This window comes from Sabethes cyaneus, chromosome 3, assembly GCF_943734655.1.
Source record: "Sabethes cyaneus chromosome 3, idSabCyanKW18_F2, whole genome shotgun sequence".
NCBI lineage: Eukaryota > Metazoa > Arthropoda > Insecta > Diptera > Culicidae > Sabethes > Sabethes cyaneus.
The window spans coordinates 244399516-244687873 of NC_071355.1; the positions used below are offsets into that span (position 1 = coordinate 244399516).

Below are 288358 nucleotides of genomic sequence, written 5' to 3' on the forward strand. Positions count from 1 at the left end.
GAGAGAAAAGTCACTAGCCAACTTAACGAAGGATGACGGAACTTTCGGGACGGCATTTTCAACTATGAAATTTCACAGGTAAGTGAAATTTACCGTGCAAAATGATGATAATATTTATTTTATGGAATTGTTTATTATAGAAAAATGATGAACAACTACCTAGTGACCGGTTTTATGACTAACCAAATCATATCAGATGTATTTCCGGAATCGAGAGAATTCACCAGACGAGTTGGGACTAGTCTTCTGGTAACCGACAACAGCGGAGTCTCACCGAATGATCTGTTGCTACATGACCAAGGGTCATCGGGTTATAAAAAATGGCTGGCTAAGTAGGACAAAACTTAAACTAAAAAATAGCCACATTAGTATTCTTCCCTATCTCTCGTTAGATCTAGTACATTGGAAGACATCTATCGAAACTACCTCGCATCCGGTGTGTCACCAGCATTCAATAATTCAAATCATCGTTTGGACATTTCAAGCCCGCGAGCATCCGATGATGACTATTTCGACGAGGGAGTCATCACCGGATACGCCGTCCATCAACCGGATCTTCCTCAAATGCCCAACCCTGCCAGTTCAGGTTCAGCTTACCCTTCAAGCTACGATCCGTACCCCCGGAATCGACATCACCACCCGAACCAACGTCCAGCGTTCGGCAAACATTTCACCCACCCGCGTGAACTACTTCAAGGTGAAACCAGCTACGATGCCGCCCGAGGGGATTACTCCTACCATCCGCATCCGCCGATCGAATACGAGCAGGACAAAGCCGTCGGCAAAAAACTTGGCCTAATGGATCTATTCAACATTGCACTGACTACGTTGGCATTCCTCTCGTTCGGCATGTTCGTGCTGCAGGTTATCATGTGCATTGTGATGGCGAAAAATGATGCCAACATGATGATGATACCGGTCAATACGGGTGATGGCGCCGACGGGGAGATGGAGATCCGTCACCGGGCGGCCCGATCAGCGATTTCCAGCGTGGAAAGTGCAAGGCTGCGTGAGCTCAACGCAATCACCCGGAGGGTACTGGACTCGATGGATGCTGTGGTGTTTGCCCAAACGGATGAAGGAGGCTGCGTGCAGAAGGTCATCTGTGGAAGCAATAAATTTTCGAAGCAGCTGAAATTCAACCGGGGCTACTGGATGGCGGTTTGGAAGTAAGGAATTTGAAGAGTCCAGTGGGGTGATAAAATTAATTTTTTTTTTCAGCTTGGGTATTAGTTGGTTGGCAGGCAATATGGTGGCAGAGGACGACAGACCTGGGATCATTCTGGGATGCTTGAGAGCAATGACTATTGGCTTAGCTGGAGGTGATTGTGATCGGTTATACTATTGCAGCAAGGATCACTAGAAATTAACCATTATTTAACAATCACAATCAGATCTGACGAGTTTCAAGATGGATCGCGTTGTCCAATATTTATTAAATTACAATCTTGTTATAATACACATATATTTAGCAAAAACAGCAGCTTTTTTTCAAATAGGCTAAGTTATAATTTGGTGACAGTCCATCCCCGAACAAAAATTTAAATGGTGTAATATGAAAATTTCGTCATAAATATTCGATCCACTTTAACCATAAAATGGGGCAAATAAAGGAGAGTGAACAACTTCGCGGAAGAATTACGCGTAAGTAATTTCTAGAGCGACGGCTCAAGAACGTGAGGATCCCCAGTTTCTTCAACGATCCGAACCTCACCAAATGGGCAAAACGAGTACCACATGAACTGTCTTCCCAATCCAGCAAGGCCTCTGGAGGCATCTTACGCCGTCCCGTCGTCAAGAGTACTCCAATTCGCAAAACAGGTGGGACAGAGGATGTCCCGCTGAAAGATACTCAAGTAAAGAGGCTCGTTTTTACTTTTGAGCCGACTTGGCTGCCTCGGACGTATCCTATGAAGGGCTTGCCATCGGCCCGGCCTTTGTTCTTGAAATAATTCAGCGTGGATACCATGACATAGAGGTTCCTCCATCTGTTCCGAACTCAGAGCGACGGCTTTTCCATACAAGCATGGCGAGTAAACCGTCGCAAAATGACAGGAAGTGCAAATCATCGAGCAGAGTTTCCTGCTAAACCTGATGAAGAGCTAGGCTCGTGTGCGACAGGTTGACAAAAACACGGTCAATTGCCGACCAGGGAATTTTGCGTCAAGGGTAGTGAAATCACAGATGAAGCAACCCAAAGAAATTCCACTTCTTGCACGTTCGCGATGGTTCAGCAGCATTTGTGTCTCGAACAGCAAGTTCCTTACAATCCCGTGGAGGATTTGAACCAAAGGGATACTGCTGAATCAACCAACAGTTGCAAATCTCAGATTTCTCCAGAGTACGGATCGTGTTTCAGTGGTCTTTTACCTGCGGCAATAGAAGCCCTTTGGTACTGGTAAGCAGACTCAATAATCTGCATGAATGAATAATCTGACTCAATTTTGCTTGCACACCGACTGTTTACGGAGGCTTCAATCAACTGGGAATTTTGCTCTTTTGAACCAATGAAGTTTCCAGGTGCGAACGGCATTCTTTTAAAAAAACGGACGGATGAAATCGTAATGTTCAAACTCATCGACGTTTTTCGTACTAAAATTACTTTGGCATATGTCCCGGATACTTGACGAGAAGTCAAAATAGTGTTCATACCTTCCATCCAGAAGGAAGCAGCATAGAGCCGGGATGGCTTGTACTGAATCCATAACTTGCTCCACTATACTCAGTCCTGGGCAAATTCGTTGAGCGCTTTGTCACAGGCAAATCCCGTTCAACCATGTCAAGCCATCTAGCATTTTGGGCATCTATGGTCCATATCACTATGCCACTCACCGTTTTCCGTTTGTATGTACTCCCCCAAAAATGGTCCGCAACATCTTTCGTTCAAATACGGCAGGTGCACGTATGTTTTCGGTAAGCAAAAGTTGCAAGTCCGTAAGTCCTTCAAGTCAAGTCCGTAGAGTACTACCGATCTGATTAGCTTTTGGTACACCATCAGCTTTGTGCGGCGGCGTATGCACCTTGAACGATGCGTCTTACGGATGGAAAAGTAGGTCCGATTTCTTGCTTGAATGCGTCCTTGAATCTTCTTACTCGTTTAGTTGTCGACGGGGACCAGAGAACCGGAATGTACGAACTCATCAACCATTTTCAGTTCATTGCCATCAATAGTCACTGTCAGTGGGAGGCAAATGTTGCTTTCTCTGGGGCCTCTATGGGTAACCCTATCCTCCTAGCCTCCGTTTTTATTCTGACGTAGATTGCCTCCGCCGTCCCACTGTTTCTAGTAATGATGTCGAGGTCGTCTGCGAAGGCTAAGAGTTGGCTACTCTTGCTGAAGATCGTTCCTCTCGTTTCGATGCCCGCTCGCCGGATCACACCTTCAATAGCGATATTGAATAACATACAGGACCGTCCATCCCCTTACCGCAACTCTCTGCTCGATTCGAAAGGAGCACGGGCCCCCATAAAGCCAGTCTGATATTGCCCTACGAATTCTCTTGCTATTGGGGATAGACGATGCAATAAAATCTGGAAGGCGATGTTGGTCAACAACGCGGTAATTACAACCATCTAATCAGTCGCTCAGTTAGCAGGCTACGGTGGGCCGGACACGTCGTAAGGATGCCGGACGACAGTGCGACGAAAACGGTCCTCTTCAACAACCCCACCGGCACCAGGAACAGGGGGGCCCAACGTGCACGATGGCTCGACCAGGTCGAAAGCGATCTGCGACTTCTGAGACGACTAGGAAATTGGCGACGAGTGGCCCAAGACCGAGTTGAATGGAGACGAGTGCTTGAAACAGCACGAGCCACCCCGGCTCTATGCTGCTGAAGAAGAAGAAGAATCAGTCGCTCTTTTTGTAGATGGGACAGATTACAGCTTTCGTCCACTCCTCCGGTAGTTTCTCGTTCTCCCAAATCCTAGGCATTAACCAATGAAGTGCCGTTGTTAGCGGTTCTTGGCCATTTTTGTACTGTTCTGCCGGAAGCCGGTCCTTTCCGGCGTCTCTATTATTCTTCAGCTGACGGATTTCTCGCCGGAGCCTGCACGCTGCTGTTGTCGTTTGTAGGCACTTTTTGGTTAACCTCCGTTGCGTCTCCTTCTGCTATACCGTTGAAGTGCTCATCGAAATACTGCTTCCACCCGTCGACCACCTCGCGCTCGTTTGTGATTAGATCCCCTCGCTCGTCCCTACACATGTCAGGTTTTGGTGTGTAGCCCTTACGGGGTTGGTTCACCTTCTCGTAAAATTTGCGTGTGTCATTAGCCCGGAATAATTGTTCCAGCTCCTCACGATCTCTGTCCAGTGACGTAGCCAAGATTTTCGTTTGGGGGGGAAGGGGGCAAGTCATTTTTTTATTAGAGAAGTTTTAAACTTAAGAGGTTCACTCGCCTCTGGAGGGAAGCCAAGTTAGTATGCAGAAAACCATTTGTTTAAGAAATATATTTAATGTTTATGTTACAGAATCTTTCGAATTAATTAATTAATTTGTTTAACTAAGCATTCATGTAACACAATTAACAAGTAATTAATGCCCAAGTAATAATTTGAGTTTTATTACACTCCTATGATGGCATTCAAGACCAAAATTGGTCATGAAAACCACCATAAGAGTACAATCAAACTCACATTGTTGTTTGGGATGGTTTTCATAAGTTTGCGTACAATATGATTTCTGCTAATTAGTTTGCTGGTGAGAAGAATGTTTTACAGGATTTTTAAAAACTGCATAGCTTCTGGCACTCTCGCATCAAGCCTACTTTTCCCTCCGCAATACGCTTCGATCGAGGAGCATACGCCGCACAAAGCTGACGATGTACAAAGCGCTAATCAGACCGATAATCCGATTCTTCAACTGACGAATTTCTCACCGGATCTCTTTGAAATCGGGAGCCGGCACGCTGTTGTCGTTTGGTTAACTTCCGTTGCGTCTCCTATTGCTATATCACCGTTGAGGTGCTCATCGAAATACTGCTTCCACATATCGAACGCCTCGCGCTACGCATGTCAGGTTTAGGTGTGTAGCCCTTACGAGTTTGGTTCATCTCTTCGTAAAACGTGCGCGCGTCATTAACCCAGAATAGTTGTTCCAGCTCCTCATGATCTCTGTCCTCCTTCTGGCGTTTTTCCTCCTCAGGATCATGGTCAACTCGTTCCGCGCTCGTCGATTCTTGGCCAAATTCTCTCTCGTGGATATGATTAGATAGTTTTCCCAAGCTCTTTTTTTTTTGCTACAATTCTATCGCTTGTTGGCATTCCCCGTCAAACTAATCATTTCGTGCACTCGAGGTTTCCACTCCTAGCACGGCGGTAACGGCCTCGTTGACGGCCGAGCGTATTGCGTATCATACTCCATCCGTTTTCGAACGTCAAAGCATCTAGCTCCACAGAGGAAGGTATGCGCGCGTAGTTTTCGGCAACTGGCAGGTTGCTTAACTACCGAATGTTTAACCGAGAAGGGCGGTTTTGTTACGACATATAAAGCGTCGGTAGTTTTAAGCGCACATGTACTGCTTATAGGTAATGTTCCGAGTCGATATTCGCACCCCGCAGTGAGCGTACGTTGGTGATGTTCTAGAAAAACCGGCCCTCGATGAGAATACGGTCGATTTGGTTCGATGTTCGTTGGTCAGGTGATCTCCAGGTGGCTTTGTGGATATCTTTGTGGGAAAAGAAAGTGCTTCTGAACACCAAGTCTCGGGAAGCTGCAAAGTTGGCGTTTTATCCTCAACACGCACATCCTCTCGTTGATCGCTTTCCAGTCCATTACGCGAACCTGCATTTTGCCCAACACTATGAAACCCGTTCCCAGCTCGTTGGTCGTTTCACCACTCTGAAAAAATTGGGCTTTACCGCCACGGATCCTCCACACCTTCTGGCCTTTGCGACAGATCTCCTACAGTGCAACGATGCCAAACTTTCGGGGTTCTAACTGATCGAGCAGCACCCAGTCGCCACCAACCAAATTAAGCGATCTGCAGTTCCAGGTACCAAGTCTCCATTCAATGACCTTATTTTGTCGCCTTTGTCCATGCCGAATGTTCCGAGTAACGAAGAGCTGCACAGTTGGGAATTTTCACAGACTATGAGAGATATAAAACGATGTCGGTTATATTGTTATTCAAAGGCACACTCATGAAAAATATACTTGTGCTACAGTTTTAGCTTAGTGTGGTGTTATTCTGCATATTTTTTATGTAAACCAAAATATTTCGAAGGGGGGGGGGGGTCAAGGCCCCCAGTCCCTCACCCCCTGGCTACATGGCTGCCATCATGAATACTTTCACCGCGAATTGTCCATCAATTCAACGGTTCGCAGTTTGCTAAGATATACACTGTTGGAATGAAACACTCAGATACCTTCTAGGTTCTGTAAGCTAGGTGTTTCTTCAACAGGCTCAAAAATAGGTCTACTTGGATAATTACAGAACATTCAACACAAAATAAAACATGAGGTCAAGCAAGGTTAAAAAACTCCAGCGTCACATTTTACGAAAGTATTTAGACTTACCGAAGGCTGCGCGACTCCAAAATGCGTTGTTCAAAGACCTAACTAACTAAAGGATTAAATGGATGTTACCATCTTGAAAGCCAACTACTCAATACTGCTTGTAAATCGTTTACGGTTTACGGAGGCTTCTAACAACTTAGCTCTTCTAAACCAGTGAAGCCGCCAAGTGCGGAAGGCATTCTGCCCAGCTTCTTATTGAAAACGAACTGACGGAATCCTGATGTCCGAAATCATCAACGTGTTTCAACCTAATTTCTAGGAACATATCACGTAGACTTGGTAAAAAATCAAAAAAAGTTCTCATACTTTCCTAAGGCTTCCTGTCTTCCTACTTGCAGTACAGAGTCGGGGCGGCTAATGCTATATGAAGAACTAGTCTCTACTGACTCGATCCTCGTCTGGTTTCTCGTCGCTAATACGTCTTGACACACGCAAATTCGCTTCAACTAAGTCGTGGCTATCTAGCAAATTAAGCCCGTTCATTTCTGGTACCGGCGAGGTTCTTGCAGAGAACCGATTTCGTCGTCGTGTGTTCGCATTCTTGTGACCTGGCCGGCCTTCCATAGTTTCCCGAATTTCACAAGACGGCACACCACTTGCTCCAGGATATCCGTAGAATGAATCTTGTTTTACGCCCTAGTGGAGATAGACGACGTAACGATCGTTGATCTGGGAGAGCATCTTGTAAGTGTCGTTGATGAGCATAATGACACAGTAATTACAACATCAATCCGGCCGAGCGCATCTTGCTCCATTCATCTTCGAAGGTCGAAAGAGGGCGGCTTTGTCGCAGGGTGTTTACCGTCTATAACTTTGAGCACACACGTACTGCTACTAGGTGATGATCAATATCCGCGCCGATCTCCAATACCCACAAACACCAGATGAACGTGCATCGTCTTCGACAGCGCTCACCCATCGGGCGCGAGGTTTGTCTCGGAGTCTACGGCCTCTTCCTGGTTCTCTGCTGAAAATTGGCTGCGTTTCGACGGGTATTCTGGCCACGAGCCCAGCCCACCGCAGCCAGCGATATTGTACTACCTTCACTATGTCAGCATATTTGTGTACAGCTCGTGATCCATGCATCTGCGTCACACTCCGTTTTCCATATTGCCACCAAGTACGGATCTCAGAATTTTACACTCAAAAACCCCAAGCACTCGTCGATCAGCTACCTTTAGCGTCCATGATTCGTGTCCGTAAAGGGCCTCTTATTCAGCAACTCCGATCCCTACCTACTCGTGGTACTAGCCGGGCTAACAGCAACCTTGGTGGATATCGGCAAACCATCCCAAAGAAAGCCAACGTCGCATGCTGACAGGGAAGGAGGGCTCTTTTGAGCTTCGTTGGTCCTCCGGCGAGACAGGGGGTTCTTCGATATATTGAAGAGCCTGCAAGTTCGACGTCGTAGCGCTGCAGGAGGTATGCTTGAAGAGCTCAACGGTACGTACGTTCAGGGATGAACATACCATCGACCAGAGCTGCGGCAACACACACATGCTGGGTACAGCTTTTATAGTGATGGGTAAGATGCGGAAACGGATGTTTCGAATGTGCAGGTTGAGAATCAAGTGTCGGATGTTCAACATAAGCATCATCAATGTGCACAGCCCTCACCTCAAAAGTACCGATGACGACAAGGATGAATTCTACGCGCAGTTGGAGCATGAATTCGACCGCTGCCCAAAACATGATACCAAGATCGTCATCGGGGATTTCTATGCTCAGGTCGACCAGGAGGAGGAACACCACCCGCTGATTGGAGGGTTCAGCGCACACCAGCTAACCAATTAAATGGGCCTAAGAAATTGGGCCGTAAATAGTACCTTCTTCCAGTACAGACTCCTAGACAAGTACAGCCGGAGGTCACCAAATGAGACAGAATCACAAATCGATCATGTTTTGATCGACTGTCTGCACATCTCAGACCTTATCGACGTCCGATCCTATCGAAGCGCTAACCCTGACTCGCACCACTATCTCATTGATGATTAGGACGCCAACCTCCAGAACCGCCAGAACAACAACCAGAACAACCGCCAGAAGTAATGGGATGTTCTTCTACGAAAACGTACTCGGTTACTTTGGATTTGAAGTGGTAAAATTCGTACTCCTGTAGTTCTTTCCTAGCTTTTGTTACTTCTGAGACATGCTCCTAGAATCAGATTCCAAAATTTCTTTTTGTTTGTCCGAAATAAATCTTATCACAGTCACTACATAAAATTTTGTTCAATTTATCGATAGGATCTTTTGTGGACCCTAATTGTTGGATTTCTTTTGGGAAATCTTAAGAGAAAGGCGTTGAGGTTATATTGCCGTTTCTTTAAGCTAGAATATTGGTTTTATTTTTTATCTTCAGTGTATAAATGAGTACTTACAATTTAGTCTCCACAAATCACGCAAATCCAACAATAAATCCAAAATAATATATACGTACTTCAATCAATTTAATAATTTTAAGAAAGCTACGCTGAGCTCCTAACCACGTTAATTGACGTTTTTAGTTTAACCCTTTTCCTTCAGTTCCCTATGCTATCCATCCGTCACCTGTCACCGTTGACGTTGACAGTGGTGCTAGGTCGGCCGAGTGATTACCGCGTCGTTGGCTGCGTCCTCAACATTCCCCGACCCGTAACGCTGAACTTCCGGTTTCGCTTTACCAGTTGCTTCCACAGTCAGCACCGCCAGCTTCGAAACTGGCCGACGTAGCAACCCAGTTGATGTTTGTACCCAAGCTTGACGTATCGTTCCGTCGCGTCCTGGAATAACGGACGCAATCCGACCTCGGATCCAACCGTTGCGAGTTCCTTCGTCCACAATAACCACCAGGTCTCCTATTTTCAGCGGCTCTGCCTCCTCGTGCCATTTGGAACGATGCGCGATTACGGGCAAGTATTCCCGAATCCACCTCGTCCAAAACTGGTCGATCAGTTGCCTCGCCAAATCCCAATTGGTTCGCGCAGCTCGATCGGCTTCTGTTAACGTCTTCGGCGGTTGAACCACTCCTTTGGAGCTCAGAAGAATGAAGTGGTTAGGAGTGAGTGCATCGGGATCGCTAGGCTACACCGAGACGAACGTTAAAGGTCGTGAGTTCACGATCGACTCGGCTTCTACGAGAATCGTCAATAGCGTCTCGTCGTCAGGATTCCGTGAACTGGATAGGCTGTTGAGCGCGGTTTTGACACTCCGCACTAATCGCTCCCAAATCCCTCCGAAGTGTGGAGCTGAGGGTGGGTTGAAAACCCATTTAGTGTTCGCATTGGTGAACGTTTCGGCCAATTTTTGATGCATGTCTTCGATTTCTGCTCGCAACTCACGACTAGCACCCTGGGAATTTGTACCGTTGTCGGTGTAGATTTCACACGGTGCCCCTCGGCGTGCGATGAACCGACGGATCGCCAGCTTGCAGGACTCCGATGACAATGTATAGGATACTTCCAGGTGGACAGCTCGTATGGACAAGCAAGTAAATAGAACTACCCACCTCTTTACGACGCTACGCCCAATTCGAACTTGTACTGGTCCAAAATAATCGATCCCGACAAACGAAAAAGGGCGCAGGTATGGAGTGAGGCGAGATGTAAGCAGAGGCGCCATCCTTGGAACAAACGGCTTCGCCTTTTCGATCTTGCAGTATTGGCAGTTCTTAGCAGTCCGTTCGACGACTGTACACAACCTCGACACGTGGAACCGCTGCTTGAGCTCGTTTACAACAGTTTCGCGGTTTCCGTGTAAGAACTTGCGATGGTACGCATCTATGACCAAATCCGTCAGACGGTGCTCTCGCGGCAGGACTATCGGGTATTTAAAATCGTAGGTTGCATACGGTGCCATGCACAAGCGGCTGTTTACGCGTAGAACTCCTCGGTCGTCCAGAAACGGAGAAAGTCTGTAGATTTTGCTGGTTTTCTCTATCACCTTGTTTGAACCACCAGCTTTCAGCGCTGCTACTTCATCTGGGTACGTTTCTGCCTGCACCGAGGACCACAAATAGTTCTCAGCCCATTCAAGCTCTTCCTGGGTCAGATGTCTCTCTGAATTCCGTTGCAGGTTCCGGCGCCGATGCCTTGTGTTGGAGAGAAAGCGTTTAACATAGCCCACACATCTTAACAACCGTTGCCACTTCGAAAACCTGCTGAAGTCTATCAATTGCTCTCTTGCGATCTCTCGATGCACCATACTGGGTCGTAGTTCTTCGGCACTTGCTTCTGTCCCCTCCGGCGATACTTTCGGCTACTGTTCTTCGGGAAGATGGAGGAAATCTGGAGCCCGAAACCACGAGCTGTCCATCTCCAACTGAGGACCCTTGCCCCACTTCGTCGCTTGATCTGCAGCGTTCAGCGTGTTTGGAGCTGGTTATTTCTTCTGGTGTAGACAATATACATCCCATATTTTTTAAATTTTGTATGAAACTGATGTGTTAAACCACTATCATACACTAGCCACTCTTTTCAGATCTTCTGCTATAGGGGTTATAACCATTTAACCTGGCAATCTTGAAAATATATCTCAATTCAGTATCTTGTCTTTCCTTACTCAGTGGAAAGGTTTCCACACGATGAATCGTGTGGTGGAAAGTGGCCATTTTGTTTTGAAATGAGTGGTTGGACGTGATAGGTATCACTCGTTTCGTATTAGTGGGTTTACTATGAATTTCGAAATCAAATTTTATGGAATTTCTTATGACAACAACCTCTAAGAATGCAAGTCTATTGTTCTGTTCTTTTTAAATATAAAATTAATATCTCTGTGGACGTTATTGAGTATGTTAAAGAGAGTACCAAAGTCCTCTTGTTTTAAAATACAAAATATGTCTTCCACATACAGTCAACCAAAAAAGTATTCGGACAGCAGCGCATAAAATTTTCTTTTAGAAATTTTGCACAGTATTTTTGCAAAGAATGGTAACACATATTTTTTAAAACAATGTTTAACTAAAGCATATTTATATGCACAACGAAACTTCGGGGAAAAGCTTTCCGTTTTGAAGATAGGGTACATACAGTTTGAATTCCTCAAAAATGCAGCCAAAAAAGTATTCGGACAGTTGACTATTAGTTGAAACAAATGTCCTTTCTCGCTCAACTACTACCTTGTAGGACCATTTACATTCTTGATGACCTGTTTTAATCTGTTTGGGATAAAATTAACAATTTTTCAAATATCCCTCTGTGAATTGCTGACCATTTCTTTACAAGAGCTCGGTTTAAGTCATTGTGATAAGAAATCGAATGATTTCTCATTTAGAAATAAAATTATCTAAAAAGATGTTCAAAAGGGTTCAAATCTAGACTGAATACTGATGTTTCGATAGCTCTAGGACAATTGTATGGTGCCTACCGCTTACAATTATCGACAGTATGTTTAGTTTCAACATCCCGGTACAATATGTATGTACCGCACAATTACAATTTTGCTTTAATTTCACCTAAAATTGTTCAGATAATTGAGTTTACACTTAGTTCTATCCAAAAATATATATCTTTGGCGCCTCGGAGCTTTCCAAGCACCCCAACAAGGTATGACATCAACAACCCTTATGCAAGAATAACTAAAAGAGAAGAATTACAAGCGAAAAATCACTCGTCAGCAAGTAAACAAGCAATGCGGTTAATGTCATACCTTGTTGGGATGCTTGGAAAGCTCCGAGGTAGCAAAGATATATATTTTTGGATAGAACTAAGTGTAAACTCAATTATCTGAACAATTTTAGGTGAAATTAAAGCAAAATTGTAATTGTGCGGTACATACATATTGTACGGGGATACAATTGTCCTAGAGCTATCGAAACATCAGTATTCAGTCTAGATTTGAACCCTTTTGAACATCTTTTTAGATAATTTTATTTCTAAATGAGAAATCATTCGATTTCTTATCACAATGACTTAAACCGAGCTCTTGTAAAAAAATGGTCAGCAATACACAGAGGGATATTTGAAAAATTGTTAATTTTATCCCAAACAGATTAAAACAGGTCATCAAGATTGTAAATGGTCCTACGAGGTACTAGATGAGCGAGAAAGGACATTTGTTTCAACTAATAGTTAACTGTCCGAATACTTTTTTGGCTGCATTTTTGAGGAATTCAAACTATATGTACCCTATCTTCAAAACGGAAAGCTTTTCCTCGAATTTTTGTTGTGCATCTAAATATGCTTTAGTTAAACATTGTTTTAAAAAATATGTGTTACCATTCTTTGCAAAAATACTGTGCAAAATTACTACAAGAAAATTTTATGCGCTGCTGTCCGAATACTTTTTTGGTTGACTGTATCTCCACCAGCGATCTGGAAAAAACATTCATTTCCTTTAATTTGTTTTCTATATTTGCCATAAATAGCTCTCATAAGAAAGATGATAGAGGGTTCCCCGTTGGGGCTCCCTTCATCTGCTTATAAAAAGTTAGTTAGATACTGAAGAAGGTCTCACGTCGAAATCGAAATACGATCTTCGGTGGCGTACAGGAGAACGGAGTATGCAGGCGGAGGTTGAACCATGAACTCGCCCAGCTCTATGGTGAATCCAGTATCCAAAAACTGGACGGATACGATGGGTGTTTGCGAGATCTAGCGTAGAGTACTCCGAGGTGTCCGAGGAATTAAGGAGCGGTAGCCCACAACCGAGTTTACTGGAGAAACCTTGTCCAACAGGTTTTGTCTTAGCACGGCAAGCCGCTTAGGTAAGTAAATAATTTTACATTTACAATTAACCTTGAACTATTTAAAAACAAGTGTCCACTTGATAAAACAAAAAATTTTTATTCAAGGTATACTCGAGTGCTTTGTATGCCAAGGATACGTTCCGCGTAAAACAAAAATCACGTAATCGTGCACGCAAAATAAACCACACGTTCTTTCCACGTGAAAAATCACGTAAATTTCTCTACAGGGAGTTACGTGACTTTCAGTTGAACATTATTGGAAAATACAATGACATCTATCTGATTTCCATGTAAATGCACGCATACTAATGCAAACTACGTTAAATTCACGTAAATAGTACGGGAAAAGTTAGATGGAAAATAATCACATAACTTTTCACGTAATTTCGACGTGAAAATTATTTTGAGTGTGTAAGAATAGTCGGGTAAAAAACAAACCGAGTAAAAATTTACTCCAGTGTACATAAAAACTTTTGAAACATGACATTTTCTATTGACCTGTTTTAACAAAAAAAAATAGCACTAGGAGTCCGGCAATTCCGGCCCATTTCTGTAAAATTTCACGAAAATTCACTTCAGCGTAAATTTCAATCCACGAAATTTGCACGAGCCTGTTTTTCATAATGTACGTGAACTAGGGAGGTGGTTCAAGAAGACAACGGGACATCATTGGGGTGAAAAGCAACTGCACTGTGACCGTAACTTTCACAATTACTCAGAATTTAACTTTAAGCACTTGAAAAAAATTTAGAAGAAAAAAAAATAGATTGGAACTTACAAGTCGGTTAATGGCTCTCTGTTATAATTATGACCTACACGGAAGAAGATACGAACGGTAATGATTCATTATCCGGTGCGTCAAGAAAAAAATACTGAACGCAGATAGAGTGACAATCAATCGAATCAAATAACAGCTCCAAGGTTTGATAAGATAATTGATAATGAGCCCATTCTTAGACGAAAGTGTGAAAGCGTGAACACATGCAAAGGAAATAAAGATTACCGGCTAAGTACCTATCCAAAGAAATTTTCACTGCACAAATTGTTTTAACTTCGTTTTCTCTAACAAGTTTTATCTTATGGTTTATCACTTTGTTGGAACAATTCGATGATTTCGTACGCACTATTATTTTACACTCTTTTTGACTGTTTATTTCTTATATCTAGGTACTACCGTGCACCGTCATACAACGAATATTACGATCAAAAATACACTCCTTCACTCAAGCTGAAACCAAGTTTGACGTTCGCCCGAACGCATGGCCTACTATGACTGAAAATCACTACCGTTGATGTTTGTGTTTTCCGAAATTATCAAACACTGACCAATTCAAATGATAAGATATTGTCAAACTCTAACATAACGTGACCCAACTGAGTCTTCGAAAATGCATGTGTATGTGTACTGAGGAAATGATTTTCCAATTTTTTGCTAAATTTGCCATTACTAGCTACCTTCTTGGTAAAAGATAATCCAGGCGCTTTTATCTCCAAGTCGCCGATAAAACAAAACCCTTTCGAAATCTATCATTGCTTAACCGCTCCCGGTGCAAAGATAATAGTTGTTGATTCACACCGGAAAGCCACTGCTCCCTGCCTGCATGGCGCTTACCGCAGTCAGTGCAACCCGCACAGGTACCCGCACAGGTGCAATTGAACGATTCGACACGTATGACAAATGCTCCGAAAACAAAATCAAACCTTCCTCAGGCAGGCCAGACAAGTAAGTAGGTTTAGAGATAACAAAAAAATTTCCGACAAAAAAATAACAAATGATAACAGAGGCAGTTGCTGACTTGCCCACTTACACGGGTTTGCTTCTCAACTTTTCTACTTGTATTTGTTTGTTGCCCTTCAATTAATGGGAAAGGAAAACGATGCTGCTTTTCTCTATTGAAATTAAATACATTTATTTTCCAGGGTTTGCTCTTGGTAGTCGCTCACCTAAAAAGAGTTGGGCGTTTTGTGTTGTGTTTTTGTTCGACTTCTTAAGATTAGTGTTTTAGTTTGTTTTTTTATTTTTTCTCACTATTTTCACAGATATTTTCATCATTTTTTTTTAGTTTTGTTTATTTTCATACTAGTAGTGTGTTCTTTTATGGGTGGTGGAGACACTTCTTTTTTTTTGTTATGTCTCTCAACTAGAGTGTAATCGTGATGTCTAATGATAGATCTCGCGCTTGTATGAATTCGTTTCAACGAAGGAAAAACAGTAAAACAGACACTCGAATCCGACGGAAATGGTCTGCTGGTTAGCGCTAGCTCCGCTGGATAAAGTAATAAATAAGTCTTACGTAAGGTTTTCTTTCCTTGCTTCGGTAGCTAAACTTATTGGGTAATTTTGCTGGATATGAAATATTCTGTACTTTCTAGAAAATCCCTCTATTGATATTTGGACGCTCACGCCGTTTGACTGGTTAATCCTTTAGCCTTCTTCGTGTAACCTGCTCTTCTTGCGATGCAGCATCATCAGTTTAGATCTACGCTTTAGTAACTATACAGTGTTGTCTGTCAGTGTTTAGAATTCTACCTCAAACAACGAAAAAAAATGCTAGTTAACTATAATTTAAAACTTCTACTAGAACTTTTTTGCGCTTAGTGACTGTTGTTACTACAGTTATCGAATTATTTTACCTGACTCGTATAGTTGAACACTAACACAAGCAAAACAAAACTATCACCTTTCTTCGTAACTTTTAGCTTAAACTTAAACGAAGACGTGATGAAAACTAAACTTAATAGCGTCTAATATGATACAGTAGTGTTGTAATACGGTTTTAAATGAGCACTTGTTTTTTTTTTTCTTTTGTTCTAGGGGGGACGGGAAGGCCACGCCCCCTATAAATAATACTAGCATCAAACAAATCTTTAAAGGTTTGAGGATCGCTTCGTTCGCTGGTTAACAGCCTATTTACAAATAAAATGACAGTTGTTTGGCTAAACGAATAATGCGGTTATCTTTGCTCGATTCGATTCATGCTTGCGAGTAGGGTTCTCTTGTCAATGAGAACGAGAGAGTTGGTGTGAATGGATACTTCATGAGATTATGACCGGTTGAATTGTGATATTTCTTAAATCTAGCGCGAATAGAATGTTTTTCTTCGAGTATTATTCTCTCTTGCTCGAAATTCTCTGTTACAAAATGTGTTTTAATGTATTTTCCTTTAAACTTTTTCCAATACAATAAGGCACTCATCTCAGAAAAACGGGAAAGTTTTTGGATAACGAAGAATTTCCGGGTAGATTTTCTGTGTGCAATAGGAGAAGGCGAATCAAAAAGTTGTTTGTTGTTTCCTGGTTGACTCTCTGAGACTCTGTTGAATTGCTTGAATGAAGACACGCTTTTGAAGCCGTCATGAAACAATTTTTGTTCATCATCTTGAAACCAGCCGACTGAAGCAGTCAACCCCAAATCAACGTCCGATAACGATAAGGAAGGAAGGCAGTTTCCTAGTACGGTTGAATATGTGCAACTTTGGCTACTACTGACTGAATTTTCCATTAATTTATTGAAACAGAAATGTGCTGAGCCTGAAAGGCTCGCACAGTCCTTAGTATAATAGCGAAACATCCAATACGAATCACCAAATGGTAACACTTATTTTCATTTTTTCTCTTCTGCTCTAGTAAATTTGGGTGTATTGTGTGTAATCATGTTGCGTTTGTTTAGTGTAATTCCTAACATATTTCTTTCTCTCAGTGTAAAAGTTGTTAAAAAATATCCAACTCTATCTTGCTTCGCTTATTTCATCCGATATTCTCATTCTAGCAGGAAAACGGTACCTCTTGTGAAGCGTGTCTCTTGTCTGTGCCTATACAAATGTTCACTTGTTTATTTTTCGTCCCTTAAATTGTTTTACGACAGCGAAAAGCATTTAGCTTAACCTTCCTAACTTCCACCTAACACTAGAAAGCATGTTTTACGACAATACGGTATATCACTTTTCAGCTTACATATCTAAGACTCGCATTATTCATCCGCTCGTTCCTGATAGTTTCTCTCTAAAACGATTACGATTACATTCAATCCACAACTAACCTCGCCGTTTTTCCGAACCGCGCATTCATTCGTCCTTACACGTGTAGGTAGTAAAAAAAAAACAAACAGAAGGAAACCAATTCCTTCGCTTCGCTTACCGTCGCCTTACGTATCCCTTCCGTTTGCCCTTCTTCCGGCGGCTGCTGACGTGCGGCCGCTCGCGAAAGTTCAGCAGAAAACCCGACCCGGCCGTGGCCAGCAAGGAGGACGAGGAAAGCAAAGACGACGAAGGCCCGGACATCCCCGAAACGTCGTCCGGTTTGAAACCAACCCCACCACCACCACCACCGAAAGTACTAAAAGCGAGCTCCCGGCTGCTACCATTATCGTTGCTGCTGCGGTTGCTCGTCGTGATACCTCCTGCTGCAATGCCGCCACCACCACCACCACCCGTTCGCTTACGGCTACGGTCCTTATACTATTGGGTCGGTTTCCCCTTCAACTATACAGCACAGCCTTTCCGGGTGCCGTACATGACCTGCAGCTCCGGGTAGATGATCTTCTTGATCAGCTGGTTCGTCTTGGCGGCCAGCATGGCCCGCTTCGGGTCCTTCTTCAGCACCTTGATGCCCGGCTTGTGCACCAGGAACGCATTGTCCAGGATGTGGAAATCGTAGTCCAGCACGCAGAGGGCGTAACCCTGATGGGGGAGGGAGAGAAAAAGAAAAACATCGATTGAGATAACATTCGCCGTCAATAATCAACGAATAATTAAATAATTATTTAAAGGCTGCCGGCCCTAAGTTAGCATTAATCATAAAAAACAGGTGATAAAAATTTCATTCTAAAAATGGGCAGAAAATGTATATTTTTTGAATGGGGATAACTTGTAAAAATCAAAAATCCTAAAAACTTTAAATTCAAAATGACCCATCGAGGAACGACGCTGATCTAACAAGTCAGTCGTCGCATGTTTGGAACTCGACTGGGAGAGACTATAAGAGTACAATAAATTTGGCATTGATTTGAAACGAATGTATCACCCAGCTCTACGCGCACTCGCGAATAACAAGCCTTCTTCAAATACAATTCTACTGGTTCAATCGCTCCACTCATCCATACTTCTAATACTGTAAAACACGGTACTCCGCCACCAGTTTTAAATAAACGAAATCTTGTCGGCAGCATCCTAACCACTAATCTTCGGTTGCATTACCAAAACGTTCGTGGGTTTCGAACTAAAATTACCAGTGTTCTTTTGCCGGAAATCGAGTATATTGATCGCGAACAGGTTCGTAAATCAGGTTTACTTCGCCCTCCGAATTTTCCAGGCGGCACAGAAGTCGCAAGTCGTTTCCGATCTGGTGGTGCCATCTATTGAAGAGAACTGTTTTTGTCGCACTGTCTTCCGGCATTCTTACGACGTGTTCGCTCCACCGTAGCTTACCGACTTTCGTCATGGTTATTCTGACTTTTCATCTCGATGCACTATACTATGTGTAAACTAGCCGTAGCTTACCGACTTTCGTCATGGTTATTCTGACTTTTCATCTCGATGCACTATACTATGTGTAAACCTGCCGTAAGACTGGTCGTAAGAAAAACTGTCAAATATCTTCAAATTTTTGTCAACAACTAGCGCATTTAATGACCCTGGTTGAAATTCTCCGACGTCTTTGTTAAACAAACAATTCTCGCGTAACTTTTCAAAAGGACCTAGGTAACAATGAGAGATTGTCTTTGTGCCTCTTCTCTTTCACCTCCCACAGCAATGCAAATACATTTTAAAACACCGGCTCTGTATGAATCGGTTGCTAGAGTCATTCTCTAGCTAAACGTGAGGAAAATTTTTGTTGGGATGCAATTCTGCCGCCGAAATAATCAGAAGAGAGGGACGTCAAAGAAAGTCTCTCAACTTCTGAGTCAGTCACTTAGGTTCTTCTGAAAAGTTACGCGAGAATTGCTCGTTTTGTTTCTCCCCAGAGAATAATTCCGAAACCTCTTGGTTAAACATTCACCTTTGGAAGCTAAAAAACACCTTTCTTCGAACATCGCACGGAGTATTCACGCTATTCATCAACTTACGGATTGTACTGCAGATTGCGCAAAGTTTAAAAGTTATTAGATATTTCTCACAATTGGTGTTCTATTTTTTTAATATGCTCTAACCAGCTCCGTCTTAAATTCCTTTCCACTTTAACTAAAATACGAGACAATATCGCGAGATCTGTTGAGATTTCTTCCTCAGCGTTAGTTTTATGGCGCACAAGCTTTGGCATAAAAACGACGGCTGTGTTTGACGGCAAAATTTTGATCGACGAAACTGATTCCTCTATGAACGCTCAGTTCAAATGGGTGAATACTCCATCGTGTACTGGCAGCCCAAGGAGGGTGTTTTCAAGCTGCGGAACGTTTGTTCTGCATGTTGGAAGCGGCTCAAAACAGCGTCTGATCTACATGTTAAACGCGGCTGATCATCGTCCTCGTGGCAGTATAGGATACTATACTGTGCAGTGATATGAAATCAATACGCTACGATCGAGGAACAAGAAAATTCAGACCGAAACAGTCCTGTCGGAATCACCGTTAAGCATTCCTTCGGGAGGGAGGAAGTGTCTGAGCATTCAACTAATCTTGGCAACTACTCCAACAGCTACCAGGAACTAAGTTAGCAATACTCGGCCTACCTATTTGATTGTGGATTAACCCTAGTTTATGCTATATCTAATCCTGATGTAGAATGTGTTCTAGCCAGTACTGCGAAGCCCACACTGGTTGGCACGTTTAATTTTCACACACACGCACACGCGTAGGGGATTGTCCCCTGTTGTGAAACGGCCCCGGTTGTGAAACACCCGTAGTTTTTAACTTTTTTATTATCCTAGTGCTGTCAAGTTACTGCCAACGTCTAGTCACATAGTAGTATAACTTTTGAGCAAACAATGGTCAAACTTCAACATTTACAATGCTTTGTAGGAAACGTGTTTGAAAAAACACCCAAAAAAGTTTTTTCGCATGTTTTGCAATTGATTATTTTGTGTACCAAATGGAATAAAAAAGGTCATGTAAAGGCATATAAGCTTAGTATTGGACCTCTATTTCATCACACAAACAAATTTTAGGAAAAATAATTGACTTAAAAATTATTATATAACTAGCTGACCCGACAAACTTCGTATTGCCACAAATTAACCTGTGTTGTACATAAATCATGAAACTCGGATGATCTTTGTCACTATCTCGAGTTTTGCAAGCCCCCCAGTGGGCGGCGCTTCCGACGGCGGGTCACCGGCAACACTCGCGACCGGCTCGTCCTGAATGATCTAGTGTTACTATAGATAGTTTTTGTGGTCTTGTTATTGATTAATGTTTTATGGAAGAGTCTCGAATTTCTCGAGTTGGATTAGTTTTTGAGTTTCGCAAAAATTTCTGTTTTATTTGTATGAGAGTCCATATCCCCCTACCACAGGGGTGAGAGGTCTCTATCATAAAATAAATTCAAGACTCAAAAATCTTCTACATGCTAAATTTGGTTCCATTTGCTTGATTAGTACTCAAATTATAAGGAAATTTGTATTTCATTTGTATGGGAGCCCACCCTCTTAAAAGGGAAAGGGGTCGTAATACACCACAGAAAAAAAATTCTGCCATCTAAAACTCTCACATGCCAAATTTGGTTCCATTTGCTTGATTAGTTCTAAAGTTATGAGTAAATTTGTATTTCGTTTGAATGGGAGCCCCCCCCCCCCTCCTAAAAAGGTAAGAAGTCCTAATTCATAATGGGAAAAATGGTTGCCTCCAAAAACACCCACATGCCAAATATGGTTCCATTTGCTTGATTAGTTCTCGAATTATGAGGAAATTTGTATTTCATTTGTGTAGAAGCCCTCCCTCTTGAAGTGTGGAAGGATCCTAATTCACCGTAGAAAATATTTTTGCCTCCAAAAACCTCCACATGCCGAATTTGGTTCTATTTGCTTGATTAGTTCTCGAGTTATGGGGAAATTTGTATTTCATTTGTATTGGAGCCCCCCCTCCTAATGTGGGAAGAGGTCCTAATTCATCACAGAAAAAATTCTTGCCTCCAAAAACACCTACACGCCAAATTTGGTTCCATTTGCTGGATTAGTTCTCGAGTTATGAGGAAATTTGTATTTCGTTTGTATAGGACCCCCCCTCCTAAAGTGGGGAAGGGTCCCAATTCATCATTGAAAAAAAAATTGTCTCCAAAAACACACATATGCCAAATTTGGTTCAATTCGCTTGATTAGTTCTCGAGTTATGAGGAAATTTGTATTTCATTTGTACAGGAGCCCCCCCTCTTAGAGTGGGGAGGGGTCCTAATTCACCGTAGAAAATTTTCCTGCCCTCGAAAACCTTCACATGCCAAATTTGGTTCCATTTGCTTGATTAGTTCTCGAGTTATGAGGAAATTTGTATGGAAGCCCCCCCTCTTAAAGGGGAGAGGAGTTACAATTCCCCTTATAAAGAGGGAGGGGTCTCAATTTACCATAGAATAAATTCTTGTCACCGAAAACACCCACATGCCAAATTTGGTTTTATTTGCATGATTAGTTCTCGAGTTATGAGGAAATTTGTATTTCATTTGTATAGAAGCCCCCCCTCCTAAAGTGGGGAGAGGTTCTTATTCATCATAGAAAAAATTCTTGCCTCCAAAAACACCTACATGCCAAATTTGGTTCCATTTTCTTGATTAGTTCTCGAGTTATGAGGAAATTGGTATTTCATTTGTACAGGAGCCCCCCCTCTTCAAGTGAGGAGGGGTCCTAATTCAACATAGAAAATTTTCTTTCCCTCGAAAACTTTCACATGCCAAATTTGGTTCCATTTGCTTGATTAGTTCTCGAGTTATGAGGAAATTTGTATGGAAACCCCCCCTCTTAAAGGGGAGAGGAGTTATAATTCCCCTTATAAAGAGGGAGGGGTCTCAAATTACCCTAGAATAAATTCTTGTCACCGAAAACACCCACATGCCAAATTTGGTTCTATTTGCTTGATTAGTTCTCGAGTTATGCAGAAATTTGTGTTTTATTTGTATGGGAGCCCCCCCTCTTAGTGGGGGGAGGGGTCTCTAACCATCACTAAAACCTTTCCTGGCCCCAAAAACCTCTACGTGCAAATTTTCACGCCGATTGGTTCAGTAGTTTTTGATTCTATAAGGAACACAGGACAGACAGACAGAAATCCTTCTTTATAGGTATAGATTACTTTGCAATATGGCCACCGCCCCGGTTATGAAACAGTCGAGTTCCCCGGTTGTGAAACATCTAGAAAATTAATTATTTTATACTTCATTGATCATACATTACTTTAATTGGGGCATTATGAGTTCTTATGACAGAAGGATTCGTTTAGGTTTAGCAAAAACCCAATTCCTTGTAATACAAGTAACAAGCCAGTACATTTCAAAGGCGCCAATATGACTGCTTGCTTTTTACATGCTTTGAATCGCAATTCAGATTTAGACTATTAAACGAAGAAATTGATCGATGATTTTGTATTTTTAGTATTTTCCATGAATAAATGATTTTAATTTTTGATTTCCCTTTGATATTTATATATTTTCTTTTCTTTTCTAACGATTTCCCGAGGTGTTTCACAACCGGGGATACTTTTTTTTGGCCACAAAAAACCATGTTTTGAAATTTTGCTATAACTTTTGTATTTTAAACAAAAACCATATACTTGCTTTGGCAAAAAGATAGATATATATTTACACTATCCAATGCTTCAAAAAGATTTGAAATTGGACGATCCCATCAAATGCTATGCCAAAAAACAAAACCTGTTTCATAACCGGGGACATTCCCCTAATTATTTTAACGAACACGCCGGCATAAGCATCTCTTTCGGACTCACGCTTTTGTTTATTCATGCACTGTGACGAATTTTTGCGAGTGTGTATTTAGCAAACAGCTATGGGGCCATCCAGATACCACGTGGACCAGAAAAGTACCAATTTTCAACCCCCCGTCCCCCTCCGTGGACAAGCGTGGACATTGACTCAACCCCTACCCCCCCTCCCTGTTTGTCCATGTGGACTTTTTTTTTTCTTTATGAAACGCATAGTGTAAATTTTGTTTTTCTTTAGAAATGCATAGTGTAAATTTTGTTTTCAACTTGATTTATGCAGTATTTATTAAAAATGCTTACGCGAAAAGAAGGTCCAGTCCAACGGCCCCGGCACAATGCATACGGATTTTGAGTCGCTACGGAAATTTGAGTTTTACCATGGATTTTCTCTCAAATTTATGCAGCGTATTAAAATGCAATGTGAGATGTTATGACCTTAATTCTTCTTTTCAAAGTGAGCTTGTCTACAGCGAATTATAATCGATTGCGAGAAAACCGTTTCAGCTTGACTTTCGCTCAACGATTCTTCTCCGTCAAGAATATCCCTGTCTAACCAGAACACCTCAGCTTGGCCGTCTACTTCAACACAACACACGACTTTACCAACGCGATTTGGTTCGTTAAATTTTCTGAAGGCGAATCCTTCCGTAATGCTCGATTCATGTGTTTACGTCGTCATATGCATCCGAAGATAAAACTTTACTTGAGCCTAAAAACAATCACTGATCAATGGTTAATGCTAATATGTATAATTAATTCAATATGTCTGTTTCTAATATCTGTTTTTGGAATAAAAAATCTTGTCCACGTGGATATTTTCCATACCCCCTCCCCCCCTTCCGTGGACAAGCGTGGACATTTACATACCCCCCACCCCCATCTAAACTGTCCACGTGGTATATGGATGGCCCCTATGGTCGTCGCTCTCGTTCGTCATTGCAACCCTAGTCGCTGATACCGATTAAGATAAAGACGAAAAGAAAAAGGAATGCAAAATCTGTATCCTAGAGCACCGCACATGAGGAATACAGGTTAATTGACTTGCGAATGGGCTGTGCAGAAAGACGATATGAGGCAGCTGTTTGTCTTACGCTTGTGTGTGTAGCGCAAGCGTTGAATGCTATACTTCTCATACTCTTTCGCGTAAGAGTAGGCATCGTTCGCTTCTTGCTCGATTTGCAACATTGATTGCCGCCGTTTCAACTCTGTTCTAGCCTCCGTTGGTGCTTTGTCGACGACGCTCCATGCGTACTTCTCTGCGTACATTCTCTGCTCGACGTTGTGTGCATCGTGTGACTTCAAAGCGCGGGCAGTGAGAAGTCACATGCTCTGGAATTTTCTCGAATAGAATGCAAACGGCGCAGAAGGCTTGCCCTACTCGCCTAAGCCTGTGTAAGTACTTTTTAAAATATCCATGACCTGACAGAAAATTGAAATAGTGTCTTGTCATGCTTTTGACCGGTCCGAGATGAAATGTTTTGAATAACCCTATGGGCCCATCTGCCATGTTCGGCATTGTCCCTTTCATATAAAGTCAGACCTTACTCTATGTCGAATGCCTTTGACAATTTTTTGCTTGACTTAATAATACGTCGGCCATCAGACGTCTTTTAGGTCCATAGCTATTCGGCATAACTTTGGACAGTGCAGCAAGATGACATCAGCCATCCATCTCACTACCATGCTTATGACATCTGATGCTAGCATCTCCATCACCTCCTCGAGCAACTCACCTGCCACTGTTAGGACTATATCGTCGACGAAGCCTTTGACCTTGAAACTTAGCATCTCATCGTACATAGCGTTGCAGAGCGTAGGATCAAAATCGTACCCTGTAGAATACCCGCGGTCGCAAAGATCTTTGCTGATCCATCGGCTGATTCGTACACTGCAAGGGGGATTGATCAATCCGTACAAAACTTTGGAACATTGAATGTGGGGTCGGAATGAGCAATTATACCAAATTTGGTTGAAATCGGAGGTGGTCGATTACAACGGATATGACCACTTGAGGGGAGATGGACCCCTCATGTAACCATGAAAATTGAATTTCGTGAAAAACCCAAGATAGAATATTTTAAGACCTTCTTTAATTTAATTATTTTGACCAATACTTACATCCTGTGAAGAGAAATCTGAGGTGCATGTAAGTTAAATAATAAGTACCTTCGGACATAGCGTGCCGCATTGATTATTTTTTAACCGAAACAGTTTCTAAAGATGAAACATAGGAAATTATTAAAAACCTACTGCTGACACCGCTCGTCAGCCGGTACACACCCTCCACTGTCATGACCCCGGTCAGCCTGCACCTCGAACTTTTCATCTGACCTGTTCTCTTCATCTCCAGCTTTCGCTTCATTACCCCTCAGTATTTCAATACTGGACGAACCCGGGCACAATTTGGTGCGCTCAGCTATTTTGAGATGTACTGAAGTCCATTATCCATTGTAGAATGCATGCTGAAACAGCGGCAGGCTATCATGGCACTTAATGAAGAGCAAAATCCCCCTGGTGAGGCACCTACCCCTATGTATCTCCGAATTCTTATTCGTCATAAAACACTGGTTTTCACACGGATGCCAATGAAATAGAACTTCGTTCAGAATGGACGCCCACCTCGGTTAATTCTCGCGCGGCTGAAACCGCCTGACTTCGCCGAAAACTCCGTGCATTCGCTCGAATTTTGGCCTCTCGAGGACTGAAACACCACCAAAATAGTCATCAACAGCGCAGTAGCATCATCTGGCACGACGAACGGAATCAGCGGATCGGCTTGGAGTCCGATGAATGTAGGAGAATAATCACTATTGCTGGTAGATAATTAGTACATACCAGCTTACCACAAAACCATTTTCCTTTGTCCGATTGCACCGTATTCTTCTCCAAAACTTATTTCCCCGCGAGAGAGGCTGATCGAACAATTGGCTTTGGAACGCTTGTTTTAATATGATGATTGATTTTCATAAGCAGAATTTTTTCGAACGTCCCTGACATTCCTCCACAATTTGTGTCTAAAAGTAACCCAACTAGATACGTCGCTACCTTAATAAGTGGGTTATGCAGTCTCCTTTTGTCAAGCGTCTCTGCGATTCAAAGGTACATGGTACCAGCGAATCACATGCCCTGGCGGGTGTTGAAGGTTTGAATCCGGTTATATTCTCAGAATATAGCTTGGTTCGATCCATGCACCTTCCAGCATTGGACAAAAGGTAGGAGTCACAACGACTACTTGTTAAGCGTAGCTACCAATAACCCACCACCCCCCCCCCCCCCCTCACCTTTCCGCTCTTTCTCCTCCAATTCAAAAAATTTTCATTACTTTCTCCTACTGTCCATCATCAATTGTAGAACCACGTTTCAAAAAATATTAATACATATGCTTGACCGCATTTCGAGGTCAAGACTAAAAACGCGAGGTTTGGTCTATTGTCTCCAAAGTAAAATCTTGTAATTCTGCCGATGTGGAATGATTTCAGATTATCCGGCACAAGACACCAATTTCGTAGAGGTGCATCAAACACCGGTCGAACAGTGAATCACTCTGCTCCTTCAGGTTTCTAACCGGAGGTCTTCCAGCTCTGACTCTTCTATATCTCGTAAACAGTCAGAACATCCAACGTGGAAGTGGTATTTTCCACCATTTGAATGCAAACTCTGACTAGTAATGGCAGAAACAAAAGTAGATAAAAAGAGCTTGATGCATGAAGTCAAAGTTCTTGTCTTCAATGGACTTGAGTGTATCTGACAGTCAATATGAACCAACTAGCTATATTGGGGGAAATCCCACCAAAGGCTCCGTTTGATTGGCTGGAGAACCTAAGCCTGTATAAAGCGGATCCCGTCCTAGAATATCCCGTAGCATGTACTTCAGCCTCTACTTCACATAGTTTCTTTACATTCGACAGAACCGTTTCTCCTTTAAGTGATTTCGTATGGTTCTCTAATTCTCGAACAATCCTACAATATCTTCCACCAAACCCATAAATGGAAATGAGTAAAACTCATTGACAAACCTCGGAAAACAGGAGTGAATCGCTGATAGGAAACAAATGAACTTTCCTGTCATTTTTAACTTTGACTACTGCTGATTGGATGATTTTATTTCCAATGTTTCCTATTTCGTAGATTAATCCTTCACGAATACGACCTCGAAGAGCGGTGACAGACGATAGATCGCATGGATTCATAATCAATTTTTCGAAGTGCCAATCCTCATAGGGTACGGGAGGGTATTCCCATCACGCTACTAATTTCGGCATATATTACCTTTTTTGGCTGCACTTTCCCAAATAAAAACTTTACCGCTATATAACAATACTGAAACGAATGTAGCACTCATAGGCTTTAGTGTATTATAACTATTTTCATAAAAATGTAAGTAATTTGCTTAATTTTATTCAATAAACATCAAAACCACTGTTTTTCCACTAGCACGTAACCAGGCTGAAAAAACTAACAGCAATCGCTTACGCGTATCCGCTCTTGATGATGGCTTGGAAAACACACAATTATGATCACGTTTACTTATTCTAGAAACTGAACAGCTGTGAATATGCTATCACAGAACAATTCTACTTCTTTTTATCACGGAAGAACACAAAAATACCCCTCTGATATGAAAATATAAATCAATTTTCATTCACTAGCCGTTAGCAGCATTTTGTTTTTAATTCCAGCTTATGGTGCGTTATTTACACTACTACCAATATATGTGCTGACATATCTGGTATTTGAGTGAACTGGCGCTACTGTATATGAACGATTCAATGATACACTAGCGCAAGCAGCAAGCTGTTGTCACCGCAAAACTGATTATCGTCAATGAGCCCGGAATGTAGACAATAGCGAGAAGTTATCAATCGGTCTCTCTTTTCTTGTCTCTTTCGATCTGTTTTTGAAAAGCATTTAATAGCTGTGAAAGCTAATTCGGCCTGTCGGATTTAAAAAACACAGACACGACTATAGAAAATGGGCTCAATTTAGCTGCAGCGACTTCATCATTTCTCGCGACTATAACTCAAATTCAGTAGCTTTTTATTAAGACCAAAATACATGTCGATATTCAGTAAATATTATTCAATCAACTGGTATAAAAATCTTGTCTCGAATAAATATAGTTTCAACGTAATTTCTAAATATTGTTCAGGCTACCGCTTAATGGGCTGGAAATACCCTCCCGTACCCTACTGGCTTCTTCCAAAGAGTTAGATACGTCAACCCGTGAAAGACGGTTGGTACAGAATTCGCTCGGTAACTAGGCGAAGAGTCCCGAAGTATACCAAATGATCGAATTACTGTGAAATACTAGCAAGCGGGCAGGCTTGGGAAATTCGAACGACGAGACGAGATTCGAACATACGACGACTGGTTGGTCTGACCAGCATCGAGCCTCGAAGCTAACCGGGCGGCTAACGAACGAACAAGTAATTTTTTCCTCTTATTTATTATTTTACTATACGTTTCAAGCTTACCTATCACTTATTGAGGAAGTGACAGGCTGGTAGCTGGAGCGAGATATGTGCCAATCAGGGATGACTAGGTTTATGAACCTGGTACCCTGACCGGCGACGCCAACCAGATCTCCCCTTTTTAAGATACTGCAGTCTGCGTACTATTTGTGCTCCACGATTGCAGAGCAAGTGTTCCTAGGTTAAATCTCATCTTGTACGAAACCGAGTAACCCTCATACTCGAAGTTATATATTTTTAGATTGGTTGAACGATTGTACAGCCATCCTTCTAGCCATAATTGTTCGGTTCTCCTTTTGTTTCAGCCCACCCTCCAGCACACAGAGTAGAGTAGAGAGTTGGAGCCACATCTTCATTTGTCGACTTACAACGAGTCGGCGTGTTGAGGTTAGACGAGGATCGGGATTGAACCTCTGCTAGCGCATCGTTCAATTCCTGTTCCTCCCCTATTCCCCTCTCCTTTCCACCTCATTCGTTTCTTTGTTTTTCGGCAGAGAGAGCTTGCACGGGTAGAAATCGTCCACTGCATCAGTGACCGGCTTGATGCAGCAAGGGCAAATTACTGTGGAGGGACGCCCTGGTACTCCACAGGCTCCGTTGCGGCGAGAGAATTTATAGAACTCCTTTCACCATTCATCCCTCGGCACGGGTCGCGTCACACCTTGGATTAGGGGTTTATCCATTCAAGTTTTTACATAATAGCCATGGATAACAGCTTTTAAAACCATCCTTAAGGGCTTTGGACGCTCTGCTTTGGTTCCTAGTAGTCATACCTCCTACAAGAACCGTCTTACAGACGGAGAGTTTACACTCAGCCTTCGCATGAGTGCCCCCTTTCTCTATCCGCATACGACCCTAGTTTCCACCGGTTGTCCGATTTCCACTAAGGAACGTAGGGATGGTACCACGAGGAGGTATAGATAGGAGTTGCTGGATAAGAGGCTGTGGAACTTCGTGGTAGTTTTGGAGTTCTGGAGACGAGGTGACGGCTTTCATGCTATTCAACATCGCTCTTGAGAGGACGATTTGATAAACAGGCATCGAAATGAGAGGCACGATCTTCAGCAAAAGCAGCAAAACTCTTAAATTTCGCATATAACTTTGATAGCACAGCCAGGAAACTTACGGTGGTGGAGAAAATTTACGCCAGACTGAAAGCGAAGTTCAGGAGAATTGGGGTTAAAATAAATGTTTTGAAGACCAAATACATGAATACCAACATGCCGCTACCTGCACGAAGGAGACGAACGGGCTCCTCCCAAAAACTGTAACCGTTGACGGCGATAAACTAAGAGTGGAAGCTCGTGTATTTCGGATCGCTGGACAACAGCACTAGTATGAAGATCCAGCGGCGCATTCAGTAAATTAGGCCTACTTTGCCCGGCGCAGCAGAAAATTGGGCCTACTTCGTGAAATGCAACCATTAAGAAGCACACGTACGAAGCTGACAATGTACAAAACTTTCATTAGACCGGTAGTTTTTATGGACTTGAAGTTGTGACGCTGGTCATAGACCTAAGACATATGAAACCTTGAAATGTTTGAGTGCAAAGATATTTGGCGGAGGCCTCATAGACTGCTTGAAAAGATTTCCTTCGTACATCTGGAGAAAGTCGGTGAAACTTTATGCGTCGCAAGGATGCCGGACGATAGTGTAACGAAAACGATTCTCTTCAACATCCTCATCGGTACCAGGAACAGAAGCCTTAACGTGCAGGATGGCTAGTCTAAAGCTATTCACCACTTCTGAGACGCCTGAAACATTGGCGTCGAGAAGATCAAGTAGAATAGAGATGACTGCTCGAAACAGCGCAAAACTCTACCGCTTCTATACTGAAGACGACGGCGATAAGGAAGAATTACATTCCAGTTGAGGAAAGAACGACCGTGTTAAGGGCTTTTGTGAGAATTGTCCAGGACTCTAGGTGTATCCCGATCCCGGGTCTACCGTAAGAGTCTGCGCAAGAGGAGCACCATTAGGGCTGGAAAGCGTCACTGGAGCGACTGCTGGTCAGATCAGATAGAAAGTCCATCATCTAGAGTTAAAGATGGAGTGCTGGTAATGGAAGACAGTCATACTGGTTAGTTCCCTCGAGTGCCGTCGGATTTCTTGAACGTATTCTCTTATTATAATTTTTTTAGGGATTTCTACGCCTAAACTCTTGGTGGCTCACCTTTTGCCACACCAGTAGCCATCAAAAACAATCCGAACAACACATCGAAATTTGACACCTGCTGCGCAGTACGAAGAATTCACCTCCGTGTTGAGTCCTACATCGGTTCTTTAAACAAAACAGTGGGGCCAGAATCCGTACTTGAAAGCTGTACGATTTAGGGCCGAATAATTTCGTCGGATGCGTTCGCATGGATTATGAGACGTACGTGAAGACGGGCTTCGGTCATACACCAGGGCACAAGATTTATCTTGCAATGGCTCGGGATGATCTTCGTATCAAAACCAAATATGTGTTTGCTGATAAATTTGTGCAAAAATTCATGGTTTGATTGGGCATCTGCCGTTGTGGCCAGAAAACTCTGGTGTTCGTTCCAGGTATAACGAGGAAACCGGATTTTTCCTCAAGAAGTGAATTTTGCTTACCCTATCTCGTGATCATTTCATGGTGTTTCGGCCAAATCTTGTGAGTTGTCCTTGGTCCCCAGTTTAGGTCAATTGAGAAATATTGGGCTATCATGAAGAGGAAGATGACACTTTACTTTACTTTAGTGGCGATGGTCCGTTTTCGATCCTGCGTCGAACGAATTATAATCCTCCAGTGCTGTCGCTCCTGGGCTGCCGTTCTTCAATTCCCTCGAACACCAGCTGTACGTGCATCATTCTCGACAGCGCACATTCATCGGGTGCGAGGTCAGCCTCGAGACCTACGACCTCTTCCTGCATCTCTACTAAAACTAGTTTTGACTAATCTTTCGTCGGGCATTCTGGTCTCGTGCCCAGCCCACCGTAGTCTACCACATTGTACTATCTTTACTATATCAGCATATTTACATACGAGTTGTATCGTGGTTCTCGCACCACCCGATGTTTGTTTATGTTCCAAATCAATGAGATAGAAATTAACCAAACTTCACGATTTTCTTTGCGTCAGTAAATAAGAAACAAGTCATGCTATTAAACTTGCCGACATTCCCAGTTTACTAAGCTGAGCTAGCAGAATATCATGATCGATACGATCAGATGCTGCTTTCAAATCAGTGTATATGTTGGGTATATACTGTCCTTACTCATTGCCGCTCGTTCGAACTCAACTAAGAGATAATCCTTACTAGTTACTGTCTAAGCGCTAAACAAAGCAGTTCTTGAAGCATTTGACGGATTTCACGCCAACTCGTCTATGGAGTTGGCAGCACCCTCTCAGAATTCAATGAAACTTTCTGTGCGTAAAGAGTTCATGTAAATAAGCAACTTTGCATACTTAGTTTTTCGAAAATTGCTCTAGACTAACTTTTGGAAAAAACGCATTTTTTCTCTTTTTTTTAGTAAAAAATATAACTCGAAAACTATAGGACCTACAAAAAAATTATCTGTGGGTGATTAGGAGGTGACCTAAACTGGGAATGTCGGCAAGTTTAATAGCATGACTTGTTTCTTATTTACTGACGCAAAGAAAATCGTGAAGTTTGGTTAATTTCTATCTCATTGATTTGGAACATAAACAAACATCGGGTGGTGCGAGAACCACGATACAACTCGTATGTAAATATGCTGATATAGTAAAGATAGTACAATGTGGTAGACCCTCTTAATTCTTTAAACAAACGATATGTGTCACTTCACCCGTACCCTACTTAGCTATCGGATTCTATTGAAAATGGGATAACCCTTTTATCTCATTTTCATTTTTTTCATAATCCTTTATTTCAACTGAAATGAGATTACCTATCTGTTGTAATTTCTCTTAAACATTTATTGTCATGCTAGCCTGAAATCATGCTGCGATGATCTCGATTATTATTTAATACACTATGTACATAACCCATAAAAATCATATTTTCTCCAAACTTGTAGCGCTGGCATTTTCACTTTACTCAATTCAGTAATATAAGTGTAAATTTTGAACGAATATTTTGTTAATTTATAATAAAAAATCATTTTCATCGATGCAATATTACAGAAATCACTTTCAATAAGACAAGAGTAATTATTAATAAAGTTTAATTAAGCTACAGTAGCTGCTCCTAAAAACCGCAAAACTCACCTGCGTCATTTTATCACTTTTGCCCTCCCAACTCAACCGTTCGTCATAGTGGGGATCGGCATGGGTACCGATGTAGATGGGCTCCCAGTGGACAAAATAGCCCACCCGTTTGCCTATGTGAAAGACGCCCAGGTCTAAAAAAAAGTAAAAAAAAACGCAAACCGGTTAGGGTTGGTTCGTTGGACCCACAATGCTAAGCGGGCGTCTTCTTACCGTCAGTTTCGTTGGCAGCGATCCACTCCTTCGACTTGGGGACGCCGTGGCAACTGGAACAGACCCGCTTGTGGAATGATATCGCCTTTCCGCTTCGCAGCAGTTCCTGCAGTTCGGTTTTATCCCGCGGAACCGGCGAACTGCTGTCCACCTCGAATATCGATAGTGGAAAAACTCTGCGGGAAAAAAAAACTTTTAACTAAGGGTACTAATTGGAAAGGTTATTAGAACTTACCGTGGGTTCTTGCGTTGCAGGACCGGCTCGTTCCTAACTATCATTTCTAAGAACTTATGCACTAGGCCCGGATTCGGGTACAATTCGATATCACTAGCTAGCAGGAAGTGGGTCATCGCCGCATCCCGGGCAATGTTTCGCCCCACATTGACCGGATACAGCAGCTTCTTCTGTGTCTTGTACAGCTGCGAGCTGGACACGTTGAAGTACGGCGCCGGTAGCGTACAGTTGCTGGGCTGTTCCAGCACTTTATCGTATTTAGGAACCTACGAATTAAAAATCTCAATTTCAAACGTTCAAGAAAACAGCTAAAGAACCAGTACTTACGTTTTTTGGAATATGTTTACTACTAAAATAAATATGAAACGTGACAAACTGACGGACTAAATGACTCTCCGGCAGGCAGTCGCGCAGATACTTGATCGCACTTATCGTCGGTGCAAAGTCGGTGCCCGGCGCGTGCATCGCTAAACTGACCGGGGCATTCCACCTGAAGCAGAAATGGGTTTTGTTTATTTTAAAAGAAAATTACAGAAATATTATTTTTAAACAATTCGCTAATTGGCTGCATTGCGCTGGCCACTTAGGACCACCAACGTGCGAACAACCCCCATTATGCTACTAACGATCTCCGTACTTCCGTACGGCAGTAAAACATCGCAAGCGCACAATAAAATCAATTTGATGATCACATAAAACACTCTGCCAGTCTGCCAGTGTCTGGTCTGGTTCGTCAGACGTACTCACGTACTCATGGACGGGTTGGCAAGGTAAGCGACAAACCTCGACCTTGGCCAGTCGAGCACCCGAAAAGTCAGTCCCCGGCCGTCGTCGAGCGTTTCTTACCTCTCGAGCAGTGGTATCAGATTGTCGAGGAACGTGTAGTCGGCATGTGTGGTGTAGGTGATTGTTTCATGGCAACGCAGCTCGCCGTGTTCGGCGCGGATGTAGTTCTTCAGCACCCAGAAGTCACCCCGCTGGCCGATGTACGGCTCGTAGTCACGATCGTGACAGTTCAGCAACGACCTGCAGGAGAGAAAAGTACGAACGGACAATGTAATACGGTACAGAGACGGTGTGGAACAACCAACTAATGAAGACATATTCATTGACGCTCGCTCACTTACCTTAGCTTCGCATCGAGATCGATCGACGCCGTAGTCGAGAAGATATCACTAGCATTGAGGAGACCAGCTCCGGCGCCTGCCACGACTGCCGCGTCCTGATAAAGAGCGTCGGCAATCTTGTTGTTCGACCCGCTTGGGCCATTATTGTTGTTGTTGCTGTTGCTGGTTTCCGTTGGCACATCGAATCGTCTATCATCTAAGTTTACGTTATTATTAGTGTTATCTACATCTCGTGCGGGGTCCAGCAGCAGCAGCTGGTCCTGTTGATTCTGTGGTTGCAGCAGCTGCTGCGGTTGCTGCTGTTGGGGAACCTCTTGAACGCTGATCTGCAATTTGTTATGAAATGGTTAGTCGAATCGAGGAATGATTTTTTTGCGTTGGAAAGTGAGATCACGTGTGGTTCGGTGGCACAGAATCAGAGGCGGTAATTTGATGGCCAAAGGCCATACACAGACTGACGATTTTAAATTAAACAACACGAAACACGAGTAATCGAATTGGAACAACTCTGCTTTCCACCGCTACGCTCCTGCTCCTGTTGCCCGATATATTTCACCTCGAGACGACCCTAAAACAAACCGGGCTTGAAACCATCAATTGGCGGCACCGACAACGGCAAGCAAGATCACCGTCGATCAGTTCGGCTGCTGGTGGTGGCATAAGGTGAACCGAATCGTGCCATCATCAACCATTCCGATAGCCTGTGATTATCGATGTCGATTTCGTTCAACAATCAATCGATCAGCTTCGGGGGGGAGAGACCCAAATTAGCTTCATCGTGCGTCATTTAGGCTGGCTTGATTGGCTCATAAGGGAGCCCCACCCTCCGTCCGTTCGTTCGTTCGTTGTTATGGAGGACACGATAAGAGCAGCGAATGGTGACCTATTATAGGAAGGCTCAATTTAAAGCCGCTTTATATTTTCGGTCGCTTCAGGTGCAACCGGACAGAAGCATGAATAATTTATTAAGGTGGAAGGTTAACTAGTTGCTTTTTTTTTGTTCGATATCAAACTGAGAGGGGTAGAACTTAACGAAGAATTGACTTTTCGCTGAGGAAGATTTGGCAGGATTAGATTTTAAATGCAAAAGGCTTGTTAATAAAATATTGGGCACAAGCCGTGTAAGCATTAATTTTATACTAATAAATTCTTATGTAAGAACATTTTTAGTCGTATCTACTTTTAATTTTAGGTTATTATTTTCAGGAGTCGATTATTTTCTGATGATACAGTGCCAAAAATTTGGAAAAAATGCCGAAGAAAATACGACTTGGTGCAGCATAAGTCAATTTTGTTCTAATTGTTTAGCATGTCTTTACTAAAATAGACTGCGAAACCAGTCAAGGTACTACGCTCGATGTTTTGTTCGTACCCGTCAGTTTCACCCTGGAGCGAAGAAGTTGGACATGGTGAGACATTTTGTGTCCACCAGATATAGCCGATCCGGCATCTACGTCATCTTCTTCTGGAAGTCTGGCGCTGGCCGCCTGACAGTGCTGCGCGACAGCGACGGCCATGAAGTCGGAGCAACCCGCCAAATGATAAAGAAGTACCTGGCAAACATGAGGAGCGTTTCCTACCAAGGAGGTAACCGATGACGTCAAATATATCTCCCACATCTAGTTCCCGACTTCCTTCTGTAACTGACGATCAACGAGCGAATGTCCATATCGCGCCGCTCTTTCGTCCGGGGCTTACGCTGAACAGGAAGATATACAACACGAAGTGCCTGTCGAGAGTTACCGCCTCAAAAGTATCATGCGAAGGAGTAAGCAGCCTTTTGGGCGAACTTGGCCTGGACCCATTATACCAGCGTTTCCCGAATGGGGGTGCGCGAACAGGGGTTCGCCAAAAGTTTAGTTCGCTGTAGAATAGTATAGGGAATTCCGCTAGGGGGTTCGCGAAGCAAAAAAGGTTGGGAATCGCTGCATTATACCAACAGATCACTGAAGGAAATAAACCGGCTAAACGTTGTACTGAAGACCATCAAATCTTCCCAACGTAACCCTAGATGGGACCGCGAGAAAAACTTTGGATGAATCTCAAACGGAAGATGTACTCCAATAATTTCGTGGCCAAAACAGAGAAGCAGTTGATCGTCAAGGCCACGAAAGAACTGAATCTTTTAATTGGCCATGGCGAAGCATCACGTCAACTGACGAAAGACCACCCAGCAGGGCGTAGAACCAGAAGGCTAAATAAACGTAAATTTAAGAAAAATTGGTTTCATTGAATTATCTTACGTTCTTTTCTTTTTTCATCGCCATCCAAAACTAGTCCTTTTTAAATACACACGTTAAAACATTCCATCTATTAGAATGTATTTTGACTATCATAACAATACTGATGGCCATTCAATTCAACTTGCAAACTCACCATTTGTCCATAGACTTCAAGGCAGCGTACGATTCGGTTAGACGAAATGAGCTGTGGCGGATTATGCTTAAATCTGGTTTTTTTTATCAAAGCTGGTTAGGCTGTTAATGACATATGACAACGACGTGAGCCGTGAAGTAAGAAGGCGGAAAGCAACTGCCAACAGGACCTTGTACGGATTGCGTTGCCAGCTGAAGTCCCGTAGCCTGCGACTGCGAACGCGACTCGTGGTCTATAAGATGCTAATTCTCTCGATGGTACTCTACGGCCATGAAGCGTGGACGTTAAAAGAGAGCGACCAACGAGCTCATAGCGGTTTTGACCGTAAGATCCTACGTTCAGTATACCAAGTTTACAAAGATGCGGATACTGTGAGGCGACTACAACACGACAGGCTACAGTAGGCTGACCACGTAGTAAGGATGCCGAATGAGAAACCAGCAAAAACAATATTCAGACAGAAGACTGCTCCTAAAATCGCCACAGATTCGAGCGGATTGTCGCCGAAAAAGTAAAGCAAAGTAAGTATCGGCGATGGGAGAGAAATATATCTACGCTGCGAGCAGAACTGTTGGCATAAAAACAAAGTCTTGGATATAAACGACTTTAAAACGTGACCCTTCTTTATCGACAGACTTCGCAGCCGGTTATCAGAGTACAGGGCAATTACGCAGCGTTCAGCCGTAATTCGAAGCACCATACCTAGAAGCTTACCAGGCGGGCCAGAACTGTGGGCTACTTAACGCTAAATGTTGAGACCTGGACTGATAAAATAATTAATTTAAAAGAAACTAGCTGACCCGACAAACTTCGTATTGCCACAAATTAAACTGTGTTGTACATAAATCGTGAATCTCGGATGACCTTTGCCACAATCTCGAGTTTTGCAAGTTTCTGAGGAGTTCATGCGTGTTTTAATATACAAATTTTCCTCACAGTAAAGTAGAAGACAACTCCACCAACTTCTAGAGTTATGAGAAAATTTGTTTTTCATTTGTATAGGAGTAACCAAAGCAGGGAGAGGTTTCAATTCACCATAGAAAAAATTCATGCCTCCAAAAACACCCACATGCCAAATATGGTTCCATTTGCTTGATTAGTTCTGGAGTTATGAGGAAATTTGTATTTCATTTGTATGGGAGCCCCCCTTCTCCTAAAGTGGGGAGGGGTCCTAATTCACCATAGAAAAAATTCTTGTCTCCAAAAACACCCACATGTAAAATTTTGTTCTATTCGCTTGATTAGTTCTCGCGTTATGCAAAAATTTGTGTTACAGTTGTATGAGAGCCCCCCTCTTAGAGGGGGAGGGGTCTCTAACCATCATAAGAACCTTCCCTGGCCCCAAAAACCCCTATATGCAAATTTTCACGCCGATCGGTTCAGTAGTTTTCGATTCTAAAAGGAACATAGGGACAGACAGACAGACAGACAGAAATCCTTTTTTATAGGTATAGATAACAGTGGTCACGAACTACTTCCTTGAGGCACCCCGGATTTATTTCCGCATGAGAGCAAGCACTGAGAAAGAAATTTCACCTCAAAGTTTTGGTTGGAAATATTCCGCTTTCAAAACTCGGAGCTTCTGAGGTCCAAATAAGTAAAATTGGGTACGTTTCTTGCATCTGTACCAACATTTAGTTGTTTAGTGGCCAGGAGCAAAAAAAAAGGTCTGAAAAGAAAGAGGGAAGATCTTGCGTTTCGCGTTTTCAAGAGATTGAAATTGTGCGCAATTCACGATCTTCGCGAATGAATAACTTTCCAGAAAAATTTATTCTTATTTTCATAAAAAATTTATTTACATTTTCGGTTCTATGGTTCATGAGATATGAATTACTCAAACGGGTAAATTTTCAGGGGAATCAATTATTTTAAAATAGAGCATGACTGTTTGATCTCGTGATACAGCTTTTTGAAACCAACAGTTAAATTTCTTATGTAAAATTTATTAAGGACAGACCCGATTAGCAGCAGATTTTATTGTTTAATCAAAATCATTACCCATACAGAGATCATTTAGCATAAGTTGGTTTTTCTGTAAAGGCTGTCCAAGAAAATAGCCGCTACCATCTCACAATCTTTTTGTGGTTGCATCTTGTTATTTACTTTTGACTGTGCTATCTTATCTGATCAAAATGCGTGGGCTTCCACAACAGAAAAAAGGCGAAAAATTATGCAGTACGTCGAATGTCACTTTGAAAATTTGCGAAAATAGAAGGTGTAAGTGAAAAAGCCGTGCGCACAGTGATCGGGAAGTTCAGTGAGGCCAAGTCGAAAAAAATGGTAAAATGGCTATGGTTTGGCTAGCCGTTTCTGGCTGCTGCTAAATTTAATATAACTGCTACGATGAACAGCCAACAATCTGTCAAGCAATGTTTACAAAAACGATGCGTAACTACAAGCGCCTTGTTGTGCGGTATACCTCCAAGGACATTCGCTGTAAATGACTTGAATCCCTGGAATTGGTTGCAGATTTGACAAATTGAAGAATTTTGGGCATAGTATACAAATAGTATACGTCATAACCGCGTAGTAAATAATAGTAAATAAGAAAGAGAAAATACATCCGGCGGTGGATTTAATCTGAGACTTGCCGTGCGATCGTCGGCGACGTACAGCTTTGCTTCTATCACACTGACCGTGTACATAACAGTTTATCTGCTGGTGGTACAAACAAAGAACCGTCATACAAATAATATCGTCGCATGGATAAGTATGCGTGGGGGAATGAGAGAATTGGGAGGATAAAACAAAATTAGGTATCAAACTGCCTAATATGGCGGACGGCAGTAGTTTAGTTTGCAAAACAGTCGGATACCAACCAAAAGAACGTGGAAGCGAACCCCTCCATCGCCCTAATATATTTTGGTCTATATCGAAATATTCCAGTTCATCCAATTAATCATTCTTCGCAACAGACAAATTCCAAAATAGTTTACGTCAGGACCACGTATAGTCCTATACAAGTAAAGAAGAAAGAAAAAAATAGTTTGAACTAGTTATTCTGAGTCTGAAAAAGTTGTTTCTTGCCCTTTCAGTGGTTATTCAGTGGGCAGTCTAGTCTGTTATCAGCTGTTCAGCTCCCTATTTTGAAAAGTTCGAAACATGAAGAAAGACCTAAGTCGTAAGTCAAAAAAAAAATTTGGAGAAAAACTGTGTCACAACTTGGTCGTTATATTTTTGATCATATTTGGAAACTTTTTCATGAGGCTGAACATCTTTCGAATTTACTTCAAAGTTGTGAATGTATTCAAATTGATCACGATCGTGATTAATTTGAATACATTCACATACATAAGTGCACGGTGACTAAAATCAAATCATATTCCTTCAAAGTTTTGCACCATCGTGAAAATATTTTCCCATACAATATTTTCATGATAACATTTTTCTTCTTCGATTGAGTAAAATTGGAATTTTTCGGTTGAGTTTACTGAAAAAATAGGAGAAACATTGTTTTCGTGTCTAAGTCCGATAGTTATGCCTATGTACAAAATACCACAATAGGTCAAAATAATGGTCGCAGTGGTCCTAATCTTCCAACCAAAAAATATCATCCACATCCATCCACAATAATTTTGAAAAATTCCCATATTCGACTTTAAAGCCAACCAAAGTTCCATTAGAAACAGTACGTGCAACAATTTTACTGCATTTAAAATCAACAAAGACGCTACCACAGTCGAGCATTAATTTTAAAATGGGACATCGACCTCCTTTATAGCGCTTCTCAATCACCGACACTTATCGTTTCAATTGTCATCTCAACGAACCGACGGGCGACCGCTAGTCATACACACACATCCCATTTGAAAACTTTTTCTTTACTGTAGAAAGTACATTTATCCTTTCGAGGCGCTGATGCTGATGTCACCCGGGTAAATTTGCATCCCTACTTCAGTTGCAGTTGAACTCGCTAAATTCGGGTCACCGTCGTCGTTCGCTGCATACATTCTTTAAACAAATAGTAGATGCCTGAGCCATCAAGTACCCAACCCATTAGCTTCCTTGGCACCTTCGGAACCGCAATGCTAATTCGATGCAGGTGCTTCTGCTGTGCAAATGACATCTCACACAAAAGACGTGATTAATATTCCTTACGAGGCGAGGCAGTTGAACTTCCCAAATATTTCAACCAACTGCGCTGCACTCGAAATAAAGTGAGCAAACAAAGATCAGCAACGGAGTGAGTATGTGTGTCATTTTCTGGAAGACCAAGTTCCCGTGGAGATTCACCGCATGTAACACACAGCACACTCCACCGAAATAATTGGCCGTGTTCTCAGAATTATCACCCATTAAATATTAGCCTATAGGCGGTAAACATTGTTCTTGGTGCATTGCACTCGCGAGCAAATGTCACCAAAATTATGATGAATTGTTGAACGAACAAATGTCTGTAACATTGGGCCGCAGAGGGAAACCCAACTGAACGAGAAGTGATAAATAACTTAAAACTAGAGGCCCTGCTGGGTTCACTCCCGGGGCCACTCGAACCACACGCACCACACGTAATCATAGCTAATCAAGATTAATTATGTCTGCAAAGCGGCTTACCCCGTCCTCCTGGATCTTGACCACCACACTGCTGCGGCCTGCTTGCAGCAGCGCTTCCCGTTCCTCCTGCCGGGACGACTGTTGCTGCTGCTGCTGCTGCTGCTGCTGCTGGGCCACGTGGGCTGGAATGTGGGTCCGGTACTGGGCGGTCTGAGGCGCTTTCAGCATCGACTCATCCGATATGATATAGGCCGGACCGAGGGCAAAGTTCCCGCCGCCGATCAGCACATGGCTGCACAGATACAGCAGCACGGCCACGTTGATCAGGATGCTGCACCGCAGCAGCCAATTTCTCCGGGTCAGCATTCTGATGAGCTTGAATTTCTGGTCCTTTAGCTGTTTCATCAAAAAAAAACTAGTGCTCGGTGTAAGTCCGTGCTGTGTTGTTGTGCGTAAATGTTGTTTTGTTTCTTTTTTTTTTTAGTTTCGTAGCGAATTCTTCATCGAAGGCAGACCGTGTCAGCAAAAATCCCAGGCAGCGAATCGGGTTCGTCTCGTCGTCCGGGAGGCCGATTATTGGGTTTTTTGTTGATTGTGTAAAAGTGGTCCAATCAGTTTCGTCGCTTCGCAGTCGAGTTCATTCACGTCATCTTGCCGAGGAGCACCCACCGTCGTCGCGTTTCGGCTGCTGCTGCTGCTACTGCGGCTATTGTCCGATTGTTGGGATCTTCCCTTGCCAACACTACCGTTGCTGTCGGTGTCAGACATAGAGAGCAGCCTCGGCCGTTACCTTCAATTCGATTCGGAGTGGCGAACAAATCTGCAAAGAATAGTAGAAGACGAAACGATAATGACCGAAATGCTTTTGTTAGGAACATTACGAATGATTTTCCAAGCGATTGGATGGGACGAATATAATGAAATTAGATTTTTATGATGGAAATTGATTTTAATGGGATCGAGCACTTTGGCGTTTGCTAGATAAACAGAAATGTGCTAGAATTACAAAATGAAAAAATCCCTCCTAGTTCGGGCACTCACACGTGCTGGTAACGGTCAAGTGACTCAAACCTCAAGTACTGTCCGGCTCTAACTGAGTCAGCTATTCGTTGCAGGTAACCTTATCTAGAACAGTTACTGCCCCTGATCAGAAAACAACTGTGAGGTTCAGCACTCGCTAATTGGAAAGTAAATTAACGTTTGTCAAGCTGATTGAATCACACGGTAGGCAAATTGTTGAATTCAGTTTCAACCACAAATTCTTAATCGAAAAACTATAAGAAACATCCTTTATTAATATTTACAATGTTTAACAAATACTGAAGAAATCGATGATTTTGAACAGATGGATTTACGAATTGTAACATTTTAAATTGTTACAAAATAATTCGTTCCGTAACTGTGACTAACCGGTAGGTATTTTTGTTTTGTTTTCAGTTCCGTTTAGTTTAGTTTCCGGTTAAACCGGTAGAATGTCATTATTTTGAGTTTTTATATAGAGCGGGTAGAGCTATCGTGCAACCAATTTGTTTTATAAAATTGTAAGTATAACTTGTAATTGAGGTTTGAACGTTGGACTATATTTTACGGGAAGCAATGGGTGTAAAATGAAAATTTAAGACATTTATCGGAGGAAAGCTGAGACTGAGAGTTTCTATATAAAATCAGTGTACATATCCAGATTATAAGCACAATCAGAAGCCACAATCCCTTTTACCTTTCTTTGCAATTTTACACCATCGTGTAAATTTAGTGTTGATATACATTTTTCAAAGAAATTTCAATCTCTTACTTTTCATAAGAAGAGCAAATACTTCATGTGAAAAATGACAAAATAAAAAGTTGGACGTACTGAAAAATTTTTACATATTACAGTATAATTTCAATTTTCAAATTTTGTTTCGCTTTCCCGAATAGAAGACGGTTTGGTGATGTAATCAGGGGTGACATTACGATTCTCGTTTCGAGTGATTTTGGTTCGTTTCGTTCATTCGTTTAACGTGGTCGAAACGAACCAAAATCGCTCGAAACGAGAATCGTAATGCCACCCCAGATAACACCCTCGACCGGAGCTCCAGTGTTGCCTTTGCTCAATCAATATTATTAGCATTATATCAAAATTTCTCAGGTATTTCAATTTTTATTTGAAACATTAAGCATTTGCTTTAAAAGTTTGAAAACAGACGCCGAAGAAGCCTACGAGTAGTGTTCGAAACAATAGACATCAGCCCTGCATGAAGGCGAATATAAAACGCATTCAGCGTATACAGTTTTACCCCTGGTAGTATGCTTTTATCTGCCAGCCCGTGCGCATTGCTACTGAACTGCTGACAATGTTTGTCTTTATCAGTTTCCTATCCTTCGAAACAATTCATTCATGAATTGCAGTGGCGTATAATAGCTCGACCAACCTGTCAGCCAATTTTCTTGCTCTTGACAGATATTTTAGATCTCAAAGTGTAGTTTTTTAAACTGCCTGCTTTTTAAAATCAACCAAAACCTGGCTAAAGGCAATAAATTAGAACTTTGGAGCAATATTTACGTTTATTGTAATTTCGATTGCCGTTGTCGGGAGTTCAAAATAAATGAGTGAACAACACGTAATTCGCTTGAATCGTTGGTTTTAGGTTGGCAATGTTAATTTGGTTGGCAATGTTGGCGGAGTTAATTTCAAAACAGCAAAGAATGAGCAGTAAGCAAAGCAAAGCCTAGGTGCTACATTCCGTTATCGAAACTTCACCTTTTGTTTTTTATACGACAGACTTCGCAGCCAGCTGTTAGAGTGCAGGACAATTGCAGGGCCAGTTGCTACGATCCTATTGACTCTAACAGCCTCTCCCAATCGAGATTCGAACATACGACGACTGGCTTATTAGGCCAGCGTCATACCTCGGAGCCAACTGGGAGGTTAATGAGCAGTATATTGCATCAATTCAGGCGTATTGCATAAATTGAATGAGATTTCTAGTCGCTGCCTGCAAGCCGTAGACGAAATTCGAATTTGTCGAAATAAAATTTAAAGCGGAATTTAATTGTAAAAATAGATTCAATTTTTTTCATTCAACTTTTGTATTCAACTAAGAAGCTCTAGAAACAAACTCTAAAGATCTACTCGAAAAAAATGCAATACCTTCTTTTGTGTTTAATTTTTTATTGCATGGGTAAAAATTGTTGAAATTTTGGGCAAATCTAGTTTAAAATGTAAAGTTTTTAGATTTCGTCACAATCTGTCAAGTGGTTATCGAGATGACCTTAAGCAAGAAGTTCTTCGACAAAAAATTATGAGCGCGGTCGTGGAAAATCTAGGTCAATACCACAGGTAAAACGTGACCCAAATGGCCCAGCGGCGTGCTGGCAGCAGAAAAAAGCGAAAACGATCGACTCCGTGAAGGCAACGAAGATGAGGGATTACTTCAAGCACAATCCAAACCTTTGGATTCGCGATCGCGACGAGCCCAAGAACGTCAATTTGTCCGTCGGGTTCGTCCAGCAGATAACGAAGCGGACCGGACTTTATGTCTCTAAGGTAAGGAATGCACCTAACCGAACCGATAAACAGAATGCGGTGGCCAAATCCCGCGCCAGGAAACTGTACCGCGAGTGGTTGGTGCGGGCGTAATGGACGACAATGGCCGTAATGGCCGGATTTGGTTTTGTGCCATTACGCAAAACCGATGATAAAGTGGGACGAAGCCAACGACATTGTTTTTGTGCCGAAGGAGGCAAATCTGCCAAACTCGCCAGAACTTCGCCCAACAGAAAAACTCCGAGCGATTATGAAGGGTAAGCTCCGAAATACAGGGAAGGTCTTCAAAAACGACCAGATTTAGTGTGTAAGAAAGAAAGAAAAAGTGTAAGAAAGATGGTGCAAGTGTTGCACAGGATTTGATGGGTGGCGTTAAGTCCAAGGCAGGGCATTTAGCCTAGGAAAGGAGGTTCAATAAACCAACTTTGCAAAACCATAGCTAATATGTGTATATTTATTCTCTGATAGTTTCAAAGTCTTTTCAATACAACAGTTCATGCTTTGTAAACTTTTAAAGGTAGTTGATTATTGTTTTTTTAATAATAACTTTCTTTAGGTCGATATTACAGATAAACGTAAGAAATAAAGAGACCATGAATCCAGGTGCAGCAGTGACTAACCTCGTCAGTTACCTCCACCATGTTTATGTTCCGCAAGGTTAGCATTTAGAACCGTATATTCTTTCTTCTTCATCATGTTATTGTCATCTATACTTATTTTGCTGTACTTTAATGACCCAACATGTTTCGTTATCAATCCTAGGTCGAACGAATGGCCCCATAGTACTTATATGGTCCATGGCTGCTGTTCTCCAAGCCCCTCAAACGCAAGCTGGATGTGCACCAGTCCTGACACTCCGGCTACTCCACATATTTCCTTCCTGCTGAATTCTGCATTTTACCAACAATGAAGCCTCTTGCCAGGACAAGTTTTAAAAATGGCACTTGCTCAAAGTGTGAATGAAGCCTCTTGTCCAAGCGCAAATTATAACTAGACGCCGCACTACCTCCCTATAGAAAGCGAGATTGATTGAAAATTACGACCTCTTTCTGGTTCTCTGCTGAAAATAATCTTTCGTCGAGCATTCTGCCACATTGTACCACCTTCATCAGTCAGCTCAGCATATTTGTATATTTAATGCATGGCTCGTAGTTCACCACTCCTAGGAGAACTAGTGTCCTGTAAAACGTCAGTTTTGTCCGAACTTGCAAACTACGGCACTTCAACAATAAGCCCGATTTACGGCTGCTGCTCATTGTATCACTTCGTGGCATATATCATTGTTGAAGGTCAGGAGCGTGCCAATGAATATGAATTTCTCCACTACTTCATATCGTTTCCCATCTCTATCCAATAGCAGGTTAGAGAATGCATCCCCTTGCTTAAACGTTACGACACCGGTTGAGGTCTCAATCACTATTCTGACGCATGATTTTGATCCATTCAGCGTCGCACGAATTAGCTTGGCTAGTTTCGTCGGAAAGCAACAGCGCATTTCATTTAACTGCATCGCACGCTGCCTTAAAGTCAACAAACTGATGATCAATCTGCACGTTGTATTCCCGGAACTTCAGAATCTTATATATAAAAATGGATTTCTGTCTGTCTGTCTGTCGGTATGTTCCTTCTAGAATCGAAAACTACTGAACCGATCGGCTTGAAAATTTGCATGTAAGGGCTTTTGGGGCCGAGGAAGGTTCTTATAATGGTTAGAGACCCCTCTCCCCACTAGGAGGGGGGACTCCCATACAAATGAAACATAAATTTCTGCATAACTCGAGAACTAATCAAGCAAATGGAACAAAATTTGGCATGTGGGTGTTTCTGGAAACAAGAATTTTTTCTATGGTGAATTAGAAGGGGAATTATGACCCCTTCTCTTTCAAGAGGGGGGGGGGGTTCCCATACAAATGAAATACAAATATCCTCATAACTCGAGAACTATCAAGCAAATGGAACTAAATTTGGCATGTGGAGGTTTTCAGAGGCAAGAATTTTTTGTATGGTAAATTATGACCCCTCTCCACTTTAGGATGAAATAATAACTTAATATGAAATACAAATTTCCTCTTCGAGAACTAATCAATCAAATGGAACCAAATTTGGCATGGGGAGGGATTTTTGAAGGCCAGATTTTTTTCTATGATGTATTAGGACCCCTCCCCTTTTCAGGAAGAGGGGCTCTCATACAAATGAAATACAAATTTTCTCATAACTCCAGATCTAATCAAGCAAATGGAACCAAATTTGGCATGGAGGGGGGGGGTTGGAGGCAGGAATTTTTTTATGATGGTTTGAGACCTCTCACCCCTGTGGTAGCGGAATAAGGACTCTTATACAAATAAAACAAAAATTTTCGCGTAACTCAAAAACTAATCGAACTCGAGAAATTTTAGACTTTTTCATAAAACATTAGTCAATAACAAGACCCCCAAAAACTATCAATAATAGCATCGCTGCCGTCGGAAGCGCCGAACACTGCGGGGGGAGGCAGCCCCCTGTAGAGATCACCTCTATCTAGGTTTTTTTTCCTAGATCTACTGACCTCTATTATTTTCCTTCAGTTGGGTCACCCCTGCGAAATGGTACTTTCTACGAAAAGGTTCTCCGTGAAATGGTACATCCCGCGTAAGGTTTTTCGCGAAATGGTATTCTGCGAAACTCTATATTCCGCGTTATGGTCAACCGAGAATTGGTGCTCCGCAAAATGGTATTCGGCGAAATGGTTTGTAATGATGGCGAATATTTAAATGCTGTCCGCTTTATTTTATCAGGCTAAGCAATGGGGGGAGTTGTTTTCTACTTTACTGTGAGGAAAATTTGTATAAAAAAAACCATGAACTCCTCAGAAACTTGTAAAACTCGAGATTTTGATAAAGATCATCCGAGATTCGCGATTTATATACAACACAGTTTAATTTGTGGCAATACGAAGTTTGTCGGGTCAGCTAGTAGCGTATAAAACTCTGTGCTGGGCCCTTTTGTGATGTCAAGAAAGTGTCAGGGAGACCTCAAGTATCAGTTCTACCTGACGAGACAGGCAATGTCGCCCACTAAACCACAGGTAGAGCCCCAAGCATAGCCGTCAAGCCTATGCCCGCAGGCGGAGGCGTTCCGGCCTTGCGCGAACTCCACGAACTGACTCTAAGATCTCTCTGCCAAAGGCCGGAATGTCCTATTTGATGATGATTTGATGATGACGATGATGATGATAATGATGATAATGATCATGAAGAGAAGAGAAATGATAGATCGAATTTGTAAATGTGCTTTGCCCTGGACTTTTTGTACGACTTGACTTGTAAAATGTAGTATAGTGAAGAAGTGGAGGATTCATCAGCCCTGCCTAACATCGGTCTTCAACCGCGCACCCGCTATCAACTTTCCAACACAAGCAACCACAAATGAACTAATAGAAAAGACAACTTTCGGATGGTTATCAACTTATCGGAGCAAATTTAATCTTTCATCACCCCAGCATTTATGCACTGTCCCAAGAAACAATAGTAAATTACAAGTAAATTGAACGCAGCACAGCCTGGATGTTCGCGGTACGCATCAGAAGCTTTAAAATGTAGAGTCGCACCCGCCTCCCAACCATCGAGACCAAAGAGCTAGTGTAGTGTTTATAACGGAAATCCGTCGCCAAACCCCGAAAAACGACCGCTAGAAACACTATTATTGTATTATTGTAATTAAATATGTACAAGAATAGACCTAATTTTCCGATCTGCTACCTAAGCGCCTCTATTGTTACCCGTAATCATTGTAGAGTGCTCCTTCGGCATCCAAACCGGATCTGGTATCCCGCTGAACCTTCATTATCGACAGACTTCGCAGCCGGCTGTTACAGTACAGGACAGTTACGGGGCTAGTGCAACGATCCTATTGACTCTATCTAGCAGCACCGCCTAAACGAGATTCGAACATACGACGATTGGCTTGTTAGACCAGCATCGTACCTCGAAACCAACTAAGTGGCACTAGTAGACAAAGCACAGATAAATTCGCTAGTCCTTTATGACTGCGAGTCATGCACTATACTCGCGGAGGACTACATTATCTGGGTAGTAAGACACCTCAACAAGCATTTCCGTCACCTAAAACACCCCTTAAAAACGTTGGAACAATTTGCAGCTAATTTACCAATAAATCTTCACTAGCTTTGACAATGCTTACTTGCATCTAATTAGGGATAATTAGAGATTTCAAATAGAGTTTTGCAACAAAAAGCAAGGAGTAAAAAGTAAAAAAGTAAAGTCAGATTAAACTCTACAGAGGAAAAAATAAGGCGTACGCAGTGATAAGCAAGTAAGTAGTAAAATTTAAGGAACAAAAAGTTAGGAGTAAATAATAAAGAGCAAAAAGCAAAGAGTAAAGAAAGGAGTAAAAGTAAAAGATAAAGAGTAAAGTAAAATTAAAGAGTAAAAACGTAACAGAAAGTAGAGAATAAAAAGTAAAGAATAAGAGAACAAAATATAAAAGTAAAATCGTGATAATTCGGTTATATCTAAATCAAAATCAAACAATTATATTTTTTACGAAATGTTGATAGTATAATAAAATTCAGTTATCTCAGGGGAGACAAGGCGTGAAGAAGAAAGTGCGGAAAATTAGATAAGGACTTATTAAGCTCGTATAACGTTCCTCTTTACGCAAGTTGAGGGATCCACGGATCGAATCCTGCTATAATGGGACCCAATTATAACCGGATTCGAACCCAGCTTATGCCACAACTTTTACAAAAATTATGAAAGCTTTCTCCAAATGTCTACCAAATTGTTCCAATATGTTCTATAGTTCCCAGACAAAGGAAAAATAAAGTTTGAAAAATCTTTTTCTACAGGAGCGGCGTATTTTTGCCTCGACTTTGTTCTGCAAGCTACTGGAATAGATGTATAATTTTCAACTGGTTGGGCTCTTATAAAACTAGTATCGAATTAAACAAAAAAAATACAGATAGAATTCGTCATTATGGTACTGCTGATGCATCACCACTTAAAATAATTACGGAATTTTTAGAGAAAACTAACTTTAAGATGCAGAAAGCTCCATGAAATCCTCCTAAAACCAGTTAACTGGCACGGTTAATAATATGAATAACGCAAAAATAGAAAGACGATCCATTAACTATCATTTGGCTCAAACAGCCAACCATGTCGAACGAAAGCAAATGTTTTTTTTTGCTGCAACCCTTCTACCGGCTAGCTGCCACAGAAAACTCCAATCGTAATTTTTACCTAAAGATACAATCAAAAGTGATTCACCAAATTATCACATCGTTCGGTGGTGCGCCGAACGGTGACTAACTTCGAAGAGTGAGAAATGCGCGTTTTAACGATTCGTCACAGCAGCCGCAGCCAGCGCAGTCAAATCTCGTTCGCTTTGGCTGTCTGGCGAAAAAAATCGAGTAAACTAACTGCGAATGCGGCAATCTTGAAGAAATCATCGCACTGCGGGTTGCTGCTGCGCTATACGCCAACCAAGCCAAACCAAACCAAGCTGCTCTCTAACAAATAGAGACGCCAGGCAAACGGAGCACGACACAGAAGGACTGCTGCTACTTAGCTGCCTGCCTGGCCGGTAGAAAACATAAAAGATCGTGATAATGAACTTGAAATCGCACACGATGCACGTACGTTGAGGACCATTGCCGCACTCCATCTCGAGGGCTTCGGTCGGTGGATGTGCTCCGGTGGAGTGAATAATTATGGCACACTCTCCAAAAAGCCAGCACAGCAGTACCGGCAAGGCAAGTATGGCGAAATTTTATCCGCAGAGGTTGAAAGACCTGTTGCGACAAGTGTCTCAAAAAAAAAACAGAAAAGAAACTTACCCAAAATAAGCAGCTTGGATGGGAAAAGTCGACCCGATACCGAAGACAGTAGGTAGCAAGATTTATGCGGAAAAATGTGAAAATATAAAGTTACTGATAGAAGATATGATGGAAGGTCGATTGTAAAATCGTTTCCTGGAATAATAAAATATGCTTAACGGGGTTTTCGCCACCATAAAAGTTGAATGAAGACGATGATAATTTCCGGACAGGTACAATTCATGTTTCAATCAAGCGACTGATGTGAACTTCCAGCAGCCGCAATTTGCATTCATAACTAGGCATAATAAATTTACCATTGCTGGCACTGATTCTAACTTTCCCATCTGAATATGCACCGACGACGATCCGGGCAGTCACAGCCGAGTAGTGCACGAAACGCCTAATTACGCGACAAGAAACTTTGATCATTGCAAATGTCGTTTCCCACCACCCACCTGGATTGAAGCTAGTTACAAGCCAACGAAGACGACGGTTCTGCACGTAATCGGCAAGTGAGGCGCCAACTAATCAACCGATCTGACCGGGAAGCCTCACGGTGTGCATTACGATATACCTATATCTACCACCAGGCAGCTGAACCAGGTCTCTGCCTGGTTGTCATTCACACTCGTCGGGTTGTTGGGTGAAATTCAACACGGCGATGGATCATCGCATTGCCATGCTCTGATGCCTCCCCTGGAAAGCTGATTTATTCCTTTCTCAGCCCGGCACCAGAATGCTCAGCTCGAGACATTGACAAACGGGATTTATTTCAATTTTTAAACAGGTGTAGATTCACATCTTGCTAGGGTTGCCAGACGAGGTTGAAGTTTTAGTAATTTCCATTATGATCAATAGAAGTACTCAGTTGAAAATCGGCTAGTTAAATTCTCTTGAGTAAATCAACAAACTAACTAAGTTCGTGGTGTAAACAATTGAAAAGGCGAATTTCAAAACGAATGCGAATAAACAAAGCCAAAGGAATAAAATCGTAATGAGAGCCTACAAGTAATCGTTGTGAAAGATATGACATCATGGTAATTGCATAATCAACGTTTCTAAAACCATCATAACTTGATCATTAAATCTTTATTAGTTTATCATATCAACGATGAATTGTTGAATCATCATTATTAATTATTAGCATAGCCACGGGAAGTACATTTTTATCACTGATGACGCTCGTGGCACAGCAGCAATTTATTATTATAAATTCTACTCGAAATTTCTTGTGCACTTGAATGTAATTTGAAATGATCATACGCGTTTATGAGATGAGTTAATTCAAATCGTAAAACATGTAAACAGAATTTAAAATTAATCATTTGTTATTAAAGTTATTAAAGGCAGGAAAAAATAGAAAGAAAAGAAAAAAAATAATGTTACCGCTTAATTCTTCTACCTCAGTGGAATTAAACGGTAACATTAACTTTGTTTTGTTTTCTTTCTTTGCTTTTCCTGTCTGTACAGAATTTGTTTACATTTTAATTAAATCGAAATTACAATGATTCCAATATAATGGAAGTTAAATGCGGAAGAAGAGCAGCAAGGGTGAAATTTTACAAAATCATTCCAATTTTGTCGATTAACAACTTCTTAGACTGATTTTTATTGACAGAAGTGACCACAAATGGCTTGCGGTGAAACTCATTAACACAAAAAGTTTGGACAGAATCGCAATAAAGTCTCGATAAATAAAAATAAAAATGTGAATAATGTCCAAAGTACTTTCAAAGATTTGCAACAAATTGCTACCTCAGAGTCTAGTCGAATAAAAAATTAGTTCTGTTAACGTGCTTGGTTCAAATTATTTGGCTACTGGCGGTTTCCTGGAGTCAACTTTCAACCTAACCTAAGTCAGACAAAAAAGACGTTTTTCAAACATTGTCAGCCATTAGACCAAATGACAGACAGATTTTTTCCAAACATTTTTATTCTCGTTTTCCAGATTTTCGTAAAAACCGATTGGCAACGCTGCTTGTAGCACAAATAGAGGTTATCAACCCGGTAGTATTGTCACACGTAAGAGGAGCGCTTCCCAGCGAGTGCATCGGTTAAGTAATTTTTTTTTCGTATGTTATTCTCTACTTGTGCTCATGGGTTCCAATTCGTCATCCGATGGCTCTCATCTTGCATCCTTGGCTAATCCCACTCGGACTTTCGTAACACTTTGGAATACAGAGAAAATAAACCCACGCTGGAGGAGCCTTGAGCTCGACCCAAACGACTCAAGTTTCAAGCAAGCAAACAAGCTCGTTACATGTAAACTTTTTAGTTTTTTACAGCGTGTACATTTCTATTCGGATAGAGATTGACGGTGTGGTCAGTAAACATAGCCTAACCGTCAAGCACCTTCTGGATTTTGGGATTGGCTGATTCAAAGATTCAAATGTTCAGCCGGCAAAGCTACGGGATTGCAAGCAATTGTATAAAGTAACGATTGACATGGGTAACATCCCAACAGAAACGTTTTGAACAATTTTCGCCGGATCTGCTCCACCTCTACCTGCGGGGACGCGCTTCATCCATCTTTATGCCTTTTTGTGCTGCAGCTTATCAAGTACCTTAACAGCAAGCAGTAGGGTCATACGAACACCTACCGTTGCATAACGAAACGGTGCGGCAAATGCGGGGCACAAAGTCAATACCTGCGATAAAAGTGCCGGAAAATACCTCTATTTTGAGAAGATCTGCCAGAGCTCTCGGCACGTACCTTGTACAAATTGCAGGTTAATTGTAGCAAGTCTCCAAAGAAGTGTTCTAAACACCAAAACAGGTAATCAGAATGTATTAAAAACTTTGGTTTTAGTGATGGTGTTTTGGTCATCGGGTTACTAGTAAACTAGTTTATTTGCTGTCTAGGCCAACGTTTCAAGGACTTTATTTCCTCTTCATCAGGGCAAAAACATATTAAACTGTTTTTGCCCTAATGAAGAGGAAATAAAGTCCTTGAAACGTTGGCCTAGACAGCAAATAAACTAGTTTACTAGTAACCCGATGACCAAAACGCCATCACTAAAACCAAAATTAGTATCGTTGGTCAAACAAATCGCTCTGTATCAAAAACTGACGATCCACCTAAGGGACTTTCTATTGCCGATGCTGAGAGGTCTAGGAAGAGCAGAAATTACTCCTCCTCATACTCCCCAGGAGGGACTGAGCCCTAAAATAGAACAACATACTAATAAGTAGTTTGCTCATTCAATACTGCAAAGTTTCAAAATGCGGAGTACAGAGAAATGTCTGTCCGATATTAATACATCAAAGCAGACAGGCAGTCAGAAAGACAGATAGACCGGACAGACAGACTAGACAGATAGACAGGACAGACTGGACAGATCGGAAAGACAGACCGAACAGACAGACTGGACAGACAGACAGACTGGACAAATAGACAGACGGACTGGACAGATCGGAAAGACAGACCGAACAGACAGACTGGACAGACAGTCAGACAGACAGACAGGACAGGACAGACAGACTGGACAAAGAGACAGACAGACTGGATAGACAGACAGATTGGACAGACAGACAGACAGACTGGTCAAACCGACTAGACAAATAGACAAACAGACAGATCGGAGGGACAGACAGACAGTCAGGTCGGACAGCCATACAGACCGGACAGACAGACAAACAGAGAGACTAGGCAGACAGACAGATTAGACAGAGAAACTAACTGGACAGACAGAAAGACTGGACAGACAAACAGACAGACAAACGGACAGACTGGACAAACAGACCGACAGACTGGACGGACAGACAGACAGGCTGGACAGACAGACAGGCAGGCTGGACAGACAGACAGACAGGCTGGTCAAACAGACAGACTGGATAGACAGACAGACTGCACAGGCAGGCAGACAGGACAGAGAGACAGACTGCACTGTCAGACAGACAGACCGAGAGACTGAACAGACAAACAGACAGACCGGACAGACAGACTGGACAGACAAGACTGGACATACAGACAGACAAACAGACAGACTGGACAGACAAACAGACAGACTGGGCAGACAGACTGGACAGACAGCCAGACTGGACAGACAGACAGTCTGGGCAGACAGACAGGTAGACAGACCAGACCAGACAGACCGGACCGACAGATCCGACAGACAGACTACGCAGACGAAAGACTGGACAGACAGACTGGACAGACAGACTGGACAAACAGACTGGACAGACAGACCAACTGGAGAGACAGACTGGACCAACAGGCAGACTGGACAGACAGGCAGACTGGACATACAGAAAGACTGGACAGACAAACAGACAGGACAGACAGATAGACTGGACAGACAGACAGATAGACAGTCAGGTTTCAGGTCTTGTAGCATCAACGATACTTAGGGCCCTCAGTTTTAATTTCAAGAGAGCGATAACAAGTGAAAACAACATGCTTTCCGGTGATCGATCCAGTCGAACGGCCCTATTGTTTCTTTTCCCGAAGTTTTTTGCATTGCATTTTTATCACAACATCATCAATTCTGTCATTTATTATGCGAATGATACGTTCTGTGCAATTGGCCTCGAGGTATGATGCTGGCCTAATAACTCATTCGTCGTTAGTTTCGAATTTCGGCTTGGAGAGGCTGTTAGAGTCACAGGATCGTAGCAGCTGGCCCTGAAATTGTCCTGTACTCTAACAGATGGCTGCGAAGTCTGTCGTATAAAAACAAAAGGTCAAATTTCGATAACGGAATGTAGCACCTAGGCTTTACTTTACTTTGCTAATATAATAGTCTTATATTATAGACCATAGTCTTATCAAATGACAAATGAGATGGTATAACAAAGGTTCCTTTTACCAACAGGTGGATTAAATTGGGTTTTTCCCAAGCTGCTTGCGCTGCATTATTATCATAACATCATCAATCCTGTCATTTTTATGAGAAGGATACGTTTCGCGCATAAATTCCGAAATATGCATAAAAAGCCTCAAAAATTCCAATATTCACATAACAACCGAGTAAATTCCGAAATTCGCGTAATAAACGCTTGAAAATCGACTTCCCTGTACAATTATATTTATTATGGATTTATAAACATTGTCATTGTTTATCCTTTGACCTTTTCTTTTTTCGGGTTATCCACCTGGTCGTTTAATAGCGTATAAAACTCAGAGTGGTGAATGAACACTAAAGTTTAAAACCACTCTTTAATAAATCCAATACCAATACCGTACAAAAATCTAAGCCGGGCCCTCTTGTGTTGTTATAATTAGAGTATGCATAAGAGTGTGAGAGCCTATGACCGGCGGCGGTGGCGTTCCGACCCTGCGCGGACTCCAGGAACTGACTCTGAGATCTCAATGTAATTTACTGGCATTTACGCGTTCTCCCAAGACAGGTCTACAAAGTAAACTGAGCGCAGCAATACGGGGGCGTTCGCGGTAGTCGACAGAAGCTTTAAACTATAGAGTCGCACCCGCCTACCAACTCTCGGGACCAAACAGCTAGTGCGCAGCATTTATAGCGGGAATCCGCGGCCAAACTCCAAAAACTGATCGCTACCAAACGGCCCTCCACTGTCCAGCAGCATAAATATATGTTTGCAACTGCGTTATATGTTCGAATAACCAATCAGGTCAACGGTAAGACGTCGAAATATGTTTCTCTCCCTTTATAAAATTACCGAAAAAATAATTGACCTAGAAAGCCCTTGCATAGAACAACACTTAACCAATTGAAAACGAGAAAATTAAAATTATTAACAAGCAATAAACAAGCTCATTCACTTAATTGTTTCCTAGTAGATTTCACAGTTTCCCACCACAACGATTTAAGTAAGCCGACATATAGTTTTCCGGTACTAAATTTCCTCCACCATTTGCACTTTCCATGTTCATTGCCCATGCATGCACGTACCCACTCAGTCAGAACACATTTCGTTATTCTACTTATCGCGACGATATTAGGTTTTCATTAACATTACACGCGACGGTACAGATATCGCAACCTCCTGCCTGTTTGAAACGAAAATCTTAGCTAACCAACTTCGAAAACAAAGGCTTCAGGCTTCGAGGGCACTTTGGCCTAGCAGCAGGGTGGCACATCGTGCCATTGTAATCAACAAAAAACATAATAATTTTATGACTCTCTGTCTGGATGCACTGAGGGTGGCAGAGGTGGCCTTAGAATATTTTCAACTACCTACCGGCGATTAGACGACGTTGACGAAATATAAACTCCAGCACTCAGTTTCTCATAAATGAATACCATTATTGAAAGGTTGCCCGGCGGCCTAAAATTTGTCGGTCTCGGCCGGTATGGTCCACAACCAGCGCAATGATGAAATAATTAGGGTTAAAATTGTATGCCAAAAAGAAGAAAAAAACCTTAAGTAAATGAGAAGTTCGTTGTGATGAGCTTGTAAGCCGTTGTTCGACGGGGGAGACTCAAGGGGAACACAAAGATAGGAAGGGCTACTGCAAACAAGACGCCACCGCCCAATGGAGTGTGCTGGTTTCTGCCAGTTGAAACCGAACACTGCAGAAAGGTGAAGTACATCAATCTATTTGAACAGCACTTAGCTTGATTGAATGTTTGTACTTATCAATACAGTACGAAATGCTCTTGAAACGGGAGGACAATATTTGCTTTTAAACATGCGAAAAAGTTATCGACATCAGCGCAGATGGAATAACGGAATCCTTAAGTAGCGCCGCGATGGTTGGTTTAAGTTAAAATCCCTCTCAATGATAATATGACTAAATTTTCAATTCCTAACTCACCTCCTCCGACGGATCCAATTTCCGCTACGCCTAGCCTTTCGTTGGCGGTGCCCTTCGAGGGCGCATCGATTCGGTCCGTTTGCCGGAGATGGTGTGGCAGCATCTACCGTTTCCACCCGGTAACCGCCGACGGTATGCCACCGTCGACAATCTCGAAGCTCAACCGGCCGCAAATTGCCGCGTCGCCGTTAGCGGCTGTGGTGCATCCCGTTCACAGCAATGCTAATATGAGACCCTGTGGATCCCTGGCGAAAGGCAACGCACACGATAAAGTTACAACGATCTGCAAAGGAACGAGAATAAAAGAAAATGAACCGAAGGGTAACGAGATAGCCATTAGTGTCATGTGTAATGAGGATGGCACCTGCCTGCCTGCCGGCCTGGGCTGAGCTGGCTAGGATGCATGCATGTTTGTCGGTATTTTCTTTATTCTTCTGGAGTGACGACACACGTGCATCGGTCCGGTCCAGGTAGGCAGCCAGCATCATCGTCGTCGTCGTCGTCGTCGTCATAATCAACGTGCCTGCGCGCAGGAACGGAATGTGTCACCCCGGTCGGTCGGTCTGTCGGTCGGTTGGTCTGTGGGTGGTGGTCGGGGAAAGATTATGCTTTTTATTACCCCATCCGAAGTGCACACCGTTTGTTGTGTAATGAAAATGTGCCTTGCAAAGCAGCCGAGACTCGGAGAGTTAACGAGGATAATCTGGTCGCGCTCTGTGTGTGGAACGCCCCACAAAACACCTGAGCGACGTGATTTATTGTGGCTATTATGTTGTTGCCTTATTAATACACTTAGTTGAATAATAGTGGAGACGGTTGCACCCGCGGTCGTCACACTTCGAACCCGGAGAGTGTCTTGATGTGATCCTCCCTTGTCAACAGCAATTTACTCGCTCTACTGGCGAGGCAGCTGCTGAGATGTGTGAAAGAAAAAGTTCCAGCTTAGAAATAAATGGTTCGAGGTTTTCCGTAATTATTGCAAAATTTTACTTCGAATCCAGAGGAGATAATTGCCACCGGGTGTGGGGTAGAACTATCAATGTTCGGAAAATTAAACTTGACAGGTAAGTGAGCCAGGAACAATGGCAGTTGAAGTAGGTCTTTCATTATTATACTTTGCGAACCAATGAGTAAGCTTTTATCAGTATCTTCGCTGTAAAACTGCAAAGATTTAATGATGGAACAAAAGTAGATTAATTAGTTTTCGTTTCGCCCCAGTTTCCTGGAAAATAAAACGAAAATCGTTAAGTTTAAAGCTTTCTGTTGTAAGAAAAGTGAAATTTATTTGCTACGTTTATTATAGAAATAATATAGCGCTGTAACTTGAATAGCTTGGATGAAATAAAAATATTAATAATTTACACCGTTCTGTGGCTGCACTGCACACAAATAATAAACCATAAAATATCAAACACAATGCTGATTACACCTATCGGTGTTAACCCACTGTTGTGGTGGCTCACAAAAGTAATGAAAACTGATTTTATGTCACAATCACCGCTTTCAAAAGAAATCTTCTATAATGTATCTCCGCCTATTCATCACCGATATAGGCATGATATAGAACATATAATTGACTGTTTAGCTAGATTGCTGACTGATAATTTCATCGCCATAAAAGACTCGTTTTCCATTGGCGGTGGCATTGTCGCAATGAAAGAAGAAACGCGACCTTAATTTGCACCTTGCAAAATCACACACCAATCAGAGTTTGTTTCATTTTCAAACGAATTGTTTGAGCTTTTTCAAATCGACAATTACTCTAAACTAAACAAAGATTTATAAAAGACTAAATTTAAAAATCATAAACCAATCGTCCGAACACTGGACGTTTCAAAGGGCTCTAGTCCGCCTTAAAGAACTCCCCAGAAGAACTAGTCCCACCCCTAAGGCAACTCTGGAAGAATACAATGGAGAAAGATGACTTCCACTTAAGTAACAGCTCTTTTACACAGACTTCAATATGCTTTTGACAGTATAGATATATGTACCTTAGGTCATTGTACTTCAAACTGCAAAAATTTGAAATGGAAACAAAACTTTTAAAATGATTGCCCAGTTTTATCTAACAATTAATTGCAAAATAGGTTTTTCGAGTAACCCCAGCGCTACTGGGGTTCTTCAAGGTTGTCACCTAGGCCCTTTTCTGTTATTATTAGCAGATAACATTTTTTCTACTTAAATCCAGACAGCATGAAGCCTTTATATGAAATTCCATAAAATTCTCATCGCTGAAACTTTAAAATAGGACCAAAATAGGACAAAATCAGAAGAGCCAAAAAAAGAAGTCCATTGACATGGCTAACAAGCGAGCAAATTTTGCTCAGCAAAAGATTCTATCACGGTTCTGCCACATAACACATGTCAATTAAATCTGAGCAAAACACAGTTGATACAATTAAACCGATCTCCATCTAGAAGAGAACCAATTAAGCGTTATGGTTATTATATTGTGACTATTTCACAGGATAGTTTTACTAGCAGCTCGATGCTCATGTGCATGACAGAACAAACAGATCATAATCGTATTTTCGAGCCATTAAACAAAGATTAATCATTATTTACGCCTTGCAAGGTTTGCATTCAGCTTTTTGTTTTGACGTAGGACGTAGGTACGTCTTACGGCAAGGTTTGAGATAGGGTGTCATTCCAAAAAATCTTTCTCGAAAAGTGGTCAGGTTTTGAACGCTAATAGTTTAGTGGTTTCCTGATCGATTTTCAATATTCTTACACCAATCGACCGGAAAATTTTCTAAGAATAGACCCAAGTGAAGAAAAGTATTGATTCTTGATGATGTTGAACTATTGAAAAATTGAAAATAATGAACCTATGTTTTACCAGAATTCTCGCTACGTGATTGGTTGTTGGACAAGATGACTCCAAAGTGGTAATGCGTTTTCACGCATCGGGTTATAATTCAGTCAATTTTCAATAGATTTCCAATATATATACACCAATTGATCGGAAAATTGATTTGGAAAATATTGACAATATAGAAAACTATTGATTTTCAATGCGCGTCATTGAAAAATTGAAAATAACTCTAACTCGGTCGTATTAGAAATTGTCGCTTTGTGATTGGTTGGAATAATTTCCAATTATTATCGACCAAGTCTTGGTACAATTCAGGAATCAACGGGAAAGTCGATGGAAAATTCCATTTAATTCTACTATAACAAAGTTCCAAGAGAACTAAATGAAATTCTACCATTTTTCCTTGATTGCTATTTGTCTTGATAATTCCTTATTGTGCTGTACCACCAACGGCAACACGAGCGGTACCTCAGTTAGTTTAATTTCAATAATCGTCACATTTAAAAATTGTTTGTCGTGAATAAGTGATAGCAATTAAAGCCAAATTAAACATTAATTCGCCACAACAAACGCAGGAAAACGCATTAAAACTAAACCCAATGTTTCGTTTTAATAAATACTGCTGACCCAACAAACTTTATTGTGATCAGCGACGAGCAACCATTTTTTTATATCTTCATATAAACAGTGTTAGTATTAGTAGTTATAGTGACATCTTTTGCATCTTCACATAAGAATTCGTTCATTCTTAAAAGAACGGTTTTCGGCAATTGATGAAACTTAGGAAACTTGGAACTTAGGGCTTTTCCCCGGTTTTCTTTAGCAACACAAATCCATCCGTCACCAATGCTACAGTAATACGTAGCTTAAGTTTTCTTTGGCAGCAAAAGGTGAACAGCTCACTGGTAACTTTGCTCTTTTGTTCAGACTGAAATTGAAATGCTCCAGTTTGTTCAACGTAGATCATGGAATGAAGGACCATGAAAAATAGGCGGGACCGAAAAGAGAATTACGTTAAGTGCGTTAGTGCAAGTTTATTGCAAGCTGGAGTTATGATAATCAAACAATCGGTCCTTTTAAGGGCCACACAACGATTGAAGAGTTTATTATATTTTCTTGCCCAGTTAATACCATAATAACACAGGCAATGAGGGAAAAGTTCAATTTTTCGCCGTTGCCGACGACCAACAAATGGCGGGAGAAAGTTTTCTGGTCAGGGGCGGCATTTTCTGACACTTCTAAAACGTCTGCAACTTGTATATGCTTTATTATCAGTATTCTTCTTTTGTAAACTGCAGAAAAGTTTTGCGCAAATTTTTCAGCTTTTTGAAAACTCGCGCGTGCCGTCTACCAATTACCAGAGGAAAAGCACTATTCAACGTAGAAACAGATCATGAAAATTCATTTACTATTTGGTTTAGTGTGACTTCGATTCGTTTTAATAAAATATATTCAATCAATTCATGGGTATAACTCCAAAATCGGTTCAGGATTGAACGTCTACAATGTTACTACTTTGATAAACGTTGCGTATGTAGCTTGTATACATGAAGAATCGTGTTAGCACATACATGGGTACATCCTACTATAGCTATAAAGAGACTTACGTCGTCCTACGTCACCTATGCAGTCGTGTCTTGTGCATCCCGCAGATTTTTTCAAAATTTTTAGTCGTTCATATCCCCTAAGCTTGTCTTCTTGTATCAAATTTACAGCAATGTTTCAGAGCATCTATGGTAATACAGTAAATTAAAAATTTGCGTGATGAACATTTACAAAATGTCAAACTTTGTCGAATTGAACCAGCATTCGTAGTCCTACGTGAGCCCCTCGTTCGTGCCTCTAGGCGCACAGACCTTCATATTTTTTTAATGCTTTGAAGTTACTGAATATTCTTCACAGATTCATTTCAAGTAAATCGATAGTCGTCTTTTGTAATTAAACCTTCAAAGTGAGGCTTCTAAAGAGTTTCTGTGTTGCAAAAACTTTAAAATTTACATTCGAATAAACCCTAACTATGCAGTTGTTAAGTCACACTTACCCTGGCGTACCTTCCCAAACAACAATTTAAGTTTTATTACGTTCCTAGAGTGGTTTGCATGACCTATTTCATAAAACCGCTAATAAACCTATGAGCTCCAGTAGAACCTTCTGACGTTCGCTGTAAAACTTCCTTTCGACCAAGAGACTCACTTTTCAGAAGGAATTTACAACTACTTGAAGAGTCAGGCCATACGCTCAAAGAGGTTTATTACGCTCTGCTGAACTGATTACGCTATTCGCTGCTAATAATCTAATCAAGCTTTTCACTTTGTTCGACAAAGCTTGCTGCGTAAAAAGTTAATTTATCCAGACAGCTTTATTAACTGGAAAGTATACAGCCGTGAACAGAAAAGGCAATATTTTACTGTTAGATCATCCTGATCGATTTGCTTTAAAGTGACCATAATGAAAAAATCCGAACAAATTACAAATTTTTAACAGTTCCGTACTGACGCAGTATATGCCCATTAAATTTTATCGTGCATATTGGAATAATAAGGGGTTAAAATTTACTCGCCATCAAAATATTGCAATTTTTGAAAATTAGTTTTTTAAACAAAATAAGGCCATTGCAAATATTTTATAAAGTTTTTGTCCTTCCGGTGTTCGGCCACTGAAGGGGGGGGGGGGGCGAAAAAAAACAAAGTGAATTTTTTAATCGAGCAAAACAAACATGGATTTTAAGGAATTTTTATTTAAGGTTTAAACGTGAAAACCGAATCTATTCTTGCTTATAATATATACGTTATTATTTTCTATGCAAAAATATACGAAAAGAGACAAAAACGAAGGAAATTTTTTTTGGACGATTTTCGGAAATTCCATTGTTCGAATTTCCATTTCTGTTTCGTGCTAGAAGCGTTAATTCAACTCGGAGACTCATTTTTCGAGTTTTTCAGACTGTAGAGCCCATAGACAATTGATTTTATAAAAAGAAATTTGACTCATATCCTACAAATTATTGTTTTGCCCCCCGATTTTTCAAGCCAATTTCCAAGGGGGGGGGGGGGGTTGACAAAAACTTTAAATATGATTTGCAATGGCCTAACTATATTCGATTACTGAAATTTAGTTTCTAGCAAAATCATTCCAGTTGTATTGTGACATAAGAACCGATTGATAATGACTTCCTTTCTGCAACTCACAGCTTGCTTTGAATTGATGAATTGTTGTTTGGCTCCAAAAAAAATGCTAGAAAACGGCAATATGGCCTCGCATAAAACATGATTTCGGTGTTGAGCTTTAATATTATTCATAATAACAGCGATAAAACAATCATCTGTTATTGTAACGAAAATACTCATAATGCAAAAAACAAAACGCTTTTTTTCATTTGAATGTGTCTACTCCCTTTGTCAGTTCCCCTCATGTTTTCTCCCAGCCACTTGTAAATCTGAATTCTACCCGGTAATCCCTATAAATCGACCATAAGCCTTCTTTACGTTTTTGAACCTCCCCTTTGTTAAAGGCCACCCTATTCCTCCTTTCAGAAAACCAGCAACTTGTACAACTGCTATCGTTCCAAATGCAAGAGGAATGCACCCTTTTACTCATTTGAACCTTTCTTTCCCCTTGTAAGAGACCATCTCGCTCTTTTGTTAACCCCCCCTGCGCTGATTCTTTTATGCCAAAGTACATGTGTTTGACGTGAATGACGTTTAATGAAAAACAGTTCAGAAGAAAGTTCCGGAACTATGGCGAAACATACATTCATACTCACGTTCCTCGTCCATCTGTCGATTCTTTCCAAGACTGTCAGTTCCCTCTTCTGTCACGTAGTTAATTAAGCATTGGTTTGCTCTATGAATATCCCTACAATGGAAACGAAACAAAGGGGGATGGAACCCCCCTCTATTCTCAAAGTAACTTGCACAACTGTATTCGGTTTAAATGTAAGACAAACACAAACCCTTTTACTTAGCCCCTAGTTAGCGCTCCCCCTTTTGGCAACCTCCCAGTCCCAGTGCTGATTCCCCTATAACAAGGAAGCTGGTGTGCCAAGTTTGATGAAGAACCGTCCAGGCATTTCGGAATTAGGGTCTCCCCCTTAGGGTTAACCCTCCAGTGCTGATTCTCTTATATCCAGGAACATGTGTGCCAAGTTTGGTGGAGAACGGTCAAGGCGTTCTGGAGTTAGGGTGGAACACGCAAACATACTCACGCCCACTTTTATATTTACAAGAGATGTTTCGCGCAACCAACCAGTTTTAACGTAGTAATATAAGCAACCTAAACAAATTTGCAATGCTTTAACGTTGCTGTATATTGACATACACAAATTTCTGTTATTTTGTGATTTTAAATCAAATTTGAATATATCCCATGAATATCCCACTTGCCCCGGTTAATGAGGCAAGTGGGACCTATCGCCATGGTTTTGAATATTATCCTCCAGATTTATTTCATGTAAATTTATTAAACCTTCGAACTGATACCACTGAAGAGTTCCTGTGCTGTAAGAATTTCGAGATAACCATAGGTACAGATTACACAGTCAAATAAACCCTAACTATGCATTTTTTAGGTCTCATTTGCCCCGGGGTACCTTAAATAAAATCTTATTAAAATTCAAATAAAACCAAACAGCATTAAAATTGTCATTTTGGTTACGCTAGTTATGAACAAAATCGGACCATTTTTAAATTTCGATCTATTTTTGTTTTACGGCATTGCGCAGACTTCTAATCAGTCAAAAGCCTACATCAGGATCAGAGTGGTGTCATCAGAATTAACTCCAATTCATATTATTACAGGAATGGCTTTTTTCATCACCAAGAGATCGAGGCCTTGGTTTCCTTGACATGGGGCTACATGCTCAGTAAATTGGGAATTACTCAAGCTTTGATAAGAATTGCCAAAGGGGCCGATTTTGTGACTCAAGTTTTAAATGTTAATTATATTTTTAAATTATCCATGTGATTTTGAATTTATTTTAACAATTTATTTCGATCAATTTCCATTTGCATCGATATCTCAGGTTGACCTTGACAAACTTTTTCATTTAAACTAACTTTAAACTATAACTAAATAAACCCTAACTAAATTAGAATAACGTTATCAGACTTAAAGGAGGAAAGAAATTGTTGCCAAGAGATTGATGGCAGAGAATTTAAGTCAACGAGGAAGGCAACGGCAACGACCAAAAAAGAAGTTCACAGTGTTAGAAATGAAGCGCATTTTGAGCAATATGAATAGAGATCGGACTGATGAGCGAAGTTAATTGGCAGATGAAATGGAACCTGAACAAAAATTCTATGAGAATGGAAAATTGAAGACTGAATTATTGAAGGACGCAAAATATGGGAATAAAACAATTAAAAACTGAAATGTGCAATGCAAATATTGACATTATCTTGATATGACTATGATCACAAGACCAAAAAGAGTAAAAGACCTTTTTTCGTCAGTGCCTAATCTCTCTAAGGATCAATTCGAACACCGCAAAATTCATTGTGACGTATTAGAAATTATAAAACTATAAAAGACTTTCTGGAAAGTTCCCAAATTTGCCGAAAAAGTATTGCAAAACAAAACAAAATTCAGTGGATTTGATAATGCTGAAAATTATGTAGATTTTAAAGTTAACCCCTAACTGAAGTTATTCGAATTTTTTTTACAAAGGATAGGACAGAAACTTCACTGAGTCCCACAAAAAATAATCAAACGGAGCCCAAAATTCACGGGTTGATTACGCAAAATTATTCGTTCACCGAATGTTTTTTATTCTCTACAAATCAATTGTGGTGTAGCATGTTGTGCCGTCTTGCTGAAACCACAATTCCAGGGCACTCAATTGTGGTACAAAAATGTCACCGGTCGATACAGTGCATCAGTCTTTTTCAGGAAGCAATAATGTTTAAGTGATGGCTCAAAAATTCTGTTCACTCCAAATGCGGCAAATTAGCCCAAAGCTGCTGAATGACGATAAATAAATGAATTGCTTGTTGACAGAAAGTAATATTTAAAATTCAATTGGAATTACTGTAATAATTTATGCGGGGGTTGTCTGGTACAAACATGATTGTGAAAAACCATACCTATCAATAACGAAACACACTTCAATGAATTAAAATAAAATTAATCTCCAATTGTTTGCAGTATGAAATTTTATTTGACTATGAGTTGGCACTTTTGATAAATAATTAAGTACTAAAATTTATAAAAGTTCATCAAACAGCATTATTTCTCCCACCAACCATAACGAATACCAGTCATAAAGCGATCAGGAGATTAAACTCCATTGTCACCAGACCGTATCCAGACGAACCGTTATGCGGCCCCATCCGGTAGAATAATCACCCGGCATGCCGCTCGTCGACCAGCCCAGCTGGTCCCCCGTGTGGTTCTATGTTAGGGAACCACTGACTGGCTGGATGCTGGGGGTGTACCACCGTAGCGTAGCATTATGGATGACAATACTGCAACTACTAGATTGTCACCCTTTTTCATTCGCAAATACACGTTTTGTTCAAGCATGTGTCCACTTTCACACAACAGCATTCCGTAATTAAGAACGGAACAACTGGCTGGGGGTAACTTTTCCGCCCTGGTTAGGGGATCAACATCGTTCAGCATAGTCGTTGCCCCAGCCAGCAAATGCACATTTTCATCTAGATTCCACCGGCCCGGAACCCGGTAGCCGAATCGTGTGTTCGGAGTTTCAGGAACACCGAACTGAATAATGTTTCGGGAAAAAGGGTTTTATTCGAACCGGACGAAGTTCTTCTCGTTCTGTTTGTATTGTTTACCATCGTTCCGTGCAGGAGATTCTGTCCGATAGCAATGACAAACAATCTTGAGGGAGGGCAATTGTGTAAAATAATTGCATTCGAGTGTCACTACACCGAAACGTAGGACCGGTTCTGCTGAATGAAAATCGATTATCCCACACCCGGCGAATGTGCTGTTATTTACCGAAAATGGTTGTGTACGGCAAACACGAACATTATTTAGCCCTCACTCACTGTACACGTCCGGTGGATACCACAAATCGTCCCTAGGCTGTTGAATGTTTTAAACCCATGTATGTAAGAACCTTGAACGAGGTTTTGATGCACGGATTTTGAACGACAAATAGCCTGCAGCTTTCGATTAAAACTAATTCTAAATCATGCAATAATTATTTAACGACAACACTAAGCCACCAGCAAGCAGCATACAAACCGTCTCAATGGGAAGCACTTTACTTTCAGCGCAATTTCATGTAGATCTTTCGATCGCATCTAGAAACAGTCACCATTGGCTGGAACTGGTTTGGCACGCGTTTCACTCCACGTTAATAATAATTACCGAACGCGAATGGGGCAGCCCCCGTGCGCGCGGACGATGATAAATATATGAAATCTAAAACACGGTAGTCGCGTGTGCCTCTCTATCTAATGAATGTGTGCAGCAGCACCGTTTGCAGCCACTGTCACTGTCACTGCTGGTGTTGCATTAGAATACGAACTAAAACCAGTGGCTATTGGTGGGTTTGCTTCAACCAGAATCAGCACCAACTGAGTGCGGCCAAGCCGGGTTTAAACACACAACACAGTTCGACGTGCCACAGCCGGTCGATTGTACCGAACACGTCCACGCTCACCGTCCATCGCATCAGGGGCGCACGCGGTGAATGGATGCCGCCGTTGTTGTTGGTTCGGTCAGACTGCATTAGAACTTAGCATAGGTTCTAGGGCGCAATAAAAACCAGCGAGGTAGCGCGATGATAATTCTCCGGAATGTAAATATCTCGACTTCGGGGTAATCTAGCAGCGAGCGAGTGGCGATTAGGTCATGAAACACTTCAATCTGATGAGTTATTTTTTTACTATTTCACCTCAATCAGAGTTATGCGTTCTTATAATCTAACTTAATCGCCGGAAATAAACTCTTTCGAGCCATCAGTTAATCTTCTTTTAATCCATAAAATTATGATTAAACAAAGAAGGTAAAGGATATAAACATAAACCCGTATTTACTTGAAGGTTGTTGTCCTACCCCTCGGCTGGTTCAAACTTGGCCCGTAATACGTTATCTTCATCTTGCATGTGCAGAAAAAATAGACCAAATATGTTTTAACACGGTCACGAACAAAATCAATTTAAAAATTAAATAAAATGACACAGAAGCTACATTGAAATGAAACAAATTAGAACAATAGTTCATTCATAATAGCATTAAATAATACAAAAATGATGCAAAAAGTTATATGAAAATGACAAAAGTTCCAAAAGTGCCACAGATGAAATAAAGACACAAAAATTATTTAAAAATATCACAACAATGACATAAGAGTGATACAAAATGGCAAAATATATGATCCATAGGATACAAAAAACACACCAAAATAAAACAAAAATAAGAAAAACTATGCAAAGAATTGAACAAACACTGACACGAATATTGTGTCGTACTGAACATAAATGAACATAAATACAGTAGGGTTTCGAATTTGGCAACAAATACGTGTCGCCAATGTTGCCAAAATCGAGACCGTGCCAAAATCGAGACCCTTTTTTTGATATGAAAAAATTGAACATTGAAATTGAGTGAATATTATTAATCAACGATTGCAACCATTTTATGTCTGAAAAGTTCGTCAAGAGCTGGTCCGTCCGGTGCAAGTAAGTTTTTGGCAACCTGCGGTAAGACGTCGTTCTGCGGCAATAAAAATATTATTGTTCGAAACATTCTATAACAGCAAACTTTTTTCCATGAACACACTGAGGGCATCATTTTTGCGTCATTTAAAGCGTGTATATGGAAACTGACTGATATTTAAGCATATTTTTGTCAAACTTCGTATTGCCACAAAATAAAATATGTTGTACATAAATCGTGAATCTCGGATCACCTTTGTCACAATCTCGAGTTTCGCAAGTTTCTGAGGAGTTCATGGGTAGTTTAATATATAAATTTACAATTTTTCCTCACAGTAATGTCGAAAACAGCTCGCCCCATTGCTTATCCTGATGAAATAAAGCGGATAGCAGTTAAATATTCGCCATGATTATAGGATCCCCTCTTCTTAAAGAAGGCAGGGGTCCTAATTCACCATAAAAAAATTCTTGTCTCCAAAAACCTTCACATGCCAAATTTGGTTCCATATGCTTGATTAGCTCTCTAGTTATGAGGAAATTTGCATTTCATTTGTATAGGAGCCCCCCTCCTAAAGTGGGGAGGAGTCATAATTCCCTTTCTAAAGAGCGAAAACGTGCTAATTCACCATAGAAAAAATCCTACCTCCAAAAACCCCCACATGCCAAATTTGCGGCCATTTGCTGGATTAGATCTTGAGTTATGAGGAAATTTGTATTTCATTTGTATGAGAGCCCCCCCTCTTAGGGAAGGAGGGGACTCTAACTAATATAAGAACTTTCCCATGGCCCAGAGGCTTCCGAGTCTATAAGGAATATACGGACAGACAGACAGAAATCCATTTTTATTGGTATTGGTAGTGGTAAAATTGGAAAATTATTCAAAAGTTGTACAAAAATCATAACAAAAATGACACACAACCACGCAAAAATAATTCCTTAATCACAACAAAAAACTATACAGAAATGACAAATTAATACAACGGCATAAAATAATACAAAAACGACATAAAACGGACGAGAAACAGAAATAAAAAGAGTACAAAAATAATAACATGCTAGAGATAACTTCAAAACGACACCTATATAACACAAAAAAAATGCAACAACCGTTACAAAAACAACAAAAAAAAGCGACAAAAACATAATAAAATAATTCATAGATAACACTAAATAGGCATAAAAATAACACAAAATCAATACAAAAATAACACAAAAATGTTACATAAATATATTACAAAAACAATACAAAAGAAAATACGGAAATGATAAAAAATATGACATATATAGAATAAAAAAATCGCAGCGAAACAAACAAAGGACACAAAAATAATACATAATACATAAAAGCATAACACACACAGGTCTTTTTTACACGTGGCGCGTTAAAAACCAATTAAAAAACCGCGTTAATTCGAAAATTATCGAAAAAGCCACTAGAATTTGCAAATTGCTAAAAAAAATCGCGTTAATTCGAAAAATGACGCAAGAAAAACGCGTTAATTCAAAAATTGCTATAAAAACCGTGTAAAAAGAGACTTGAGTATATATCCAAAAGCATATAATACGAATATGATACAAAATAATACAAATATAACACAAAAACGATAAAAAAATAGACAAATAGGGTATAAAAATGAGCCAAAAATTATATGATACAAACTGACAAAAAAATATAGCGAAATCAACATAAAAATTAAACTAAACCACATAAAAACTTACAAAGTTTTAGGCTTTTCTAGACTTGACAGAACAAATATGATTTACAGATGCTATAAAAATGGCTTTAAAATGGCACATAAATAACACAAAACAGATGCAAAACGTGTCATACCGAAAATCCCTAAAGTACCACAAGGCGACATCCATTTAGTACGTCACGCAAATTTTGAGGAAAATCAACCACCCCCCCCTCCATTGTCACATTTGGTAACATATTCATGACGCCCCCCCCCCCCCCCCCCTGAGAAAGTACGTCACTTCACGGCATCCCCCCCTTCATAACAAAAAAATTAAATATACATTCCAACCTTTTAATTTCAAGCTATCAATTTATTTCACTTCAATCAATTCATCAAATAACAAAAATGAATTTCAACAAATAAAAGAAGGAAAATGTTCGAGCTTATAAGTCATCGCTTCACAGATTTTGAAGATGATCTCCAATTGCTGCGATCGAAAACGCTTCCGAAGTCGCTGATGTGTCGTCGATTAATGTTTCGCGCATATCCACGTCCTTTACATCCATCCACTCAAATTCGTCTGATCTATAGAACTATAGTTGAAAGAAGCAAGACTTCCTGCTGACGTCTTGCAGCAACACGCCTTGGAAGAACTTTTCTGACGGATTTTGTCATTTGCTGTATTTTTTTGCAATCATTCAGCATTACTTTAGATGCGAAATTTAACCCGCAAGTGGCACAAACTCTATCCTTCCGGAAGCTTTTGAGAGAGGGGCAGTATAGGTTGTACAGAAGAACCTTAAAACCAGCCGTGGAACTTCGGTATGAGTTTAGGTTCATCGATGGAGGTCAGCAAGAATATCAAGAGGAAACATTACCATTGGTCTCTGGTAGCACCTCGTAGCCCATCAGGAGTTTATTCGACTACAATTTGCGGTTGCAAAAATCTTTTAGGCAGGACGGTACACAAAGAGTTCTTCAGTGGTGTACAGCATATTCTGTTAAGCTTTAATGGAGAGTTCATACTACAAAAATAAATAAGTCCTGTTTACAAAAATATGTTATTAAAATCTATCAGTACGTTGATTTTATAGAAGCCTTCAATAGTTTTATCTCAAAATGAAGTAGCCTTTTTATAAATCCCCGAATAAATTTTACATTTGAATTTTTTTTGTTTGATTATAGTCATTTTAACAGCTTAGGTCATTGGTAACTTCTGCGGGGTTGGGATTTGAACCCGGGTCCTCGACGTGAGAGGCGTGAATGCTAACCACTACGCCGGGATTGACCCCTGGATTTGAATTTTTTTTTTCTTGTGACGTCACATAACTTTATACCTCCCCTCCCCCCTACGTCACAAATCGTCACGTTTAGGTCAACCCCCCCTCCCCCCAATAAGCGTGACGTACTTTATGGATGGCCCCCAAATGACAAAAATAGTACAAATTGACAGCAAATATTTTATGCTATTTTAGCTACTGCTTATTTTTTATGCTATACCAGACAAAAAAATGACAAAACTACGATAACGATGATATAAAAAGCATACAAAAATTACCCAAAAATTGCACCAAAATGATGCCAAAATTAAAAAAAAATACCCAAAAATACAAAAAAGGATACGAATGATACCGTAAACGCACCTAACTTTGCGCATGGTTCCTAATTCTGCACACTGCAAATTTTCCTGAAAAATCAAAACATTCTCAAATGAATAGCTCTATAGAAGCTCGAGAGGATTTCAATCAGGCCAAGACATGGGCCACTCTTTCGAAGAAATAAACCTCGCAAAACTGTTCCTCACACCAATCCTGTGTAGCTTTCGGCTGGTGAGACGGTGCAGAATCCTGTTGGAAGCAGTATGGTGCATTCTTGCAGCGTTTTTTGACGATGGAAAGCAAAATGGTACCTCAAAACATTTAACATCAGATTCAATGAACAGCAATGCAACCTTTAAATTTTTGGAGAAACATCCCCCGACCATCACCCAGGAACCTTTGAACAGCAAGTTTGTCCCGAGGAATAACAGAAAGATGTGCTGCATATATTCGAGCATTTTGTATTGGTTGTGGTAATCCAGTAGCAGGAACATTTTTTCGTCCGGAAACAGAATTTCACAATCACTGTTCCGCAGCTGCCTTGCAACTCTTGCAACCTTCTGCTTTTCAGTCAAACTGTACACCTGTTGTTTTTTTTATTGAATCAATCGAAAACCACCCTGTTTATCAGCCTTTTGACTGCATGACTGTTGTAAATTAGCATCCACAATTCTATTTAAATTCTTCTTGTCGGTAACTAGCTGCAAATAAGCATTGTCAACACTATAAGAGGGCTAACAGTAAAGTAGCCGCATATTTTGCCAAAATAGCATTTAAATTTTTTTAAATTTTAGCCAATTTTAGCAAGCCTATTGGCTTGCATTTAAATTGCATTTGAAATGCCTATTGGTTACCTGGGCATGACTGACTGTGAAAATTCTAGTTCCTTGGCCATCATACGTTCAGACTGATCTGTTTTCCTTCGAATTCTCTCTCTTACTCGTTTAATGGCTTCCGGTGCCCTAAGAGTATGTTTACGGCCAGGTTTGAAGAGTATTTTTCAAGAATCGGTTTTCTTGTATCGCTTGATGGTACGAAAGATGAATATTTCGTTAATTTCGAATAGCTTCAGCTTCTTTAAAATGCTTTTTTCTATAACAGTCTTATTATAAGTTCTCTTTTTGCATCCACGACCACCACGACAGTTCCTATAGTGGAGTTACAGCCGTGATTCTAAAACTAAATCAATAGAAAATCATTGTTATTATGCGTTTTAACAGCATTCAGAAGCATTCAGAAGTCGTTCAAATCGCATATATATTTCTAGAGAGTAATTCTAAAATATCTGATATTAGGTAAATAATTTCAAAATGCTCGAAAAAATGACCAACATTGATTTATCACTATTACTGGCACATCCACTATATATTGGTGTAAATAATCAGCAAATCGACGAAAAAAGCAATTATGTTGATTGATTTTGGAAATGTAAAATTTTGAGTTTTTGAGGATATGATTTAAAATATATTACAAACAATTTTCATGTAGTAACATTTTTTAAGTCTGAAAGTTTCACTAGCCTTATCAGAAGCCAATTAAACATTGAACTGATAAAAGTAACTAGTTAAAAAAATCCTAGGTCTCTTATTTTTCCAAAAAAAAACTTTATGCCTTTTGAAATCAACTGAGACCAATATTCTAATATTTAAATGGTTCTACAGTAGATGGATAAAGAAGCACGATCTGTGTCTAAAAATAACCCAAACCATGTCGCTCCGTTAATAAGGGGGGGGGGGGGTTCTCTATGGTTCAAAGGTACAAGTACCAGTGAGCCACATGGCCTGGCGTGTGTTGTGGGCTCCAATCTGGTAATAATCTCAGATTATAGCTTGGTTCGGCCCATGCTCCTTCCAGCATTGGACAAAAGGTAGGAGTCAAAACGACAACTTGTTAAGCGTAGCAACCAATAACCCCCCCCCCCCTCACCTTTCCACTCTTTCCCCTCCATTTTCAAAAAAAAACTTTTCATTACTTTCCCCTACCGCCCCTTCATCAATTGTAGAACCAACGTTTCAAAAAATATTAAAATGCATGCAAATTTTGTCCGAAATTCAGGAAAATGGTACAGTAATGTTCCGATTTTGTCAGCCCCATGTTGAATTTTGGGGTGATAAAATGGGGAAACTGACAAAATCGGGAAATTTTTTCAAAATTCAAGACTTAAGACCTTGCAATAACGAAGACTTCTACTAAAAATTAAATTTTAACCCTCAATTGGTCAACCGAAAGCTCAATGAACCGGGCACAGCAGCACTGTGGTTCAGAAACTTTTTTGGTGCGCATTAGCTTTGAGTGGGAAAACTTGGTTTTAGGTTTATGGAACCTTCGGAAGAGTTTCCTAAAATTAAAAGTTCTATCGTATAGTGGAATTCAAATTTTGATAATTTCCCTTAAAAGTGCAATAAAAAATTTATTTTTCTTCAGTTCCAATAAAACACATTGATGTGTTCTGCAAAGTTTTGCAGCGTATTATTACAACAAATTGTGCTGAAGACAGTAACCTTCTATCTCTTCAGCCAATATAGAAAAATCCTATTTCTTATAAATGAAAAATCGTTAAAATCAGTTTCTCTATTTTAGCTGTTTTTGTAGTTGTTGTATGACTTTTTTCTGTTTAACAAAGTTGCATAAATAGTAAAAATGCACAACATTGCTGAACATAGTATACCTTTATCTATGCTTGTTTAGGAACTATAGAACTTTTACTATAAAAATACCCTAATTTTGACCCCGAATTACTCGCAAGAAGGCATCATTTTATTCAAAAACTCTCCCCAGAAAATCAGAATAGTTTCAAGCAGGCTGAAAAGTTTTATAAATCAACTTAAACAAAATGCTAATAAAATCGGGGGTAGACAAAGTTTTTAGTTGAAAATAAATTTATCAGCATTTTCATGAAATAAAAACTGTTCCGCGATGCTTTGTAAAATGCCCAACGTACTCTTCAAAATTCATCAATTTGTGTTTCATGTGAATCGATCGGAGGAATATCAGATGCCGTTCTCAGTTACGGGTACTTATGCAGCAAGCCAGTTCTTACGGGTTACTAATTATTTACCCTCACCTTGGTTGATAGTGACAGCTGCCACAGTCACTAGTCAATATCAATGTTACAAACCTTGAGTCGGTCGTTTGTCTTTGCTATGGCTTCAGGAAAAACAAAAACACGGTCAAAAGTGCATGCTAATAGCAGCAAATGCAACAAGGCCAAACCGCAGCGCTGCGGTGCGGTGGCATGAATGTAAACTAATTTAGGTTCAATCTAAACAAAGTCGAGTTTTACGCGACATTTTATCTTGGCACGAAGATCATGCATGTTGTCAAAAACAAAACAGTTTACGGGAGGAAGGTTTCGCAAAATGGTACGTTCGCTCGGTGCCGATGCATGTGTGATTCCGTTTTTTATGGGACGATTTCATATGCCTAATAAACATAAGCACACGTTTCTCAAGTCATAATCGTATGCGCACGCGGGCCCCTTGCATACTAATAACAATTACGACGAAATATGCTACGCACTGCTGTTGTGTACACCGCGGAGTGCTAATTAGTGATATTAACGATAGCGACACGATAACACATTGGCTCTGGCGGCGATGCGATGGTATGGTGGTTGGCTTGGGTTTTGCATACGGAGCTCTCTCGGTCCTACAGGCGGCGGCCCTTTAACCGACATTTAGACGCAACGGCCAAACGGTCACTGCAGCGCCATCCTGTCCGTTGTAAGCCCTTGCTTTACGACAGCAGCAGATGGCGTCTAAATCGTCACCTTAACGACATACTTAAGTGATCTACATCGCACAATCGTTATTAAGAGGTGCCGGCTGTTCGATTCGAGGACAAGCGAAACGATCAACCGGGTGCTTGTTAATAATTAGTTTTTTTTTCTTTACCTGCAGGCTGTATTCGTATATTAAGTCCGATAGATTTTTTGACATTTATGAATAATGTCAGTTATAATAGAAGTTTGTGTTTGTCATGATTACTTCAATTAGATTGAGGTAATGACTAATGGCGATGCCTCTACCTTAACAAAAAATGGTGACGCACGATTGCTGGTCATGTACCTACACACTGTATAAGTCGTAGTTGTACTTCTACAAATGAAACAAGTTCGAACCAAACTTGTGAAATTACTTTCCCTGCTCCGCCCCCTGGGGAACTTGCTCTGGCCGCCCTCAAACATTCATCAGTAAACAACCATATCGAGCCATTTGCGGCTGCATCATTGTAACAACGTTCTTGTTCCCACGTGACTCTGTTACCGACCGGTGAGAAATCGGAACACGCTAATAAGTTTGACGTCGGTGACAGCGATTGCATCGGGTAGATTGCGTGACAAGTTGCCATCACAGTTCGGCCCCGGCTCAGGTGACCGCACCGACTCGTACTTTGTTGACCCAATGACCGTCGTACTCCTTTCGGAACAGAACCGAAGGCAAAAACAACGCGCCACCAAACTCTAGGAAATACATATATCGATCGCACCGGCTCGAACGGCTTGAACCACAGCTGGGAGCTAACGAACTTCGGCAAACGGTCCACGGATTGTAATGCCACACCAGCCAGCATTGTAGCAGTACAGCACCGACCGGTCGCCGGTTGCCGGTCGCCTGCCTTGGGTCTTTTGTGCTTTACATTCTAATGAGTTGCTACCTCGCTCGCATGATTTCGGTCAATTTAGTCTAGTTCAATAACTCACAGCTGTACCTAGCAAAACTGACTGATGATGATTAGGTAATTTGCTTTATCGTACAATCATGCGATGGATTTTAAGCGATTGTTTTCAGCCCGGAAGTAAAACTGTAAATCGGCCGACCTACGTCACTGCGAAAATTGTCCTCTGATTTAGTGATGATTGCGCTTTATGGCAAGAAAAGCAAAATTAGAGGAAAAATGATAACGTCCGGAATGGAGATTGGTTCGTTAATTGGCCATCAAAAATGTAAACCGAACTTTTGAGTGGCAATTATTGTTAATTATGATTTTCGCAGTAATTAAGTGAATGAATAAGATTTCGTTTTTCGCGTGCAGACATAAAACCGCTTGACAAACATAGCTTCCATATGCATGAGCCCTAGATTTCTCAGATTTTTCGCTACCTTACGAGCGGTTCGCGGTTGACCTTTTTCACGCCAACTTTGCAACGAACGGCGCGCGGCGCGGTGCGCTCGATGCAACCGGCATACAAGCGAAGCGGCGAGATCGGCGAGAAAAATCGGACTGCCAGCCCGGCCCAGCTTGGCCGGGTTGGCTCGTGCGCCAGCCCCCCAGCTAGGTCAGTGAGTCGAAACACGGGAAAATCGGCTAATTTTGTTGCACATTCGTACCTACGTGACCTTAATGTACACCAGCATCGAGCAAACTTATTTCGACAAAACCGAGAGCACACTGACTGAGTGAGCCGTCCGTCGGACGCCGGTTCTGGCTGCTGACGTGACATGGCGATGATTGCCGCACTATGTATATGGTCCAGGTTAAGTACGTGGGAAGGCGGCAGACGAAAAGGGCAACTGCTGCAGCACTGCAACAACGAGCTGTGGCCGCGATTGCTTGCTTTTCGCTGAATGTGCGCCGTCGCAAGAATCTCCATAACGAGCATAAATGTCAGCTTCGTGCTGTTACTCAGCTTTCAGGTGGACACAATTCGGCCAAACAAAGGCTATGAATTTCAAACAGTCGGGACAAACATTGGTGAACGAGTTATGAGTGAATATAAACTTCCCTCCTGTACGTTTTAGTATGGCTATGGTGACATTGACATTGTCTTAGTTTGTTAAACAGACTGATAAATAAATATTTTTATTTAAACCTCGGGGCAGTTGATCAGGACACGGGAAATTGGTCCGTTTCGAAAATTTATATTCAGTTCAGACTCACATTCAAGAGCAAACGAGCTCAGTAAGAATTATTCGAACGACGTCAAATAGAGGCAGGCTAAAAAAAAAGTAAAAGGTTCGCTTGTATTCTACGACAATTTTTACCGGGGGAGATCACATTCGAGATTCTACTGAGACGCTGCAATACTAATTACTAAAATTCACCAAATTGGTCAATTTCTAATGCCTTTAGGCTGAACAGGTTGGTGAACGACGGGATAATGCGTTACATCGGTGCCTTAAGTCAAATAGACCCCGTAGTGATCCTTGGGTGCCCTATGTTAGGCATACGGACATTAGGTATAATGGACGTTGGGCATAATGTGTGCCAATCATCACTCCGTCACAATACAATAATAACTGGGGCCGCCCATTTAACATATATCCATTTGGCATAATGTTGTTTGGCATAACGTCGTTTGCCTGAAACCATTGCACAGTAGTCCAAAAGGGCGAAAAGTGGAACTTTTTTCCTAGTGTCGCTTGTTTTCATTTTATCATTTATGGTCTTCAGCACTTTTGTTCGTATGAATATCTCCCTTAATCTAAAACTGTCATAAGTTAGTTATTGCTCATTATAATGAAAGTAAAAAAAATAACTTTCTTGAGTTAGGAAATATAGACATAGTTTCTTCGGCAAAGTTGTAAATATTGTAAAAAGAAGCAACTTTGCTGAAGAAATAAAATTTCTATCTTTATCGAACTGCTGAACTATAGGGCATATTCTTCAAAATTTCTTTAAAAATTGGTTTTTCATGCTTAGCTTTTGTTAGTTGCATTTTGCAAGAATACAATATTCTAGGCACTTATCGAAGCTCTCAAAATACACAGAAGCAGAAGACCGCAAATCTCTTGGACCTTTACTTGCTGAGTTATCGCATACTCAAGCTTTAAATTTCCAAAGCTTTACGAAGCCATGGGGTAAAATGAGACAAGCGGTGTGAGGGGCGGCTCGCACAGCGTCTGTCTCGAAACGGGCGGTTGACTATGAAATGCTTTATCCCGCAAGCTATACCTAAGATGGCGGACCCATAAGCGGGATGTAGGTATCGCGACCCCGGTGAGGAAGTATACCGAAAACTCAATTACCACGAACAACGAAGAAAGAAATTCAGGACAGAACAATCGGTATAGGACACAGCAAGGGAAAAGGAAACGATTGGAAACTTAGTACCTGGAATGTCCGAACTCTCCATGAACCGGCACGGGCTGGCTTGCTTGCTCGAGAGCTGCATCAACTCGAAGTGGAGATCTCTGCTATTCAGGAAGTTCGGTGGCCAAATTCCGGAGAAAGGGAGTTCTGTGCAGTAGACCCTATTGCAGGCACCCCTTTCAAGTACCACATCTACTACAGTGGCGGTAAAAAGCAGAACATGGAGTCGGTTTCGTAGTGTTTGGAAAACAAAAGCAACGATGATACTATAAATCCGATGATACTAAGGAGTTTTACGACAGGCTTGAGAGGACCTATGGAGAGTGCCCAAAACACGATTTCATGAAAATCATCATCGGAGATGCAAACGCACAGATCGGGAGGGAGGAATTCTTCCATTATTGGAAGACGTAGCCTTCTGTCGACCAATGATAACGGTCTAAGGCTCGTCAATTTTGCCGCGACCAGAGGAATGGCCATTTCCACGTTTGAATATTCGGAAACACACCTGGATGCATCCAAATGGAGACTCTAGCTCTCAGATCGATCATGTCTTGATTGACGGTCGACACTTTTCGGATGTTATCGATGTACGGTCTTTTCGGGGATTGAATATCGACTCTGACCACTATCTCGTAGTGAGTAAGATTCGCTCAAGGCTGTCGAACACGGCGAAAGCTCGCACTGAGAGGATGCTGCGTTTGAACATCCAGCGGTTAACGACAGACGGCGTAGCAGTGGAGTACGCCAGGAAGCTTGACCAATGAATCGCAGAACAGCAGGTAGAAGAAGAAGATATATATGGGCTGTGGAGGAACATCCATGGTGCCATCGAAACAGCTACAAGAGAGGTGGTAGGTACGACGCGTGGAAGACAGCGTAACAGCTGGTTTGATGCCGAATGCCAAAGAGTGACAGGAAGAAGAACTTTGTTATTAACAACGTTACAGTGATTAAAAACAGAAAAAAATATTAGGTATAATAGACGCTAGGTGTAATGGACGAGAGACATAATGTGCGGAAGGCAGAATGTATTGTAGGCATAATGGACGTTACGCAACCTACCGATAGCTTGCAAAAGATCAAATCGACTTAGTTCAAAAAGCATTGCATCGGACTATGTAGTGTCGATTGGCCGAAACTGAAATGGACAAAATAACAAATGGCATAGTAGCACTAACGACTGAAACACGAATGGCCGAACTCCTCAGAATCGACTCGTTAGTTTTGTCCAAACAGTTCTTAACCTGACATAAAAGGGAGTTATCCCCATCTAGTCTAGTGCCCTGGGCGATTTCTCCACATAAGAATTGGGATCTTCAAGTTTGGTGACAGCCAAATTCCATACCGCACGCTAAATTCCTCTCTCAAATCTTTCGCTTGTGAATTCATTCAGATCTTGCGGTGGACTAGGAATTGTCAAACACAATTGGTTAAGCGGAGAGCGTCGCTCTTTCTCTCTTCGCTTACCTTGCGCGCGCCTCGAGACTTCCGGTCTCACCGAGCGGCAATCTTTTACCACCGATGCGTCTAACTATAGAAACGGCCGTGGCGTTTGTTGCAAGCCCCGCCGAAATATTCATGCGAAAGGAGCAGTATATTTGAGATTTGGTTTAATTTCAATTTTTTTGCGCGCACCCTTGGAGAAACTGGGCCGCGCTTTCCACGAAATGTTTTACTATTTTAGGCCGTCGTTGGTCGTCTATTTCCTGACCAACCAGCGCGGCTACTTATGAATTGTGATGAATTGACCCGGGTCCAGACTACTTCCTTAATTCATTAAATGGAGGGTAGGATCGTTACATTGTCCTTACTCGCTGCCGATCGGACTCATCTAAGGAATAATCCTTACTAGTCAGTAAGTTACTGACAGTAACCCTAGGAAAATGCATGCACCTAAATAGAAATGGTTTCTGCGGTGCGTGGGAGGATGGGAATGGTGGCTAAGAAGCAGAGTGTGTGTCCTGTGGGTGATGAGGGACGTTACAGATTCGTGGAGAGAAATAGACGAAAAACTCCATTTAAAATGTATAAATGTTCATAAAATGGGTAACAAAAATTTTGTTGATACAGTTGCGCTTTCAAAAAGCGCTAAACGAAGGTGTTCTTGAATTTCGTTGTTGTTTTGTACTAGGGTATATTGCTGCTTCATCGTAATTGCCTATTCCCGTCCTATTCAACACAAATTAATAAAAATATCAGCATTTTTATGACACACAATGCAAAACTAGTTATTCCCTAATATTTTAGTTTGTTGTCTATCATACGCGATCAATCAAAGTGAGCTGAGATCTATTTAAATGCTTTTTATCATTAAAGAAATTCTACCAACCAAATTTCCTGCGTTTTTTCGTGCGACGAAGAAGAAAATGTCGACTAATCGTCATTCATAAATGAAAATAACTCAGGCAAGGCATTGTCGTTATTCTACACCCAGGAAAACTTGCCTAACCTGCAGAAATTTTGCAGAATAACATTTGTCATGTCGTCCTACACAAATCCATGCACATTAGCTTCGTAAACATTGTTGTGATTTTTAGTTCGGACGATGAAAAATTTACTTACTTACTACGACGGGAATTAGAAATAAACCCTAAATAATTATGTTTGCTTATTTTGTTTTTGTTTGATTAAAGTTATTTATCAGCAGCTTTTGGTTATTGAATAGTAAGACTAAGTCAATTAGAGGTTCGGCTTTTCGTGATTCGGCCTTCTGTGACAGTTGTTGAAATTCGGCCATTTAGATTTCGGCTATTTGTTATTCGGCCATTCGTGCTGTGGCCATTCGGTAACAGCCCGTCTCGCTCAGAATCATTTATAAAAAGTCATAAAATATTTTTGACGGAATTATGTCAAAATTTCGTTATGCCAAATGTTTTCCTGCCAACTGGTCATGAACGTATTCATAGGATAGCGAAGTTTTAAATTATATCTGGTGTCATAATGGGTATGCCTAAAGTCCAGTATGCCAAATGTCGATGAACCGCTTAGTTGATTTCGAGGAACGATGCTGGTCTAACAAGCCAGTCATCGTATGTTCGAATCGCGGCTAGGCGGTGCTGCTAGATAGAGTCAGTGGGATTGTTGCACTAGCCCCCTAACTGTCGTGTACTCTAATAGCCGACTGTGAAGTCTATCGATAAAGAAGGGACAAGTCTTAAAATAGACGTTTAAACCCAAGGCTTTGCTTTGCTTTTTGCCAAATGCCTAAAGTCCGTATGCCTAACGTCGCGCACCTGGGATTACACGTCCTTGTGCAGTGGATCTAAGCTGTGGGGCGTACGCTTTAGGGTTTTGTCGAAACTATAAAAAGTCGGTTAAGCAGATTCGTGTATTGGAGCAATTTCCTAACGTTTTCGAACTGCCAGGAGCACGTTTTATATAGGTGTTGGAACCTTCTAGAAGTTCCCTTGAAAGTCAATCCGACGGAGTGTCTACTAACATAAATCGCAAACACACATTTGTTATTCGCGATCGCGAACTGTGTTGATCTGTCATCACTACTGATGTATACTGCCGTAGACAACTGTGTGCCAAGCCGTAGACAACTGCTCGAATATTCTCCCCCGGGAATCATCCATTTGTTCCTTTGAATACTGTTTATTATCCAGCGTAGACAGCGGAGCAAGCTTATAAATAGGACGTATTAAAAGACTGGTCATAGTCCTAAGTATGACGGCTTTGATCAATTTGACTGGTCCAGAAAAAGTATTCCCTACCCTTCCTGGTCTCTAAATTTGCGGTGGAAGAATATCTTTTTTGATGAGAACGACTATTTCCTTTTTCAAGTTCTCATGCTTTCGAGTCCATCTACCTCTTGTTTGCAATTCCAATAAATATTCCTTGCCAGCGAGACTGCCGATTCATAAGATTTTCATCATAGGTTGGTTCAGGAAGCGCAGTTAGTGAAAATCTCCTGGAGTTAGAGGATCCAAGTCTGACGGGTCATTGGATGGTACAACCATCGATCGCGAATTCAGGAGTGATTTTATGTGACAAAGTAACGTGGAGAACTCGATAATTGACACACCTTATTTAGTACTGTTTTAGTACTTTTAACTCCAACCACCCAAAGCCCTCCCATGTGAGATGCACTTGATGGTATCAGCATCCAGCGAATTTGACGAGAATGGCAAAAATCGAATATTTGTCGCTTGGTTAACTCATGTATAGTTCATGCTTTGCACCGATAAAATTCGTCCCATTATCGGAGAACAGATCCTCGGGTAAACCTCTTCGTGAAACCAAGCGTTCTACTAAGACTATCTTGTAAATTTTATTAAAAGCAAAAAAACATGGGTTTCACCCTTGTTATTGATTCCAGCTAATAAGTATTACAAGTAATAATTACTGGGAACCATTTTAGAAGACATCCTACCCACTAGCTACCAGTTGAAACGGGCGTTACATTTATTGTGACGCTCTGACGATGATGTGCTGTTTGTTTCCCGACTAATGGAAGTGCGTGAGGCGACATCATTTTCATTTTCCCATTCCATAATCAACACGAAACCCGCAAGTAAACACCAAACTTGATAAGTTATTATTGGAGGAGGACATGCGCACCAGCTTTAGATTGTTCTGCTGCTCGCTGTTTCGTGCTCTGTTATTAAGGCAAACTCCCGCAGGCAACAATGTGTGATTCAAAGGTAATTAATTATTGATTTAACATTAAATGCGTTTGTAACCGTCGTTGTTGGGATGTGTTGTTGTTGATGCGGTGAGGGGTACGGCAACTACTCCAGGTCACGCTGAGAGAATTACACTGGATTTTTATTGTATTGTTTTTTGCTCAGCGGTTGATGTCGACGCAATTAAACTGGAAGAAAAAAACCTGCAAAAATCATCATTCATAACTTTCGAAACCATCTGTTCGAATCAATATTCATACAACCGCAAAACAAACGCAATCCTGCGTCACGCTTCTCTTCAGAGGTGCCGTATGGAAACAAAACATGAATGTGCAACATTTTACCAATTTATTGAATTCTGATTTTTACGACACGCATGAATGGGTGGTGCGTTGTGAGCACGCAACCGAACACCACAACAGCGACGACGACGACGATGACTAGCTGGCAGCGGCGGCGCCGGCCATGAGAGCTGATGCCGGTCGGCATCGCGTGCCGAACAGCGAAAGTTCTTTCGTATGCCCGCATGAATTGTGTACCTACGCAGCAGCAGCAGCGGCGCACGGTTCTCTTAACATCTGGTCGCACCGCACCGCAATGTACGCGCATGCATGCATGTACGTTCTAACGAGCTGCGTTGCGTTGAGTTGCGTGACGCTTCAGGCACACATGTTCCCCAACAAATTACCGGCCTGTGAGGATAATTCAGTAATTTCCTCAGGCCCGCGCGGTGTGTGTGATTCAGTAAATCCGGTCCCAGATATGTTCCCCAATTAGATTAATAACGATACAAAACAACCGCGGCATGCTCACGGAACACTAGGACTGACAAGCTTTCAATTTCCTTAAACAGCAAATTCCAAGGAAAGAAATCGACCTGACCATTCCCTTCAATTTTACGATTTACTCCCATTTCTCGCATTCCGGGTCACCAACATTTATTGCCAACCGTGATCGGTCGCAGAATGTGCACTCGTGTATTCGGATGTACTTCAAATGTACTTCCAATTTTTTTTTGCGCTGAACAAACTTACAATTAACAACTTCATCATCACAGTGAATACCAACGAAAGAAAATGTGTTACGATCTCAATCAGATAATGATAAACCCTGTAAACACACAAGGAAACGGTCGAATAATGCAACCCGTAAATCACCGCTGATTCTTCTCATTCACTTGCCGACCTCCGCGCCGCGAAATCTCGTAAGCAATCAAATCGAAATGCATCTACCGACTCTTTTTTTTGCCTTCAACGACATACCGATGATTTTATGAGTGTACCGATTACTCCGTTATTTGACAGCTTTTGACCTGCAAAAATCAACAAGCCATCGTTGCTGCTCTGCTGCCTGGTAGACACAGGCTGCCGGATCAATCGGTTGAAAATACCGAATGCGTAAATGAGTATGATTTTCGGAAGAAAGCATACCACCGTTGCGTTGTGTGTTGGAGATTATCGCTAGGCAGCTTTCCTGGGACGATGAGTTTGAGTTTTTATTGTTCGTGTAGATACAGCTGATCCGCTGGACAGATTGCCGCCGGATTTTCGGGGTCGAGGCTTCGGAAATGCCTTTTCTTGTCTGGTAAATTCTCTAGCTATTGTTGTTTCGAAAACGGTTTCTGTTAATTCCGGAGATTGAACTTTCACATATCAAAGTGTAGTTAACATTGTTGCGTCCATTAATAAATCTGTACTCAAAATTGACATAAGAACTTTTGGTATGAAACAACTAGAAATTTGAAATTTTTATCATAAACGATTCAAAGTATATTTGGAATAGGTCTCTTCAATAAAATTACACAGATTTGGATCAAAGGATGCAAGACTTTCATGAAATATGATGGACTTATGAACAACAACGACATTCAAAAAATTCTATTGCTTTACATTTTTTATTCTTTACCTTTTACTTTTTATATTTCACTTTTTACTATACTTTTTATTTTTTACCATTTTATTCTATTTTTTACTTTTTATCTTTTACTTTTTACTTTTCACTTTTTATTTTTCGCTTTTTACTTGTTATTTTTTACTTTTAACTATTTACTTTTAACTTATAACTTTTAACTTTTTGCTTCTTACATTTTACTTTGTACTTCTTACTTTTTACTTTTTACTTTTTACTTCTTACTTTTTACGTTTTACTTTTCACATTTTACTTTTTACTTTTTGCGCCGAACGAATTACGGTCCTCCAGTACTCTCGGTCATGGGCTGCCATTCTCCAATCCGTTCGAACATCAGTAGAACGTGCATCGTTTTCGACGGTGCACATCCATCGGGTACGAGGTCTGACTTTATGGACCATATGGACATTTGACATATTGGACCTAAGGCATAATGTATGATAGATATAACGGACGGTTGGTATAATTGACGATAGGCCCAGCAAACAATTTGGTTTGCACATCTCAATTGCAACTCAGAGATACGAAGTCTTATCCGCACGAAAATATGGAGTGGAAAAATGAAAATGATGTTTTCTCACGCACTTCCATTAGGCAGGAAACAGCACATCATCGTCACAACAAAAGTAACGCCGGTTTCAACTGGTAGCGGCTACGAATATCTTCTAGAGTGATTCCAGAATGACTAGTAATTACAATCAAGTATACTATTGGACACAACGTTTAATGATAAGTGCATGAGATTCTGAGACTAAAAATCCATTTTTTCTCACCAAGCATAGAACAAACAGAAAACCATGTTTCGAGGTTTTTACTATAGCGTTTTTAATTTTTATCAAATTTTGTATTTTGTATTGCAGTTGATTGACCAAACTGCTAATTATTCGTACTTGAGTTGTATCGCTTGAGTACTGAGTATCTTCATTCTTTTTCCTTCTTGTTTCTACTACTTTTCGATTAATGGTGCTCTTGAATGAACCATGCGACAAATCCTCGATAAATACCGGCAATTCCACTTGCAGACTCACCATTTGTCTATAGACTTCAAGGCGGCGCATGATTCAGTTAAACGATATGAACAGTGGCAGATTATGCTTGAACATGATTTCCTAACAAAACTGATTAGGCTGATAGGTGCTTCTCTTGATGGTTCAAAATCAAGCGTTAGGATACCGAGTGAGACTGTTGCTGTTCAACATTGCTTCGGAAGGTGCTATTCGAAGAGCAGCCATGCAGAGAAGCAGTAAAATCATCACGCAATCTCACATGTTCCTGGGTTTTTTGGTCGACATCGACATCATCAGTGTTAACCGTAGAGCTGTGGAACGCATCTTAAGGATCCTGCGATCAATTCTTGACGGCATGTTAGACGCAGGAGTGTGACGCATGAATCATGAAATATACTAAGCACATAAAGATGCGGATATTGTGAAGCAACTAAAACACGACAGGCTACGATGGACTGGCCACGTAGCAAGGATGCCGGATGAGAGATATTTAGCAATATTTAGCAGAGAACCCGCCAGAGGTCAACGACTTCGAGACAGACCCCGAGTCCATTGGATGAGCACTGTTGACTAGAGCAGCGGGTATTAGAGGTGACTGGGTAGCGGTAACCCAAGACAGAGAAACATGGCACGGACTCGATAAACGGATTGTCGCCGAAAAAGTAAGGAAGTAAAAATAAGTAATGCTGATTCCAATTATAACTTGCACTGACAAATAGTTCATTGTTCATTCAGTATAAAAGAAGAATGGGGAGCTGGTGGGCTAGAGTCACTAAACATCGAATGGCCTGATTCTACTATCAGACTATCATGACCGTCACAGTTTAAGAAACGATTGTGCTACACCAAATTTTATATTCTGTTCTATTTCTTCCTTGTTCACTATTAAAATAGAAGAATTAAATAGAAAAAAATCTTTCGTGACGTAGGACTACGTCTTTGATTTCTATATTGGGGTGCACTTTAGAAAAATGGAAAGGGAACATGTAACGAAAAGTGGTTATAGTTTGCACGTTCATAACTCAGTTATCCCTCAATAGATTCTATAGATATTAGTATCAATCGATTGGAAATTTTTCTAAGAACCTATTAGAATGCAATAGATTATCTGTATCCCCAACAAAGTCCTTAATATTTGTAAAATGGTAGGCTTTATCTAACTAAAAATCTACGCTCTGCGTTTGGTCCTTATTCCGATAGTGCTGATTTGCGGTAGCGATAATGATGTTTCCATACCAAACGCAGTAGGGTTGTTTACAACCGGTTGGTCTCGAGTTTCGACACTGGTTTAACAATCAACACATCGCATGTTCGAATCTCGACTGAAAGAGTCAATAGAATCGTTGCAGCCCTGCAAATGTCCTGTACTCTTACAGCTGGCTGCGAACTCTGTCATATAACAAAAAGGTCAAGTTTCCAAATCAGAATGTAGTACCAAGGATTTACTTTGCTTACCATTGAAAGTGAAACGTGTACAATAAATATGCAAACTACGATATCTAAGTCGGATTACCACTGGTGGAGTCCAATTCGATTTTTGATTTGGAATTTTTAATTTTTAATTTTTAACTTTCGACTTCGGTTTTCGATTTTTCAATATTTGACTTTTAATTTTTGATTATCGATTTTCGGTTGAATCTTCAATTTTCGGTTATTGATTTTCGATTTACGATTACGAATTTACGATTTTTACTTTTCGAATTTCAATTCAATTTTCAATTTTTAATATTCAATTGACTCTTTTGTTTCTTGTTTTGTGTTCTTCCAACTTTCGTCATTCTTTAAATTCTTCCGATTTTTGATTTTCAATTTTCGTTTTTCGATATTTGATTTTCGATCTTCGATTTTTTAGTTTTTTGTTTTCAATTTTCGGTTCTCAATCATCGTTTTACGATGTTTGATCTACGATTTTCGATTTTTGATTAGCGGTTCTCAATTCTTTTAATATTTGACTTTTGATTTTTGATTACTGATTTTCGATTTAACCTTCGACTTTCGTTTGTTCATTTTCGATTTCTTTCAACTTCGAATTTCGAATCTCGATACTTGATTCACAATTTACAATTTCTAATTTTTAATTTTCAACTGGTTTTTGTTCTGTATTTTGCGCTCTTCCGACTTCTGTGCTTGTTTCAGTTTAAAGTTCTCGGTGTCGACCTTTGATTTTCGATTTTCAATGTTCAATTTTCGATTTTCGATTTTTACTGTTTTATTTTCGATTTAGTCTTCGATTTTTGATTTGTCATCTTCGATTTGAGACTTATTATTGTCGAATATATTCGATTATGAAATTATTCGATCTTAGAATTTCCATTTTCAACTTTGGATTTTCGATCTTTGATTTTTGATTTGCATTTTCAATATTTGTTCGATGTTTAATTTGCAATTTTCAATGTTTAATTTTCAACTAGTTTTTGTGTTACGTTTTTTGTCCTGCCGACTTCCGACTTCTGTCTGTGTGTCTGTTGGGATATTCCTTATAGAATCGAAAACTACTGAACCAATTGGCGTGAAAATTTGTATGTAGAGGTTTTTGGGACCAGAGAAGGTTCTTATGATGGTTAGAGACCCCTCTCCACACTAAGAGGGCGGGGGGCGGGGGCTCCCATACAAATGAAACACAAATTTCTGCATAATCCGAGAACTAATGAAGCAAATGGAACAAAATTTGGCATGCGAAGGTTTTTGGAGGTAAGAACTTTTTCTATGATGAATTAGGATCCCTCCTCACTTTAGGGGGGGAGGCTCCCATACAAATGAAATACAAATTTCCTCATAACTCCAGAACTAATCAAGCATATAGGACTAAATTTAGCATGTGGGTGTTTTTTCAGGCAATTTTTTTTCTATGGTGAATTGAGACCCCTTCCCTCTTTAGGAGGGGAATAATGACCCCTCTCCCTTTTAAGAGGGGGGGTGGCTTCCATACAAATGAAATACAAATTTCCTCATAACTCGTGAACTAATTAATCAAATGGAACCATATTTGGCAGGTGGGTGTTTCTGGAGGCATGAATTTTTTCTATGATGGATTAGGACCCTTTACCTTTTTAAGAGAGGGGGCTCCTATACAAATGAAATACATATTTCCTCATAACTCGAGAAGCAAATCAAGCAAATGAAACCAAATTTGTTATGTGGGGGGTTTTGGAGGCAGAAATTTTTTTAATGATGGTTTGAGACCCCTCACCCCTGTGATAGGGGGATAAGGACTCTCATACAAATACAACAGAAGTTTTTGCGTAACTCAAAAACTAATCGAACTCGAGAAATTTTAGACTCTTTCATGAAATATTAATCAATAACAAGACCACCAAAAACTATCAATAGTAAAATTAGATAATTCAGCGCGAGACGGCCACAGGCCGCGAGTGTTGCCGGCGACTTGCCGTTTATTTATTTTCCTAGATCTACTGACCTCTATTACTTTCCTTCAGTTGGGTCACCCCTGCGAAATGGTACTTTCTACGAAAAGATTTTCCGTGAAATGGCATTCTGCGAAACTCTATATTCCGCATTATGGTCAACCGAGAATTGGTGTTCCGCAAAATGGTATTCGGCGAAATGGTTTGTAACGATGGCGAATATTTAAATGCTATTCACTTTATTTTATCAGGCTAAGCAATGGGGGGAGTTATTTTCTACTTTACTGTGAGGAAAATTTGTATATTAAAACACCCATGAACTCCCCAGAAACTTGTAAAACTCGAGATTGTGATTAAGGTCATCCGAGATTCACGATTTATTTACAACACAGTTTAATTTGTGGCAATACGAAGTTTGTCGGGTCAGCTAGTGATTTATAAATCTATAATCTATAAAATGATCCATTGGTATTGGTAAGTGCGTTTAAAGTCGAATTTATTCACATGTCACTATTTACGGGTCGACTCTTTTGGTATTAAAATACCAAACGGTTTGAAAGTCCGAATGTAGTAGTAGAATCTGACTTTCTGGTGGGGTTTGCTGTTTGAAAAATAATTTCCGAATGCACTGCAAGTACTCAGTTACACAGAAAACTTTCCCATTAGCTTTTACCCTCCCAAAACGTTCTGTTTGTCCCGAGTTATCGGATAAAATTCGCATTCCAAGTTTTCACCAAGCTTCCTCTTTTTACAGCTACAGTAATTAAAAAACATTCAAACATTTCTGAAATTGGAGCCTCAAACATGAGTAGTAGAAAATCTTCTGAAAACTATTAAACTCTACTAGGGTACGGGAGGGTATTTTCAGCCCATTAAACGGTAGCCTGAACAATATTCAGGAATTACGTTGAAACTATATTTATTCGAGACAAGATTTCTATACCAGTTGATAGAATAATATTTACTGAATATCGGCGTGTATTTTGTTCTTAATGAAACTGAATTTGAGTTATAGTCGCGAGAAATGATGAAGTCACTGCGTCTAAATTGGGCCCCTTTTCACTAGTGGTATTTGTGTTGTTTAAATGCGGCAGACTGAAAAAACCTGCACAGGGATTACTGCTTTTCAAAAACAGATCAAAAGAGAGACCGATGGATAACGTGTCGGTATTGAAGACATACCGGCTCATTGAAGATAATTAATTTGTAATGGCCTAATTAGTTTCGCAGTGACAACAGCTTGCTGCTGACGCTAGTGTATAATTGAATCGTTCATTTACACTAGCACCAGAAGCAAGTGGTTGTCACTCAAATATTAGCTATGTCAACACGATAGAAGAGTTTCAGGCGCAACTGCTTCACATATTGGTAGTTGTGTAAATAGAGTACCATATGCTGAAATTAAAAGCAAAATGCTGCAAATTGCTAATGAATGAAAATTGATTTATATTTTCATATCAGAAGGGAATTTTTGGGTTCTTCCGTGATAAAAAGATGTAGAATTGTTCTGTGACATCAAATTCACAGCTGTTTAGTTGCTAGAATAAGTAAACCAAACCAAACCATCATCAAGAGCGGATACGCGTAAGCGATTGCTACTGGTTTTCAGCCTAATTACGTGCCAGTGGAAAAACAGTGGTTTTGATGTTTATTGAATAAAATTTAGAAAATTACTTACATTTTGATTAAAATAGTTATAACATGTTAAAGCCTATGCGTGCTACATTCGTTTCAGTATTGTTATATAGCGGCAAAGTTTTTATTTGGGAAAGCGCAGCAAAAAAAGGTAATGTATGCCGAATTTAGTAGCGTGCTGGAAATACTCTCCCATACCCTACCATTTTAGTCCAAAAAACATGGTTTTATAAAAAAAAAAAAGTTTTCGAGACGTGGAAAATAAATTTTCTGACAAATAATGTTTAATCATTTGAAAAATAACTTTTTTGATCATAGAAAATTTGGAAAAGTTCCTGTAAAAGTTTCCTGTCATAATATTCGAATTTCAAATTTCATATGTGACAAATCGGTCAAAAACTATTAAAAATTTATTGAAAAGTAATTTCACTTCCCGGATGTCCAGTTCAATACTTTAGAAAGGACGGAATGCTATTAAGTCCCGTGGGCCAGACATTAAATTATATCCTTCAGGTAAAAGAGGGTCAAAGTTTTGCAAATCGAAGTCTAATGACTTCGTTTGCTTTTTTTGTCATTAGTTCCAGACTTAGATTTCGTCTCGACGGGTTCGACAGCATGTTTTAAAACCCTAATATCCCATCATCAATAATCGTACACATTACCGGTGTCGCACATAATTTTTCGCATGAACCTTGCCTGATTGCCTAATGAGAATGCCTAGGGACCAACCAACCAACGGTCGGTTCCAATGAGTCTGACCCGACAAGGTGAGTCGGTCACCGGTTGGTTTCGTTGGCTGACTGGCGCCAATCGATGCGATGTAATTGTGCTGCTGCTGCTGCTGCTGCTCCTCGAGCCTGCTGCCGGTCGGGTTGTTCGGCTGGACTAGCGCTAGCTAAAGTCCTGATTACCTGATTTCCTAGTTTGTTTTACGTTTTTTTTTTTCTTTTTACGCTTTGGAAGGCCTTTTCTGCACGGATCGGTTGCGCATGCATGCACACGCGGTTCGCCCGGTAGTTTGTGTAGTAAAATTAGCTCTATCGTGTGCACATTCGGTCGGAAATAACCCATCATTAGTTGTTAATTTGCCGGTAAATTATTTTTGACATTAGAAATCGATGGTTTTTTTTGCGTTAAGCTCAACCGCCCGACTTGGTTGTGGATGCCATTATGATACAATCATATACGATACGTACATCACTGCGACTTGTGAGGTGAAATTATGGTTTGTTTATAAACGTGATAAATTATTCTCTAACGTTGAGTCTCGGAGTCTAAATTGTTTACCAACCTTTGATTGGTGATGAGTTTGTTCAACAGTTACCTGCAAAAGAAAACAAAAAGGAAAGAAAATCAGTCAACAATATTCTGCAATAATGTTATGAAACATGTGAAATTTCACACTCAGTCGTATAATTTCGAGTATGATGTCGAATCTGTTATGTTAAAAGCATATCCGCTGGTTGGGGCCACTCGCTAGTCCCGATCGACTGGCCAATGCAATGTCAATGAACTACCCAGAAACGGCATCCGTCGCATGTGTCTTCATCGCAATTACAACCATGTTCTTAATCATATTCAATCAGTGTGGTGAGAAAGACCAACAAAATTATTATTCTTAGCAATCTCCTCACATTACCTTACCGTTAGGTAAAGAAAGTGCAGATTTGTTACCAATTCATTAATAAAAGAAAGCCATAAACCGTAAGGTAACTATGAGTAGGAACGTTCAGAATTCTTAAAATTTTCTGATATTTCAGTAAAACCTTAGTGTGAAGGTAGAATTAATCCCACAACTAAAAACAAACAGAACCGGAAAGAAACAAACCACGAATGGATGGTGGCATCCAATTAAAACTGGCGAACCTCAACAGCCAGTGCCAGAGCAGGGCTTATCAGCGATCTGTTCTCCAGAGTAGGTACACTTCTGCTCGACAGTCATCGAAACACCACACAACCACCGTTGCAGTACGTAGCAAAAAGTTCATCCTTATCTGCTGCCTCCTTCTCTGAACTGTTCCGTTCCGACGCCTAGCGAAACTTTCTACTCCTCCGAGCAGAAAAGGCTTGACTCACGCAGCAGAACACGATAAGACCGCCGCAGTAATACAATTTTCTGCCCAATTAAACTATTTGTGTCCTCATTATCACGGCACTACTACCTGCCGGTCGGTCTGCCAATCTGTTTTATTATGCAGCATTGCAGGGCAATACAATGTTTGAATTTACCTGTTCCGTTCCGTTCGTTCCGATCAGCACTTGCTTACTGGCGACGGTCGCTCGGTCGCTCGTACGTACCGGGCGCCGGAGGCTACGATGATAGGGATTATCCCGGTCCGGTGTTGGATTGATGTGGCGGAAACGAACACTTACAGGAGAAATAGTTGGCAAGGCTATTAGCCAATAACTCGATGGGCTGTACGGTTAGTTTTACCATTCCCATTGCCGCCTCGCCTTGCTGTGCCATTCGTCAGCAATGAAAGGTAGGAATTTCAATCAAGTAAAGTAATTGGCATTTATGGTTGTTGGGCTAAACGGGCGATGACTGACAGGTTACTCAGGATTATTTTTAATGTCCCTGGCGGTAGTAACATTGTGGCATAAAGTACACCGAGACAGGTCCGTCGTGTAGCCCCAGGGATAACGTGAACCTGTTTCACCCAGATAGGTTCTCCCGCAAACATTCCGGCTTGAAAGTTATTCAAATTAAAGCGGATGACTCGAATTAATGTAATCAAGTTATTAGGAAATTGTTCGAAAAATGGCATTGCAGCAAGGCAAGAAGTACAAACCAACAGTGATAAAGCAAAAACATTCTTTCCTAGAGCCAGCTAGCAGAATGATAACCAATTTGGGGTTCCGATAATTTTGCATCGCAACACTCTCAAGACGGTGCTGCGGCGGACGAACGGTTATTATTTTATTCACCTTCGCCATTTCCTGCGCCGCGATGATGGCCTTTCCCGATTTTGGCTTCGTTCGAAAAATATTCACAGTTGTTTGCAGAAACATCGAATTCAAAGTCAACCAACCGAACACGAGCGAACGACAAGGATGAGAGATCGAGCGATTCCCGAATTCCCACGGTGTGTCCGCCGGTCGGTTTGTTGCGGATTCCAACGACCATTATCATCGGGGACCAACCGAAACACACGGCGTGACCGCGTGACCAGAGAAAGACCTTAGGCCCGCGAAAAAAATGAAGGTACGAAATTTAGCGCACATTTTTATGATATATTTGTCTAACCCGAATAGAGCTAGAGCTGCTGAATAGAGGCAGGGTTTGGGTCAAGATGTGATGCGAAAATTTTGGGCTGGCAGCACCTTTGCTGATGGTTATTCGCTAATTTGCTGTTTGCTGTTCCATGACGAACGACTTCCAAGCAATGGGTGGTGGGCCAAGCACCGAAGCCGAAGCACTATTCTGGTCGCTTGGTTCTCCGACGTAATGTTTTCCGGTGTCTCGTGTACTGCAGACAAATGCGAATGCCAACAGGGTCTTAAAGTCTACGCACATAAAAGATTAAAACTATAAATTATTTATTAGTCTTATAAGGATGTTTAAAAATCTTTGGTTCTTTTTTGTATCCGTTTTGACTGAATATTTAGCATGTTATAATTTTGATACCATTTTGTAGCCGTTTTTATTATTTTCTTAATTTTTTTCCAATTTTATATAACCTCTTTAATATTTATATGTTCATCACGATTTAGTTTTCGCCAACTTCGCTTTAAATGTAATGCAAATTTTATATTAATCGTTTATCAGTTAAGTTTAAACTTTAACTATACCTAACTCCGCTTGTCTGCTAGCCACATCTGTTATCAATCCAGAAATTCATATAATGCAAGACAAATAAAACCATTTTCCTTGAACTATCTCTCCTCTTGTTTGGAGCCGCCGCCCTTTTGTAAAACTCTCTGAAGATTATGTCAAGGAATTATATGACCAAATACAAACAAAAAACACACCCAGTGGTGGTTAATCACGAAACTTGCCGGAGCGACTGTCGGCAACGCATTGTTTGTTTCTATCGCACTGAGATCGAATAGATAATAGTCTATCTTCTCGGTGGTAGAAACAAAAAGCAGTTATACAAAAAATTATTTCGTCGCATGGAAGTGTGTGGTGCGTAGATGGAACAATGAAATTAGGAGGATAAAATAAAAGTTGGTATTAGACTACATAATATAACAGACATCAGTAGTTTAGTGAGTGAAACATTCGGGTACCAACCAAAAGAGCCCAATTTTATCGAAATTTTCCAGTTCATCCAATTAATCATTCAGACAATCTTGAAATTACATTAAGAAGAAAACTTTCCAATTAAATTCTACTATGTATATTTATTCTTATATACGTAATACGATGCTAGTCTAACAGTCAGTAGTCCGGTGTCAGTCAGTACTCCGTAGGTTCGTTCCACTAACCTCGTAATTGTCCTGTACACTAATAACCGGCTTCGAGTCAAGTCTTAAAGACGCCAAGGTTTTGCTTTTTTCAAATTTAACTTTCAGTTTAGCTGTATGTGTAAAAGGAGATTTTTTTGTTAAATTTTCCTCAACTTTCAATCAGTTACAAAATCAAGCTGTAACAGTTTAGTCTCAAAATTGTACCAGCTTTCTAATTTTAACTCACAGTATCGTTCCACTTTAAATCTGTACATCAAATTTATCTAAATTTTTAGTAATTTTATATCAATCTGGCTTCAATTCTGTCTAGATCAAGTATGAATTTAACATTTTACTCAATTTTGTATCAATCATTGCCGATCATTGCAATTAGACTAACCTCATGGTTGTTGTCTTAACCTTTTAAACTAATTAATTTTCTACAACGGTAGTATTTTCCAATAGACGGAGGGAACGGTGGAAGAAAGTAATTAAATCAAAGGTGTTCATAGTATCCAAAGAGAGTGGGATAACACGTGAAGGTAAAATATCGAAAAACTATCCAAGGGAGTTTGTTGTAGAAAATACGTTTGTTAAACAACGATTTGTAAATTTATAACTATATGGCGTTGAAAAACCTACACGTGTTGTATAAAATACAACTGTGTGAGTAGCCGAAGGTTAATAAAAATTGATGAAAATTATTCAAGAAAACTCTATTGATGTGATTCAAATAGAATGGCATTACAGGAAACTATGTATAGTTAAAAACCTATAAACTAGACCTTTACTAGACAATGTATATGCTAAAGCATAAGATTTCCTCTTACAACTTACTTTTATTTGCACTTACTCAGATTAATAACAACTTACTTATCCTTACTCAGCAATTTCACGAAAAAAGGATCTATCAAAATTTTAAAGTGTTTCTATTTTGTTCAAATTTTGTAAACTTATTCAATTTTCAAAAATTTTATGTAAACCAACGCACTACGTAACGATAACCAATAGATGAATTATGTTACGAAGATGTGTCGATTTCTATCTCAAATAGTAAGTAAGACCGTATAACAAAGGTTCCTTTCACCACTAGGTGGATTAAATCGGGTTTTTTTTTATTTTCTTGCTCTAGTATTTTCTACTTTTCTTTCTCGTTGTTCCCATTTTGTTCCGTTTTTTTCCTCTTCTATCTAGTTTGTTTTAATTTTTATCGTTTTTCTCTCTCATTTTTTCTTCTTTTCTCTTCCATTCTTCTTCTTTTCTATCCATTCTCCTTTTTTGCCAGGTTTTATCTTTGTGCTCCCAGTTCCTCATCATCTACTCTTTTTCTCTTCATGTCCCGTTTTACATGCCATTTTGTCACGATTATTCTTTCGTTTTTCTTTTTTTCAGGCCAGTTTTTCTTCTTTTTTCCGTCTCGTTTATTCAGTTTTTTCACGTTTTCCCCTGTGTTTTTCTCCATTTTTTAACAGGAGCGGTAAGAGGTGGATTACCTTCAGATTTCCATAAGAAACTGTGTGCTCGTACAGCGTACTCTATAACACTTTCGTACAACACACTATGACACTTTTGTAAGATAATTGGTGTAGTACAAATCATCGCATGTTTGTGATGTATAAGCAGAATTTCTTCTTCTGCTATAGTAGGATGACGCTTCCACTACGGAGAATGGAGAATTTTTAAATGCTAAACTTTAATATAATTCAGCATAAATGGAAGTGAAATTGGCCAAAATTGCATTTATCTTTTCATCAATCAGGAATTTTTAAACCAACTACCAAATGATCGAATGTCAATGTTCTTTACATGACTAATGTGGATTGTATCTTCATTCGCTCGTCGCCTAGACAGCAATCAAACAACCAATTAAGACATCACAAACAAAGGATCGATTAATTAGCTATCCATATCGCTCTTGCACATTGCATAATGGTTGGTTTCTTCTGTCTGTCTGCTTTCGTTGGTTTATGAGGAGTTTTAGCATTAATGGCACTTGAGTCAATGTTTACGAAACTTCAGCCCCAAAAAAGCCACGCAGCACAGCTTCTCACACTCACTCACTCATTCACCCAAAAAGTTACGAGATACGAGCTTTATGCACGATATGAAGCACCATCCAGCGCCTAGCTGAAAGTGATACTCCTCTCGCTCCAAGCCTACATACATAGCAGAAGGAGGAGTACCCGACTGTAGTGCAGTGTTTTCAATTCATCAAGTGTAATATTCGCCAATTATTACGTGACCCAACCCAATTGACCAGTTTTCCTCGCTGCGCAGTTTATGAGACGAGGATTAGTCGTTACTAGTTTTTTTTTCACTTACCATCGCAATTACGACTGTTGGGTTGGAAAATGCGTCTCTCTGCGTTTTTTTTCCTCCCCTTTCGACCCCCTCATTCAAGTGCAATTTGAATAGCGCCGGCCACCAATTAGTCGTGCCTTTGTTTGTACGCGCAATTTACCGCCAACTTGTTGTTGTTGTTTGCTGCTAGTCCATGCCCCTTGAAAAAGCAATTTCCACCGGCGGAAAAATTATGTCTTGCATAATACTTCTAGTCGACCGGCGCGGCGCGGACGCAGCGGATAGCCGTGGTGTGCGTGGTGATGAAAATTAATCGTGCTTACAAAATAAAACCAAATTGGGTGCAAATCATCCGTGGAGCATTATTGCAGTAACGACGACCAGCGGCGACTAATTTTGATGTGAAGAAAAAGAAAACCCCGGCTAAGTGTTAAGAGGCAATTCAGGAAACAAGCTGCGGCTTAATCGAATGACGCGATTACACTTTTTTATCATTGATTTAATGTTTACAGGAAATTGCCATTTTTAATCGATTTTGCTTGGCTGAGAGGGAGCACGTTGGTCTGCAATTGATCATGTGTTGCACATAAATTTTATGCAGGGATGACCTCCGCATAAGAATGTTCGAAATCGATAAACAGTCATGCGCTAGTAATGTAGTAATGATCGTCGATGCTCGCACCCCCAGAGCTCCCCCCTCTTATCGGGTGTGTAAGATCTTCGATGGTTTGCGAAATGCGAAAATTGTTATTACCTACTTCAAGCTGCGTCGTTGATTCGTGAGCCAACCGAGCGTTTCGAGTACGGCACTCGGATGGACATGGATGGGATGGCAGCGGGTGGTGAGCCAACAACAATTGATAGCTAATCGTTGATGGTTTGAATAAAGTTGTTTCAATTGAGCGGTCTGGTCTCGTGAGGTCGGTCGAATGATGAGACTGACTGTTCGAAGGGTCTTGGCCTTCAAATTGATGGCATTGATTAGCGCGCATGTGGAGGTACCTGCCGTTCGATTGGTTTAGTCAGAATGAGAAAGAGAGAGAGGAGGCAGGTGTTGTTGTTGTTGTAGGTTTGAGGTACTTGCTAGCTAGGAAGCGATCAATTAGACAGAAAAAAAACTATCAATGTCGTCATCGTTCGAGCATCCAGCCACCACCACGGCTCGAAAGCAATTTGAATAGATTTCTCCGCACAGCTAGTGGGCTTTGCATTACATTGATGTTAGAAACGCTGATTCTGGCGAATGCAGCATTCACGATCGTAGCGATAATTGATGATGGATGAGCCTTTATAAGTATGTCCGTGACGATATTTTATTTAATTCTAACTATCGCACGATAACGATAACTTTTATTTCATTCTGACAACCGAACGATTACTCAGGTTACAATTGGTGATAAACCTGGTTCTCACGGTTGACTCTATTTATTGACTTGGAAAAAAGAAGTAAAATTCTTAGAATTTTTCGTTGAATTCCATGAATTAAAGGCGAACATGAAATTATGGCACCACCGGCTGACACTCTTACTAGCGGGTGACCGGAAATAGTGTAGTCTCATAGAATAGATGTTTTTTTGCGTGTGAAGGAGATTACGTAGCATTTACTTAGACTGAGGATCAGCTGATTATAGGAGCACCATTCAAATAAATCGTCGAGATATCCTTGCAGTTCAATACAGTTTGCTATGGATCGTATCGCAAGAAACAACTTGAAGTTGTTCGCATATAGTAGCCTGCGTCATTTCGGAATGACAAAACAGACATCGTTGAAAAATATAGAGAATAGCAGATTGCTTCCTTGAAGTACCCCTGATGAGCTGACCAAGCTATACGATTCATAATTTCCGATCTTTACAGTGAGTGAACGGTTAGTCAGGTATGATTTAAGTCATTCTACGAACCGCTCAGTCGAGCAATCTTCGCCACCAGAAAGGAATGGTAGACTCGGTCAAATGAAACTTCAATATCTGTATAGATGGTATCTACTTGCGCGCCATATGTTTAATGCAGTGTTCCGACAATTAGGTACTGCACACATCTGTAGCGTACTTAGTAAAGACATACCGCCGAGTAGCGTTATACTTGGTCTAGAGAAATTCGATTCTGTGGGATCAGGAACAGCGTATACAGAGTGAGTATTTTTCCACACAAGCCCAGGTTGATTGTAATCCCCAAGTAAAATGTGAGTCGTTCCAGGTTGTAAAGAGTTGACGATGGTAAGACCTGAGTTGAATTGGGAATTTCGATATGTATGCCAAAAATATATATGGTCGTTCAGTGGCAGCTGGGATTCCAACCCACACTCTCTCGGTTAGTACCCAAATCTCGGGTACTTTTTCATTTCGACGTATCTGCAAATGAGAGTGTCTCCTCTCTTCCGCTTTTTACAGCGCAAAGTCATTCGACTAGTGATAATCGTGAAATCGGGGTAGTCTTTTTTTTTGCGAGTAGGGAAATCTGCTGAGCACCTTAGGGTACTATCAGACACCTGAGAAGACAAATAAGGGAGTGGGGTTTAGGTATCTCGACCTCCCTAATGGGGCGTGAGGATCTCGACCCACTAAAACCTTACTCGAGTCTCCAGCCTCAATCCCCCCTGGCACCACCTTTTCGGTATTACTTCAGGGAGTAGTCTAAATAGGGGTAAATGTCGCAATAATACTAGTTGAGCCCGAATCTTACGATCCGGAAAATATAAACGTCTGTCAAGAAAACTGCTGATACATTCCATTTGCCAGTGTTTGCGAAGATGTTAAATCTTTGTATCAATTCTGTGAGCTTTGTATTAAATTTCTTTGCATCACGGCATGCGAAGATCTTACGATTACAAGAATATAGCTCTCAGATGTTGTACATAAAAGAGTCATAGCCTGAAACTGAAACAAATAGTTTTTATGCTCGCATTGGGTTTTATTTAACTGAATAAAAACATTATCTCCATTGTGCTGATTCTATAGGTGGGTAAAATGGCTCTTTTGTGTGAGTGACTCTGAACCGTCCGTTTTCTGCCACGAATCGAATCAAATGAGCAGCAAGTTGATATCGCGAGGAGCAGTCGAATCAAGCAGTTGAGTCGAGTCGAGTAGTCGAGTCAAGCAGTCAAATATTGCAGTCTAGTCGAGCAGTTGAATCAAGCTGTTCAATCAGGCAGTCCAGTCGTGCAGTTAAGTCGAGCTGTCGAATCGAGCAGTCAATTGGAGTAGACTAGTCATGCAGTCAAATCGAGCAGTCTAGTCGAGCAGTTGAATCAAGCTGTTCAATCAAGCAGTTCAGTCGAGCTGTCAAGTCGGATAGCAAAATCGAGTAGTCTAGTCGAGCAGTTCAGTTGAGCAGTTAAGTATAGTAGTCCGTCGACCTGTTGAATCGAGTAGTATAATCAAGCAGTTGAATCGAGTAATTGAATCGAACAGTTTAATCAAGCAGTCTAGTCGAGCAGTTGAATCAAGCTGTCCAGTCGAGCTATCAAGTCAATCAGTTAAATCGAGCAGTTGACTCGAGCAGTCGGGTCGAACGGTTGAGTCGAGTAGTTCAGCCGAGCAGGTTAATCGATTATTGTAATCGAACAGCAAAATCGAGTAGTCTAGTCGAAAAGTTGAATCGAGCAGTGCGGTAGAGCAGTCGAGTCGACCAATTAAATCAAGCAGTTGAATCAAGCAATTCAGTCGAGTAGTCGAGTCGAGCTGTCAAGTCAAGTAGTCGAATCGAACAGTTCAATCGAGCAGTCGGATCGAGTAGTATGTGGACCAGTTGAATCGAGTAGTCGGGTTGAGTAGTAAGTCGGGCAGTCGAATCAAGCAGTTGAGTCGAGTAGTCTAGTCAAGCAGTCAAGTCGATTTATCCAATCGAGCAGTCGAATCGAACAGTCCAATCGATCAGTTGGACAGTTGAGTTTACCGATAAGCCTCTTATGACGTCCTGTCAGAGACCTGGTTTTGGCTATAGGCAAGCCTCTTATATATATACCGTGGACCCCCGTTCGTTTGACCATTTTTAATCTGAACACTTTTTAATTTGAACCGCGTTGGTTTGCACGACGTGCAAATTAAAAATGGTTCAAATGTCATTCTCAACATGACATCATTTGTTCGATTCGTTTGTACTGACCTAGCGTGCTTAATCGGTTTCACATTTCGTTTTCCTAACGATTAAGAGAGAAATCCGATCGGAAAATGCAATATTCGCACTTGCAACTGCCAACTAAAACAAACCACCAAAACAATAACAAAGATTAGGGCGGCCAGTTCACACAGGTTTCAGCATATTTCGGGTTACCAGTTGTTCAAATTAAAAAGTAACCCCGTTAGTTTGCATGAGGAATCGTTCAAACGAACGGGGGTCCACTGTACTAGTTGAGCCCGAATTTTACGATCCGGAATATATATACATCTGTTCAGAATTCAGAAAACTGCGGATACATTCCATTGGCCAGTGTTTGCGAAGATGTTTAATCTTTGTATAAGTTCTTTGAGGTCCTATGTTGCATAATATAACTCTAAGATGTTATACTTAAAAGAGTCATAGCCGCAAACTGAAACAAATAGTTTTTATGGTCGTATTGGATTTTATTTAACTGAATGAAAACATTATCTCCACTGTGCTGATTCTATAGGCGGGCAATATGGCTCTTTTGTGTGAGTGGCTCTGAACCGTCTATTGTTTGCCGCAAAACGATTCATATGGTCGGTGTTAAGTCAGACCGAACCGAGTGGCAAAATTCTGACTCCGAGAAAAACTCATTTAAAGTTTGCTGCATTCATCTTCTAACTTTGGCTGTTTGCAACATTTATGTAGTCTGATTAGAGTAAAATGTTACTTAGAAAATTCTAGATCGTTTGCTATCATTAACTCATTTTTTAAAATTTTGCGACTTGGTCCGGTCTGATTTAATACCGACCGAAACAAGCAATCGAGTCAAGCAGTTGGGTCGAGCAGTCGAGTTGGGCAGTTGAACCGAGCAGACGAGTCGAGCAGTCCAGTCGATCAGTTTAATTGAGCAGTTAAGTCGAGTAGTCTAGTCGAGCAGTTGAATCGAGTAGTCTAGTCGAGCAGTTGAATCGAGTAGTCTAGTCGAGCAGTTGAGTCGAGCACTTGAATCGAACAGTTTAGCCAAGCAGTCTAGTTGAGCAGTCGGATCAAGCGGTTCAGTCGAGCAGTTAAGTCGAACAATTGAGTCGAACAGTTGAGTTGAGCAGTTCAGTTAAGCAGTTTCGTCGAGCAATCAAATCGAGCAGTCTTATTGACCAGTCCAATCGAGCAGTCTAGTCAACCAGTTGAGCAATCGAACAGTCCAACAGTCGACCAGTAAGATGACTGAGAATACAACCCATTACTATGAAAGCATGACAAGCTGTCAGGGACCTGTTTTTAGTTACCGATAAGCCTTTTATGACGTCCTGTCAGAGACCTGGTTTTCGGTACAGACATAAACCTTTTATGATAATTATAATAGACCGTTGAATTTTTATTAAAAAGATGTGGCTTTTCGGTCTCGAGTTTCTTACGAAAACTTTATTTTACGTTCAGCTGACGTTTCGAAGAACTATGCCTTCATCATCGGAGCAAAACGTTTATAAATGTTTTCTTAGTCAAGTGTTTAAACATGAAAATGTTAATTTTGTTTAACCCTCTATAACTATAACCGTCTACGCACATCACAACCAGATCAATTATTCCAATATCCATATTGGAATAATTGATCTGGTTGTGATGTGCGTAGACGGTTATAGTTATAGAGGGTTAAACAAAATTAACATTTTCATGTTTAAACACTTGACTAAGAAAACATTTATAAACGTTTTGCTCCGATGATGAAGGCATAGTTCTTCGAAACGTCAGCTGAACGTAAAATAAAGTTTTCGTAAGAAACTCGAGACCGAAAAGCCACATCTTTTTAATAAACCTTTTATATAAATAGATAGATAGATAGATAACGTTGCAGTGATTTAGACAGCATTCTAATGGATGAAGATAAGCTATGAAAATCTGTTTTTCATTTTTAGTGTTAAAATGTCTTGGGTTCTGCTTACCAGAAATGTCACAATTTATGAAATCCAAATTTTAATTTTCTTGTTCTGTTTCTGTTTCGAATTCTTCTGCTAGCCTAACTAAAGTTTTTTGAGTCCACTGAAGTCTGTTTATCATCTCCATAGACTAAATGCCACTACGCCAATGAATGCTTCAATAAAAATCACTCAAACTCCACTTGCTGCTAGAAATGCCACTTTTTCCGGCGCAGTTGGAATCTTCTAATATCCCAACAACCGGTCAGATTCGACTAACGAAGTCAGCTTTCGAGAATGATGCGCACAAAAGGCATCCTGCAAAACTAGCTCTGGAAAGAATTTGTGTCGCAATGCTGTGTTTACTTCGGTGCTCCATCGATTGGTCTCTTTTGCCTCTGGCAAAAAAAAAACCAAGAAAAATATTCGTTTCATGAATATGAAATCTCCCCCCGTAGTCACACGCCAGGCATTGACGTCGCACTAACTGGTAATGTCCGCAAATTGTTTACGGTTGGCATAAGGTTGTACGGTTGAACGGAAAGTGGAGTGAACCAGCCTAAATTTCGCTTCTGGTCGTCATACATATGTAAGACCGAAAAGTACGTACTGTGGAGCATCTGTGTTTGGAATAAATATTTTTCCGAAACGAGAAAATCAATTTCCGAATTCAAAGAAAGCAAACGACCGACCAAAACGAGAGAGACGGACTGCACAAGGAAGGATGCAGCGTTCGTTCGTTGCAGCAGCGCGATAAATGGTTATCCAAGTGCACTTACAAGCACTTGTTTGCACATGTTTTCTGTTTGTCGATAAGATAACCAACGCCAACATCGTAATGCTAGCAATTTTCTGCCGTTAGCTGTGCGTAATAAACGTTTCTTCGGAATCTATGAAAAGTCCATAATAAATGGATAATCGCCTGTCGGCGCCAGAGGATGTACGCTTCAACCGAGACTGTCAAGATCGAATAACTGTCCCTGTAGCGTGCGGCCCTTCTTCCCATTTCTATTAGTGCCCTGACAGTGTACAAATGGTATGGGTATTATTTTTCATTTGAAACTGATCCACCGCGGCTACATTCTAACCGGCACCACCAGACCAGGTATGGAAGGCGTTGGGTTATTTTTATATCCATTCTATATTTAGCCTGCTGACTGCTCAGGCTTCCGGAGAGCCTGCAAGACGCTGCGCGCTGCATCGGCCGGTCGGTTGGTCGGTCTGGCTTCGAAGCAAAACGATTCTAAGAATCTGCCGAGAATTAATTATATCGGGACAGTTTTATTACGTTCTCCCTGGGGAAAGACAGCGCGGGCTACCGCCTGCGATGTTCGATTCTGTTGTGCTTGTGCAGTGCGATTTTTTCCTCCTGCTGGTGGATGCTGCAAACGACGACGAAGACGCCGACTCTGACATATTGCTGCCATACCTAGAAAGCGATAGGTAATAATCGACTTAACGCAAGCAGACGACGAACGACAGCGTCTGGGGACTATCGATTCTTCTGGGTAAGGATGGATGCATTTTTCCACTGATTGAATTAATGCCGAGAAAACAGCTAATACGGAAGATGCGGTATTGCAAAAAAAAATGCTAAGGAACAGTGCATGGAAGGAAAACACAAAACGATTACTTAATCTTAAATGGAACTTGTTTGAAAGCTCTGCTCACTTTTTTTAACAATTCATCCAACTAAGCCCTCAGCTCGAAGGAAGCGGAACTCATTGTAGCTTGACGAGCTTCTTTTAACGAACGCCATCTTCGTCGGTCCGGCCGTGGATGGGTGATTTTAATTCACGCATGTCATGATGCTACACAATAGCACCCGGAATAGGGAAAAAAGCACTTCAACCTCTAGCCGAGCCTCCCTGCGTCCCGGTCTCGTTGGTAGGTTGACCATAAAAGCCATACCATAGTACGCCCCGTTTCGATTCAAATACCGCGCATTTATCCTGAGTCATCCCGCAACAATGTGGATCCACCACCGATGTTACTCATATCCCGAACGTACCGAATTGATTTCAGCAGTTCATCTGTTGATTATGCACACACATGGGATGGGCGAAACCGTTTCTTTTTTGCACAAATATTTGCTCAAGCACTGCTGTAGGAACAGTAGGTTCACTTGAGTTCGAGCAGCCACCTTTTTTTTGATCGAACGCAAATTCGCTTCTCATCCAATCAGATGGAGTCTTGTGGTGCTAACCGGTGTCAAGTTCGAAGAACCAATGACCCCTCGCGCAACATTATTGGTATTCGATCATGGTTAAAAATACTCCGTCATCCGGCAACCGCGTAACCACGTCTAACAACCACCTTGCGGGCATTCCTCAGGTATTCGACGGAAAGTGACCGACCGCTTAGTTAGCGGTTATGGTCCTGAGGCCCCTCCCCGTCCAATGCCATGCGGCAACAAGTGCCGTGAACTTGAGGCTACTTGAGGCAGCAAATTGCCGCACCACACCGCATGTTTACGGTTAGAAGAGATCGATAAATCGGCGTAACTTTGCACGGCGGCGCGTGCTTTTGCGGTTTACAATAAGCCAACTGCCTTAACACAAGGATGGCGAGGCGATGGGGGACGCGACCAGGGGCCGCTGCGTTAATCGGATAGGACCGCACCTTTTCTGCAGGTTTAAGTGTGTTTAGTCGTTCTTTTTTCTGCAGCACCACACGTGAAACAATAGCCCACAAATTGTGGAGAAAATGTGGAATTTCTTATAGTTTACGGCGCTTTGCGTATGGTCCTCTAATGGGCAGCAATCGTTCGAGCTGACTTTGATTGGCTTTTGATACTACATTGACCGGGCATACTATAGATAACTTCAGCTTTTAAAAACCTTTTTGTGCTAATTAAAAATGCAATAATTTCAACGGTGAATACCTAAAAAATCTATCTGTTTATTTGTTTTCTGCTGCAACCATAAAATAAATCGAAATATGGAAGACTTTCTGCAAAGGTAATTATTACTAAAGTGAAATAATTGTATGAGGAAACAAATGCAATCTGTACGGAACGGAAAATGAAACTATTGGTTCAAGAGCTGCTGCCTAAGTGGGTTGAGTTTTGCAGGGTTATACAAGCAAAAGTGGTGGCGAACTCTCAATTTATGACAAACATTACAGTTGCTGTTGTCGTTTTCCATACGCGGCAGACCGTGACCGTCGCACGCGGTGACCTAGTGTGTTATGCGTGATGTATGTATTCGCACTGTTTTCAACACGATACGTTTAAAATTAAATTGCAACGAAACCAAACGAGATAGGCATTTCAAATCTTAGAACGTTTCGAAGAGCTTCCTATTGGTAGATATAAGCAATCAACCTTGTCACGCTTTTTTAGAAGAAATTTGACGGAAACGCAATAAATAAAGTAAATGTGGGAATAAATTTTACCAAACATGAAAAAATCGCAAAAAGTGAAAACACTCATTTAGATATATCCGTATTGAAATTGAAAGAACGAACAGTTAAAAGTTTAAATGCAAGATACACGTAAATTGAGTTGCAATTAATGCAAAACCAAGGAAAGTTAGCATAAAATAAAGACTTGTAAATTCATGCATGAGCAGAAAAGTTAAAGTTTTACTGACAAATCACCCAGCCCAGATCGATTTGGCTTATAGCGACCATAATAAAATATCTCATAGAATATTAAATTTTGAGTAATCTCCGTTGGTTTGCAGCATACGCGCATTAAATTTTATCGTACAAAATAAAAATACAAAATAAGTGCATTCAGTTAGTCAATCTCAATTTGCAGCGAAATCATTTTAATTGCATCCTTAGACATGAAAACTGATTGTTACTAACGTTTTTTCTGCAACGTGTGTTGATGAATTTTTGTTTGTGAGCTAAACAAAATACTAGAATATGACAATGTGGCTTCGCATAAAGAATGATTTTGTTGTTGAACTCTAATATTTTTCATAATTGTATTGCGGATTTTCGGCTTTTCAGTCAGTTTTATATTGAAAACGGCATTTTTATACTGCCTGACGTTTCGGCCTTTGGTTTTGGCCTTTTTCAAAGGTAACTGCAATAGTTTATTTATTTTAATAAAATTTCAAGTCATAGATAGAACTAAATGCGAATGGAAAAGGGCTTTAGGATGGAGACATAGCATAGAAAAAGAAGAAAGGAAAATCAAAAAAAGACGGACCGAAGAAAAAGGTTAAATTTTAGAGAAAAAGGTGAAAAACGGGACATACAAAAGGAAATCCGGAGAGCAAAGGGAAGAAGGAAACTAAAAACGACATAAATGTGGTAGAAAAGACGACAAACGGAGCATCTAAAAGAAAAAAAAACGAAACAGACGAAGGCTGAAAGCGTGAAGAAAGAGAGTACGAAAAAGACGAAAAATGGAAACAAAAAAATGAAAAAGGAAAGAGAAAAGAAGGAACACGGGAAAGAAATTTACAAATAAATGACAGAAAACCAGGATTGAAATAAGAAAAAATGTGACTTCCTGTGTGAAAACAGAAACGAAGAAAAACGGAACCATGTAACCGAAAACATGGGACAAAAAAGAAAAACAGAATGAAAACCAAGAAAACGATACAAAAAAAAGGAAAAACAGAAGGAAAAGTCTAATTCTACTTTAATTTTAAATCCAGCTCCAATATAAACCTAAATTCTCTTCATTTATTTCATTTAGACTTTAACAATTTCATGTCTAATTTCAGTGAAATTTCAAATTACTCCAAAATTAAGTCCAATTTCCATTCTAATTTTTTCTAAGCTATTATTAAGGAAAAATTTTCTTTTAGGTACCTTTTAGGTACCGCAAGGATCGAAACTGTGACTTTTTCATTTTAGGATGTACTATCAGCACTTTACCGATTTTTTCAAATGAAACATCGTTACTTTATTATAAAGCCAATTATCTACACTGGTGGAATGTATTTCCAGGCCCATGTTATGTTAATTATTGCCCCTGGTATAATTGATTCATTATGCCATACTACTGCGTCGAGTGTACCATCAATTCGAAATCAATTTATCCTACCACAGTTTTGTAATGCATATAAATTTTCTTTCATAAATACTAATTTTTTACATTTACTATTTCTACTGCATCCTTCGGCTGTAATTATCTACCGGAGGTCTCAGCGCAAAACACGCCCCAAGGCCGTAGGAACCTTTCCAGACGCTTTTAAGGTGATGCGTGAGGTATAACTAACGCCATTCTTTGCAAAAACAAATCATCGTGGAGCGGCGTTGTCTTTATAAGACGATCGCATCATCGCAGCTTCTAACTCTACGCTCTACCATCAAGGTAGTGCTTTATTTCCCTTCTCAAGCTACACGGAGTGCCGCAAGTACTATGCACTGCTTGATTATTTTAATTGAAACGTGTGGCAGTTTGGAGTTATCAGTGGCAGTCATCTTGCCTCGTGGAACCTCATCGCATCACATCCGATCACACCCGTTCGTTCTCGGAGATAACGATCGTCTTTGGACGGTTTAATGTTTGATAAATGAAGCAGTTTGGTAAGCAATTAATGGCACATTCTTCGCCAGTTATCAGACAAACGGAAACTGAAATGAACTGCGCTAGGTGATTTAATCTTATGGTTGTGCAGATCATCATTAAAACCTGAATCATACCTAGTAATGATGAAGACAGGTACTTCCAGCGGAGTGTTAGACACGGTCTGACGACCTTGGTGGATGTTTATGTTAGGTCATCCCGCAAGTGTTGATGAGAAATCCTTTGTGGTTGATTTTTTTCTTTCTCGAGGTTTGATGCTGCGGTGATGTTTGAAGGTATGCTGATGTAATCGATGCTTCTGCGTTGTTTGATTTTTTGGCAAGAAGATATTTGCTACAATATAAAACTTTTTTTTTTGGTTCAATAAAATTCTAGACTTAATCAGCAACTCAATTAGCTGTCATAGAATCAGGGAGACCATAAAAAAAATCTGACAAAATTCGTAAACACTGTTGTTGGCTGACTAGCGTTGGTTGTCTAGCGACTGCATTTAATTGCTCGTTTGCATAAAATTATTTACCCTTTCTCGGGCTCGATTCGACCAGCCGGTTGCCAAAGCAGCTACCGCCGGTGTTGCGTGCGCAGTGGGCGCGATTGTTTTACCACCACAATACAAAGGCACGGATTTACGCAGGTTCGTTCGGTTTTTTCCTGCCACACTGCTGCCCTACCGGATCGGTCGGTGGATGGGTGGAGAGGAAATCGAAATCCATCCGGCGCGGTGGGCGGACGACTGGTTGGCTGGCGGCAAACTATGTCAAGTTCAGCTGGGGAAACGCCGCGGCGACGGCGAAGCGAAAATTATTACTCACCGAATAAAGCAAAACAATTGATTTGCTGTACGTGCGCCGCGGCTTTCGGTGCGAACCGGGCGAATAATCGGTTTCCCCGTTCGATCCGAGAGTTTGCACCCGATGATGATGAACGCTGATGATGGTCGTGGTCTAATTAGACTACGGTGCGAGGCGATGCGATGTGATGGTGCGAATGCTTCTTTAGGCGCACCGTCACGTTCCAAGTTCCGACGTTTCAGACGGATAGACAGACAGACAATAGAACTGCTGGATGTTTGATCGGTTTGCTGATGGGAATTGGGTGAAACTAAAGGTCACCGGGAAATAGGTTGACTGATGGCACTTTGAAAGGTCGGTTGAAAGCGGAAAGTTTGAAAGTGGTGGCCAACAGGATATTTAGTTCTAAGAGATTGACTAGGTTATGTTTGCTTAATTTTGCATGCATTCACGAGAGACGTCCTACGACATTAGTATTCGTCAGCTTCACGGTAGTTAATTTTAACAACACAGCCGACGATGGCTTTTTATCACCTCGAAATTTACATACCTAGTCATCAAATGTGCAAGTCACAGCACCTACTTAAAATATTATAAACCTAAATCGTTTTGGCACAAACTACGCATTTTGCGTTAATCTTGATGGAAGTGAATAATTAGTATATCGAATTTCTCGAAACCGGAGGCCTCTATGAGCCTCTGATAATTTTGCTGCAGAAAATTTTTAGTACAAAATTTTTAGTTTTCCAAAAGTATTATCAGCGGAAGTCGTGCTTACTATGGGCTCCACAAGCAATTGCGGTCGAGCAGACTAAGTCCCCGTACAAAGTGCACCCTGTACAAGACGCTTATTAGACCGGTTGTTCTCTACGGGCATGAAACATGGAGAATGCTCGAGGAGGACCTGCGAGTGCTCGGAGTTTTCGAACGACGAGTGCTAAGAACGATCTTCGGCGGCGTACAGGAGAAGGAAGTATGGAGGCGGAGGATGAATCATGCAAATAGACTACCCTGCAAAGATGGTGTTTGCCTCAAATCCGATAGGGACAAGACGACCAGGAGCGCAGCAAGCAACATGGTTAGACCAGGTGGAGCGAGATCTGGCGGAGAGTACTCGGTGTCCAAGGAGTTGGAGAGCGGTAGCCCACAACCGAGTTACATGGAGAAAATGATTTGTGCATTTTGTGACGAATTTTATTTTTTCCTGTTTTACTTGTCTCTGACTCTGTCGCGGTCCGACGTAAACTTTTTTGTAAAGTAAAGGAGTTTCTGACAAGTTTCTCGATATCGTTAACATCAAAGGCAACGTCTGGACGTCTTATGAACGCTAACAGCGATTTCCGAATCAAATTTATGTATTTTTGCACCAAATAGAGAACGCTTATGATTCCTAAACGCACACGATTGAAAAAAATTGAAAATAATGAAGCATTGTCCAAATGGAAATCCTCGCTTCGTTATTGGTTCGAAGAATCTTTACGAGGTATAAACTTTACGAAGCTTGAACTTAGTCCAACTTGATGTCTCTGCTTGGGAAGTACGCCAGAAAGAGTGTCAAAACCTCTTCGTCCCTACAAGATTTCTTAACACGGCGATTAATCCTAGACCAATTTGATGTCTTTGCTTGGAAAGTACGGCAAAAAGAGTAACGCAACTTCTTACGATCACGATTAAACCTAGACCAATTTGATGTCTGTGTTAGGGAAGTGTGCCAGAAAAAAATGATAAAAGTTGCTTGACCCAACCGCTAATTTTTTACGGCGACAGGATTAAACCTAGGCGAGTTTGATATTTGTGTTGGAGAAGTGCGCTACACCTGTAGTGTTCGGTTGTAATGATTCAATATGTATGCGCACGTTTGCACATTTCATTGGAAGAGTAGTTAAAAGAGAATGTAAAGTAGGGTAATTTGCCAATTATTGCACACCACCCAATTATTGCACACTTCGTAGTGTTTGCACCTTTTCACGACGGTTTATTATGTTAAATGTAATTTGACAACAACATCGGCTAGATAATTTCATTATCCATCAGAATGTTACTACTTTCTTAGCAGATCAATGTGGTTTTTAAGCGTAATAACAAATTTTCTTACATGTATCCCAACCCAATTTTGCTTTCACCAAACGATTTTCTTGTCAAAATTATTAAGAAAGTTGATTTATAAAATTATCTTCAATCGAACGTTTCACTATGGGCAAAAACGAGAGAAAAAACGAACGCAATTAAGATACGGCCTGCAGGCTTATAAAATATAGGTGATCTTATGCAAAATTTTCCGGAGAATCGCGTGGTGCCGACCCCTTTCCTGTTTATCATCGGGAAGTGCCACATTTTGCTTATTTTCCCCTATTTTTAATATTTTTCACTCTTATTGGACTGTTCCAAGCAAGGATTTGAGAAAACAATAGTTAAAAACCTAATAATTTTGTGTAAAAAAGTCCGCAGAATCGAATAGGGCTTATCTCATTTAGTTTAGAGTACATTTTTTACATTTTACTAGTCACTGAAACTGCATGATTTTTCAAGTTTCAAGTTTAATTTTGAATCCATTTTCAAGTGTCAAGTCCAATTTTAAGTAAAATTTCATAGAATTTTAAAGCAAATCTGTCTAATTTCAAGTCAAATCTGAAGTCCAATTTGAATTAAAATTACAAGTATTTAACACCCATATTCTGTATTTCGAACGAGTTGAAATATTTCGATCGACTTGGCAAATATTTCGTTCGAGTAGTTTTTTCATATGAAGATCTTTCGTTCGAGCCGCTTTTTTTTCGAACGAAATGTCAGTTTCGAACGAAATATAAACTCGTTCGAAATACAGAATAGGGATGTAAGTCCCATTTGAAGTTTAATTCCATGTCCCATTCTAACACCCCTATTCTGTATTTCGAACGAGTTGATGTTTCGTTCGAAACTGACATTTCGTTTCGAAATACAGAATATGGGTGTAAGTCGTTTTTATGTTTAATTATAAGTCCAATTTATATACAACAGTGACCGCGAGTTTATATACCTGTATATATGTATGTATGTATGTGCCGCCACAACTCCAGAACGTCTTGATCGGTTTCTACTAAACTTGGCACATGTGTTGCCTGCTATGTATGATCCGCCGTAACTCTAGAACGCTTGCATGGTTCTTCATCAAACTTGGCACAACTTGACACAAGATAATCAGCGCAGGGGAAAAGGAATTGCGGTTCTTACGAGAAGGAGAAAGGTTCAAATGGGTGAAGGGTGAAGGGCGGGAGCTGACAAAGGGAGTAGTCACGTTCAAATGAAAAACAAGGGTTTTGTTTTTTGCATTATGAGAATTTTCGTTACAATAACAGATGTTCAGGACTTCAGGAGGCCGAGAGACAAAGGGGCCCCGAATAAGATCGGGTAATAAGCTAATTTTAAATATAATTTGAGGTTTAATTTAAAGTGGCAATTTCAGTTCCTTTTGACGTAGGACTACGTCTTACGGCAAGTTTTGAGATAGGGTGTCATTTCAAAAAATCGAAAAATGCGAGCGTCACGAAAAATGAAAGGTTTTGAGCGTTAATAGCTCAGCGGTTTTCCAATCGATTTTCAATATTCTTACCCCAATCGATCGGAAAATCTTCTAAGAATTGACCCAAATGAAGAAAAGTATGGATTCTTGATGTTGAACTATTGAAAAACTGAAAATAATGAACCTATGTTTTACCAGAATTCTTGCTTCGTGATTGGTTGGAAGATTCTTTACGATGATCTAAACCTATACCAATTTGATATCTGTGCTTGGGAAGTAAGCCAAAACAAGTGACCAAGTTTCCTCATTTCAACAAGATTGCTTAACACCGCGGTTAAACCTAGACCATTTTGATGTCCTTGCTTGGGAAGTACGCCAGAAAGAGTGACAAAGCCCCCTCTTGCCAACAGATTTCTGCGATTAAACCTAGTCCAATTTGATGTCTGTGTTAGGGAAGTGTGCCAGAAAAAATGTCACAAGTTCGTTGTCCCAACAGATAGCAAATTCTTTACTGCGTGACGATTAAACCGCGACGAATTTGATATCTGTGTTGGAAAAATGTGCTACAGCTGTAGTGTTCGGTTATAATACGGCTCCGGATGAATACGCATGCTTGCCGTTTCATTAGAAGTGTAGTGAAAAGATCTGCTGTTGATAAAATAGGATTGAATTGGTAAAATCCCTTTAACGTGGGAAACCATGGATAATAAAAACTACAAGGTATACAGCCCTAAGGGTTGTACGAAAGGGTGACGTAGGACTGTGTCATATAATACTCATTACATTGATAACATGTTTTAATCGATGAAGTATAACTTTATGCCTGATCATTAGATCAAAGACTAATGCAAACTGCATTCATGGCATATGCACATTTGAGTATCTGTGAGTATCATTGTTTGAGTGTTTATTTGTAAAATAAGAGCGAAATATTCTGATTTGGTTCTTCATTGAATCAATGGTGGTTTTGAAAAAAACCGTTTGAAATTGTTTGGTGGCCCTGAAAGTTTGAGCTGATAGCACTTCTTAAAAATCAGTACTATAATTACTGTTGCCAATATATAGATGGATGTCGCTATTCGGTCCTTTAGACTCTAGGATGATGGTTGCCCGCTAATACATGAGTGATAGGAAATACCAAATCACTGTAAAGTAGAAATGGATTAGTTTTATCAAAATACTGATCGTCCGTCGGTGCAATCGTGCGATAAATGAGCAGACGGCGAACCTAGTGTGCTATTTTATAGTCACTGGCACTGCCGCTGCTACTTGTAAGCTAGTGTGGGTGTTGGGGGAAACCAGATCGACTGCTGCTGCTGCTCAAATGATTATCCGCCGCTGAATGAGCAAGCATTTTCCATGTTTACCATGGTATAACGCAAAATGGAACGTTAACCATTTAGAAAGTGTAGAAAAATCTTTCCATTCTTCAATTACTATAGTTCTTTCTTATAAGATTCTTATAAGGTTTGTGATAATTGCCATTGAAACTGCCGCCAAAATGCCATCGGGCATGCCTCGAATTGCCATTAATTACCGCAAAAGTCCTTGGATTTGCATCCAATTGCCGGTGTTACCGCCAAAATGCCATCGTTTTTACCTCCAATTGCTGTCGGTGTTGCCGCCAAATGCCGTTGGTTTCGCCAGCAATAGCCGTCGATGATAAATACTGATCGTCCGTCAGTGCGATCGTGCGATAAATGAGCAGGCGGCGAACCAAGTGTACCATTTTATAGTCACTGGCACTGCCGCTGCTACTTGTAAACTAGTGTAGGTGGTGGAGGAAACCATATCGGCTGCTGCTGCTTAAATGATTGTCCGACACTGATTGAGCAAGCTATCGAACAATTTCGCATGTCTGCGATGGGGATAATGCAAAAAGTAACGTAAAGTGCATCGTGTGGGATTCACGTTGGCCATTGCCCGCTGATTCCGCTTGTCTTCGGGGTCGGTGTTGCCGTCAATAGCCATCGATGTTGCCAATTGGATTGGAAAAGGGGTGTGGCTTACAAAGTGATCTCAAAGGTTATCATTTGGATCCAAATCCTTTGGTGTATCTAATTGTCGTCCGTGCCTGTGAAGCTAGGCGATCACAAGGGAAATGTATGGGAAAATTCGACCTTAAAACTTTACACACATTTTCACTATTTAGCGTATAAAATATTATTATTAATATGTTACTATAAAATTGCTGGACATTTTATCTATCCAACGACATATTAACTGTTATGTTTCGTTCAGTAGTATAGTAGCTATTAGCGTTTGAAATATTTCATTCAAATGTTACACTTCTATTTTTCGTTTTTACAAAGTGCTACCCAGTCCCAGTATAGTAAACAAAGATGTAGTCCTACGTCAAAACAATCTTTAATTTCAGTAAGATAGCAGGAAAGTAATGGTTGTGTTCTTGATTTTGTTAAATTGTTTCCAAATGCACAATCCTTTGAGAATTGAACGTATGCAATGTTACTACTTTGATAAATGTTACTTACAACGCATGTAGCATGTATATATGTTGCATATAGCATGTATACAAAAAGAATCGAATGATTACAAGCATGAATACTTGCTACTATCACTACAAAGAGACTTACGTAGTCCTGCGTCACCAATATATGCGGTCGTGTCTTGTACATAACCCCTCTTATTTTTTATGTCCTATTTGAGTCTAATATCAAGTCCTATTTCACGTCCAGTTTCAAGTCCAACTTCATGTAAAATTTTATAATCAATTTTAAATTCAATTTTAGGTCTAATTGCAAGTAAAATTTCGGATCCAATTTCAAAATCAATTTGAAACACCTAAGAAATATGGCTGGGATGAGGAGTCTTATCACTTTCTCTGGCGCACTTCCCTAACACAGACATCAAATTGGTGTAGGTTTATAGCGGTCCTAAGGAATTTTGTTAGGACGAGAGGACTTTATCATCTTTTCTGCGTACTTCCCAAGCACAGATATCAGATTAGTATAAGTCTGAACGGCGTTATGAATCTTCGACCTGTTGGAACGAGGGAGCTTTGTCATTTGATTTTACAAAAATAAAGGAAAAATGTAACAAAAATCACTAAACGCAAGTGTAAAATATGGAACTAGTGTACATTTAGTGCCAATCTCATGTTCAATTTTGAGTCCAATTTTAATTCGTTCAAGTCTATATCTAAATTCTGATGTAATGTCAAGTCCAATTTCATGGCAAATTACAAATCTAGTTTCAAGTCCAGTGGAATGCCTAGGCTGGAGCACGTGCTCCGTGTTCTCTATGAAAGTTAAAGTAAAAAAAAATTCCCACTGTGCAACCCGGAAATCCAGAGTTCTTACTATAATCTAATCGACCGGTATTTTTGCTGTAAGTAGATTAATTGCCGTGCGTTAAAATACATCCACCGTCCCACGATTACTTGATTTTTCTAGGTCAAAACATGCCTCTGACGAGTCTAACTCAATTGTAGCATCGTCAGGGTATGATCATCAATTGGTAAATTGATTCCGTATGAAGGCGTCACAGAACTATGCCTAGAAAGGTGGAATCAATAAAACTTCTTTAAAGTGGTTTTCAATTGATTCATTATTCTGCAAACTTCTGATCAATTACCGGCTATATCCGATGCAATATTGTACGCTAATGCTCGTAGTCGTAAATTTATCCTTGAATCGAACTTGACTTTGGAATTAGCAATTACGTTATACACCATGTATGAGATCAGTTATCAATTGATCAATCAAGATGCAAAGATCATAAATTCTGACTCACAAGCAATGACTACTGCCGGATGCCGTAACTCTAACGCTGCATGATTCCACTGGCACGAATATTCCAAAGTCTATTCATTCACACATACCTCAAATCCATTATCCGGAGAAGTTTGCCATTTTCCCAACTTTCTTCACACGATTACTCGCTAATTTCTACCGAGAAAATCCATCAACCATGTACGGAACACGGAGTATGGAGAACGACCGACGCCAGGCCACTCACTAGACTGCTCCCGCCGCGTGGGACGCCCCGTTCGAAGAATTTTCTCCCTATTTACAGATAATAAAAGCTGCTAATGGTGCCTTTTACCCACAACAACGGCGGCCAAGGTTGCGGATGAACAAAAACTGCATTGTCTGTCTCGGAAGCTTATCTAATGCCGCTGCCATTATTGCCCTCCCCCCCCCCTCCAACCGGGAGAGTGAGCGGCCAAAATTCCGGCCCTCCACCATGTCGCCACAATAAGTGGTATGCACCGAGCCTATACGGTTGCCGTGTATGTGAAAAAAAGAACGATTTTACCGTATTTATGGATGAATATTTTTTCCATTTCGTTCCGCTTCTCCTCCATTTAACGTCCATTTAGATCGTTATAAAGAGAAGAATGTTCAAATAAGATAAATAGCCTACAATCGAACTCGGCGCTGCCTGCGGCCAACTAGTAGTGGGAGCCTCCCTGGAGCCCAATAATCCGGCCAACTTTCGCGGAACTGTTCTGGGTGGTTGCCAAGAAGATTGGCAGCCGACACGTGGAGGATCACGTGCTACCGGTGATGATGATGATGATGATGATGATGATGATGTGTAACACAATATCTATAGTTTAAAACCAAACTATTCACCCAGAAACTGAGCTTGTGCTAAATAGAAGCCCAACTAACCTAAATAGTTTGAATTGTTTCAAAACGTACATATTTCTCGATTCATGCCAGATGTAGTTTTATGCTTTTGCAAATCCACAACTCATTAAAAACTGCAACATTGCTGCTAACCAATGATTCAACAGAAAAAAAAGAACCAAATGAATATTCTTCGTTAGTTCAGCTCATAAAAGATTGTTGAACGTTTCACCATGGTAACTGCAATTAGCCCGCTTCAGTTGCAATTAAAATACTTCCCTTCTTAGCATTTTGCCATAAATTCTAAACCACGCGTTGCTCCGTGGATCGATTCGCCCATTCGGTAGATAAACGGACAGTTCCAATTGCATCATTCTTTAGCCAGGCGGGGCGGGGCGGCGGTGGCATGCCTCTACCCCACAGCCGGTAGAACGCCGATTTCAATCCTCAGCAAAGCTGAGGTTGGTTGCCCACCAACCAAGGCGACGTTAACTGGCGACTTTTGCATGCTTTCTGATTTACCGCCCCACCCGGCCGGGCTCCAAGCAGCCTCAAGCTTGGCCCTGGAAAATAATAATTATCGGGGAAGAAGAGTTGTTAAAGTTAATAGCCGTAGACAAACAAAAAGTTTCTTCAACCCGTGTCGCATTGCAACATTGTTGATACGGCGGCGCGGCGACCGACCGGGCGGCGTGACTTAGAAAAAGTCGGACAAATGGAACCGTGTTGCGTTCTGCCAGTGTGCAGAGTTTATTGGCAGTTTGCAGAAGTTTGTGAAGGAGAAATTAATAGTGCAATCTGAGGGATATAACTTTTAACGTTAGTGCGTGGGTGTAACTCACAGTTCTGCAATCTTTTCCAGAAGGGAACATTAAACGGGATAGTGAAAAGGTGGCTCACAATGTTACACGGCACTGGCTAATCAATAAACCTCGTAGTTGTACACAATGTGTAAGTTTGCCAAACCACCAAACGCGAGGTTCGAGGGGAGACTGTGCCTAGCGGGGACGTGGACACGGTTGCGCTATCTGTGGTGAAACTTTTTCTCATAACGTGCTGCAGCCTGCATACCTTGTTATTATTTGTTTTGTTCAACTTTGTTAGCACCGTGGTATTTTACGCCCTCTCGGAGTTTAGTGCGTGTGTGGTAAATTGAATAATTTAACTCTCAAATAGAATTTTGTTCACCTTTAGTTTGTTCAGCGAGAAATCGTAGTCAAATCTAGTACTAGACTAGGTTCCCTTGCGCAGCGGGTTTCGATCCTGCTTAATCCAGATTTTGTTCTGCCTTTTCTAGCCTTTAGAGACGTTTTTTTTTTGCGATTTGAAATACTAAACTCAATTTTCCTCAATTAATCTTCTGGCCAGGGGCGCTACATCTCCCCCCCTTACAGGACAGCGAGTCATATCAGAAGCAGATAGCCAGCAGCTGATGAGTGTTAGGTGCTTTTTACACCGCATAGAATTTTCATAGCAGGCAGGTACAAAAGGGAATCCACGGTGACAATATTTCTTTACTTTGCTGATTGTATTAACCTTGTACCTTATTTCTCTGTTTTCTGATTACCATAAAATGCCTTGTTTTCCATAGCAGTGATTTTAAGCTCAATAGAAAATAGCCATTTTAGCCTAATTGTTGTTTGTGTCCGTTCTTCGGCCTTTTTCGAAGTTCAGATGCGTTTTTCGGTAACTTTCAATTCACAAACATGTTCTTTTTTGGTACTTTAGTGACCAAACAAAACACTTTTTAGTGCAATTTATTTTTTTTTACTTTAAAAGCTTGTTTTAGCTCAGTTTTGTACTGAAAACCCGAAAAACGAAACGATCTCTTAAGCCTGAAATAGCTGACAAACACTGACCACTAACGAAGACTGAACGATAAAGTAATCTTAAACTGAACTTAAAAAGCTTTTGATAACCAGAAAAGGCCCAAAATTACATTGACCGACAAACGCTTTCGATTTTTTCGCTTTTCGATCTTTTCTAGCCTTTAGAAATGCTTTCTACGATTTGGTACTTAATTTGGAATAATTGTCATTGTAGGTATTTGCTAGCCTTTGGAAGTGCTCATAAGCGAAGCGTATTCGTTTTTGTTGCTTTCGCTGTTCAAGAGCGTTGTCAACGTTTTCGAGCGTAATTTTATTTTCGGCCGGCATTACCCAAGTAACAATTTCAAAGCCGTTTGGTTTTACTTGAATTTTATAAAGGTTTTATTGTAGTAGTCATCATTAACTCTGGTTTTATAACGGCATTACGCAATACCAAACGGATACAAGCCAAAATACGCTTATAGCTAGATATAAATCCATAATAAAACTGTTAATAAAACAAATTTATTGTGGTTGCCTATATTACCACTATAAAACTAGGAGGCTGCACCAAATATTTTTTATCTAAATTGATCTTATTATGGGTGCTTGTCAAACCACAATAAATCTACTAGTTTTATAGAGCTATTGAAACGGTAACACCCTGTTTTCGAACCCAAACCCGAACCCGGTTCGAAAACAAACACTGATGCAACCTGCAAGCCGTAGGCGAAATACGTATCTATCGGGAATAAATTTAGATATTAGAGTTTGATTGGAAAAGTTTTCTATTTATTTAATATTTCAAATATTCTAGTATTTTGTTTCAGCTCGCAAACAAAAATTCATCAAAGAAAAGTGTTTTGCAGAAGGAAAGTTATTGTCAACCGATTTTGAAATTCACTACCTGAATATATCTATTTTCTTAAAACAACCAGTTTTCGAAAATTGCAAAATTTTGATGGCGCGTTGATTTTATCCACCTATCACATCAATATTAACGATAAAATTTAATGCGCATATGCTACAAACTAACGGAGACTGCTGAAAAAGTAATAATTATTCTATGGGCTGTTTTGTTATGATTGATATAAACCAAATCGATCAGCATGATCTGAAAGTAAAACTTTAACTTTTCTGCTCACGGTTATACATTTTTAGTTAACATAACTAGCTGACTGATTTGCTTTTTTTAAGCAGTAGCGAAAAACCAACCTTACGCGACTAGTTTTACGCGAATTTCGGAATTTACGCGGTTTTTTTTACGCGAATTTCGGAATTTAAGCGGTTTTTTTACGCGAATTTCGGAATTTACGCGTTTTTTATGCGATTTTCGGAGTTTACGCGGTTTTTTTTACGCGAATTTCGGAATTTACCCGTTTTTTTTACGCGATTTTCGGAATTTACGCGGTTTTTTACGCGAATTAGGAATTTACGCGGTTTTTTACGCGATTTTCGGAGTTTAAGCGGCTTTTTTACGCGAATTTCGGAATTTACCCGGTTTTTTTACGCGATTTTCGGAATTTACGCGGTTTTTTACGCGAATAAGGAATTTACGCGGTTTTTTACGCGATTTTCGGAGCTTACGCGGTTTTTTTTACGCGAATTTCGGAATTTACCCGGTTTTTTACGCGATTTTCGGAATTTACGCGGTTTTTTACGCGAATAAGGAATTTACACGGTTTTTTACCCGATTTTCGGAGTTTACACGGTTTTTTTTACGCGAATTTCGGAATTTACCCGGTTTTTTACGCGATTTTCGGAATTTACGCGGTTTTTTTAACGCGATTTTCGGAATTTACGCGGATGTGCTGAAAACGTCTTTTTCGCGTAGTGTTAAAATCCAAAGTTTTTTTTTACGCGAAATTTTGGTTTTTTACGCGAATTTTGGAATTTACGGGGTTTTTTGTACGCGAATTTCGGAATTTACGCGGTTTTTTACGCGAATTTCGGAATTTACGCGGTTTAGATTTACACGGGACGTATTCTTCGCGTAAAAAGCGTAAATACCTTCTGAATAGTAGGCCACTTGGCAATATACAAGGGGAGCACCAAGCTGGTTTTCGTGAGGGTGGCTCAACCACGGATCAGATGTTTACCCTGCGTCAGTTACTAGACAAGTTCCGGGGGTACAATTTGCAGACTCATCGTCTGTTTTGTGGACTTTAAGGAGATATACGATTCAGTCAAACGAAAGGCAGAGAACGCCAATTCTCCTGGTGGCCCTGTACGAACATGAACGGATCGACGAGTGCTTAGGGTTTTTGAACGTAAAATTCTGCGGTCAATACATGGTGGCAAGGTGTAAAACGGAGTGTGGTGTAGACGCATGGACCCAAGCTATATGAAGTATGTGTTGGGTTGAGCCCGTGGCCAAGATGCCCGACGAAAAAGTAGCAGTAGACTTCGTACCCGATGGATGGGCGCTGTCGAGGACAACGCACGGTCAACTGGTGTTCGAGGGGATTGGAGAGCGACTGCCCAGGACCGACAGTACTGGAGGACCATAATTCGTTCGGCGCAGGATCGATGACGGACCGTCGCCAATAAAGTAAAGTAGAGTTGAAACCATTTGAAGAATATAATGAAACTTGAATTATTATTTGGGTAAGTTGGTTTATTCTCAGTCCTCTCTACAACTTTCCTTGGTACTGAAATCTTCATTAACAATGATAAAACCTTTTGTCAGGGCAAGTTATATTACTGGCCAGTGTTGCGAAGCCCACACTCGTGTGGTCTAATTTTCTCACACACGAGTACTCGTTCTAACGACCACGTCGGCATAAGCATCCCTTTCGGACTCTCACTTTAATTGACTCATGCACTGCGAATGTATACCCAGCTAACACCCACGGTCGTCGCTCTCGCTCGTCATTGGAGCCCGAACTGCTGATACCACTCGTGAGGGCTCCCGCATTCCCGCCCGTTAGTAGAATCGAGGGCGAAGTTGAAGAAGAAAAGAAAAAGTAATACAAACTTTGCATCCCAATGCGTCAATGTCCTCACGGGCAGCTGGTTTCTCACGAGTTGTTTGACTCGTGAGTGGGCTATGCATGAAGAAATGCTTACATGAATATGCAATCATTCGTTGTTACAAGTTTTGCATCATTCCTGTTACAAAATCTGTAATAAAAATAGTAAAAAGGAGTTGTATCAACCGATACCAGCATGTCTGCGTTGTACGATTATCGTGGTAGGTTGTTACAATTTTTTTTCGTAGAATTGTTCCAATAAATGTATCGTGTATAGACATGTGGCATTTTCTGTAACAGAAAATGACAAAATTGCAGCAATATCTGCCAGGTATCGTTTTGGGTGTAGGAAACGGAATGTTAACACACAGCACCGGCGGCTGTTTGTGTTACGCCTGCGTGAGTGGCGTAAGCGTTGAATGCTATACTTATCATACTTGATCGCGTGAAAGTAGGCATCAAGTTGATATTTCTCAGTGAAAATCAGTTCGCTGAGAATCACCAAAAATTTTACTAATTTTGCTCAAATTTAATGTGAATGAACATTCTTTAGCAACTGTGACAATGACTTGACTTGATAATTGTCTTGGTTTATGATGTGTATTCCACAGACCCAATGTAACCCACCTTAAAAGTGTGTGCTAAAATGATACCATGTTCGGTGGTTGATGGATCTTGACGAGTTGTTACCTGAAAAAAAGAAGAGAATGAAAATTGAATTAGATTTGAAACAGTCTTCAATCGAACACTAGTAATAAATGATGCCTAAAAATAAACAGCAATTCAAATAGAAATTCTAAATTCTAGTAGAAAAAAATACCAACCCGTCGTACAATATTCGAAAACTTGTACGAAACAACGTCATAGGAAATTCACCGAATTATTGAAATCAAGTTGACATACCTGCCGCTCGTATAATAGTCTCATTTATATAGGAAACTCCATAGAAAATGGGACTGTCATGCGAGTAGCGGCAGATATGGTGAAACCAAACTTATTCTCAACTATTTTGTCGATGCTTTCTAATTTCTTCAAAAATGATAGTAGTTGAAAGGAAACGTAACACTAGAATCTCTTTTTAGGTCCATTCGTTTTACGTCCACTTTTTACGTCCGAAATTTGAATTAACGACCGCTCTTTTTACGTCCCAACATTTGAATTACCTCTCGTCAAATATCAAGTCATCGTCATCTTTTCTTTTTACGTTCAAAATTCGAATTACCGTCCTCTTTTTTTACGTCACAAAATTTGAATCAACGTAATCTTTTTTACGACGATTTTTTTTACATCCTCTCAATATTTTCCAAAATTTTCATTGTAAATCTGAAACCAAAGAAAAATTTCTTTTGTTCAAAGTACTTCATTTAAAGGATGCTTGTGATTTGTTATGAATCTTTTTAAAAATAAAATTTAAAAAAAATACAAACAAATTACATGGGCCACACCCTCCCTCTTTTATAGAATGTTGCATCTCAAGTAGGCGCAAAATTATCTTCACATCTTCATGATTGTCTTCACGCTTATCGGAATTAGTGCGGTTTTCTACGCATTTTGATTTACGCGAAACATGCCATTGAGGTAAAAAGCGATTTGACGAATTATCGGGATCGAGATTTTTGGCCCAGTAACACACACAAGAGCGATAATATTATTCTAAACCAATAATCAGTGATTTGTATTAGTATTTCACAAATATTAAAAAAAATATTCGCATAAAATCCAACCGTGCATGAGCATACAGGGACTCTTATATTGACTCTCCAATTGAGTATACCGATTTCAAACCGACTCATAGTAGAATAGATGATTTTAACTATACGATGTTTGTGGCATTTAGAACAAATACTTAATGTTTCGTCTGTTCATTCATTTTATAACAAAGCCGTAACTGAATTTTTGATCAGTTTTATGCAGCAGCCAATGTCGGTGGGTGTCAACACAACCTACAGCTGTTCGCTTTTAAATAATTCAGAAAAAAGCGCAAAATATTTCAACAAAAAAACACGGGCCCAAAAGTTGAGTGGCAGTTTGATCGAACCCGCTCGAAATCGGCTTCCAGCCAGTAACAGTAAGTGACACTTTCCTCTGATTTTCATTCATTCTAAACCGACGCTTTCCCTGAGGCTCAACCATTCCATGTCAGCTCTTTGGAAGGATAAAAATAGATAAATCCTTTTTATTTTATTTTTTCGTTTTTTGCACCAGTCAGGCCGCATCAAATCGGATCTACCGGGGAGGAAGCGCAATTCGAGCTGATTTCCCTCGCTCGCAATCTCGTCGCTCGCTCGGCGCTGGTGGTGATAGATCGATAGGTCGTTTCGGTTTGCAACTTTATAATCCGAGCAGGACGAGGCAGCGCACCAACGTGAAATGAACGTTGGACAGTTGTTTGTCCTTTGTGGTGGATGATTCGGATACTTGTATAGTTTGATTCAACAACACAACCGTTAACTACCCATGAACGAACGATAAGCTTCGGCAGGCAATAAGCTCTAAGCTGGCTACAGTTGTTATGGGCAACTGATAAATACCCACCCGAATTCGCCTCCAGGCAGCTGCAGGTAACAACAAAAAAACCCTATTCACTTTCCACCACCACCACCGCCACCACTGGAACGGAATGGCGCGATATTGTGTGCATTAAATTGTTGTGCATATTACGGAACTAATCGACAAGGGGGGCAAGGAAGAATGCTGAAGAGAGATTAAACGCTTTAATCCGGCGGATCTTTTATATAAAATGATTACAAATATGCTTCATTTCATGCCGTTTTGTAAAACCAATCCACTGTGTCTATGCATTGGTAATCGATTGCACTGTTCGATAAAGCCTGAATACTGTGCGAGTTTCAACAACGGCTGAATGGGGAAATGATGAGTCGAAGCAGTTACATTTTAATGGGAAATTTTATAGAGTTATCTACAGTGTCAATCAAACCGTTGATATCCTCCTTAAATAGTTTCTCCTAAATAGTTAAATAGTAAACTGACAATTGAAAAACTCGAAGCACATCAAATCAACTGGAAGCCAGCGGCGATGCAGTTTTTCGCTATTCTACTATTATAATTAGCAGCAAAGATCATCCAGTTAACCTCTTTTTCCGCGAAATGGACCACGTAAATAAGCTAGGAAAAAAAAAGTTAATGACCGGGTGTTCATCAATCTATTCGTCATCCATCCACTTGAACTAACGGCATCTCGATTCCCATAAATATACCATAAAAAGTCAAATTAGCGGTGGCGCTTACTCCCATAACACGATCATCAGTTAAGGTTATCCGTTTCGAGGGTAATTTGAATACCTCTAGAACCGCCAACCAACCAACCAACCAACCTTCACGGTCGCGCTCGCTGGTGGCAAGAGCGATCTTTTCGAAATTCGTTATCAACGCCTTTCACCGGACATTTTTGCGCGGAACTCGACGATTCTACGGCAAAGCGCAGCGCGCCACAAACACGGTCCGAAGTCGAGATACGACTAACGGAACCCACTTAAGAAAGACCTTGATCGTTGAACCATTCTTGGTGGTGCCTTTTCCCTTTCCGTGTTACCCTTGCACGGTGGACGTCGGTCTGTGAGAAAACTCCGATCGCGTTTCAGTCGAGAGAAAGGCATACGTTTGTCAACAATTAAAGTACAGCTACCGAGCGCATAGGAATTATGCGATGCTTGGGAGCAGGGGGATGGGGGGCATCCAAACGCCAATGCCATTACCAATGAGTTGAGTGGCCCTGAAAGGTTGCATAGAGTAGCAGCAACAGTGATTATATACAGTCGACTCATCATCTGCGGGTGATTATTCTCTCCAAAAGTAGAATAGATACAGTGCGTACAGTTGAAAGAGTACCTACATTTGTACGTTTCGAATTCGAATCAAACGGAAAGAAGCGAGGCTTTTTTGAAAGAAGGACGACAGTATAGGAATGTGATAATCGATTTGGATTACTCACTCAGCTTGAGTGGTTGGAGATGTGGATTTTAATGCTTCTTTACTTCGTTTCGTAGGAGCAATTATCGACGTCTTACTTTTAGATTAGTTTGAGATGCATGACCCACTTCGGTACCGACTTTCTAGGCTGATCCCAGGAAATATGCGAGCACTTGCCCGCCATGCACTGCCGATAAACTTTTCAAATTAATTACTAACTTTTTACAAGCTTTTTATTAAAATCAACTTTAACTGATCATAACTTGCAAAGTTAATGAATTTGTTTCGCCTTATAGGCACCATTCCTGCAAAATAAACATAATTACATATTTGCACTGTAATCGACATAAGATTAATTTCGTAACCCCTGCGGCGTTAATTGCAACAGGTTATGAACGATGGTTTCAATTAGCAATGCAACTTGAAAAGAAAGGAAAAAACCTGCTCCACCGTGGCTGCAGTTGCGAAGAAAGAACCAACCATCCCTTGTTCGCTGTTCTGTTCAATCCTATTAATCACGTCCTGCTGCTGCTGCTGCTGCAGGTACCATCACGCTTAGCCCTTGGTCTTTAATTAGCATACACGACTGCAAACGACTCAAGGGTGCAAGATTCCTTACGTATCTTCATCACCAGCAAGAAGCAAACATGCGCCGTACCGCGCTAAGGGAGCTTCATGAAAAAAAAAACTATTTATTTACACAGAAGTGTCAGTTTAACGATGTGCCATATCACTCATTACTGTGATTTCCCTTTCCGCGCTACTCAGCATCTTCATCATCAACATCAACGTTATTATCGGCATCATCATCATCATCACCATCATCATCACCATAATAATCTGAGAATTCAAAGCACCCCAAGCCGAAACGACGCACCGCGATCATTGCTTCTACTTAATTGTTCAAGGAGGAACCGTCAAGGATGAAGACTCGCAACTAGATTCCAATCACCACTTTGGTACGGTGCGGTGGGCATTCATACTGATCGTAGTCTTAATCTTTAATGAGTGCAATCGATGGGCCGCACCGATGTTGAGATGCTGGCAGAACCCTCCTGCAAACCAATAAAATCCGTATGTAAAATCGCTGTTTAATTAACCTGCTTTGGATACTTCTTCTGCTGCGAACCATCTCTTAATGAAATATAACGTCAGCATTCGATTGATGACACATCGGAAATTGAAAACTGAAAATGAAAAATTGAAAAATTGAAAATTGAAAATGGAAAATCGAAAACTAAAAATTGATAACTTAAAGTGAAAAATTGAAAATTGAAAACTGAAATTTGAATCGAAAAAAAAATAAAAATAGAACATTGAGAAATTGATAAGAAGTCTGAAAGAAGTCCTAGAAAAATTTAATAGAAGACTAAAAGAAGTGTAAGAGTATAAGTTGAAAAGAGGAATAAAAGAACTCTAAAAATAATCATTTCCTGGAACGAATCTAAAAAAGGTAACACTACAGCTTTTTTTGAAGCCAATAAGAATTCTTCAAGGGGTCTAAGAAAATCTAAAAGAAGTTTAAAAGAACTCTAAAAATCTTAAAGTAGTCTGCCAATAATCTAAAGTCAGCCTTCCTAAATTTCTAAATTGAAGGTAAAACAAGTCTAAAATAAGTCTAAAAGAAGTTTAAAACGGGTGTTAAAGGACTCTAAACGCAGTCTAAAAGTGGTCATAAATACAACTTTCATTAAAGTGGAGGAGCATTTGGTGCGAAGAATAGTAGACTGGATGAAACTGGAAAAATTTCGATATGAGGCCAAAAATATATTGGCTAGTTCAAGTGGTAAGTGGGAGTCCAACCCACCCTTTCTCGGTTGGCGACCGAGAGCTTTGGCAATTAAGCTATTAGCACACGACCCTCAATAAATAGTCTCATATCTAATTTAGTCCCTTCAGTCTAACCATTCCGTCTACGCACCAATACGCTCCCCCGGCGACGGTAATTATTTTTTGTATGATTGCTCTTTCTTTGCCTTGACTACCGAGAAGATAAACAATTATCGACTGCATTGTGGTAGGAGCTAGCAGTCTGGTGCCAACCACCGAAATAGTCTGTAAATCTAAAAAAAAATTTGAAATCTTAAAGAGATCTGAAATAAATGTAGCAAGAAGTATAAAAGATATCCAAAAGATGTGTAAAGTAACACTAAAAGAAGTCGCAAAGAATCCTAAACGAACTCTAAAAATAACGCTAAGGAAGTCTGGAAGCAATATAAAAGACGACCAAAAAAATTCTAAATGAAGTTTGAAGAAACCTAAAAAGGTCTAAAAGAAATTTGAAAGATGACTAAAAGTAGCCTAAAGAAAGCCTAAAACAAACCTAAGAAAAGCCAAAAATAATTTAAAATGAGACCAAAAAAGGCTAAAAGAAGTTTAAAAGACGTCTGAAAGAGCTCTAAAAGAGGTCTAAAAAACTCCCATTCATCGCATTCCTAGCCATTCCTAGAAGGAATCTAAAAGAAGGTAAAAAATTGCGAACGAAGTCTTACGGAAGCCATAAGAATTCTTCAAGCAGCCAAACAGACGTCTGAAAGAGTTTAAAAAAGTCTAGCGAAAGACTAAAAGATATTTAAAAGGAATTTTAAAGAAGTTTAAGAGAGATCTAAAAGAAGTCTTAAAGAAATAAAAAACAACTTTAAAAATAGCTATAAGGAAGGTTGGAAGAATCCTAAAAAAGGCTAAATGATGTCTAAAAGAATTTTAGGTGGAGTTTAAAAAAAGTCTTAAAGTATCTTAAAAATAGCCTAAAAGGAGTCCAAAAGAAGTTTTGAAGAAGCCTACAAGACATATAAAAAAGTCTAGTTGAAATCTGATAGAAATCTGAAAAACATATAAGATATAATATAAAAGTACAAAAAATGTCCCAAAGAACCCTAAACGAATCCTGAATAATTCTAAAAGAGGTTTAAAATGATGCTAAACTTCGTCATAAGAAAGTCTGGAAGAAATCTGAAAGACGACTAAAAAAATCCTAAATGGAGTTTAAAAGAAGTCTAAAAGAGTTAACATTACTTTTGTGTCATTTAGTAAAAATATTGCATTAAATGATTTTTATATCCTGGTTTCAATTCACAAAGTTTTTTGTATCACTTCTGTGTCATTACCGTATCTTAGTTTTTTCATTTTGTGCTGATTATTCATCAGTTTGGAATTTGAAAATTGAAAATTAAGTTGAATTGAAAATTAAAAATTGAAAATTTTTCAATGAGTCTAAAAGAAGTCTAAATGAGGTCTAAAAGAATTTTTTTCAAGAAGACTAAAAGAAGTCTGAGAAATCTTAAAATCTTAAATCTTAAAGAAATCTATAAGAAATCCTAAAGACACATTAAAGAAGTCTAAAAAAATTCTAAAACTAGCCTTAATGCAGTTTGGCAGAAATCTAAAAGAAGGCTAAAAAGGTGCTAAATGAAGTCTTACGGAAGTCTCAAATAAGTCTAAAAGAAAACTAAAAGAAGTTTGACAGAAATCTGAAAGAAATCTAAAAGTAGCCTGAAAATAGTCTAAAAGAAGTCCAAATGAAGTTTTGAAGCAGTCTAAAAACATCTAAAGACCTATTAAAAGTCTGATAGAAGCCTAAAAAAGAAGCATCTAAACTCTAAACACTAAAAGAAGTCTGAAAATTTTATAAAAAAGGAGTATAAAATAACTCTAAAAATAGTCATAAGGAGTTCTGTAAAGAATCTAAAAGACTGCCATAAAGTTTTAAATGAAGTTTAAAAGAAGTCTAAAAGAGGTCCAAAGCAAGTCTGAAACACGTCTAAGAGAAGTTTAAAAGGAGACAGAAAGAAATCTAAGAAAAGTATGAAAGAAGCCGAAAATAAGACAAAAGAATGCAAAAAAAGACTAAAAGAAGTTCAAAAGAGGTCTCGTATTCCTCTCATTCCTGGCCATTCCTTAAAGAAATCTAGAAGAATGTAAAAAGAGTTGTTAATGAAGTCTACAAAAATTCTTCAAGCATCATAATGTATACAAAACACTCAAGCAAAAGCCCAAAAGAAGTTTAAAACATGTCTGAAAGAAGTTCAAAAGACATGTAAAAGAAATCTTAAGGCAATCTAAAAGAACTCTCAAGGAAATCCAAAATAAGGCTAAAAGAACTCCAAAAGTAGTCCTAAAGAAGTCTGATAGGAATCTAAATGAAGGCTAAAAGAGAAAGAGTTCATAATAAAGTCTACACTCAGTCTAAAAGAAGTTCAAAAGAAGTCAAAAGAAGTCAAAAAAGAATCTAAAAGAAATGTTAAAAAAATCTAAAAGTAGTTTGAAAATAGTCTAAAATAGTCCAAAAGAACTTTGGAAAAATCGAAAAAACGTCTAAAGTTATTCTGGTAGAAGTATGATAGAATTATGAAAGAAGTACACTAGACATCCAAAAATGTCATAAGGAACTCTAAAAGAATTCCAGAAGTCTTTTTTCTAAGAGAGGTCCTGAAGAACTCTAAAAATTTCTATGTAATGGTTAAAAGAAATCTAAAAGCCGTCTAAAAGAAGACTGAAAGAAGTTTGAAAGGAGACTGAAAGAAGTTTGAAAGGAGAAAGCAATCTGAATGAAATCTAAGAAAAGTCTAAAAGAAGGTAAAATCCTAAAAGATGTTCAAAGTAAGTCTGAAAGAACTCAAAAAGAAATCTAAAGAACTTCCATTCCTCTCAGACCTAGCCATTTCTAGAAGCAATGTAGAAGAACGTAAAAAGAGTTGTTAATGAAGTCTAAATGAAGATTTCTAATAGTTGTCTACAATAAGTCCAAAAGAAGTCAAACAAGAGCCTAAAAACAGTCTAAAACATTCTAAAAGTAGCTTAAAAATAATTTAAAAGAAATTTCGAGAAAGCCTAAAAGACGTCTAAAGCTAGTCTAGCAATGAAATTTTGTATTAGAGGTTTGCTTGAAGTTGTATAACGCACCCTGATACGGGAGTTCTAGAAAGTACAATAAAAACTTGCGATTTTTGATGAATGAAAGTCATATTGGAATTTTTCCACACAAAGTAAAAAAGTTTAATCACAAATCTAATGAAAATGTTGAACAACATCGAGTTTTATCATGAAGCATATCTAGAAGAATGAAACAAAAATTGAATTTAATTAACCATTTCAAATTCATTGAGTCTGAAGAATAATACTCAATGTATATAGGTATAAAGAGAAATGAAGAAGAGAAAAAACAACTGGTGAATGTAAATATTATCAGTGGAGAAAACAAATAGTGCTGCGGTGGTTGCCTGTTTTTCCCACGCTAGCTGCTGCTCGCAATCTCCTTCTGAGATGACTTGCAGCTCTGTAAGGCGGTGGGGTGGGGGGGGGTAGATGTAGCGCCCCTACCCGCGCCATCCAGTTCAACATATTCCGAAACCGAAATTGCGTCCCGAAAGATATTGACTTGCATTCTTTTCAGCTTTTATGTCATTTTGTGTCATTTTTATTTATATTGAATTCGGCAGCTCGTTTGTGTTATTTTATTTTGGTTTGACTACATACACCATTTCTCAAAAATGATATAATTTTTGTGCCGCATGTATAGTTTTTGAGTATTTTTAGTGTTTTGTGAACATTTTTCGTCATTTTTGAATTTTTTTGTAACAGTTTTTTATAACACATGCATATGTATGTGTGTGTCGTGTCACTTTTGTATCGTTTTGTGTCATTTTTGTATCGTTTTGTCACTTTTGCATCATTTTGTGTCTCTTTTGTATCGTTTTGTGTCACTTTTGTATCATTTTGTGTCTCTTTTGTAACATTTCGTGTCACTTTTGTATCGTTTTATGTCACTTTTGTATCGTTTTGTGTCACTTTTGCATCGTTTTGTGTCATTTATGTATCGTTTTGTCATTTTTGTATCGTTTTGAGTCACTTTTGTGTCGTTTTGTGTCTTTTTTGTATCGTTATGTGTCATTTTTGTATCGTTTTTAAGTCCTGTCAGTGTCTTTGTATCTTTTTGTTTCATTGCATTCTTTTTGTATTATTTATTGCATTATTTTGTGTTACTTCTGTACCATTTTTGAATTATTTTCCTCTTATTGTTGTATCTTTCCGAACATTTTCATGTCAGTTTCAGTTCTGTGGCAATATTTTTATTTGGTTTTAAATCTTTTTATTTATTTTATGTTTCACTATTGTCATTTTTGTATCATTTTTAAACCATTTTACTGTTGATTTTGTATTATTTTGATGCCTTGTATTGAGAAACTGTTGTGCTGGATCAAGATAAAGATAGCAGCGCAATGTCCGGAAATGGTATTTTCCGACTAAGAAAATAATGTAATGCTCTTCAGAAATCAAATGTTCAAATCAAATTTGAAGATAAACATAATGTTCTGCTTCTTATTACTTTAACGATATATAGAATACGTTTTCATATAATTTTTATCTTATAATTGAATCATACGTATGTCATTTTAATGCGCCATTTTTATTATTTTTGTGTCAATTCTAGGTAATTTAGTACACTCGAGTCTTTTTTTACACGGTTTATTTTTTTCGATTACTCAAGAACGGTGCAATTTAGGGACCATTTACAAAATACGTGACGAATGTCGGGCCTCTCCCAAACGTATTGAGAAATAAATGAATGGTCTCTAAATAGCCCCGTTCTCAATATTCGAAAAAACAAACCGTGTAAAAAAAGTACTTGAGTGTATTAATTCTGTATCATTTCATGCTATTTTGTGGCGTCTTGTGGCGTCAGTAGATAGAAGAAAGGGGTTTTTTCTATTTCAGTGTAAAAGAGCGCTATGAATGCTAAGTACAGGTAACCTATAATTTAATTCGCATGTGGATGACATTGAACTTAAACCAGAAAATGAGTGTTAGTGTTAGCAACGGATCGGATGCTGGCTCCTAAGTAGTTATTTTAGGGATGAACTGGCAGGTTATGCTGTTACTTTCCCGATTAACCATCACAGTAGTTTGCCTGCGTAATTCTGGCCATACCGAGCGATGGACATTGACGGACTTGACGGTGGTCTCCCACATGCCACCAAAATGGGAAGTCCGTGGTGTGCGAAAATATCACTTGGTTTCAAATCGATAATAGAAATTAAAAATAAGTATTTGATATCGTTTTGAAGCCAAGACGACGGAGGAGGATAGAACGCATTGCTTTTAAAACCCTGCAACATTTTCCGATTTTTTTTTTCAAATCTCCAATTCAAATTTTTCAAATCTGTACTTGTTCCATCATTTCGAACATTTTAAACCCATGGGGTGGTTCTTTCTGGATCGGAGTGAATTATTTTTATTGCCTTGTGAAATTTTCTGAAATATGCACTCATAGCTCTTCAATCACTGAACCGATTTTAATTATTTTGGTCTAAAATTAAAGGTATTTCAATGACAAACTTTTGCAGAAAAAATAATAAATAGAAGATAAAGTTTTTTAAATTTATAATTGATTATTATTCATAATTTAATTTAACGTCTTCTGTTTGCAAACTTTAAGGCAGCGTACAATTCAGTCAAACGAAATGAGTTGTGGCGGATAATGCTAGAACATGGTTTTCCGACGAAACCGGTTACCCGCGGTTCTGGAACCAATAAACATTCATTTGCTTGCCAGAACTATTCGTTTCTTTGTAGTTAAGAACAACACACCAATCATCTGGATTGTATTATGGGAGCTTTATTTGTTTAAACGATTGTGTCTCAAAAACAAAACATTAAAGTAATAAAATATTGAATAAGAACACTTCATTCCTTACCATATTTGACCAGAGTGCGACGCTCGTCGACAATTACTCTCAGTCTATAAAAACTATAAAAATTGTTATTTATTTTTACATCTCCGGCGTATTGTTCGAAAAGAATGGAAGAATGGATTTTCGCTGACAATAACCGAATTCACAGAGCAACAATTGTCCCTCTTTCTGTTGTTGTCAATGCATAAGTCAGTTTATTTTAAGTTTTAGCTTCGACTTGTCATTTTTAAACAATATTAAGAAAAAAAAAGTTGTATAGAAAGCGAACAAATATCTACAGTAGACGTGAAAAACGCTAAGAATCTTGAACTTGTCAGAAAGACGTCTCTGTGAAGGAAATAATTTGAACCTCTAGGCAGTGAAAAACATTAAACATAAGAACAACTTATCCGACCAAGCATTCAGCTACCGTATAACAAAGAAATTCGCCTCAGGGCCCACTCTATTGGCGCAGACCGGTTGAATAACCATTTAACAACTTCGATAAAATTAAAAACACCGCTACTGACCGATGCATCAGCAATTTTCCATGTTTGTCCTGTCCTGGCTATTCTTTCGCTACAAAAGGGTAACATTTTCTTTTCCAAACAATATCACAGCAACAAAAAAAAACTAAAATTATCCAGCCATCCTAAGCAGACCATAACTAATTCGTTGTCCGATGAGAGCAAATTCGCGTTGCTCCATCGTTGAGTTGGGTGAAGAGTTTCGATTATACATACTTCCAGCCAAAGCAATAGGGATTATAACGGTGATGACGATAACGTTCGACCGGAGGAACTCTACCGCACTGCGGTCTGCCAAGTGTGAATTGGCGGAGCATTTATGGCGCATCTTTCCAGCAAAAATAGACACAATTTCGCCTGTTCACGATCCGTGAAGCAACCAACCAACAACACAATGCAAAACACTTGAGAACAATTTTGCCAACTCGCCGGCGGGGGTTTGCTACACGCGACTCGCCAACCAAGAAAAATTAGTCAAAAATGCCAAGTAAATAGACCGAATGGTGTGAAGAACCAACAGAGCGTCGTAATCCATCCGCACCGACCGCCATCGTGTGTGGAAGATCGAAAGTCCGCACTCGAAAGAACACGACTCCAGCAGGAGGACAGGTCGTTGACCGAAATGTTTCGGATCGTTGATCTGCTTCGCGTCAGACAGGAGAATGCGCAACAGGCATGCATGTCACACGGCAGGCAGGTAGCCTCGGTTTTGCTCTCGGTCTTCTGCTGTCGGGCGGGTGTTTCTGGTGGTCTTCCTTTCTCCAGCAGTGGCCGGCCGGTTGGCCTCTGGATAATGGGGCTTAAGCTGACCGCAATGACTGCTGTGTGCCGCTCTCTACAGGCTCGCACTGCTGCTTATCGTACACTTGTTCTAATTGCTTCCCCGGTATGTAAAGTACCGGGTAAAGTATTCTTCAATAATTGCTAAACCAAACCAAACCGAGATTAGTCATGTGTGTTATTACGAGTAATAATAGATTGTGGGGGCAACTTCTTTTTCCAGACCATTAACTGTCGGTGACATTTTTGCACTCCGCGAATTACATCACCCCCTTGGGTACAGAAGAGGCAGAAGACTTCCTGAATTGATGAGATAAAGTTGCTGTCAAAGCACTGTCACGTTTTGGCATTTACCATTTGCAGTTTCGCGTGCCTCCCGAGCTTTTGGGTCGGCGCATATGTCACCAGTGTTATGCTGCAGTAGTTTAATGAGTTGGCCTGCGGAGAAAAATTGATTTACAACCAACTGCAGCGGGCAAGTGACAGTTTCGCGTTATGCGATTCATGCTGCTACACAGTACAGTGCAGGAAACTACGTAAACATTTCGTAATAATAATCCATTGCGAATGAAAAAAAATCCGGGTGCTGCAACGGAACACATGAATAGATTAATGGCTTATCATAAACGGGCTACCGAATGATGCAACTACAAAAGAAAAGAAAAAAAAACAGTACAAAGAAATAAATTGAAGTAGCAAACAAAAGATCAATAGACAACGGTAGCCGTTATACTCTCAAAATTGTTATTATTTCTGCTTCTTTTATGTCATCAATTTAAAAACCAACAGTTCTTCGCATCACCGCCGTGTGGTGGAGCGGTTATTATTGGTCACGATCACCTCGGCCTCAGCCAGCCTTCAGGGTGCCAATCACCGCCGAACTCATATATCAGATACGATACGGAACAAACAACAGCATTGCATGGGAGCGTCGACAAAAACCGCACAATCGCAACGCGCGTGAAATCCAAATCTAGCTTAGGAGGCTTTAGGGTTCTACGAGCTGCAACGCTGCTGAACCGACAGCCCTGGGGGGCCTCGGTTTTGACGGGTTGACAACACTTATCCATAACCGTGTGGCGTTTGAAGTTCAAACCTGATATGTGAACCTTTTATTTATGTCCGCCGGATATATTTAAAACAGAATTCATTTTCAACAAAATCCATTCAGGTGATTCTTCCGAAGGATTTTTCATGTTTTGTTAAAATGTTGAAAAGAACTGATTTTTGATTTGACCTTGGTAACATACATGCAATGCAGTTAGCTAGCCATTTCTTTGCTTTAAGTCGCTAAAAGTTATAACAAATGATTACTCTCTCTCGTATTTTTTCATACTAAAAAACGCTTGCACAATTACCAAAAATAGATAACTGAACAGGCGAACTTTGAAAAACTGAAAAATATAACCTCAACTTCTAAAAAGAATGTTTGTACAATGCGTTTCAGCACTTTTATTGCCAAAAAAGCGACAGTTTCCGAAGCAAGATGTTCATAATTACTGTCATGTGAAAAGCACTGGAGCTGACAGGTTCGTTTTGGGCATAAAACCACATTGTAACCCTCATTGTTTCATGTACTGTGTGGCATGTAGCGCCATCTTGTTGAAATTATATATCGCTCAGATCCAATGCTTCCATTTGTGACAAAAAAGCGCAATTTTCGACCGGTAGCCGGATCCATTAGAATTAGACAGTAACTAAGCTGATTTGACGACCGTAAAATAATTTAATTTCGCGAAACACATTTTGCATAGAATACGAATTTGGATAAAAATTATTTTAAAATAAGCTAAGCTACCAGAATCAAAATAGAGACTAACGCACCCCCGACTATTAATTTCACTTTCCCTTTCTTAATTGGTTTTTTCCTTTTCGTTTCTTTTTCTCATCCCATTTTCCTTTGCGTGTTTTTTTCTAATTTCCTACACTTTTCCCGATTTGATTTCTAGATTTGTATAAATTCTTGTAGAATTGTGTTTTTGTTCCTTCAATTAGACCTAGACCGAGACTACAATCTAGACCACGGCCAAGACTAAGACTGGGGCAACTTTGGTGTCCAATATTAGGATTGCTTTGGTGGCCAATACTAGGATTGCTTTGGGCGCCAAAGCTTTGGTGACCAAATCTCGGACAGCTTCCGTGGCCAAAAATGAACAGTATTAATGGCCAACAAAAGGACAACTTTGGAGATCAAGAAAAGGACAGTTTTGGTGGTCAAAAATAAGACAGTTCTGGTGACCAAGAAAAAAACCGCATTGGTGGTCAAGAAAAGAACAGTTTTCGTAGTCAAGGAAGGAAGAGCTTAATTGATCAAGAAAAAGACAGCTTTTGTGACCAAGAACAGAACAGAGTTGGTGGCCAAAAAATGACAGCTTTGGTGATCAAGGAAAAGACAATTTTGGTTTTCAAAAAATAGACAGTTTTGGTGGTCAAAAAGAAGATCTGGTTCTGGTGACCAAGAAAAGAACCGCATTGGTGGTCAAGAAAAGAACAGGTTTCGTAGCCAAGAAAGGAAGAGCTTTATTGATCAAGAAAAGGACAGCTTCTGTGACCAAGAAAAAAACACTCAAGCAGCACATTTTTCGCACTATGGTTGCAGAAACTTAATTATCACTGAAATTAGTCATAAATCGGTTGCCACAACTGTTTTATAACAACTGTGCTACTAGGGCAGTGCTGGTGACCAAAAAAAGATAGCTTTGGTGATCAACAAAAAAAGGACAGCTTTAGAGGGCAATAAAAAAAAGCGGTTTAGTGGTTGAAAAATAGACAGCTTTAAGCCTAGCATAGAAAAACTTGGGTGACCAAGAAATAAACGGCGTTAGTGGTAAAAAAATGAACAGCGTTGATGGCCAAAAAGAGGACAACTTTGGTGATCAAAAAAGGACAGCCTTGTTGAACAAGAAAAGAAAAGTTTTGGTGGCTACGATTCCAGTTTTGGTGGCCATGAAAATAATAGGTTTGCTGGCTAAGAAAAGGACAACTTTAGCGGCCAAGGAAAAAAACAGTTTTGGTGACCAAGAAAAGGATTGCTTTGGTGGCCCAGAAAAAGACTGTTTAGGTGTCCAAAAGAAGAACAGTTTTGGTGACCAAGAAAAGGACAACTTTGGGGGCCACGAAAAGGACAGCGTTGGTGGCCAAGAAAAGGACAGCTTTGGAGCCACGAATAAGAGAGTTTTGGTGGCTACAATAATGACAGTTTTGGTGACCATGAAAATAATAGGTTTCCTGGCTAAGAAAAGGACAACATTGGTACCCAAGATAAGGACAACGCGCGTGGCAAAGGAAAGGGCAGTTTTGGTGACCAAGAAAAGGACAGCTTTGGTGGCCAAGAAATAAACAGCGTTGGTGGCCAAAAAAAGGACAGTTTTGATGGCCAAGAAAAGGACAGTTTAGGTGGCCATGAAAACAGTATTGGTGGCTACAATAATGGCAGTGTTGGTGACCAAGAAAATAATAGGTTTGCTGGCTAAGAAAAGGACAACTTTGGTGGCCAAGGTAAAGACAGCTTTGGGGGCTATGAAAAGGACAGTTTTGATGACCAAGATAAGGACAGTTTTCGAGGTCCAGAAAAAACAGCTTTCGTGATTAAGAAAAGAACAGTTTTGCTGACTATGAAAAGAGTAGCTTTGGTGGCCAACACTAGGACAACTTTGGTGAACAAAAAAAGAATAACGTAGGAGTTAAAAAAGGACAACTTTGGTGGTCAAAAAAGGTCAGTTTTGATGGCTAAAACAAGAACAGATTTGGTGGTTGAGAAAAGTACAGCTTAGGTGACCAAGACTAGGGCAAATTTGGTGACCACGACTCCGACAGTTTTAGTAGCCACAGATTTGGTGGCCAAGAATAAGACAGCTTTGGTGTCCAAGACTAGGACAACTTTGGTGGCCAAGCAAAGAATAGCGTTGGTTGTCAAGAAAACGACAACTTTGATGGGCAAAAAAGGATAGTTGGTGGCTAAATAAAGACAGATTTGGTGACCATAAAAAGGACAGCTTTGGAGGCCACAAAGAGGATAGCTTTAGTGGCCATGAAAAGACTACCGTTGGAGGCTACGAAAAAGACAGCTTTGGTGGCCAAAAAACAGCTTTGATGGCCAAGAAAAGAACAGTTTTAGTGGCCAAGAAAAGGACAGCTTTGATAGCCAAGGAAAGAACAGCGCTGACGATCAAGAAAAGGACAGCTTTGCTGGCAAAGCAAACGACTGCTTTGGGGCCAAGAAATAGAACAGCGTTGGCGACCAAAAAAAGAACAGCTTTAATGGGCAAGAAACCGACAGCTTTGATGACCAAGAAAAGGATAGCATTGGTGCCTAAAACAAAGACCACTACCAAAAACAGGCCAGATTTGGTGACCAACACTAGGACAGCAGTGGAGGTCCAGAAAAGACAGCTTTCGTGACCAAGAAAAGAACAGCTTTGCTGGCCATGAAAAGGGCAGCTTTGGTGGCCAACACTAGGAGAACTTTGGTAGCCAAGATAAAAAAAAGTGTTGGAGGTCAAAAAAAGGACAACTTTGATGACTAAAAAAGGACAGTTTTGGTGGCTAAAAAAAGGACAGCTTTGGTGGCCGAGAATAGGACAGCCTTGGTGACTAAGACAAGGACAGCTTTGAAGGCCATGAAAAGGACAGCTTTGGTGGCCAAGAAATAAACAGCGTTGGTGGTCAAGAAAAGGAGAAGCTGTGGTGGTCAAGACTAGGACAGCTTTGGAGGTCCAGAAAAGACAGCATTCGTGACCAAGAAAAGAACAACTTTGCTAGTCATAAAAAAGGCAGCTTTAGTGGCCAACACTAGGAGAACTTTTGTGGCCAAAATAGAATGGTATTGAAGGTCAAGAAAAGGACAACTTTGATGACCAAAAAAGCACAGTTTTGGTGATTAAAAAAAGGACAGTTTTGGTGACCAAGAAAAGTACAGCCTTGGTGGCCAAGACTAGGGCAACTTTGGTGACCAAGACTCCGGCAGCTTTGTGACCAAGAATAGAAGAGCTTTGGTGGTCAAGAAGAAAACAACAGAATCCTTTGGTGGCAAAGTAAAGGACAGCTTTGGGCAAGAAAAGAACAGTCTTGGTGCCTAAGACAAAGACCAGAACAGAGACCAATTACGAATCGTCACCCGATAATAAAGCAATGAACCTGTGAACTTAACTGAATAGTTTCAGTTCATTACAAAACTAGCTTTCTTGAGCGTCGGTTTTATCATTGTGTTGTCATTTTTATTATTACACTTACTTGTAACTTTTTTTTATCAATTATAGGTACAGGCTAGCAGCGTTCAAGGAAAATGACTTAAAGTTTCATTTGTTTATTTTATTTTATTGTAGCTAACTCAGCTAGTCGAATATTAGAATATCAGCATTTTTGAATCCTAAGGCAGCGTGTGATTCAGTTAAACGACTATATTTTCGATTCAATATTTAACATTTTCTATATTTTGTCTTTCATGTCTTACATAAATTAACTTGAATGATATTAAGTTTCTTGTTTAAACTGGATGAACTGGCAAATTTCGATACATAAACCAAAAATATATCGGGTGGTGCAATGGCAGGTGGGATTTCAACCCACAATCTTTCGGTTGGTACCCGAAGGCTTTTTGCGTTAAACTACCGCCGTCTCGCTCATATTAGATAGTCTAATGTTCTCCCATATCTATCATTCCAGATATGTACCACACGCTTCCTCACCAATGGTAATTATTTTTGTATGACTGTCCTTTGTTTCTATCAACGAGTAGAATGATAGTTGTATTGTACTCAGGTTAGAATGCGTCGTTGCCAACCGTCTCTACGGCAAGTCCAAGGAATTTCGGCAGAATCCTACGTCGTCTGCGGAGATAACTGCCTGCCAACTGCCATCCCATACCACCTGGAGACTTATCTGAAACAATTCAATGACAGTAGTGCTGTCATGGATTCGCTCGAACCATCGACGGTACTATCAATTCGTAGCCTTTCGAACTGGAAAAACTCCGACGGCCACTGATCCGGAGGAGTGGAGTTGGATAACTGCTAAATTGAATGCCACCAAACAAGAAATGAAGTGGAACAGTGGAGACAACTTTCGATGGAGAAACCCTAATTTTGTTGACCGAGATTCCTATTAAAACCCGTTAACTGGTGGTATCAGGTTGAGTCGACGAAGGAAGAAATCCGTTTAGATGCTATTCTCCAGTGCCATCTGGTTCAACCTGGTTCAACTAGTGGAGAAAGATTCAGCGCACGATTGTTTCGAGAGATTGTCGTTAACACTGTCGTCAGGAGTTCAAAATCCAAAAGCCGAGGGCGTTGGTTTAGAATCTTACCAAGAGCTACAGTCGGTGTATCGTAATAAAAGTCATGGTCCGCTGGCCGAAATACGCCTCAAAACCTTCATTCGAAACGAAAATTTTGAAACCTGCACTGCCCATTACATGCATAGTTGACGTAATTACCAACACCATTAGTTTTGAGAAAACGCATTTTTGTCGGGAAAAATGTTTAAGGCCATACAATCTTAACTGTATATTTTTGCAATCAAATAATCTGTCAATTAAGTAGAGAATAAAAAGAGAGCCGATGGGGTTTATTCTCATAACTTGGCGTAAGGTAAAGCCCGTGAAAAGAACCGAAAAAGTACATTTTGGTCATTTTGGCTTTTACGTCAACTATGAATCTATGGGCAGTGCATCACAAATATATGGCAGTGTCCGCCGTAGTCTTTCAAGAAAATTCTAGACGGACAATGGCACTTGTGTCTAGCACGCAAGTTGAGAGTTCAAAGAGGAAACTGGTTGAGAATATCATGCCCTTGCATGAACATTCACGAGTATGGAGACTAGTTGGAAATTTATCACTCCAGCTGCGTCCCATTTCGGTGGTGCATGGGAGCGATTCGTTTGATCGGTCAAGGTGCCAAATCGAGTGGAGCAGTTCTGGAAACAGCTCGAAAACTGGACGACGAGACCTTGCCGACTGTCATGCTTGAACCCGAGGTGTTGATCAACTGCAAACCACCCAACCAAACCATAAATCTCAAATCGGATCAAGAAGCAACGGCGCAAACTTTTTTCATCCTGTGTAGTTTATCCAGGTATAAAGAACTTACTACAAAATCTGAAGTCGATCCAACCGATAGCAGCGCAGTTGGCACAGTTCATCTGTCACGAACTCTGGATTGTTCTTAGGTGTAAATTTTTCGAGAACCTCAAGGGCTTTGCGGTTGATTATTTGGTTACGAGGACTTCAACGGAAACTAGTTCTTAGAGGAGTTCGACCCCTTCCCTCTCTGGAAAAGGGGGCTCACATACAAATGCAATATGAATTTCGGCATAACTCGAGAATTGAACTGAACTGAATAATCGAAGTCACACATTAGAAAACGAAACTATTTTAACAAAACTCATTCCGAAAAACAACTATGAACGCACCAGTTCTATTAAATTTCCGTTCACTTAGTTGCAAACGTAGCAACGCTCGCGCCGAGATTAGTTAGTTTTTAGATAAATTACCATCCATGTAATTTTTGTCTTAAATCGTTGTCGATATTATAGCATTTTTGTCATGATCATCATTTTGTTGTTTTTGTATCAATGTGGTCTCCTTTTTATGTTATTTTCTCGGTTATTGTTTGCATTATTTTTTAACTATTGTTATAATTATTATCATTTTAGGTTTTTTTTGTCATTTTGTGTTATATTTATATTAATTTTTAATTGTTTTTTACTTGCTTCGTGTGATTTTTGTTCCATTTTTAATATTTATGGGTTATTTTGGTATCATTTTTAGCATTTTTGTGTCAATTTAGTATATTTTTGTGACATTATAGCGATATTTTTGCGTCATTGTCGTGTTTTTTGGGTCACTGCCGAGAAAATTCAACAACAATTTCAATATAAGTTTGGAAAATTTAGCTTCTGATTTTATCAAGTCAATATGATTTATTCGACATTTACTGGGTCATTTAGAGAGTCTCCCTTTTTCACTAACGTTCACTTGTAACGTCTATAGATTAAGGTGACCGATATAAACGCTCCCGTCCTGTTGCTTTTCTAGGTTAATATATACTTTCCCCACCGGAAAAACAATGATAGCATTATGAAGATATCCTTTGGGTGGGCTATGATAACAAAATGAACACATTTCTGTCGTCCGCACTTTATGTCGTTTGTTTCCGTTTTCAGTATATTTCCATTTCATATAGTTTGCTTGTTAATTGAAATGCATTTTCACTCTTTTTTATTATCATAATTTTTTAATGGTTTCAATGGTTTAATGGTCTTGTTTTATTTTCCTAATTTGAACCGTACTTTCAATTCAATTTCATTTCTACTTTTTACTTTTTGCTGTCATTTCTAATCATGCCCTCTGGTTGGCTACATTATGTTTAGCTTTTTGCTCAATTTTTTCATCGCTGGCCTTTTCAGTCATCGAAGCACCACTTGTTGACCCTTTTAAACTATTTTTTCGCTATTTAAGTGTTCAACACATTTTAAGACGTTTTCCAAATTATTTTGCTTTGTATTCTATATTCTAATGCCACCGTCTTTTTTTGCCCTGTTTGAAGTTTGTTATACCGGTGCTGTAAAAGCACCCAAACAATTACAGGAACATAGTAGAGAGTGTTTCAAAAGAGTGACTTTTGAAAAAGGTATTCCCTTGAACATCTATTACGTTCAAATAAATAATTGGGTTCCCATGGATATTTTCAATAAAGTCCGTTGATAATTTCCATAGAATAAAGGAATTCGCAAAAGAAACTTTTCTGAAGATTCTACAATGAAAAAGAAATAAAATAACTTGAATGCTTCGTTTAAAGAAAAAGTCACATTAACAAGTTGTTTTTAAATATTTTAAATAACTTTTCAGAGCAATGTCTGCACACACTTTACAGGGGACTCACACATCACATCATAATATGAGTATAAGGTTCACATCGAAAGTAACCGATTGCAACTGTATAATCACTTTTCAACATAAACCCCATTTAACAGCTCAGTACGGACGATTATATATCACATCAACCCGTTTCCTGCGATCGTTAAACCGATTCAACATCCTAGAAATAAAAGGCAACCAAACACAGAAAGCTACTTCCTTAACATACGCTGCGCTGATTATGTTTCCAGGTTTGTGGGTTTACCTCCATTAAGACTTGTTGATGCTATTTCGAACCGCACATTTGGTATTCCTTTGAATCAATCAGAATCAAAAAAAAATCAATAGTGTGTGTCCCACCTTTCGTAAACCGCAGCAGCATTTTTTCTTTTCATCTCGCTCGGCCTGTGAGCTGAGAAAAGGTTCATTTTATGCTTGTCATCTTGCGCACTTCTTAACAAGAGTGCCCCGGGCATCGTTTACGAACGAACCGAAAAATAAAGCTAAAATCTCTGAATAACCGAAACACATTTGGTCCCGACCCGGTTGAGTCCTACTACAATGCCCCTTCAGCAATCAGCGACCGCGCAATCAGTAAAGTATAAATTTCGCACTTGTTAGAGATAGACGGCAAGGCCTGAAAGGCGGAAGCGGCCGCGTACTTTAAGACCGGCGGCGGCCGTCATCCGCTTAACGACGTAGGTACAGTAGCCGCCGGAATCAATTGTACATACACTTAGCCTCATCCCGGCACTATCGGTGTACGCAGCATAGCCAGCACCGAGTGGATAGCAACACCAGCAGCACCAGCACAGGGTGGATGCTCTGCATTTGTGTGTTAATTTAATTTCTTTTGCTCGCTCATATCCCATTTCCTCCTTGTTGCCGGTCGCGTTGATGCGATTGCTGTTTTTCCACTCGGCACCGACCGACATCGACTCTTCGCCACTAGCGTGTCTAGGCAAAAAAAACAAAAGGGGGCGGCACCCGACCTTTCAGGAGATTTTTTAGACTGGAAAATTTAAATATGTTGTCATAAATACCGGTCGATTAGAATGAAATTCCGGACTTTTGGAATTGGACTTGAGATTAGAATTGGAATTAGATTAAACTGATATCAGAGTCTAAATTTGATTTAAAATTAGAATTAAATTAGACTTGAATGTCATTGGACATAGACATGAAATTAGCCACCAAGTTTTACTAGAAATCAGGATTAACATATTTCGTCTTATTTTCCCACACGTTTTACCTCTTTTACTCTTTTTTCTTTTAATAGAACAGCTTTCTCTTTTCAGTTCCGTATTTCCACTTTTGTTCCGTTTTTCTTCTTTTCAGTACCGTTTTCTTGGTTTTTGCTCTAGCTTTTCTTCTTTTTCCTTTGGCTTATACTCTTTTCCAATGGTTTTCTTCGTTTCCTGCCCTATTTGTTTTTTATTTTCAGTCCCGTTTGTTTTTTTTTTTGTAATTTTTTCCCATTACCACCCGCCTCCCCCCCTCTTCCCTTTTTTCGTTTTCGACTTTTTCTAACCTCTTCTCCTCCTTCTCGTTTTTCCTCTTCATCAGTTCCGTTTTTTCTCTTTCCCCTATTTTCTTATATTCTGTCGCGTTTACTCTGTTTTTGGTCCCCTTTGTCCTTCGATTATCCTATTTTATCTTCCGTTTTTCGTATATTCCTCTACAATTTTACGTTTTACTTCAGACCGTTTTCCTTTTCTTATTTTTCTGTACTTTTTACGCAACTCATTTTTATTTTGTCTCATCTTTTCTGTATAACTCTTCCCCGTTTTCCTCGGTTCGTCCATCGACTTTCTTTTTTCTCTTTCGCTACCCTTCATTTCCTTTTTGGTTTCTCTCATTTTCCTTTTCATTTTGCCTTTCTTGTCTCGTTTTTTATATTTTCTTTCCCATTTTCCCACCTTTTCTGTCCCGTTTTCACTCTATCTTGTTTATCCTGTTTTTCTGCCGGCTCTTTCCTCTTTCTCATCTTTTCCTTTCCCGTTTATCACCCTTTCCTCTCACAGATCTCGTTTTTCTCTTTTCTGTTCCTTTTTTCGCCTTGTTAGGCTCGTTTCTCTTCCTTTTCAGTCTAATTTAATTGTTTTCTGTTCCGTTAACTCTTTTTGTTAATTTTTGTTCTCGTCTGATACAGTTCTTCCTTTTATTATGTTCTGCTTACCTTCTTTTTCTGTCGCGTTTTGATTTTCAATTTATACCGTTTGTCTCCTTTTTCGTTTTTTTGTCAATTTTCCTTTTTTCCTGTTTCTATTTGGACTAATTTAGGGTTGAAAATTTATTTTGTCCTGTTTATCACCCTTTCGTCTTATTTTCCTGATCCTGATTTTCTTCCTGTGTTTATCTTTCAGACCCGTTTCTCCTCTGTTTCCAGTCTCATTTTTTGTTTTCTGTCCCGTTAATTCTTTCTTTTTTTTGTTTTCGTTTGTTCAGTTCCACCTCTTATTATGTCATGTTTCTCTTACTGTTTATGTTTCTGTCATTTGTGTATTTCGTTTTATCGCGGTTTTCCTTCATTTTAATTTTTTTCCTTGTTCGTTTCTTCTTTTTCTGTTCACATTTCTCAATTCTCCTAGTCCCATCTTCTCTCCTTTTCTTGTCCTCCTTTTCCATTCCATATTTTGTTTAATTCTGACTAGTTTGCCCTCATTTTTTCTTGTTTTCCTCGTTTTCCTTATCGTTCTTCCTTCAAAGTGTCTCATTATTTATCTTTTTTCCGTTCTCCTTTTTCTGTCCAGTCTCCTCTTTTTCTCCCCCATTTTTCGTTTTTTTGTTTTTTTTCGTCGACTGTGAGGGTAGTCTTTGGTCCATTTTTCTTGTTTTTCTGTTCCTTTTTCGCATTTTGTTCCTATTCCATTTGGTCCCATTATTCCCCTTTAACCTTTTTTCCCGTGTTTCTTCCCTCGATTTTCTTTTCTCTCTGTCTCTTTACTTCTTTTTCCTTTTTGTTTCTCTTGTTTTCTATTCCATTTCACCTTGTTTGTCTCGTTTGTCCACCTGTTTTGTTTCTCCCCTGTTTCCAATTTTGGTGTTTGTTTTCTGTCCCGTCAACTCTTTCTATTTTTATTTCATTTTCGTTTGTTCAGTTCTCCCTCTTATTACGCCCTGTTTTTCTTACTTTTCTATCACATTTTGTTTTTCGTTTTATTCGTTTATTCGTTTGTGTTGCGTATATTTTCTCCCGATTCTCTCCTTTTTCCGTTCAAATTTCCAATAATCCTGTTCCCGTATTCTCTCCTTTTCCATTTCGTTTTTTCGCTTTTCGTGTTTTGTTCCGTTTTTTTATTTCCGACTTGTTTGTCCTCATTTTCCTTATCGTTTTCTTTATCGTTTTTCGTTTCAAGTATCTTATTTTTCCGTCTTTTTTGTTCTCCCTCTTTTTCTGTCTAGTTTTTCGCATTTTTGCCCCGTTTACTCCATTTTTCAACCGTTTTCTTCTTTTACATTTTTCTTCTCCGTTTTTAATGGTCGGTTTTCACTCCTAGTTTTATTAGTTTTACTTTGGTCTGTTTACCGTTTTTCTTTGATTCTTTTTCAGTCTCATATTTTTTCTCGCTATTCTTTCCATTCCGGTGTCTCTTGTTTTCTGTATCATTTTACTTTCTCCTCTCATTTTCCCACCTATTCCGTCTCCTTCTATTTAACTTATTTTACTTTTTTTTCTGCCGGCTGTTTCCTCTCATTCCCTTCTTTTCTTGTTCCGTTTGGCACCCTTTCCTCTTATTTTCCTAATCCCGATTTTCCTCTTGTTTCTCTCCGTTCTGTTCCATACTGTTCCATATCTCGACTTTCCAAGAGACTTTCCTTTTCAGTCTCGTTTTCTGTTTTCTGTCCCATTAACTCATTTTCTATTTTTTTTTGTTTCATCTGTTCACTTCGTTCTCTTATTATGTCCTGCATGTCTTCCTTTACTGCCACGTTTTGTTTATCGTTTTGTCCCGTTTTAATTTTTTTCTGTCCATTTTCCTCTTTTTCTTTGCACATCTCTCAATTTTCCTGCTCCTGTATTCTTTTCCTCCTGTTCTGTTCCGTTTTATTCCTTTTTTGTTGTTTTTTTCTATTACTGACTAAAAGCAAAGCCTTGGACTTAAACGTCTTTTTAAGACTTGACCCTTCTTTATCGACAGACCTCACAGACTAAGAGTACGGACAATCCTATTGACTCTAGCAGCACCGCCTAGCCGAGACCAGCATTGTGCCTCGAAGCTAACTGGGCAGTTCTATTACTGACTAATTTGTCCTCATTTTCATTCTCGTTTTTCTCAATTTCTTTATCGTTTTTTCTTCTTATGTTTCATTTTTCTTCCTTTCTTTTTCGTTCTCCCTCTTTTTCTGTGCAGTCTCCTCTTTTTTGCTTTTTTACCCCTTTTTGTTGCGTTTTCTTCTTTTCCTCCATCAATTTCCTTCTTTTTCTCAAGCTGTTGTTCTTTTCCTTTTCGGTTTCTCTCGTTTTCTGTTCCATTTTGCTTTCTTGTCTCCTCTTTCCTTGTTTCTTTTCCGTTTTCCATCCTTTTCTGTCTCGTTTTCCTTCTGTTTATCTGGGCTTTCCTTTTTTCTGCCGAGTTTACCTCTTTGTCTTCTGTTCCTGTCCCGTTTACCACTCGTTTCTCTTAAAGCTCTCGTTTTTCTTTTTTCTATTTCATTTTTCGCCCCTTTTAGGCTCATTTCTCTCCCTTTCCAGTCTCGTTTTATTTTGTTTTCTATTCCATTAACTGTTTTTCTATACTTTGTTTTCGTCTGCTTGTTTTCGGTTTATACTTTTTTAATTTTTCTCCATTTTCCTCTTTTCTGTTCCCCATTTTTTCAATTTCTGTCTAGTTTGCTTCGTTTTTCCGTATTCCTTTGCTTTATTTTTCTTCTTTTGTTTTCCGTTCTCACTCTTTTTCTCGCCTCGTTTACCCTTCCAGTCTCTCCTGCTTTTCGCCTCGTATACCTTATCGCAAAAATAGTGTCTAATTAAATGAACAGAACAGGAAATTATTTAGTTTTATATTAACTTTTAAAGAGAAGATGGAGCACGTGCCCCAGTGTGCCCCTGCCTGGGCACGCCAGTGCACTCTTCCTATCGGCACAGCACTAACCGACTCTACACTGCCCCGGTCGCTTGGTCGATCGGGTTACATGTAGCAGTAATAAATTCGAGGTGGTGTTGAACATGTACGAACACTTGGGCCTTTTGATTAAACTTCTAGTCTGGCACGGCACATGACTTGGCAGCCAGCAGCAGGACCTTCGCCGGCAGTCTCGGCTAGCTCTAGCACAAAGCGGGCAAAGATGGATGCGCCCGAGATGCAACAAACTACCAGGCACAAAGTGCAGTGCATCATGTGTTTCCTCTTCTTTCCTGCTCGGTTGCTTTCAATTCCGATGACTTTAAATTGAATTACATAAAAAGGAATTACAAAACGTAGAAGACCAGACCTCGCCGGACCTCAACAAGCACTTGATATCATTTACACTTGCAGGCCGGGAGATTTGCTGCTCTGCTGCACGGCAAACGCTCAGCCGGAGGCAATTTCCCGGTACATTTGTACAATTCGTTTATTACAATATCTTCGCTCATTTTATGCGTTGCTGGTTGGGGATCTAATCTGGACCCTTGTCTTGCGCCTTGCCTTGCCTGGTCTGTGCGATTCGCTTACGGTCGACACTGTTGCTGTTTAAACTAGCCGCGATAATGGACAATAAAAAGCGGACTTACTTCCAGTAGTCTCAATTTATTGTGTAGCATGGAAGCCCCCGAAGGGATAGCATAATGTATCGATGATCGTTGTTTATAATACTATTCACATATCATCGACTTTATAGGAATTTATCGCTGCGCAACATCATGCGACTCGAGGACAAAAAGTGGAGTTCTGCGTGATATATTTTAGCATGAAACGAGAGCAGCTGCAAAGCAGCTAAGTTTCATTAAAAATTGAATTAAAGAACGTTCATCTGAACGTGGATGAAACTATAAATAGTTTATTCTGCAGCATTGCTGCTACAAGATGTCGTCAATCAGTTCTAAAAAAATGCAACTTCGAGATATCCTCCAGGCTACTGACCACAGACGGGACACAAAGAAGCGAATGATCTACGGTCCGTTATCACGCGCAGCAGCGGCCGGTCTCGTTTCGAGCTGGGAAAACCATGAAACCAAACCAATAACATTGGCCATTGACGGCGAGCCAAATATCGATCCGCGTGTCGCGGCTTACCGTCATCGAAACCGCCCCACCCACCGGACCGCGCCCGCAGGCCGTGGGGTGTCCTCGTGTGGGTGGCAGTTCGTGTTTATTTTCGGAGCTCATTTTTCTACCAAAACCGGTCGATTCGATTGGTATGTATTATTACACGTTTCATTTCAATCCAGGTGCCACGATGAAAACGGATATCCCCACCGCCCCGGTTCCCCGGTTCGGCCAGTATCTTTGTTTTGTTCGTGGCCGGGTGCCCGTTGGGGAGGACTCTCCTTGTGTGATTCATAATTTAGTGACAGACGGTTTTCAGGCGAAAGTCGACCTTATCGACCAAAGGTCGAGCGGAAAGTTCTCTCACGTTCTCGTTTCTATTAGGAAAGTTTAAAATAGGAATGTATGCTTTAGAATACTTTCATACTTTTCACCCTGGCCCAATTTAAAAATAAAACATTGAATGGAATTTTCTCAGTGAATTTAGTTACCGAGTGACTTCAAAACTTACCTTAAACCCGTGGAGTTATTACTGAAAAAGAAAAGAAAAAAGAACGTTAAAATTTGAAATAGGTACGATTAAAACTTCGTTTAAAAATACATCCATAAAACTTTAAACAGATTATCTCTCTGAGTTTCAACTTGCTAAAAAATTTCATGTTAAATATCTTAAAATCTACACGTTGCGAACACATTATTTGCAACATCTCTTGTATTAACCACAAAAGAAGCTATGAAATGTTCAGTCTGTCATCTATCCTAAATCGTTAGGAAATAGATCAAAACTGATGGCATGATAATTTGGACAAGTAAAAATTCGTAACCGTGTTCCCGGGATCCCGGGAATATGAGAACAGAAAAGTTGGCATATCATCAACCGAACGACCAACCAACAATATACGTATATGGGGGCGAAGAAACGATTGAATCCGGTTGCCCACACACAACACACCGGAACCCGCGGTAGTTGCCAAAACGGAATACCGAAAAAATGGTGGCCGTGTTTTGAGCCGTGATTCCGAAATCGGTAAAGTTGAGTGATAACAAAAATGCCTGCTCAATTTTCCCGATGAAGGTCATTTCCGCAGAAAATAGTTGGAAAACGAAACCACAGAAAAGCATGGAAGATGATTTACGAAGCTTGAGGTTAACTCAAAGAAAACAAGTGTATTATTTTGACAGAATTTGATGTCGTGCCCAAAAATGCTACAGAATAATAAGCAAGACGGAAAGATGTTTATCATTGATACGCCCTTTCTTGGCTAAGTCGATGCTATGAAGTCACTTCAAATCTTCAGCACAAACGAGAAGGCAAATATAACTAATATTTAACAAAGCTCAATTGTAAATTAATAGAAAATAAAAACAAAATTTAATGTCAAACAAAGTAAAATGCAATTGAATTAATGTTTGTGTATTTAATTTTTCTATAAATTTTCTGTTATTTTCCCAAAATTTTACTATAATTCTCCTATCATGTTTCCTTCTTAGTTTTCTTCACTTTTTGTAGTTTTTTTGCATTGTTTTATTTTATGTGTTTTACTAAACTGTCTGTATTTATTCTTTCATTTTCTACCACTTTTTGCTATTATTTTCAATGTTGCGTATCTAGCGAGAAGTAAACCATGCCTACTCACACGCGAAAGAGTATGAGAAACATGGCATTCAACGTTTACGCCACACACGCAGGCGTACAGGAAACAGCCGCCAGTGCTGTGTGCAGACATTCTGCTACTCACACACTCGTGCGCACATCCTCACATCGTCTTGCTGCATAGCTTATTCCCAAGTCAAAAAAACTTGCCCATTAGGCTGGTTATAGGAGCACTAGGATACAAATTTTGCATTACTTTTTCTTTTCTTCTTCATCTTCGTCCTCGATTCTACGCACGGGCGGGAGTGCGGGACGCGTCGCGAATAATCGGTATCAACAGATCGGGCTGCAAAGACGAACGACGGGCGACGACTGATAGCTGTTACTGTTAGGCAAACAACCAGTCGCAAAAACTCGTTGCAGTGCATGAACAAAGAAGTGCGGGAGTTTTCAAGGGATGCTTATGCCGGCATGATCGTTAGAATGTATGTGAGAAAATTAAACCACAAGGGAGGGGTTCGCAACACTGATTATTTTGTAATTTCTCCGTTTTACTTCTGTATTTTTATGTACTCCGATCAATCACAGAGGTGCAACTATTTATGCGTTTTTTTTTTGTGTTCATTTTCCTGCAATTTTTCTACATTTCTTTTGCATTTTTGTTTTGTAATTTTGCTGTATTTTATTCCTCCATTTCACGGTCATTTTTCTGTAAGTTTTCGACGATTTTTCTATGATTTTACTATAATTTCTCAGAAATGTTACTAAAATTTTTCGGTAATTATTCTGTAACTAGTTTAATGCTAGATCTTACTCAGGACTCCCTTGTTTCGCAGTCACTTGTATACAAGTGACAAACCCCTTTTTCCTCACGTCTGAATATGTCGATTCCTGCCTTGTCCATTTATTTTGGGCCTCCTTCCCCTGTTACATGGGCTGGGTAGCATTTTGTGAGAACGAAAATAGAAGTGTAACTTTTCATTGCAAGATTTTAAATGGTAATAACTACTAAACTACTGAACGAAACTGAACAACTTACATGCCGTTGGATAGACAACATGACCAGCAATTTTATGGAGGGGTAAACGAGCAATTTTATAGAGGGTGTAAGAGTCCTAAACAAATGAAACACAAATTTCCTCATAACTTGATAACTAATCAAGCAAATGGAACCAAATTTGGCATGTGGGGTTTTTTGAAGACATGAATTTATTTTATAATAATGGTTTGAGACCCCTCACCCCTGTGGTAGGAGGAAAATGACTCGCATACAAATAAAACAGATTTTTTTTGCGTATTTGCCATATTTTCTGCTATGTAACAAGCGGTAAGATGTGAAAGTAAACTAGTAAAACCTTCTCGGAGCAAGAGACGGTGAATCGACGTCGCTAGCTTACGTGCCTGTTGCTATTCATGTCAAAAGAGAAGGACTTTGGAATGGCACGTCATATTTGCGATGAACGTGCTTTGTCTTTAATATTATTTGTAACCAATGGCCCTTTTAAAGGCCACAAGCGAGTTAGAGTAAGATTATTGAAACATGTCAAGCTACGCATAATCATATTTAATACAATAATCTGTGGGCTAGTCATTCATCACTATTTCAACCTTTATGATGCACACAAGGGGTTTCTAAAAGAAATCTCTATGTGTCAATGGTTGCAGCCGTTGTACTTATGATCCCCCGTCCACGTATTTTCAAAGCCGCCTTTGCATTTAATGAAGAATTGAATCTGAATATTTCGCTCTTCTCTTTCAAACATTCGCACTCAAACAATGACACTCACAGATTTTTATAAACATACATATGCCAAAAATGCAGTTTACATTAGTCTTTGATCTAATGATCTGATATAGTCGTACATCACCCTTTCGAACAACCCTTAAGGCTGTATACCTTGTAGTTTTGATAAAAATGTTTAACCTCTCCTTCCTCCCCACAGCCACCATATATCTGTTTTTCTTCAAAAATCCTTATAATTACGTCACAACAAAGAACCGCTGAGACCTGTGAGAAACCGCTTAGTAGCATTCAATGATTCGCCAAAGCTCTGACACACGATGTAATTGGTTCGTTGCGGCCAAATTTAGGCCAAGATAAAACGAGTTAGTCAGCAATGATAACAGCCTCCGAATCACTTCAGAAAGGCGAAAATTCATAAGCGACAGTCATTTCGGTGAGTCAATTTCGCCGATAAGCAGTTTGACTACGAACAAAGCCTGTTGTCCCAGTGGTATTCAAGCAAACGACAGCGGTCGAGATACGGAGGTAAATTATTTGGGTCACGCCAAGGCAGATCACGCATGCCCACGCATGGTGCGAATCGCCTCTGCACTCGTTCAATTTGAAAGTGCCAACAGGGCTGGTGCAGGGTCCAAATTACACAAGTGTTTTCAAGAAGCAGACGGACTAGTGCGCAATAGACTGATTTGAAACAATGCGGATCGTTAATGTCTCGTACTATTTAGGGACCATCCTCAAGGCAACGAATCGTCAAGTAGATTTTAAGAGCGTCAGTACATACTAGTCTGCAGTCAGTCCCGAGAACGCAGGCAGCGCCATTGAAAAATAAAATAAACAAAAGTGGTCACAAGTTACTTCCTTGGGGTACACCCGATTTATATGGGAAGGGGGATGATAACTTAGACCCAAGTTTCACTTGCAAAGTTGTTGCGAGGTACCCAGTCGTAAGATTTTGTCAAGCGGTACGGCGGTTTAAAAGCTACAGTGAGACACTTTTTTCCCAAAACTTCGAAAGATTGTTCGAAAGGGAATACCTAGCTGTCTGGAAAAAAAGTCGTTTTATGGATAATCCAAATTAGTTACAACCACAAACGTGTTGTCTATTCTCTCCTGCCTATTTCTTTTACAATCTTTCTATAGTTTTTTCTGTTGTTTTCCTGCATTTTTGACGTAGGACTACGTCTTACGGCAAGGTTTGGCTAGATAGCGTGTCATTCGTGTCACTAATAATTTAGCGGTTTCCCGATCGATTTTAAATATTTTTCCACCAATCGAACGGAACAAGAGTTGGCCCGAATGAAGAACGCTATTATTTCGTAAAGTGCACACTATTGAAAAAACTAAAAATAATAAAGCATTGTTCAACAAGAAATCCTCGCATTCTGATTGGATGGGAAAGGCGTCATCGAAGTTTGCACGTGTTTTTCGCACAAAAGCAACAGAAACTTCCCGTCCCAACAGGTCGAAGATTCTTTACGACGTTCAAAAACCTATACCAATTTGACATCTGTGCTTGGGAAGTAAGCCAAAGTCTAAAACCATCCTTTTCTTCAACCGAGTTTATCTTTAAACATTAAATCTAATCCGAATTAATGTCCTGAAAGTGAAACGTCATAGAAAAGTGAGCGGTCATCCCTTCTTTTTGCCATATCGTATCTGTAGAGGTATTGCAAGAATTTATTCGGAATTGTTGTCTTACACGGAAGGGATATTTATGCACGTGACATGACGGAGCAAAATCAACGACTCTCTTATCCGAGAATAGTTTTGAATGTTTCTTTTGAGGCTTTGCGCGTCAGTTGATTGCTTACAATTCTTTGCATAGTTTCAATAGTCAAGCATAATACTATAATTAATTTCTTTCAAAAATGAGAGACAAGACAAGGCAGGAGGGATCCGTAGTGATGCCAATTTTATTTGACCGTATAAAGAAGGTAGTTGGGATTTCTCAAAAATTGCAACACAACCAAGCAATTTTAACATAACAGTTGTTTGATATCATCAAATCTATACCTATAAAGAAGGATTTCTGTCTGTCTGTCTGTCTGTCTGTCTGTCTGTCCTGTGTTCCTTATAGAATCAAAAACTACTGAACCAATCGGCGTGAAAATTTGCATGTAGAGGTTTTTGGGGCCAGGAAAGGTTTTAGTGATGGTTAGAGACCCCTCCCCCCACTAAGAGGGGGGGCTCCCATACAAATGAAACACAAATTTCTGCATAACTCGAGAACTAATCAAGCAAATAGAACCAAATTTGGCATGTGGGTGTTTTCGGTGACAAGAATTTATTCTAGGGTAATTTGAGACCCCTCCCCTCTTTATAAGGGGAATTATAACTCCTCTCCCCTTTAAGAGGGGGGGTTTCCATACAAATTTCCTCATAACTCGAGAACTAATCAAGCAAATGGAACCAAATTTGGCATGTGAAGGTTTTCGAGGGCAGGAAAATTTTCTACGTTGAATTAGGACCCCTTCCCACTCTAAGAGGGGGGGCTCCTGTACAAATGAAATACAAATTTCCTCCTAACTCGAGAATTAATCAAGCGAATTGAACCAAATTTGGCATATGTGTGTTTTTGGAGACAATTTTTTTTTCAATGATGAATTGGGACCCCTCTCCACTTTCGGAGGGGGGCTCCCATACAAACGAAATACAAATTTCCTCATAACTCGAGAACTAATCCAGCAAATGGAACCAAATTTGGCGTGTAGGTGTTTTTGGAAGCAAGAATTTTTTCTGTGATGAATTAGGACCTCTTCCCACATTAGGAGGGGGGGCTCCAATACAAATGAAATACAAATTTCCCCATAACTCGAGAACTAATCAAGCAAATAGAACCAAATTCGGCATGTGGAGGTTTTTGGAGGCAAAAATATTTTCTACGGTGAATTAGGATCCTTCCACACTTCAAGAGGGGGGGCTTCTACACAAATGAAATACAAATTTCCTCATAATTCGAGAACTAATCAAGCAAATGGAACCATATTTGGCATGTGGGTGTTTTTGGAGGCAACCATTTTTCCCATTATGAATTAGGACTTCTTACCTTTTTAGGAGGGGGGGGGGCTCCCATTCAAACGAAATACAAATTTGCTCATAACTTTAGAACTAATCAAGCAAATGGAACCATATTTGGCATGTGGGTGTTTTTGGAGGCAACCATTTTTCCCATTATGAATTAGGACTTCTTACCTTTTTAGGAGGGGGGGGGGGGCTCCCATTCAAACGAAATACAAATTTGCTCATAACTTTAGAACTAATCAAGCAAATGGAACCAAATTTGGCATGTGAGAGTTTTAGATGGCAGAATTTTTTTTCTGTGGTGTATTACGACCCCTTTCCCTTTTAAGAGGGTGGGCTCCCATACAAATGAAATACAAATTTCCTTATAATTTGAGTACTAATCAAGCAAATGGAACCAAATTTAGCATGTAGGAGATTTTTGAGTCTTGAATTTATTTTATGATAGTTAGAGACCTCTCACCCCTGTGGTAGGGGGATATGGACTCTCATACAAATAAAACAGAAATTTTTGCGAAACTCAAAAACTAATCCAACTCGAGAAATTCGAGACTCTTCCATAAAACATTAATCAATAACAAGACCACAAAAACTATCTATAGTAACACTAGATCATTCAGGACGAGCCGGTCGCGAGTGTTGCCGGTGACCCGCCGTCGGAAGCGCCGCCCACTGGGGGGCTTGCAAAACTCGAGATAGTGACAAAGATCATCCGAGATTCATGATTTATGTACAACACAGGTTAATTTGTGGCAATACGAAGTTTGTCGGGTCAGCTAGTTACATATATATGTACAGTCAGTCCACAATTATGCCAGAATTATGGGTCATTTTAGTTTTATCTGTTTATTAATGCATGAATTGATTGATGCTAATTGCTAATTGATTTGAGCCTTTATTAACATTCATTTAAAAAAAACGAATTTTCTCAACCTGCAGCCTCAACAAACCCTATACACTGAAGTCGCTTTTTACGCGTTTTTTTTATGCGGTTTTTTCAGTGGCGACTCGTGGGGGTTTAACTTACCGGTTCAACCAGCGAAAAATACAAATCAATCCTATATTTTAAGCATCAAACAAACATTATTAACGTCGGAATACGACGGTTTACTTTACCAGCAAACTCGTCTCTGAATTTTAACTACGAACCGAAAGCTTTTCGTTCAATTTACCTATTGAACCATATTCAAGAATAGCCACCTTACTGCGATGCACGCACACGGTGGCACATAGGCTTATAACTTTGCAGAATACCACAAGCAATATGTGTAAGTTGTTCAATGCTAAAGATGAACGAGTCAATGAGAAAATTTTGCGAATAATGCATGTCAACCACGCTCTATTTTCAAATCTCCTTCGTACCAACTACAGAGACTATAGATTACAGAGGCGACAAGGCACTCAAAATCTGCTAAATTTTAAATAAAAGCGGAGAGTTACCATTATTTGTGATGGTACTCTCCGTTTTCATTCAAAATCTTGCGGTTTTTGAGCGCCTTGTCGCCTCTGTGTTCTATAGTCTCTGTAGTACCAACACATTGTTCCTGGTGCTAGTATCAACAATCAGCACCAGGAATAATGTGTTGGTCTGCTTGTTCATTTAGATCTCTAAAGCAACGTTCAAACGTCGTGTTGAACGTTTTGCTCATTGGCTTCGTAACTATACAAAATGGAATCGAAGTGCAGACTACAGAGACTATAGATATAGACTATAGACTATAGATCAATAGTCTCTGTAGCGCAGACCTTTGGGATATGTGGTAGTATGGAAGCTGTTTTACATTCTATTTTTATCTCCTTCGTACCAGCACATTATTCCTGATGCTAATGCAGTATCAAGAATCAACACCAGGAATAATGTGTTGGTATGCTTGTTCATTGTGATCTCTAAAACCACATTCAAACGTGGTGTTGAACGTTTCACTCATCAGCTTCGTGACTAAACTAAATTCGTATAGCATATGCGTTGGTGCAAACGAAATCATGAACGAGAGATGCAAATAATTTTGTCGGACTTAATTTTGCTGCCTGTCCTATGAACAGGTAGAACATGCGGACGAGTCGTCACTGGTTTTTTCTTACGCGACTATTTTTACGCGAATTTCGGAATTTACGCGGTTTTTTTTTCGCGATTTTCGGAATTTACGCGGTTTTTTACGCGAATTTTGGAATTAAGGCGGTTTTTTACGCGAATTTCGGAATCTACGCGGTTTTTTTTACGCGGTTTTGATTTACGCGGGACGTATCCTTCGCGTAAAAAGCGACTTGAGTGTATATGCTTCATATAGTATGTAGCATGTATACATGAAGAATCGAATTGCAGCAATGTTCCGATTTTATCAGCTCCCGATTTTGTCTACCCCCGATTTTATCAGCTTTTTATCCCGATTTTGTCAGCCTATAAATTTTGTTTAACTTTTGTGCTTTTCAACTAGATTTATAAAACTTTTCAGCCTACTTGAAACTATTCTGATACTCTAGGGAGAGTTTTTGAATAAAATGATGCCTTCTGGCGAGTAATTCGGGGTCAAAATAAGGGTATTTTTATAGTAAAAGTTCTATAGTTCCTAAACAAACAAAGATAGAGGTATACTATATTCAGCAATGTTGTGTACTTTTACTATTTATGCAACTTAGTAAAACAGAAAAAAGTCATACAACAACTACAAAAACAGCTAAAATAGAAAAACTGATTTTAACGATTTTTCATTTATAAGAAATAGGATTTTTCTATCTTTGCTGAAGAGATAGAAGGTTACTGTCTTTAGCAAAATTTCTTGTAATAATATGCTGTAAAACTTTGCAAAGCACACCAATGTGTTATATTGTCTCTTAAGTCTTAAGGATCGGTAATTTTTTTTTTTTTGAATTTTCTTTACTAAGTTCAAGACTTAAGACCTAATACTTAACTCTTGAATTTTGAAAAAAAAAATTCAAAAAAAAAAATACCGATTTTGTCAGTTTTCCCATTTTGTCAGCCCAAAATTCAACATGGAGCTGACAAAATCGGAACATTACTGTATTACATGCCTAGATACATGCTACTATCGCTACAAAGAAGCTCACGTAGACCTGCGTCACCTATGCGGTCGTGTCTTGTAGAGTACCCCTCTGATTTTTCTTTATTTTTTTCACAATTTGTTTGTAAATTTTTTGCTATAATTTTTCAATCATTTTTCTGTGATACTTTCTATAATTTTCCGTATTATTTGTTGAATTTTCTGCAATTTTTTGATAATTTTAATTTTTTTCATTTTTGTCGTAAAAGTCATAAAATGCCGAAATCGTACGTCCGGCAATAAAACAAACGAGTAAACGTGAAATGTTCTACCGCTAGTGATCTCGTGAAAGTCCAAGACAAGTTGTAAAATGATACACCGTCGAAAGTGCACTATACTCGGTGCCATTTGCTGCCGCTTTTCGATGACCCAATTTTGGCCGTGCCAACAATTATTACCGGATTCTGCATCATTGCACTCTACCTTACCAGCCAGGCCACAGTTATAGCACACACACACAAACACACACACTCACAATCGTACTAAAGTCCATCCTCCTATTAAAAATAGGTCAGCCATCGTTGGCAGTTGCCAATTGCGGGAGGAGAAAAGGTGAATGACAGGACCGAGCGCACAAGTTGCCACCACCCATATGTATCGTTTAATTAAGACACGATCCAGGAGATTGGAAATTAGCCAAGATTGAACGTTTCGAAACGTTGGAACGTTTTCAATCGTGCCGACAAAGGTTCCCCTCCCCGGTTTGGGAATTTTGATACAAATCGTGATAGTCAATTCCGCACGTAGCTATAGATATCAATATATCGTCCATCCGGGTAAATATGGGCAGGACGCAGTGGCATCGATGATGCGGAGCATGTAAAGTAATGCCAAAACAGCGGTGGTCTGGCGGCGAATGCGGCAAAAAGCCGGTAAATTGCAATCTGTGAGTAAGCGGAAATGTATTTACTTACTGCTTCTGTGTATTATTTTTGTTACATTTTTTTTTTTTGCTTCTGACCAAATAGTACGTTGAAAGTTTTCCGATTGATTTTATCCACTAATCAATGGGCGGATGGTAGTGGCTCATAATCAATCGAACTTTCCAAGAGCGGTATCGTCGTGATGCGGTAGCGGAACGCGCTGCTGTCGGTTTTAATTGTATTATACAACTTTTTGTTCGAGTTTATTCCGATTGGGGAAAAATAGCTTGGAATTCCATTTAAATTAAACCCGTCAATGTACGATTCGACTCTCGGTTTGTTTGCTGCCGGCAAGCATCAATTTTTAATCGCTCAATTTGAATTTGACTTTATTCGACAAGCCGAATTATAATTGAAAATTCTTCCGATTTTTTGTTAACTCGAAAGATATTTTTTCCATAAAATCATAGAAAGTGCATTCTAACCTTGTCGACCTGCTTCGAGAAAGGGTGGAGTTTCCCTCCCCGAACAAGATAAATGATCCCGCAGCCAAACAAATCTTGCCCTCCTAATGATGCCAAACAACATTGTCCCATTGATTTTCGTCACATTGCTATTCCTGTCATTCGTCGTTGCCCGTGTTCCACCTGCTGCAACACCGTAGTCAACCTGGCCGGAAGAAAATGCTGTGAGTCTTTGGGGGGAAGCTTTACTGTTTGCTGTCGCATCGCTGGCTGCCTCTACGGCAGGTCCGACGTCCGACGACGATGACGATGACGACGACGACGACGAAGCCCGTTTGATATGCAAATCAGGCCGCTCATTGCTATCGCTATCGGGGTATACCGGTTTTGCATAGCGTTGCCCGGCCGGCCAGCTCCGCTTTCAACGGTGCATCTTGGCGATGCGATGGATTCGAAGAAAGAATGATTCGTCGCGCACATGACACCACCGGAATGTGATCATGTTGTGGTTGATAGCATCGCCGTTGTTGGTTTTTGTTTTTAATTTACTTCCGTGTTAGGGACATGTGTTACAACACCCATGCCTCGTGACGCTGAAACTGTTCGTTAGCCGGCTCCCACTCCTGTTTTTACTCCCACCGCAGCACAACAGAAGTGTCGAATGTCAGGAATTTTCTCGTGTGATTAAGAATTAATGATCCGATTGCATAACCGGATTGTTAGTTGGGGCAGTCTCTCCGCATGGAGCGTGAAACGGCCAGATGAATCGACCAGAGGCGACCAGAAAATTAATCGCTCGACCAACCACGGCTTGTTTGAGTGCTGGCCAACAAGCCAAGAACTTGGCACTTGGCTGCATAAAATCGAATTTAATTAGCCATGCTGCTGTCTCCAATGCCATGAGATGCATTACCGACTGGGACTGGCCGGCTGATTGTCAGCCGACGTTTCTGACCTCAAAGAACGACTAGTTTAACCCAGTTTTGCACGTCGAGAAACAAACACACGCGTCCGAAAGGCGGTAGGCGTAATCGAAAACCACTCTCGCTCGATTTTGCCATATTTGATCTTGCATTTGGGTCACCATTTGTGGCACGCAAAACATTTCCGCATAGATCACTGGCTTGTGGCCACCCACACACAGCCGTAAGAACCGACCATGACTGGAAACGGGGCGAACTTTGGTGGAGTTTTGTGTGACGCAACAGGACACCGAAACTTACAGTGTCAATCAAAAATAATAACCCTCAACTGTTGATTTATTCTTAATAATGTTTCCCAATAAGTCTATAAAGTTCTTCACATGAAATAATTGTAGTACGACGCTCAGATACTCAGCTCAGCTTAGGGCAGAGAAACATCAACCCTAGTAGACCACCCTACATGTGGTGACTTATGCTGTTACGTTAATGCTGGCTGACAGTGACGACAAAGGCTGGAACTGGTTTCAAAACGAAAACAAACCGATCGATCGGTTGTGATGTCGACTGTGGCAAACAGTTTCACAAGGCAAACAGTCCGAACGAACAAGCAACGACCTCTACTGCTGCTGCTGCTGCTGTCGCCTTTTGTCACACTTTGACGCCCGATGTGTGGAACTGGGCGAGGCACTTCTTTGTCCGCGCCGATTCAAATAGGAAGAGGAAATTAGAGCAAGCCGTAAATCGTAACCAGCCGCCAGTTATCATTTAAATAGTTTTGCTTTGCAAAAACGGCTTCTAACTTGATTTCGCTTTTTTACTTTACCGCTGTATTATTATGTTGCTGTATTATGTTGATCAAGTAGATATTATAAAATCCTTCAGAAGCGTTCCCATCGTATTTTTATATTTCATAACTGTATGTTTAAATGTGATTGAAAATAAGATTGCAAATTTTTGTATTTTACAGAAGTACCATCATTGCTCGATTGCGAGTTCCCAGCTTGAATTAAAATTCAGAAAATTTTATGCTTCAAAATAACATTTCTAAATTTAATTCATAACACCATTGTTGTATTAAATTATGGTTTGGTGTTGAAATCTTTCGTAAAAAGAATTGCAACGAATTACAGATGCTGCCTGAATATGCTTTTCGGCTCCTCTTTTGACTCTCCTTTTGGTTCTTCTCTTGATCCGTCGTTTCACCTTTCTTTTGACTTATCTTTTGACTCTTCTTTTGGTTATTCTCTCGATTCATCTTCTGATTCTTTTTTTTAGTCTTCTTTTGACTCCTCTTTTCACCACTCTTTTGACTCCTTTTTTGGCTCTTCTTTTGACTCTCCTTTTAACTCTTCTTTTAACTCTTTTTTTGGCTCTTCTTTTGACTCACCTTTGACTCTTATTTTAGCTCTTCTATCGATTCATCCATGTCCGAGAATCTTTTGACTCTTCTTTTGATTCTTTTTTTTTTACTTTTCTTTTGAATCTTCTATTGAATCTACTTTTGATTATTCTTTTAACTCTTTTTTTGACTCTTCCGTGAGACCTCTTTTGACTTTTTTTTGGTATTTCTCTTGATTCTTCGTTTCACTTATCTTTTGACTCATCTATTGACTCTTATTTTAGCTCTTTTACTGTTTGTTTACTACTCTACTTTTGACTCTCGACTTCCCTTCGACTTTTCCTTCAAGTTTCTTTTGACTCTTATGTTGACTCTACTTTGACCTCCTTTTTTGACTCTTCTTTAGACTCTTCTTTGAGTCTTGTCTTCTTTCGACTCTTCTTTTGATTACTCTTTTGACTGTTCTTTTGACTCTACTTTTGGTACTTCTCTTGATTCGTCGTTTCACTTTTCTTTTAACTCTTCTTTTGGTTCTTCTCTCGATTCATCTTTTGACTTTTGGTTCTTTTCAATTTAACTTAATTTAACTTTTCTTTTGAATCTTCTATTAACTCTACTTTTGATTATTCTTTTAACTCTTTTTATGAGTCTTCCTTGGGTCCTTTTTTGACTCTTTTTTTGGTATTTCTCTTGATTCTTCGTTTCACTTAACTTTTGACTCATCTATTGACTTTTATTTTAGCTCTTTTACTGTATGTTTGACTCTACTTTTGACTCTCGACTGCTCTTCGACTCTTCCTTCAAGTCTCTTTTGACTCTTATGTTGACTCTACTTTGAACCTTCTTTTAACTCTTCTCTTGACTCCTCTTTTGATTCTTCTTTAGACTCTTCTTTGACTCTTGTCTTCTTTTGACTCTTCTTTTGACTACTCTTTTGACTGTTCTTTTGACTCTCCTTTTGGTACTTCTCTTGATTCGTCGTTTCACTTTTCTTTTGACTCTTCTCTCGATTCGTTTTCTAGCTCTTCTTTTGACACATCGTTAGACTCTTCTCTTGGCCTTTCTTTTGACTCCTCTTTACACCGCTCTAGACGACTCACCCTTTGGCTCTTCCATTGATTCTACTTTCGATTATTCTTTTAACTCTTTTTTCGAAACTTCTTTGGCTCCTCTTTGGACCGTTCTTTTGCTACTTCTCTTGACTCGTCGTTTCACATTTCTTTTGACTCTTCTTTTGACCCTTTTTTTGGCACTCATGTTGACTCAACTTTTGATTCTTCTTTTGATTCATTTTTTGACTCGTCAAAACTCTTCGTCTGACTTCTCTTTTCACCACTGTTTGACTCTTCTTTTGGCTCTTTTCTCGATTCAACCTCTGGCTTTTTTTTGACTCTTCTTTTGGCTCTTTTTTTCATTTGTTTGGCTCTCCTTTTGAATCTTCTATTGACTCTACTTTTGGTTTTTCCTTTAACTCCTTTTTGACTCTTTCTTGGGTCCTCTTTTGACACCTTTTTCGTGTTATTTCTCTTGATCCGTCGTTTCACCTTTCTTTTGACTCAACTATTGACAAAATTAAATAAGGTCTAAAATAAGGGCTCTTTTACTGTTCGTTTGACTCTTCTTTTGACTTCTCTTTTAACTGCTCTTTTGAGTCTTCTTTGGGTACTTCTCTTGATTCGTCGTTTCACTTTTCTTTTGACTCTTCTTTCGATTCATCTACTGGCTCTTCTTTTTGACTCTTCTTTTGAATCTTCTTTGACTCTTCTTTTAACTCTTCCTTGACTCTTCTTTTGACTATTCTTATTATTCTTTTGACTCTGCTTTTGACTCCTCTTTTAACTGCCCTTTTAAGTCTTTTTTGGGTACTTCTCTTGCTTCATCGTTTCACTTTTCTTTTGACTCTTCTCTCGATTCGCCTACTGGCTCTTCTTTGGACTCTTCTTTTGATTTTTCTTTTGACTGTTCTTTTGACTTTTCTTTTGACTCTTCTTTTGACTCTTCTTTTGACTCTTCTTTTGACTCTTCTTTTGACTCTTCTTTTGACTCTTCTTTTGACTCTTCTTTTGACTCTTCTTTTGACTCTTCTTTTGACTCTTCTTTTGACTCTTCTTTTGACTCTTCTTTTGACTCTTCTTTTGACTCTTCTTTTGACTCTTCTTTTGACTCTTCTTTTGACTCTTCTTTTGACTCTTCTTTTGACTCTTCTTTTGACTCTTCTTTTGACTCTTCTTTTGACTCTTCTTTTGACTCTTCTTTTGACTCTTCTATTTACTCTTTTTTTAACTCTCTTTTGACATTTCTTTTGATTGTTCATTTGACTCAGGCTTTAGCTCATCTCTCGATTCGTCTTTTAACTCTTTTTTTGACACTTCTTTTGACTCTTCTTTTGACTCTTCTATTAACTCTTCTTTTAACTCTCTTTTGACACTTCTTCTTACGTTTGCTTCTTCTCTTGTTTCGTCTTTTGAACTCTCTTTTGACTCTTCTTTTGACTCAACTTTTGACTCTCCTTCTGATTCTTCTTTGGCTGTTTTTTTGACTCCTCTTTGGCTCTTCCTTGGCTCTTCATTTGACTCTTCTTCTGGCTCTTCTTTTGGTTCTTCTCTCGGTTCGTCTTTTGGCCTTTCTTATGACTCCTCTTTTGACTCTTCTTTGGCTCTTCTATGGACGCTTCTTTTGACTTCTCTTTTGACTGTTCTTTTGATTCTTATTTTGACTTTACTATTGACGCTCCTTCTGACTTTTCTTTTGGCATTTCTTTTGACTCCTCTTTTGACTCTTCTTTTGACTGTTCTTTTAACTCTACTTTTGACTCTTCTTTCGGCTCTTCTTTTGGCTTTACTTTTATTCTTCTTTTGACTTCTCTTTCAACTCTTTGTTTGACCTTTTAGCTTTTTTTGATTCGTCTTTTGACTCTTCTATTGGTTTCTTTGGCGCTTCTTTTGACCCTTCTTTTGACTTGTCTTTTGACTGTTCTACGGATTCTTCTTTCGACAGTTCCTCTGACTCTTCTTTTGGTTCTTCTTTCGATTCGTCTTATGACCTATCTTTTGACACTTCTTTTGATTGTTATTTTGACTCAACTATTGACTCTCCTTCTGACTTGACTCTTATTTTTATTCCTCTTTTGACTTTTCTTCTGATTCTTCTCTCGATTCGTCTTCCGACTCTTCTTAAGACTCTTCTTCTGACTCTTCTTAAGACTCTTCTTCTGACTCTTCTTTTGAATTTTCTTTTGATTCTTCTATTGACTCCTCTTTCGACTCTACTATTGACTGTTCTTTTGACTCTTCTTTTCGTACTTCTCTTGTTTCGTCTTTTGACCTTTCTTTTGCCTCTTTTTTGTACTCGTTTTTGACTTTACTATTGGCTTTCTTCTGGCTCTTCTTTTGGCTATTCTTTTGACCCATGTTTCGGGTCTTCTCTCGACTCGTCTTGATTCGATTTTGTCTGACACTCCTTTTGACTCCTTGGAGCGTTCTGTTGACTCGTTAAACTCTGCTTTTGTGTCTTTTGACTCTTCATTGGACTTTTTTGAGTCGTTTTTTTTACTCTTGTCTCATCCTCTGGAAGTGAACATCTTCTGATTCTTTCAACTCTCTTAACTCGTTTGATTTTTTGTGCTTTATTTACTTTTTCAAAATCAAAATTTCAAAAATATCCAAGCAAGTAAATTCTGACTTTTCCATTTTTTTTAGTTTTTTTTAATTACTAAGCAAAAAAAAGCAAAGCCGTGGGCTTAAACCGTCATTAGACATTACCCTTCTTTATCGACAGACTTCGCAGCCGGCTGTTAGAGTACAGGAAACATACGGGGCCAGTGTAATAATCTTACTGACTCTATCTAGCAAGCACCGCCTAGCCGAGATTCGAACATACGACGACTAGCTTGTTAGACTAGCATAGTACCTCGAAGCTAACTGGGCGGTTAATTACTAAGCAGTTGACCTTTTTTGGGGCTATTGAGTCTCCATTTTGCATCTGTAGACTGCTTAACAACGAAGAAGAAAATGCGCAACACTACTCTCGCCGGTGCAGAGTAATGGTGCGGAGCAAGAATTTTACCATATCTATAATGTGCAACGATAGGAGCACTTCCAGACAATGCTGCAAATCGATCGAAACACCAACGATGCCTAGTCTCATGTGAGAGCATATGAGTTGCATAGCATTCAACGCTTACGTCGCTCACGCAAGCGTAAGGCAAACTAACAGCCGCCGTGGCTGTGTGAAAACATTCTACTACCAACACATTCGCGAACGTACAGCCTCATACCGTCTTTCTGTATAACCCACTTGCGAGTTAAATAACTCGTGAAATGAACAAAAGCGACGATCGTAGCTGTTGTCTAAATACACACTCGCAAAAACTCGTCGCAGTGCATGAATAAATAAGAACGAGAACGAGTGTGAGAAAATTAGACCACACGAGTGTGGGCTTCGCAACACTGCGTCCAGGTGCTGTTGAATGGAGAGGACAAACACGGATATCAGTAGAAATAGGGTAAGAATTTCGAGCGATGGCCATACTGTCAAGTATTAAAACTATCATAGAATAATATTGCTCAATTCTAACGTTACGTTAGTCTCCCTTGTCCTACTGTGTAGACTGAAAGCGTTGGCGGAGTCCTTCGTTGGCGAGTACCAAGCTGGTTTTCGTTAGAGTCGCTCGACGACGGATCAGATTTTTAATCAATTGCTATCAATTGCGTCAATTGCTATCAATTGCGTCAATTGCTATCAATTGCGTCAATTGCTAGACAAGTTCCGATAGTAAAATTTGCAGACTCAGCGTACTATTGATAGACTTTAAGGAAGCGTGCGATTCAGTCAAACGAAATCATCAGTCGCAGAAGTTAGTTAGGCTGATTTGTGCGACGCTCAGTTGCTTTCGTGACATTGCATTGGATGGACTGAAGCTCTCTAACCTGCTATTCAATATTACCTTGGATACCTTGGATGATTATCCTTTCAATTCTCCATCTTTCACCCAAATTTTTTTTTACTTAGTCGACTTTTGCGTCTTTTGTGTTCATTTAGCTTTTTTATCAGGTTAATTGTGTACCGGCTTATTTTTGGTTACGGGGTTTTAACCGCTGAACGGTCATTCACCCCAAACGTGTGTTCCGACTGTTTTGTAGACTGTGTTAATCGTTTTCAAGGCCCTTTTAAAATGTCGACCAACATTTGAAAGGGGCGGATAAGCCAACTGTCAAACAGAACGAGTGAGAGTTATTTTTTGCTGGAGCAGCATAGGAAAATGAACTCTCACTCGTTCTGTTTGACAGTTGGCTTATCCGCCCCTTTCAAATGTTAGTCGACAAATGTCAAATATTTTTGACTGCTTTTGACTTCCAATATTTTCCGATTTTTGCGATTTTGGGGCAATCTGTTGGGGCAATGGACTTTAGTCAGTTTTTCAGGCACACTTCCCGTAAGAAATTTGTCGGCACGAGAGGGCTTTATCATTCTTTCTAGCGTACTTCCCAAGCAAGGACTCAGCAAGGGACCCAGCAAGGTCTAGGTTTAATCGCGATGTTAAGAAATCTTGTAAAGATGAAAAATGCACTTCAAATTATTGCGAAAGACTGACGTTACAAATATTGAAGAGCGACAATCTTTCGGTAATATTTCTTCTCGTGCTGTCGTGATTTGCAAAAATTTCAACTTGAAATGTAGAAAACCTCAAACCTGTCTACAGTAGCAAGCCAATCTGTTTTGTTAATACACAGATATCCACCTGAGAGCCAAATCATACTTGCTAAACGAATGACTCCATTCATGTTGCGCTCACCTGAAAGGAGAAGAAACAAAATAGAACGTTTTAGTTGAAAATTTAATCAAACCACCGGAACCACTTAGACTAAGTAAAGCATCAATTGGCACTGGCTGGCTCGGGTGCTTCACAAAAAGTTTATCTGAAAACATTTTTTTTTCTTCGTTTCTATTCAGCCTCCGGTACCAGGCTCCGGTGATGCAGGCTGCAGTCATGGTGTGCGGTGCACTCCCATCTCATTGAAAATTCCGCAAATTTTTCACAGTCACTCCACATTACCCCTGGACGGTTGTGACCTTTCACGAGCTGAACCAACAAACCGCGCGCCGCACCAAACAAACCGGGGCGGCCAGCCGGAGGGGGCACGGCGCGCGGTACCGTACACTTTTGCACCGTACCGAACTATCCAAACGATGATGATAGCATAAAGTGCAATACGGAGCAATTTTCCGCATTCACTGCAGTCTAACGCAACACCCAGAAAACTGCTTGCGTTGCTTTGCAGGAAAATTGTTTTATTTTATTTTTTTTTCTGGTCTGCCGGTTTTATGCGAATCGTAACACAAATGTTTACGCTTTTCCACAGAAAGTTCATAAAATTTTCATGTTTTACATTCGACTAATTACTGTTTTCCGACAGTGTACAGAACAGAAGTTTTTTGTACGTGTCAAGTCAACCGGCCACCGAAGTATAACAATACATCTTTGCTGTACTGCATCGCGGCGCAGCATCTCTTTCTCTCCATCGTACATTCCCACTAACCGGCTATCCAGCTGGTCGGTACGTTATTCGCATCGTCACATGTGCGAAGACCCACAATCTCCGACAGATCAACCGGTTAAAGCATACCTACCTACGATAGGCAACGAACATAGAGGAACCGTTTAAGTGAACGAAGTTAGGATTTCCCTTTTGGTGCGGTTTACGGTGGCACACTCAGCATGCGGATATTTGCATACAATTAATTTACTACATCTCACTACCGCACCTTACTTTACTTCATCTTCCATGAAACGGATAAACCAGAAAAGCTTAGTTAAACGGCAGTTTCCGCGATGGTGATTTTGTCCACGCTCCACTCGCCTAATGGGATTAGTTATGAGCTCTGCTATAAGACCTTGTATCATCATCACATTTTCAACGAGGTTTTTATTCAGCATCTCGCCCCCGCAACTAACGACGGGCGGCTGCTGTCTCGGACAATTGTTTTGGCTACTGCCTTAAAGCCGGACGATACGAATTTGCGGTCTGCCACACGATCTCACTCTCCATTGATTCGGCTCCATTCTCCAGTCAGTGGTGTGCCGGTAAGCAAATGGAGCGTGCCGAATTTTGCGAAACAAGATAAACTACCATCCGTTCCGCCGGGGACAATGAACATCTTAAGCGACGACGACGGGACGGTAGCTTAGCTACCTATCAAACGGTTGAAGGCTGGATCAATCAACAAGGCTTAAATCTGATTCGTCTGATTCGTTTAACTAGACTACGTGACGACGACGGCGATGACGACTAGAAAGACAGGAAATGCCCTGCAGAGTGCTGGAAAACTACCGGATCAGTCAATCAGCGAAATGGCGATTACGACGACGACGACGACGATCGACGAGACGCAGATGGGAATGAACCGGTAAACTAGTCTGGCGGAATTAGAGAGTAGGTATGCGATAAGTCGATCAGTGAACGGTTTTTTTTCTGCGCAGAATTCCCTGCATTATTTGAACAGACGTGCTGATATTGGCAATTTAAATCGCAAATCGTCTGATAGTGAGTTTTATGACCGGCAACGGACATCAGTTGGACAGTTTTGTTATACAACTGTTTATCACAGCGAACTTCTGAGTTATAAACTGAAAACCAGATTCAAAGAAACAGACATAAAAATTTATCTTGAAAGTTTGCTATTATAATATACGGGTAGGCCACCGTTTTTTTGATTTTAATAGAAACACTTAAAATTTTATTGAAAAGTATTTCAAATACATAAAAAAAAATTTGTTACGTTACAGTCACTTTAACAGCTTGGAACATTCGTGACTTCTGCGGGATTGGGATTTGAACCCGGGTGGCGTGAATGCTAACCTCTACACCGCACATTGCGATTTTTGGCCAAAATTATTTTTTAATTTCAAATTGATTCTAGATTATATTTATTACAAAAGAAATGATTTAAACTTATAAGAACTCATATTTAGGGTAATTTGGGGAAAAATGATCAAATGTTTCCAATATAAATATTTGCTTCATAAAAAAAATTTCTTTCATGAGAATTTCATTTTTATTATAAGTAGCCTATGGCGCACCTCATTGAGTTAAAATTTGTATTTATTTCAATTTTTAAATAGGCTAAGATATCAGTTTTAAAATGATATATAACAATAATATTTACATCCGCGATAACTATTCAATTTTTTAGACTTTTTTATGACTGACTTATTTTTCAAACTTCTGAAACGGGCAACTTTGACGGCTTATTTCTACATGATATTTTTTTTATATCAAAAAAAAATCGCGGATCATAAAAATATAGACTACGGACTACGGACCAAATTTTTACTATCCGACAGATCTTGCAGAAATGTCGGGAGTACAACGTGCCCACGCATCACATCTTTATTGATTTCAAAGCAGCATACGATACAGTCGATCGAGACAAGCTATGGCAGATAATGCACAAACACGGGTTTCCGGACAAACCGACGCGACTGATCAGAGCTACATTGGATCGAGTGATGTGTTTTGTACGCATCTCTGGGACACTATCGAGTCCCTTCGAGACGCGGCGAGGGTTGAGACAAGGTGACGGTTTATTCTGCATGCTGTTCAACATCGCTCCTGAGGGGGTGATCCGACGAACGGGCATCGAAACGAGAAGCACGATTTTTACCAAGGGTAGCCAACTTCTAGGCTTTGCAGATGTCGATATGAACTTTGCGACGGCGGAGGCAATCTACGCCAGACGGAAAGCGGAGTCTAGGAGAATTGGGCTAAAAATAAATGCGTCGAAGACCAAATACATGAAAGGAAGAGGCTCAAAGGAAATAAACGCACGTCTCCCACGGACGGTAACCGTTGACGGCGACGAACTAGACTAGGACATACGTGCCCTTGCCGTGTTCGAGCGGAAAGTGCTGCGGACGATATTTGGCAGAGTACAAACTGAAAGCGGAGAGTGGCGGAGGCGTATGAATCACGAGTTACAGGCACTGCTTGGGGGGACCCCCATCGTACATCTAGCGCAAGTTAGCAGGCTACGGTGGGCTGAACACGTCGTAAGGATGCCGGACGACATTGCGACGAAAATAGTCCTCTGCAACAACCCCACCGGCACCAGGAACAGGGGGGCCCAACGTACACGATGGCTCGACCAGGTCGAAAGCGATTTGCGACTTCTGAGACGACTAGGAAATTAGCGACGAGTAGCCCAAGACCGAGTTGAATGAAGACGAGTGCTTGAAACAGCATGAGCCACCTCGGCTCTATGCTGAAGAAGAAGAATTTTTCAGTTCCACCGGTTTCCAAGCACTTATCATCAAAATGAAGAAGATTAAGTTTTCTGTTCTGTCCCATTTTTGAGCCCTGTCCTGTTCCTGTCCTGTCATTGTCCGGTCCTTATCCTTGTCCTGTCCCTGTCCTGTCCCTGTCCTGTCCCTGTCCTGTCCCTGTCCTGTCCCTGTCCTGTCCCTGTCCTGTCCCTGTCCTGTCCCTGTCCTGTCCCTGTCCTGTCTCTGTCCTGTCCCTGTCCTGTCCTTGTCCTGTCCCTGTCTTGTCCATGTCCTTTCCATGTCCTGCCCCGGTCCGCTCCTGTGTCATTTTACTGTCCTGTCCCTGTGCTGTTCCAGTCGTGTCTAAGTCGTGTCCCTGTCCTGAAATAAGACCTGCTTTCGCAGAATAGAACAAACTTTCATATCAAACGACCAACTAGGGTTAAAATCTTCAAGTCTTTATTATTTTAAGAATAATATTTTTTTGGAATGCTGAAAATAAAGGTTAGCTTGTTTGTCTAAATTTGTCAATTGCGACTAAACTCAAAATCCGACTCACAATTCTGACAACAAACATGGAACCAAACATGGACATCCGAAAGCAAATTTGAATTTGCTCCGACCTGTCCCTGTCCAGAAATGATCCACTTTCCACAGCACAGAACACTTTTATATAAAAACAACCAACTGTGGTTAAGATTTTGAGGTTGAGGTCAGGAATGTTTAAAACCGAAATTTCATCAATTTTGAATGCTGATACTCATATATATCTTACTTCAAACATACTTTTGATTTTGTTATCTATGTTATGTAATCCCATAGGACGGGCCCATCTTTTCGCAGTTTGTCCTATCATATCCCACTCCATCGTTGACCATTCCAGTGTAGTAGTCAGTCGGGTTCTGTGCTTGTCCTGTCCTAGGCACATGCCGGCTACCCGATGAGCAAGACTTTCCCTGCTCCATCATATTCCAGACCAGTATTCTGTCCAATCAAGTTGATGGTCCTGCCCCGTTTTTATCCTGTTCAATTTTTACTTTGTCTTGTTCTTATCTTGTCCTGTTCTCATTTTGTCCCGTTTTTGTCTGGTCACATTCTTGTACTTTCAAATCCATTCTTATCTTGTACTGTTTATTTCTTGTCCTCTTCTTGTCTTGTCCAGTGCTTATGTCTCGTTCTAGTCTTGTGGCACTTTTGTTTTGTTGCGTTCATGTCTAGTTCCGTTCATGTATTGTCCCATTTTGTTTCAATATATTCTAGATTGTTATGTTCTTGTTTTGTCGCGTTCTTGTCTTGTATCTTTCTTGTGTTGTTCGTTCTTGCCTTGTCCCTCTCTTGTATTGTCCCGTTTTTTTTTTGTCTTATCCCGTTATGCTTTTGTCCTGCTCCTGTCTTGTTTTGTCTCATTCTCGTCTTATTCCCTTCATGTTCTGGTCCCGTTCTTGTCTTGTCTCATTTTTGGGTTCTTGTACCACTCTTGTGTTGTCCCGTTTCTGTCTTCTTCCGTTTTTATTTTGTCTCGTTCCTGCCTTGTCCCCCTAGTAGCACAGTTGTTACAAACCGGTTGTGGCAACCGATTTGTGACTAATTTTAGTCATAAATGAGTTGCTGCAACTAAAAGTGCCAAATATGTGCTACTTGGGCCCATTCCTGTCTTCTGCCGTCCTTGACCTGTTTTGTCCCATTCATGTTTTGTCCCTTTATTTTAGCCGCTTAGTTGGTTTCGAGGTACGATGCTGGTCTAACAAGCCAGTCATCGTATGTTCGAATAGCGGCTACTTGGTACTGCTAGATAGAGTCAGTAGGATTTTATCACTAGCCCCCCGTAATTGTCCTGTACTCTAATAGCCGGTTGCGAAATCTGTTGATAAAGAAGGGTCAAGTCTTAGAAAGGGTGTTTAATCCCACGGCTTTGCTTTAATGTTTTGTCCGGTTCATGTCTTATTTTATTCTTGCCTGGAACCATTCTTGTTTTATCGCGCTCTTTTCTTATCTTATTTTTACCATGTATAGTTGTTATTGTCTGGTCCCGAACTTGCCTTGCTCGTTTCGTTCTTTTCTTGTCTTGTTCCTATTTACCTTGTCCCGTTATAGTCGTTGTGAACAACGATTTTTTTCGAGTCTCTAAATACGTTATAAACAGGTAAACAATTCTGTTTGTCTATGGTTTTGGCCCTGACACGTTACATTTTCAAGTCATTGTTATCTATTAGAAGAAGTGCGAAAACACAAATTAACAATTTTTTACGAGGACTTTTTTCATTTTCTAGACAATCTAAACCAACCTTAGTGTCAATTTTAGACGAAACGACTTACCAACTTGCCGTACCCAAAACTAACCCTTGAAATAATTGCGAAAGGGTTACCCATAGGTACTCTCTTCGCTTGTTTATAAGATTTGCCCAGGGGCATTATTGTTCTATCTCGTCTTGTTTCGCTCTTGTCCCGTCCCTGTTTTGTCTCTGTCCTGCATTGTCTCGTTCTTGTCTTGTTTCGTTCTTATCCTGTCTCATTCTATCTTGTCCCATTTTTGTCTTGTACCGTTCTAGTCGTGTCCAGTTTATGTCTTGTCTCATCTTTGCCTTGTCCCATTCAAGTTTTCTACCATACTTGCTGTACTTGCTTTGTGTTGTCCCGTTCTTGTCTTGTCGCATGCTTGTCTTGTCCCGTTTTTACCTCCCCTCGTTCTAGTCTGGTTCCGTCTTTCTTACCTTGTCTTTATCTTGTCTTATTCTGTTTATCTAGCTATCAGCATCTTTCGCCCGAGCAGCACGTTCCTCACAATCACGTGGAAGATTTGTGCCTTATCTAGCTAAGTCAATATGCCAAAGAGAAAACATTACTTTTCAGTTGTGCTTGTAAGACTACATCAAACGAAATTTAGTTTTTTCGACAACCAACGCCATCAAGTCAGTTTTAGCTTTATTAATAACTAGCTGACCCGACAAACTTCGTATTGCCACAAATTAACCTGTGTTGTACATAAATCATGAATCTCGGATGATCTTTGTCACTATCTCGAGTTTTGCAAGCCCCCCAGTGGGCGGCGCTTCCGACGGCGGGTCACCGGCAACACTCGCGACCGGCTCGTCCTGAATAATCTAGTGTTACTATAGATAGTTTTTGTGGTCTTGTTATTGATTAATGTTTTATGGAAGAGTCTCGAATTTCTCGAGTTGGATTAGTTTTTGAGTTTCGCAAAAATTTCTGTTTTATTTGTATGAGAGTCCATATCCCCCTACCACAGGGGTGAGAGGCCTCTAACTATCATAAAATAAATTCAAGACTCAAAAATCTCCTACATGCTAAATTTGGTTCCATTTGCTTAATTAGTACTCAAATTATAAGGAAATTTGTATTTCATTTGTATGGGAGCCCACCCTCTTAAAAGGGAAAGGGGTCGTAATACACCGCAGAAAAAAAATTCTGCCATCTAAAACTCTCACATGCCAAATTTGGTTCCATTTGCTTGATTAGTTCTAAAGTTATGAGCAAATTTGTATTTCGTTTGAATGGGAGCCCCCCCCCCCCTCCTAAAAAGGTAAGAAGTCCTAATTCATAATGGGAAAAATGGTTGCCTCCAAAAACACCCACATGCCAAATATGGTTCCATTTGCTTGATTATTTCTCGAATTATGAGGAAATTTGTATTTCATTTGTGTAGAAGCCCCCCCTCTTGAAGTGTGGAAGGATCCTAATTCACCGTAGAAAATATTTTTGCCTCCAAAAACCTCCACATGCCGAATTTGGTTCTATTTGCTTGATTAGTTCTCGAGTTATGGGGAAATTTGTATTTCATTTGTATGGGAGCCCCCCCTCCTAATGTGGGAAGAGGTCCTAATTCATCACAGAAAAAATTCTTGCCTCCGAAAACACCTACACGCCAAATTTGGTTCCATTTGCTGGATTAGTTCTAGAGTTATGAGGAAATTTGTATGGAAGCCCCCCCTCTTAAAGGGGAGAGGAGTTATAATTCCTCTTATAAAGAGAGGAGGGGTCTCAATTCACCATAGAATAAATTCTTGTCACCAAAAAAACACCCACATGCCAAATGTTGTTCTATTTGCTTGATTAGTTCTCGAGTTAGGAGGAAATTTGTATTTCATTTGTACAGGAGCCCCCCTCTTAGAGTGGGGAGGGGTCCTAATTCACCGTAGAAAATTTTCCTGCCCTCGAAAACCTTCACATGCCAAATTTGGTTCCATTTGCTAGATTAGTTCTCGAGTTATGAGGAAATTTGTATTTCATTTGTATAGGAGCCCCCCTTCCTAAAGTGGGGAGAGGTTCTCATTCATCATAGAAAAAATTCTTGCCTCCAAAAACACCTACATGCCAAATTTGGTTCCATTTGCTGGATTAGCTCTCGAGTTATAAGGAAATTTGTATTTCGTTTGTATAGGAGCCCCCCCCCCACTTAAAGTGGGGAGGGGTCCCAATTCATCATAGAAAAAAATTTTGTCTCCAAAAACACACACATGCCAAATTTGGTTCCATTTGCTTGATTAGTTCTCGAGTTATGAGGAAATTGGTATTTCATTTGTACAGGAGCCCCTCCTCTTAAAGTGAGGAGGGGTCCTAATTCAACATAGAAAATTTTCTTGCCCTCGAAAACTTTCACATGCCAAATTTGGTTCCATTTGCTTGATTAGTTCTCGAGTTATGAGGAAATTTGTATGGAAACCCCCCCTCTTAAAGGGGAGAGGAGTTATAATTCCCCTTATAAAGAGGGGAGGGGTCTCAAATTACCCTAGAATAAATTCTTGTCACCGAAAACACCCACATGCCAAATTTGGTTCTATTTGCTTGATTAGTTCTCGAGTTAAGCAGAAATTTGTGTTTCATTCGTATGGGAGCCCCCCCTCTTAGTGGGGGTAGGGGTCTCTAACCATCACTAAAACCTTTCCTGGCCCCAAAAACCTCTACATGCAAATTTTCACGCCGATTGGTTCAGTAGTTTTTGATTCTATAAGGAACACAGGACAGACAGACAGACTGACAGACAAACAGACAGACAGACAGACAGACAGAAATCCTTCTTTATAGGTATAGATTGCCGGCTCCTTCGATCTTGAATAGACAAACGATTTTGCCGAAGACGGCAACATCCTCCCCCGATATGGTCATGGTCCTCAGCCATTATCACGAAGATGTATTTTGCACACTACCGCAAAGGGGCGAATTATTTTCGTTCAAGTTTCACTGGCTATTACCATCCGCCCCCAGTAAGCTTCGAGGTGCGATGCTGGTCTAACAAGCTAATCATCGTATGTTCGAATCTCGGCTACGCGGATAAGCACGGCCTTCAAAAAAAGTTGTTGGCATTCTATTCAATTTCACGGAAAAGTAACAGCGAATAAGCGTAATAAAATTGTAACTATAAAATTAAAAAATTTCCCATCCCAATCAGTTGAATGCACAGGATTTGATAAAAATTGAATATTGTCAGTTAGTATCGATACAAACGTAACAACGGGTTTCATTCTTTGGAATTTCGGGGAATAAAAATCAACCACTAGAGCTGAACAACCACTTGACGCTAACTTGACTTTATGTGACAGAAAATGATTTCACATTCCTGAATAAATTCTATAAATAAACCTAAGGGGCACCTATGGGTAACCCTCTTCCAATTATTTGGAGCCTTAACTGTTGAACGGTATGTTGTTAATGTTTTCGTCCAAAATTGATGAAATTTGATCAAAAAATAATGAGTTTAGACATGTAGACTAATGTAGCCTAGTAGAAATAAATGATGCGGGTAATGTTTGTAACAGTTTTTGACCGCTATGCGCAGCGACGCAGTACCGATTTATAGGCTCAATGCTTTGGAATATATTTTTAGTTAATGAACATGTTATACAATCGGAAATTCCAGTTCCCCCCAGCAGTGGCAAGCCATCACTCCAGTATGCTGGATGATCGATTGTCCGTCATTTCCATTTTGCCTCCCTAACCACGCAGAAAACAAACCTCAATTTTAATTCAACCATCCATCCGGCTTATGTACACAGCATTAGCTTAAGTACACCCAACGTGAAAGTATCATCAGTATATCTTCCTTTCCTTCTATTGCTGGTGCCGCCCCATCATCCATCGTAAGACAGTAGTGGCCTGGCCGCTACCGTTTTCCGCTCGAATTACCATCGTCATCATTATTCTCCAGATTTCGATAGATTGCCCGGAAAAAAGACTTGACCACCGAATGTACCACTCTCTGCACTCTTCTCGTTTTTCAGCGGCGCCCATGGCGAAGGATCAAAGTCCCACAAGCCGACGACTGGATCGACGCTGCCAAAAGTTGTCTACGCTAACGGAATCGTTTCTGGTTTGTTTCTGCCACGATTTTCGGTAGGTCTTGTGGTTAAATAATAATTAAGTAATATTTTGCCTTTTGGCCACCGTTCAAGAAACGATGCAACAGTGCGAGCGAGCAATCGGTGGCCGGTTGAAGTCGAAGAAAAGTAACAGCCGTCGAGCGGCGGCAGCCAGCAAGCTGCAGGGCACTTTATTCTAGCCCGAGTCGTCCTCGGTTCGTTTCTGCCTTCGAATTGGTCAATTTCAATCGCTTTTCGGTACCTCGCTGCGGCCGACCAACCAGCCATCCATCCCGGCTCTGCCTTGTTGTTGGCTTGTGTTTTGATTTGGTCCGCTGGAAACAGCATTTCCAAGCTGCTTTTTTTGCATAATGTCTTATAATAATAGAGGAAGGCACTGCTCTCCAAACTGAAGATGCTTATTAGGTAAGTTATGCTTGGTAGACGGTCCGCTCCGGCTCTGACGGGAGTTGCAAAATCGGTCGGTCGGTTGGTCGGTCGGGTCGGTGGCACCCCAATGGACCGCGGTGTGCTCGTTGGACCACATAAATGGTTTACACAAAAAAAAAGAAAGAATATACCAGAAGGAAGCAGTAAATTTAGTGCGGAAGCGTTGAACGATTAATTAAATGGAACTGACTGAATGAATGACTGACTGACTGGGCGATGAACGGTGCAGCAAAGGTCAAAGGCTTCTATCATATAGACGAGAAGACGCGTGGAATAGATATCATTCTTAAAATAAGCTGTCTTGATGAAAATTTTTGATAAATAATTGATCAAGCTTAGAACCTGAATTGCGCTCCGGCTGACCAATTACCTGTTGCCTTTCAGTAGTTCGTCAGCAGTGGTCCCCCATCATTTCGGTTCGAATTGGAGTGTATTTTTTTTCGTGGCGAATAAAAGAAATAAAAATAAGTGAGCCTTAAACAACGGCAACAGGGCGTGGAACATTTGCCATAGAAAACTAAAACCCCCCGTCAAATTGAAGCAACAAATCAAAGCAATTACCTCGGGGTGCCTTTGCCGGGTAATGACTCTCAAATGTCAGGAAAAACAGGCCACACGGTAGAGACCCATCCATACCTGTTGAGTTTGATTGAAGAGGGCATCCGCTTAACCGCGAAAGGATGGGTTCCGTGGGAAATGCCACTCTCCCAGTTCTGCTTTTGATGCCCATTTTACTTGAAATCATCATCTACGTGATTAAAGGTACTCGCTGTCGTTAGCCGTATCAAATCTTAGCTCGAAACTCATTTAGATCATTTTTTTGATAGCAGAGCTACCTTGCGAAACAATCTCTCTGGCAGGTAAGCACTGTATTTACTGCCACCGAATCACACCTTCGTGTCTATCGCCGCAAATCGTGCCACCGTCTTACCGGTTAGAGATCACATAACAAACAAACCGCCAGCTCACCACCTCCGGGAAAAATAGATTTAAAACATTATTATGCGCCACAACCATACCACTCCAATCCTTGGCTACCAAACAGCCTTGGATCGGGTCTCGTCCACACCCCCGCACCGGTGAACTGTCGACACAAAGCTCGAGCTGCAGCGCAGCATCAACAGAGCAACTCAGCGGAGAAAAAACAGGTTATCAAGAAGTAAGTAGGTACTTGCAGCAGCAGTCGACGAGAGTGCATCGCCGGTGATCGAGTTTTCCCTTTCATTTCGCTTGCTATAGCTCCACTCGACACGGGGCGGGCGAAGCTGGAAAATGCAACTGAGAGTTGTCACGTTCGGATGTTCGTAATTTTACGACTAACTCTCCTCCACCTCCTCTTGCAACAACATGCAACATTTACTTACCCACAACAACAACAACAACAACAGCTTGATGGCAGCCAGCAGCGGCACACGAAGGTTGATCATGTCGGTTGATGGATGATGATGATTGCTGCTTCTTGATTGTTTTATATTTTTTTCAAATAATTTTCAGTTCTGTCGGCAGCTTAGGCGCACTTATTGTTATGTTATCCGAGCTTAAGCATTGCACTGCCAGCGTTTGGCGCTAGTTTGCACGCTCAACGAGATGTAGATGTTAGAGTTCACTGAAAGGTTTAATTATTTGTGGGCTTTCAAGACTGGTGGGAAGTGTTTCACTACACTTTGCCGGCTGCGGTTTGCCCAATAAGTCGTAAAGGTGATTTTATGGAGTAATTTTCTGGTAAATTGTTTAACAAAGTGGTACTGATTGTTGTACACAGTGTCTCAGTTGTTCGGCCGGAGCAGCATTGCTTTCACGGTTGGCGATTATTATTTCATGCTGCAGTCGATGATAACCAGTAATTTTATGTATTCCTCTTCATTCCGATTTTACTCTGGATTGGAGGCAAGCAATCTCCGAGCAGACTGATCATAAGGAATGCCTCACAGGCAGGACTAAATTTAATAAAAAAAAATGTAAAACACAATATAAAATAGTTTCTGAATCAAAACTTTTTAAATTTTCAAATGTTACTAAAAGATTGAAGGTTAGAACATTTTTCGTGAGGTAAAACATTATTTTTCCGACTATTCTCTGGAGTTTTCCACTACTGCGAAACAATTTGTAACCTTGATCCAAATAACATTTTTCCTGAATTGCTGTAACAATTTTCATGTATTTTCATGCTAAAATACTTGTTCATCGATGCGTCATTAACCCTAAATTGACTGACCTAAAAACCGACAAAATTCGAGTAGTTGGTCGATTTTCACAGGAACGGCGCCTTCCCCCGAAACCCCGCGCTGAGAACCGCGGCTAACACGCTGGCAGACGAACAGCGTTCACACACAGTACCTTGTAAGTCTCAAGGGCCTGCATAGTGTCGTCGTCCCGCCAGTAAACACAAAGTTAGATTAAACTTCTCGGTCGGTGGTTTCTATAATAGGTGGAGGAAGAGGCACAATTCGTGTCTAAAAATAGCCCAACCCATGTCGCTACATTAATCAGGGGGTTGTGCAGACTCCTTTTGTCCAGCGCCTCTGTGGTTCAGGTACACGGGTACCAGCGAGCCACATGCCCTGGCGGGTGTTGTCAGATTATAGCTTGGTTCGACCCATGCACCTTCCAGCATTGGACAAAAGGTAGGAGTCACCTCCCAAACCTGAACGGTAATTTTCAGATTCGTAAATTTCGTTTCAAAATTAGATTAAATTATTCCCAAAATACAAAAACCACACACCTGACGGCAGATGGTTGCAGAGCTGATTCTAACAATAATATGTCACATTAAAAAGTTAGTCTACATTCGATTGATAAAGAAAACCTGTTTTGTTTTAAGTAAACTTAACGAAACGGTATTGTGAATTGCCTATTTGATAAAGATCTTCAGCCAGAAACAATATAGAAAAACACGGCAGGTTTAGAACTGGATTGAGTAAAAACGGGACAGAATAAAAATGGGACGGGACAAAAATAGGACAAGACAAGAGCGAGACTAGCTAGGAACTGAACCGGATAAGATCAGCAATAAGATTAGAACGCTACCTGGTAAAAATGGGACTGGACAACAACGAGAATAAACGGATCAGGACAGGACAATAACGGGAAGTCTGAAAATGTTTCAAATTCAACCTGACTTCAAGCTTACTATGGTACAATGTACAATGGGTACAATAGGCGGGATATAAGGTGAGATTGCCGGATAACAGCACCGCAAAAATGATGTTCGCCACGAATCCGGTTGGTACCAGTCGCAGAGATGCGCAGTGTGCTAAATGGAGCAAGACTTAAGAAATTTGGGGACACTCAAAAAACTGGAGACGAATAGCCATAGGCCGAGTATGTTGGCAGAACATCGTTACGCAGGTGAAATACTAATGGACATCGCATCTTACATGCTATGATTCAGTCTTCAATTTTAAATCCTTAACTTAATTAACAAGTTGAGCCCGAATCTTACGATCCGGAAAATTTAAATGTCTGCTAAGACAACTGCGGATACATTCCTTTTGCCAGTGTTTTGGAAGATGTTTAATCTTTGTATTGGCTCTTCCCGAGCAGGAGCGAAGAGCAAAATAATATCAAAATGTGTTATGGAAATCGAATAACTCATATCAAAATTTGGTCTTGTTTTGGCTGACATAGTTGGTAAAATAACAAAACATAATATCAAAAGTTTGCTCCTTTAAGGCCAAAAGAATAACTACTTGTGTTATTTGAATAACAAAGCAATAACATGACTGTATTCAGAGTTTACAATAACATACTTTAGTATTATTAAGGTATTGAATAACAAATGCAGTAGCATATGAGATATTCAAACATCATTTTATAAAATATTTATAATCTAAAATCTCTTTAATCGATAAAAAAAATGAAATATATCGAATGTCATTTTAAGGTCAAAATAAGATATGATAACAAAATTAGTTATTATACTCAGCTTACGACCACTGTTTTAAATATCTACTCAATAACAAAATGTGTTATCAATGTATCTCCTTATCAATTCAATAACAAAATATAGTATTATAACACAGTTTGATATTGTTTTTATATTATTGTGCTCTTCGCTCCTGCTCGGGTTTGAGCATCAAATTAAATTTGCATCACGACAAGTTCTTACAATTACAATAATATAGCTCTAAGATGTTTTACATTAAAAAATCATAGCCTGAACTGAAACAAACAGTTTTTATGCCAGCATTAGGTTTTATTCAACTGAATAAAAACATTATCTCCACTATGGTGATTCTATAGGTGGGGATAATAACTTTTTCTGTGACTCTGAACCGTCCATTTTGTGCCGCGAACAGATTCAAATGAGTGGCACGTTGATAGCGTGACGAGCAATCGAGTCGAGCAGGCGAGTTGAACAGTCGAATCGAGCAGTTGAGTCGAACAGTTCAGTCGAGCAGTCAAATCGAGCAGTCTAGTCCAGCAGTTGAATCAAGCTGTTCCGTAAAGTAGTCCAGTCGAGCAGTTGATTCGAATAATCGAATCAAGCAGTTGAGTCGAGTAATTCAGTCGAGCAGTTCTAGTCTAGCAGTTGAATCGAGTAGTTGAATCGAGCAATTCAGTCAAGCAGTCGAGTCGAACAATTGAGTCGAGTAATCAAGTCGAGTGGTTAAGTCTAGCAGTGAAATCGAGCAGTTGAATCCGCCATTCGGTGTTCCAGTCAAGCAGTTCCAGTGAAATGACTAAGAATAGAACCCATTACTACACAAGCATAACATCCTTTCAGGGACCTGTTTTTAGTTACCGACAGGTTAAGATCGGCAATCTCCGTTAACAAGACTAAACTAAAACGGAACTGGACGGGACTGACCAAAAAACGGGACAGGGCCAGACAAGATTGGACAAAAACAAGAATTGGATAAAAACCACAACGGGACAGGATAAGAATAGCAACAGGACAAAAACGGGACAAGACAATAACAAGGCAGGATAAAAATGGGACTGGACAGGACGAGAAAGGATGAGAACAGCAGCAGAAGAAAAGCGTGAGGGGACAAGTATGGGTACAAAGTACAGATAAGAATATAATATAATAATAAGACAACAGGAATAGACAAGAATGGGACTGGACAACAATAGAACTGGACAAGAATGAGACCGGGCTCGTACGGGACAGGGTAAGACCAGCAATAGGAGAAAAAGGCGAACGGACAAGTATGGAACTTGACAAGAATACGACGGACCAAGAAGGGACTCAATACAATGAGCCAGAATAAAATCGAACAAAAATGGGACAAGAACGAGACTGGACAAGTACGGGACCGAACAAGAACAAATTTGGGCAAGATAAGAACCGAATAGGACAAAAACAAGAATTTACAGACTAGCACAGGACAAGACCGAAACAGAACGAAAAAGGGCGTGACAATAGGATTGGACGAGAATGACTGGACAAAATGGCGTAGAAGAAAAACGAGACAGGACAAGAACGAGACAAGATAGGACCAAACTGGAACTTGATCAGAATTCTCATTCTTATTAATACCATCACAGCCACAATAAAGGATTCCTGGAAGTTGTTTGTCCCATCTACAAAAAGGGAGATCAGCTCGACTGCTGCAATTATCGCGACATAAATTTTATTTTTCAAACTACCCAAGTAACAGAGTCCGTTTTATTAGACACAAATAACATATTTTCGTATTATCATATTATTTAATATTTTAATGACCATGATCTAGATGATATTGTGATAAAAGCCACTAAAAGTACTACGCAAAACCAGAACCTTGAACACGCTACTGTTTAGAGGACTCGCATGGCACAAGACGACCTGACAGTAGACAAAACTTGCCCACCCTTACTCACTTTGTCACCCGAAACGAATCCAATGGAACATTCTCTTTGTTTCCCCCTTCCCAAGTAGCACACTTTAAGTCGATTTAGTTGTAGCAACCGAATTACGACTGAAATTAGTCATATTTCGGTTATCACAACAACTTTGTAACAACCGTGCTAGTTGGGTTACCAAGCGATACTTCATGCAATTGCTTGCAGCTCAGTATCTTTACCGGCTCGACAAAGGAATCCTTGTAATGGCCAACTCCAAAATTCATCAGGTCCTTAACACTAATACAAGGATTGTTAACCACGTGGCCGATTGGCCGTCAGGTGCAATGCATTTATCCATTAATTTTGAAAGTTTCCCAGTTTCCCTAACAAGCCAGTCGTCGTACGCTCAAATCTAGGTTGGGATCATAGTACCAATCCCGTAGTTATTTTTCACAGCTGGCTACGAAACTGTAGGTCAAGTATTGAAACCGCAATCTAGGCATGTAGGCTTTGCTTTGCTAGAAGAATAAAATTGGCTCTCAGCTGTCTATATTCGCAATCTTACGAGAGTCGATCCAAATCTACCTTTTTATTTCATTTCCATTCTGTTTCCAAATCCAACACAAGAAGTGTGAATAAATCTGTTACGGCTTCAGGTTCAAGTGGCACATCAGAATCATTTCGCATCTCAATCAGCATAATTTTTCAATGGAAACGGAAAATCATGACTCTAGTGCAGCGGCCGGCTGGGTGAAGAATTCTCGATCATGAACCGTCCGTAGCGCAGCCCTAGAAGTCAACCTCGAGTGCTATCTCGAGTGGCACTGTCTGCCAAAATCTCTGCCACCTTCGACGTTGGGAAGGCCACAGTGGGTACTTCGCCGCAGCTAAACCCTATTATTTGACCCGCTGTTGATATCGTTCGGCTAATTGCAAGTGGCTCCGGGGTTCAACAACGTCGTCGTTTGAAGATTTCGCAGAAGATGTGCCCACTTCAAAGCACGGCACGGCAGGTAGGCAGGCAGGTCGACAGGTGATTAGTCGGTTCTCACCGTTTTCATTTCTGGCTTATATTTTTGCAACCTGACTGTGGCTCTGACTGACTGTGAGTAAATTATCGCGGCCCAGGGTCTCCGTCACGAGATTCCTCCGGCCAACCGACCGAAAAATATTCACGAGTTAGAGGATTGAAGTTGTGCCCTCAAACAGTTTAGCAGCAAGTCGATGTGAAGCGCGCTTCAAGACCTAAAGAAGAGCGCAGATCGATGCCTCTATAGCGACTCTATAGCTCATGGCAGCATTGCTTACTCCGAAAGGTTAACAAATCTAGCTCGCAAATCGATTGTTTGTGGGATGGCACCGAGAGTGTAGGCCGGATTCGATCGCAGCACCAACGAGAAGAGCAACGTAGTTTCGAGCAAATAGCTTCGAAATTGATACCGTGATCTATGCGGCTATGTAGATAAGTATGTATGTGTGTTGTTCGTGTGCGGCAGGAAATTGCAGAACAGCCAGCTATAGCGCCGGCGTAGCGATCGAGTTGCTCTCAACGAATAGCAGAGGAGCGGCCTTGTCGGTCGCTTTGGCATAGGCAATTCACTGTGATATTTAAACCGTGTATCAGTTCGTTGCAAATGTTAGCAGGAAAAAATGATTCCATCGCGCAAAATTATTCAGTTAAGCTTTAACGGCTACAGTATTTAGAAGCGTAAGAAATACGATCAGTTTGTTGTTAGCTTTTGATTAGACAACTTCATTTCGAAATCAACCGGATTTGTTGGTTCCAACCAATAAAAGTTTCAAGCACCAGCGAGGAGGAAGCAAGGGAGGAAGGCTTATGCCACACATAAAGCGATAATTTTCATTCTTTTTTCTTCCGGACAGTCAGCCAGAAGAAATGATAGCAGAAAAAAATTGAATTTTCATTCAATTTCGTAACCTCAAAATAATTGATTGGTGTAGCGGAAAATCAATCGCTGTATACAATTACAAGCATCAACTGCTTATCCAATTTCTTCACAAGCACAGCAGCGAAATCAGCGAAGCAGCATCGAGCTTCCCCCCCCCCTGGTTGGCCGCCTGCCTAATTAGCGCATCCAATTCGTTAATTTCAGATACATAGAACGCGCGAGCGCGATCTCGTTTTGGCAGTTTTACGAAACGAGGTAAATATGTTAAATATGTTTCCTCCAATAAAATGGGATAAAATATGTGTGTCCAGAAAACTTTTTTGGACCTGCAATTATTGCCGGTGGTTCTTCTGCCTTATGATTTTTTTTTTGTTGCAGTTTTATTTTCTGTATAATTTACTGACTAGCTGGATTAGTCAAGTGGCGGCAGGATTTGGCAATCTTTTCGCAACTTTATATTATATTCGTTTGCTTTGTTCGCGTTCGCGAAACAGGCCACATTTTTCTGGGAATCACCACCACCAGCCAGCCAGCGCAGCGGTTAGGTAGTCCAGGACTGGGTTCATCATCAGTGAAAAAGTAAAAAAAAGAACGAGCACTTCCTTTCTGCGAGTAGTTTCTGTTTCAGCTGATTACTGCAATTTCCGAGCCGGAGATATCTTCATGGCAGTTTTGATTGAAGAGTGAGAAAAAGTTAAGCGAGCGGACGGAAATCGCCCGATGTAGATTGGTGTGTAAAATGAATCACGGAAAAGAGTTCGTCATCAAGACGGTTGGATGCTTGTGTTAACGCTTCTTGGAAGGGTTTTGTTTCCTGTCTGAACTGGCTAAACTCGTTTTTGAAATTTTGAGACTGATTTAGCTGAGAAGAAAAACTGATAATAAATTTGAAAAAATTTTGTATTATTTTTATAACATGTTTGTATTTATTTTTTACAGCATTGTTGTATAAGTTTTGTATCATACTAGCTGATTACCCGATCTTACTCGAGCCCTTTTGTCTTTCAGTCTCCTGTAACGAAAATTTTCAGAATGCAAGAAACAAAACCCCTTTTCTTCATTTAAATGTATCTACTCCCTGTGTCAGCTCTTTCTCGCTATTGTCCACCAGCCACTTATAAATGCCTTCTTTTCGGTAATCCCTATAAAGCGATACAAAGCCTTTTTTACTCTTTATAACCTTCCCCTTGTCAATGGCCATGGTCGCCCTATCCCGCCCCTTCAAAAACTGGTCGGTCCAAATGCAAGAGAAACACACCTCTTTACCCAGCCACTTACGCAACTGCAGTCGATCTAAATTCACGACAAACCCACTTTTATTTATTTGGTCCTCCCCCCTTGTTAAGAAACCCCCCCCCCCCTCTTTTGTTCCATCTTTTGTTGTGGCGGAACATACAAACATAATACATAGTAATTTCTTAGTCTCCCATATTTCCCAACATTTAATTTAAAGCCATTTCCCCCTTTTTGGTGTCCTTTTTGTGTATATTCATTGCCTTTTTTATTGCAATATTCCGTTTATTTTGTATTATTTTTCATTTGTCACTCCGTTTGCCATTTTTGCATAACTTTTGTATCACTTTTTTGTTCGATTTAAATCACTTTGGTGTTATTTTTGTACCACTTTTCATTTATACGTCAGTTATTAACTGAGTGCCGAATCTTAGCAGGGACCCCTTCGTCTGTTAGTTACTTGCACATCTGTTTTTGTAATGGATTTTTTTTTTCTTATTTGAACGTCCTGTCCCTCCTGGTATCCCCCAACTGTTTAAACATCTTTTTTCTCTTCTACAATCTTTAAATTAAAAGAGAAATTGAACCATATTCTCACTTCCCTCCTTAGTAGTGCACCCCCACTATTCAGTTACCCTAACCCTTTGTCTTTTTGACTTATTTGGACCTCCCCATTTGTTATAGATCCCCCCTTCGTTTGTCAACCCCCTATTGCTGATTCCTTCAAGTCAAGGAACGTAGAACCGTCCCTTCTATTCAGTCTCCTCTATTATCTCCTAGCCACTAGTATATCTGTTATCAATTCGGGAATTCGCATAACGTAAGACAAACAAACCTCTTTTTTGCTGGACCTTCCTTGTTGATGACCATCTCCCATTTGTTAACCCCATTGTGCTGATTCCCTTATGTAAAAGAACATATCGGAAATGTGGGAGAAACGAAACAAAATTTTACTAATAGCTTTATTAGTTGAATGAAACTAAATCAATAACCTTCATCGGAGGTTGCCTTTCAGGCGAGAAAAAGCAATTTAATTTGCAGGGGTCAGGGCTGGTTCTTGGACTTGATCCACATGGCTAACATAATTGACAAAGCGAATCTCAGATGTTCCGAACTCCGACTACAAACGAAACGGTCCGATGCGACCATAATTAAATTAAAAGAAATGGTTCGATACAACCTTTGGTGAATAAAATGATTCTGTATGGTATTGAATTGAAATAGTTCGGTACGACCATATCTGAAATAAATGGTTCGTTACGATCACTGATAGGTAAAACGATTCGGTACAATCATTGTTCAATGAAGTATATGATTCGGAACGACAATAGGTGCATGAAATACTTTTGTACAACTATTGGCGAATAAAATGATTCTTTACATAAAAATGAAATGCTGTTCGTGTGTCCGGTATAGACTCGCAAACCGCTTGACGGATTTTGATGAAACTTAGCATACACATTGCGTATGATGCGAGGAATGTTGTTAGCATGGTTTGAGACCCCTCCCCCCTCAAGAGGGGGGGCGCCCATACAAATGGAACAAACATTTCTTCATAACTCGGGAACTAATCACGCAAATGGAACCAAATTTGGCATGTGAAGGTTTTTGGAGGTAGAAATTTTGTCTATGGTAAATTGAGACCCCTCCTTCCTCTAAGAGGGGGGACTTCCATACAAATAAAACAAAAATTTCCTTATAACTTGACTATTAATCAAGCAAATGGAACCAAATAAGCATGTGAGGGGTTCTAGAGACAGGATTTTTTCTATGGTTGTTTGAGACCCCTCCCCCTCTAGAAGGGGGGCTCCCATATAAATGAAACACAAATTTCTCTATAACTCGGGAACTAATCTAGCAAATGGAACCAAATTTGGCATGCGAAGGATTTTGGAGGCAGAAATTTTTTCTATGGTAGATTGAGAAACCTCCTTCCTTTAAGAGGGGGGCTCTCACACATATAAAACACAAATTTCCTCATAACTTGACTATTAATCAAGCAAATGAATTTGGGGGTTACTGGAGGCAAACTTTTTTTCTATGGCGGATTGAGTCCCCTCTCCCCTCTGGAAGGGGGGAGGGCTCTCATACAAATTAAACAGAAAATTTTAAATATTCAAAAAGTAATCGAACTCGCGAGTATAGCCGTCCATACTCAAATATAAGAAAAATTTGGAACAAAATTGTTAAGAATAAATCGGCGAACCCTAGATAATGGGTCTAAATAACAGTAAAATAATGGGCTTAAATAAAAGTAAAATAATATAATGCTTATTTTAAAAACAAAACTGAAGAGAAAATACATTGTTGAAATGAAAATATGAAGAAAATAATATTGAGATTACTCTAAGTTTATGGTTTCTGACCAATTTTTAACTGATTTCAAGCGAACTGCACTGATATTTTATTACGATTTTGCCAACATTACTATTTTACGGGTTGGTAATAAAATCCAAATTGTTACGTTGGACTTGCTGCTCGAGTCACAAATGCTGTTACGTTGGATTAGAAATTTGCGGCATGATTTGGGAATATCATGATTTGTAAGTTTATAATTAATCAAATCTTCAGCATTAAGCATCTACTCCCTTTTTAGAATGGCGTAGCAACGCGCGCCGGGTCCTCTAGTTGGTACATAAAATGTTTCTGTATGGCACAGAATTGCATAGTCCGGTTCCAACATAGACAAACTAAATGTTTTGGTACGTTTAAAAAAGCAAAGCAAATCCTAGTGGATGCTGCATCCATCATCGAAACTTGACCTTCTGTTTTTATACGACAGACTTCGCAGCCAGCTGTTAGAGTACAGGACAGTTGCAGGGCCAGTTGCTACGATCCTATTGACTCTAACAGCCTCCCCCAGCCGAGATTCGAGCATACGACGACTGGTTTATTAGACCAGTATCATACCTCGAGCCCAACTGGGAGGAATTTCGGTACGTTTATTGTGGAATAAAGTATATGGTTTGGTATGACCAAGGATGGAAAAACACTTTTGCTCAAATAAGCATTGCTGATTTGCGATCATAAGTTGTCGAAGGCAAAAAGATTACTACCGCTAACGCTCGGTAGTGATTCAGGATTATTTACTCTCGCTCTTAGCGGAACACGAACCAGTCTTGTAAGAAAATGATTCAAAAGGAATATGGAAAAGAAGTCATTGGCGCAGAACCAAGTCAATAACAAGACGAACGTTAGCGATGGAAATCGGTTTGATCTTGGTACACTTACACTCACTGATCGTTCAGACTCAATGATATTCACAGTTCTGCTATTAAGATATATTGTAATTATTCTCTATACATATGTCAAATATGCAAGCATTTTGTATGCTTTAGAGAGGTTACAAAACTTATTGTAGCAAAAGTGAAACTGATTCAAATGATGATTGCAGTCGTTTTCGATTCATGAACCATCGAGGAGATAAAAAGCAAAGTAAATCGGATCAGATTCACTCAGTGGCAAATGTTGGTTCGATTCATTGGCGTTGGTGAGTGAAATACAGTGAAAAGGCATGATGGCAATCAGTTCAGCTCACTTTCGATTTGGTTCCCTTGCAACAGCTGATAACAACTGCTGTGAGAGCACGCTCGGCCTCTCTGAGCGAGACAACATTTTGATGCGATTTTTGACCATTCCTGAGTATGACCATTGATTAGTAGAATGATTCGGTAAGATCATTGTTCAATGAATTATATGGTTCGGTACGACCATAGATGGATGAAATGGTTAGGTACGACAAGTAAAAAGATTCTGCACGCCCATAGTGAAAAGATACGGATCAGTAAGATAAATGATATGGCTTGACGTGCATTGGTAAACAAAGCGGTTTTGTGCAATCAGTGTCGAAAAGATAGCTTTACATAATTAAGAAGTAGTTTCACTTGTTTAGGGTATATGTTTATTTGGATTTCTGGCAAATAAAATAGTTGGTTAATTTTAAACAGATTTTAAAGCTGCATTAGATTCTGAAAAACTACCAACGTATTTATGTTCAACTTATAATGATTAGCATGGAACTTTTTTTTTCACCGCATTCAATATGCCAGGATGCAAAATTGTACGGGCCATCACCGATTGTCAACGAAGATTGTGATATTGAAAAGAGAGACACAGAAGAAGAGTGCGGCATGTGAAGAATAATTCACTTGACAAACTAAAAGGAAGGGTAGAGTTCCGCATTACTAGAAAGACAAAAACAGCAGTTACGTGAAGTCAAAGTTCCTCTTAGACTTACACAACAAGTCGAATCAGCAGTGCTGACTGCGCGCTCAGTTTGTGCAACCACACTACAAAATTTGTAAACTTAAATTGACTTTACAATGCTAACAAAACTGCTCGTCGATTTACTAATCGTATTTTCCTCCATAGTCGCGACAAATCTCCCAAGACAGATGAAACTCAATGACTCGAAATAAAGAAAAGTTTGCAACGTCCGATAAAACGAGTCTCAGAAACACGTTAAAAATTCAGAACACCCCCTGTTTCGCCTGTCTGGTGCTTGCACCACAAGATCAGTCTTATCACATTTTAGACTTCCGCTGCGAATGTGGGTCAGTCCAGTCAGCCGGCTCTGGGTCGGGCCGAACCGGGCCGGGATTTTGTTGCTACACACTTTGCGTCGTCGCACTCAACACGGGACCTCGTCTCTCATCGTCGACATCGTTATGATACAATTCTTGAATTACCTAATAAAAAGTTGCTCAACCGAGCAACATCCAAAATAAAATAAAAACAGTGAAATGATAGCTCTTCTCTCCGCTCGTGCCTAGCCGAAAAATAACATTTCAACGACCCTTATTGCTTGCACTTGCACGGACCATCTACCACCTGGGTTGGGTAGGACAGGACAGGAGGAAAGTGAGTATAATTGGAAAACAATTGGCTGCTTAGCAGCTAATTCGAGTGTTTTTTTACCGCATTTTACAGTGATGCACACGGTTCACTTGTAAACGGAGAGATGACGACTTAAACTTTTGCTTCGCAAATGCAAGGCATATGTATGGGCTGTGCATCGGACATTCCACGGATGGCTGGCGGATTTGCTGGTGAGGCTCTTCTTCGTTCAACTCATCGCCAAGTCAGTGAAATAAATGTATGTAAACTGAATCAGGTCAAGTGATTAAAATCGGAGGCATTTTTCGTTTCGTGTGCCAGTCAGCCTTCTTTTGCTTGGTGTTAACTCATGTTTTCCACAGCAACAGCAGCAGTGCTGCTGTTTTGTTGCTCATAAAATTCATGTTTGAAGCGCACAACGCCGGCTGCTGAAGATAGTTTTTTTTATATTTTGAATGAGTCTCACCACTGACTGACTTAAGTTGGTTCCACCCCCCTGGCAGACGGTTAGGAAATATTGCATTTTAATCATACTGCTGCTTGTTGCAGCAGTCGATGGGTTTGCCTGATTTTGCTGATTGCGTCGTTCATCAGTTTAATGTTCGCAATATAGAAAGTGTATGATTAGTTTTCAGACAAGCAAACAGTAATTTTTATTTAGATGTAATTCCGCACATTTTTGCCAACCCTCCATCGTTCGCTGAAAGCAATCAGATCATTCACACGCTAATTGATGGCCCTGATCAAATCGATGCGCGGCAGCAGTAAAAGGCCATTTTCACCAAGGCAAATCCCCCTGCTCGGTTCCAAAGTTCCATTCCATTTAGCAGTGTGGCTGGCGAGGTCAAGAAGATGAAAAGTATTCAGTTACACAACGCCCCACTCGGATCACGGTGAGCATCGAATTGTAATGGCACACCGTATAACAAGACGAATCGTTTGAGGCCAAACTCATCGCTCACGAACCGTAACTTATCGTTTTCTTTCCTATTTTGCAAGTTCCAACTCTCCGAGAAACTCCGATTTTATTCGATTGTTTCCACAGGGGCTAAAATTTGCAAAAAATAACCATAAAATAATCCGCGCGCATCGAGCGCGCTCCGGTTTGAGAGGAGGTCGGCTTACGTAAGTTTTCGTTTCCAAATAAACCATTGAGCAAGATTAAAGATTATCGGTGGTATTATTTTTATGTCCCGAACAGGTACAGGCACAAATTCCCGTAGGCCTTCCGGTCCGGTTAAATGCCTCCAGCGCAAGAAGGCGTTGCAAGTTCCAATCATATCAAGGTGATCTTCGGACGGCGACGACTTCAGAACCATGAAAGCGGAGCGAAAGAAATACTTCCGGAACTCGGCCGACAGTTAATTATTTAAAATCCATTTGCAACGTGAAAATTTGCGGTACGCTACGGGTTGGCTTTGGAAAAATCGAGACGGGATGCGAGATGGAGGAACATGCAATGGAAAGAAGAGAACGAGAAAAACAAAAGCGAGAGTGACTTGGTTGGAGAAACAGTTTACAGCTTATTTTGCCATTGATTATTGTACGTACAGGAGGATTTGGTAGTGGGTTTTTTTTCGCAAAGGGTGGAATTCGCACATTTGCACAGTAGCAAACGAAAGAGGCACGCAACATCAGCAGACGCACGCACGCGATCGGCCGTGATAACAGGAGTGAAATCACGTTTTTATTGAGCATTGCCACTTTCCGAGGTCTTACTAGCCACCGCCGCCCCGGGGAGGGTCGGTGATCGTTCGTTTGTTTAAATGCGAAAGATCCAATCGCGTCCTGCCGCGGAGCTTGTCTGACGGTAGTTTACCTGCCACCGACCAGCAAATGTTAGTGGTATTGTTCAGCAACCGGCGGCCGAATTGAGTGCGGCGGTTAATTGGAGCAGTTTTCTGCGAGAAGTAAAGTGGAGTGAGTGGTAGCGTAGAGGTGTGGAGGACTGGAAGAAGCAATTTTTCCCGGTTCGGTTTGCATTTTGCACGTTTGATGAAATTCATTTGAAAGCGAAACGAAAACTGAGTCTTTAAAAAAAATTATACAACATGAAACGCATTAGTGTTTCGACAATAAAAAAAATCGTTTTGCTGACAGCTGGTTTTTCACCCACTTCAGTTTGTTGGTCTAACCTTGGCTAATAGAGACTGAACACAGCTACTCTGTGAAACTGAGTTTATGAGTTCAAAGTCTCGAATAATTCAGCTCAGCTCATTTTCGAAATGTTAAACAGTTTTTGCTTTCGAATTTTTAAATTTCAACGAAGCAGTGGATTCAACAACTGCCCTAAGATGCAGATGTTGTGCTATCGGAATAAGGGTTGAAAATGTTTCCTATCCTGGATCTTGATTTTCTTATCAACAATGTCTAGAGTGGTACTATATAATGGAAAGAGCCCATTTGTTTATAGAAACAAAATCCAAATTTTCTCATCACAACAATACTACAAAAGATACAGAACATATCAAAGACATATAGCCGTCATTTTCTATTTTTGCCCTGAAGCTCACATAGAAAATGGTGTTTCCCATGGTAACCCCTATGCTTTGTTTATAAAATTTATAATAGAATACTTTACTTTACTTGTTCGGCGACAATCGACTTATCCAATCTGTGCCGAACTCAGGAGCCGTCTCTACTTCTGTCGGTCTTGACGGTCAACAACGTTCAACCAACGGATACGATGTCCGAAAATAGCTTTCACTGGTCTCTCATCCGGCATCCTTGCTACGTGGCCAGCCTCAATATCTGCATCTTTGTACACTTGCTAAACTGCGACATATTATAATCCGTCACCAAGAATTGATCACAGGATCTTACGCTCAAAAAGCCAAGAACTCGTCGGCCGCTCTCTTTCAACGTCCACGATTCATGGCCGTAGAGTACCACCGCGAGAATTGGCGTATAATAGGGCGCGAGTTTCATACGGAGTTGCAGGCTACGGGACCTCAGCTGGCTACGTAATTCGTGAAAGGCCCTGTTGGCAGCCGCTCTTCGCCCTTTTACTGCGCAAACGGTTCTTCCACAGTCATACGGTTAACACTGATGATATCGATGTCGTCCGCAAATGCTAGGTGCATGTGAAATTTCGTGACGATGGCACCGCTTTTCTGAACACCTGCTCTTCGAATAGTACCTTCCAATACAATGTTGAATTCGAGCAAATTCGATAGCCAGGTGCTTCACACCATCTAACGTCACAAAAGGAGTCCAATGTCCTAACGCTTTGTTGGATAACCATGCTCATTAATTTCGTTTAACTGAATCGTATGCCGCCTTGAAGTCTAAAAAACAAATGGTGAGTTCGCAAGTTGATTTTCCGGAATTTATCGAGGATTTGTCGCAAGGTGAACAGTTGGTTCACCATGCGGCGTCCCTTTCGAAAACCGCACTGGTATTCGCCAACAAAGGTTTCCTGTAACGGCCTCAGTCTGAGAAACAGTATGTGGGAGAGAAATTTGTGTGCAGAATTGACGGGAGTCGATGGTCCTTTTTTAAATAGTGCATATGAGACCTTCTAACCAGTCCATATCTTTAGAATAACCTGATGGATTGTACAATACTGCCGTTCGCTTCCAACTTTCAAAAGGTCGGCGTGGGCTGCTATCTAGCTGATTTAAAGCTGCCTCGTTCAAAGTTGGTGGATCAGCAGCTTGTCCATCATCATCAATCGTCACCCTGCTTCTATTGACAGCTCCATCTTTTTCGCCGTACATCAGTACACTCAAGTTGCTTTTTACGCGAAGTATACGTCCCGCGTAAATCAAAACCGTGTAAATTCCGAAATTCGCGTAAAAATAGTCGCGTAAAAAGCGACTTCAGTGTATATCGAAATATTGTTTCCAGCGTCCGATACACATAACAGAAATTGTCACGGTCTGGGTTCTGATTCCGTTGATCGCTCTAAAGAATTCTCTCACACGTTTTGCCTCTTTCCTGTTCCATTTTTACTCACTTTCCCCTTTTCTGCTCCGTTTTTCGCCTTTTGTGTATCGTTTTCTTGATTTTTGCTCTCACTTTCTTTTCGTTTTTTTTCTTTTTCTTTTTTTCCCTTTCCGTCGAGTATTTCCAGTTTCATTGTTCCGTTTTTCGTCGTTTCCTCTCCCATTTTTCCATATACTAAGCTCTGTTTTTCCTCGTGTATTTTACTCGGTTTTTGATATTTTCTTTTCCGTTTTCCCTCTTTTCTCTTGTTTTTTCTTTCTTGATTTTCGTCTTTGTTTGTTTCGTTTTGGAAAAATTTTTAAAACCCCGTTTTTCTATCTTTTCTCTTACGTTTATTCCGTGTTTGGCTTCCTTTTCCCCTTTCCTCTCCGGTTTTCCCAATTTATCTAACGTTTTACATCTTTTTCTCTTCTTTACATTTACAGTTTACTTTGGTCCGTTTTTCCAGTTTTCCGTTTCTTCCTTTTATGTCCCATTTCCCAGTTTTTTCCCACCTTTCTCCATTCATGTCCCACTCGAACTCTTTTTCCCTTTCATTGTTTATTCCATCGGTTTTCTTTCTTCTTTTTCTTCTCTCTTACACTCTCTCGAATTCGTTTCCCTTTTAGATTTCTGTTCCTATTCTTGTCTCGATTTCTATCTTTTTCTGGAATCTGCCCGCTGTTTCCTCTTACTTCCTCGCTCTTCCTTTTCTATTTTTTCCTGTCCCGTTTTACACCCTTTTCCTGAGTTCTGTTTTTCTTCTGTACCTCTTTTCATTTTTTTCTTCCATTTTCATTCGTTTTCAGGCACGGTTTTCCGCTTTTCCTGTCACGTTTTTGTCATTTTCTCTATTACTATTCAGTTTATCATGTTCTCCAAGTTTTTTTGGCTATCTTTGGGGATTTTCCTTTCTTTCTCTCATTGTTCTTCTTTTCTCTTCCGTTATTCATGTTTTCTTTAAAGTGTCTCTAAAGTTTTTTGCCACGTTTTCCCTCTGTTTCTCTCCCATTTTTGTCTGTTACGTTTTTTATCTTTTTTCTTCCGTTTTACTTCGTTTTCAGATCCGAGATTTTTCTTTTCCAGACTCGTTCTTCGTCCATTCCATTTTTCCTCTCTTTGATACTTGGTTGTTCAAACTTTTTTTCACGTTTATTCTGTTTATTGCTCCAATTTTTCCTTTTCCTCTCCGGTTTTCAACTTTGTTTCATTTTTCTTTAGTCCGTTTTCCTGTTTTTCATTTCTAAGTTTTCTTTTCCAATTTCCCGTATTTTGTCCGAGCTTTCTCCATTTATATTCCGTTTAAGCTGTTTTTCCCATTTGCTTCGTTTAAACTACCGGCTCTCTGTTTCTCTCTCTCTCTCTCTCTCTCTCTCTCTCTTCACTTTTGGTTTTTCTTGTTTTCTGTTCCCTTCCCAGTCTCGTTTACTCTTTATGCTCTCATTTTTCCTTTTTTCTGCCAGCTGTTTTTGCTTTCTCCGTTCCTTTTCTCTTCGTTTCCCGTCCCGGTTTTCGCCCTATTTTCATTCGTTCCGTATTTCAACTTTTTTCTTCAATTTTTTCCCGCTTTCAGGCTCGGCTTTCCTCACTTCCTGTCATGTTTTTTGCCATTTTCTCTTTGCTGTCCAGTTTATCTTGTTCTATCACGTCTCCTTCGTTTTCTTTAGGGGGTTTCCTTCTTTTCTCTTCCATTCTTCATTTTTCTATAACGTGTCCTCGTTTTTCGCTTCGTTTTCCCTCTGTTTCTCTCCCGTTTTTTATTTTTTTGTCTTCCGTTTTATTTCGTTTTTAGGTCCACTTGTCAGTCTCGTTTTTTTTTTGTCACATTTTGTCCGGTTTTTGCTTTTTTTACGGTCTCGATTTTCGTCCTTTTCACTTTTCAACTTTCTTTTGGTCCCGTTTGTAGCCGTCGGCTGCTCCATGTTTTCTCTTATTATGTGCTACATTTCCTCCTTTTCTGTAGCGTTCTGTTTTTCTTCTGTTCCCCTTTCATTATTTTCTTCCATTTTCACTCGTTTTCAGACCCAGTTTTCCGCTATTTCTAGCACGTTTTTGTCATTTTCTCTATTTCTATCCAGTTTATCATTTTCCTTCAAGTTTTTTTCGCTGTCTTTGGGGATTTTCGTTTCTTTCTCTCATTGTTCTTCTTTTCTCTTCCGTTATTCATGTTTTCTTCAAAGTGTCTCTAAAGTTTCTTGCCACGTTTTCCCTCTGTTTCTCTACTATTTTTGTCTGTTAGGTTTTTCATCTTTTTCTTCCGTTTTACTTCGTTTTCAGATCCGAGATTTTCTTTTCCCAGACTCGTTCTTCGCCCATTCCATTTTACCTCTCTTTGATACTAAGTTTTTCAAACTTTTTTTCACGTTTATTCTGTTTATTGTTCCTTTCCGGTTTTCAACTTTATTCCATCTTGCTATTGTCCGTTTTCCTGTTTTTCTTTTCCATTTTCCCGTTTTTTGTCCGATCTTTCTCCATTTATATTCCGTTTGAGCTATTTTTCCCGTTTTCTTCGTGTAAACTATCGGCTCTCTCTTTCTCTCTCTTCACTTTTACTTTTTCTTGTTTTCTGTTCCCTTTCCAGTCTCGTTTACTCTTTTTGCTCTCATTTTTCCTTTTTTTCTGCCCACTGTTTTTGATTTCTCCGTTCCTTTTCTCTTCTTTTCCTGTCCCGTTTTTCGCCCTATTTTCATCCGTTCCGTATTTCAACTTTTTTCTTCGATTTTTCCCGGTTTTTAGGCTCGGCTTTCCTCACTTTTATGTTTTTTGCCATGTTCTCTTTTCTGTCCAGTGTATCTTTTTCTATGACGTTTTTTTAGGGGGTTTCCTTCTTTTATCTTCCATTCTCCATTCTTCTATAAGGTGACCTCGTTTTTCGCTTCGTTTTCCCTCTGTTTCTCTCCCGTTTTCGTCTGTTGTTTTTAATTTTTTTTTCTTCCGTTTTATCTCGTTTTCAGACCCAAGTTTCCTCTTTGTCAGTCTCGGTTTTTTGTCATATTCGATCCGGTTTTTGCTTTTTTTACGGTCTCGATTTTCGTCGTTTTTCGCTTTCTTTCAACTTTCTTTTTGTCCCGTTTGTAGTCGTCGGCTGCTCCATGTTTCCTCTTATTATGTCCTGCATTTCCTCCTTTTCTGTAGCGTTCTGTTTTTCTTTGTTTTACTGAAGAAATCGGACATGAAATTGACCCTAATGACCAGAATTATTTGGACATCCTTTACTTTAAATTGAATTTGAAACAGGACTTTAAACTGCATTAAAAATTGAAGTTTAAACACAGAATTTTACCTTGGGACATGAAATGGAACTTGCAATTGGACTTGAAATCGAACTTAACATTTTATTTGAAATTAAATTTTAAGTCCAATTCCTATTTCTAGTCCCATTTGAAGAAATATTACTTTGAACTAAGCTTGCAGTAGGTCTCAAACTGATACAGCTTAAAAAGGGATACGAGATTGAATCTAAAATTTTGCAAAAGTTGCAATAGGACTCGAAATGGGACATAAAATGGGACTTGCAATGGGACATGAAATAGGACACGAAATCGGGCTTGCTAATTGAAATTGCAATTGCGAAATTGTAGGTCGCTTTTGAATAAATTTTTCGTCAAATGGTCATCAAAACGTGCTGGCAGATAATAAATTCAGTCTCAAATAAATTTCTCAATCATATCTCCATATCGTCACAATTTTGTCATAAGCTTCTAGTAATTTCATCTCATTTTTTTCGAAAATTCATAGGCCTCGAGTAATATTGAATCTCCATTGGTTTCGATATGGACGTTGCTGTCCACATTTACTGAACTTTTTCGTCTTTTGGCCCACTTTAATGTTGGGTGAAAATATACTTTTCAATCTTGGACTTTGGTTTAAAAGTCTTAGGTACAATAGCCGAATGCTGGTATTAACTTTTCGACTTACGATGCGTCTTGAAAGATAAACACTTTCTCGGTCCACTCACAGTGAATCTGTGACCACCCAGACCCCCGCAATGATTACCCATCCAATCACATACCACCAGGAATGCACGACCATTCTCGAGTTCGACTCTAATGAAGATTAATCGTACTCCACCGATTTCGTCTGGTTGGTTGGCTGCTTCGGTTTGGTTTTCATTTTCAAACGAACATTAATGAATCGATGCGATTAGATTTTTCCGACCGAAGATGGACATCATCAATCACAGAAGAAGAAAAAAGCGACTCAAGTTGTTCTCTCCGGACTGTACAGCAGACTCCAGCCGATCAGAAAACCAGACGAATTGGCTTGAATTGGTTATACAATCGCTATCGGGGTCAATTTACCGTATTGGTGGCTGTGCACGGCGGTGACAAGCGTAGCGTTTCATGCTTGCGTCGAAGGCAGGAACCGGATAAGTTTTTTTCGCTTGTGGTTTGGTCAGTTCGGTGATAAACCTGCCGGTTGGCCGCAGGTGATGACGTATTTTGTCCAAAAATAGTAGTGGGGCTTGGGGCAGTTAAAATTATGCAAACCATATTATTGATACCGGTCAATCGAGTTGCCGCGTGATTGGCTGTAGGTGTCGGTTGATTTAACTGCGCCGCACTAGGCCATATGTTGTTATTGAACAACAAAATCGCGAGTAAGATTTGTTGTTGCGATTACTTGTTACGAAACGTAGGAAGTTCACAAATTTGTTTTGTGAAGCGTAAAAAAAGTTGGATTCTCAGATTAATATCTCTAGATATTAAAATCATCCTTCAGTTCCAGCAAATTAAAACGATGAGTCCTTCACGCCTGTGGAAGCTACAAACCACAACCGACAGTTTGCCTTTACCATTATTACGGTGTACGGAGAAAAAAAATTAAACCTTCAAATTACATCGTCTAAATCAACTGTCTGCACCCGTTGTTGATCGGTGCGGCGGCAGATTGAGTAAGCATCAGCCCGTCCGTCCATCGGCCGGCCAGTTGAATGTTCAATATTGCAGTGCAGTTCAGTGAATAAAATGAAAACAAACCAAACTAAGAGCCTTTGGTTGGGGTCCATTATGCAGTATATCCAAACACATACACACATGAGCGGGAAAATATAAAGAAGCAAAAAAAAAGCCATCACGAATGCAGGCCAGACTGAATTCGTTAAAATGAAAACAAATACCGATTGCGGAACGAAAAGCGCAACCTTTGATACAGGCATGGCTTTTCGCCTCCTCTTGCCTGTGCACGCTTGGCATGCATTCTGCCGGCACCAGCCCCTAGCACCATCAGCAGGCCTCGGGCAGACTGTGGAAACTGATTTTCAATCGGGCTTGGGTCTCGATCTCGTCGAGAATAGCTGTTTGTGTTAGTTTTAGCTCATTACGGCCCACTGCCGAGCAAGCAATGAATGCTGGCTGTTTTTCTTCCGCACTCGAAAAAAGCACTTGTAAATCCAGACGTCTCTCGCTGGAAGATGGAATCTGTAGGAAAAGTGAAAATGCACCCTCTTGAGAAACGAAACGATTCCATCCAATTCTTGCCAGCCCGGTTCGATCGGTAAACCTCTGCGCTGCTCGCTGCTCGCTGCTTGGTTGTTGGCGGTGGGCAGAACGCGGCGGAAGGAAAGTCCCGAAGATCTACTTCGCCGCTATCGCCATCGCCAACCGACCGCTACTCCAACCGATCCGTAGCGGGTCTACACGTTCTACGACGTATCGCGCACCGAATGAGGCCAACAGCTCTGCTCTGCTCGAAGACTGGAACGGCAGTTCCGAGTGGCGCTGGAATGACCTTGCCGGCCGGAGTCGGTGTAAGTGCTGGCTGCAGCCAATAGTAAAGTGCTGCAACAGAAGAACAATTCTTCTGCTCATTGCCTAGGAACAACCATGAATGTAAGGTATTTTTCCTTTCACCCGTAATGGTACGGAAAACAACCACGACGAGGAGAGTTATTTATGCAAAGTGGAAGTCGGACTGCTTGCTGTTGGTGCGTTTAGCGTCGTCGGTTTTCTGGTTGTCAAACACGTGCGTTGTATGCGGGGACTTTTTAAAAGTTGTATGGTAAATAGGTTTATTATATATGTTAACAGTGAAAAATAGTGTTTTATGCCGATAAATTGCCTGAGGTAAAGAGTAGTAAAGCTCTCTTTGTTTATTGTTTAAGGATCGAAGGTCTTTGTCAGAGATCTGCTTTTAATGTCAGATGATGCCAACCAACATTGCTCACTAGAATGTGTGGTTCGGTACATTACAAAATTGCCCTTTCACTTTGCCTCTTTCAAGATTATGCAAGTTCAAGAGTGTGTCAACCTTCTTCAGACCATGGTATTATTCTGATACTTGATTTGCCATCACCTCAAGCAGTATGGTGACTATAATGGCTGGATGGGAAAAGCATAAAACATAAAGGTCTTGCACAATGTCAAAAAAAAATTACTCTTGTCGAGCATATAAGTGGTTGTAGACTCCACTGAAAAGGAAGAAACTTGTCGTTTCTAATTCTATTTTTTATAATATTATTTACAAATACACTCAAGTCGCTTTTTACGCAAAGGATACGTCCCGCGTAAATCAAAACCGCGAAAAAAATCGCGTAAATTTCGAAATTCGCGTAAAAAAAACCGCGTATATAGCGAAATTTGCATAAAAAACCACGTAAAATCCTAAATTCGCGTAAAAAACCGCGTAAATTCCGAAACTCGCGTAAAAAAACCGCGTAAACTCCAAAATTCGCGTAAAAAACCAAAATTTCGCCTGAAAAAAAGTTTGTGGATTTCAACACTACGCGAAAAAATAAACGTTTTGAGCACATCCGCGTAAATTCCGAAAATCGCGTAAAAAACCTCGTAAATTCCGAAATTCGCGTAAAAAAACCGGGTAAGTTCCAAAATTCGCGTAAAAAAACTAAAATTTCGCGTAAATTCCGAAAATCGCGTTAAAAAACCGCGTAAATTCCGAAATTCGCGTAAATTCCAAAATTCGCGTAAAAAAACAAAACTTCGCGTAAAAAAACTTTGTGGATTTCAACACTGCGCGAAACAATAGACGTTTTTGAGCACATCCGCGTAAATTCCGAAAATCGCGTTAAAAAACCCGCGTGAACTCCAAAATTCGCGTGCAAAAAAACCAAAATTTCGCGTAAAAAAACTGTGGATTTCAACACTGCCCGAAAAAATAGACGTTTTGAGCACACCCGCGTAAATTCCGAAAATCGCGAAAAATTCCAAAATTCGCGTAAAAAAAACCAAAACTTCCCGCAAAAAAAACTTTGTGGACCCGTAATCGGGTAAAAAAAACCGCGTAATTCGCGTAAAAAAACCGCGTAAACACTGCGCGAAAAAATAGACGTTTTGAGTACATCCGCGTAAATTCCGAAATTCGCGTAAAAAATCGCGTAAATTCCGAAATTCGCGTAAAATAACAGGTAAATTCCAAAATTCGCGTAAAAAAAACTTTGTGGATTTCAACACTACGCGAAAAAATAGACGCGTTAAAAAACCGCGTAAATTCCGAAATTCGCATGAAAATACCACGTAAATTCCGAAAATCGCGTAAAAAACCCGCGTAAATTCCAAAATTCGCGTGCAAAAAAACCAAAATTTCGCGTAAAAAAACTGTGGATTTCAACACTGCCCGAAAAAATAGACGTTTTGAGCACATCCGCGTAAATTCCGAAAATCGCGAAAATTCCAAAATTCGCGTAAAAAAAACCAAAATTTCCCGCAAAAAAACTTTGTGGATTTCAACACTACCCGTAATCGGGTAAAAAAAAACCGCGTAAATTCCGAAAATCGCATAAAAAATCGCATAAATTCCGAAATTCGCGGGAAAAAAACCGGGTAAATTCCAAAATTCGCGTAAAAAACCGGGGTAAATTCCAAAATTTGCGTAAAAAACCGGGTAAATTCCGAAATTCGCGTAAAAAACCGCGTAAATTCCGAAATTCGCGGGAAAAAAACCGGGTAAATTCCGAAAATCGCGGGAAAAACCCGGGTAAATTCCAAAATTCGCGTAAAAAACTAAAATTTCGCGTAAATTCCGAAATTCGCGTAAAAAACCGCGTAAATTCCGAAATTCGCGTAAAAAAAACCGCGTAAATTCCAAAATTCGCGTTAAAAAACAAAACTTTACGTAAAAAAAACTTTGTGGATTTCAATACTGCGTGAAAAAATAGACGTTTTGAGCACATCCGTGTAAATTCCGAAAATGGCGTAAAAAAACCGCGTAAATTCCGAAATTCGAGGGAAAAAACCGGGTAAATTCCAAAATTCGCGTAAAAAAAACCAAAATAACTTTGTGGATTTCAACACTACCCGTAATCGGGTAAAAAAAACCGCATAATTCGCGTAAAAAAACCGCGTAAACACTGCGCGAAAAAATAGACGTTTTGAGTACATCCGCGTAAATTCCGAAATTCGCGTAAAAAATCGCGTAAATTCCGAAATTCGCGTAAAATAACAGGTAAATTCCAAAATTCGCGTAAAAAAACGGGTAAATTCCAAAATTCGCGTAAAAAACTAAAATTTCGCGTAGGTTCCGAAATTCGCGGGAAAAAACCGAGTAAATTCCGAAAATCGCGTTAAAAACCGCGTAAATTCCAAAATTCGCGTAAAAAATCGCGTAAATTCCGAAATTCGCGGGAAAAAAACCACGTAAATTCCGAAAATCGCGTAAAAAACCCCCGTAAATTCCAAAATTCGCGTGCAAAAAAAAACAAAATTTCGCGTAAAAAACTGTGGATTTCAACACTGCCCGAAAAAATAGAAAAAATTTCAACACTACCCGTAATCGGGTAAAAAAAAACCGCGTAAATTCCGAAAATCGCATAAAAAATCGCATAAATTCCGAAATTCGCGGGAAAAAAACCGGGTAAATTCCAAAATTCGCGTAAAAAAACCGGGTAAATTCCAAAATTCGCGTAAAAAAACCGGGTAAATTCCAAAATTCGCGTAAAAAACTAAAATTTCGCGTAAATTGCGAAATTCGCGTAAAAAAAAACCGCGTAAATTCCGAAATTCGCGTAAAAAAAACCGCGTAAATTCCAAAATTCGCGTAAAAAAACCAAAATTTCGCGTAAAAGAATTTTGAGGATTTCAACACTGCCCGAAAAAATAGACGTTTTGAGCACATCCGCATAAATTTCGAAATTCTGAAAATCGTGTAGAAAAAACCGCGTCAATTCCGAAATTCGCGTAAAAATAGTTGCGTAAAAAGCGATTTCAGTGTAGTAAAATAGAAAGAACGTTTCCATGAATGAAAATGCGAAAGCCGAATGAAAATTATAGACTTGCAGGCGGGTTTTCACTATGTATGTAGTATACATAGTGAAAACCCGCCTGCAAGTCTATAAATTTCAATCAAATTTCAGGTTATCCCATCTTGGTATCTCTACGCAATTCCAAGCTGAGTTGGAATCATATCTCACGGAACGTGAACTTAAGATGCTGAAGTTTGATGGATATCTGTCTTGTGTTTCTGAAACAAGTTCGGAGTTCCACAAGATTGTAACCGAGGACCACCACTTTCAACTAGATTTCATTGTTGGCATCTGCAACATTGTTGTCTGGACTTGACCTTAAATTTTTTTAAGTAAAAATCAAAACAGCCTTTCCCACATAGCTTGCCCAGCGACTACGGTTACAAGCCGGGAAAATCAGACTACATACTACGCATTCGTCATTATGCCGTCGTGAGGAGAGGTGGGTTAGACACACACCATTTATCGAACTAAACAACAATCAAAAGCTGGGAAAATTTATTCGGTATTCTGCTACCTCGAAAAGAGATTGATTCAGCGATGCTTTCTGGTTCTCTCAACGAATACTGTTTATAAAAAAAGCAAAGTCTTGGTGCTACATTCCGATGGAACTTGGCTTTTTACTGTTTTGTTCGACGGACTTCGCACTAACCACCAATCAATCGAAAGATCTTCGACTCCATTAACTCCATCTAACAAGTCTTAGTACAGGAGCCCTATTCTCACAGTCACCTCACCTCACCTTACTTCTCTCACCCGACCTATTCTCACAATCACCCTCACCTCACCTTACAGGCCCCATTTGAATTGTACATCAGTCACCCAGGTGAGCGGAGTCCCTAGGTGACTCTGAGAATCGCAAATTATGCTCTCACCTAAAAAAATTAGGTGAGGTGACTGTGAGAATAGGGCCCCAGTTCACGGATCAAATACCAGGCATGAATTGAACGGGATTTTTTAAGTTTGCCTTAAACCAACGAAGTCCTACATCACCCATTCGGTCCTGTCTTGTACACAAATCTTTTTATAACGTCATAGACAAACAGACAAAGTTAAAAATCTGCCAGATTTTTGACAATGCGTCAGCTATCTACCAAATATTCCTTTCTTCGTCTAGTAAAAAAGTCATCACATAGCTTTTCAAACTAAATTTTACATTTACGTTGAACAAAACCTGTAAGATGTTTGCCATTAACTGTCTCTCCATTGCACTGGCCATAATAGCATCCTAAAAGATAATTCAACTGAGAATGTGACCATTCTCTTCGATGCAATCAGTTGGGTCGGTAAAAGGTAATTATTTTGATTTTCATGGTCTAAAACAAATCAACTTCCAAAAAATTCTTGTAAAACGAAAGCCATGGATGTCTGATAAGTGCACAGTATAGTAAAATTTACTCAAATTTATCACAATCAAAAATTACTGCATCCATATTCAAGTCTCCATTGCTTTATCATTCGTGGTGTGGTTTAGACTTATAGACTTATTCATCAACGCTTCCGCTAGAGCTGTCGAAACACTACGAATTACTTTAAACTGTTGCGTCCAGTGCGGTGGGCTTCTAAAATAAACAGTTTCGCATCCATGTGTGAGGAACTTAGTTTTACTTCATTTTAATTCATTTCTCATTTTGTTTGCCATTGCCAGTTCCGTTACCGATCCAAGCCATTCCAATACCAGGTGCCTAAAACGGAAACTCCAATATCTGGATGGCGTACCTTCAATCTTTCTAAAGAACTACATCGATGCCTTGGGTGCTCCAATCCAACGGCTATTTAACTCCTCGATCAGCTTTCGACAAGCTGAATCATCAAATCTCCGTCGCAAAACTCGACAAACTGGGCATTGGAGGGCTGCTTTTCAGTGGTTTAAATCGTATCTGTCGAATCGTCCTATTAATATATCTTCTTCTTCTTCTTCAGCAGCATAGAGCCGGGGTGGCTCGTGCTGTTTCAAGCACTCGTCTCCATTCAACTCGGTCTTGGGCCACTCGTCGCCAATTTCCTAGTCGTCTCAGAAGTCGCAAATCGCTCTCGACCTGGTCGAGCCATCGTGCACGTTGGGCCCCCCTGTTCCTGGTGCCGGTGGGGTTGTTGAAGAGGACTATTTTCGTCGCACAGTCGTCCGGCATCCTTACGACGTGTCCGGCCCACCGTAGCCTGCTAACTTTCGCTAGATGTACGATGGGAGTCTCCCCAAGCAGTGCCTGTAGCTCGTGATTCATACGCCTCCGCCACTCTCCGCTTTCAGTTTGTACTCCGCCAAATATCGTCCGCAGCACTTTCCGCTCAAACACGGCAAGGGCGCGTATGTCCTCCGTAAGCAGCGTCACGGCTTCAAGTCCATAAAGAACTACTGGTCTAATAATGGTTTTGTACATTGTTAGCTTCGTGCGGCGGCGTATGCTTCCTGATCGTAGCGTTTTACGAAGGGCAAAGTAGGCCCGATTTCCCGCTTGGATGCGCCGCTGGATCTCCTTACTAGTGTTGTTGTCCGCGGTCACCAACGATCCCAAATACACGAACTCTTCTACCACTTCTAGTTCGTCGCCGTCAACGGTTACCGTCCGTGGGAGGCGCACATTTGAGCCTCTTCCTTTCATGTATTTGGTCTTCGACGCATTTATTTTTAGCCCAATTCTCCTAGACTCCGCTTTCAGTCTGGCGTAGATTGCCTCCGCCGTCGCAAAGTTCCTGGCAATGATATCGAAGTCATCTGCAAAGCCTAGAAGTTGGCTACTCTTGGTAAAAATCGTGCCTCTCGTTTCGATGCCCGCTCGTCGGATCACCCCCTCAAGAGCGATGTTGATCAGCATGCAGGATAGACCGTCACCTTGTCTCAACCCTCGTCGCGTCTCGAAGGGACTCGAGAGTGTCCCAGAGATGCGTACGAAACACATCACTCGATCCAATGTAGCTCTGATCAGTCGCGTCAGTTTGTCCGGAAAACCGTATTCGTGCATTATCTGCCATAGCTTGTCTCGATCGACTGTATCGTATGCTGCTTTGAAATCGATAAAGATGTGATGCGTGGGCACGTTGTACTCCCGACATTTCTGCAAGAGCTGTCGGATAGTAAACATTTGGTCCGTAGTTGCGCGAGCCCCCATGAAACCCGCCTGATAATTCCCTACGAAACCTTGTGCTATCGGTGACAGCCGGCGTAACAGGATCTGAGAGAGTACCTTGTAGGCGGCATTTACCAGCGTAATACCGCGATAGTTGCAGCAGTCTAGCCGATCACCCTTTTTGTAGATGGGACAAACCACTCCTTCCATCCATTCCTCCGGTAGCTTTTCCTCCTCCCAAATCCTCGAAATAACCCAGTGTAGAGCCTTTGCTAGCGTTTCTCCGCCATGTTTATAAAGCTCTGCCGGTAAGCGGTCCTTCCCAGCGGCTTTATTGGTCTTCAGCAACCTGATTTCTCGTTTGACTTCTTGGAGATCAGGTGCTAGGACATCACTATCTTCCATGGGCGCTCCTAGGTTAATTTCCGTTCCGCCTCCTTCTGCGACTTCGCCATTGAGGTGTTCATCGAAGAACTGCTTCCACCTGTCGACCACCTCGCGCTCGTTTGTAATTAGATTCCCTCCCTCGTCCCTACACACGTCAGGTTTCGGTGTGTAGCCCTTCCGAGTTTGGTTCACCTTCTCATAAAACTTGCGCGTGTCATTAGCTCGGAATAGTTGCTCCAATTCTTCACGATCTCTGTCCTCCTTTTGGCGCTTTTTTCTCCTCAGGATCGTGGTCAACTTGTTCCTAGCTCGTCGGTACTTGGCCAGGTTCTCTCTAGTGGCAATACTTAGATAATTTTCCCAAGCATTTTTTTTCTCCTCCACCGCTTGTTGGCATTCCCCATCAAACCAATCATTTTGTGTACTCCGAGGCTCAATACCTAGTGCCGTGGTAGCGGCCTCTCCGATGGCCGAGCGTATTCTGCCCCAACCGTCTTCGAGGTTTGAAGCACCTAACTCCTCGGAAGAAGGCAGTGCCTCATTCAGTACTCGCGCGTAGTTCTCGGCAGCTTGTGGGTTATCTAGCTGCCTGATGTTCAGCCGAGGAGGGCGGCTTTGACGTGTCCGGTATACGGTGGACAGCTTTGAGCGCACATGTACTGCTACTAGGTAATGGTCAGAATCGATATCCGCACCCCGACGGGAGCGTACGTTCGTGATGTTAGAGAAGAACCGGCCCTCTATGAGAACATGGTCAATTTGGTTCATTGTACGTTGGTCAGGTGATCTCCAGGTGGCTTTGTGGATATCCTTGCGCGGGAAAAAGGTGCTTCGGATCACCAGGCCTCGGGAAGCTGCGAAGTTTATACATCGTTGGCCGTTATCGTTTGTGTCGGTGTGCAGGCTATGGGGTCCTACCACCGGTCTATACATTTCTTCCCTACCGACCTGGGCGTTCATATCCCCGATGACGATCTTGATGTCCCGTGACGAGCAGCTGTCGTACGTAGCCTCCAGCCTCGCGTAGAACGCTTCTTTCTCATCGTCGGGTCTACCTTCGTGCGGGCAGTGCACGTTAATGATGCTATAATTGAAGAAACGACCCTTTATCCTCAATACACACATTCTCTCGTTGATCGCCTTCCAATCTATCACGCGATCCTGCATTCCGCCCAGCACTACAAAGCCCGTTCCCAGTTCGTTGGTAGCGCCACCGCTCTGGTAAAACTGGGCCTTTCCGCCACGTATCTTCCATACCTTCTCTCCTTTGCGACAGATTTCCTGCAGAGCTACGATACCGAGTTTGCGGGGTTCCAGCTGTTCAATCAGCACCCGCTCGCAACCTGCGAAATTTAGCGATCTGCAGTTCCAAGTCCCGAGTCTCCATTCGTCGTCCTTATTCCGTCGCCTAGGTCGATGCCGAATATTCCGCTCCGAATATGCTTGAATGTTGTTAGTTTGTGTTGTTTAGGTGTGTAGCCGTACTGGGGCAACACTACCGAGTCTCGTGATGGGGCTGCCATCTTATAGTGCCGAGACTCACTACCTCCTTCCCGGTTAGTATACGACCTTAGTTTCCACCGCGGTTGGTTACCCGATCTCCGCTAAGGTTGCTCGTATTCCGGCTGGTACCACGAGGAGGTCGGGATCGGAGTTGCTAGATAAGAGGCTACCGACCACTATGGGGTCTATATTCCGCATTATCCGGCCGTTTACCAACCTTAATATATCTATCGATGAGTTCACCTCACCGGCTTTCATCGCTTTTTCCGGAGTCCCACAGGGTAGCCGTCTCAGACCGTTGTTTTTTTTATTTATTTTTCTACGTTACATTCTACTAGCGATACATAAGAAAACAATATGTACTTAAGCCTAAACACATGTTTCTGCGTCACTGTGTTGACGGTCGTTCTGACAGCTAGTGTCATCTGACAGCTGACGTTATGTTGACTGCTGGATGTTCTGCTGGAACCTTACAATGGTCAAGCGTATAACAGTTCCCCTGTTCTACACTGAACGACAAATTGAAACGGTTTATTCCAACACTCCCCCGCAATTTGCACGTTCAACACATCGAATAGCCTTCTATGTGTATCAATAAGTAACTCCTTTGTGAGTGCAATCGCTGGTGGTTCTGCGTTGGAAATAAGTTGAAGTTGCAGTCTGCCAGCCTTGATGTGGTCTCTGATGAATCCGCTGATATGATCCGGGTTCTACGCTGTTGCACGACGTACTATCTTCCATTATTGATATGCCCAACTCATCTAGAAGCTTTGTTAACCACATACCTCCTTTTGTTGCTGAGAATTGGGCGATCAATTCAGCTTCGCCTGTTCCTCTCAATCCGGACTTGAACCATTTAGTATTTGTATCCAATCTCTTCAGCAGTTTCTCTACGTATTGAGATTGGGAAATCTCGAGCATCTGTTTTCCAAAGTCGCGATTTATTTCCTTACCCAGGAAATGCTTAACTTTAAATTAATCTTCCACTTGGAATAACCTTCCAAGCTTTTAATCCATACTCTATCACCAATAACTTTGGCAATGAGCAAAATATCGTCGACATATGCATCCGAAAATGTCCAATAAACAGTCTTTACACTTTTTGGAACACAGTTGACCACTGTCCAGTTATTAACGATAGCCATCGTTTGTTTTCTGCTCTATGCTACCGCAAATGTCTAAATGTAGTAATACTAATATTCGGTTTCATCTTGGCTGTTTCCAAAGATGAAATTTAAAAGCTGCTTGCTTCCGTGCCAAACAACCGTTACATTCATTTGCTGCATTTATTGTTGAAGTACAGTTGATTCTCTCAACCATTCGCTTCCTCTTTTGAACATCGATTTTCTTCATTTTCATCGACAATTGTTTGTAGGCTGACTTTTGTCGCATGTTTACTGCGCCATGCTTCCGTAAACATCTGAATTTTGCCAATTCTTATGACCGTTTTGATCTTAGCTTTCTCAACCTTTGGAATTTGAAAGCTGCCTGCTTCCCTACCAAACGTAGATCTGCTGTATCTCTCACTGAACTATAGTTGATACCCTCAACCATTTCCTTCTTCCTTTTCGTTTTCTCCGACAATCATACGTTTACTGCTCCATGCTTCCATAAACGTCTGAATTTGACCAATTGTAACAATCTCCACTTAATCTTGGCTTTCTCAAGTTTTGGAATCTGAAAGCTGCCCGCTTTCTTAACAAAAATACATTCACTGTATCTACTCCTGAAGTGCAGTTGACACCTTCAACCATTGCCTTCTTTTTGGTCATGTTTTCCTCCGACAATCGTTCATTAGACAAGGATAACAGTCGCAGGTTTACAATTCTGTTGGTTGCTTTCATCTTGGCTGTTCCATGCTTTGAAATTTGAATGCTACCCGCTTCCCCGCCAAACAACCATTACATTCATTTGCTATCTCTATCACTTCTAAAGTGCAGCTGATACCCTCAGCCATTCCCTTCGTGATTAGCATCTCCATTCCCAGATTTGTCAAGTGCGCTAGTCTTTTATGCCAAGTATTAAGACTCACTTGATATCTATCCAATGCTGAGCAGATTTCTTGTTTGTTCAATCCATTGACAAACTTCCCCGAAGTATCAACGTTCCCGAAAATGACCTTTTCGTTTATAAAAGTAACCCTTTTATAATCTTCACTCGATAACTTTATCGAATGTGATGCACGCTTCGTAGCCCGAAGGTTTCCATTAACTTTTGCAGTTGTTTCCTTAATTAGTTTACGCAACTCCTTTTCTTCCGACAGCAACTAGTCATTCGCTCTGTGGTCGCTTGCTCCTGAATCCGCTAGGGAATGTTCCTGTCAATTCTCATCACGTATGCTCTCTTTGTTTCTGTCTTGTTCTGCAAGTGTATTTCTTTTTCATTGCACTCGAAACATCTGCTGGTCAACTTTTTAGACTTTTTAGGAACCAAACAACGTAGATCGAATATCGTTTCATAAAAATGAGAGTAAATTTGTTCCGCAAACCAGAAAAAACATCACCCAGAAAAAGTTATTTACAAAAATGTTCACAGTAATGGAGAATTCCAAGCGAAAGTCGGAAAAACTTCGAAGCAGACGCTTCTATAAACCTTATAACCTAGATCATATTTCCAATTTTGGAAACAATTTCATAAAAAGTAACCCCTTTTCGACCAGATTAAAAACCACTTTCCCTACGAGTTTATATGAACAACCTAACCACCACAACATGAAATAGAAAAAAAAGCGAAACATGAAACAAACAGGGCATTTTGTCTTCTCCGAGGTCGGTCAAACCAAAAAAAAACAAATACTTTCCAACCGGTGGTTACCACCTGTGCCGACCAAAAAACGCACATGTTGGTTCACTTTCGTCGGAAACCACATGTGAGTTTAGGGTGCCTAAGTGGCCGCCGTCACACATAAGTGCGTACCCACGGCACGCAAACACTCACGCACGCACGCATGCACTCACGCACATGATGCATCTGCGTTTTTATTTCTTCTTCTCGACAAGCTAAACAAAAACACCAAGTCATAACATATTCGGGAACAAGAGCGAATTGATTTCAGGGAGTGCCGATCACTGTCTGTGGTGTTTGAATGAATTTCTGAATGAGCCCCCTGGAGTGGCAAGTCATGCCGCCGGTGCCCATTTAAGGGTCAAAATATTTGCGTCGACCTAGTTTATGTGCTTTTCAGCCTACTTTTGTTCGTTGCCGTAGCACAGTGAAACGACGCCCTTTTAATTTAATTGAATTTCCCTAGCCAAGCCGTTCATCAATTTTTTTTCTCTTTCTCAGCGATGTGCCGCCGATAATCAAGCAAGCAAAGCTCATTAATCAACGTTATACAATAATAATAATAAAGACAGTATAATATTGCGTCACTTGACGCCAACATCACCACCATCACGGCGCTCTGCGCTAGGAGAGTGAAGTAAATGTCATGATAGTGTGTACATCATCGCTGAAGTCTATCATTTTCATAAATTCACCATTCATCGTCCAATTGAATGGATACTTTGATGTAAATAATACCAATTCAGAGAAGATTGCCTAATCCAATGCCTGGCCAATGATTTGTTAAACAAAAATTGTGAAGAATTGCCTTCACAACTCACAAACTTAAGACTACGATGCGGAGTTTAAATGTAGAGAAAATCAGATTACACAGTCGATTTGACCTACTGTCAGTTCTGGTTTTGATAGAAACGTCAAACGAACGTCGTTCAATCTCACACTCCAGGGTCACTGAATTATTGAAAGAGTTTCAAACTTACCGAACTTAGACTTCCAGCAAAGGTTTGTTCTCGAACAGACTCCGTCGTACGATGGTTTGTTATCTCTTAACAACAGGAAATCACTGGCTATTTGTTTCTTTTCACTTCTCCCTTTAAAATTGCGTAAAATTCCACTTTCCAAATTGGTAAACAAAAACTATGTTCACCCACAATGCGTTTTGTGTATCAATCAGCTCGGAAACGTCACTTCTAACACCACCACTACAGCAGCAAACGTACTCTCTTCCTCTCACAACGAGATCGCTCTTTCTCTCCAATTTCACAGGAGAACTTTTGACAGCACAGTTGTTTACACCTTGGTTGGCTGGCTGGTCCTCGCAACGCAACGCACGCTATGGCTACTGCGAGTGATAATAAAACTAGAGCTCGAGAGTGTGGCCCAGCAGTTTTGCTCAGCTTGCTATGAAATAAAATAACACCATCAAACTAAACAATGTCTCGAAATGCTTCCATCAACACTAAAGAAAGCCACTTTCGTCACCTAATGATGGGCCTTCCCAGCACTTGCGTTGCTATGATCTAGTCTCGTAATTAAAAGCCCCTTTTTCAGTACTTCACGCAATGGGTCCCCTGGGCCCCGACCAAACTCTGCTACCAATCGTCATTGGTCATCGCCCTGCTCGGAAATGTCCTGCCACAATCCGACCCAAACCGCAATTTACCCTAATCAACAACAACCGTCCCGGAACGGTAAGGAGAAATCTCAATTTGACATCGTGCGGTCGTCGAGTGGCGAGTCAATTTAACACCACACGTCTGCGGAGGTGCTGGCTGATAAGATCCGGCTGCTGCTGCTGCTGTTGCGTTTCAGCACGACTTGCATCTTATCATTATTCACTTGAAACACCCAAGCCTCTATCACCGCACTATCGTTCGCCTCCGTCGTCCTGCCCAGCCTAAACTACACAAGCTTATCACTCCGGCGACGCGAAAAATGTCGTGAGCTGTTCGAATCTACTGGCTTGGAACGAAGCTCCGATCAAAATAAGTCGAGAAAAAAGTGTTGAGTTGGTTATATTTTTACACACCCGAGACGACCGAGCTGCAGTTTGCTTCCTGCTATGTACCATTCACTTGCGAATTTTCACTAAATTGCAGCTAAGTAGTGTGTCATCATCACACGCAATAGAAAGTTCAAAATTACGCCCCGTCTGTTTTTCCCGAAAAAAAAAACTACTACTTTTTTGTTGCTTTTCTCCCCTTTTCTTCTGCACTGCACTAGCAGAGGAGAAAAAAAAGTGACAGATCTCACTGGGGGAGGTCTATGACGCGTGACAGCCAACGAGCACCGAACACTCCTACGAAAGACACAACCAAAACGATCGAACGACCACGATAGACTGAAACTGCTCTGCTGCTGACTGACCAAGCTGAACGCTCAATGACTGAAAGCTTTGGATCAATGAATAAACACAATAATTCCACTCGCGGTGAGAGCAGCTCTCCGCTACGGCGAGAGAAACACACACGCGTTTCATTGAAAACGCCGTCAGTTCGACTGTGAGTGGTGAGTTTATGCTGTCAGTCTCGCTGTCCCGTTCGGGGTCTGTTTCGTGGTGAATATGCTACGTTTGACTAAGGCGGTTTTAGTGTGTAGGCATGGTTGCGAATAGGCTAGTGTACAGTGTCCAGTGTGGATTATTTAGTAAATTTCTTATTTTACAAACCTATGAGCTAACCGGATCTAACAAATATGTGATCGCCACAGAAAAACGTCGAACAGAAGAAATAAGAAGAGAAGGGTAGAAATAAAATGAGGACTGGCGTGCCCAGAGCTAAACAGAAGGTGGGCCCCAACTTCTCAGAAGCATTTTTGGACCTGGAAAGATTACCCTAAGCTAGCGGGTCTATATTTACGCAATTAATTTACTTATCGCAAAAACACCGACCGTTTAAATTATGAACCCCAGAGTTCCAGGTAGCACTTGAACTAGAATTTGAGCTTCAAATTGGTATGAAATTGGATTTAAATTTAGGACAATTTAGAAGTGAAGCCTGACCGCAAATTAAATTGGAAATTTGACTTGGAAATGAACTCAAAATTGGACCTGGAATAAGACTTCCAATTCCAATTGCAATTAGGACATAAAATTGGGTTGGTGAATAGCTAGATAATGCGTAACACAGACCCCATGGTGGCCCTTAGCCGCTTATCCAGCAACTCCTATCCCTACCTCCTCGTGGTAACAGCCGGAATACGAGCAACCTTAGCGGACATCGGGTAACCAACCCCGGTAGAATCCAAGATCGTATACCAACAAGGAAGGAGGCATCGTTTACGAGTTTTACGAGAAGATGAAACAATCTGGTAAAGGCTACACCCCGACCCCCGAAGTGATCGACAGGTGGAAGCAGTGCTTCGATGAACACCTCAATGACGAGGAGATTGCAAAACGTTGCAGGAGGCGCAACGGAAGTTAACCTAGGAGTGCCCATGAACGATAGTATTGCTCCAGCACCTGCTCTCCAAACGAGAAATCGGGTTACTGAAAACCAATAAATCCGCTGGTAAGAACCACCTACCGATAGAGCTTTATAAACTTGACTGAAGTTTTTGGAGCGTCTTAGTAGAATACGAAACCTGGAAAATAAATAAAAAGAAAACTTATCCAACCTAATTCTACTATGTATATTTTATTCTTGACAGATACGTATTTCGTCCTGGATTTCGAAAACAGACACTGAGGAAGCCTGCAAGTCGTAGCCGAAATACGTATCTGTCGTGAATAAAATATACATTGCAGAATTAAATTGGCTGGCAAAGGGTGAACATGTGTATTCCATAACTTCTGTTCATTAACTCCTATTCCTACCTCCACGAGGTGCCGGCTGGGGTAGCAACTTCGGTTGTCGTATGCTAACAGGAATGGGGGCACAGAAGCTCCCGCCCACATTAAGATGGCAGCCCCATCAGCGGGATAAGGACCTTAGATTAACAGCCTACTGTACCAGAACATAAAAAAGCTCCGAAAATGAAAGAAGAAATCTATCTGGATTATTGGCAACGAACTTTAGCATGAAAACACGGACACGAATCGGAACATGGAATATACTGACCCTTGCCCAGCATGGCAAGCTCTCTCAACTTGCAAGGGAAGCTAGCCGCCTGAAGCTTGAAATCCTGGGGCTGAGCGAGCGAAATTCACATGGGCGACTTCAACGCGAAGATTGGCTCAAACAACGCGGACCTTGAACGCGTCATGGGACGCCATGGCCTAGGAGAGATGAGCGAAAACGGGGAGCTGTTTACAGAAGTCTGTGGTAATAACGACATGGTCATTGGTGGATCGCTCTTCCCCCATAGACCAGTACATAAAGTCACGTGGGTTTCCCGCGACGGCCGAACAGAAAACCAAATCGACCACATCTGCATCAGCCGGAAACGGAGAAGGAGCCTTCTTGATGTACGCAACAAACGCAGCGCTGACATTGCATCCGACCATCATCTTGTTATCGCTGAAATACGTCTGCGCGTCGCACGTGTCCAACGACGGGAGGAGAAAGTTGGGTGCCGCTACGACGTCCGCCGATTGGAGAATCCTGAGGTGAAAAGGGCCTTTGTTGAACAACTTGAATCTCGAGCCTCGGAGCTGCCACCTGGTGGAACCGTCGAAGAGCAATGGACCGGCATCAAGAACGCCTTCATCACGACCAGTGATGAAACCCTCGGCAAAGCGCGCAGCAGGCGGAGGGAGTGAATTTCGGATGAAACTTGGAGGAAGATCGACGAGCGGAGAGAGGCGAAAGCCGGCATTGAGCGAGCGCGGACCAGATCGGCTAAGACAGCTGCCCGTCAATGATACGCCGAACTAGAGAGGGCTGTTAAACGTGCTTGTAGGCAGGACAAGTGAGCCTGGACTAACTCCCTAGCCGAACAAGGAGAAACCGCCGCCGCCAATGGTGATATCCGTTTGTTGTACGATATTTCTCGCTGCCTTAGTGGTGCCAGAATGAATACAAAGATGCCGCTAAAGGACAGAGCTGGTCAGCTATTGACTGACCGTACAGAACAGCTTAAGCGATGGACTGAACATTTTGAACAACTCTTCCGAGTTTCAAATGTCAGAGACTAACAAAACCAGCAGCGTATGACGCCTACAGTTCGTCGAATAAATCACGTGAACTCGGAGGCGCCATCGCTGGATGAAATTGTAGCAGCCAACAAAAGTATGAAATCCAATAGAGCGCCAGGGATAGATCATATTTCAGCCGAAATGCTCAAAGCTGACCCATCTTTGCCAGCCCAGATGATGCATCAGCTTTTCAGCAATATTTGGGAAACCGCAACTTTTCCGGTGGACTGGATGCAGGGCATATTGGTCAAAGTCCCTAAGAAAGGAGACCTAACGGAATGCGGTAACTGGCGTGGCATCACGTTGCTCTGTATTACTCTCAAAGTACTCTGTAAGGTAATCCTCAACCGGATCCAGGAGAAGATCGACGCTACTCTCCGACGGCAGCAAGCTGGATTCCGTGCTGGCCGATCATGTGTAGACCATATCACAACGCTCCGCATTATATTGGAGCAGATCAACGAATTCCAGGACTCTCTTCTGCTGGTGTTCGTTGACTTCGAAAAGGCGTTCGACCGACTCAATCACGAAAACATCTGGGGCGCACTTAGGCGTAGAGGAGTTCCAGATAAGCTAGTCCATCTCATCGAGGCTCAGTACGAGGCGTTCTCGTGCAAGGTTTTGCACGACGGCGTCTTGTCCGACGCCATAAGGGTTACTGCTGGCGTGAGACAGGGCTGCATTTTATCACCGCTTCTGTTTCTCATCGTTATGGATGAGATATTAGTTGGAGCAATTGACAGTAGACCAAATCGAGGATTGCCTTGGAATCCTCTAACGACGGAGCAGCTAAATGACCTCGACCTAGCCGACGACATTGTCTTGCTCGCACAACGACGAAACGACATACAAAGCAAGTTAGATGACCTCTCCGAGAGCTCCCAAGCAGCAGGTTTCACAGTCAATGTAGCGAAAACTAAGTCTATGGTAGTGAACACTGACAATGCCACCAACTTCACAGTAGCGGGACAACAAGTTGAGCAGGTAGCCGCCTTTCAATATCTTGGTAGCCAAACAACGCCCAATGGTGGTGCCAAGACTGATATAGCCACACGTATCAGGAAGGCCAGGGGTGCCTTTGCAGGTCTGCGAAACATTTGGCGCTCAAACCAGATCACTCTACGTACGAAAACCCGAATCTTTAATTCAAACTTAAATCCGTACTGCTGTATGCCTACAAACGTGGTGCGTCTCAGTGGAGACAACGCAAAAACTGCAGGTATTCATTAACCGGTGCCTGCGATACATCATTCGTGCTTGGTGGCCTGATAACTGGCTCGACTGCTGGATCTCTACTGCTTCGAACGAACCTGAAGCTAATGAGATCCAGAGCAGTGGGTCTAAAGCCCCTAAAAGGAGAATGGTTTTTAATAGCTGTTATCCATGGCTATTGCGTTAAGACCTGGATGGATAAGCACGTAATCCAAGGTGTGACGCGACCCGTGCCGAGGGATGAATGGTGGAGGGGGTTCTATAAATACTCAGCCGCAACGAAGCTTGTGGAGTACCAGGGTGCCCTCCACAGTAAGCCGGTCACTGATGCAATGGACCATTTTTTACCGAGAAGCCTCTCTCTGCCGCAAAACAAAGAAACGAAGGGGGCGAAGATGAGAATATGGGAGGAACAGAACCTGAATGATGTGCCACCAGAAGTTCATTCCTGTTCCTCGTCTATCCTCAACACGCCGACTCGTTGCGAGTCGACCAACGAGGATATGGCTCTAACTCTCCATTCACGGATCCAGATTCACTCTGCTGAATCACTGACTGGTGTGCTGAAGGGTGAGCTGAAACAATGAGAGAGCCGAACAGTCATGGCCAATTGGATGGCCGTACAATCGCTCAAACAATTAAAAAATAAATATAACGCCGAGTATTTAGGTTACTCGAAAGTTACTGAGTCTCAATAAGAGAGCTCTCAGCTCGCTTAACGGTTTTGTGACTGGACATTGGAGTAAATATCATCTTCGGAATCTCAAGGTTTCGTAGAGAGTTACCAGGTGGGCGTGCAACTGCGGACCAGAGTTTTATCATCCGACAGATGTTGCACAACCTACGCATCACATCTTTATTGATCTCAAAGCAGCATGCGATACAGTCGAACGAGACCAGCTATGACCGATAATACACGAACACAGTTTTCCGGATTAACTGGCACGGCTTAACAGAGCTACATAGGAATGAGTATGTGTTTCGTGTGCATCTCGGGGAAACCATCGAGTCCCTTCGAGACGCGGCGAGAGTTGAGACAAGGTGACAAGGGAAACGCGCTAGAAGATATTATGAAACGTGGGGCATCTTCAATAAATCTAACCAATTTGTCTGTTTCGTTGATGATGTGGACATTGTCGGACGGAAGGACGATCCAAGCGGTTGCTGAGCAGTATACCAAACTGAAAAGTGAAGCAGTGACTGGATTGGATTAGTGATGAATACGTTCAAAACCAAATATCTGTTAACATGAGGAATCGAGCGCGATCGAGCTTGCATAGGCAATGGTGTGGTAGCCGACGAGGACGAGTTTGAGGTGATGGACAAATTTGTATACCTTGGCTACCTTGGACCCTATGGTCTGGTAAGCTTCACCCCCGTACCAAATATACCATGTACGGGTACAGTACTGACCGTTTTTGAACGTCGGTGTGCTTAGGACTATCTTTGGCGGTATATGCATGAATGGTATACGGAGGAGAAGGATGAACCACGAGCAACCGCAGCTTTTCAGCAAACCGAGTATCCAGGCGGGACATGGGAGAATGCCGGACAACAAACCCGTAAAAATGGTTTTCGCTTTGAATCCGGTCGGTACCAGGCGCAGAGGTGCGCAGTGTGCTGCAAGATTGAGCCGGAAAATCCCAACAGCCCATGCTTATTGGGGCTAAGTTGGGCAGAGCCCAGAGCCAGCACTCAACAAAGATGACTCCCGGAAAGGTTGGAAAAATCAGAGGAAAAACCTAAGGTTGACTCAGTGAAAAAGAGAAATGCTTGATTCTCGATGATGTTCGGACTTCTATATACAATTCTATATACAATATATACAATTATTACAATTACAACTCAAAAGAGTTTAGTCGATATTTAGTCGATGGTTGAGACATGAATCTATGGAATGGAACGTACTGCCAGAAGACAAACATCAGACTGCAGACCCGGGACAACCCTGAAGAAAAACTTCCAAAACATGTGAATCAGTATCGCTAGATAACCCGGTCGTAAGTAGCTTTAGAATACACATGTTGTTCACTGTCAGTTCCTTAAAAAGGACGGGCCGCAGAATAACACTTTCCCTCAAACGAGTTCAACCCGAAGGAGATAATTCTAAATAATAAAAATGATTTACGTTATGTTTTTACTGTTGTTCGTCCAAAATACAAAAGCTGTTTTCGCAGATTAAGTGATTGCCGCCACACATTGTACATTAATTGTGGACTGACGATGATGGTATCTTTCTTGTGGAATAACAAGAACTTGAACTTAGAAAGCGACACTGGATATTACAGTGCGATACGTGCTTCTTGTCCAAGGCAAATTATTAACATTAATCTCCGCACTTCCTAGCCGTCCTCTAGAGAGCAAGACTTTTTGAAAAATAGTAACAACCTAGTGAAGAGAAGAAGAGTGAATACACCAACACTCAAGCACGTATAATCACCTGGACGCCATTATAATAGATCAAAGCACTGGTCGTATTGTCAGAAAAATAGATAAACATATATAATTTAAAGAATTTCTAGAGGGTTTACTTACAGAAAATATACGTGTAATGGCGTATCCGAACGAGAAACGAGAAGTTTTGCGGACATTTTTTGACGAAGAACAAATAGAAAATTGTGCACAGGCACAGGAATATAAACCGTTGTGCACCTGGAGGTTACGGTGGGCCGGCCAAGTCACAAGGATACGGGACGACAATGTGACGAAATCTAAAGGAACCCATCTTGGCCGCTTGGCATTGCGGAAGAATACGCCACAAATTGAAGATAATTGCCCAATTTTGAAGCGTACTTATCTTGTAGGTATGAAACTGCGCGAGGAGTGTAATGGGGATCCAAGACAGGACCCATTTGTCGATGGAAACCAGGTAGTTAATCTAACGAAATAATAAATATTTTGAACAAAACCTGCGGGTTGTCCCTAGGCATATAGGCCCAATTTTACACCACCAAATGTCGCCATCCCCCGGATTCCTCGACGAAATTATACTCGCTGCGCGTGAACGATGACAGCTCTATTATTGTTATGAATCAGTGGAGGTAGATAATGTTTAATCACTGTCGTTTTAATATGAAGAATATTCCCTCTTGACAGAATATTCCATCCTGGAGATCCGACAAATATGGAATGATTGTAAGCAGGCGTTGAATCAAGAAGGGGTTAGGACTTCGAGCCTCTATATCCCGATGATCGTTGCTCAGCGGAGCAATCAGCCTTGAACTTAGGCAAGCTTCAATTTTCCTGACAACAGCATTTCATCCGAATAAACTATGTTATTTCCAATAACTCGTTACATGCGGCCTTTGAGGGACTTCACAGCTATTTCCCACAGTCCACCGAAGCTGGATTTGGCTAGAATAAATTTAAAATTAACGGATTAGTTTGCTGCTTCTGGTACAATTCGTTGAGCTTCTTTCAAACTTCTTACGTTGTCACTGAGACCCCCTTTTCTCGAAATGTGAAAAATGTTAAACGTGCCGAGTTTCTGGACATTTCTGTAAACTTGAAGATTCCATTCTAGGAGATATGGCCAAATATACGCCATATTAGAAAGGATTTCGGACACTGAACCCTCTCTCAGCTGGCTAGTTTTAAACTGATATTTATTTTAAAAAATGCTCAATTTTGCACAATCCTCTGCGATCACCGGTGAATGCTAGGACCAGCAGCAAGCACAGCGACACCGATCGATAGGCCGTTCAAGCCGGCCGAGCGGTCTCTTTCTTTAGCAGCCTGCCTGCCTGCCTGCCCTCCAGCCTTCCTCGGGAAGGCCGCAAGGATCTTACGCGTTATGCCGAAACTGGATAATAGTAAACCTAAAAATTCGTTTAAGTACAATACGTGTATATCTGCCAACTGCCAATAACTACCCCCACGTGTGTGTGTATGTGGAGAGTGTGTACAAGTTGGCCAGTTGGTTCTTCTGTTCTGACTCAGCAGCAGCTCGATGGCCGTTTATTTGCAATAAACGATCCCGCAACGTAGGTAAAACACTTACGAAACATGCAACAGGAGGGGAAGAGTAAAAAGTACGTTCCTAAAAATACTGCAATTTTCTTCTTCGATTTTTTTGTTTGTTTTGTTTGTTTTGCTTTTGCGCTTTCGCCGATTTCGACCGACCTTTTTTTTGTTATTTTAAGGAGGACGACTAAGTAGCTGTATATTTTGCTAAGATGTTTTTGTTTTTTAATTGTGTGTGTATGTTCTGCTTCGTTTATCACTAAAGTACTACGCTTAGATCATCACATTTGTTCTGTTTTCTTATTTGGAAAACTTTTTTCCTCCGTTTGTCTAACGATTTGCTGTTTTTACTTTCTTCTTTTGTTCGTTATTTTTTTGGAAAAAAATATTTACACACTGAAATAAAAGAAAAACTGCACTACCCACCTCTCCTGCTCGAAGAAAAGTCCTCCTCTCTCAGTTGCACAGAAATCTTCTGCATAAAAATTCTTCTCATCTTAGAAGTCTACCTCAGTTTGCTGTTTTGCTGTTTGTCAAGTTTGCGCTTTTGGAAGTTTTACACGTTTCAAGAAAGTATGAGAAAACAAAACCTATTGCACTTTACATACAATACACAAATTAGAACTTCTTGTTGAGAGCAAAGGTTGCTTCAAACCTTTGCTTTTAGTTATGTCTCCTTCCTCTCTTTCTATCTTTCAGCTAAGGTGTGTTATTTTTTGTTGTATATATTGCAACTATCAAAGAATGTTTGTTGATCCTTCCGGTTGGATCTCCAAAAAACCGCGATTCAAAAAAGTTTGTTTGTTTGTTGTTGTTGCATTAGACTACTCTCTTGTATGACACCGCACGACCCGGTGCGGTTTGGGTTTCGCTTATGATTTCTGTTTGTTTTTTTTACGTAATTAACTAACACTAGACTAAAAAGGTTCAGTCATTTCTGTTTCCTAGTTGTTTTCATTTATATATAATCGGTTTTTTTTGTATGCTTATTTTGCTCCTGTTATTCGATCGAAAGGTTGCTTGTTTTTTTTTACTTTTTTATTTTGTTTTTGTTTGATAAAATATTTTACTCTACCCGAAAATTGTAATGTTTCCTTCTGGTTGTTATTTTTTTTTCTTCTTCAGACAAAAGGCACACATTTCCCCGTTTCATTTGCAACTGGTAGCAAAATAGCAAAACAAAGGAATTGCTCAGTTGTTGTAACAAGCCTCCGATGCGATATAATCGCGTTATATCGATCAGGAGGACCGTGGTTTGATATTATTCTATGGAAATAGTTGGAAACCGTTTTGCCTCATCTTCCTTTCCTTTCGTCCCATATCAACAGGCCTAAGGAGGGTTGAAATCTTCCAGCCTACTATTGCCGCCTTCGGGCTGAATGCAGACTTTTATGTGGTCGTTTGATTTTTTGTTTTTTTTTGTGTGTATGTGTTTGAGTTATTGGGTGTGCCTTGAAAAGGATCGTTCTGATTCTAATATAAAAATCCTCCAATGACACGATTGTTTATACACTAAACTTAAAAGAAAAACAAATTTATCTCAGTTATTAGTTACGAGTTCAATAGAATATTTGCAAAGTCAGCTAAACTACACTTCTACGAATGTAATCGTGCTGCTGGAAAACTTAAACATTTCGATTTAAAAAGCGCTGCTTAACAAAAACTGTATTAATCAACAATACGAGGCTATTTTTATCATCTAGAAAAAAAAATAGAACTTACGAGCCTACTTGTTCGGGATCAACTCGTTTAAATAAGAGCTTGCTTATCGCTAGCGTAAAGAAAATATTCTATCTGTACGTCTGTGTGTATGTGAGTTGTTTTTTTTAATCGACCATTTACAAAAAATCTTACGTGTGTCTTACGTTGCTAGTTAAGGAAACTTAATCGGTACATTTTGAGGGATCGAAGGACAATAATGAAACCGTAAATCAACTCTGTTTTAGCGGCGTTTGGACGCCATTCCAATGCCTTCCGCATGCAGCGATGAAACCGTTTTGAACGATGTTTAAAAATACACTTTACGGATAGTTAAATAAAACTTCTTACAACAGACAATATGTAAAAAAACGGCAATCGGAAAAAATAAAAATCTGTTAAATATCTGACTAAAAACTACCGATAAAAAGAATAAAATAAACTCGCTCTACTTATCCAATTAAAAGTTAAAATCACAATTTTTAGAAAGAGTTTTGATTTCGGGTTTCAAATTATTATGTAAAAGTTTTACGCAAACAGCTGCTTGCACTCAGACAGCCTCGCTCAGAGGCTGTGGATGATAGTCCGGATGATTCAGGAGAATTTTAATTCAGCAAACGACGGTTGGAAAACGTGAAAAAGAGAGCTGAATGCGTCCGCAGTAAGAAAGGGAAAAACATAAAGATTACCAAAACGAAAGACTCGCGGAGTGATGTGAGGCGTTCCCGCGCCTGCTTTGATCGTAGCATATCCCTGCTCTGCTCTGTGCTCGGTGCGGGGATATTTCAGGTTAGAATTTCGGTGTCCTGCTCTATCGAAAACGTTAGAGCATGTGAGGCACGATCGTTCTCTTCGGTGGTGGCACACTCCAGATTAATGTTCGCCACGAAGCAGCTCCATCAGCAGGTTGAAGGACGGTTCCTCGCCTTCCTTCGGTTTGATTGTTAGCATTTCTTTGCCGACCTGAAACGAAAGCTGTAATTCAGTGATTATTGCGGGCGATTTGACACTCGTTGCCGGTCGACTCACCTGGCAAGTTCGCTGCAGCTCGGGAATTCGCAGCAACAGTTCGCCGAATTTGGCCGGCGTCTCCGGGTAGTGCGCTAACGTGTACGCCTGTAGGGCCTGCAGTGCCTTCTCTTGGCTGGCTCGAACCTTCTCCGATTCTTTCAGTTCCGACGTATCCGACGACATCAGGACGATCACTTTCATGGCGACATATTCGTAACGATCAACGCGCAGCCGCCGCAGGTGATCGGTGAGATTGAGCATTCGTTCGATGCAGGTCTGCAAACAAGTTCGTTAAACTTCCATTAATCTAAAAACAAACAACTTCTATAAGGGAACTCACTTGTAATCCACTATGCTTGGCCTGTTCCAGCGTGATTGACTTCCCGAGAGAGATTTTAATTTCCCCCGGAGTAGCCATCGATCGGAAGCAACATGAAAAGAGCAACAGCTCGCACCACGAGTTGATCAGCAGGCAGATTTGATCGTCAATCTGTTGAATCAAAAGCATGTTTAAAATATTAACTCATCCTGACTGATGGGGGCATAATTACCGAGATGTTCTTGAACAGCGGCAAACTCTTGCACCACTTGACTATCTTGTACAGCCGGTGGTCGGCAATGTTGCACAGATTGGCGATCAGATCCGGGTTGCTTTCGCTGGTGATTCCGGCACTGGAAAGTAACGGACTAGCGGCAATGGCCGCCGGCGTTACCGGCGGTGGCGGTTGATTCAACCGAGCCAGCTCCGTAGTGTTATACTGCCACAGATGTTCGACGTCCATAATTTCCTAACAAAAAAGAAAAACAATCAAAACAAACTCATCTCACACTGGTTTTGAAGCCTCACCTGCAGCAACTGTGGAACACCCGGCCGAACGTGATTACTCCCATTGCTACCGACCGGTGTGCCGGCCGGGGAGCTGTTACACTTGGTCTCCTGCTGGGATTCGCTTTTGAACTGCTGACCGGGATGTCCTCCGCCGGGGTTACCCGACAGAAACTGACTGCCGGGTGGAAATTTCGAGTACGGAAAATTGCTACCATTTTCGTTGCCGGACAGCGACGGACTAAGAATCGTCCCAGGCAGCGTGTACGAGCACTGGTAAGTGGACCGACCTCCTCGGGTACGATCCTCCCGAATAGCTACAACCAAAACGACTCCGATAGTTTTTCCCATATGATCTAGTGGCTAGGATATCTGGGTACTTACCTTCCAGCTTCATCCCCTTCTGAAGGCACTTCTCAAACCGACACGCCGGACATTTTTTCCTTGTGGCAATTGTCACCGGGCAAGCGGCTCCTCTAAGGCACACGTAGTTCTTTCGGTTCTGCACTGTCCGTTTGAAGAATCCTTTGCAAGATTCGCACGAAAATATGCCGTAATGGAAGCCGGAGATTTTGTCGCCACAAATCGGACATGGGCTGAAAATTAAACTTTATTTCTGAAGTCCTTAAATTTATGACACACTTAACACAAACCTGTTAATCAGCTGCTGCCGCGAAATGCCCGGGGACGGTAGATGTTCGCTGTCGAAGACCGGTTCCTCCTGGGTGGCAAGCTTCAGCGCTTGTTCGTTGTCCATCATCGGTTTGTATAATACTGCATGCAGCTGGGATCCGTTGTAGGACCCACTGGCGAACATATTGTGCCGTCCCTGAATAGGGGAATGCGTCGGACTGAACTCGGAACTGTACGAATAGCAGCTGCTGTACGAGGCATCGCTATTGTTGCGACTCAGCGAAGGCGTATAGGCGGCGTGACGCGACGTCAACGGTGATTGGCTCGGAGAACTGTGCGTGTACACAGAGTGTATAGCAGAGTCGGGACTTGGATTGGCCGGGAGGAGTGTAGTTTTGGAACGGACCAACAACGGCGAGTTCACCGCTGGAAGATTTTCCGCTAAACCATGTTCGTACTTAAGATTTATAACGTCCGGTAGTTTCTTAGCGTTAATATTATTACTAGTTGGAATGGTGTTGGCGTAGCTGTTGGAAGCAACGCTGTGGCTGATCAATGGAATGCCCACTTCCGGTTTGATCATTCCGACCGGGAGGGGAGAGCTACTACTGCTGTGACTCGCAGTGAGCGCTAATGGTTCCGTGATTCCCGGACCGGATGGTTCCTCCTTAGTTATTACCAGGGGTTCTGTCTTATCCACTGTAGCCAGCTCCGGCCCAGTACCGCTGGAGCTGTTTTCGTTGTCAATCATCATCGCTTCCGGTTCGGACAGTTCGCCCTCCCAGGACATCGGCCGAGGAAGGCCCTTACTGGCTCGGCTATCCTCTCGCATGTTGACATTTGCTGTCTTTTCAATGTTCGATAGTTCGGTATCAGACTCATCAGATTCTTCCATTTTTGGCACTGTTATTCGGATACCAACGTTTCCAAATATCGCACTGTTACTAGTGCTGGCATTCGGAGTATTACTGCTGCTACTATTGCTACTACTACTACTGCTGCCACTGCTACCGGAGCTGGTCCCCGCCGGAATCATGGTGCCTACGCTAGCTACTCCAAGACTGGGATCATTCTCACAGTTGATCGTTGTTACCGAGACGTTTCCTCTCGACTCCGTTGATGTCATTCTGCTACAGCTTCAGTAATTATTTTTCACACATTCACACAAGGTGGCAACGACAATAACATAGAAGCCGTAATCATTTCTGAAATAAGAGTTTAGAAAAAAAAATTAAAATCAAAATCAATTCACCATTCTAATCAGACAGTATTTTTCCAATCAGACCGCGAAGGATTAAAGGCTAGAAACACCTTCCATGGCACACTACGCAATCAGGTTCGCAGTCTTTTGTTCTTCCCACCCAGTTTGGAAAAAAAGAGGTCCGCTCCCATTCACTCACACCGAGCGTTTGTTTTATCCTCATTTCCGCACACGGCTATCGCGTTACACACAAAGTTTATTTATACGAAAACCCCTGGCATTAGTCTTTTAATGCTTTGCCACACTTTGACGTCGTCGTCGTCGTTGTGCAAAAAAAAACATTGCAAGAGTCACAAAACTGAGTGCAAGTTTCAATAAAAACTGCTTTGCAACAAACCAACAACCGCGCGTCGTCGTCCAACTTCACTTCTCTAACTAACTATACTGCATACAGGGCGCACACGACGGACGGACGGACGGACGTTCCACCATTCTGTATTACTGTACTTTCGACTCGCTCGCTCACTCTTTCACGGCTGCAAGCGAACCGAAACCAACACAACACCTTACATTCCGCCACACATGTGCACAGTAAGCACTCACTAAGGGTAGAGCGGTGTTTGTGCACCGGAATCAAGCCACAACAACGTCAATAGACACAACGACCTTCGGATATGTTGGATTTGTACGCAACGACCTTGCATGTGCGTCATCGTCGTTCGTACGACGTACAACAGACAGAGCCACAGTACACGCTATCGTGGTGTCAGTTGCCAAACTATACCCGTACAGGCTAGTGTGTGTGTGCTTGAGTTTGTACGAAACAGAGCGAGAGGGAGAGAGAAAGAAAGAAAAACAGACCAACACGTATGCGAAGCGAACAGCGCTGCTGTTAGGTACCATCTCCGTTGCCACAGATTTAAATCGAAGCCGGTCCAAGTAAGCCAAGTAAGCCAACAGCGTGCATCCGTCTGTGTGTTTATGAGGCGGATTTGTAGCACCAAAGAGGACGCCTGTCTTTGCTGTTGGTTCGAGAGCTTTTGAAGCAGCAAGCTAAACAGGGGTGCCAGTGGGTAGAATCTTTTTTGGAATTGTAATACACTTTGGAAACACGAAAAGTGGTTACGTTTTGCAATTCTATTACTCAGTCATTTTACAATGGTTTTTTGCGATATTTTCATTAATCCATCAGAAGTTTTCTAAGAATATAATAAAATATATCGAGTGACTATTAACATAAGCATAAATATCAAACACTATCAAGGATGAATGTAACAGCAAATGACATGTAAGCATGCTTTTGCTTCCCAGGCACAGAACCTCTTCTTTTCTAGAAAAAAGTGACAAAATCTCCCCGTCCCACCAGGTCAGGAGTTATTCCATTCAATAAAACCTAGACCAGTGCTGATGTCCTGAAAGTAAACAATTTAGTAAAAGTGTCTCTTTCAGCAGACGCAAAGAGAATCTCTCATTTGCGGGCCAGATGTAGTCCTTATGTGACTATCATTGTATTTTTTTTTTTTTTCAAATCACTAAATAGTGAAAATTAATGAAAAGTTTTAAGGTCAAATTTTCCCATACATTTTCCTCGTGATTACCTTGCTTCCCAGGTAGGCACAACATCATCTGTTTACTGTGATTTTGATTACTTTCCTTTTAGAATAAAAGTGATCGAGTCTCTTCGCCCCTACATGTCGAAGATGCTTTACGACGATTAAACTCTATACCAATTTGATGTCTGTATTGGGAAAGTGACCCAGAAAAAGTGACAAATTCAACTTGTTCCAAAAGGACGAAGACTCTTTACGACGATTAAACCTATGACAATTTGATATCAGTTTTGGAGAAGTTGCTACAGTTGGAAATATAAACAATCTTTGATTCTGTAATTGGCGGCAGCAGAGGCGTGAGTCTAGGAGGGGCTTGAAGGCCCCTTCCCCTCGAGGGTCGTACTGCGAGTTGTGGAGTCTGTGGGGGTGTGGCTGGGTTGGGCATTGATCCGTAAACGACGCCGTAAAATGAGCCACTTAAAGCACCCTAGCCCGCCGTCTACCAGGAGTGCCAACAGTGCACATAGGGATCGATGCCAATAAGATCGCAATTATGATATACTGGCAACGGCAAGGCAAGGACACGAGACATCCCAACAATCCGTATAAGGCGCACCGGAGCTGGTGGTTGTATTTTTCTGCTACCTGATTATGGAAGGGTGACCCTCTCAGAAATGTTGGGGAATCAATAAATGCTTAATGCGAGAAATGTAGATTCAGGCAAACTGATAATTCTTGATATTAGGCCAAAAATATAGACTTAGCGAAGGTGAGAGTCGAACTCATAGCTCTCAATCGCTAGTCGGGTGTGTTGTTTAACCAATTACACCACTAAGCTCTCAGAAATGGTAGTGAGTTAATAGTTTGAAACCCGGGTACGTTCGAAACCCGTCACCAAAGTTGGTAGGTAGTAGGCTCAGATGGACCATTCCTAACTTACGCTGATCTGGCTCTGAACATAGTCTCCATAAAGGAACCATGTCAACCCTAGCCTGGTTTCCCTGCTTGAAAAAATAACCATGAGATCACGGAAAGTGGCTATCTACAACGAGCGAAACATGGACGAAACAAAACAACACCAAAGAAAAATAAATACACAGCCAGACGACATGGACTGCCGGCAAAGGAGCGAACGTTTTAACGCCCGTTTAACAAGAAACCCAGAGAGAAGCTAGTCCCTCGACGAGCCAGATATTTGTTCCGAAAGTCAATAGTGGTACAATCAAAGAAGTTCTACTTGGAAGAATCACCATGCTGAAAGTTAAACGAATTCTATGGGTTCTTCAAGGATAGGAGGATCAGGCAGATTTGAAGATCAGACTTTTAGCGACGAGCATTAAAGTTGCGATAGCTACTGCTGAACGGAATCAGGAAGAGCTAAGAAAAAAGGCCAAGACCGCTGAGATATCGTTGATGATGGCTGCGGAGAAAGAAGCGGTAGAAAACGAGACCCTGAAGAGTCCTCTGCATCCACATTCAGAGAAACGAAAAAGAGAGACACCTGGTAAGGAAGAAGACTTAAAAATGAGAACAAAATTACCAGAAGATGCAGTGGGAACAGACGACAAGATGAAGGACAAACTCCCAGGATGCCTTGATGTGAGGGAAGACTCCGAATTGAAGGAACTAGGGAAGAGCGTGCTTAGAACTAGGCACGCCCAAAAAGGAGAAATACTCTTCAAGCTAAAGAAGGAACCCACAATTCAAGGAGCTCATAGAGAAATCACTTGGGAATACGGCAAACGTTCGAGCGCTAATGCACCTTAATGATCGAATGCAGACACCTGGATGAGATTACTACCGAGGAGCAGTTATTGAACGCGCTGAAAGGTCAATGTGGTTTGGGAGACATCCCGATGACAATCCGGCTACGTTGGACGCACTATGGTATGAAAACACCCTCGATACGATTTTCAACGGCTGTGGCCAACAAGCTCCAAGCAGGAAATAGGCAGAGTAAAAGTCGGGTTGTCAGTGTTCACTGAGAGCTGTTCCTCTAACAACGAAAGAAATGGTGAGATGCTTTAACGGGAGTCCCCTCTGAAAGATCGAAAAATAATGAATTTTCATATTGTTGACGTAGGACTATATCTTACGGAAAGGTTTGGGATAGGGTGTCATTCCAAAAAATGTGCTGCTATTGACCAGGACCGTTATTGACCAGGACCGATGAAAATTGCAAAATGATGGCTGGAAAAAGCATGCTTGGGACAACACACTGTTCCTCATTGTGCAACCTTATCAGGTCCCTGCATGCTGATCAATACCGACGCCGGCCACGCCCGAATGCGGGTCCTGGTGGGGTGGAAAGGAATGTTAGTCCAATACTTGTTGCTACTAAAGACCAGGGAATCCTCCGCATCTTCACAAGCATTTCGGGAAAGGAATTTTTGTTAGTAGAAGGAGGAGGTGTGGAATAATGCAACAAACGAGGCACAGAAACAAACGATGCTAAATTGCCCTACGAAACGATGCTCGTTATGTAAACACCATTTATTTGAAACTAATCTGGATATTCGAAAGTTTTATTGTAGTCTGTAATTACGAAAATTAAAATCACAAATATACCTTTTTGTAAATTTAATAAAAGTAATAAATTTAATATAAGACATCGTAGTCGCGAATCGATCATCGACGTTACAACTTTTTGCAACCTTTTATTAGTGGCAAGCTGAAGCCCGGACGAACCAAAAAGATTCGCACAAAATCTCTAGGATTCCTCGCATTGGAATCGCGTAAAACAATTCTGCATAAGAATCGTACAGAATGCCTTGTTTATATAACGAGGATTCTTGTAAGAGAATCCAAAAGGTGAATCGCCTGGATACCTATAACTCGGTAAGGAATCTCCTCAACTATAAAATAGAAATCCTCGGCCAATCCCTTTCCCAACTATCATCTAGGGTCCAGGCGGCGAACTGATTAAAACAGACGATCCGGTACAGCGCAGGTCAACAAACTACGGTAGCAGCACTAAGGATAAAGAACTGTGAGCGGAAATGGAAGACAAAAACCTTCGACTAGAACTTTTTTGACGGGGCACTTAGGGTGGACGTCGAGCCTTTAAATCGGAGCGCGGAATGGCTTACGAACACGTTAGTGAGGGCATGTGATGCAACAATACCAAGAAAGCTGGAACCGAAGATTCGACGGTGACCAGTTTATTGGTGGAACGAGCAGCTCAGCGACCACCGCAGTAGCTGTCTCACAGCAAGAAGACGGGTTCAGAGAACCAATAACGCAGCAGAACGAGACCAGGGTAGGTGTTTCAAGCTGCAAGAGTGGCATTGAAGAGGAAAATCAAAAGGAGCAAACCGAATTGCTACCAAGAGCTGTGCCGTAACGTTGATATCAATTCCAGGAGCGACGCGTACCATATTGTTATGGCAAAAATCAAAGGTCCAAGATCATTATAGAAGTACACTTTTCCCGAGTGAACGTTCACTTGGCTGCTAATGAGCTACTAGCGTTGTAGCACCGTAACTACAAAAGATACAGCCCAGCTTTATTCAGAAAAGTTGTAGATAATAACTAGTTCTACAAATGTCCCATATATATCTTTGTCACATTTTGCTTGGCTGAGACGGTTCTGTCAAATGAATGTGAATTGAGTCAACGTGATCGTGCCATCCCTGCGCGTCACTGCATGAAATGAAATTCCCAGACTACCTGTGCAAGATCCTGAAGAGTTACTTCCACAACCGACTGTTGGTGTACGAGGCGGCCAAGGGGCAGCGATCGGTGAAGATTACTCCGGGAGTCCCCAAAGCTCTACTCTCGGACCAATGCTATGGAACGGGATGTACAACGGTGTGCTGATTCCAAAACTGCGCAAAGGGCAGAGATCGTTGGCTTTGCGGACGACATCTTACTGTCGGTAGTAGCTGAAACGCTAGAAGAGGTACCCAGCAAACAATTTGGTTTATATATCTAGGTTGCAACTGAGAGATACTAAATCATATCCGCACGAAAAAGTCATATTTCACGCCACATTAGAACATATAAGAACCAAAGTGGAGGCATTATACGCGCAAAAATTTTAACAATCATTTGTAATTCTATCTTGCATTCTATACAACAGCTTTTGGAACACGCAACTTAATACTCCTCAATATGGAATCAAGATATAACTAAATGTTACAATCAACTATACTACTATATAATTCACAGCCATAAGTTGTATATGACGACACGCACGACTACAAAACAATTTATTGTTCACTTCGCTTTGGCATACTCGATTCATTATGTAATTCCAATGGAAAACTAACATGCATACGACTTAATGAGGACTTTCTATTATGATCTTGTGTTATCTGGGTAGAAATGGTGCCCACGGAAGCAATTGGTACGATTAAGAAATTGATGCAACGAGCGAAGCTGCAGATAGCTCACCGTCACCACAAAACGAAAGTATTGTTGGTCAAAAACTGCAGAGCAGTGCAGTGGGTGGATATCACTGTTGGAGAGTACACCATAGCCTCGAAGCGAGTACCGAAGCACCTAGGAGTGATGATCTTAATTTCAATAGAATAGATCTATGTCTGTGAGAAGGCGCCGAAGATCATCAATGTGTTGGCTAGAATTATGCCGCATAGCTACGAACCTACATAGCAGTAGTAAGCGTCAACTTCTGGCTAGTGTTTCCCTGTCGATACTCAGCCTAAGTAAAATGAGGGTTTTGTTACACTCTTATGATGGTTTTAATGACTAAAAATACCCTCATAAGAGTGCAATAAAATTCAAATTCGGACAAAGGTGCAAAAATCCAGCCTAGATTTCAGCGTTGAGGACCGAAACCTAGTAAAGCTGAATAGCACGTTCCGCTCATGGCCATACAAGTCGCGAGTTCTTATAGAACAGTTTTACCCAAGGCAGTATGCGTCATCGCAGGAATGATGCCTATCAACATCACAATAGTAAAAGACAAGGAGTGCTATATTCGAAGGGAAACTAGAAAAAACCAGAAAACTGTCAGAAAGGGGTCCCTGGTCAAATGTCAGAAAGGAGTCCCTGGAATGCGGAAACAGGGATGCGGCGTCAAACGGCAGTTGGACCGATTATATCGACCTGGATGAAAAGAAAGCATGGAGAGGTGAAGTTCCACCTGACGCAGTTATTATCTCGACATGGCTGCAGCAGGCAGTACTTGCATCGGTTTGGCCACGTTGCGTCACTACCCTGTCCAGGATGTGGGAGCGTGGAAGAAACACCACAACATATTCGAATGCCCAAGAAATCGTAGTTGTGCGGAGCGAGATACCTAACTTAAATGTGAAGTGCATTACAATTACAAATGAAATGTGTAAAGAGGAGGAGGGCAGTTTCACAAATTATGTCGGAGCTGCAGCGCAGGTAGGTTGAATACCAAAGAACCAGCATGGTCATTTAGAATGACGGTAACGAGACGTAAAATACGGCCTACATCCAACGTTGGATGCTAGAATTGACATAAAAAGACGCCCTGCGTGGATGGGCGTGAGGGGATGGAAGTCAAGTTGGTCACCATCCCCGCATCGGTCATGTCACAACAGATTACAGAGAAGTGAAAAAGCACATCCTCCTCTCGGAGTAATACGTAACGGAAGTTCCGGGAGAGTAAGAAATGGACGGAGAAAGTATAGAGTTTTTTTAGTGGTTAGGCACAAAGTACAAGATTGTGAATCCCGCACAGTGCGATCACACAGTGCGATTTTTTTCCTTACCAAAAATACGCACGCACACACACAGAGATTGTTCAGTTTGTCGAATTCTATCGATTGATATATGAGACTTTCGGATCGATTCGGATTCGGATCGTTTTTCATACTGAACATTTTTTCAAGCATTCTTCTGGTAGGACTAAATAGGACAAATTTATCACTATCTAGAGACTATCAGTTGATGTTTAAAGGGAATGAAAGGGATCCATGGAAATATTCTTTTTTACGTAAATTTTCCAACCATTGATAAATACTAATAAATAGTTCTATCACAGCAATCGTATTGGCAACACTTGTTTCGCGATACGCGTTATTTGTTTTGAATGAATATTCACGGTTTAACTCACACCGTTAGCAACAAGAACATTCACTCGCACACTAAACACTCGAGGAAATGCCGAAGCAGAATTGCCAGGTATATCAATATGTATGTTTAAATGTCAATTTCGAAGATTGCTTTTCATTTTGAGTTTGAAAACTTCACACATTTATGATCAGCCATTCTACAAATAACGGCCTAAAGTATTCTTCTCGGGTGCTACACAACGTTGACCTTTCGTATACGTCATAAACTGTTAGCAGCATAAATGCTGCCAGCTCTGCCCCGAAAGAGCAAACATCAGAAAGCCAGCTTCACCGAGACGAGACCGAGCCTTCAAGGTGCGGAGCAGATCTTCTTTCTTCTGCCTGTTGGGCCACCCAACGAAACGGGTGGTGGGGCGGCAGCAAGGGGTTGGCACTTGGAAAAAGTTCGATTCTTCGTGACTTTTTGTACGATTTCTCTCGCCTTCAGTGTAGCTTTTGCGCCAGCCTAACTGCACTGCTGCTGCTGCAACTTGAGACAGCTTCCATCTGCGAAGCAAGGTTACTCGCCGCACCACCACTGACCCACTGGGTCCCCAGCCGAACCATGTCCATCCATCCATCCAACTCAGAATGCACTTTCAAATGCAACCTCATCAGAAAACCAAAATCGAGCTCACCGCAAAGAGTTAACTACCTTTCACGAGAACATGTGGTTTCCCACCGCACCGTACTACCATGGGGGTAGGCCTCAGACTGGGGAGCCGAGCTTACCGTCACCCGATACGAAGCGCGGCCGCGACAGTTGGCATGTATCCACCGCCGAATGGATGGCGTTCACTCAGCACGCATGTGTGTCACACGATCCGCGCCGCACCACTCCTGACCGGTGAGGAACGGTGAGGACGGCCGCGGAGGAGTGGCTCTTGAAGCATAACACGAGGTGTGAAATATCCACCCTCAGCTTAGCTTACGGACAGTTTAAGCGAACGGCAAACGATGATGATACTACATCGTTCATCTTTTTGACATTTCCAACCCCCTCGCACACGGACAAGGCCAGATAGATTATAAAATAATGCTTTTTTACAGTACAGTTCGACCGAACGTGGTGCAGGAGACGGTGGACGCGAGAAACTTGACCGCCCGCCTTGCCCAGCAGCAGCATAGTAGGCCGCGCGGTACATACATGGAAACGCGCGATGGCCGGTTGAGTGAATGGGATGGATGATGGCACCATCACCGACCAACCGACCGACCGGTGATAGGCGACGGGGAAAGGTCGTCGACGCGCGTTCGATGGTGGGCAACTTTTCTACTACGCGGACGGACGGTGCTGACCGCGGACCCAGACCCGGACCGGATCGGCCAGCAGCGGTTGAGCAGGGCAGAAGGGTGGCAGCGAACGATGAGGACGATGTCGAAGTACGGAAACCGTTAATCGGCCGAACACACTGCGAAAGAGAGGCTATAATAGCGGCAGAGGTTTTCGCCTGCTCGATGCGAGTCGCCACTGATCGACCACCACACCACTGACTGTTGGCATGTCCGTCCACTGAAACCACCACCACCAATAGCAGCAATAATAATAACAACAGCAACAACAGCGTTGTGCGGTTTTATTATGGATCTATAAAGAGACCAACCAGACGGACGCAGGCCGTGAAGGAGGATGCCAGGAGGCAGCAAAATGGATGAGTTTCCGTGGAAAATGCGAACTAAATACATACATTGTGTCAATGCCGAAAGCGTGGACTGAGGTGAATCACAGATTCGTGCAGTGATTTGGTGGATTGGGAAAACCTGCATTTTGGTCAACGCCAAACTATGCCTAGATACAGTGTATTTTTGTTTTGCTTGGCGCTTAAGACTGTTGATGACGCTGTCATCGCGAACAGTTGTCGGTTGTTGATTTATTGCATTTAACAAAGTAGCAGGCGTCGCCAAGTCAACGCAAGAAAAACGTATTAATGAACATACCACCTGCCGTTAAATCCTAAGTGGAACAAAGAATTCGACTTATCCCAGCTAACATTGCTGAAAAAGTAGATAAAGGCGTAGATACAACACTCTGTAGGTCCATCCTTATAGTGCCAAATAGTGCCCGCCATGATATTCAGCTTGTAATTATTGGCGTGGTCCAAACCGCTATATAAACAGGACTCCGTTATTGGCCGATTTAAATGGAACGAGTTGGTATGTGACAATAGATCTCACAAATGCTTTAAGAATTACTTAGACATTTTAGTCTTTGGAAAAACACGAGAAGAATACGGACTTAGCTGTCATGCTATCTCGACTTAAGGAGCACAATATGGAACTTAATCATTCTAAAAGTGTCTTTACAAGTTAGTCAGTCATGTTTATTACATGGCAGATCGAGGAAGAAAAATTAAATGCAATTAGGCATTTCTGAAGACCCGAGTGCTGTTCAGAGGTAAAAAGCTTCCTGGGATATGTACACACCTTAACGATTCGGTAAAATATACCGAAATCTAAACAGCTGAACGTTCGGTAAAATTTTTTATTGCACCAAACATTACTAATGATCTGTAAACGTCGATTGGCACCATCGTAATTTTTACCGAACATTTAGTTGTTTAGATTTCGGTAAAATTTTACCGAATTCGGTGCTTTTTATTAAGTGTGTAACATAACATTCCTTTTAGACTTTTAGAATTTTTAGATCGTACCCCAAAGACAAAATGTCGTCGATCGTTAGCTAATGCGGTTGATTTATATTGGACTTCAGAGAAAGAAAAAGAGCTTACACGATTACAAAATGAAACTATTAATGTAATCAAAACTCTGAGATGTTTGCACTGAAGAAACAATTGACCTTGACCAATCCACAAATAATTGCTTGTGTTTCTATATTTCGTCGTCCCGGTTAGAAACCAACTAGATTAAAACTTTAGTCGCAGTTGGGGATTGGGGGACGTTGAGAGAGTTGATGATCATCGGTGATCGTCAGTGATACGTTTATCTTCAGCTGGTTCATGTCCTCTACCAGAGGTAGGAAAATTCGAAAAATGAATATATACGCCGAGCATCGGCAAACGGTTTTATCATGAGAAAAATAGAGATGCGAATGGTTCATTATAATGAGCCACATACATTCACGCTTCAGGACTCGAATGAACGCCTTGCGTTTAAAAAATCCCAATAAACTAATAACAACAACAACATTAACGCTTCATAGCATCGCTAAATATACGAATACCGTGCGCAACGCAATAGTGCGAAATAACACCTTCTGCTGCTTCTAAAGTTGCTAACGCTACTTTAAACTAATTTCTTTTCATGTTGAAACTCTCTTGGATACTTTCCGGCGTCCTCGGGTATTCTAAGCCTGCTAAATCGACCACACTAAATTTTCAATATTCAATTTTTGAACGAATTCCGATGGTTACGATGAGGTTATGTTCGTGTTACCGTTCGAAAACTTTGCCCCATAGAACCCCCTAAGAGCACTCAAAGCCGGAGTAAGAGAGTAACAAGCATACTAGAGTTCGTGGTGATCGAATTGAGATCCACGCTATAATTAGTTAAACTATTGAATCGATGATAAATATGCTATGATTCTAGACTATGATAAGTATGCTATGATAATATTGATTTTAATTGATACGTATATTATGATTAATAAAACAGAAGCTCAAATGAAAGTAGGGAAATTAAGGAAATAGCTAGATAGAATGATGAGCGGCTAACGGTCATTTCAAATAAAATTGTAAATCTACTCACACACAAAATTAACGCAACAAATAACACTGATAAGATCTCCCGGAAAATGGGGATATTTGGAGTATGATGGAGGTATGAAAAGGAAGGAAAAAGGGAAATTAGAGCTAAAAAAGGGTTATAGATAATTAGCCTAGGAAGGCTCGGTCATTTCAAGTTCAATCAGCAAAGGAAAAAGGTTGACGAAAAATATTCCAAAGTTACACGTGCAAGTTTAACCAAACTATTACTAGTGTCTGATAAAATTAAAAGATAGCTTAAGCTTGAGAGCTATAAGCTTAAGATATACGTCGATTGAAATAATACTGTGCAGAAATCAGGTAAAACTAAATCCAGTTTGATCGATCGACGATTGATCGAGCCAAAAGCGAATAGCAGCTAAGACCAGTCCTTTCATTCCTTCCGATAGACCCATTAAGTTTAACCCTGAAGAACTATCAGAGGCAGTTACGTGCCGTTTAGGAGGTTTACCGTGGAAAATCCATCTGCATTGGAAATTACGACAACGACGAGCAACTCCTCGCTCCTTGAGTACGACACGCACGCTGGCAGTGGCACATCTGACAGCCACCCATCCGGAGAGCGGTAATTTTCCCGCAAGCAGCAGCTAAAGCCACAAGCAGTGGCCGGAACAGACAGCAAAGACCGAAGCCGAAGGCAATCCGCCTTCCGCGATAGCAGCTGCCAGCCTCAACAGCAGCCGTTCGTACGTCGATAGTTGCCCCTCCGCAGATCTAGCAGCAGCCGGCCGGCAACCACAGTAATACACACCCACACAATCATTGTAAGTTAGGTTAAATAAAATTAAATAACTAAAGTGAGAGTTTTCAGTAGTCGCCGTGGGTCCCTGATCGGTGTCATAAAGCCGACCTCGAGAAGGAGATTCTCTCCCTCTAGATCGAGCTAGCCTAAGAAAAGAGATCTTGAGTGTCCACCTCGGAAGTCCCCAGTGGTTCGACCAGGAACTTGGGGTAGTAGCGAGAGACCCTTCCGGCCTCCGAGTAACATTCGTGATGAGATTCAAAGCCGAAGGATGCAATATCGGCGAGGCAGGCGAATTGTGTATGTTCATAAGGGATGTTCCTCGATTCAAATAAGCATTTTTTTGCGAATTCTCCAACCACTGTTCTCTAGTGATCCCTTGGCACCATGAACATTCTCTTCTCGCCGAACGTCAGTCATAGAAGGATCTTCTTTGGGAACTTGGTCCGAATGATTTTCTCGACGTTGCTTACCTTCTTGGTGGGAAACCGAAAGTACTTGGTCCTCTGCTTGTTGTTGATGTCCAGCATCAAGTATTTTTCGTCACCAATTATGGCCACGACTTCGTGCTTCGTCGGAAAGATGTTTTTCAGCCATTCTCTGGGCGATTGCCTGCTACTCAGACACAGCCAGCCTCGACTGACGCTTCATCCGTAAAAAAACGTCCTTTAGCTATTGCTGCACATTACGGTCGCGCAGCACTGTCGGGCGGCCGGAACCCAGGCTTCCGTTCAATGCTTCAGCCTTTCTCGCCTTTCTTACCTTGTCCAACTCGTTACGGGGTGGATCTGGCAGTACGAACAAAGCATTGAGCGTAGTTGTTTGGTTGTTACATGCAAATTAACTGTTAAAGTGGCATAAAAAGTCGGTTAAATCTGTCCACTTTTTTAATGCCTAAGGTTATTGCTAATGCTGTTCTGAAATGTAGGCCCTTTTTAGCGCCCAGAGGACGAACGCCTTTGGTGGGGACCAGTCTGGTCAACCGTACGCTACGGCGCTGGTCATGATCGACCATTCGAGTCTTCTAATCAAAACGTTAGATACCTTCAAATTGGTTTTCCAAAGCGACACATCTTCATAGGGTAATTGATCTTGAATGGACCTATTTAGCGCTTTTTAACACCACCACTCGCACTCCTGCTCAATTTACTCGTCATTTATAAATAATATGTGGTGATGTTACTATTTGTTGGAAAGTACCACCTTTTTTCTACATTATCAGTACTTTAAAAATGTATAATTGATGAAACTTTTATTAAATATATCGTTTTTTGCCAAAGCCTTTTTTTGATCTTGAATGGACCCAACATGATCTTGAATTGGACCTATTTTTGATTTTGAAATGGACCTAAATTAGGATTGTCATAGTTTCTTCCATGTAAATGACCAAAATAATAACAAAGAATTTTTTTTTAATAGTACAACTATACTACTGTTATTTATTAATAGGACACAAGGTTGAACAGCTTTTATCTTTCTTATACTCTGTTAGAAAGGTATGAAAGTCGGTTGAAAAATTTGAAATCGGTCAACGTCACCGAGGGTCTTGTTTTTATGTCAGCCCACCAATTGAACAATGTTTCAGTGACTTGATATGCGTTGTGTATGTATCTGTGTGTGACATTTGTATATTGGGAATTTATTATTACCTGTTGTTCAGATATGGTTGAAACGATTTCCACGTCATAAAAAAATTATGTCGCCTATTAGTTTCAAAAATTTAAACCATTCATTAAAAATATGTAATATAACTTGTATTAAACGTAGTTTATCAAGTACAGCGGGGTTCGAGTTTTTATTTAGTGACTACATATTTCGAAAGGTCAGACTTTTACTGACGTAGGACTACGTCTTACTGCAAAGCAACTAAAGGTTTGCGACAGCCCCGGCGAACATTTTGAATATTGCAATCGTGAAAAATTCGTTAATTAGTGGTAATTATTCAATTTTTGACACATTTATATGCAATTTTTTCAGTAGAAAAATGGTCTAGATTTTGCCACGGTTTCGATTTTGGCAACATAGGCGACACGCATTTGTTGTCAAATTCGAAATCATACTGTAAATGGTGCTTGAAAAAATTAGACTTGGTAATTCTACTAGGTTTAAAGGTAAGCTTAGATACTAGGTTTTAATTTTAAATGATAGTCGATGAAGAACTGTACCAGATAGAAAATAGGAAGTTTCAAAAATGAATATTTTAGATCTCAGGGTCACTCAATTTCGGTGGACAAGGAGGTATTAATTTTGTCACAAGTCAGAGGGGAGAGGTGCTTAAAGAAAACTTTACATCCTCCAAGAAAAAAATCAGAGGGGTTGTGTATAAGATACGACCACGGATGACGTAGTACAACGTTAGTCCGGTTGCTTGATTTTGAATATTTTACTAAACTGATTTTTAATCTATCTGTCAATCGACCAAAAGGTGATGTGAAGTCAACCTGCTTACTTATCGGCGGAATATAAGGCCTTTGCAAAATATTTTTTAAGTTTTTGTCTCCCCCCCCCCTTTAGAAATTGGCATGAAAAATCGGGGGGCTCATCGCCATCAATAGAAACTGTCCGTGGGAGGCGAACGTCATTTTCTCTGGAGTCTTTTCCTACCATATATTTGGTTTTCGACGCAATAATTTGAAACCCAATCCTCCTAGCATCCGTTATAGTCTGGCGTAGATTGCCTCCAAGGTTTCTAATAATGATGTGGAGGTCGTCTGCGAAGGCTAACAGTTGGCTACTTTTGCTGAATATCGTTCGTATCGTTTTGATGCCCACTCGCCGGATCATACCTTCAATGGCGACATTGAATAATATGAGTTCATCCCCTAGCCGCAACCCTCTACGCGATTCGAAGGGACTCGAGAGTGCCCAGGGAACACGCACGCAGTACATCACTCGGTCCAGGGTCGCTTTGATCAACCGCGTCAGTTTGTCCGGAAACCCATTCTCGTACATTAACTACCATAGCTGGTTGCGCTTGACTGTATCATATGCTGCCTTGAAATCCACGAAAATATGTGCGTGCATTTGTCGGATAAAACACGCCTGATACTGCCGATAATAACGTAATAAGATCAGTAATTACAGCAATCGAACAGATCTACTTTTATCCACTGCTCCGGTAGTTTCCCGAACAAGTCGTCAAAACCCGAGACATCTGGTCAGCATACCCGAATAAAAATGTACAGCGAAAACACGTTGAATTTCACTGTTACAAAACATCGAAAACCCACATTGAAACTGTGAAAAGCTTTGTAAGTGACACTGTATATTGATGTTTTCACAATAAACTTTAATGTAAACCGCTAATTTTACAACGAATAAGGGGGTGATTAAGTGCTGTTACAGGCAATTTTTCGACTTGTTCCCATACAAAGCCCAAAAACAGTTAACTTTGTGGTACATTCACTGTAATATAGAGCGAATTCACAAATTTTTACAGTGAAGTTACGTTTTAATTGTTGTAAACAACAAAGTTTATAGTAATCTTGATGTTTTTACACTAATATTCGTTGTGCATTTATATGCGGGTAGGTTTTCTGCTTTGGAGCTCATGGAAACTAGCCATTCTGGCGGTCCGTTCTTCGCAAGAAGAGATGGGAGTATATGTTTTCGCGGTAGCAGCAGTGCACGAGTGTGATTGTTGTGAAACAATAGTTCATATGCATAAAAAGTATGAAGGTCTGTGCCAACCTGGGCACGACCGAGGGGCTCACGTATTTAGGACTACAAATGCAGGTTTAATTTGACAAAGCTTGACATTTCGCAAATGTTTATCACGCAAATTTTTAATTTACTGTATTATTTATTGCTTTGAATCATTGCTATACATTTGATACAAGAAGACAAGATTAAATTTCCTAAATGCCTGTGCTCTGTATATCAGTTTTATCCGTTTCTTAGAGTTTGTAGTTCCACTAAGAGTTTCATCAGACCGCAATCACACCCAAGAAACATTTAGCCGCTGAATAAACATTTTAGCAGCCACAACTATTCAGCCATAGCTGAGTATCCAACGAATAAAATTTATTTAAACAACTGTACAATACTTATTCAGCCGAAATTGGAGAACTTATACAACCTATTTTATTCGAGGCGGAAAAACACTTGTTAAGCAGTTATATCGCCTCTGTGCGCCTTGTTTCCAGCTTTGCGCAAATTGGTTATTTGAAAACGCGCAAAAGCCTCTATTAAGCTCCATTGCAGCTTTAAAGCAGTTATTAGCAAGCCCAAAGCTTGACTTAGATGTTTAAGAGCTGAAAAAAGGTTTTTATTTATAATACTAAACCATAGTTCAGCCACAGGTTAAATAAATTCAGCTAAAAAACGTTTGATCAGCCTGGAGTTGTTACTTGGGTAGCTGCTTTCAAAGGTGAAATGGAGCTTAATAGAGGCGTTTGTGTGTTTTTAAATAACCAATTTGCGCAATTCTGTCAATTCTATTTTTAGAACGAGAAATAGTTTTGCAATACTTGTTCAGTGGCTTAATCAACGTCTCATCAACCTCTATGCAGCCAAAAAATAATCTATTTTTAAATTTAAAAAAGAATAGAACGCGTCATATTTATTTTGCTTTGGCGTCGTATGCTATGTTCTAAATTTTGAATAACTTGAATTCGTATATGCAAGCTAATTAAAATTGCATGTCGTTATCTTTCGGGAATTGAACCGCCATCTTCTGATCCATAAGCACTCATCGTATGATTCGCCCCGTCTGCATCTGCAGAACAGACAGTGAAACTATCTTTACACTTGAAGCAGTCGATAAAGTCGATAACTGACATATATTTTTGCTGCCAGTCGAATTGCGAAACTCTATGATCTGACAGTATGTGTGCTGTGAACCGAATGAAAGCTTAGTATTAGTTTATAAAGTCACTTTAACACCTTTAAGCAACCGTAAAACGGTTCTATGTTTATGGCTGTTTAGAAGCCGATTGTTTAGCCGAAAAATCCGCTATTAAGTTTGTTTATCAGCTTTGGAGGAAAGCTGATTTGGAAAAACTTAAAGTAGCTTAAACATCGCTTGGTCAAACACCACTTGAGTGCTTACTTTATGCAGCTTGGATAGCCTTAAACCAACTCGTAAACAGCAATTGCTCTTGCTCTTCCCGAAAGATGACGACATGCATTTTTAATTAGCTTGCATATACGAATTCAAGTTATTCGAAATTTAAAATATAGCTTATGACGCCAAAGCAAAATAAATGTGACGCGTTCCATTTTTGAAATTTAATTTTTTGGCTGCATAAAGGTTTTTGAGACGTTGATTAAGCGACTGAAAGAGCATTGCAAAACTATTTCTCGTTCTAAAAATAGAATTGACAGCATTGCGCAAATTGGTTATTTAAAAACACGCAAAAGCCTCTATTAAGCTCCATTGCAGATATGAAACCAGCTACCCAAGTAACAATTTCAGGCTGATCAAACGCCAGGGTGTCGACTCAAATCAAAAAATAAAATTCCCTGACTTTCCCTGATTTTCCCTGATGTTTCAAATATTTTTCCCTGACCCTCAAAACTCGAATATCAAGCTTATTTGGGCGATTTTTGGCTTAAGTTTTTAACCCTTTAGCATGGCTTATGCGAGCTACTGAAACTACTAACTAAAGCTAGATTTCTTCATGATTTAAGAACATGTATCAAAGATTCTTAACCTATTTCTTACCAGCGTTTCGAAAACGCCCTTTTCTATCGAGTCTAGGGACAGTTATGTTTGAGGTATCAACTTGAATCCAAAGAAACAAAGATTGAGAAATAATCTAATCGACCTGTTTTTGCACAAAGCTTAGCTGTTACATACAACAAAATTACAGCCGTGTAAACATAACAAATCTTGCTAATTTTCAGTCAGCTCAAACTAGTAACTTTGCCGCTGGAAGGTGGACACATGTCTGCGAGTTTTCAGTTAAACTAAAACAAAATTTTCCTGGAAGTTTCAGCTTGTTATCTTTGCTGCAAAAAGTATGGGGTTAAAGAGATGATTCCTCAAAGATTGGTACAAAAATGTGCGTTTTGCTGGCTTCGAGGTACGGCAAAACTTTAGCTAGATATATTGTTAGAAAATGTCCAAATGGCAAATATTTTAACCCTCAATGGTGGACAGTATACGAAGTTAACACTAAAGCTGTGTGTCATGATTTCGGATTGCAACTATCGAGACTTGAGAGCAACATTGACTCGAAGGTAGTTCGGTGGCCGGCCGTTCGGTCCGATGACCGTATATGGGTGTTGAGAATTAAGGCAAATTCTTCAACTACAGCTTAATCAACGTATAGTCACCAACAAATCATAAATTCGATGATACTAGGGACGAATTGAACCGCCCAGTTAGCTTCGAGGTACGATACTGATCTAACAGCCAGTCTCGGCTAGCCGGTTTTGTTAGATAGAATCAGTAGGATGGTTGCACTGACCCCGTAATTTTCCTGTACTCTAACAGCCGGCTGCGAAGTCTATCGATAAAGAAGGATAATGTCTAGTGACGGTTAATGCTCAAGACTTTGCTTTGCATTGCTAGGGACGAATTCTATGACAGGTTCGAAAGGATTTATGGGGTGTGCACGACTTGAAAATTCAAGACTCTAGCTCCCAGATTGATCCTGTTTAACGGTCAATACTTTTTGGAAGTCACAATATACAGTCTTTTCTTAGCGACTTTGACCACTATCTCGACGTAAAATCCACGCAAGGTTATCGAAATCGGCGAAGGCTCGCACTGAGAGGATGTTGCATTTCAACATCTAGCGGTTTACGGCATATGACGTTGCAGTAGAGTTGACCAGAAAGCTTGATCAACGAATCGCAGAACAGTATGACGAAAAGGAATAAGACGTAAGTAGGCTATGGAGGATCCGCTATTGCGCCAACAACTACGAGGGAAGTGATAGGCACGACGTGGGGAAGACAATCACCCTTATTCTGCGAGTCACGTGACTCAATACGTGTAACAGCTTGTTTGATGTCGAATGCCAGAAAACGACAGATGAGAAGAACCAGGCCAAGAGTCGCATGCTCACTGCGGATCACGTCAGAACAGAGAAACATGTAAGCTTTCTGCGTATTACTTAACCAGCTGAACCAGTCCCGAAGGTTGCCAACTCGCATAAACGCAAATTCTATAGAACGTTAATGTTCCGGTAACCCTTAACGGACATGAATCATGAACACTGAAGGAAGATGATCAATGCTTGGGGCTTCTGAGTGTAAAATTCTGCAATTGGTGAAAACGCTGTAGATCGCGTGTAAATAACAGTCTGTATCCCGCTTTGTGCTCTTGATGTCTGCACCGTGAAGTGCGTGAGTCCTGCCGATTTCGAGCACTACAGCGAGTAAAGTCTGACAATTTTACGGCGCAAAACAAATAAAAAATTTACGGCAAACTGAAAGATAATCGAATCGCCACTAGACATGTAACAAGTTTTAATTCAACCGATCAATCTGCGTATATTTTACACGAAAATTGATTTGATTCCAAAGTTGATCAACAATATTGCCGGGTAAACAAAATTTCCCTGATTGAATTTCGAAATTCCCTGATATTCCCTGATTTCCCTGATCCAAAAATGAATTCCCTGATATTCCCTGATTTTCCAGGTTTTTCCAGGAAATCGACACCCTGAAACGCTTTTATAGCTGAATTTATTCTACCCGTGGCTGAACTATGGTTTAGTTTTAGAAATAAAAACCTTTTTTCAGCTCTTAAACATGTAAGTTTGGTGATTTTATCAAGCTTCGGGCTTGCTAATAGCTGCTTTCGAAGCTGCAATGGAGCTTAATAGAGACTTTTGCGCGTTTCTAAATAACCATTATACGCAAAGCTGGAAACAAGGTGCACAGAGGTTATAATAAAGGGCGATATAATTGCTTGACAAGTGTTTTTTCTACCTCAAGCGAAATAGGTTGTATAAGTTCTCCAATTACGGCTGAATAAGTATTGTAGAATTGTTTACATAAATTTTATTCGATGCATATTTAGCTACGGCTGAATAATAATGGCTGCTAAAATGTTTAATCAGCGCATAAATGTTTCGTGGGAGGGCTGTTTATTTAGATGACAAATCATTTATTCAGCTAGTATAGCACAATTATTGAGAATTATTGAGAGAACCCGTGGTCTTTGCTTAAATTTATTCAGCGTCTACCACCTGTATTCAGAGTTAAATCAGCTGTGACCAAATCAGTAGCATTTTAATTCAGCTTCGGTGTTTGTTGGGCACTTCTTCTGGACGACGATATTGTATTTTGAAAATTTTTGTGTGACCTGTAGCACTAGTCATCTTTAGGTTTAAGGATTATGCTCAAATCATAATGTATTTGTTATTGGATGCACAATTTACGGTCTGTTTGGAAAAAATAAATAACTAATCTGGGTTATCATCATCAACCACTGGTCAATTCGTCAAATTCCTTGCAAATATTTGATACATAGCATCATTTATTGTGACTGGTTGATTTGAAATATAATTACCTTTCAATTAACATGCAATATTTAACTCAACTAACATTAAAATATCATCAATTAGCTAACGTCCTCTGCACAATAGTAGTTCTTTTTGACGTTCTGTTTATCAGTTATTTCACACTTGACAGCAATACAATCGAAAGTATGTAAACAATTGCATGTAAAGCGACAGCCCAAACGTCCAAAACCTATCTTCGGATCAGATAGTCCCTCTCTTTGAAAATTGCTCCATCACGTCACATGCAAGAATATTCCGTCAACCCCTTTTTCATATAAGACATCAGTTTTGAATAAATTTTTGCAGTATGTGGATACAATCAGGCGCAGGATAGGGTTGGTCGCTCAATTTTCATAACTATCCACTTTCAGGACATCAAATTAGACTAGGTTTACCGCGGTACTAAGAAATCGTGTTGGGATGAGAAGACAATCGCTTTTTCTGGCGTACTTCCCAAGCACAGATATTAAACTAGTATCTCTACTAGCACAGTTGTTATAAACTAGTTGTGGTAACCGATTAATGACTAATTTCAGTCATAAATAGGTTGCAGCAACCAGAAATGACAAAAGTGTGCTACTTGGGATTGGCATTAGCTGCTGGGACGAGGAGGCTTTAGCACTTGTTTTTCCGAAAATAAAGTAATCGAAATCACAGCACAGTAAACAAATGGTAACAAATACTCAAGTGTCGTCCCTGCCTGTGAAGCAAGGCAGTCACGAGGAAAATGTATGGGAATATTTGACCTTGAAACTTTTCGTTAATTTTCACTCATTCATAAATATAAAACAAAATTATATTAGAAACCACATAATTGCTACATCTGAGACACTAAAATAAATACTTAAATTATTCAGACACGTGTTTTTCAGATATCCCACGTTGAACCCTTCTATGCTTGTTAGACTGTCTGACTGACTGTTTCCATTATGTTCCCTGTACATAAGAAGGGTGGTACGCGCAACACTGAAAATTACAGAGGGATTAGATTGTTGTTCTCCAGGACTCGAAATAATCGCGAACGACGTACCACAGAGGAGCAAACTGGGACCAATGTTCTTGTACCACAATGTACAATGTTCAATGTACCACAATTGGTCCCAACTTTCCGGTTTTGGTTCCTTATCTTTCCGAATGCAGCAAAACCTGCATATGGCCGTAATTGTAAGACGAACAACGCATTTGAGCGCCGCCTGGTAACAAACTTATAAAATTTTATCGCCCAAACGAAAGGTTTTGACCTACTGATTAACTTTGCTGAAGACAGCAACTTTCTATGTAGCCAGGATTCCGAGATATTCCGCGATAATGAGTGTTGTATAAAATACAACGCGCTAGTATCCGTGTAACAAAAGTTGGCGCGAGTAACGGATGGGTAGATACAGTGCAAACTGAGTTCCACACAGAAATGCAAACATTTCAGCGCTAATGTTAAAATGTTAAAAAAGTAGCAAAAACATATCAGACTACCTGCACGTGGACGGTGTGGGTCCGAAAAATACATGATAGTAATAATGGTTCACCGTTCGTTGCTTACAAGTTACTGAGTCTGGTTTTTTTCTCGGCAAATGTATTTACTCTGACTCTAATAAAGTGGAAAAATTAGCTGAAAATGAGATTGCTAACTCTTACCTAAAGGAATAATAGCTATAATATCCAAAGTTTACATGATCGTCAAGCGGAGCTCTGATTGCCTGAAATTAAGAAAATAAAAATAATAAATTGTACTTCATTAAACAGTAATGAATGTAATCATAATTATTGATTATTATATTAATGTATAGAACACGTTGCAACAAAAGAGAGGAGCAAATAAATGACCCTTCAACAATAGACTAGATCGGTCTCAATTTTCTATAAATAGATAATTTTAAAACCATTTCGCTTCGAGATATGATACCAACTGCGTGATGTAAGGGTAATAAAATAAATTACATTTGTTGCTCTCTGTGAAAAGAGCTGCATGTAGCATTGTATCTAGAGCAAACGACTTTATTTTTTTGTTAAGGTAAATTTTAAAAATAATTTCGAAGAGACAATGATGAAACCTGTAAATCGCAGGCGAAATATGAATCTCTCAGAAAAAAAATATACCACAATAGATCAAAATACTGGTCGCAGTGGTTCTAACCTTCCGACAAAAAAAAAGAATAATGTTATTCATTAATATTAGATTTGAAGAAAAAGTTTCGTTTTTCTCCGAATAAATTGATAATTAATTGGTGATAACTTTTAGATTTTAGGTTAGGTTTCAAGCTGGCAGCTAAACCTGACCGAAGGTCATCAAACAGCTGCGTTTCATCCCGCATTGCTTCCGCCGAAACCAACGGCGAAAGAGCAAGGTTCTGAGCTGTTATATTTTCTTCGATTTTTCCTTCCCAAAGCGACGGAGGAATGTTCCCCATTGTTGTCTGCGCTGCTGCTGACAAGAGCTCAACCGGCAAGAAGTACCGTGTTACCAATGAATGTACTTGAGCATCTTTGTATGTGTGCTTGGGTGTGTGTGTGACTCGGCGCGTCTCTCCTTGGAGGTCGTTTCGGGTGGACTTGTTACAGCCGTGATGTGCCCGCCACCCACGCGCCATCAACATCTCGGCAGTTCTGCCGAATCATCGCCCTCGGGGCTGATGATAATGGGTGGAAGTAAAAGGAGAGAATCGTAATAACACTTTTTAGACAAAGGCATTATTTTTAAAATTCACGCGGGCGAGGAACGCGCGAATTCATCAGACGAGGATGGAGAAGAAAAGAAGAAGGAGAAAAAAACAAACAAAACAAACAACCAAGTCTTGCGTGGTGGTGATCGATTACGACGACGACGCCGACGTTTGGCTCGGGAAGATCTAGCCTGGGATCGGCCGGCCGCCTCCGTCTGGGATGACACAACCGCTGGCTGGTGGGTGGATACTTCTTGCACCGGACTGCTTCAGTTAGATAACAAACAACCTCCTCAGCCTTACGGGGAACAGGCAGGCGAACGAACGAACGAACGAACATTGTCTTGCCTTCCTGCTTGGACGGTTGTCAGCACCGGTGTTGTTGTGTTATTGTCAAATGGCTCTAAAGTTTTTTGTTTTTCTCGTTCTCGTGTGTGGGGGATGCTGTCTGGGTTCAGCGACAATTGACATTGAGAATGAGTAATCGTTACGGTGCAACCAGCGCCAGCGACCAGGTCCACAAATCCATGCGATTTCGAAACTTCAATAATAATAATCTATGAAAGGAAAGATTTATTGTGTACAAACAATCGGGCGTCGTCCTTAGCAACCAGTTTATTAATACCTGCGAAGTACCAGAGGCGGCCCGTCAAAAGGTTCAAGGTCAACGCCGACTTCGAGCCGCAGCAGCGCAGCGTCGCTTTCTCTTTGACACGTCCTCAGAGACGTCGTCGCCGGGAGATTTTTCGCGAAGAAAGCGAGTGTGAAACAATAACAGAAAATTTGCGATTCGCTTCGCGAGCCAACGCGCGATTTGACCGCGGTGAGTGAGCGAATGTCTCGCGGTCTCGGCTCGGCTGCTGGGCCTGGCTGGGGAGCTGATGGTGATTAATAGCGCGCTAACGACCATCGCGCCCGGTGAGTGTATGTATAAATCCGCTGGAAACTGGTCCGATCGCTTTTAGCTGATTGGGGGAACTTTCAAATTTTCCCGCTTGTGCTATTTTGGACCGCGCGTGGCTTGTCCAACGGATTAGCAGCTACTCGCCACATAGAAGCTTATGGCAATAATTCAACGCAAAATTCGACCTTCAGATCTAAACAGAACATTACACAAGACGGGAAATTTTGTCACTTGTTTGACTCGAATTGATGTGCACAAGTGCTTGCACTAGAGCTTTTAATTGAGCGTACCGAACGGAGAAATTGAGCCAGATTTTTATCCGGCGCCGATTCTGATTCCGCTTTTCATTCGTACGTACCCACCCATTCTAACCCTCGCTTGGGGAGGTGAGGTGACCACCTGTTCCACCGGCCAAAGCCGGAAGACTAAGAAAAGCGCCGCTTTTCTATCACTGTCACCGTCCTTTCCCCACACCGACCGGCCGGCCACGCTCTAGGGAACGGCACATACCGGCGCGGTCGGCGGGGGCCACCATATAATCTGACTAATGAAATGAAATGAAATAAAAATACGGCTCTATCCGTTGTCTCTGTTTCAGTGCAGAATTTCTTGAAAACGATCACGCCGCGACGACGACGACGGTCTCTATTTGTGGCGAATTCGTTCCAACTTCAAGGCCACCGAAGAGGCCGGCTTAACGGTACTTTCCAGTTGGAAATCAACTCTCTAGGAAACGGTTTTAGCTGTGGTTGTATGCGTGAAATCTAGTTTCTAGGTCTTTTGTAAAAAGTAAATGATTTCTCCATTGTGAATTAATTAGAATATAAAATCAATATTAGTTACCGAAGTTACCACGCTAGTAACTGACGAATCGACCTTCTCCGGTTCGGTCAAAGTTTGTAACAATTGAAAATAGCTTCAATGCAAAGTTCTATGTCAGAGTTTTGAATTTCGACAAACTCGCAAATTTGGGAAATTTCTCCAAAAAAACAAGACTGTTTATTTTCGCTTTTAAAATCAAATTTATCTACTCAAACCGCATCAAGAAGGATAGCCACACTGACTGGAAGAGCGCCACCATTCAGCTGTCAATCGATGCTTTCTGTGCGTCGCGATTAGCTGCGTTCGTTTGTTTACACATAGAACACCGGTTTTATCACAGTAGTTTTTGGTGGTAGAGCTTTCAAAATGCAAGATATTTTACCAAAATGTGGCAAAACTGTCGTTCACAAGTGGTCTGCTTACTCTCTTCTAGCTAATGCTTGTTGATTTCGAAGAAGCGTTTGTTCGACTCAACCACGAAAACATCTAGGGCGCACTGAGGCGCAGAGGAGTTCCAGATAAGCTAGTCTATCTCATCGAGGCCCAGAACAATCCCACCAACCTCACAAAGTCACAATAGCGTGACAACAGGTTAAGCAAGTAAAGTCTTTCGATAATATCTTGGTAGCCAGACAACGCGGACAACGCCCGACGGTGGTACCAAGACTGATATATCCACATGGATCAGGGAGATTAAAAGAGCCTTTGCAGACAACGCAAAAACTGCAGGTATTCATGCCTGGTGACCTGATAACTGGATATCCAACGAGGAACTCCATCGTCGATATCAGCAACGGCCGATAACAACAGCATCAATTCGAGAACGTAGGTAGAAATGGATCGGACACACCTTAAGGAAAGGAGCGAACGGGATCTGCAGAGAAGCACATGGAGACGCAGCTTAGCCAACGACATCCGGGTCGTTGACGAGAACCTATCCTGGCGACAGGTGAAAGCCATGGCGTGTAACCATTGGCAGTGGTGATTTCACACCTTTGTTCTGCCAAACCGGCGGACATGGATCAATAAGTAATTAAGTAATTAAAAACTTCAAGTTCAACTTAATGTCCTGTTTTAGGTTCAATTGAAAGGTGTAATTTCAAGTCCAACTCCATTTCATTTTAAGTACAATTTCGACTCTAATTTAATTCTAATTTCATCTACCCCACTTTAAAGACAAATTACGGTGTAATTTAATTTCCATTTTAACTCCGAAGTGCATTTTAATGTCCCATTTTAAGCTGCAATTTAAGTCTAAATTAATTCCAGTTTCAAATCCGACTTGAAGTTCATTTTCAAGCCTTTAAAGCCCATTTCACGAGTTCGACCCCAATTCACAACTTGAAGTCCAAATTAATGTCCCATTTGAAGTTCAATTTCTAGTCTTATTTAATTCCAATTTTATCTTCGATCTCGCGATCCTACGATAAAATTGAACCTTGACTTGGAGAAGGGCATTTTAACTAACCAGTAAATGAACCGCGGTTACATTTAATTCTGAATGTGGGTGTATTGTATTATACTGTATTAGAATACTTTTATGAATTCAATTGGGATTCGGGGTAAAAACTACCATGCGTTGTTCAGCAAGTGCTTTTATTCTGAATAAGAATAAGGCCAGTACGGGGATTTCTGATAACTATCTAACAGTTCAAAACAACCTCTCAAAACTTCTTTTTTAGAATGAGGCGGCTTAGAATTTAATGTTACTAAAGGATAAAATCATCAGATCCGGTTGGATACCGAAGAAAAATTATGTAATCAATTTTGATAATGAATGATTAAAATACAAATATTTAGAGATGCAAAAATTCATGTTGAATTTTATTCCATATTTTTCATAATTCATTCTAATGATGTTCCCGTTTGGATCAAGTATTATTTCTGCTAAGGTTGATCGAAGTGTTCTAAAATGTTTATAAGGTTTGTCGATAAGCAACGAAATACAGGTAAACAGTAGTGAGCTGAGAGGATGAGAAGAGGTAAAGTGAACCGCTGAACAACAGTAAGGAGCAAAATATTAAAAATTTTACTTGATTTTATAAATTCAAAAGGAAGAGAAAGACGTTTCGACGTTTAAACGTTGACATGATTGGTCATTCAACTGTATTACGCAGTTGCAAACATATATCTATATAGACTGCGGGGTGACTCCCTACTGCGCTGCTAGCTGTTTGGTTTCGATGGTTGAAAGGTGGGTGCGATTCTATGGTTGAAAGCTTCTGTCAACTACCGCGAACGCCCACGTCGTGCTGTGCTCAATTTACTTTGTAGACCTATCTTGGGACAGTACATAAATGCCAGGGGGTTTGAAGATGACCTTTGTTCCATGGGTCGAGCCCTGATAAGTCGATAACCACTGATGGTCCGAGATTTGTATTCCTATTAGTTCATTTGTGGTTGTTGGAAAATTGATGGCATTTGAGGAGAACCAGTGTTAGGCGGGGCTGACGAGAGCTCCACTTCTTCACTAGATTCACAAGACTTGCCATTTTGATGGTGATGATGGTCCCGTCTCATACCCCCACAAAGGTTTGAGCAAGACGGTTTATCTATAAGATAATTGATATAATAACAATTTCAACCAGTTATGCAAACAAGACGAACTGATTTCATAAACAGATATAAATTCCTTCAAAAACAGTTTACCTGAGATCTAATAAAAAAGCTTTTGATGTCTACCACCAAAGTTCGCAAGTTTACCAAGCAGCCTGCCGAAACCTACTAATCATTTATGATTTCTCTCAAAGCATGCAAAGGTCATAAATAAAAATGTCGATTTCACGATTACTTAATTGTTTTTAGGCCGAAACATGCTTTCTAAAGGTCCGTGTCCCTCCTTCTGTTTGATGTCTGGGCACATCAGTGACATATTGGCTGGCAAATCATAAGAGAACTTCAAACATATTCTATTCTGGCACACCTGTAACATCACTCTGAGCATTCAACTGACACGATTGAAAATCACTGCGGGACACTTGATCATACAGGCGAAGCCTTCTAAGCCCGGACTATTCCGCAAACTCCAGGAAGTCTACTTAATTTGAGGCGACATATGCCAAACAGTAATCTGAACAAACTCGAGAGCATCATTCTCTCTTTCTCTGTATGTATATTATCGATGCGATCAGTATTTTGACCTGATTGCGAAATCGTCCTGGTGTTTTTCCGTATTCCACACTTTGTTCTGCACGAAATTGCTTATGAGCAAGCGATAAGCTTATTATCGTGCATAAGTGTCGGCGTTTCTTCGTTTTTCATACACATTTTTATTCCTTTTGAATACCAATTTCGCTCCTAAAGCCAGAGAGCGCAGAAACTAGCTATAATTTGTCCTTCAACAAGAGGTTTAGTAACTCCTTTCGAGTCAGTAGTGGAACAAGTGAGCTCGGCAAACAACAAAAGTCTTCATATGACATTCAGAAAAACTATCATGAAGCATAACGAACAAATATTCTGACCCATAGAAATTCTCATCTCTACTCTCTAGTCTCTGGTTTATAGTCTCCAATCTTTAATCTGTTGTATCTAGCCTTTAGTTTCTGTCTCTAACTTCTGCCTCTCGTCTCTAAACTCTGCTCTCTACACTCTACTCTCTATTCTCTAATCTCTACTCTCTACTCTCCAATCTACTCGACTTTCCAGTCCAATCTACTCTACTCTACTCTCCAATCTACTCTACTCTACTCTCCAATCTACTCTATTCTACTCTCCAATCTACTCTACTCTACTCTCCAATCTACTCTACTCTACTCTCCAATCTACTCTACTCTACTCTCCAATCTACTCTACACTACTCTCCAATCTACTCTACTCTACCGTCCAATCTGCTCTACTCTACTCTCCAATCTACTCTACTCTACTCTCCAATCTACTCTACTCTACTCTCCAATCTACTCTACTCTACTCTCCAATCTACTCTACTCTACTCTCCAATCTACTCTACTCTACTCTCCAACCTACTCTACTCTACCCTCCAGTCTACTCTACACTACTCTCCAATCTACTCTACTCTACTCTCCAATCTACTCTACTCTACTCTCCAATCTACTCTACTCTACTCTCCAATCTACTCTACTCTACTCTCCAATCTACTCTACTCTACTCCTCAATCTACTTTACTCTACTCTCCAATCTACTCTCCAATCTACTCTACTTTACTCTCCAATCTACTCTACTCTACTCTCCAATCTACTCTACTCTACTCTCCAATCTACTCTACTCTACTCTCCAATCTACTCTACTCTACTCTCCAATCTACTCCACTCTACACTCCAATCTACTCTACTCTACTCTCCAATCTACTCTACTCTACTCTCCAATCTACTCTACTCTACTCTCCAATCTACTCTACTCTACTCTCCAATCTACTCTCCAATCTACTCTCCAATCTACTCTCCAATCTACTCTCCAATCTACTCTCCAATCTACTCTCCAATCTACTCTCCAATCTACTCTCCAATCTACTCTCCAATCTACTCTCCAATCTACTCTCCAATCTACTCTCCAATCTACTCTCCAATCTACTCTCCAATCTACCCTCCAATCTACTCTCCAATCTACTCTCCAATCTACTCTCCAATCTACTCTCCAATCTACTCTCCAATCTACTCTCCAATCTACCCTCCAATCTACTCTCCAATCTACTCTCCAATCTACTCTCCAATCTACTCTCCAATCTACTCTCCAATCTACTCTCCAATCTACTCTCCAATCTACTCTCCAATCTACTCTCCAATCTACTCTCCAATCTACTCTCCAATCTACTCTCCAATCTACTCTCCAATCTACTCTCCAATCTACTCTCCAATCTACTCTCCAATCTACTCTCCAATCTACTCTCCAATCTACTCTCCAATCTACTCTCCAATCTACTCTCCAATCTACTCTCCAATCTACTCTCCAATCTACTCTCCAATCTACTCTCCAATCTACTCTCCAATCTACTCTCCAATCTACTCTCCAATCTACTCTCCAATCTACTCTCCAATCTACTCTCCAATCTACTCTCCAATCTACTCTCCAATCTACTCTCCAATCTACTCTCCAATCTACTCTCCAATCTACTCTCCAATCTACTCTCCAATCTACTCTCCAATCTACTCTCCAATCTACTCTCCAATCTACTCTCCAATCTACTCTCCAATCTACTCTCCAATCTACTCTCCAATCTACTCTCCAATCTACTCTCCAATCTACTCTCCAATCTACTCTCCAATCTACTCTCCAATCTACTCTCCAATCTACTCTCCAATCTACTCTCCAATCTACTCTCCAATCTACTCTCCAATCTACTCTCCAATCTACTCTCCAATCTACTCTCCAATCTACTCTCCAATCTACTCTCCAATCTACTCTCCAATCTACTCTCCAATCTACTCTCCAATCTACTCTCCAATCTACTCTCCAATCTACTCTCCAATCTACTCTCCAATCTACTCTCCAATCTACTCTCCAATCTACTCTCCAATCTACTCTCCAATCTACTCTCCAATCTACTCTCCAATCTACTCTCCAATCTACTCTCCAATCTACTCTCCAATCTACTCTCCAATCTACTCTCCAATCTACTCTCCAATCTACTCTCCAATCTACTCTCCAATCTACTCTCCTCTGCTCTGCTCTGCTCTGCTCTGCTCTGCTCTGCTCTGCTCTGCTCTGCTCTGCTCTGCTCTGCTCTGCTCTGCTCTGCTCTGCTCTGCTCTGCTCTGCTCTGCTCTGCTCTGCTCTGCTCTGCTCTGCTCTGCTCTGCTCTGCTCTGCTCTGCTCTGCTCTGCTCTGCTCTGCTCTGCTCTGCTCTGCTCTGCTCTGCTCTGCTCTGCTCTGCTCTGCTCTGCTCTGCTCTGCTCTGCTCTGCTCTGCTCTGCTCTGCTCTGCTCTGCTCTGCTCTGCTCTGCTCTGCTCTGCTCTGCTCTGCTCTGCTCTGCTCTGCTCTGCTCTGCTCTGCTCTGCTCTGCTCTGCTCTGCTCTGCTCTGCTCTGCTCTGCTCTGCTCTGCTCTGCTCTGCTCTGCTCTGCTCTGCTCTGCTCTGCTCTGCTCTGCTCTGCTCTGCTCTGCTCTGCTCTGCTCTGCTCTGCTCTGCTCTGCTCTGCTCTGCTCTGCTCTGCTCTGCTCTGCTCTGCTCTGCTCTGCTCTGCTCTGCTCTGCTCTGCTCTGCTCTGCTCTGCTCTGCTCTGCTCTGCTCTGCTCTGCTCTGCTCTGCTCTGCTCTGCTCTGCTCTGCTCTGCTCTGCTCTGCTCTGCTCTGCTCTGCTCTGCTCTGCTCTGCTCTGCTCTGCTCTATTTTACTATTCTCTTTGAACTAGATTGGATTTTTATTTAGATTCATATTGGATGAAGCTTTTCTCAAGCTGTGTTTTGTTTACGAAACTCAACAGTTATAAAAGTTATAAATCGTAGTTTTCCAGGAGCGGCGTTTTATTCAGCCGCAGTTGTTCCACGCCGCACTGGAATGCTTATGTGTATGATCGTTTTTCGGCTACTTCCCGTGGTCGTATCATTACAAATTTAGTATCAAAATCAGCAGAAAAGACTGCAGAATCAAAATCTGAAATAAAAAAATTATGATTTTTTCAAAATTCTTGGTCGTTCATGTCCCCTTAAGATTGAATTTGGATTGAATGTGGATTGGGATTGGATTCGATCGGACTAAAATAGAGTCAGAGATTTTGTTTGGATTTGGATCAAATTTAAATTGGATTTAAGCCGGGTATGTATCGGACTTGGATTGGATTTGAATTGGAATTAGATTGAATTAGAATGTATTCGACTGGATTTGGATTGGATGACAATTGCATTTAGTCCGAATATGTATTGGATTTGGGTTGAATTTGGACTGGATTTGGATTGGATTTGGATTTAAATTGGATTGAATTGGATTGGAGTGGATTGGACTGAAATTTGATTGTGATTTTTTATTGGATTTAAGTTGGATTTAATCCGGATTTGGGTTGGATTTGAATTGGTTTTGGATTAGATTGGATTGGAGATTTTGACAGAATTTGGATTAGATTTAATTTGGATTTAATCCGATTTTGTATTGAATTTGGATTGAGTTTGTCTGTAATAAAAAAATATCAATACCCTCATGAAACTGTAGGAAGTATCGCATTGATAGCATGCATCGGTATATCTAACATCTTTGCTTCTGAATCACGGCACGGAATTCGCGCGACTCTTTCGTGGACAATTTTACGCGATCGCGATTCTCGGTCAACCGTGCGGTGGCGAAGGCGGCGGCCGGCGGCCGGCGGTGTTGCGGTGGCAAGAAGAATGGGCACCTCTCGCTCTCGTGACCGAGGTGACCAAGAATGACAGTGTGCGCGGCACTTTGCAATATTATTACTATTATTATTAATTCCCATTGCACCGACCACCGTTCTGTCCCCTTTTGCCAAACTGGCTGGACCGCGAATCACGCGCACCAACCGTCCAACCAACCGACAAGACAACAGGTGTGGTGCCGTGCGACGAAGCAGATCGAGCAGATTAAATGAATTAACGGTGAAAAAATATTTGCTGCCATGTCCTCACACCGTCCGTCCCCGACCAGCGACCGCGACCACACGATCCGATCGACGTATGGTACGATCCGGGGAGGGACCTACCTGTTCGGTCGTGTCCATGCTAGCTAGTCGGAGTATAAATTTTGCAGCTTTGCATGACGAAATGAAAAGCCGTTTACCTCGCACTCAGCTCGGATCCCGAGCTCGGAGACTCCGGATTGTGGTTGACCATCACCTCGTCTCGGTTGCAATCGAATGCAGCAATTTGCGCGCTGAACGTTGCATTTTCAGATCACTGCTGGTGTCCGTACCCGCGCGCCGGACGCGACTGCACTTATCGTCGTGTGAAAAGACGGTCCCTTCTGTCTGACTGCCGCTGGCTGGCAAGGGGATTCAACGCCTCCCCAAAACCGAAAAGTGGTCAGTCTGGTTTGTCAGCGAAGGAATTCAAGGAATTCACCATCCCATTAGGAGAGCGCGTTGCTGTCCTGTTGGCGAAAACGAAATAAAATTCGCACAGCGACCCCGAAACCTCGGTCCTCCGTTGTTGCTTGCTGGTGGTGGCACGGGAGTGGCGAGGATTATCAAAAATGTAACGACGTCGGCGGATTCCATAGGCAGGAGGAATTTTTCGGCCGCCCGCTGATTTAAGGATTTTCGAACTTTATCAATGCTCGCCGCCAAAGCAGCAGAGCAGAGCAGCAGAGGTGCTTTCCGCTTTTAGACGGTAGTAAATGAAACTTGAGAACGAGACATTGAACTTTGTTGGATCGATAGCCGTTTGGAAGACTTGAGACAAAGTGTGTGTCTGTGTGCGCACTCGCGTGAGCGAGAGGGAGAAGGCAAACGCTGGCAGGGTTTATGTGGCGCTTATTTGCATACCATAGCTAATGATGGGATCAGCTCCCGGGGGGAAGGGCAAGGTGATTGATTATGCTGGAATGTAACTTGATAGAAGTTTCCGCCCAGGTTACGGACATAAAATTTGATGGCCTAGACGATTTATAGTGCCATTTCAAATTCCTCGGACATGTTTGAAGCGGTTTCGGGATAATTTTAATTCATCGATTCGGTCTGCCAACTTGGCAGACATCTCTCCGTGTGCACACAGTATCCGACGAATCCCATTGAAGTGCTTAGACCGATAAATATTCAATCGAAGCTCATATATTAACTAGAAGTTGGGGACTTCGAATGAAAATGGAATTCAACCTGGTCGGGTCCTCACACACCGAGCAAGCAAACGGAATGCCATTAGCAGCAAGGCTATGAACTCAAAGCTTTACCCGTGCATCGAGTGTGCGACCGAGCAGTTCCAACAACCTCAACAGAGCAGAGTCGAGTCGAGTCGAGCAACTTCATCAGCTGCATCAGATTGGCACAAACGGACTCCGTCGATGTACTTCGATTCATTGATGCCGCCAGCGGCGGTAGCAGCAACAGCAGCAGCAGCAGCAATAACAAGCCCACAGCAGCGGCGCAAGAAACCGGCCGCCCGCTCACGTGCTGTGCGAGCAGCTTTACATTTGATCAAGCCTGACAGCCCAGCCAACCAACCAACCAACCAGCCAGCCAGTCAGCCAGTCAGCGAGTCAGCCAGCGGCGGCAGCAGCGCTTCTGATTGTAGGTTAAAGCAATTTTGAAAGTTAAATTACCTTCGAAAAGCGGAGCTCCCTCGACCGACCGTATGTATATGTATGCGATTTCGCAAGAATAACTATCCCTCGCCCCTCCCGCAGGTCGTTGCCATTTCGCGGAGAGCCTGTTTCTATCTAGCCCTGAAAACTGAAAAGAAGAAAAAAAATATCCGGCGGGTCTACGAACGCTTGATCTTGTCCTCATACTGATTGGGTGGCTATTCGTGGTGAACAAAAAAGCTCTCGATTGGCCCGATACTCTGTTGTTCGGGTTCGGGCCGCGTGCGAAGCAGCGAACCCCTTTTATTGCTAATTTGCTGTTAATGTTGTGTCAGTCATGAAAGTATGGAAATTAAACTTCAACCGACTTTGGGTGTTTAACGGAGTTAGTCAATTTCAACACTCAAGAAAGGGCCACTGCTCAGAAAAATAAATAAATAAAAATTCCAATTAATTCTACTATAACAAAGTTACGAGAGAACTAAATGAAATCCTACCATTTCTCCTTGATTGCTATTTGCCTTGTTAATTCCTTAATGTGCTGTACCACCAACGGCAACACAAGCGGTGCCGCAGTTAATTTAATTTCAATAATCGTCACATTGAAAAATTGTCTGCCGTGATCAAGTGATAGCAATTAAAACCAAGTTGACGCCAAATTAAACACTACTGACCCCAACAAATGCGCAGGAAAACGCAATAAAACTAAACCCAATGTTTTGTTTTAATAATTATTGCTGATCCAACAAACGTTATTGTGATCAGCGGAGAACAATAATCTTTTATATCTTCATATAAACAGTATTAGTATTAGCAGTTTTAGTTGCATCTTTTGCATTAAAAAAACGGTTTTCGGTAACTGACTGCAGTAATACGTAGCGTTATTTTTCTTTGGCAGCAAAAGCTGAACGGCTCACTGGCAACTTTGCTCTTTTGTTCAAACTGAAAATGTTTGATCCAGTTTGTTCAACGTAGATGATGGAATGACGGACCATGGAAAATAGGCGGGACCGATTCTTGTCGCTTGCTCTGGTTTATAACACGACGTAAACCGGCGATCAGCATTATTCAAACGCTAGCTGAGCTACTTCCAACATATCAGTGGCATGTCTGGACGCGACAAAGGAGGAAGCATCAAGGACAAACGAAAGTCATGCTCGACTCGTGCACGTCTGCAGTTCCCGGTCGGTCGCGTTCATCGGCTGCTGAGGAAAGGAAAGTATGCTGAACGTGTGTTGGAGCTGGAGCACTAGTTTCGCTGTCGCGACGGAATATTTGGCTGCTGAAGTTCGGGAATTGGTAGGAAATATGCTGTCCGCGACAACAAAACGACCACAATTCTTCCACGTCACTTGCAGCTGGCCACCTGGACTGGTATTTCTTCGTGACTCATGACCATACATGAACGGCTCGCGGCATAACTGCTGAGGCTTTCCGGTTGATCCGTTGCAACAAGCCGTGCCTGGCTTGCGATTATCGGTACTCCAATTTACCGAAAAGAGAATTACGTTAAGTGCGTTAGTGCAAGTTTATTGCAAGCTGGAGTTATGATAATCAAACAATCGATCCTGTCAAGAGCCACACAACGTTTGAAGAGTTTATTATATTTTCTTGCCCAGTTAATACCATAATAACACAGGCAACGAGGGAAAAGTTGAATTTTTTTTTATTGTAACACATTTTTTTTTGTTAGATTATAGTCACTTTAACCAGCTTGGGTCATTCGTGACTTCTGCGGGGTTGGGATTTGAACTTAGGTCCTGGGCGTGAGAGGCGTGAATGCTAACCACTACGCCGGGACTGACCCCGAGTAACACATTAATTTTATGAGCAAAATCAAAAATTCCAAAAGAGTTTCTCTTCTTTCGATGAAATCCACGAATCAATGCTCTGACCCGTTTCGCACTGTGTGCTGGAGCATTATCATGAAGAAAAATGTCTTTATAGTGTCTTATCAAACAAACCACATGGTTCAAATTGATTGTAGTTGTTGTTTGATTCAATCGGTACTTGCAGTTCGCACCCGGTCTGAGAAGTTTATAGCAAATAAAACCTTTGCTATTCAACCCGGTGTTGCCACTGATTATTATGTACTGCAAAAGATATAAATTTGGTTCGTTTGTTTGTTTGATAATGTTTTTACATATTTTTGATGAACTTAGCCACAGATACGTCTTGTTTCGTTTCCATTCGTCCCAAGAGGTGTTTCTCTAATTACCTTTAAGGTAATTTTAAGCAAATCGTGCGGAAGCTGTACTAAAAAATTGGACAAATCTGTACCTCTTTCCAGATAGTTCTCTATCATGTGGCACCACTGATTCTACCAGACACACGACTTTCTTGCCAAAGTGATTTGATCTCGCGAATTCAATGACACATTGGCCCTCTTCGACTAAACCGCACTACGGTGGGCTGTGGAAGTCTGAGATTCGTGAAGCCAAGCGTCATACTATGAGGTTCCCTGATAAAAATCCAACCACTGTGGATGATATGAGCACCTTGCTCGTTCAAAACTATTCTCGGATAAAACAGTCGCTGATTTTTCTCGCTCTGAGGATTACCGCATCATGTCACAAGCACCAATTCTTGCAGTATATGGATGCAATCTGGTAAAACGAGAGGATGACCGCACACTTTTCTATGACGTTTCACTCTCAGGACATCAAATTAGACTAGATTCAATGTTTAAAGATAAAATCGGACGAAGAAAAGGGATGGTTTTACACTTTAACCAAATTATTTACTTTCAGGACACTACACTGGACTAGACTAAATGTTCAAACGACAGAATCGGTTGAAGAAAAGGAGTGGTTTTGCACTCTGGCGCACTCCCCAAGCACAGATATCAATTTGCTATAGGTTTAGACGTCGTAAAGAATCTTCGACTTGTTGGAACGAGAGGGGTTTGTTAGTTTTTTTTTTTTTTTGTAAAAAGAAACCATACTAAGCAGTGTTCAATTGTGGTCCCTGGCAGTGGAGCAAGGTAGTCGCGAAGAAAAAGTATGGCAAAATAGCAGATTTTTGGCATACCTGCCGTTTTTGACGTAGGACTATTTACAAGCACTTTGTGGGAACGAAAATAAAAGTATACCATTCGAATAAAAGATTTCAAATGCTAATAGCTACTATATTACTGAACGAAACATAACTGTTAATATGTCGTTGGATAGATAAAATGTTCAGCAATTTTATAGTAACATATTTATAACAATCTTTTGTACGTTTAATAGTGAAAATGGATGTAAAGTTTTAAGGTCAAATTTCCCCATACATTTTCTTCATGATTATCTTGCTTCACAGGCAGGAACGACAATTAAACACACCATCTGTTTAGTGTGGTTTCCTTTTACAAAAAAAAGTAACAAAACCGCTGTCCCAACAGGTCAATGATTCTGTACGACGTTTAAACTTATACCAATTTGATATCTGTGCTTGGGAAGTAGGCCAGAGTGCAAAACCAATCTTTTCTTTCAACCGATTTTATCGTTTGAACATTTAACCTAGTCCAATTTGATGTCCTGAAAGTAAACAAGTTTGTTGAAGTGTAGAACCACCCCTTTTTTTGACCGATTTTATCTTTAAACATTGAATCTAGTCCAATTTGATGTCCTGAGAGTGAAACGTCATAGAAAAGTGAGCGATTATCCTTTCCTTTTGTCAGATTGCATCCATACTGTAAGAATTTGTTTGGAACTGTTGTCTTGCACGGAAACAGAGCTGAAGGGATATTTGTGCATGTGACGTGATGCAGCAATTCTCAAAGCGAGGAAAATCGGCGACGGTGACTGAAAATTGTCAAACTGCGAAATCATCAAGATCAAATCATTCACGAAGATGCAATTTTATTACTTGGTGGTTTTTAAAAAGGTCGATGAGAGATATTCATCCTTCCCACAGAGAAGTGCTACAGCATTGTAGCCACAGAAAGATGACGCACAAAGGATCAGTACGTCGTTCTACCCGAAAGCCATTAATTGGATTAAACAACGCCTTAAACGACATTGAAATCACGTAGTGTTGCACAAGCAATAACTATACTACGTGATCTACTTTGTAACGCGAGAGATAAGATCCCCGTCGAGAAATAATCGGGAATGCATCAAATTAAAAGCAGGAATTGCCTTTCCATATACAGTGTGACACATATATATTCGAACAAAACCAAAGTCAAACATTTTTGTAAATAAATGCTTTATTTGCTCTCGAACAATCTTTTGACGTAGGACTACGTCTTTCAGGAAGGTAGCTGGTATAGGGGGTCATTCCAAAAAATCGAAAAATGCGAGCGTCACGAAAAATGAAAGATTTTTAGCGCTAATGGCTTAGCGGTTTCCCGATCGATTTTAAATAGTTTTGCACCAATCGATCGGAAAATCTTCTACGTATCTACACGAATAAAGAAAACTATTGAGTTTTAAGTGCGCATTATTGAAAAATTGGAAATAATGAAGCCTTGTCCATCTAGAAATCCTAGCTTCCTGATTGGTTGTTGGAAATGACGTCATCAAAGTGGTAATGCATTTTCACGCTTCGGCTTATAATTTAGTCAATTCCTAATAGATTTTCAAGTTATTTACACCAATAGATAGGAAAATCGAATAAGAAAATATAGATAACTATTGATTTTCAATGCGCGCCATTGAAAAATTGAAAATAACTCTAACTCGGTAGTTAGACAGCTGTTTGTTCAACTCTTCGTCGAGATATACGTTCTCGCTTCGTGATTGGTTGGAATAATTTCATTTAATTCTACTATAACAAAGTTACAAGAGAATTAAATGTAATCCTACCCTTTCTCGTTGATTGCTAATTGGCTTGATAATTCCTTATTGTGATGTACAACCAACGACAACACGAGCGGTACCGCAGCAATTTTAATTTCAATAAACTTCACATTGAAAACTTGTCTGCCGTGAATCAGTGATAGTAATTAAAACAAAGTTAACATCAAATTAAACACCATTGACCGCAACAAATGCGCAGGAAAACGCATTAAAACTAAACCCAATGTTTTGTTGTAATAATTTTATTGCTGGCTCAATAAAGTTTATTGTGATCAGCGAAGAACAACAATCTTTTATATCTTCATATAAGCAGTATTAGTATTAGCAGTTTTATTGACAATTTTTGGCATCTTATATAAGAATTTGTTCATTCGTAAAAGAACGGTTTTCGGCAATTGATGAAACTTAGGAAAATTGGAACCAATGCTACAGTAATACGTAGCGTAATTTTTCTTTGGCAGCAAAAGGTGAACGGCTCACTGGTAACTTTGCTCTTTCGTTCAGGCTAAAATTGAAATGCTCCATTTTCTTCAACGTAGATGATGGAATGACGGACCACGAAAAATAAGTGGAAACGATTCTTGTCGCTTGCTCTGGTACATGACACGAGATAAGCCAGCGAACAGCATTATTCAAACGCTAGCTGAGCTACTGCCAACATCTTACTGGTATGTCTGGACGCTGCTGAGGAAAGGAAACTATTGACCAGAATTATCCCACGTCGCTTGCAGCTGGCCATCTGGACTGGTATTTCATCGTGATTTCATCTTGGTCGATCGCATAGCTGGTGTGGCTTTCCGATTGGTTCGTTGCAATAAGCCGTGCCTGGTTTGCGGTTAGCGGTACTCCAATTTACCGAAAAGAAAATTACGTTAAGTGCGTGCGTTAGTGCAAGTTTATTGCAAGCTGGAGTTATGGTAATCAAACAATCGGTTCTTTTAAGTCCCTTCTCGACAAATCTTTTTACTGCATAGTATGCAGTAATCCTCCTTTTATGCCGAGATGTTTGAGGTCATGCAAAATAGTGCCACATGTAGCACCGTTTCGAAATTTATTTATTGTCAACGACCATAACTCGAACATTGGTACGTGCACACCGAACGAGACACAATACGAAAATGAAGCTACGTCAAGTAAGACTTAAGTCGTGATGACACACACACATGTTATTGGTTTAATTGTATTAATTGTATATGCCGTTGCAAGCATAAAAGAGGGTTATGTCTGTACATACCGAAAACCAGGTCTCTGCTCGACTAGACTGCTCGACTGGACTGCTTAACTGAACTGCTCGACTAAACTGCTTCACTGGACAGCATGATTTAGGCTATTGCAAATCATTTTCAAAGTTTTTGTCAGCACTGCTTTTGACTGCTCGACTCAATTGCTTGACTTAACTGTTTGATTCGATAGCTCGACTTAACTGCTCGACTGAACCGCTTGACTGCTCAACTCAACTGCTCAAATAGACTACTCGATTCAACTGCTCGACTCGACTGCTCGGTTCAATTGCCCCACTCGACGGCTCGACTGAACTGCTCGGCTGGACTGCTTGACTGAACAGCTTGATTTAACTGCTCGACTAGACTGCTCGATTTGACTGCTCAACTCAACTGCTTGACTTCTGTTTGGTTCGACTGCTCGATTCAACTGCTCGACTGGACTACTCGACTCAACTGCTCGAACAAACCGTTCGACTCGACTGCTCGACTCAACTGCTCGAATGAACTGCTCGACTCGACTGCACGAATGAACTGCTCTACTCAACTGTTCGACTTAACTGCTTGATCCGACTGCTTGACTAAACTATTCGATTCGACTGCTCGACTCAAGTGCTCGACAAGACTATTTGATTTAACTGCTCGATCAAACTGCTCGTTTTTACTGCTCGACTTGACTGCTTGACTCGACTGCTCGACCGGGCTGCTTGATTGAACAGCTTGATTTAACTGCTCGATTTGACTGCTCGACTTGACTGTTCGACTCGACTACTCTACCCAACTGCTTAACTCGATTGCTTGATTTGACTGCTCGACTCGCCTGGTCAACTCGATTACTTCTCACGATATCATATGGTCAGTGTTAAATCAGACCGGACCAAGTCGCAAAATTTTAAAAAATTAGTTAACATCTAATCTCATTCAAGTCACTTCTGGAGTCCCTCAAGGGTCTCATTTAGGACCGCAATTGTTTATTTTATTCGTTAATGATATCTCATTCGTTCTCAAGAATATAAAAATCCTTATTTATGCCGACGATATGAAATTATACTCAGAAATAAAAAATGAGACAGATGTCAACACATTTTGTAACGAAATTCAAATTTTTTATAATTGGTGTAAGAAGAGCTTACTTCAACTAAACGTGAACAAATGTAAATTAATTAAATTCAGTAGGAAACGAAATACACCTATAACCAACATCTCCCTTGGACATCAAATGATAGAATATTGTGAACGAATTAGAGATTTGGGAGTTATTCTAGACTCAAAATTAACGTTTATAGATCACTATAATACAATTACTTGTAAAGCAAGCAACATGCTCTCTTTCATAAAACGCTTTAGCTTTAATTTTCGAGACCCATACACATTAAAAACACTTTACATTTACTACGTTCGTTCAATTCTTGAGTACTGTAGCGTGGTATGGTCTCCGTTTGCCAATGCACACATAAATAGAATAGAATCAATACAAAAACAATTCTTGTTGTACGCACTCCGTAATTTAAATTGGACGAGCCTTCCTCTTCCGTCATATGACGACCGCTGCAAGCTTATAAATAACGAAACATAAAAGGCGCGTCGTGAATTTGCAATGGTCTCATTTGTTAATGACATAGTCTCACAACGTATTGATTCTGCCGAACTCTTATCTAAATTAAATTTTTACGCACCTACTAGAAATTTACGTGTTCGTACACTATTTGCCACGGATCATTATCGAACTAATTATGCTAAATTCGGGCCCATAAATCAAATGATGGTGCTATACAACCAACATTGTAATTTTATTGACTTCACAATTAAAAAAACCAAATTGAAGCAATATTTTAGGACAATAAGTAATTCAAGTCAATAACAACAGAAAACTCGCAGATAACTAGCAGAAACGAGCAAACATAAATAGAATATGTAGTCGATTGATAACATTAGGTTAAGCTTGTATCACGGTCTACACACGATTGACTGCAAATAAATAAATGAGTAAATGAGTAAATGAGATAGCAAACGATCAAAAATTTCCTAAGCAATATTTTACTCTAATCAGACTACACTAATGTTCCGATTTTGGCAGTTCCCGATTTTATCTACCCCCGATTTCATTAGCTTTTTATCTCGATTTTGTCAGGCTATATATTTTGTTTAACTTTTGTGCTTTTAAACATGATTTATAAAACTTTTCAGTCTGCTTGGAACTATTCTGATTCGCTGGGGAAAGTTTTTAATAAAATGATGCCTTCTTGCGAGTAATTCGAGGTCAAAATTAAGGTATTTTTATAGTAAAAGTTTTATAGTTCCTAAACAAGCAAAGATAGAGGTATGCTACATTCAGCAATGTTGTGTATTTTTACAATTTGTACAACTTTGTAAAACATTAAAAAGTTATACAACAATTACAAACACAGCTAAAATAGAAAAACTAATTTTAACGACTTTTCATTTATGAGAAATAGGATTCTTCTATCTTTGCTGAAGAGATAGAAGGTTACTGTGTTCAGCAAAATTTCTTGTAATAATATGCTGTAAAACTTTACAGAACACCTCAATGTGTTATATTAAAACTGAAAAAAAAATTAATTTTTCATTGCACATTTATTAATCAAAAGTTGAATTCAGCTGGACGATAGAATTTTTAATTCTAAGAAACTCTTCCATAAACCTAAAAGCAAGCTTTCCCGCTCAAAGCTAATGCGCACCAAAAAAGTTTCTGGACCAGTGTGCTGGGCCCGGTTCATTGAGCTTTCGGTTGACCAATTGAGGGTTAAAATTTAATTTTTAGTGGAAGTCTTCGATGTTGCAAGTCTTGAGTCTTGAATTTTGAAAAAAATTTCCCGATTTTGTCAGTTTTCCCATTTTGTCAGCCCAAAATTCAACATGGGGCTGACAAAATCGAAACATTATTGTACATAAATGTTGTAAACAGCCAGAAGTGTTTATTCAGTTAAATAAAATCCAAAACTATTTGTTTCAGTTTCCGGTTATGACTCTTTTATGTACAACATCTTAGAGCTATATTATGCAATAATATCAAAGAACCAATACACAGATTAAACATCTTCGCAAACACTGGCCAATGGGATGTATCGGCAGTTTTCGGAATTCTGAACAGACATTTATATTTTCCGGAACGTAAGATTCGGGCTCAGCTATTATACATATATGTGTCACACTGAAACGTACGTAAGAAACTTACAAATGACTTCAGTATAGCAATGTATGCCTTTGGCAGTGAACATGTAACGTTAAGGCTGCTGGGAAGGACGGTATCTCGGCTGAACTTAAAAAAGCGAGCAAGCGAGCGATTTCCGAATTTGATTCTGTAGACTTAGACCGCTAGCGGAGTCCTTCGTCGGTGAGTACCAAGCTGATTTCCGTCAGGGACGGATCAGATGTTTACACTGCGTCAGTTACTAGACAAGTTCCAGGAGCACAGCTTGCAGACTCATCATCTGTTTGTGAACTTTAAGGCGGCGTACGATTCAGTCAAACGAAACAAGCTGTGGCAGATAGTGCTAGAATATGGTTTTCCTACGAAACTAGTTACGCTGATTCGTGCGAAGCTGGATGGGTCAAAATCATGCACCTGAATAGCGGGTGAGACTTCAGCCGCTTTCGTGATGTTTGTTGGACTCTCTAGCCTGCTATTCAACATTGCCTTGAAAGGTGCAATCCGAAGAGCAAACGTAAAAAGAAGCAGGACTATTATAACGTAAGTTTTTAACCAAAATTTTATAGGTTTTGAAAAATGCGATTCCATAGGATTGAATCGGGTCATTCTAGCTTGTGGTCACTGGACATGACAACTGAAAATAAAATAAGCTTAAGGCTTAGACCAATCAGAAAATTAGTGCCAGCCAAGATCACACAGGTGAGCATTATTAAGCAGATAAAAATCAGCAGCAAAATAGCCAAACGATACCTCAAATTACCAGGTCAAATACACCATTGGATTAATATCCTTGCAGTGGAAAAAAATCCGCAACTCCCTCTGCGTGTCCAGAGCGCTCAAAACATACAGCCTCTCGGGAAGCCGAAGGGACTATAATTTACCACCTTCAAATTAAAACCGCATTAAAGTGGGCGGCAGAACGTTCAACTGCCTGGTTCCAGTTCCTCCGTCCAGTCGGCCGTCCGTGCAATGCTGCCACGACAGCCCGCAATTATATTATCAGTGTGAAACTGAACCAACCAATCGACGGACCGACCGACTGCAGTGCAGAGTGCATTCTGAACTTGCACCGCTGGCTGGGCCTGGCTGCGCCACTTCCAGGGTCCGCTAATCATCGCTCCACTAACAAAGGTGGAGGTTGGTGGTTGTAGCTGTAGGTATGATGTAGGTTGTGTGGTACACGAAACCATTCGCGAGTGGCGTGTCCTTGAAAGGTTTCGCTGCTGCTGCTGCTGGTCATAAGAAAACCCGCACCGACAACAAATCGGTAACGACTCGATCGTGTCTAATGGTTTACATGGGCCGCGACGAAGGGACGGATGGGGTTGAAATTAAGCTGGTGGTAGTCCGGTGGTGGCAGTGGCGGCTGGTGGTAAAGACACTCGTCATCTAATGGCACTTCGAGTGCACAACAACTTAACAAAGTATCACGGACGGTGAGGTGCGGCGCGGCGCGGCGCGGTGGCGTACGATCGACCGACCAGCCATGATTGCTTTTCGGTGAGCTCTCTAGCCGCTACTTGAGCAGGAGTTTAGTAGGTTTTTGTTGATGATTGTCCGTGAAGTGGAGCACACAGAAAGTATATCACATTTATTGCTAGAGTGACCAACCGGCGCTATCAAACCCATGTTTAAATTTGCCCTTTTCCAACTCGATTGTTTGAGTGACGAAGAAAAATTTAATTCCAATCTGGGCACCCTATCCTGACCCGAGAAATCCGCAAACTCACCTCGTTATCGAGAGCTCGACACACGAACAAAACGCGATGCAAATTCAAGTTGCGATTACTTAGACACAACAATGCCGGGTAATTACAATACATTTAGCGCGAACGGTCGGCCGGTCGGTTGGTCGGTCGGTCGGTTGGCTTGGCCGGGTTGAACGCAGTTGGATGGGTGGTTTTCAATTGACCTTGAACGTTTTCCACTGTATCAGTAGCGGCAACAGGAAGCAAAATAGACCTCCTCGAGCTGCGTCGTGGTGATCGGTTCACAGGCTGAGAACTGATCGCGAGCAGTCAATCACATTCGAATCGAGACGAATGAGTGGGCAGCCAGCGCGCAGCGCGCGGCAATCGCCATTAGAAGAGCATGACCATTGATTGCTTCTTTGTCCGAGTTCATTTGATTTAGATTCGCGTGGCTCCTTCTACGTGATGGAAATATACATCAAAATCGGCACCCGGTTCTAAACATGTACCGCGGCGCGCGTGGTTTGCTGCAACTGGCCGCAAGGGAAGTCCACTCCAAGCCAATCTGATGTGTTTGTCCTGCTGATTGCGCCGCAGGCTTTCTAAGCCTCCACAATCCGAAGTCCGAGGTGCTTCAAAGTTCTGTGTCAATGACTTAGAGACGTAGAAAAGGACGGAAGGACGGTGAAACCATGATCGCGCGAGTTTTCTATTCGCGCTGCCCCAGTCAGTCCAAAGGCAGCCAGCCAGGTAGGCATCAGGCACTGCCTGGCACAAGCCGCACAACAATGCCACCAACACCGGCAGCGGCGAACGGTGAATGAACTCCGCGGCCACACCGACTCGAGCGGTTGAAATGAGGCCCACAGAAGAATCACAATATCCGATGAAATCTCATCTTAAATTGTAAATTAATAATGAAGAATAGATGTTAAACGAGACTCTTGTATGACCTAGTTAGTATCGAAACGCTTTTTAATAAAACAATTGCAGCGCAGTTAATTTTGTACTGTTTACAACAGTAGTTTTATTACTAAGAAAAAATGCTCTGGTGATAAAGCAGCGTAGGAAACATTGACTCTAACAGTTTTGAATCTAACAGTTTTTACTTGGATTTAGAAAGGAAATCAGATTTGAAAGAAATTTTAAAGTTTTTGTTTGAATTAGACTTGGAATAGGATTTGAAATTATGCCCGAAATTGAGCTTAAAATAGGAATTAAAATTGGATGTAAATTAGATTCTTTTTCTCTTCTCCAGTTTCATTTCTCCATTTTATGTTCCGTTTTTGTTCTTCTATTCAGTACCGTTATCTGGTTTTTGCTCTTACTTTGCTTCGTTTTCTTTTCGTTTTCCCTCTTGTTCTCTTTTTTTTTTGTATTTCCTCTCCCATATTTTCTGTTCCGTTTTTCTGCTTATCCTGTTAATTTTTTTCTCATTTTAGACCTGTTTTTCCTCTTTTTTTACACTCATTTTTTGTAATTTTCTTTTCCATGCCCCTTCTTTTTTCTAGAATGGTTTTAACCCAGAGGGTCATATACCAGTGTCCCTTCTTTTCTCTTCCTTTTTCCTATTTTCATTGCCAGTTCTCGGACCCTATTCTCACAACCACCTCACTCACCTCACTTCACTCACGGGCTCACTCACTTTCACTCATCTTATCTTATTGTTGTCATTTCATTTGTACAGTCAGTCACACCCAGGTAACCGAAATCATCTAGGCGACTTTTAGAATTGGGATCTCACCTGAAAAACTTAGGTGAGATGACGGTGAGAATCATGTCTTTTTCTAACTCTCCTCCTTCTCGTTTTTTTTCTCTTCATCTGTTCCGTTTTACCTCTTTCAGATGCCCCGTTTTCTCTTCTATTCTGCTCTCTTTGGTCCCCAGTTTTTCTTTTTGACGTAGAACTACGTCTTACCGCAGAGTGTCAATCCAAAATTTGGATTCAACCCAGCGTCACGAAAGAATGAAAGATTTTGAACGCTAATAGCTCTGCCAATTAGGAATGGATTTTAATGGTTTAGATACCGATCGACTCATAAAAGATGTAGCAATTATGTGAATATTCTTTTTCAATTACCAATGAGTAATAATTACCGAACAGTTTCAAGGTCAAATTATCCCATGCATTTTCTTTGTGTTCGCCTTGCTCCACAGGCAGGGACGACAGTTAAATACAGCACCTGTTTACTGTGATTTCAATTACTTTACGTTTAGAAAAAAAGCAACAAAACCCCTCGTCCCAATAGGTCGAAGATTCTTTACAACGTTTAGACTTATACCAATTTGATATCTGTGCTTGGGAAGTGCGCCAGAAAGAGTGATAAAGTCCTCTCGTCCTAACCAGATTTCTTAGGACTGCGACAAACCTAGTCCAGTTTGATGTCCTGAAAGTAAACAATTTTGCTAAAGCATGAGACCACCTCTTCCTTTCAACCCAGTTTATTTTTAAACATTGAATCTAGTCTAAATTGATGGCTTGAACGTGAAAAGTCACAGAAAAGTGAGCAGAAATCCTTTCCTTTTGCCGGATTGTATCCACATTCGCGAATACGAAGTTGCTAATATTTGTTTGATTTTTGCGTGAGAAAAAAGTGAAGTGAGAAGGAAGTATTTTTGCTTTTGTTTTCACGCAAGTTTTGACAATGGGTTTTCGTGAAGTGCGAACAAATTAAAAATCTCTTTAGCTTCCGCAGTAGCGAATAGGTACTGCAAGAATTTTTTCGGAACTGTTGTCTTACGAGGAAACACGGCTGAAGGGATATTTGTGCAAGTGAAGTAACGCAACAATTCTCAAAGTGAGGAAAATCAGCGACTTTTTTATCTGAGAATAGTTTTGAATGTTTTAATTGCTGCTTTGCGTCAATTAGTTGCTTGCAATTCATTAAGCAGCATTAATTTCTTTCTAAACAGCTGAAGTGCAGTTAAAGGATTCAGGCTGTACTCCGATTCTGGCACTGGTAAAAATATTCGTTTTTGGCATCACAAATTACACAAAATACATACCAAAAATACGATACAATTATTTACCACTGTTATTTACTACGCTATTTTACGCCACACATAGGATAATATGGTGTGAAAGACAAGTCAAGGTTTCTTCGCAAAAAACCGCCTAACGTAGTTCTACGCCAGCTACGCGGTTGTGTCTGGAATACGACCTTTCTGATTTTTAACTCTCGTTTTTCCCTCTCTTTTCACCAGTTTTTCCTTTTTGGTGTGTTTATCCTGTTTTTCTTTTCTTCTTTTTCTGTCCCATTTTCCCATCTCTCATTCCCATTTTAATCCCTTCTTTTCCCTTTTCCTTCCCATTTGACCTCTTTTTCTCGTTTTCCTCGTTACTTCCATTGGTCTTCTTTATTTTTTCTCGCAATGCTTCTTTTCCCTTTTAGTTTCTCTTGATTTTTGTACCCTCTTACCCCTTCCTACTCTCGTTTTTACTCTTTATCTTTTTTCCTGGAATTAAATAAAAAGAAAACTTATCCAATTTAATTCCACTATGTATATTTATTCTTGACTGATACGTATTTCGCCTACGACTTGCATGCTTCCCCAGTGTCTGTTTTCGAACTCCAGGTTTCGTATTCTAAGACGCTTCAAAAACTTCAGTCTTTATCTTTCCCGTTTTGACTTTTCTCTCTCGTTTTTCTTTTTTATCTCTTGCTGTTTTGCCCGCTGTTTCCTCCTTCTCTTTTTTTCGTATCCCGTTGTTTGGCCTTTTCAGTGCTGATTTTCCACTCGCTTTTCTCTTTTCTGTTTCGTTTTCGTCTGTTCCCTTCTTCCTCTAAAGATGTTCGGCTTTTCCTTTCTTCTGTGCCATGTCCTGTTATTCCACTTGCCTTCCGTTTTCATTCTTTTCTCTTCATTTGCTACTACGTACGTAGGACTACGTCTTACGGCAGGGTGTTATTCCAAATCTAGATTCTAGTTACTGTCACGAAAGATTTTGACCGCTAACAGCGCTGCCAATTAGGAATAGATTTCCATGGTTTAGACACCGATCGACTCATAACGGATGTAGCAATAGGACGCCGCCTCTCGTTTCTGTTAATAAAGAACAGAAGTTGGCGCTAGTGTCTCATCATGCGCCATGCGTGAGAATATGCTTGAAACTATCAATGTTTCCCTGTTGAATACAACAGATGTCGTTACTTTATAACGCATACTAGCTGACCCGACAAACTTCGTATTGCCACAAATTAACCTGTGTTGTACATAATCATGAATTTCGGATGATCTTTGTCACAATCTCGAGTTTTGCAAGCCCCCCAGTGGACGGCGCTTCCGACGGCGGGTCACCGACAACACTCGCGACCGTCTCGTCCTGAATGATCTAGTGTTACTATAGATAGTTTTTGTGGTCTTGTATTGACTAATGTTTTATGGAAGAGTCTCGAATTTCCCGAGTTCGATTAGTTTTTGAGTTTCGCAAAAATTTCTGTTTTATTTGTATGAGAGTCCATATCCCCCTACCACAGGGGTGAGAGGTCTCTAACTATCGTAAAATAAATTCAAGACTCCAAAATCTCCCACATGCCAAATTTGGTTCCATTTGATTGATTAGTTCTCGAGATAAGAGGAAATTTGCATTTCATTTGTATGGAAGCCCACCCTCTTAAAGGGGAGATGGGCCATAACTCGCTTTCTAAAGAAGAGAGGGGTCTCAATTCACCATAGAAAAAAATCTTGCGTCCAAAACCACTTACATATCAAGTTTGGTTCCATTTGCTTGATTAGTTCTCGAGTTATGAGGAAATTTGTTTTTCATTTGTATAGGAGCCCCCCCCCCTCCTCTTAAAGTGGGGAAATCCATAGAAAATATACCATAGAAAATATTCTTGCCTACAAAAACACCCAAATGATAAATTTGGTTCCATTTGCTTGATTAGTTCTAGAGTTATGAGGAAATTTGTATTTCGTTTGTATGAGGGCCCCCCCCTCTTAAAAAGGTAAGGGGTCCTAATTCATCATAGAAAAAATGGTTGCCTCCAAAAACACCCACATGCCAAATATGGTTCCATTTGCTTGATTAGTTCTCGAATTATGAGGAAATTTGTATTTCATTTGTGTAGAAGCACCCCCTCTTAAAGTTGGGAGGGGTTCTAATTCACCATAGAAAATATTTTTGCCTCCAGAAACCTCCACATGCCAAATTTGGTTCTATTTGCTTGATTAGTTCTCGAGTTATGAGGAAATTTGAATTTCATTTGTATAGGAGCCCCCCATCCTAAAGTGTGTAGCCCCCCTTCCTAAACTGGGGAGGGGTCCCAATTCATCATAGAAAAAAATTTTGTCTCTAAAAACACCCACGTGCCAAATTTTGTTCCATTTGCTTGATTAGTTCTCGAGTTATGAGGAAATTTGTATTGCGTTTGTATAGGAGCCCCCCCTCTTAAAGTGGGGAGGGGTCCTTATTTACCATAGAAAATATTCTTGCCCTCGAAAACTTTCACATGCCAAATTTTGTTCCATTTGCTTGATTAGTTCTTCAGTTATGAGGAAATTTGTATTTCATGTGTATAGGATCCCCCCCTCCTAAAACGGGGAGGGGTCCCAATTCATCATAGAAAAAAATTTTGTCTCCAAAAACACCCACATGCCAAATTTAGTTTCATTTGCTTAATTACTTCTCGAGTTATGAGGAAAATTGTGTTTCTTTGGTACAGGAGCCCCCCCTCTTAAAATGGGGAGGGGTCCTAATTTACTATAGAAAATATTCTTGCCCTCGAAAACCTTCACATGCCAAATTTGGTTCCATTTGCTTGATTAGTTCTCGAGTTATGAGGAAATTTGTATGGAAGCCCCCCCTTTTAAAGAGGAGAGGAGTTATAATTTCCCTTATAAAGAGGGGACGGGTCTCAATTTACCATAGAATAAATTGTGTTCTATTTGCTTGATTAGTTGTCGAGTTATGCAGAAAGTTGTGTTTCATTTGTATGGGAGCCCCCCCTCTTAGTGGGGGGAGGGGTTTCTAACCATCACTAAAACCTTTCCTGGCCCCAAAAAACCTCTACATGCATATTTTCATGCCGATTGGTTCAGTAGTTTTCGATTCTATAAGGAACATACGGACAGACAGACAGACAGACAGACAGAAATCCTTCTTTATAGGTATAGATTGTACATATTGGAAACAGCTCGATTTTGCGCCACAATAAATTTACTCAACGCAGCGACATTGCTGCTCTCTTTCGCGTTTATCGCTAATCGCAATATAACGTTTGATCCCTGAACCAATAAATAGTTGGTAAATATTGTTTTTATTTATTGCGTTCATGTTGCGAAATTTAATTTTTTCGAATTGAAATGTTGCAAACATATTCAGCTTCCAGCTCTCGTACGGTATCAAATCACTTTTCCGGGATCACGGACGGAAGGTAGTAAGATAAGTGAAAACTTCGATTTTACTACCACTAGAAAAACGCCATCTCTTGAAAAGCAACGGTTCGAGTGGTGTCCTATTATGTGGTTTGTATTATAATTTTCTATTTCTATCACGAATAAGTAAAAATTAACAAAAAGTTCCAAGGTCAAATATCACCATACATTTTTTTCGTGATCGCAGGGACGACAATTAAACAAACCTTCTGTTTATTGTGACTTCGATTACTTTATTTTTATTGTCCCAACAGGTCGAAAATTATTTACGAGGTTCAGACTTATATTAAGTCTGTGCTTGACAAGTTCGCCAGCAAAAATGATAAAGTCCCCTGATCCCAACAAGATTTCTTAGGACCGGTCTAAACCCAATTTGATGTCCTGAAAGTTTACAAAAAGTGAGCGACCCTATCTTTCGCCCGATTGTATCCACATTCTGCAAAAATCTATTCAAAACTGATGTCTTATGTGAAAAAGGGATTGACGGAATATTCATGCATGTGACGTGATGCAGAAATTTTCAAACTGAGAAAGAATTAGCGACTGTTTCATCCGAAAGAAGGTTTTGGGCGTTTAATTTGTTGCTTTACAATTAGCTGTTTACATACTTGCGATTGTATTGCTGTCAGGTGTAAATAACTGAGTGTGTTATCTAATTGATGACTTTTAATTGCCATATTTTTTACTCGTTGTTCATTTGTCGAAAGGCAATTATATTTCAAGTCAACCTGTCACAATTCACAATAAATGGTGCTATATATAAACTATTTGCAAGGAATTTGACGAATGTGAACCAGTGGTAAATGATAACCCAGAATAGTTTTTTATTTTTTCCAATCAACCGTAAGCTGTGCGTCCAATGATAAATATTTTACGATTTGAGCACGATCCTTAAACCAGTTAACATTCGTTTCAAGCCAGTTACCTAAAGTTGACTAGTATTACAAGTCACATAAAAATTTTCAAAATGCGATATCGTCGCTAATCACCAAAAGAAGCGTGATTTTGGTCTTTTGAAACCCTTAGTGGAACTACAAACTCTAAGAAACAGCTAAAACTGATATAGAGAGCTCGGGCATTTAGAAAATTTAAACTTGTCTTCTTGTATCTAATTTATAGAAATGCTTCAGAGCATTTATTACAATACAGTAAATTGAAAATTTGCGTGACATATTTGCAAAATGTGTGGTAGTCCTGCGTGTGACCCTCGTTCGTGCCTCTAGGCACAGACCTTCATCCTTTTTTATACTAGTTGCAACCGTTTCACGTGATTTGTTGGAATGTACTGGAGCATGGACATCCTGGTGCAGATGTACCTGGAGTGACTAGCCCACTATAAAATATATCGGAGTTTAGTGGCTCTAAAGCCTTGTGAACTTCAAATATTGAGGTAATTGATCGAACCTGAACAAGCAATGTGCTCGTATCATCCACTGTGACTGAGTTTTAACTAACCTCATGATATGATGTTTGGCTTAACGAACCTTAACCTCCCACAGCCCACCGAAGTGCGGTTTAGTCGAACTACGTTTACTTAGGAAAAGGTACAAATTTTTCGCTAGTTTCTATACGGTACAACTTACTCACTATTGTGTGTGTCAAAGCCCACTGGCGTGCCCAGCCTGTCTATGGGGCACCGACCTTTCAGAACAACTTATCGTAGGATGGCGGATCTATTTTTATGAAATTTACTAGCTGACCCGACAAACTTCGTATTGCCACAAATTAACCTGTGTTGTACATAAATCATGAATCTCGGATGATCTTTGTCACTTCTCGAGTTTTGCAAGCCCCCCAGTGGGCGGCGCTTCCGACGGCGGGTCACCGGCAACACTCGCGACCGGCTCGTCCTGAATGATCTAGTGTTACTATAGATAGTTTTTGTGGTCTTGTTATTGATTAATGTTTTATGGAAGAGTCTCGAATTTCTCGAGTTGGATTAGTTTTTGAGTTTCGCAAAAATTTCTGTTTTATTTGTATGAGAGTCCATATCCCCCTACCACAGGGGTGAGAGGTCTCTAACTATCATAAAATAAATTCAAGACTCAAAAATCTCCTACATGCTTAATTTGGTTCCATTTGCTTGATTAGTACTCAAATTATAAGGAAATTTGTATTTCATTTGTATGGGAGCCCCCCCCTCCTAAAAAGGTAAGAAGTCCTAATTCATCATGGGAAAAATGGTTGCCTCCAAAAACACGCACATGCCAAATATGGTGCCATTTGCTTGATTAGTTCTCGAATTATGCGGAAATTTGTATTTCATTTGTGTAGAAGCCCCCCCTCTTGAAGTGTGGAAGGATCCTAATTCACCGTAGAAAATATTTTTGCCTCCAAAAACCTCCACATGCCGAATTTGGTTCTATTTGCTTGATTAGTTCTCGAGTTATGGGGAAATTTGTATTTCATTTGTATTGGAGCCCCCCTCCTAATGTGGGAAGAGGTCCTAATTCATCACAGAAAAAATTCTTGCCTCCAAAAACACCTACACGCCAAATTTGGTTCCATTTGCTGGATTAGTTCTCGAGTTATGAGGAAATTTGTATTTCGTTTGTATAGGACCCCCCCCTCCTAAAGTGGGGAGGGGTCCCAATTCATCATTGAAAAAAAAATTGTCTCCAAAAACGCACACATGCCAAATTTGGTTCAATTCGCTTGATTAGTTCTCGAGTTATGAGGAAATTTGTATTTCATTTGTACAGGAGCCCCTCCTCTTAAAGTGGGGAGGGGTCCTAATTCACCATAGAAAATTTTCTTGCTCTCGAAAACCTTCACATGCCAAATTTGGTTGCTTTTGCTTGATTAGTTCTCGAGTTATGAGGAAATTTGTATGGAAGTCCCCCCTCTTAAAGGGGAGAGGAGTTATAATTCCTCTTATAAAGAGGGGAGGGGTCTCAATTCACCATAGAATAAATTCTTGTCACCAAAAAAAACACCCACATGCCAAATGTTGTTCTATTTGGTTGATTAGTTCTCGAGTTAGGAGGAAATTTGTATTTCATTTGTACAGGAGCCCCCCCCTCTTGGAGTGGGGAGGGGTCCTAATTCACCGTAGAAAATTTTCTTGCCCTCGAAAACCTTCACATGCCAAAGTTGGTTCCATTTGCTTGATTAGTTCTCGAGTTATGAAGAAATTTGTATGGAAGCCCCCCGTCTTAAAGGGGAGAGGAGTTATAATTCCCCTTATAAAGAGGGGAGGGGTCTCAATTTACCATAGAATAAATTCTTGTCACCGAAAACACCCACATGCCAAATTTGGTTCTATTTGCTTGATTAGTTCTCGAGTTATGAGGAAATTTGTATTTCATTTGTATGGGAGCCCCCCCTCCTAAAGTGGGGAGAGGTTCTTATTCATCATAGAAAACATTCTTGCCTCCAAAAACACCTACACGCCAAATTTGGTTCCATTTGCTGGATTAGTTCTCGAGTTATGAGGAAATTTGTATTTCGTTTGTATAGGACCCCCCTCCTAAAGTGGGGAGGGGTCCCAATTCATCATTGAAAAAAAAAATGTCTCCAAAAACACCTACATGCCAAATTTGGTTCCATTTGCTTGATTAGTTCTCGAGTTATGAGGAAATTGGTATTTCATTTGTACAGGAGCCCCCCCTCTTAAAGTGAGGAGGGGTCCTAATTCAACATAGAAAATTTTCTTGCCCTCGAAAACCTTCACATGCCAAATTTGGTTCCATTTGCTTGATTAGTTCTCGAGTTATGAGGAAATTTGTATGGAAACCCCCCGTCTTAAAGGGGAGAGGAGTTATAATTCCCCTTATAAAGAGGGGAGGGGTCTCAAATTACCCTAGAATAAATTCTTGTCACCGAAAACACCCACATGCCAAATTTGGTTCTATTTGCTTGATTAGTTCTTGAGTTATGCAGAAATTTGTGTTTCATTTGTATGGGAGCCCCCCCTCTTAGTGGGGGGAGGGGTCTCTAACCATCACTAAAATCTTTCCTGGCCCCAAAAACCTCTACATGCAAATTTTCACGCCGATTGGTTCAGTAGTTTTTGATTCTATAAGGAACACAGGACAGACAGACAGACAGACAGAAATCCTTCTTTATAGGTATAGATTTTAATTATCGTAAATCAATAATAATTGGATCAGATTAAAAACTGCGAACTTCCTTACACGGTTACACCATGAGGATTTTTCTACAGCACAGAGAAGACGGTCTGGATACCTCACTGGACCTGAAACTGGATTTGAAATTCGACTTGGCTTAAAATTACAATTTGCAATTAAATTTAAACTTGGATTCGGGCTTGAGCTTGGATTTGAAATTAGAATTGAAATTGGTCTTAGATTCGGACCAATTTACGCTTTAGGCCAATTTAATGTTCCGATTTTTTCAGCTCCATGTTGAATTTTGTGCTGACAAAATGGGGAAACTGACAAAACCGGGAATTTTTTTCGATTTTTTTTTCCAAAATTCAAGACTTAAGACGTTGCAATTTCGGAGACTTCTACTAAAAAATACATTTTAACCCTCAATTGGTCAACCGAAAGTTCAATGAACCGGGCACAGCACACTGGTCCAGAACCTGTTTTGGTGCGCATTAGCTTTGGGCGAGAAAACTTGATTTTAGGTTTTTAGAACCTTTGGAATAGTTTCTTAAAATTAAAAGTTCTATCGTCCAGCGGAATTCAAATTTTGATTAATCCCTCTAAAAGTGCAATAAAAAAATTATTTTTCTTCAGTTTCAATATTACACATTAATGTGTTCTGCAAAGTTTTACAGCATATTATTACAAGAAATTTTGCTAAAGACAGTAACCTTCTATCTCTTCAGCAAAGATAGAAAAATCCTATTTCTCATAAATGAAAAATCGTTAAAATCAGTTTTTCTATTTTAGCCGCTTTTGTAGTTGTTGTATGACTTTTTCCTGTTAAACAGTTGTACAAATAGTAAAAATACACAACATTGCTAAATATAGTATACCTATATCTTTGTTTGTTTAGGAACTATAGAACTTTTACTATAAAAATACCCTAATTTTGACCCCGAATTACTCGCAAGAAGGCATCAGTTTATTCAAAAACTCTCCCCAGAGAATCAGAATAGTTTCAAGCAGGCTGAAAAGTTTTATAAATCATGTTAAAAATCACAAAATTTAAACAAAATTTATAGGCTGACAAAATCGGGATAAAAATCAGAGAGATTGTATACAAGACACGACCGCATATAGGTGACGCAAGACTACATAAGTACATACATGCATATAATCATACGATTCTTCATGTATACATGCTACATGCATATATAGGGTTTGTTAAAACTGCAGGTTGAAAATATTCAATTATTTTCGAATGAATGTTAATAGCGCCTCAAATCTTACTTCAACCTCAAACACTATTTAGTTAGACATATATGTATCAAAAAATTATTATGTTAAAATGAGTTGGTTGTTCTGCAGGTTGAGAAATCCAAGTACAACGTAATGCTGGAAACTATGTAAAGAATTACCAGCAACTAACTGATGCAAAGCAGCAAATGAAACGTTCACAAATATTCTCAGACAAGAGAGTCGCTGATTTTGTTTCACCTTCAGGACATCAATTTGGACTAATTTCAATCTTAAATGTTAAAGGCGATTGGAGAAAAGGGGTGATTTTATACTTTAAGAAAATTGTCTACCTTCAGGACATCACATTGGACTAGGTCGTTTAATGCTGAAACGACAACATCGGTTGAAGAAGAGGGGTGGTATTGCACTCTGAGGTACTTCCCAAGCACAGATATCAAATTGATATAGGTTTAAGCGCCGTAAAGAATCTTCGACTTATTGGACGAGGAGTTTCTGTCACTTTTTTGCAAAAATAAATACACGTGCAAAGCATGATGACGTCTTTTCTCCGACCAATCAGGATGCGAGAATTTCTAGTGTATTATTTTCAGTTTTTCAATAGTGTACACTTACGAAATACTAACGTTCTTCATTTGAGCCAATTCTTAGAAGATGTTCCGATCGATTCGTGCAAAAATATTGAAAATCGATTGGGAAACCGCTAAGCTATTAATTAGCGTTCAAAATCTGACCACTATTCGAGAAAGATTTTTTGGAATGACACTCTGACCAGCCTAACCTTGCCGTAAGACGTAGTTCTACGTCAAAAGCTGATAAAATCGGGGGTAGACAAAATCGGGATTGCTTGGAATTGAACTTAATTTTGGTCCAATTTGTATTTCATGTAGAACTAAAAGTAGACTTTGAATGAAAATTAAAAGTAAAATCGTAGTTGGACTTGAATTTTTGCTTCAAATTTGACTTGGAACAGGAAATAAAAACAGAGCTTGATGGAAAAATGGAAAATTGATAACCCAGAATTTAAGCTCTGCCCATAGAAGTATATATTGTGCTTATGGATAATAAAGACACAATTTCTAAACGTTGAAAATCCATCATTTTGAATACACAACAACAACAACAACATTACCAAACATAATTACCAAAT

General features: G+C 40.7%; 3 protein-coding genes across 7 annotated transcripts in view; all 3 read right to left on the reverse strand.

Annotated features, from left to right (window-relative positions):
- Positions 1 to 9092: 9092 nt before the first annotated feature.
- On the reverse strand, positions 9093 to 17459 carry LOC128741004 (uncharacterized). Its single transcript, XM_053836579.1, has 3 exons — positions 17317 to 17459; positions 9633 to 10584; positions 9093 to 9578 (listed from the first exon to the last, which is right to left on the reverse strand). The coding sequence occupies exons 1-3, from the start codon at positions 17457 to 17459 to the stop codon at positions 9093 to 9095; spliced, it is 1581 nt and encodes a 526-aa protein (XP_053692554.1).
- LOC128741631 (beta-1,4-glucuronyltransferase 1) lies at positions 15076 to 217292 on the reverse strand. The gene is made up of 11 exons (XM_053837586.1): positions 215970 to 217292; positions 151852 to 151872; positions 57243 to 57525; positions 41226 to 41985; positions 34296 to 34621; positions 34015 to 34194; positions 33496 to 33658; positions 33169 to 33434; positions 32934 to 33109; positions 32721 to 32854; positions 15076 to 17858 (listed from the first exon to the last, which is right to left on the reverse strand). Exons 4-11 carry the CDS (start codon positions 41568 to 41570, stop codon positions 17661 to 17663), a joined length of 1788 nt encoding a protein of 595 aa, XP_053693561.1. The 5' UTR covers positions 41571 to 41985; positions 57243 to 57525; positions 151852 to 151872; positions 215970 to 217292; the 3' UTR covers positions 15076 to 17660.
- A 7607-nt stretch (positions 217293 to 224899) lies between these two features.
- The window catches only part of LOC128741730 (nuclear hormone receptor FTZ-F1 beta), a 76251-nt gene continuing 12792 nt past the window's right edge, over positions 224900 to 288358 (reverse strand). The window contains exons 2-9 of one of the 5 annotated variants that reach the window (XM_053837724.1): positions 252760 to 252821; positions 229427 to 230611; positions 229158 to 229369; positions 228795 to 229090; positions 228499 to 228735; positions 228288 to 228437; positions 227966 to 228223; positions 224900 to 227899 (exon numbers count right to left, since the gene is read on the reverse strand). In XM_053837724.1, the coding sequence (XP_053693699.1) occupies positions 227810 to 227899; positions 227966 to 228223; positions 228288 to 228437; positions 228499 to 228735; positions 228795 to 229090; positions 229158 to 229369; positions 229427 to 230532 (2349 nt within the window). In that variant the 5' untranslated portion in view covers positions 230533 to 230611; positions 252760 to 252821 and the 3' untranslated portion in view covers positions 224900 to 227809. Of the gene's footprint in view, positions 227912 to 227965; positions 228224 to 228287; positions 228438 to 228498; positions 228736 to 228794; positions 229091 to 229157; positions 229370 to 229426; positions 230612 to 230691; positions 230779 to 230806; positions 230998 to 252759; positions 252822 to 288358 lie in introns of those variants that run through there. The other 4 variants (XM_053837720.1, XM_053837722.1, XM_053837721.1 and 1 more) reach the window with 4 other exon arrangements.

Coding starts and splice junctions, on each gene's coding strand:
- LOC128741631 (XM_053837586.1), bottom strand. CDS start 41,570: ATGAAACAGCTAAAGGACCAGAAATTCAAGCTCATCAGAATGCTGACC. Junction 33,659..34,014: donor CTGATACCACTGCTCGAGAG/GTAAGAAACGCT, acceptor TTTCTGCTTCAG/GTGGAATGCCCCGGTCAGTT. Junction 32,855..32,933: donor CGCTGCCAACGAAACTGACG/GTAAGAAGACGC, acceptor ACTTTTTTTTAG/ACCTGGGCGTCTTTCACATA.
- LOC128741004 (XM_053836579.1), bottom strand. CDS start 17,459: ATGTCCGGGCCTTCGTCGTCTTTGCTTTCCTCGTCCTCCTTGCTGGCC. Junction 10,585..17,316: donor AAGGGATACGTAAGGCGACG/GTAAGCGAAGCG, acceptor CTCCAACACAAG/GCATCGGCGCCGGAACCTGC. Junction 9,579..9,632: donor AGACGCTATTGACGATTCTC/GTAGAAGCCGAG, acceptor GTCTCGGTGTAG/CCTAGCGATCCCGATGCACT.